The 227,333-nt window shown below is 40.8% G+C and overlaps 3 protein-coding genes across 4 annotated transcripts; all 3 read right to left on the bottom strand.

The window, feature by feature from the left end:
* Positions 1-38,055: 38,055 nt before the first annotated feature.
* LOC140466854 (interleukin-17 receptor E-like protein) lies at positions 38,056-76,570 on the bottom strand. Its single transcript, XM_072562586.1, has 18 exons — positions 76,331-76,570; positions 70,748-70,781; positions 68,262-68,408; positions 66,918-67,027; positions 62,771-62,885; positions 61,537-61,581; positions 60,226-60,365; positions 59,476-59,544; positions 59,044-59,098; positions 54,785-54,948; positions 53,598-53,642; positions 52,966-53,023; positions 47,463-47,611; positions 46,939-47,004; positions 46,516-46,573; positions 43,193-43,309; positions 41,157-41,211; positions 38,056-39,677 (listed from the first exon to the last, which is right to left on the bottom strand). Exons 1-18 carry the CDS (start codon positions 76,478-76,480, stop codon positions 39,641-39,643), a joined length of 1,614 nt encoding a protein of 537 aa, XP_072418687.1. The 5' UTR covers positions 76,481-76,570; the 3' UTR covers positions 38,056-39,640.
* Positions 76,571-91,872: 15,302 nt separating this feature from the next.
* On the bottom strand, positions 91,873-164,653 carry LOC140466606 (protein monoglycylase TTLL8-like). The gene is made up of 14 exons (XM_072562055.1): positions 164,576-164,653; positions 163,006-163,132; positions 161,821-161,910; positions 161,427-161,537; positions 154,111-154,217; positions 153,042-153,170; positions 126,355-126,469; positions 122,723-122,863; positions 120,489-120,675; positions 114,335-114,483; positions 112,688-112,928; positions 101,154-101,589; positions 93,396-93,551; positions 91,873-91,884 (listed from the first exon to the last, which is right to left on the bottom strand). The coding sequence occupies exons 1-14, from the start codon at positions 164,651-164,653 to the stop codon at positions 91,873-91,875; spliced, it is 2,079 nt and encodes a 692-aa protein (XP_072418156.1).
* Positions 164,654-193,014: 28,361 nt separating this feature from the next.
* Positions 193,015-214,685, bottom strand: mlc1 (modulator of VRAC current 1). 2 transcript variants are annotated; one of them, XM_072562589.1, is made up of 11 exons: positions 214,349-214,685; positions 213,809-213,898; positions 212,926-212,979; positions 212,732-212,833; positions 206,603-206,704; positions 206,188-206,259; positions 203,239-203,355; positions 199,984-200,040; positions 197,994-198,116; positions 193,746-193,910; positions 193,015-193,409 (listed from the first exon to the last, which is right to left on the bottom strand). In XM_072562589.1, exons 1-11 carry the CDS (start codon positions 214,526-214,528, stop codon positions 193,335-193,337), a joined length of 1,137 nt encoding a protein of 378 aa, XP_072418690.1. In that variant the 5' UTR covers positions 214,529-214,685; the 3' UTR covers positions 193,015-193,334. The 2 variants fall into 2 exon arrangements, with proteins under 2 accessions (XP_072418690.1, XP_072418688.1); XM_072562587.1 differs by having other exon boundaries at positions 193,746-193,913.
* Positions 214,686-227,333: the final 12,648 nt, after the last annotated feature.

The raw sequence follows: 227,333 nt of genomic DNA on the forward strand, positions 1-227,333 counted from the left end.
CTTGAACAAAATTTGATCATATTTATCTCAATGTGATAGATTATTATAAAATCAGGGATAACAAAATTAATATAAAACATTCCAGTTTAAGCCAGTTTCTCCTGATAAAATACAGCTACTAGCCTATGGAAATGCATTTTATAGCACCCAGACAATATTAGCAATTTCTTTAACATAAAAGCTTAATTATAGAAAAGCTTCAATCAGGATTACTTTGGAAAAAGACATTAAAATACAGTTTTTGGTTAATAGACTAGCATTGCTTCATGGAAATGCTAAACCCTGTCTACTATTACATTTTAAGATTTATTTTAATATAATATTTATTAAGGTCAAGTTAATCATTTTATTTGCATCTGCTGACAGCTGTCAGCTTCACCTACTATCTCTGATTCTATTCTCTATGCGGTGGGGCTCCAAATGTTCTTTTCATTTTGTTAAATAGTTGTCTGACTAAGATGTGAGCAACATATAGCTCCTATCAATGTTGTGAATAGGTGAGATCAGACCAACCTACCTCATCACCATTGAAAATGCTGTAGAGATGATTAGTGACCTATTTAATGACACTCACTGTAAGTTAAAATTAATCACGTTGAGTGCAAATCTATTTTTCCATTTGAATGATTACGTACATAATATTTTGGAACCGGTTAGCAAATGCTATGACTTAGGAGTGTCCAAGAATAAGCAAGGCTAATGTTGTGGTTCACTCAACTAAAATCCTGTTTTCTCTTTATTCATTCATGGGCGTCACTGGCTCAGCCAGCATTTATTCCCCATTTCTAATTGCCCAGAAGGAAGTTAAGCGTCAACCTCATGGCTGTGGGTCAGCACACCAGGTAAGGATGGCTGTTTCCTTGGCTAAAGGACATTAGTGAACCAGATGGGGTTTTTCCCCAACAATTGACAATGAAGTCATAAGTCATCATTAATTCTAGATTTTTTTTAAAAATTGAATTCAAACCCCATCACATGCCATGGCAGGATTCAAACCCAAATCTTCAGAACATTATCCAGGTCTCTGGATGAACAGTAAAGTGATAATACCACCAGGCCATTGCCTCACCTTCTTACTATACAGTAATGGTAAGAGCCCACTGCATGATCAACCAAGACCTGAATTGTCATTCAAGCATCAACTTGCAATATTATCTGGATCTCCCTCATCAGATCTGACTCTCCAGGTTCTAAGCCAAGCTGTTTACAAACCATTTGTAATGCTCTGGGATACTGCAGTTGCGTCTTTCTCGGCTATTAACACTGACAATGACTCAGTTCTGACCTTTCTATCAGCTCTGTTCTACAGAAATCCTTCTTCACTAACCCTACTCTAAAGGAAGAAAATGATTACTTGCCATTGGATAACTGAAAAATCTGGGTTTGATCCATCACTGCACAGCTGGGCAAAATGATGAACACATTTTTACCTTAAATGTATGAATATATTGCCATAGGCTCCCTGAACATACCTTGGACATACACAATGCACATTCATTTGGCAAGCAATTCCATCAGATAATGGTAGTTTGCATCAATTGCTTGTATTTCCCCAACTCAAGCACAGAAAAACAAAATGAGTATCCTTGTTGTGTTTTTATTGTATTCTAACAAACAATAAAAGCATTTCATATCCAATGGGTTAATTTTTGACTGTTTCAACATGTTCCATTATGTCTAGCTTCAAACGATGGCTCCCAGCACTGTCAAGCCTGAACTTCCTCACTGTTAGAAATGGGGAAAAGTGTTGTTTTTGCAGATATAGAAAAAGCATACAGAAAAGGGGTACAGCAAGAGAACTACTAACTCTGCAGGTATTTAGGGAAGAGTATCTCTACTTTTCAGTGTATAATTGTGGTTAATTAAATACTAACTTTGGTGTGTAATTATTATAGCAAATAAGTTCTTTTTAAAAATTATGTTTTCAGCAAAAAGCTGAGATTACCGAAATGCTTAGGCGATACAAAATGATACGAGTTAATGAAATGTCCGAGGATGGAATGTACCAGCAGAACTGATACAAAATGTTAAACCAGATCTTGATGTACTGTCGACAAAATAATGTGTGTGTCAGCACTTACAGAGAGGAAGGTTGCCAACCTGGGGAAGGGGGCAATGAGTGTGGAGCATAGATGGGCAGAGGCAAAATACTAAGAGAGATTGGGTAATGCAGGAGTCAGGAGAGGTGACCTCACGCAGCTCAAAAGTATAACTGTGTAGTAGTGTGAATAATCATCACTTCAATTGCTCTCTGCAATTGGGGTCCTTTCTTGCAAGATCGTAGAATAAATTGTCTTGTTTCCAGCTTTGGTGGTCTCGTCTAAATTTTATTGAATTTTGTTTCTAACACTCACTAAAATGTCATGCATTTCCCCTGAGTATAATAATTGGTTCTGGACCTATTTATCTGAAATAACATATACCAAGTTTACACACTCCCAACTATTTAATCCACTTCTTTATGTAAGGAGATTGAGCCCTCTCCTAATCCCCAAGTATACAGAGGTGATACTCACTCATTCCACTCTTTTCTTTCGTATATAGGAATCTGAATTATGTACAAAGGAAGTGAACAAACTGCATGCTCAGCCTAAACAAAGAGCAACTGTTCCCATGTTCATTGCATTCAGAAGACATGAATTCAATGGGCCAAAGTACATCCTCCTTAAAATTAGTTTATAAATTGGATTTTAATGGAACTCTCCAGCCCCTCATGGCAGCCAAAAAGCACCCCCCAAATCTGGAGTTTGTTCCACTGGTCAGAGCAGAGAGATTTCTGTCCCTGTTGACCCTCAATAAAGATAGTGGCCGTGGACCAGGAGGTCACCACCAGAAAAGACCAAGCAGCTGTCGCTGGTTCAAATGACATGACCGTGACTTGTCTTTTGGCATTCAAATTGCTTCCAACATGTTTATAAAACCTCCCAAAACACCCTCCCAGCTCCATCCTCATTTCTCCATGAACCTGCGGGTAATGTCGTGGAGAAAATATAGAGAATCACCAGGACATGCAGAGAGTTCTTCAAGAAGTAGGTCTTTTACTTGCAAAAAAACCCCGTGACATTGAGAAAGTAGATTCTCCAATGCCCACGAACCGTGGCTTTTTATATTTTTATATATCATGTTTCTGTTAGCTTATCAGCATGTCCAACTATATTAGTCAAAGTACCTCACTCTAGCTACACAATAAACCAATGATGCTAGTTCCCATTATTAGCAGTGCTAACCACTGAGCCACCGTACCACCCACTATTCCATCTGTTACATTAATCTCCTGTCTCAGGCTGACTTTATTAACTATTAGTTAGATATGTAGTGTCATTTCCCAAATATTTATGGTCCCAATCTTACTCTGTGGTTGTACGTTCTACTTAAAGTTATTCTAATGTCACGGTTAGATATTTAGTGCTAACTTTTGCAACAATGGTCTTTTATTCCAGGCCCTACTTAATATTTTCCTAATTGCATGATTAGATATTTATTATCACCTCTGCTACAGTGATCTTCCATTCCAGACTAACCTGTCATGATTAGATATTTAGATTAGATTAGATTCCCTACAGTGTGGAAACAGGCCCTTCGGCTCAACCAGTCCACACCGACCCCCCGGAGAGTAACCCACCCAGACCCATTTCCCTCTGACTAATGCACCTAACACTATGGGCAATTTAGCATGACCAATTCACCTGACCTGCACATCTTTGGACTGTGGAAGGAAGCCGGAGCACCTGGAGGAAACGGGGAGAATGTCCCCACAGACACGGGGAGAATGTGCAAACTCCACACAGACAGTCGTCCAAGGCTGGAATCGAACCTGGGACTCTGGTGCTGTGAGGCAGCAGTGCTAACCACTGAGCCACTGTACCACCCACTATTCCACCTATTACAATAATCTCTTGTCTCAAGCTGACTTTACTAACTATTAATTAGATATGTAATGTCATGTCCCAAATATTTATGGTCCCAATCTTTCATAATGACACTTAACAGGGAAACTACCTTTACTAATTGTTATCTCATCTCGCCACAGTGACCTTTCAGCCTCAACCTTACTCTGCTAATTGGTGTAAGAGCATTCCACTATTCTTATCCCATCCTGCATACCACAAACCCCTTGCAACAAACCACCAGTGGACTTCATGTTTTAACCCTAAGATAGCACAATTAAAGGCAGTCAATGTAAAAGCTTTTCATTGTACTTCTGTACTTGAGTACACGCGACAATAAAGGATATTTATTCCACAGCTCTATAGCCACGATTTGTAATGAACACTGTAGGTCACTGCATACAGTTCACAGTCAAAAATCTGTGACTACAAATGTCTTTAATCTGCACTACTTTTGCCTGATTAATGTAATTGCCCTTTGAACTGCCTCACATCGCTCGCAAGTGGAGCTCTCTCCCATATACAGAAAGAAAGCAATGACTCTGCCCACCTCAGGTGTAGTGGCAGTCATAGAATGTAGAACATTACAGCGCAGTGCATCCCTTCAGCCCTCGATGTTGCGCCGACCTGAGAAATTAACCTGATGCCTATCTAACCTACACCATTCCATTATTATCCATATTACGTTAAATGTCTGTTTAAATACCCCTGATGTCTGTCCTAAATGTGTCACCCCTCAAGTTAAAGCTATGTGCCCTTGTGTTAGCCTTCACCATCCGAGGGAAAAGGCTCTCACTGTCCAATCTATCTAACCCTCTGATTATCTTATGTGTCTCGATTAAGTCACTTCTCAACCTTCTTCTCTCCAACGAAAACAGCCTCAGTTCCCTCAGCCTTTCCTTGTAAGGCCTTCCTTCCATACCAGGGAACACCCTAGAAATCTCCTCTGAACCTTTTCCAAAGCTTCCACATCTTTCCTATAATGCGGTGACCAGAACTGCATGTAATACTCCAGGTGCAGCCTTACCAGTGTCTTGTACAATTGAAGCATGACCTCATGGCACAACTCAATCCCCCTACAAATAAACTCCAACACACCATATGCCTTTTAAACAACCCTGTCAACCATTCAGGGATTTATGCATCTAGACACCAAGATCTCCCTGTTCATCTACACTGCCAAGAATTTTACCATTAGCCCAGTACTCTGTATTCCTGTTACTTCTTCCGAAGTGAACTACCTCACACATTTCAGCATTACACACTCCATTTGCCACTTCTCATCTTTAATTTCCATAGTGTGTTTGCAATTCAGATGAAGATGGTAGGTACAGAGGAGATTCACCAGGATGTTGTTTGAAAGGGAGCAGTTTAGCTATAGGAGTGGATAGATAAACTCAGGTTGTTTTCTTTAGAGCAGAGAAGGCTGAGAAGGAACCTGTTTAAGGAGTATACAATTATAAGGGACATGGATAAGATGGATAGAACGCGGCTGTTCTTCTTTTTTCAAGGGACAGTAACGAAGAGGGATAATTTTAAGGTGAAAGGCAGGAGGCTTCAGGCAAATTTGAGGAGAAAAGTTATCACCCAGAGGGTACTGGAAATCTTGAAAGCCGGGGAGGATAGCAGAGGTGGGAAACCTCACAACCTTTAAAACATACTTGGATAAGGAGTTGAAATGGCATAACACCCAAAGCTAAGGGGCAAATGTGAAAAAGTGGGACTAGTGTAGATTTAGAGTAGTTTTTATTGGTGCAGACTCAATGGGCCAAAGGTCTCCCTTTGCTGTATGATTCTATGATTCACGTTCCTTTTGTCCTTGCAACCCCCATTAGTACAAAGCCTCCACACTTTCCCACCCAACTCCTAAGTCTCCTCACATTACCCCTGAATCCCAGGCCTATAGCTTAATTTTATCAACCACCGTGAGGCATTGCCCTCCTCCCCAACTGAAACAAGTGGTGACCACTGACAACAGCTTTCACAGTAACTTATGCCCTCCAATGTTCTGTCATCTCAAACCTTTTGAAGTTGAGCTGACCCTGTCATAATTATTGTCCCCTCTGCATCCAAGCATGCTGCCTCCAATCCCCACAACTGACTTCCTCAATTTCCCTATCACAGCAATGGCCTCTGATAACCCATCTTGACTTTAAGGATACAGAACAGGTCTTGAATACATTAAGTGGCCAAATGGCCATGTTCTAATCCCTGAACTGATATCAGGCGACTGACAGCAGTCCCTTTTGATTTGAGGGAGGACCACATTGTTTAGACTTTGAGATATGGCCATTGGTTGCTGTGAAAGTTGCTGGTATATGATGCAGGTATTGACATAACATACTTCCATATAGCAACATCTCCACCCCTTCACTATTCAATGCTGAAAAACATGAATGGCTGCCTGGTTTCGTGTCAACATTAAAGGCAAAGCAAGACTGAACTACTGTGATCCTGTCAATTCTGAAAGAGGCAGCAATGTGCAGCAAAGCAAAGCAGAGATGCTGTAATCATCCAAATGGAAGCAAAGAATATTGGCAAACAGTGGCTGGTGAGTGGGTGGGTGCTAATATATCAAAAAGGAACTGAACCGCAGGAAGTCTGCAACAACCAATATCAAGAATGGGAACACAACAAAACCTAAGTAAAAATAGGAAATAAACCAAAGTTGCGTGCAACAACAGAATGAATGGCTTTTTTTTTACATTTTGCAACACATTTTCCTATCAGTCACTGGTTTTGAGGCATGTACTAAATGCTTTATAGATCTAGGTATTTGTACAATAAGGGATGCTATGTGAAGAAACCCATATAATCATTACATCAACAATGATCAGTGCCGTCATTGCAGCTGGAAATAATCCAACCACTCAACCTGAACAAACAGAAGTACGTACACTACACTATTACAGTGCCTGTGTGATCTTCAATAACTACCACAAATTCAATACTCAATCGTATATCTCCTTAATAAAAGTGGCACAATCTTTGATCCTTCTCATGAATAAGATTTAATTATAGGCAGAAAGGTATCTCTAATTACCCAACTTTTACCTTGAGTGCTTACCCAGTAGTCAGGTAATCCTTTCAGATTAAAAAATTCTCAGGTTCCATTAGTCTGTTCAGCAGAGAGGATCGGTCCAATGAATGTGTTTCAAATGTCAGAAGGCCCTGACAAAGTAGATACAGATAAATTATTTACATGAGTTAAGAATTAAAAGCAGGGGTTGCATACTGAGATTTAGAAAAGGCTATTCAAAAAAGCCAATCAGCAACCAAGTCTCCACAAATGGTTGTGGATGGAGTGATAATTGTCACTTTCAAGACTGAGATGGATACATTTTTTGTATGGACATATGGGGCAGGAAGGTAGGTAACTGGATTCGAGATATATGGTCAAATTGAACAGCCGAACAGGTTTAAGAGGTTGGATAACCTGTTGAAATATTCCGATTGTTCTATCATCACTGAAGGTTTAGCCATTTAGCTTCTGCTAGGACAGCAATACAATGAAAGAAAATCAGAAGTTGCTGGAAAAACTCAGCAAGTCTGATAGCATTTATGAAGCAAAATTAAAGTTAGTGTTTCAGCTCTGGTGACCCTTCCTCAGATGCAGATTTTCCAGCAAATTCCGTTTTGTTTCTGATTTACAATATCCAAAGTACTTCTGGTTTTTACTTAATACAAATGAAAGTTTTGACATTGGTGTCACTCAAGTTACGATGGGAGAAATTAGTTTGGTTCCCGTTATGGACGGCTATCCAGCAAATCCTACATGAAGTTCATATGCTCACAGATGAAGGAGCGGCACAGATTGAAGTTGTATATCAGGATCATTTGGAAATCACACACAGTTGACTCTGTGAGAATTGCATGGGAAAATTAAACTTTCAATTCACCCTTTTCCTGCTTCTGCACCTGTCCTAACAGACTTCTTAACGTCAGAGAGTTTGGAGTGTTTCAACTCACTGACGCTCAAGAGTTACCCAGGAAAGTTTAGAGCATTAACAACCTCCTCCAATGCCTGTGTAACTAATAAACTGAACCCCAACTCACCAGTAACTACCCCAACTACAGACATCCCTAATCCATCCCTGACACCTCACCAGAACCAACAACCCATGCCTACCACTGCTGCTCCCCAACTACCACCATCATCTCCAACACAACAGAAAGGAAAACCACTTCCTGACCTGGGCAGACCCTATTTCAGCCTCTTCCTGACCTGACTTGACCTGCTAGACCTACTCACATGTATTTCATGCAATCAAACATTGCAGCACAAAAAGGAAGTAATTTAACCCATCACGCCATTTTAATTCAATATCATTGGAAAGGGATTTGTCAATAATGGAAAGCCATTCTGAACGTTGAGGTTGCTTGAGAAATTGTACAGCTGTGTGCATTTTTAAGAAAAAACAAAGTCACTAAAAGCCAGTCTGATCTTAAGGGTTGAATTTCCAGTGGGGAGTTAATGTTCCAGTTGGAGCAGTAGATTACCTCTTGCTCAAGACATAAGTTGTGGCTGCAGACTGCTTGGTACAGCATGTTCTGGTGATTCAGAAAACATGAGTAGGGGAGGGTTGGGGGAATGATCAGAGATCACAGAGAAAGGGAAGTAGATTTTCTTCTTAGAAGTCTTCAGGAAATGTGTCTGCTTCTGCTCAGTAAAAGCAACATGTGGGAAGTATTTGCTTTTGCCATCGAACAGTTCTGGGCTGCCTTTCGCTGATAGGTTTCCTCAGGGACTGAGAGGCTTGGCTGGCCTGTGATAAACAAGTCTGGAGATAAAACCTAAGGCACTCAACATTAATAAGGTACTTAAATTACTCATCCAACTTCATCGAAGTAAGTTGCTGTCTGCTCTCCCTGCTGAGATCTTTTTTAAAACAAGAAGAATGAGAATTCAAGGAGAGTTAGATTGAAACTTGTTGGACTTTGATTTACAATCAAAACATGCCACCAAACCAAACCCGCCCCTTCTTTAGAGGGTTAAAGATATTAAAAACCCCAATTAATACTAAGATTCCTTCCTGCTAGTTTAAATGCCATCGGAAATAAACTAATGAAGGGCTTATGCCCGAAACATTGACTCTCCTGCTCCTCAGATTCTGCCTGACCGACTGTGCTTTTCCAGCACCACACTCTTTGAATGGAAACAAACACCCATTTACCGGCCATTAGTTAGCTCCTATCTCTGAAAAGTCTTTATTGTTGTAGACTGTATAAGTCATCTGATGACCAATAGATGTTGACAGCAGCAGTAATCATGCATACTTTGTCAAATCAGTCAGACGGCAAATATTTTTGTTGGCCAAATTACAATGAAGATGCATTTGCTGGAACAAATTTTGTTTTTCAAAACTGCATTCGCATCAGCAAGCGCCAACCCATGCCAATCAAAACTTATAACCAAAAATGGGTACAATGGAACAGCATGTGACATTCAGTGTTCAAATCTGATCTGAGCCTTCTAGAATAAAAAAACAAGTCTCACAGCTACCTGTGAACTTCACGGTGTGAGTAGTGGAGGAACTGGAGAAAATGATGGGTGGGCATTGGTAAAATGTTGTGTGAGATCAACGGTAAGGGAATTCCCGATATTGAGAGCAAACAGCCACAATTTCCGATCATGTGTTGAATAATGAGATGAAAATCTCAGTAGCAAGTGGTGAGAGCCTTATTTGCATGCATTGATGTGCAATAGCATCCTCTTTATTACGACACCTTGCCACAATTTCCCATTCACCAACCTGCCGGAAAGAAACTAGACGGCAGCAGTTCCTGACATGAAAATCAGAACAGGAACCTGGGATTTCAACTCGCCACTTACTCAACTATCTCCCCGTCTTGGGCACCAGGCACCAACATTCAATGTATGCTCCATGCCATCCCCAGTCCACCCAGACAATCTTGCCCCAGCAGCAAATTGCGGTACCAATTTCTATCCATCTGTCATGGTCTGTGGCAATTGATAGAAACCCAGCTGGACAGCTGCAGACTGCCAGCAATTGAATAGGTGCATTGACGGATTATAAAGGTGGCACTGGCACTAGGAATCCTGAGAGGTCCCAGCAGTACTTCCACCAGTGACAACTTGGAGAGAATGAAGGGCAAATGTATTGAGACAAGTTTGAGAAGATAACCTAGGAAAACTTGCTGGGACCCACAGAGCAAAACCCTCCAGGAAATTCTCCAAAGCTTACATTTAGCTGGTTTCTTATCAAATTCAGCCCCAGGTTTTGAACAATTCTGAATAATAATGCTTACTGAACATTGAGCAAAACTGTTCCATTGTTCTGTTTGGAATAGTGCCATGGATTTGGCTGGAACTTTGGAAATCAATTAATTACCAGATCTTTCCCAAGAGCTGGTTTTGAATAAGTTTGTTAATATGAGCAAATAACAAAATGCTTTGAGATGCTAGACCTAGTAGATCTTTCAAACAAGAGCACTGAAGCTTGTTTCATTTCTTTAATTAGTAAAAACATTTTTCTAAAATATTGTCAACAAATTCAACGTGAAAATTGGAAAGTTTATAACATGAAAATAACTATACATTCACAGAGAACCAGGAACTAGCTACAAAAGCCCAGAAATCTGCAGAGCTTCCTCTTGGCACAGGGTTTAATCTGCAATTCTTTGACTTTGCAAATTAATTTACTGTCTCAACGTTACCTCAATTAAAAATGTGAAGTTGTGCAATTTGGTGGGAAGAATAGCAGCATGGACTGTTTTTTAAATGGGAAAGGCTTTAAAAATCTGATACACAAATGAAATTGGGAGTCCTAGTGCTGGCTTCTTTTAAGGTTAACATATGGATTCAGTTTGCAGTTCGGAAGACAAATGCAATGTTAGCATTCATTTCGAGAGGGCTGGAATGCAAATGTAGGTATGTGCTGCAAAGGCTGTAAAAGGCTCTGGTCAGACTGAATTTGGAATATTGTGAGCAATCTTGAGCCCCGTATCTAAGAAAGGAAATGCTGGTTTTGGACCCCAGCCTGACTAACCTATCCTCATAAGACAATGCTTTTAATACCCTCATGAATCAACCAATCACAAATTGATGGTGTAGACATATATACTATTGAAGAACAGGTAAAAACTGCATAACTGTCATGATTTGATGTTTTTAAAAGTTCCACTCTATTGCTTATTTTCTTAAAGAAGGTTGCAGTTGTAAGTTAAATTTAATCAAACCCCTTTTGGACTGCTTTGATTGGCTGGTACAAGTTAGAAAAAAGTAGAATCTAGTGGTACAGTTTCAACAGAATTCTTTATTGATATGTCCACAAAGATTTTTATTATATCATTGTAAATGTTTGACTGACTTGCAATCATTACAATGATGTAAAAACAATGACTGCAGATGCTGGAAACCAGATTCTGGATTAGTGGTGCTGGAAGAGCACAGCAGTTCAGGCAGCATCCAAGTAGCTTCGAAATCAACGTTTCGGGCAAAAGCCCTTCATCAGGAATAAAGGCAGTGAGCCTGAAGCATGGAGAGATAAGCTAGAGGAGGGTGGGGGTGGGGAGAAAGTAGCATAGAGTACAATGGGTGAGCGGGGGAGGGGATGAAGGTGATAGGTCAAGGAGGAGAGGGTGGAGTGGATAGGTGGAAAAGAAGATAGGCAGGTAGGACAAGTCCGGACAAGTTATGGGGACAGTTACTGAGCTGGAAGTTTAGAACTAGGGTGAGGTGGGGGAAGGGGAAATGAGGAAACTGTTGAAGTCCACATTGATGCCCTGGGGTTGAAGTGTTCTGAGGCGGAAGATGAGACATTCTTCCTCCAGGTGTCTGGTGGTGAGGGAGCGGCGGTGAAGGAGGCCCAGGACCTCCATGTCCTCGGCAGAGTGGGAGGGGGAGTTGAAATGTTGGGCCATGGGGCGGTGTGGTTGATTGGTGCGGGTGTCCCGGAGATGTTCCCTAAAGCGCTCTGCTAGGAGGCGCCCAGTCTCCCCAATGTAGAGGAGACCGCATCGGGAGCAACGGATACAATAAATGATATTAGTAGATGTGCAGGTAAAACTTTGATGGATGTGGAAGGCTCCTTTAGGGCCTTGGATAGAGATGAGGGAGGAGGTGTGGGCGCAGGTTTTACAGTTCCTGCGGTGGCAGGGGAAAGTGCCAGGATTGGAGGGTGGGTTGTTTGGGGGTGTGGACCTGACCAGGTAGTCGCGGAGGGAACGGTCTTTGCGGAAGGTGGAAAGGGGTGGGGAGGGAAATCTATCCCTGGTAGTGGGGTCTGTTTGGAGGTGGCAGAAATGTTGGCGGATGATTTGGTTTATGCGAAGGTTGGTAGGGTGGAAGGTGAGCACCAGGGGCGTTCTGTCCTTGTTACGGTTGGAGGGGTGGGTTCTGAGAGCGGACGTGCGGGATGTAGACGAGATGCATTGGAGGGCATCTTTAACCACGTGGGAAGGGAAATTGCGGTCTCTAAAGAAGGAGGCCATCTGGTGTGTTCTGTGGTGTAACTGGTCCTCCTGGGAGCAGATCTGGCGGAGGCAGAGGAATTGGGAATACGGGATGGCATTTTTGCAAGAGGTAGGGTGGGAAGAGGTGTAATCCAGGTAGCTGTGGGAGTTGGTGCGTTTGTAAAAAATGTCAGTGTCAAGTCGGTCGTCATTAATGGAGATGGAGAGGTCCAGGAAGGGGAGGGAGATGTCAGAGATGGTCCAGGTAAATTTAAGGTCAGGGTGGAATGTGTTGGTGAAGTTGATGAATTGCTCAACCTCCTCGCGGGAGCACGAGGTGGCGCCAGTGCAGTCATCAATGTAGCAGAGGAAGAGGTGGGGAGTGGTGCCAGTGTAATTACGGAAGATCAACTGCTCTATGTAGCCAACAAAGAGACAGGCATAGCTGGGGCCCATACGTGTGCCCATGGCTACCCCTTTGGTCTGGAAATCCTGATGAAGGGCTTTTGCCCAAAACGTCGATTTTGAAACTACTTGGATGCTGCCTGAACTGCTGTGCTCTTCCAGCACCACTAATCCAGAATCATTACAATGATGTCTACTGTCATTCTGAATACACATTTTGACAATTTAAAGTGATGGTTAAAGGATTCAATGTCTTTGACATTGCTACTGAATATAAGTTTGTGGTATAAGAAAGAGATTAGGAAACCTTTAATAGATTTTATAAATGAGAGTTTTATTTTTTACCATTGAGAATGTCAAATAAAAGCTATATTAGATGGTTAGAAGTTTATTTTTCTGATCTTCACATGGCTCCTGAGGATTTTTGTAATAGATCATAGTGACTGATTATAGAAGTATCATGAAGGGTGGGAGGGGCAATGGGGAGTAGGTGGCGAGAACAGAATGAGAGTTTAAGAAGAAATAAATGGGAATTGTGTTTCACAGTCCAACTTGATAGCATTTGCAATTTTGATTACAGCCAATTTTATGATGGGGCAAAACTTGCAAGGGTAGAGGATTCAGGAGTGGGACTTTTCAGCAGTGGGTGCTGAATTTTTCCAAGTAGTATTCTGCCTCTGCCACACCAGTGTGGTCCTATTCAAAGTCATCAAAGATATACCCCATAACTATGATCATAGTTTTCTCTCAATCCTTGCCCGTTAAAACCTCTCTTGCAATATTTGACACTTTTGAACACGATATATGTTAAAACAAGACTTTGTCAGTTGTGTTGAAATATTTGTGGCTTGATCTCCTGCCAATTTCATCATTCATCACAAACATCATTGCTATTAACAGCAGTAAGAATTAGTTCTCTTTGTGGCTTAACCAACCGAGGATATATAACTTCCATTCTCACACCGTGACATGTTTTATTTACCACAACAGAAATGATTTCATAGTATGTACCCTTTCAAAATGACATAGATATATTCAACTTACCCTGTAATGGAATAGTTCACATAGAGGTTACTACTGAGTATAATGGCTCCCAGAATGGTAGTTTGAAAGGCATGTGCTTGCTCAAGGATACTCTTGCTTGAGTCAGCATATCACTAACTCAAGGCCTACTTCATGATCTCATAAAGTCATAGAGATGTACAGAATGGAAAACAGACCCTTCGGTCCAACTCACCCATGTCAACCAGATGTCCTAACCTAATCTACTCCCATTTGTCAGTACTTGGCCCATATCCCTCTAAACCCTTCCTAGTCATATACCCATCCAGATGCCTTTTAAATATTGTCATTTAACCAGCCTCCACCACTTACTCTGGCACTTCATTCCATGCATGTACCACCCTCTGCATGAAAACATTGCCCCTTAGGTCCCTTTTAAATTTTTCTCTTCTCACCTTAAACCTATGCCCGCTAGTTCTGAACTCCCCCACCCAGGAAAAAGACCTTGTCTATTTACCCTATCCATGCCGCTCATAGTTTTATAAACCTCTATAAGGTCACCCCTCAGCCTCCAATGCTCCAGGGAAAACAGTTCCAGCCTATTCAACCTCTCGCTACAGCTCAAACTCTCCAACCCTGGCAACATCCTTGTAAATCTTTTCTGAACGCTTTCAAGTTTTACAATCTCCTTCAGATAGGAGGGAGGCCAGAATTGCACACAATATGCCAAAAGTGATCTTTCCAATGTCCTGTACAGCTGCAACATGACCTCTCAACTCCTATACTCAATACTCTGACCAATAAAGGAAAGCATACCAAACGCCTTCTTCACTATCCCATTTACCCGCATCTCCACTGAATACATTATCAATGTTGATACTTCATCTAATATGGAGAAATCAGTCTGAGGCACCATGTTGAATGCAAGATATTAAGCCACTTGCTCAGGTGGATGTAAATCGTAAAACTTGAATATCAGTCTGGGTCTTTCAAGCTTTTGGACTACACTCAAGCCTCAAGTACCACAAACAAAGGTGGATGAACGAGTCATTCCGCTTCATGCTGTTTACTGATGAGGCCTTGCTAAGCGGCAAGCAACTACCAGTATTTGTATGCAAAGCAATAGTAACAACATTTGTATTCATTGGCTGATATCTCTTTGCACAGCACAACTAAACTGCAAGTGCAACCAAACTATACCTCTGTTACCTCTTCCTACTTATTGAGTACAATAACAGTCAAATGGCTGAAAGTTTAGGCATTTTATGTATCTGCTACAAAATGCACTGAAGCAAGTCATCCAAGATTTCTTCAATGTTACTTCCCAAACCCACAAGCTTTGCCATCAAGAAGGGCAAGTGTAGTTCATTGGAATACCATCACTTCAATCATACCCTATAGATTACATATGGTCTTGACTGAGACATGCATTGTTGAACATTGTTGGATCAAAATCCTCCTCTCTTAACAACACTGTGCATGTACCATTACCACAGCAACGTCAATTCAAGGTGGCAGCTGGCCACCAATTTCTCAAGAGAAGCTAGGGATGAGCAATTAATGCAGGCCTTACTAGCGAGTCCCACAAACTAGCCTATGAATAGCATATTTCTAAAATAATAACCAAGAAAATCAGCTAATTTAAGGAAACAAAATATATTTCCAAATCGATGGTGAGGTTCCTGGATATACATCGATTACTGGAATAAATTTAATTTGAGAATGTAGTCATGTATCTCCCAATGAATGTTGGTTGCAAAGGAATTGCTTTAAAGTTTTAAACTAAAGTTGGAAAGTAAGCAAGAGAAACAAAAAGTTCACAGCAGAAGCGGAGTTTATCAAAGGGGTTTAGTTTTACAAAGCAGTCACAGGACTTTTAATTACAGGGAACAAAGAAAAGATTAGGGAGCAATTCATTCCGACTGGAAAGGGATGATCACTCACCTGGTTTGAATTTGTATATCGCACATATTGCGTGCAATTCTGGTCTCCTTCCTATCGGAAAGATGTTGTGAAACTTGAAAGAGTTCAGAAAAGATTTACAAGGATGTTGCCAGGGTTAGAGGATTTGAGCTATAGGGAGAGGCTGAACAGGCTGGGGCTGTTTTCCCTAGAGCATCGAAGGCTGAGGGGTGACCTTATGGAAGTTTATAAAGTCATGAGGGGCATGGATAGGATAAATAGACAAGTTCTCTTCCCAGGGGTGGGGGAGTCCAGAACTAGAGGGCATAGGTTTAGGGTGAGAGGGGCAAGATATAAAAGAGACTTAAGGGGCAACTTTTTATCACAGAGGGTGATGCATGTATAGAATGAGCTGCCAGAGGAAGTGGTGGAGGCTGGTACAACTGCAACATTTAAGAGGCATTTGGATGGGTATATGAATAGGAAGGGTTTGGAGGGATATGGGCCGGGTGCTGGCAGGTGGGACTAGATTGGGTTGGGATATCTGGTCGGCAAGGGCAGGTTGGACCAAAGGGTCTGTTTCCATGCTGTACATCTCTATGACTCTATGACTCTAAATAGAAACAAAAGTCCAGAATCCTGAAACTTTAAATACAACATCAGCTAAGTTGTTGTTTGGTTATTTTCAATGCATAAAATCAAGTTGATCAGGCAGTTTTTTTTGTTATATCTTCAAGCTGAAGGTAAACACAGAACTCACAATTTTCCATTACCGACTGTTTCAGGATCAGTGATTGCAAGGTTAGACAATAAAAGATAATTTCAGTATTGTTTATTTATGGTCAACAACTCTAAATCTAAAATGAACTACAGATTGATAAGAAAAAAATCAAATAACTTCCTTCTAACTAACTTCCTTTATGTGGGAAATCCCTATAATATTGCTGATGCAATTGAATTCCAGAACCACTGAAACAGGTGTTTAAAACCATTCAACATTTTTAAAGTTAGTTCCAACCCTCAGGCAGAAATTGCTAATACATCAGTGTGACTGTATAGGTTTTCCCCCAACTTTTTCTGTGCTTTTCTTTAGATAATGGTTTATGCTGTGATACATTGAACATTTCAGACTCGTTATCGATTATGAAAATAGTCAAGCCCATGCATTTTCTCATCTAAAATCTCCACATATGCCCTGTTCAGCACAGGCAATTGGATAGTGTTTCCATTCCCATCCACCATCTCTTTTTACCCTTTTCTATCCTGGGCAAATCGCTGACAGTCATTCGCTGTTCAAGCTCATATATAAATAATCAGTGATCACTGGCACAAAGTGTAGCTGTACAACCATGAAGCTGATATCCCAGAGAAGACACAATGGTCCAAGAAAAATGGGTTAGAAGAATGAAAGAGCGAACTGGCAAAAATTTAATTTGGCTAACTTGTGTGGTCAGGTGATTGATGTGGCCATTTTAGGTCAGTCATTTGTCCCATTTTTAAAATAATTTAATTCAAAAAGCAATAATCAAAATTTTATCACATTTGTGTCTTAAATGTGAAGGTTTTCTGGAATTGATCTATTCTCCAAGGACATGGAAAGTTCTACACACCCAAACAAGTTTTTCTTTTCCACAGGAAAGTCTGTTTTGCCCAAGTATGACAAAATATGAGTCAAAAATCTACCATTTCACAGGGGAAAGAAGGATCCAAATGTATTTTAAAGCCACATTAATAGTCTCTGCTGTTATGAGTTAGTGTAAATCAGGAAACAGTAAGCAAGTAGATATAAATGTGCAATAAATCTCATTGGCATCTAAAGAGGACCTAAAACCAAAATAAAGCACGCTATGACCAACATGAAAAGGATTGGATTCTCAGCATGAAAATAAACTCCTATTGGCCAGAAGGAAATATTTGTGTGTGAAATATCAACCTTTTGTAAGATAATCTGCTCTTCATCCAATGTCCAAGAATATTGAATATTATTTGAAAAGTACAGTACTCCTTCATAACTCACAATGTATTGAATACTGTAATATAAATGCTAGAAATTATTTACTGAGACAACAACTTATTTCCATGAGGTTTTGTAAATCTCTAATCAACTGTACAGAAGACCTATCAGCATTGGCATAAATTAAGCACCTCAGAGAAGTGTAGTCAGATAGAAGTAGGTGCTGAGTCTGGAGGACTCAGCTGCTTAAGGGACTCAAGTGCTTAAAGGACAGGTGCTTAAAGATTTAGCTAAGGAAGTGAATTTTTAAAATGGTCGACGTGAAAGAGGAAGACAAAGACAGAGTGGTTAACTATGGGAATGGGACATCTTATGGCCAAATGTAAAACCTTGTGTTGATAACCCTTGTTGTTACCCTATATTCAATAGCTTTGTGAAGTTTAGCGCAGATCAGTGAATCTTGACCTAAGAGTGTATCATTCAAGCAAAACGTCCTGTGGAGTTTTGTACCAGTTAATTATGGTAAAAGGGATTTCCTTATCATGGTCATTATCTGGTCGAAGCGATCTGATTTATACATTTTTTTTCAACTTTTACAGTATGTCCTCCTACCAAGTGTAATTTTCAAATTGGTCTGACAGCATGTATGAAGAGAATGCAGCGTTAATATTTTGGGTCCAGTGACCCCTCTTCAGAACTGATTGGAGCAAGGAAAGGTTTGGTGTGCATGCTGTAGATGGGGGCGGGAGGAGGAGAGACGAGCAAATAATAAGTGGAGATGGACTCCAGAGAGAAACAACAGCAGTTGGACAGACAAAGGAATGGGTAAAGCTCAGCCTGGGAGAATCAAAGGCTGCTAAAGGAGACCACCAGTTCGGAAGAAGGGTCACTTTACTTTCTCTCTACAGATGCTGCCAGACCAACTGAGTTTTTTCCAGTAATCTTAATTTCCAGCATCTTTGTTTTTTGTTCTTTATTCTTTTTCATTCTTAAGTTTTTTTTTATCAGAATTGATTGCAATTTTCATATTCTGAATGACTGTTTTCTAATTTCTACCACACAGGGAGGCTAGCAAAGTGCAATCTGCAGGTATTTGAGTGACCTATATTATCAGGAGTGATGCACCACATTTTCAAACAGAGTTCAATTGTGGGATGTGATTCTCACCAGGGAGTCACGAGATGCCCATTACTGGGGATTATTGCTTGCTGTTGGCCACATTAACTGGAAATCTCAACGGTAATGTGCAGCTTTCTATCCCACCACCTGCCACACAGAAAATAAACATTGACAGTTCCTGACATGAAAATCATAGCAACTTCAGCTCGGCCCTTGTTGTCTTAGGTGGTTACTTCCTGCACTAGAAGGTTCCCCCTTAGGAGTTATTGAGGATGAAAGCGGAAACCTGCCAACAACATCATCAGTGCCGAGCCCCTCATTCACAGGCCATGCACCTTTCAGCCTCTCGGGACCCTCATGGCACATCTGCACTCCAATTGTTGAACTGCAGCTTAAAGCTGCACTTTGTGATGCACTGGTCACTAGCATTGAAATGCTGCTACAGGGACACTGTGTGCAGGGTCAGGCTCCCAGCTCACAGATTAGAACCAGGCTGCATTCAGGGCTGTTCATTTGCTCTCTTAGCATTGATTCACCTTGAGCTTACCCAGATGCTCACAGCATCTGCACCTTGCCTTGCCTGTTTGCGCTTTCCTCTTGCCCCCTGTCACAGCTACCGGGTTCACACTACTTCAGCCTTTCCTTACAGTTCAGTGCAGGTGAAACGCCAGGATGCTTGTTATGGTTGTCAGCTATCCTCAATCAAGTATGGAGCTTAGCCTTCAGTTAGGGGGTCCCAGTCCAGTAAGTTAAGAGCAGCCTTTGAAATCACTCCATGTCCATGGGCATGTTCAATAGGCTACTTGGAGTGGGTCAGGATTATGTTCTTCTCCTCATAGGGGGTGAGGAGCCAAACATTGAGGAGCACACCATCCATCCTGGTTTTTGCTGTCCTATATGGCTTATAATGAGACAAAGGGAGATATTAAGAGTGATGAAAATGGCTGATTGTTATTGTTGGCACGGTCTTTCTGTGGTTAGCACTGCTGCCTCACAGCGCGGGAATGCAGGCTCAATTCCAGCCTCAGGTGAGTGTCCGTGTAGAGTTTGTTCATTCTCTCCGTGCCTGGCTTCCTCCGGGTGCTCCAGTTTCCTCCCACTATCTAAAGATGTGCAGGTTAGGTGAACTGGCCGTGCTAAATTGCCTGTAATGTTCAGGGATATGTAGGTTAGGTGCATTAGTCAGGGGTAAATGTAGAGTAATAGAGAATGGGTCTGATTGGGGATACTCTTTGGAGAGTCAGTGTAGACTTGTTGGGCTGAAGGGCCAGTTTCCACACTTTTGGAATTCTAAGATTCTAAGTTGTACAAGGGATTGTTTGGGTGAGGTGTTCTGAGAAAGTGAGTAGGCGGTGCAGAGGTCATGCAGGGTTAGTAATGTGGGGCCCTGAGTGTGCAAGAGTGAAGTAAGATGTTGCTTGTAAACGTCAGGTGGGGAGAGCATGAGTCTTGTTGGAAGATGGGTGCAGTCGCAGAGATAGAGTGAATTCCAGGTAGCAGAGAGAAGATGGTGGCACTTATACTGGCAGGGCAGAGGAGGTCATTTGACCTTCTTCCTACAGTGCTGGGCATTTCTCTACATGGCTGAAACAGCATTGACCTAGTTGGCGACCTTGTACCAGGCTGCCATGGTCTGGTTTCTTAGCTTCCACTGGCATTACTGGGCAAAGACAGCATTTCTTCTCTGCATCACTCCATCTACAAGAACCTCCAGGTCCCTGCCCACCAAGTGGAATGCCAAATCCCCCTTCTATATCATGTTCAGGGCATATGTCAAGAACTGTGCAGGGCACAAACTGACAGAACTTGTCCAGATCCGCAATGGTCTTTTAAAGATGGTGCAAACAATAGAGGCGCCAGTTAATTCCAGGATATTCCTGGCAGCACTTCTGGCTTCAATGAGTCATAGAATCAGGCAATCACTGGACAAAATGCCAGTGTAGGTGTAAGATATATAGTTAATGTGTTTTGAGCAATACGGTGAGAAACCCTTCATAAAACTCAACGGAATCAACACTTAGCCAAAATATCACATTGCTTTTGCTCACATGAACTGTGATAGCAACTTTGGGTCAATGTCAGGGGACATTGTTTTAGGGTAAGGAGCAGGAGATTCAGGGGGGATTTGAGAAAAAAAGTTTTAACTCACAGGATGGTGGAATGCACTGCCTGAGAAAGTAATGGAGGCTGGAAACCTTACATCTTCTGAAAAGGATTTGGATGAGCATTTGACATATAACATTCAGGGAAATGGGGAAAGTGCAGAAAATCAGAATTAGCTCACTTTTAGTGGTTGATATGTTCGTGAAACGCATTGAGCTGAAGAGTCTTTTCTGCGCTGTATACCTCTACAATTGCCCTGGAAGTCTTTGGCAGAAGAGGTTTAAGCTTGATTTGAAGCTTTCTGTATTCCAGAACTGAGTTGATTGTAAAATATCTAACAAAGAGCAAGAGTAATAAAGATAATCAAATACTACATAAACACACCACGAGAAACGTTTTCTGATAAGTGGGAAGATGTAGCTGGACAATTTTGCGCATTTATAGATAACCATAGTGAAAACGTAAGTTTAGTAGAATTGGATTTCCAGCGAATGGTGTTTGGTGAAACTCCCCATGAATCTCTGTTGCCTCCAAAAAGGTAAGTTCTTATTTCAAAGAGAGAGACTCGACTCTAATTGGAAATGCTGGAGTGAAGGGATCTGTGGCAAAGGCTTTGAGTATTTGTACCTACTTTTTTTCACTCATGCCCATTGTAGAATGTACCATCCCTCACGACATTGTATGAACTGCTGCTCATAAGGAAAGCTGTTGCTATTCAGTCTAGTGCAGGAGAGGAAAACCACTCCTTGGTCTAAGTGGAGGAGGCTCTTGTAGCTAACAAGATAGTTACTTGCAGTCATTCATGTGAGTTATCAACACTGGTAAGATATACATTGTCTTAGAAACAGTCTGTAGGTATAACTGGTCTGCCCGAAAGTCCAGATGACAATCACAGTGGATGGTGTTTCTTACCAACATTAACCCTTTTGGAATCGATGGTGTGATGCTGAAAAAGCAGAGCAGGTCAGGCAGCATCCAGGAGCAGGAGGATCGATGTTTCAGGCATAAGCCCTTCATCATTCCTGATGAAGGTTTCATGCCTGAAACATCGATTCTCCTGTTCCTCGGTTGCTGCCTGACCTGCTGTGCTTTTCTAGCACCACACTCTCAACTGATCTCCAGTATCCGCAGTCCTCACTTTCTCCCTTAACTCTTTTAGACCCATATACAACCAGGCCATCCATGCATGGTAAGGTTAAAATTAAAATGTGGATTAGTAACCTTCGAGCTAATTTCAATTTAATCACCAAGTGTTCTGCAGAATTTCCTGACTTCAGTTCTGAATTAACCTTCACTAGGTTCCAGTGGGCGGACCTCAATTTGAAGTAGTATTCCAGATTTCCATGTTCTATTTGTTAAATATTTCTTACACATCCTCTCTTGCAATCTTTGGAGGCGAGTTTTTCCATATAATTAACTGGGTGACATGAGGAATCAGCCTAGAGGCATTTCCCAGAAACCAAATCAAAATTTGCTTGTCTTCTTTGTACCTTGTGACATAGCTGTCAAGGTGCAGTCTTGTTTTTTGGAGCCCTGTGCAGTTTTAGCAGAACGTTCTACACCTTTGTGCTTTGTTTCAGCTATGTTGCCCAGAATTCGATTTGACTTGTTGATTGCAGTTCCACCATGCCTGGACATGATTAACATTTGTCTGCTCATTCCCTGCATTGCTTGTATATACTTGGAAACACTTTTGTAATACTGTAGATGGCTACCTGTAGATGTTGCTTTCAAAATAATCTTATCAAACTTGTGCCAGGATTGATTTCAGCCATGGAGAAAAGTACAGTCTATTTGATTAAACCACTGCACAAGGTAATCATCACGTTTACAGATTGATGTAGTTTATGATAAAATACAGCAGCCTTTTATAAAAATTGCACCATATCTTAGAAAGTATATAATTACTACTGTAGAAAGCGTGAGAAGAACAGGAACAATCAAAGAGAAAACAATAGAAGACAAAACTGAAAAATTGGAAGAATTATAGAGCTGGAGATAATTTGAGACTCAAGGTTTTTAAAAATAAACCTCTCACCCTGCAGCAACAGGGTGGAGGGACGGTAAGGTAGGTTGAGTTGTTTCAATGTATTCACAAGCCTCGCTTCATTTTAATTACCCGACAGCCAGACTTGGGAAGGTCATGCGCCTCGTGCAAAGACCTAATTTACTTTACATTGAACTTAGAGCCCAATATTGTCGAGTTCCTCCTTAAAACAAGTTAGACAACTCAAACCAGAATATTGTGTGTGAATTTGCCCAGGTGTTCCACAATGCCACAGTGGTCAAATCAATATGAACACAAGCCAGTACCAATGCAAAATAGTCCCAACTTTATTAGGAAACAAGTTACAATAGCTTTTAAAACAAACTAATACTATTTTTAATCCTATTTGGTTCCTCAAGTGTTTAATACTTCCAAGTCTCCTTTAAATTTGCGCAGCAGCTCTCTATCTCTCTCTCTCTGTCCCTATGGGACTACAATGCTGCTTTCATTCTTCCTCTCTCTCAGGATCAGGATCAATTAAACTTGCCCAAGTGGGTTCCAAATAGGATAAGAAAGAGAGTTAGTCAACCCAGTTAGTAGTCCAGTGTGTGCAGCCTGTCATTTGGGGAGTGGTTCCTCGACCTGCATTGATTTGTGTACGAGCGAGGGACTGAACATAGGGCATAGTTCCCGCCTCTACCACCTCCGCTGGCAACGCGTTCCATGACCCCACCACCCTCTGCGTAAAGACCTTTCTACGGATATCTCCCCTAAACGTTTCCCCTCTCACTTTGAAATTGTGATCCCTCGTAATTAAGTTCCGCACGATGGGAAAAAGCTTCTTGCAATCCACCCTGTCTACACCTCTCATAATTTTGTCAGGTCTCACCTCAACCCCCTTATTTCTAATGAAAATAATCCTACTATTCAAACTCTTTTCATAGCTCACACCCTCCATACCAGATAACATCCTGGTTAACTTCCTCTGCAACCTCTCCAAAGCATCCACATCCTTTTCGGATTGTGGCGACCAGAACTGTACACAGTATTCCAAATGCAGCCAAACTAATGTCCTATACAACTGCAACATGTCCTGCCAACTGTTGTACTCAATACTCCATCCTATGAATCTAATGAATCCAAAGCATGCCATATGCCCTTTTGACCACTTTACTGACTTGCTTTGCCACCTTCAGGGAACAATAGGTCTGAACACCTAGATCTCTCTGTGCGTCAATTTTCCCCAGACTTTTCTATTTGCTGTATAATTTGCTCTTGAACCAGATCTTCCAAAATGCATCATCTCGCATTTGCCTGGATTGAACTCCATCTGCTACTTCTCGGACCATCTCTCCAATCTATCTATATCCTGCTGTATTCTCTGACTGTCCCCTTCACTATCTGCTACTCCACCAATCTTAGTTTCATCTGAAAACTTGCTAATCAAGCAACCTAAACCTTCCTCCAAAGCATTTAGATATATATCACAAACAACAGCAGTCCCAGCATGGATCCCTGAGGAAACTATTGCTTCTACGATAACTCTCTGCCTCTTGTTGCCTAGCCTGTTCTCTATCCATGTAGCAAGAACAGCCTGGGTCCCATGTGACTTCACCATCTCCATCAGTCTACCATGAGAACCTTATCAAACACCTTACTAAAGTCCATGTATATGACATCTACAACCCTTCCCCCAACAATTAACTTTGTCACCTCCTCAAAGAATTCTATAAGGTTTGTAATACATAACCTGCACAGCACAAAACTATGCTGCCCATTACTGATAAGCCCACTTTTTTCCCAAATGGGAATAGATCCTATCCCTCAGTGTTTTCTCCAGCAGCTTCCCTACCACTGAAGTCAGGCTCACCGGTCTATAATTACCTGGAGTATCGCTGCTACCTTTCTTAAACAAGTAGACAACATTAGCCCAAATAAAACAGTTTCACACACCTTCCCAGCAGCCCTCTAGTCCTTGCTTTCACCTCTCAACAAATGGAGGCGTCATTTAAGCTGTATCTAGACAGATACGTGTATGGGCAGGGAGCAGAGGGAGACAGATCCTTAGAAAATAGGCAGCAGGTTTAGATAGAGGATCTGGATCAGCACAGGCTTGGAGGGCCGAAGGGCCTGTTCCTGTGCCGTAATGTTCTTTATTCCTTGTTCTTTTGTTCTTTTGTTCTAAAAGAGAAGTTTCTGCCCCATCTTGGCAGGTTATCCATTCTTATCATTCTCTGGGTTAAAAATATCTTCTACATTTCTATTTATCATACTCATTAGAGACAGTCTATGTTTCCTAGGGCAGGATGTATTTTGGCGATGAGGATGTCATAGGAAGTCCCACATTGTCACCATTTGGGAAGGCCCAATGCTAGTCAATTAAGTGCCTGAGAGCCATTCAATTGCATTCGGCTTTTCTTGGGAATTAAGATATCCCACCCTAGACAGTTGTTGATCAACCAGAAAACAGCAGCTTATCATTGCTGGTGGTAGCACAGGGAGTGGAGGGAGCTGGTGATAATGTGCCTAGGGAGAGTTTAGGACCATTAAGAAACCCAGAGCAACACAGGAAAAGAGGGAGGTGAGCAGAAGAAAGGACATAGAGTAAGATTATGACAGCTTCCTGCACTTCCGGAAGAACAGGCACTGAGTGCCTTGGAACGAGAAACCAGCAGGAGAACATCCCACACCCAAGCCACCTGTAAGGAGCTTCAACCAAATATGACAGCACTTGGTTGACAGACTCTCTACATCGATGGCCTTTAAACAGGCACTAAATGGACATCAGAGGTTCAGTAAATATCTGGAAAGGAATGTCATTCAAGATCAAATGCTCCCCACCTCTATTTACTTCCAGCCATCCCTCCTCTTTATCTTTTCTAGAAGAAAGACTCAACCCATTCAGTCTTTCCAACATTAATAATCATTTCACTCTATTAAATAGGGAAGCTATCTCAAAATGTCATTATTAGGATACCATTTTAAGTGAGAACCCATCTTAATGGTTGCACACTCACAAACCCACTGAAGCCTGAGAACAGCCATGGTCCTGGCCAAAGATGCAAAAACAAATCCACTTATTTCATTATTCCAAGAGCTGTGTTTTTGCTCTTCTTGTCCTCCACAAAGATTCTTGGCTAACTGAGCTGGTTGGAACTGGAAACAACAGACAGAGACTGTGACGATACTATGGCTTTAAGACGTGTAATTTGCCTTTTTGTTTGAACAGAAATTTTAAGACAGAGGAACCAAACTGTCTATCTGAATCCAATAAAGTAAACAATTTGAGGCCTTGGATTTATTTCCTAATGTTGAAACAGGAAATGGGTCAAGCTTCCATAAAACCAGGACTTTAGTTTTATTTTTTCAATAGCAGCTGCTGGGGTCTTGAAGCTGGATTTGGAACTGCAATACATCTCCTCCTTCCTATCCCTATCTCAGAGCTTTCTCTTGATTTATTTTCTCCTAGATTGGAGAGTTACGTATGAGAAATTTTACTGGATTTGCCTTTGCCAAGGTTGTGTTTATGGGATGTTACTACATTTGAACAGTTACTATTTAGTAGTTAAATAAACTATTATTCTGTTAAGTTTTCCAATAGAATTAAATTATTCCAATTTCTCCTTTCTTTTGTTGGATTTTAACTATAGTGTATGACTAAAGTGTATTTTGCTTCAAGACTGTGAGTTTGATCAATTGAATTACATCCAGAATACAATGCCTGGCACTTGCCTTTAAAATAAGAAAAGGTTGGGGTCTAAACTATCTTCTTAATATATTTTGAGGGGACACAGGCATGCAGGGAGATAAAGAGACAGATGTGTGCGCTGTTGTTTTCCCAGCAGAAGTTGATTGTTCTTTGCAGCAAAAATAACTCAATTCAAACTTGAAGAAAACCAGTTACTTTTCTTGCACATTTGTAGTGAGCTGTGACTTTTGAATTGATAAATCAGAGACATTTTCCAAGTGTATCAGTCACTCTATGCTTCGCACAAACCAGTGGAAGTTTCTGCTGCAGAGTCACCAATCCTTGTACACCTGATTTTTAACATTCCCAAGAGCAAACTGCCTCCAGTTCCCATTGATGTTTTTTAGGCTGGCGAGAGAGGTGACACTCTTCTCCAGTCATTCAATTAAGAATCAATGTGTTTATCTAAAAGTTCTACTTAAGAAGTGATAGCCTCACACATATAATACATCAGTGTTCAGGTGAGTATTCCTTTGGGAGGGTGAGATAAATAAATAGGGTAAATCAAAAACTTTAGAAATCCTGTGAAGGAATGCAGACATTAAACCATTCTCTTGATTGAAAAGAGTATTTGCCTTTCTCATGTAGATGTGTTTATTAAAATGGTAAGTCATTATAACAGTACAAAACCATATAGAGTTTCATTAGCTTGCAGAAAGGAAAACAAGGAAATATGATGTGATGCACAGTTATCTGTTTAAGTTTGCTTCTAAGTGAAAATTATACGTCATTTTTAGGCCAAGCCTAATTTATCAGCCAGTTTGAAAGGCATCCCATATCAATTCCATTTAAAATTCCAGTAGTGAGATTATCTATTATACTACTTTGCATCAATTTGTTGCATACATATTTGCATACGATCATGTTTCAGTTTATGGGAAGTATGGGTTTCCCCTTGGAAATGGATTCTAGCAACAAATGAAGTAGCGGTATCTGGATTTTGACAGAATTATGCTAAAAGTCATTGATAGATTTTCTAATGTAATCTCTCAACTATTCTGGTATTCATTGCTGTGGTGTAGAAAGTGTGATTTATATCTTTTAAACAGCATATTTTAGAGTTTGGATTTTGAACTATTAGCATGTGATTTTCTTTTGTCCACGTGTATGAGGGGATGTAACCAATTAACCAATCTTTTCAGAGCCATGATTTGTAAATCAATCTGTGGAAGATAGTGATTCCTGGAGTTATAATTGGAATTTGTTTATATTGTGACAGTCTTACAATCAAAAACAGTAAATATTGAAAAACATTAGCTTGTTTTTGGTTTAGAAGAATCAGAAATTGATTTTTTTAACTTCAATAGAAGTCCGGTGTATGTGAAAGCTTTTGGTTTGTTTGCAGTCTTGAGTTTTGGATAAAGTTAAGTGCAAAAACACTTTCACGTGGAAAAAGTTGTTCATTCAGAATTGTTAGGATATATCCAACCTCAATGTAAGAATTTTCATTTGAAAATTACAGAAGAGAAGTGTTTGATTATAAACCTGAAGGGGTAATTTGAAACTAAGAAAAAGGTAAGCTCAGTTGTGTGCCTAATGAAAACAAGTTTATTAAAATCTCAAGAATTATAAGACACATTTAAGTCAAACCTGTAGGCATGATAGAGAAGGGAACTCTCTGAGATTGGAGTCCTGTAAAGAGATGGTGTTGGGAAAAGATGGGATTGTATATTTGCTGTGGCCTTTGAAATTATTCAAATTGTGTTATATGTTAGTAACTGGGTTAGTTCTATTTCATTTCCTTTACATACTAATTTTCTATTTTACTGATAAAAACATATCTGCAGTATTGCGTGCTTGAGCTTAAGACAACCTAATTAAATAAGAAGAACAAACTTGATGGATTTCAGTCTGGAATCTGTTTTGTGTAGTAACAATATCATTTGGGATGATAATACTAAGTAGAATGCAACTTTACATATGAACTATACTAAAAGATACAAAACAAACAGTTCAGCTTAAAATGCTCACTGAAAAGCCAATGATTAATGAAACTTGAAAGCACATGTTTATCACAAAGAATAATTTGGCAAGTAGCTGCTCCCAACTTGTTCAGACATGGCACATCTAATAATAAACTGTTTAGCACCTGGAGCCAGTCTTTATAGCTGAATTTACAGATTAACAATCTAGTTGGTGCAACTGCTGACAGATAATTGGAGCAACCTGTATCAATTTGGTAATGAAACCTAATTATGTTTGTAGACTGCTGATGTGCAATATTATCCTTTAGGAACCTTCCCAACTTTAATGCATTTTATGTCACAGATTTAGCTTCACTGAAACCATTTCATGCTGACCACATTAGTCTTCAATGTTTCAGCTTTTGGTTGACAGTCTTTGGACTAGTTTTCAAAAGAAAAGTTGGTCCAGCCTCTCGAAAAAATAAAAACAGATAACAAGCTCAAGTTGTTAAAATCAAGAAGGTGAACCTAAAACTTCCTGAAGCCTACCATTAAGGCAATAAACTCTTAACTAAAAGTTCAAACAGTTTATGAACTAATCCGATTAGTTAAAGGAAAAATTAAAGCAACTTGTTCAGGTACATTATGACACACTTCTGGGCTAGGTGAGTCATGGCCTGAACCTTCTGATGTAGAGATAAGGACACCACCACATCACCACAAGATCATTAATCCTGTTAAATCCTTGACATTTAATGCCATCACCATCATTGAATCTCTGACTTTCATGGGAGGCAACAATTGACCAGCAACTAAACTGGACAGTCCTTTATATACTGTGGCTACAAAAGCAGAAATCCTACAGTGAGTCTCTCATCTCCTTACTTTCCAAAGCCTGTCCACCATCTATAAGGCACAAGTCAGGAGTATGATGGAATAATCCCCCCTCTTCCTGGATGAGTGAAACTCCAACAACCGTCAAGAAGCTTGACACCATCTGGATAAAGCAACCCACTTGACTGACACTACATTCGTAAACATTCACCCTCTCCACCTCTAATGGTCACTAGCAAAGTGAACCATCTACAAGCTACACTGCAGAAAATCAACCAAGGCTCCTTGTCCTCACCTTCCAAACATATGATCACTACCATATAGAAGGACAAGGGCAACCGACATATAGGAAAACATCCGCCTACAAATTCCTGTACAAGCTATGCACTGATTTGGAAGTAAACCACTGTTCTTTCAATGTTGCTGGGTAAAAATCCTGGAACTCACTTCCTGTCATCATTATGGATTAATCTACACCAAATGGATTGCATATACTCAAGAAGGCAGCTCACCATCGCCTTGTCAAAGGCAACAGGGAATGAGTGCTACACACTCGCCCATCCAACAATGGCTACTTCCCACAAATGAATAAAAAAACTTGAAATATTATTGTTTTTTTAATGTAATTCCACTCTTAATTGAGCATTTAACCCTGTCATTAACGGTTGGTCTGATGGAACTGCATTTCTTTGGCCAATCTAATTTTGAAATATTAAGCTCAATTCATTGAATGTGCAACAACTTTTTCTTTTTATCATGTAGTTTGACGCAATGCTGAACTTGGTTTTAAAACAGACTGCTTGAGAAGGCAATATCATGAGCTCTCTTCAAGTTTAGACTTAAAAGTAACATTACTTATTACACATTAAAGCCACTTATTACAATTTATGGTCATCGTAGATATAGTTAAAAATCACACAACACCAAGTTATAGTCAAATAGGTTTATTTGGAAGCACTAGCATTCAGAGCGCTGCTCCTTCATCAGGTAGCTGTGGAGCAGGATCATAAGACTCAGAATTTATAGCAAAAGATCTCAGTGTCATGCAGCTGAAATGATGTATTAAACACACCTAGATTGCTTTCAAATCTTTCATCTTTTAGAATTAGTTGCAGATTTCGGTTCATTAATATGTAAATCCCAGAACTTCTTTCCAGTCACATTCTCGAGATAACTTAAGATTTTATCAATAAAGTTGACAACCTAGCTCAGATAATGCATTAAAGGTCTAAGATCAGAGTCTGTCTGTATCCCAATCTTGAGTCAGACCGTTCCTCTTACCAAAGTAGGAATTCATAAAATGTCACATGGATAAAACTTTAAGTTAACTTTGTCCACCCCAGTTCACTACTGGCACCTCCACATCATAGATATACCAAGCTCTCACTTAGAATTACACTAGGTGAGGACTAATCCAGTTTTCTTGTATATTCATGTCCATCTTCACTTAAAACTCTCTAACGTCCTAGTCTACTGTGGTCTAGTCTGGTGTCATCTAATTCTACCCATCTTGTGCTATTTATGCTCAGTAATACTTGGTTCCATGACATCACTAGGTTGTTCCAAGGATCTTGAAGCAAAGCCTACTTTGAGTGTTACAATTGATTATTGTTGTAATATTAACAGTATACTAAATTTTATTTTAAAGTATTCCTCTTACTTGCCATGCGCCTTGTCCTTTGTCATCCAATTTCCTTTTGTCCTGTTTTTCCCTCTTTTCTACAGTGATTCTTTGTAAATAAAACTAGTAAAATAACTAGATTCTGTGCACAAGATTTCAATTAATGCTGGTCTGATTCAGAATGTAGCTAGAATTTACAGAGAAAGAGGGGAATGGACTATGCAAGTTACTACTTAAAATGTTGGGAGGCATTTTCCAATGGGGAGAAAAGCTGCAGAACATGTCATACTTTCACAGCTCTTGCATTTATAAAAGTGTGAATATAATAGAATTCAATTCAGTACAGCACAGGAACAAGCCCTTCAACCCAAGCCTGTGCCAATTCTAATTCTTGGACCTACTACGTATTGTCCATGTGTAGCTTCTATCCCCTGGTTTGCCTCCCATTCATTTATGTATCAAAATATACCTTAAACATTGCTAACAAGCCTGATTCCCCCACCTCCTCTGGCAGTGTGTTCAAGACATTGGGATTTGTATCCATCTAGCCAGCTCAGCCCAGATCCCATTAGACTCTACTCTCTGTACCAATCTGCTTTGAGGTAACTATCAAATGCATTACAGGCATTTTATAAGGTACCTTATCAAATCATCTTGCTCCTTATATATATATATATATATATACACACACACAATGCTTTGGGATTCCCCTTAACCCTGCTGGCCAAGGACACTTCAAAGACTGCCCCCCTCCCCCCCACCCCTTAGCCTACCTTATCTCTGTTTGAGCTCCTTCCTGTGTTCTGTGTATTCTTCAAGATATTTTGTCTATTTTTAGGTGCCTAGACCTTAAGTATGCTTCTTTTTTTTTGCCTAAGTTGATCATTTCCCCTGTCACCCAAGGTTACTGAATCCTGCCATTCCTGTCCTTCACTTTCACAGGAACATGCCTGTCCTACATTTTAATCAACTGATCCTCAAAAGACTGCCATATGTCAGATGTGGATTCACCCTCAAACAGCCACTCCCTCTCCACATTCATCAATTCTTGCCTCATTCAGTTATAGCTGGCCTTTCCCTAATTTAACACCTTCATCTGAGGTCCGCTGTTATCCTTATCTATAAGTATCTGAAAACTTATATGGAATTATGGTTCACTATTCTCAAAATGGTCCCCAACTGGCCAGACTCATTCCCCAATGCCAAATCCATTATGGCCCCCTCTTTCAATGGATTATCCAAATACTGTTTCAAAAAACCTTCCTGGACACACCTATCAAATTGTTCCCATCCCAAACCCTTGGCATTAAGAGAGTTTCAAATAAGGAGGATGATAAAATCACCCACCACAAAAGCTGTCATTTTCACATCTGACTACATAACTCATCCTTTATCTCTCACTGGCAGCTGGGAGGACTGTAGTACAATCCCAGCATTGTAATTGCATCCTTCCTATTCCTGAGCTCTACCCAGACTGTCCTGCTGCAAGATCCCTCCAGGGTGTCCTTCCTCAACACAGTGGTCAGATGCTCTCTAACCAGTAATTCTACTACCCCACCTCTTTTTCTTGCTCCTCGGCTTGTCTAAAACATCAATATCACAAAACATTAAACTGCCAATCCTATCCCTCTTTCAGCCATGCCTCTGTGACAGCAGCACATGATAATTGCAATAATCCAGGCTCTAGGTTCATTCATCTTACCTGTTATGCTTCTTGCATTGAAGTATATACAGTCCAAGCCTCCAGTTCCACTGAGCTCAGCGATTTCTCCCTGACTACTCTTCCTCTTAGCAATATTTGTCTGAGACTCATGCTCTTCCCCAGTCTCCAAACTTGTTGACTGGTCCAGATCCCACCCTGCCTTTTGCATCACTAGTTTAAATGCTCACAAGCACACTGTGGAACCTCCCTGCCCCTCCAGTTAGGTACAACTCATCCTTCTTGTACAGGTCCCATCTTGCCTGGGAGTCATCCCAATGATCCACATATCTAAAGCCCTCCCCCTTACACCAGCTCTTTAGCTACATGTTCAATTGTACTCTGTCTTTGTTCCTAGCCTCAGTAGCACGTGGCACAGGAAGTAATCCTGAGACTACTACTCTGGAAGTCCTGTTTTTTCAGTTTACTACTTAACTCCCTGAAATGTCATTGCAGGCCTTGTCACTCTTCCTACCAATGTCATTTGTGCCAATGTGGATAATGACTTCTGTCAGCTTACACTCCTATTTCAGGATGATCTGTACCCACTCAGAGACATCTATGACCCTGGCACCAGAGAGGCAATCTACCATCCCGGAATCTCTCTTGCAGCCTCAGACATCTCTATCTATGGCCCTAAGTATTGAATCTTCAATTACTATTGTTCTACTATGCTTTGTCCCTCCCCTCTGTACAGCAGGGCCAGCCGTGGTGCCACTGCTCTGGCTGTTACTGCTGTTGTCTCCTGATGGACCATCCTCCTCCTCAGTATCCAAAACAGAATACTTACTAGACAGGGTGACAGCTGCAAGGGACTCCTTCACTGACTGCCTGTCCCGTCTACGGTCACCCATCTATCTTCCTGTATCTTGGGTGTGACCATGTTTCTATAACTTCTTTCTACAATGCTCCCCACATTTGTGTGTTCCTTAATGCCTCCAACTGCTGCTCACGCTGATCCATTCATTCAGTGAGCAGCTGAAGGGGGATATTTCCTGCAGATGTCACTATCAGGGATGCTCTCAGCGTCCATGATTAACAAATTCTCACAGACGAAACACAAAACCCCACCCTGACTCTGACCCCACCCCACCCCACCTCTGTTGGCTGTTACATTACAAGTTAGCTTTTAATTAGCTACCTAAAAATTATAGTTATCACTCTCTAACTAATAGCACCCCCTAACTACTCACTATCTGAACTCCCTGACTTAACTAGAAGATGAACTAACTGTACTAACCCTTAAGAACGACTGAGCACACTTCCCCAGTACTGCAATGAGATTCTTTCATTTGTAGTACAAAGTGTCACTGCTCTCCTTTTGCACTGTTTTATATTGAAATCACGGCACGACTCATAGACTGTTTAATGCTGAATGCTGTCCAATCTGCCATCACAGCAAATCAGACTCACTGCACACCCTTTCCTGTAATGTAGTGAAAGTTAGAGGACCAAAGGACTCTCAAAACGAATGACTGGTGTTGAGGTTAATTTGATGGTCACCGTCAGGCTAGGTGAGAGGTCAAAAAGGCATGACCTTCATGGTGACTTCAGCGAGAGTGGGAATTGAACCTGTGCTGATAGCATCGCAAACCACCTGATCAGACAACTGATTGGCCTCCCCAGATATAATACAACAAGTAATTAATTCAACTGAAAATTTGTAATACGGATGCCTCAGATTTGGGAACTTGCACTACTGGGGACAGAATCTTCCTAGTCCTGAGTTAATGCGACTAATGGTGAGAACGTTGGGTAAATTATGAGGCTACTCAACATCAAGAGCAGGGAGTCCCATTTTGCAATCAAGTGTTAAATGGTGAGACAAAATTGCTAGTGAGCAGCAAGAATATATTTACATGATTCACATGCTGTTTTTAGTATATGTTGTAAAATTAAAAAAGAAAATTTCTAAAATAAAACGATGCTTAGATAGAATATAGTATAATACTAAACAGTACATTTTCTACAACATGCATTAACATCTCATTATTGCCTAGTTTCACTTCATTAGCATGCAATTTCTCGTTCTCTCACCCACTGGATAGAAACTAGTGAGAAAAAGTGAGAATTCCCAGTACGGAATTCTGAGTAGTTACCTTGGGGTCCAGTTCACCATTTGCTTCAGTATTCACTCCGAGTGCACTGGCACCTTTCATCAAACTGTTGCTTCAAGGACACTTTGCACACGAGGACAAACACTGACTTCATGGATTTGACCAGAGTTCATCTCAGCACTGCTTGCTCACCTGAGGCTCACTCACTTTGTGCCTACTTTGATACTCACTGTATCCCTGCCTCACTTTTTTGGTGCTTTACCACCCCCAAATCAAAACTTAAAGGCTCACAGTACTTCTCCCCAATCTTGTTGTTTAGCATAGCTGCATTGGTGGGCATAACCAAAGTGCTGTTCAAGGGATAATGATGAGGGCTGTACCCGTAATTCCAGGGGGCATGTGGGAACATGTGGAGGATCAATACTGATAGAAGAAAAAGTCTTGGATGCTCGAGTGTCCCCCTGAAAACCGCACGGAGCCTGAGACTCACTGTGTAAAATACAAGGACCTTGCCATCCATATTCATGAGACTTGTAAATACGGCCTGCAAATAGAAAATGGCTGTGATCACACCTGGAGTTGGTGGGCTTTCATTTGCTGTTTGAAACTATGACTCTATTCATGATCATGTATATAAATGATTTGGATGTGAACAAAGGAGGTATGATTAGTAAGTTTGCAGATGGCACTAAAATTGGAGATGTAGTGAACAGCTAAGAAAGTTATCTCAGTGTTCAATGGGATCTTGATCATGTGGGCAGAAGAGTGGCAGATAGAGTTTAATTTAAACAAATGTGAAGTTCTGTATTTTGGAAAGGCAAATCAGGGTGGGACTTTTACATTTAACAGTAAGATCCTGGGGAGTTTTGTTAAACAAAGAGACCTTGGAGTGCAGGTTCATAGTTCTTTGAAAGTAGAATCATCGGTGGCCAGAATAGTGAAGATGATGTTTGGTAACCTTGCCTTTTTTGGTCAGTGCATTGAGTATAGGAGTTGGGAAGTAATGTTGCAGCTGTTCAGGACATCAGTTAGCAGAAAGTGAGGACTGCAGATGCTGGAGATCAGAGTCAAGAGTGTGGTGCTGGAAAAGCACAGTGAGTCAGGCAGCATCCAAGGAGCAGGAGAATTAACATTTCGGACATAAGCCCTTTGTCAGGACATTGGTTAGGCCACATTTGGAATACTACATGCAATTTTATTTTTGGCAGGGTCTGGTGGCGTTCTCCCTGCTATCAAAAAGATGTTGTGAAACTTGAAAGGGTTCAGAAAAGATTTACAAGGATGTTACCAGTATTGGAGGATTTGAGCTATAGGGAGAGGCTGAATAGCCTGAGGCTATTTTCCCTGGAGCATCAGAGGCAGAGGGGTGACCTTATAATGGTTTATAAAATCATGAGGGGCATAGATAGGGTGAACAGCCAAGGTCTTTTCCCAAAACTAGAGGGCATATGTTTAGTGTGAGAGGGGAAAGATTTAAAAGGGACCTAAGGGAGAAATTTTTCGCACAGAGGGTGGTACGTGTGTGGAATGAGCTGTTAGAGGAAGTAGTGGAGGCTGGTACAATGACAACATTTCAAAGGCATCTGGTTAGGTATATGAATAGGAAGGATTAGAGGGAGATAATCCACATACTGGCAAATGGGATTAGATTAATTCAGAATATCTGGTCGACATGGATGAGTTGGATCAAAGGGTGTGTTATCTTGCTGTACAGCTCTAAGACTTTATGATTGTATGAGTCTTGAGATTGTTCAAGGGGCAATCGCATTAACAGGGACTTTCACAGTAGAGGTTGAAGTTATCTGTAAACATGGAATCCTGCATGTGAAAACCATGCAGTGTGTGTGGAATACAATCCTGTTCACCAGCTATTTTGACCATGTCATTAGTCCTTGCAGATTCAAGAAAGTCATGTCTGTAAAGCAGAAGTGATCACACGTGATCTTAAAATTGGCACCTGCAGGCCATAAAATATAAAAATAAAGCAAGATCCCTAGGTTGCACAGGAACATGGAACTGATGCCCTATCACTTTGAACTGCAAGTATTCAACAACATGCTCTTTTATGCAATGATGCCTTTCTTAGGTGATGTGGGTCTAAGAGGACAGGGTCTCAGCACTAACAATCTCTCACTGTCTCTTTGTGACTTGACAGGTGCAGAGTTTGTCAGAAAAGGATCCTGTATCAACAATCCACATAAACATATTCCATGAGCCTGCTTGTCAGAGTTCTCCATGTCGCACTTACAGAGCATTGTGCTAAATTGAGAGGAATGCAAATGCAACTGTTCACAATACTAAAAACCTTTTCTGTTTCTTAAGTTCCCCATGTAGCTTCATTATTAGTAATGAATAAAGGATCGAGCTACAGTAGGAGTTTCCATCATTGCTGTCGCTGTGATGCAAGGGAAGGTGCAGACAGTTTGTGGAGGAACAAATGCATCAGCAAAAGGCTCCATCAGCAAGCCCAGGAAGAGCAGAAACCTCCAGTGAGAAGGGTCACAGTTGAAGGGCCGCTCAGGAGGCACATGAGGGCTAGAGTACCATCACCTCCAGTTAAGTGAGGCCCAATGTCACCACAGGCTGAGGGTGACTCAGCATACGTTCACAGAACTCCCTGAACAGGATCCGCAACCTGATGGAGTGGGTAGCCATCCTATCCTGGTGTCCACGTGCTCTTAAAATGTTCATAGAAAAGGCTCCATCAGGCTTGTTACCAAAGCACTTTTTCAAGATCACATTGATGCTGCAGCCCAGACACTAGGCTTAACCAACACAACTGGCTTCCCCAAGAGGCAGGATTCAAGAGACTAGAAACATTGTGTTGGAAGGACTATAACACAGCCAGTTCATCAATAAACAAAGCTCCTGTTCCATCAATGTGCAAGTCATCTGCAAAGATTGGCATGAGATCTTAGAAGTATAAGCCAAGTACCCTGGGCACTGCCACATGCTTATACCCTTGGGAATTCTCAAGTCCTCTGCTGTGTTTTAAGTGCCAAATGCCTGTCTGAGAGTAACTTTGTCTGAGCAACCCCTTAAGTGAGACTCTGTGTGTGTGTGTGTGTGTGTGTGTGTGTAATACAGCCCAAGGTAAAATAGACAATACACTTGCTGCAGTTAAGGTTCTAATGCATGGTTCAGTCCACAGGGTCTTCAGTATATTCACAAGGAAAGAAAAACAACATGCAATTTGTCAAAAATGACACTTAGCCAATTTTTGGTAAGATTCAGATCAGAGTGTTTTTTACTACACTTAAATTCTCACCATCACTCCCAGGTTGGAATCAATATTCCAGAACAAAGAGAAAACCACATTCAGCAGCCACACAAGAGATCAACCAAATAAATAGCAAGACAGAAATACAAAAAAGAAGACTTTTTTTTAATTTATGTTTTTAAAAATTACAATGCAGTTGTAATCCATACATGTAGCAAAATTGTGAGATGCATTTTAATTATATAGAATGAGTCTGTGATACAACCGTTTTTCCAATTTACATATACATATTGAGCAAATATTTCAGTAACCATGAAGAGCACAGCAGGGTATTCAGTGCAACCAAATCCACTTAAACTTCATAATATTTTGGGTCGAAGAAAAATCAATTATATCCAATGTCTTTGCCATTTTATAGATCTTGTTTTGTTTCACCTCAAGAACCTTTCCAAAACTGTTCCTGAACAAGAGGTTTCAGACAAGAAACTTAAGTTCTACCAACAATCTCAGTAAACACGTTTCAAAATACACTTATAAAATGCACTAAGTTCCTCACTGTTGAGTCACTAATACTGGTTTTAATGTATGTTGTAACATTGAAAAAGACAATTTCTAAAATAAAGCAATGTTAGATAAAGTATAATACTAAACAGTACATTTTCAATATCAAAACATTAGCAAACACATAATTGTACAAGTTGCTTTTGATAGATATTCCAAACTATCTAGTGGAGACAAATATTGATGGATAAGTGTTTAATATTTCTCAGCTCAATTACTTCAGTCCTGAATTAAGTTACAGCTTAAAATATTTTCATTTCATCATTGTACAGTGGCCACCAAAAATATCTTTCTGAATAGATAGTCACAAAGGTATTTACAAAATACTTATACAGAAGTATACAATTGCTACTCCAAATCTTTACAATTGGTACAACTTGGAAAGAGTCGAACCATACTTGAGCATCTTAAACACCTTTTACACTGCCACTTATGTCATTAATACTTTAGAGAGAGAGAGAGAGAGAGAGAGAGAGAAAGAGAGAATGAGAAAATATGCAATTGGCTTTGTGCAAATAAAACAACTCCCGAATTCTCTGTATCAGGCAAAGATATGCCAATCCCTGCAGAATCTAGACACAGATTTACATTAACACCTAGATTCATGGATAAACTAAGAAAAAAAAAGGTTTCTTAAACCAAAAGAGAAAATGCTGGAAAATCTCAGCAGGTCTGGCAGCATCTGTAAGGAGAGAAAAGAGCTGACATTTCGAGTCTAACTGACCCTTTGTCAAAGCTAAAAAAACTTCTTAACTCTACAGCTACCATTAACCACAAGTACTCACTAATCTAAGGGCAAAAAGATGAAAAATACTCAATGTATTCTATAGTTGCAAGCACCACAATAATACATTTAATTCAGAGTATACTAGTTGAATAACTAGCTACATCTGGATTTGTCTGCAGCTTTACATACTTAGACCTGAAAACAAAAGGTTGGTCCGTTGTCAAAAGCAGAACAACAAAATATCTATTCTCAAGCTTATTGTCTTTTCACTTCTTCATAAATGAGTATTGAAGCTTTTCTATGTGTGCTTCTGATAAAACTAGAATAAGTGTTGCACCCATAATCTAAGGCAACGTATGCTGCAATAAATAGTAGGAGATCTGCTCAATGTTCTAAACCTTCTTTTCACAGAAGCAGCTCAGAATAAATGTTCTCTTCATTTCACAGAGAAATGTAGCAAAATCTTTGCTTAGCTTGATATATATGATAAAATCTTCAGAGGGGAGAGGCTTCTTGTATGTCCACGGACATTCTGAAAAATAATCAATAACACTTCTGTAAAATAAGTAGAGATGCAGATGATAGCCTTAAATATCCTGTCCAATGTACTTTTACCAACATTACTGTAGCTGGGCAAAATATCATGGGATTTTAAGAATGTTTCAGGTTTGTGTGATTTTTAATACCAGTTTTAAAAACCTTTGACCTAAAGCAGGTCTCAACCACAAAATTGGTTTCACATTTATGGTTGATTAATTATTTTAGGATTTTATGCTAATTGTCCTCAATCACAGAATACTCATAAGGAAATCAAGTTATTTTCCTAATCATCCTGTTCAGAGATTAGATTACTTACAGTGTGGAAACAGGCCCTTCGGCCCAACAAGTGCAACCCACCCATACCCCTACCCCTACCCTAACACTACGGGCAATTTAGCATGGCCAATTCACCTGCCCTGCACATCTTTGGACTGTGGGAGGAAACCGGAGCACCCGGAGGAAACCCACGCAGACACGGGGAGAATGTGCAAACTCCACACAGTTAGTCGCCTGAGGCAGGAATTGAACCCAGATCTCTGGCACTGTGAGGCAGCAGTGCTAACCACTGTGCCACCGTGTCACCCTCACTAATCTAATGTTATTACATACTTCTGGAGCAGATGAGACTTGAACATAGATCTCTGAAATTAAAGCTGGATCTTTTGAGCATGAGAAGATGTTTTGATTTTTTTTTAGCATTCACTACTTTACCATAAGTGAGGTTAAAAAAAAAGTCTTTTAAAAAAAATGTTTTCAGTAATTTTAAATCCATTTTTTTTCCACAAGTGGCAGATTGACATTAAGTTTTTTTTTCATAGTTCAATCATATTAATCAAATTTAAGCGAATAAAGGATTCTGATAAAATTAGATTTAAAGCACTATCTGACTTTATTATTTTATGGTGTATTTTTTTGTCCACCAGCATACAAAGGAAAATGAGTGGAAACTTGAGGCTGCTGGAGAGTGAAACATTTTTCCGAGTCGGAATTCTAACGCCAACTGTTACAAACTTTCAGGAAATAACGAGGTCATCAATGGACTCACTAAGTTCTCAAATATGAAACCACGACCTATGTTACAAGGAGAACATGTTCTTGGAATTGCTGAATATTTAAACACCCATCTCCAGATCAGCTCATTAAAATGTATTATGTGATTGTTGGCTACATTCTCTTAAAAAGGGATTCAAATTGGCAAGTGAAAGGATCTTCAGATATGGAGGAACAAGTAGCCCCAAAGAAGATCAAGGTACTGTTTAGAAAGTTACACTTCCAAATATTATTGGGTTAGATCCAATGGAAATTTTAAAATTAAGTATCAAAAAATCTTTGAAAAGTACAATTTCTAATTAATATCAGGCCAAATCAAAGTCACCAGTACAGTATAAAAACCTCTCGCTTTTGACAAGTCCAAAGCATTATCTTGCTTTAAATGCTTCTGCTATTATTCGCAACTGAGAAGTTTTCCTACCTTTTGGATGACTGGCTTGAATGCTGAACCACTTTTCTGTATGGACGATGAAGAGCTATATAAATGTTGAGCAATAAAAAGAGAAGGAAAGTACATCTTTACTATTGTACACATTGAATTTTCTATTTAAGAAACAATTGTGAGAAAAAGTGAATAGTTCCCATATAATGCCTTAGCACTGCTGAATCTACTGTAAAGCTACTTCTGTGCAGGCCTTGGAGTTTTAGTGACACTGGCTTTTAACATGCAAAGTCTAGATATTAAGTCTAGATATTAAAAAATCAGGTTGATTGCCTGCCACACATTTTCCTATTTTGAAGAAAAAAATGCATGGATGCGATTGGATTCAAACATAAACAATACTGATAAAAGCATTATTACTACTATCATTGGAAAGGATTTATTTTCCAGAGACTGGGCATGAAATGCATGCAGATCTGACAAGCTATTATAAAACCTTTCCAGTGAAGGATCACTATCCTTAGGCACGCTCAGAGGCAGAAGCTCTATGATCATGTAGGAGGATACAGGGTTGGAAATCCTGCTGCCATTCCCCCTCCCTCTGATTCAGTTTGTGTGGTTAAGTCTCTGTGGCAGCCTTCCCATTGAGTTGCCAATTGAGGTCCGTAAGTGGAACATTAATGCCCACTTCTGGGTTTTATTCTGCCACCATTGGACTCTTCATAAATGGGAAACTAAATGATGCATTGACTTACAGCTTCCTGGAAAGGGGAAGGGATCAATCAGTCAAAGACGTGCCGCTTGATTGAGAGACAATGTGCAAGGAAGGGGCAGCAGGTGCCCACTGAAAGCCAATTCCTTGCCCCACCTCTTCACCCACCACAACACTTGTCGATGCCCCTTCCACCAACCCCAACTTGCCCTCATTTACTTTGCTCGCTGTCCCTGGCAAAGACCTAAATTAATTATTAGCAGGAGCCACTGCCTCAGTTGGTACTAATGGTGAAAGAGAATTGTTAGCCTCTGATTAGTTGGCAGCTCTTGGTGGGAGGAGCACAGATTTTCGCCATCTGAGGTTCTCCTGGAATAAAATGTCCTCAAAAAAGTCTAGGCTTCTCACTGCCAATGAAAGGCTGGATTCCCTCAAGGTTCTTGGACATCAAGTCAAGAAGGGTGCTGCCAAATTTAGTGGCACACTTCTCATCCCCACCCCTGCATGGGCAAGTGATTAAAAATAAAACACAATGTAGCAAGGAAAGAGCTTTCCTGCTCAGTCATGAAATATTAAAGGGTTTCAGAAAGGTTGTAGAGATCGCCATTAGGCTGCTTAAATCATCTCAGCAAATGGCACTGTCCACTTGGAGGTTCAGGCCTCAATAAGTCAAGCTACACTCTCCAGATGGGTATCCTCCTGCAGCTTGCAATAGGAGGTGGTGACTTTGCCAGCCTGCCCGAACACAAGGTGGGTCTTGTGGATCTAGGAGAGGAGGGTATTTTTCTTTGACGTGCCCACTTTGTCACACTCCTCCACTCTTGACCTCTCTACAGCTGCTTTTCCATCAGCCAGACGGAGTTAAAAATCAGACTAGTAAATAGGCCAATAAACAAAAAGCAATAAAAGCCTCCTCACAAAGGTGGGGGGGCGGAATGTGATGCAGAAGTCCATAAATGCAAGATCTACTCACGTATCCAAGAGGAAGATAAATATTAAAAGGTAGGGAAGGAATGTTAGGGAACTATTGCAGTTAGGTTTTAAAACAGCCACACTGAGTAAAATGACAGAGTATTTTCCATGACCCAGTCTGTATTCCAATAAAAGAGTAACATGCGTTAAAGTATTTTAATGCCAAGAAAAAGTCGACCCCCGAGAGAAAAAGATGGTGAAAAGTGTCTGCTTTTACTGTTAATGATTACCATTGTATATTGCTGCTATAAGCTGTGTAAAGTTACAATTCATACATTCATAACAACATTAATGCTTTAAAGTGAAATGCACATCTTCTTTCAAGGCCAAGCAACAGTCAATACCAACAATTCAAACAAACAATGAATACTGTTTCACTATTATTTCTCACCTCTGCAGAACATGTATCCTGCAACAAGGATCACAGTCAGTAGAATCACTAAAATCATAAAGATTGCAACTGTCCAGGTATACGCTGAGGAAGTACCCGTGGCTTTTAATTCTGTAACTGGAAACAAATGGATATTGCATGACTGATTTATACAGTACTATGTAAAATGTAAAAGAAATCACATCATTCGTAACTGAAATTTCCCTTCACTTCACTCCCAAAGACTCCTCTCGATTCCCCAACACGTAATTCCAAGAGGAATAAGAAAGAATGGAGCCTAGTCTCCACTCCTAGACTCTCCCCAACTATCCCTCCTACTGTCGCACTAAAAGACTTATAATTTTGCTAACATAACAGTTAGAGGACAGACAGAGTTTAAGATTTTATTGTTTGCTCTTCTATCCTTTGGAGAGTTCTGTGACAAATGCTTCCATCAGAAGTTCATCCACCTGATATTAATGGTTTCCCATTTCATTCAACTCTGACTTCATATCAGTGTGGTTAATGGCTGAAGTCTTCAAAGTTCCCTGCAATTTCCTTCTTGTAGCAAAATTATCAACATGATTAGCAACTTTTTAGATCCAATGCTATGCACAAATCTGTTCACAATTTGTTTCTCCCATATGAAGATTTATAACCATATTCAAATTTCTCATACACAGAGGAACCGCGATTATCCGAATTTCGGATTATTTGGACAAGATCGCAAAGTCCCGATGCTTGGCCAACCTGTTATCCAGCATTCAATTATCCGAACAAAATACTCCTCACTCGTGTTGTTCAGATATTTGAGGGTCCTCTGCACTGTGGAAACAACTACTGGCAGCTTGTGGTAGAGTATTTCCAACAATCAATCAGCATCCAGCAAACTTCCCCACAGAGCTGTGTGCTAATAACCAGATGTTCCCTTTTCTTTGTGATGTTGTTTGCTGTGATGTTAGTTGAGGAATAAATATTGATCAGGACATCAGGAAGACCTCCCCTTCTCTTCACAAATCGTCCCACAATATATTTTAAACTCCACCCAAGACGGATTCCTTTTGAACATAGAAGGCTGAGGAAGGTACATGGTACATAAAGTTCTGAGGGGCATAGACAAGGAGCCACTTTTCCCCTAGCAGACAGGAAAATAACCAAAGGCCACTGTTTTAAGGCAAGGAACAGGATGTTTAGAAGGAATTTGAGGAAAAGAAAATTCACCCAGAATTGTGGATATCTGGAACTCACTGTCTAAGAACTGAAGAACTATTTAGGTGAGCTCTTGAAATGTAAAAGCATACAAGACTACAGGAAAATGCTGGAAAATGGAATCAGAAGGGATGGATGGTTGATGACCACAGTGGTAATATTTGCGTGGAGCCAGAGCACATGGATAGGGTTCAAAATGAATATTTTGGGTCAGCACTCACTCGTAAGAGGACCTAGAAATTGGGGAGAAGGTCTGTGATATCATTAGGACAGGCAGAGAGGAGGTTGAGTGGTCAGGCAGGCTTAAAAGTAAATACATTTCCAGGGTTCGATGATATGTATCCCAGTTTCTGTTTGAGTAAGGCAAGGAAGGAAATCGCAGAGGCACTTGCAAAGATTTTCAATTCCTCTTTGGCTACAGCAGAGGTGCCAGAGAACTGGAGGACAGCCAAAATAGCAGCATTACTCAAGAAGGAACCAAGGGATAGATGAGGAAACTATATGACCTCGGTGGTAGGGAAACTATTGGAAGCAATTGTGAGGGACAGAATTAATCTGCATTTGGACAGGTAGGGATTAATGAAGAATAGTTAGCACGGTTTTGTTAAGGAGAGGTCATACCTAAACAATTTGATTTTTTTCAAAGGGTGACCACATTTGTAGATTCTAATATAGTCTACTTTGACATCAGCAAAGCTTTTGATAAGGTCCCGCATGGGAGACTAATAGCAAAGATAAGACCACATAGATCCAAGGAAATTTGGCAAGTTGGATCCACAATTGGCTAAGAGGCAGGAAGCAGAGAGTAATGATTGAGGGTTTTTTTTTAAACTGAATGTTTGCATCCAGTAGTGTCCCACAAGACTCAGTGTTGGGGCCCTTGTTATTTGTGGTTACATAAATGTTTTAGACTTGAATGTACGAGGGTTGATCAGTAAGTTTTCAGATGATACAAAGTTTGGTGTGGTGGTACATAGGGAGGAGGATAGCCTTAGACTATAAAGAGGACACTTGGCTGGTCTGACAGACTGAAATGGAATTCAGTCTGGATAGATTTGAAGTGATGCACTCGGGTAGGACAAACAAAGCAAGAGAATACATAAAGAACTCTGGGAAGCATCGAGGATCAGAGGACTTTGGTGCACATGTATACCAATCCCTTAAGGTATCAAAACAAGTAGATAATGTGGTTAATAAAGCATTAGTTGAGGTATTGAGTTGAACATAACAGAGGTTATGCTGGGATTGTACATGGGGCCATTTTAGCTCAGTTGGCTGGAGAGCTGGTCTGTAATGCAGAGTAATGCCAAAGTATGGGTTCAATTCTCCTTCTCAACCTCTCCCCTCGCCTGAAGCATGATGACCTCAGGTTAAACCACCAGTTGTCTCTCTCTAATGAGAGAGCAGCCCTATAGCTGGTAAGACCATGGCAACTTTACTTTTATAAAATGCTGGTTCGGCCACAGCTAGAATATTCTGTGCAGTTCTGTAGTCCACATTATAGGAGGGAAATGATAGCACTGGAGAGGGAGGAGAGGAGAGTTGCCTGGGCTGGAGAGATTCAGTTAAGACAATGACAGATTGGGGTTGTTTTCCTTTGAGCAGAGAAAATGGAGGTGCATCAAATTATGAAGGACATAGATACGGGAGAGGGGAAGAAATGTTTCCTTTTGTTGGAAGGATCAAATAACCAAGGGCATAAATCTTGGAAAAGAGGCAGATGACTTAGAGAAGATGGAAGGGAAAATCTTTTCACCCAGGGGTGGTGGGAATCTGGAACTCACTGTCTGTTAGGGTGGTGGAGTAGTATTTAGGTATGCACTTGTGATGCCAAGGCATACGAGTCCATAGACCAAGTGTTGGAAAATGGAATTAGAACAGTTAGGTGGTTGTTTTGACCAGCACAGGCATGATGGGCTGAAGGGCCTATTTCTATGCTGTAAAAACAGAGGCTACAAGAAGGAACCTGAGTGCAATGGCACATCAGAAAGATTGTGCCTCCAACAATTCATCAGTGTGAACTTCATGTTGTAACAAATTATTTGAAACAGAGTATTCAGTACAAATGTAAAAGCAAACACATTGGATAGCTCAGCAGCAATCCTCTCAAAAAGAAAGATAAATAAGCCACTTACTCCACATGATGTCACAGAATTGAATCCGAACAGAATATTCTACATCTGTCCGCCATCCCTGTCAGGACAAATCAATTTAGATTTGTTATCGATTGTTCATTTTTTTTAAGACAAGGAAATATAACCCTACATGCACTGATTTGGAAGTTCTGGCAATTAGTGAAGTGTTATAAACAGCTTGATCACCCCTGGCTGCAGAAGAGAACGTGACTAGATTTTGTTGCTTTCAATTGCTATTGAGCAAACCCTGCTGGGTATATTTTGATGAAATGCATGTGCTCCAATACTTCCACCCCCACCCCATGGGAAAATAGGCTACCCTGGTTGGTCTTGTATTGAATAAGCCAATCCAAATCTCCAACTTCAGAATAGGAAGTCAAAATTTAAGAAGAAAAATCTTTGCTAAATTAAAAGCTCTCATACCTGTATACAAAAATTGCTGTCATATTCTTCCTGCGACAGGTTAAAAACTCGAGTATAGGCACCAACCTGGAACAGGAAACATTTTAATGAGTTACTGCTTTGAGACAGGAACGGATATATGAATCAACGAACAACTCCGAAGTTATTGCAAATCTTCCTATTAAAAACAACTACCTCAGAAACATTATCCAAATAGCATCATTGGAGGGTCAAGTACAACATGACTTCTCTTCCATAGGATGTTTATTTTGAAATGCCAAGCAAGATCAGTTTAGAATGTTGATCGACAGTCAGAATAATTAAATAAGTTGTAGAATGCAAAACAGCTTATGTTCAGAGTTCCAATTAAATTTAAGTTTTACTTTAGTGGGATTGGGAATAATTGTATTTTGCAAATATTTAATGTATCTGTATATTTGTAAACCTTCTCAAGTCTGTGGTGAAAATATGTTGTTGCATATGAAAGTATATAGCATCTTTAGTCCCACTGACTAATCTGTGGTTTAAAATCAACATGAACTCACCGTGTTTGCAGTAACTTGCAGCTCCTTCAGTGGGTCACACTCATGGGGGGCAGACCTGTTACACAACGCCATCTTGAATTCAGCCTTGTTCAAAGTCTTGAATGTAAACTGAAGCTTACTGTACTGCTCATCAAAAGTCATGTTCCAAGCTATATTAAAAATAATTGTTAACTGGTGACCATCATGCTTCGAAGTCTGCTCTGAAAATAGTACATTTGTAGTTTTGAGGTGAGGATCTCAGTTTATGCCCAATAAATCTAAAATTTTGGATCAGTTCCAAGAATTTAATTTCAAAGATATCGAGGTAGCCCTTGACTTTGTATGACGGTGTCTCCACAGCAACTTTTAAGTCCTTTCCTAATAAAATCCAAACTTGGTGCCAGCTTTCGATCACTCAATTTGTGCTATGACACAATGTTAAGATCTACACCAGCTACACATGTTATAGAGGAGACTGGATTTCACATGACCTTTCCAGGGTTATTAGTGGGTAAGTGCAGGGGGATATTCCAATAAGTCAAGAGACCACCTACATGCTCTCAACTCACCTCCACAAAATGGAGGTTAGACGGGTGGCTGCTAAAATTAGCAACCCCTTCTCCAGATGTAAATAAATAAAAAGATCAATAAGGCCCGTTTACAAGGTATTGACTGCAATCATGCACTTATGATAGCTTCATGTTGTTGGCACAGACAACAGGGAAGAAATGGGCAGGCTCTTTTTAATGGCCTATGTGGGAGAAGACAGGAAGGAAAGGTGAACACACACAGTACCCCTATTTGGAGGCCATCTTCTCTCCAAAATGCCGCTGTCCTTTCTTTGGTGCCCACCTGACTTCCAAAACCAGAACTCCACCACCACTGCAGACCCCCATTCAAATCCCTAGGCTCTCTGATACCCCCCCCCCCCCCCCCCACTCTAAAACCTCAGGACCTGCCATTCCAGGACAGCTGTCACCTCCTACGTGGTCCTGACAATGCCCGTTACTGGCTGACTTGGAAGGGAATGATGGATGGAGTTCCGAGCCAGGCCTGCAGCTTTCAATGATAAAATGTCCTTCCACTGATGGCTGTAAATACCACTGTTAGCCAGTCAATTTAGCTGGATGCGTGATGGTTGGCAGATGGGTTTCTACTGGCTGCATCTCAGCTTCTAACTGACTGTCCATCTGGCCAGTGCCTGTAAAATGCAGCCACAGGGCTTGCTGACTCGTGTAAAAGACTTTTGCGTCCACAATGTATTTATTTCATCTTAAGTCTGCTGATAGTTGAAGCAGCTTCCAAACAAAGATATGTTTAATTATCTAAGTTGAAAACAGTAAAGAACTTAAACAACTGCTCTCTGGTATAGTGTTTAACATAGATGAGAATAAAAAAATTGTTTCAGGATTCTGTAGGAACGACCAGGCAGTCTGCTGATACACATCACATCCAAATTCACTAAAATGCACCAGGTTCGTATTGAGAAAGAGGAGTGTTTACTCAGAGATCTCAGACAAGAGGAGGATTCTGGAAACAATGGAGTGGAATCTTGAAGTTATCCAGCAAAATTTAAGTCCTATTGAAGATAAATTCTCAAAGTTGGAGAAATAAATGGAGCAGCAAGACAAGCTGACATTTTGAAGGTGAGGGAATGTATTGTGGCTCAGTTCAGAGAAACCAGTTAAGATAACAGATCTGAAACATTAGAGAAAACAGTTTTGAGATATATAAATGACAGATGAAACTGTAGATGGGTGGGTTAGTAAGTCTGCAGATGATACAAAAATTGGTGGAGTTGTGGATAATGTAGAAAGTTGTCAAAGGATACAATGGGATATAGATCAGTTGCAGATATTGGTGGAGAAATGGCAGATAGAGTTAATCCAGTTAAGTGTGAGGTGCTGCACTTTGGGAAATCAAAGGTTAAGGAAAGGTATACAGTTAATGTCAGGACCCTGAACAGCATTGATGTACAGAGGGATCTTGGGGTACAAGTCCATGGCACCCTGAAAGTGGCCACACAAGTAGACAAGATGGTAAAGAAGGCGTATGGCATGCTTGCTTTTATCGGTCAGAGAATTGAGTACAAGAGTCAGGATGTCACATTGCAGCTTTCTAAGACTTTGGTTAGGCCAAAGTTAGAGTGTAGCATTCAATTCCAGTTTCCACATTACAGGAGGATGTGGAAGCTTTAAAGAGGGTACAGAAGAGGGTTACCAGGATTCTGCCTGGATTAGAGGATATGAACTATTAAGGACAGACTAGAAAAACTCAGGTTATTTTCTCTGGAGCAGCAGAGGAGAGACTTGATAGTAATCTATAAAATTATAAGATACACAGAGAGGCTTGACAGAATTTTCCTCCAGTAGTTGAAGTGTCTAAAACTAGGAGGCATGCGTTTAAGATAAGAGTGGGAAAATTAAAAAGATGTAAGGGGCAAGTTTTTTAAAAAAACACACAGAGTGTGGTAGAAGTGTGGAGCACACTTTCAGGGGTGGTGGTTGAGGCACATACAATAGAGGCATCCAAAAGACTTTTAGATAAACACATGACTATGCAAGGAATGGAGGGATATGGACGAAGGACAGACAGAAGGGATTAGTTTAATTTGGCATCATGTGGGCACAACATTGTGGGCCGAAGGGCCCATTCCTGTGCTGTACAGTTCTTTGTTTCTGTCTATTCAAGGGCAATTCTGCAGTAGTTAACAAACTGATCAAACAAACGGTGCTTCATTGTGATTTTCCTACTTGGGTTGTCGCTATTTCAGCAATATCTAATTAATTTTCAGCTGGAATTCAAATTGGAATATAGTTGTAGCAATCTTTGTAAGCATTTGTATTGGTGGCTCAGTGGGTCTGGGTTCAATGCCTGGCCGATTCACAGTCATGAGTTTTGCTTGAAGTTTTACTGGGCATAACCAAGTTCAGAAAGAAAGGATGTTTGTTTCGCCTGGCTGGAGACTCTCATATCTACTGCCGGGGTAAAGAGCAAGGAATTGTGGACAGATGATATGAGAATTTGTTCACTTACATGGTGATAAATTTTAGAAAAATCTCTACTCCTCAGGGCTGTGCAGGCTCAATGTTTGAATAGTTTCAAGTCAGAATAGATGAGTTTCTGAAAATTGATGACATTAAGTAAAGTGGAGATCGCCAGAAAATGGTGTTGAGATGGTTGGCCATGATCCAGAAAAATGGGGAAGACTCGACGTGCTGAATGGCCTGTTCATATATGACCCTGTCACTACCGAGAGAGGCAGTCTTTTCAAGTGGAAAGACTGTTGCTGTTAGTGCCTGACAGATCAGATTTAATGTAATCCCTCAAAAGAACCCAATCAGAAAGAAATCTGTCTTCTGTCTGTTTTGAAAGAACTTTCAAAGAAGGCATTTTGTTATGTTTTCCTTTATTGGTCAGTGCATTGTGTATAGGAGTTGGGAGGTCATGTTGCTGCTGTACAGGACATTGGTTAGGCCACTGTTGGAATATTGCAAGCAATTCTAGTCTCCTTCCTATCGGAAGTACGTTGTGAAACTTGAAAGGGTTCAGAAAAGGATGTTGCCAGGGTTAGAAGGTTTGAGTTGTAGGAAGAGGCTGAATAGGCTGGAGCTGTTTTTCCTGGAGTGTCGGTGGCTGTGGGATGACCTTTATGGAGGATTATATAATCATGCAGGGCATGGAGGGGGTAAATACACAAAGTCTTTTCCCTGGGGTGGGGGAGTCCAGGACTAGAGGGAGTAAGTTTGAGGTGAGAGGGGAAAGATATAGAAGGGACCTAAGGGGCAACTTTTTCATGCAGAGTGGGTACATGTATGGTATATCCTGCCAGAGGAAGTGGTGGAGGCTGGTACAATTGCAACATTTAAAAGGCATCTGGATGGGTATATGAATGGTAAGGGTTTAGAGTGATATGGGCCAAGTGCTGGCAAATGGGACTAGATCAGGTAAGGATATCTGGTCAGCATGGACGAGTTGGACCGAAGTATCTGCTCCATGCTGTACTTCTCTGTGACTCTATAACTTTCCTACACCAGACAAAGTGGTGGATGCAGGTACATTTACAATGTTTAAGAGTCTTTTTAATAGGTTCATCAATAGGAAAGGTTTGGAGGGATTTGACCAGGTGTAGCAAATGGGACTAGTTTAGATCAGGAACATGGTCAACGTGGACTGGTTAGGCCAAACGGCCTGTTTCCATGCTGCATGACTCTATGAACAAGAATGGAACCTGATGACAGTTACAATGATAAAGTAGGCCTCATACTGCAGAACATAGATAAAATGTGCATCTTTTATAGAAATCACAGTCATGTTATGGCACAGAAAGAGGTCATTAATTTCATCATGCCTTTTCTGGCTCATTGACATTGAGTAATGATACTCATTTAATCTCTTGATTTTCCCCCATTCCCTGGCACATTACTTTTATCCAGATAATTATCTAATGCCCTCTTGAATGCCTCAAATTGGACCTGCCTCCATCACACTTCCAGGCAGTGCATTGTATACCCTACATAGTGTGAAAAAAAAAAATTTTCTTCAAGGTCCTTCAAATTTTGTTTTGTTTCTAAACATAAATGGAAACAAATCTTCAGTATAAGTTCAAAATTGCTAATGGAAGCACAGAGGTCATAACTAGCATATTGTTGCACCATCTTATGTTTATCTCCCTCAAACATGTTAGCACACCTCCAATAATTTAATAGATGGATCAGCTTAAGCAATGCCTTTATGAACAAGGGTATTTTTCATTTTGTTGCTTGGTCTTTACATAACTTCATTCAGAGGATGCCAGATTTTTGCATTTCTTTGGACAGCCTCCCTCGGGAGCTATGAAGAAAAACTTGCCCTTTCTCGATTTCTAATTTACAATCAAATCCCTCAGATGTCCCCACCCCCAACAAATCTTTACTATGATGCATTAAAAATATTGATTTTAAATTTATCAATTCAAAACAAATTATAATTTAGGAGTCAGGTCACCAACTTGACAACTTTTGAAATTTTATTTTCAACATAATAGTGTCAATATACAATCAATGGTCCCACCTTGATGCAAATATCTACAAATTTTCAGTCATCCCAATTTACAGACAATTCCACAAGGCTACCGTGTAGCAAACCATATGGTGTTCTGAGGAAGGGTCACTGGACCCAAAACATTAACTCTGTGTTATCTCCAAAGATGCTACCAGACCTGTTGGATTTTCCAACATCTACAGTTCTTTGCAGCTTTATATAGCAGGGTTTAATTTCCTCCAATCACTCACACATTAATAGATTCACTTTTAACTTCCTAAATGTGAGGATGACTGTTTTGATCCTGAGCAGGCAGATTTCCACACGTGCAATGTAAACCTACATACCATCCAGAGTATGAATCACAGCTGCCTAAACCCAGAGTAGTGTTGCAAGCTCTGCCCAAATTAAGTCAGTTAACTGACCAGATACTTAAACTGTGATCAGAGATGTTCAGGGCCACATGACACAATGAGCAACTTCATTCAAAATGCATTTTTACCTGGTGAATATCCAAAAGCAAAAGGACATCTGACCCAAACACCTTCATTTGTGGTAAACTGTAAAACAAGGTTGAAAATACAATACATTAGGGGGATGAGTATAAAATTTTGAGGTAAAAATATGAATAGCCATAAAATATTCACATTTTTACACTTTTACATTTTTACACTTGTATGCACAAACTGAACACGCAATATCGAGGAACAGGGCAGAATCTTTGAGAATAGAATTTTCCGATTCCAAAAATAATTTCTATGTTGGCCAAATTACTTTCAAATCTGAGCGTTCGATTGAGAAAATATAGAAATGCTCTGTTCAAAAACTCAACACTTAGCACAGCACACACGCACGCACACCAAATGATCCCAGCCTGGACTTGGAATCTGCACTCGCTGGATTGATTTTAACCATCGAGTAACAGGAGGAGTATCACAAGTCACCTTGGCATCTGGGTTGAACAGGAAACCAATAGATCCAGAATTCCTGTTCAGGATGGCAGACGACAACTAGAAAACGTGCATGGATGGTGCAAGCTAACAAAATACCACAATTAGGTGTGTTTATGAAGCATTAACTAGAAAATAAAGAAAATCAAATTCTAATTAAGATGGAAGAATGGAAAAGTTTTACCTTTACACAAAGTCTTGGATTTGGATCTACGCGTGAATACCTGACCTATTCAAAAAAGCCAGTATTATTTTCCACACAAGAATTGACTGAGATTCTTTTAAAAATCAAAACTATATTCATTAAAGTGCCTACCTTAAAATAATTTGGATGACAAAAGCCATGCAGATTACCATATTTAATTCATTCAGGGAGACCTTTGATTTTCCTAATCTGTTCAAATCACATTTGTCTTTTTCTTTTAAAACAACTGCAGTTTAACATTTGTTTATGAGGTTGAATTTTGTAATTGATTATAAAATTGGCAATAATCTGCCTTAGTACTTCAAAATTTGAGCTTTGGTCCAATTTTAATGGATCATTCTTACAAAATTTTGAAAATGCCCTGTTGCAATCTGTGCTTCATCAGTCTGCTGCTATGTTTAATTCGCCAAAATCTCTAGCTCTCCACAATTAGTCTAATGCCCTCAGTCATGACTGGACGAGTTCATCTGCTGCTAAGCCCCACAGAAATATCACATATGCTTTGTTGTATTTGAATCATAATTGGCAAGGTTTCTGTTGGGGCCAGCCTGAAAGTTTTATAGAACAAAGTCATGCATCAGAAAATGTAAATAATTGACATTAAAGAAATCTTGTTAGCTGACAAATAAATGTCATACTATGCTATCAGACTATTATCCTGATTTCTAAAGTGCAAAACATCCCCCGAAACTGCTACAACTTGCGCTAATCAAACTGAAAACTTGGAAATGGTTCAAATTAGAAAGCACTTGTGTTGAAAGGTCAAATTTGTGGTTGCTAGTCAGAAGAGGAAACACAGGCTCAATATTATATATAAAATATTTTCTTTGATTTTAGTTGTGCAAATTGCTGCTTTGCTTTTTATCCTTTGAAATATTCAGGTGATGAATCAAATTCCGTTTCCCTTTTCTCAACTTTAAGTATAATTTTTAAAAAGTCAACCACATCCTTTTGGAAAGAACTAATGGTTTTCCCTCAATTTGGTTGTTATTCTTAAAAGTATGCCTTCTGGAACAGACTCAGCCACCAGTACATTATTGTTCTTTTTCCAAATGATCTTGTCAACTCCATAAAGCTATCCACCACATTCCCGCAATCTTTTTACCTCTAGAAAAATATTATGCAGGATTTGGCTGTGCATTCAAGTTCATAACATATGTACTTACTTTATGTTGTCTTTTGTGGAAGGAATTTTGTAGATCAATGCAATGGTCACTGCTTCTAGTCATCCAGCAGAGGTTTACACTGACTTCCATAGGACAGACCTGTTCCCAGGCCAATTCCTGTGATACATGATCATACGTTATACCATTCCAAAGCTCAGCTGTATCTGAAATCAGATATCAGAAACTGGGTTAAAGAATATTTACAAGTGCAGTTATAATTGGTATTAATGTATCAATTGTTTATGCCATTGAACATATATTTATCTGCAAAAGGCTTCTAATGCATGCTCAGTTCTTCAATGACCCAATTTAAATTCACTGAAAATCACTTCTGAAAATTCTAAAAAAACAATTAAGTAGATTCTGCTGGACATGCCTCAACTCATGACTCCCCAAAGCCTACCCTCCATCAACAAATAAAAAGTCAGCAGTCTGATGGAATACTCTGTTTTTCACTGGCGAGATGCAGCTCCAACAACATTCAAGAAGTTCTATTGGCATCCCATCCACAACCTTCTATGTTTTCTCCTAACACACAGTAGCAACAGTATGTCCCATCTACATGATACCCCTCAGCAACACACCAAGAATCCTTCAACAGTAATTTCTAACTTGCAGCCTCTACCACCTAGAAGGACAAATGCAGCAAATGCACAGGAACATCATGTTCTCCTCCAAGCCACACAGCTAGACCTAGAACTATATCATGATATCTTCACTGTTGCTGGAACTACATTCCTTCAGAGATGCAAGTTTATCTCCAAAAGGGTATTTTACCTGTTGTAGCAATGTTTGTTTTATCTCTCATAAAATAAGAAACTGGGCATGGATACCAGACATTTATTCAAGATAAATCAACAGACATTTATTCAAGATAATTATTATATACAAGCATTATATTCACAGGCACACAAGCGTCGACTAAATTAAAACAGAGCAGCATACTTCTAATTGGGGTGTCATGCTTCAAGTGAACCGGGTAAAATGGAATAGGAGACCTTTAAACCCTCAGGTCACATGCTCTGATGCATAGTGACATTATGACCAGTGTCGCTTCAAGGTATCCTGACATAATGACTGAGGCATAATGCAACAAACTGCATCACATAGACGACAGCCATTCAGGAAGCTCGCTATATCCTTCTAAAGGGCAATTAGGGATGGTCAAAAAATGCTGACCAGTCTAGTTACCTCATATCCTGTGAAACAATATGATGTAATTGTATGTGCTTGTTGATACTTTTTTTTTGTTAAAGTGAGCTTACCAGCAACTGTGTACCGATAACCAACTCCTGGTTCAGGTCAGTTGAATGCTGACCCAGGGGCCTTATTGTTGGAGTGATAATGTTCCTACCCCTGAACCCGGAGACCTAGGTTCAAGTCTCACTTGCTCCAGAGGTGTATGGTAACATCTCTGAACAGGTGTGCAGAAACAACAACAAAGAAAAGCAGCAAATGTTTTGGATTCAGCTTTCTCAAGATAGTTAAATTCCAGATCTCTGACAATGGGTCACCCAGAGTATGCTGAAATATAGAAAGACAAGATCCCTGCCCCCACATATCCCGACTACAGCAAAGGAAAATGGAGAAGAAAATTACAAATAGTTCTTGTACAAACATTAAAGACAGACCTCTAGCTGAAATTAACAAACAAATGAATTATACTACATCTTGCATGGACACAAATTAGCACCACTTTGGTATTTCCATTTATGAAACTTTTTACTTGAAAGATCTCTCCCAATTTCCTAAGACAGAGTCAAATTTGAAAGCATTTTGCTTCTACTGATTCACATTTGCCAGAGTATTTGTTTAAAAGTCGTCAGAGATATTTGAACAGTTGTATGAGACCCACCCACTACCCATAAGCAATAGGTCAGTATCAAACTCAGCTCCTGGAAGTGGTTAAATGTTATTCTCATTTCATCTTCCAAACTGCTGATCCAAAGACCACTAATTTACTGAAGAGGAGTTGTTTTTAATCTGAAGCGTTTTATTTAACACGTCAGTAAGTTAGCTTCCAGCAACTAGAGCAAACAAGATGTTCAAAGTAAAGACTCTAGATGACAGGGAAATCTGTTTGTGTATTGCAAAAGAGAATAATTTTCTGAAAAGCATGCTCATTTTGGGTGTTTGGGTTTAATAGAATGAATAAATATTCACATCGACTTGGAGCTTTTGCATTTTTTTAGGCCAAATGATTCTAATACATATTTGAGAGAGTACATTACATGGAATAAAGTGCATAACGGTTTATATTAGTTAAATAACAAGAATATTCAAGTTAAAAATCTCACTATACCAGGTTATAATCAAGGTTTGTTTGGAAGCACTAGCTTTCAAAGCGCTGCTCCTTCATCAAGTGGTGCAGTGCTCCAAAAGGTAGTGCTTCCAAATAAACCTGCTGGTTTATAACCTGGTGTTGTGAGATTTTTAACTTTGTCCACCTCAGACCAACACCGGCACTTCCAAGTCATGAATATTAAAGATTAATTTGCCCTGAAACTCCAGCTCCACCCAATTATTTGATAATCTGATTCAACATCAAGAAACCACAATGATAGTATTTCACAAACTAAATTGCATTAATTTGAGAGATTTTCAGTTGTAATCCTCTCAAGTTTATATCTGTTACAGTAATAACAGCAAAGTTGAATTACCTTCCTCTGTTGTGCCAAAATCTAATGATATTATAATTCTAGAACTTTAAATAATTTGCTATCGATTTCTGTTGTGCCAAATGTTTTTTTTTCCCCAAATAAAATCCCCAAGATACAGTATTCAAAGTCATGAGAAATTAAGCAAGTGGTTCCCACTGGGTGTGTAACAGAGTTATGGCATAATCAACCAGGAGAGGCTATTGAACTAAATGTAAGGGCAGAAGCTCCTGGCCCTGAAGCCAGTGGGACTGGGGACAAGTGATAGGTCCTGGAACCCTACTGCCATCCCACCTTAACAAGTTCTGGGTGGGAAGGTCTACGCACTCTCTCTATTGCTATGTGAGGTCTCATGTGTCAATAATGACCACTTAAGGACCAAGTCAAGTCCTTTTCCCAGCTGGGCTGCAATGATTATTCTTGCCCCAAAAAGGATGGACATAACAGTAGACATACACGACTATTAAACTAGACTTGGTGTGGGGGAAGAGTTCTAACTAATCCAAACATATTTTATAATAATGAGGGACTGTACCAAAGGTAGAGGGCGTGGTTGGAAATGGAGGGTCACTGACAGCCACCCTCATTACCTTGTCTCAGATACCCCTCCCTTTGCAAGAAGGCAATGTTTCAAGAAGTCAGCTCAGCTCCACCTTCAAGGGCAACAAGGGATAGGCAATAAATATTGACCCACTAAGAGACACCCTAAACTCATGAATGAATTAAAAAGAATCCAGAGACTATGCACCCATCCAACAAAAACACCCTTACCTGATAGTATTGTTCTTGGGATTTTGGTTCTTTAGGAGCATCCACAGCCTTTTTGGTGACCGTGCAACGTACAAGAACTGCGGAGCTCTGACGGGCCAGCAGTTTTCACTGGTGGGACTTGATCTTGAGAAGCCCTCCAAATAATCTGACTAGAGGAAGTTGCAGCAGGGTTTGCTCTTTAGAGATAGCTCAGGTATCTTGCCACCTGCTAAACAAGCGAGTGAGACCCCCACCACCCCCCCCCCCCCCCCACCCCAGCACCCAAATAGGGAAGGGATTGAGGGGTCACATTTGAAGGTGGGTCTATGAATCAGAATTATCAAAGACATTCCTGGACAAAAAAGGGAACATTCTTGCAGTGCAATCAATGCCCTTAACTCTGGCTTCCATGTTCCCACACACATTTGGACAGTATGCTTGTTTAGTTTATGCTAAAAAGCCTGACCATTGGGTATGGGGGTGGATACAAAGGCCATGTTCAAGCTCATGCCTAACATTGCCCATTCCACACCCATCAGAAAACTGAGGGGAGAGAAGGATAGAAGCCATTGATTTCTCAATTAAATCAATAACACTTTTAATCACAATCAACCCACAATAAAACAATAGTTATGTGTACAAGTGGATTGGTGGTGAAACTGGATATAGGCAGGGTGAAATAAAGGTCCCTGTTTTGCATTGGTTTCCTGTTACAATCAATGCCTGACGTTCTGTGCCATTCACTGAAGGTTTATATCCCTGCCTACATTCAATTTCACTCCAGATGTCTTTACTTAGTCACTGAGAATGCATGCAAGATTTTCTTGTAAAAAGTTAAGTTTGGTGACTTACAGTTTTTAAACGGACAAAGTTGTACCCTTCTAGCATCAGGCAGTGCTGACCAGCCCTGGAAATACAACGACAAAGCAGAGTTCTCAAAAAAAGTAAAAGGTGTCATGTTTTCTCTCCAAGTGAAAAACCAGGTTTTCGCTGCAGAAAAGCGAGAACCTTAGAAAATAATCTAAGGATAACACTTACACATTTTATAAAAATATTGATGGTTTTAAGCAGAAGTACAAATTATCCATTGCAAGACTGAAGTAAAAACAATTAAATAAAAGTACTTATGTTTTTCCAAGTTCCAATATAATTTGCATTTAGCTCCTCTTTAAATACTTTATTGTCTCAGTATTCAGGAATTCATTAATATCTTTGAGACCGATAAGTTGAATGTTTCACCTTTCACATTCAAAGAATAATGATGCAAATACACTCACTGATTACCTCAATACACAAACAGGGCAATATCCGAGAGTATGGCAAGGTGACTTCTTTGGAGTCTTGGACTTTAATCTATATTTAAAAAAATAGTTTCAGCAATGACACTATAACAATAAACATCCAATTATATAAAAAGAGTAAAGAACTAAATCCACAGCTCCAAAATGCCCAAATCTGAAGGGGACAGAGTTGGGGATAAGGAGGAAATCAGGTGTGGAACCCGTTTGTACAGAGATTCTGCTCCCTTTTCCCTGGGCATTCCATTGACCCGGATTTCAGCGGGCAGATCACCAGTCTCCTCAGTTTATATTAAAGGGGGCTTCTTGGAGCTGCAGGTTGAACAAGCACCAGGCCTTCCCAAAAAGACTTCCATCCTTTACACCCTCAAAGGCTTCACTGGACCTTATGGGTGATAATTATAAATTTGTTTTGTTGACTAAGGTAATTTTCTTGAAATGGCTCAATTCTTTTGTCTCATCACAGTGTAGCTACATTAAAAGCCAAACAATTCATTCTTGGTGGCAAGAGGGTTCCACGTGGCATTGTTCCAGCTTATAAAGTTTCATCAATGGGCCACAGCATAGTCTTGAAATGACCCCACTCTTGTAATATGTCACATGGTACATAGCCTAGTGTGGATTGGGATTCCCCTCCATCATTTTTCAACCAAAAGTGAAGACAACACAAAGTATGGAGTCTACATTTTTCAAAGGAGATGGAATTTAATGTCTAAATTAAACTGTGATTATTTACCAATGCACTGATTCCCACATCTTCACAAATAAACCATTTGTGGCATAAGCGCACATGATAGGCAAGATCTTCTACGATTTCAGAAACCTGAACAGACAATGACTTCTGTTTTTTGTCAATAACATAGTCTAATTTGCCAGCTGAAATATAATAAGAAAATAATTAATGTATTCAGTATTCAAATTCTGAAATCTAGTGTATTATCAACAAGTAATTTATGCATGCCAATAACTCTTTGGTAATTTTCTTTCTTTAAAAGATAAAATTTTTAAAACTGTGCACATGATCAAATTTGATCATTATAAATTATACACATTGTAGACCAGCCTTAAGCTCTTAAAAATTACATTGTATTTTATTAAAATATAGACTACAATGACAGTGCATATTAAAAGGTATTCCCTGTATATTTTATGATTTACTCTACATAATTATAAAACCCCAGTACAAATCCTTGCTCAAAGCCAACCCATCACAATATGATAATATATAAAAGAAAAGATAAGGGTAAGGTAGAATATTGGTTTTGCTACAGTACTAGAAATAGAGAGGCCTAGACTAATGATCCAGATATACAAGTTTCAAAACCCACAAATGGTAGCGAAGGAATTTTCACTGAATTAAATAAATCAGTGTGGAAGAAAACAAAAATAGTTTCTGTAATGGTGACCATTAAACTTTCCAATTGTAAAGCAATCCATTTGTTATATCAATGTCCTCAGGGAAGGAAGTAGATCATGTTTACCCAGACAGGCCAAAATGTGACTGCAGACCCACAGTAATATGATTAGATCTGGTAGTTCATCAGAGCCATTTAAAAAAAAAAGTCATCTCACCATTTTCTTAAGGGCAAATAGGATGGGTGACAAATACTAACATCATCCACATTAACAATAAGTGAAATAAAATAGACATTTCTCCACAAGGTGGTGCAAGGAGAAACAATGGGCTCATCAGCAACTTTGCAGGCTGAATTATCCCAGCCAGTGATAGAGGACTGGAGGTTGGATAACGAAATTACAGACAAACAATTAAGAGGCAACTTCCTGGAAGATTGCTGAGCCAGCCTCACTACTGGCCAGTGGGGGCTCAAGACCCATATTTGATCTAATGTTGGGACCCAATTCCCATTGCAAAATACAGACACTAACGTATCATTACAGAAACTAGGGAATAGGTTCCTCATCTCCCTTTAGCTCAATGCATGACCCATGGAAATTTCAGGAATAAAATAAAGAAGAAAATGATGGACTATCAGAGTTTAAAATAGTTATTACTCAATTTGTATAATTTATTACTATTTTACTTTACCTATACATGTTGAGATACTTTTTCCAATATCTTTATCAGTGCAATCTAAAATAGAAAAACAAAGTTAAAACCTAAATAATATCAAACTACTTCTGCAAGAACTGTCAGATAATCATAGAATGTTAATTCTCCACCACCATCACCTGACAGATAAATCCAGTTCCTAGTCATGGAGGTCTAATATGCACCAACTATGATATCATACAGTCAGAGATGTACAGCATGGAAACGGAACCTTTGGTCCAACTCGTCCATGCCAACCAGATATCCTAACCTAATCCAGTCCCATTTGCCAGCACTTGGCCCTTATTCCTCTAAATGCTTCCTATTCATATACCTATCCAGATGTCTCTTAAATATTGTATTTGTGCCAGCCTCCACCACTTCCTCTGGTAGCTGATTCCACACACGCACCACCCTCTGCGTGAAAAAGTTGCCTCTTAGATCCCTTTTAAATTTTACCCCGTCACCCTAAACTTATGCCCTCTACTTTTGGATTCTCCCACCCCAGGGAAAAACCTTGTCTATTTATCCTTTCCATGCCCCTCATGATTTTATAAACCTCAACCTCCAATGCTCCAGGGAAAACAGCCCCAGACTATTCAACCTCTCCCTATAGCTCAAACCTGCCAACCCTGGCAACATCCTAAATCTTTTCTGAACTCTTTCAGGTTTCACAACATTCTCCTGATAGGAAGGAGACCAGAATTGCACACGATATTCCAACAGTGGCCTAACCAATGTCCCATACAGCCACAACATGAGCCCCCAACTCCTGGAATCAATGCTCTGACCAATAAAGGAAAGCATACGAAATGCCTTCTCCACTACCCTATCTACCTGCGACTCCACTTTCAAGGAACTACGAACCTGCACTCCAAGATCTCTTTGCTCAGCAACACTCCCCAGGACCTTACCATTAAATCTAAGGATGTGTGTGATAATAGTATTTTCACACTCTTATTAAACTGATAATGCTGAGAAATTGCTGTATCCTTAACATGGCAGCAATTTTAGGGTTTTTTTGTTAGACAGAACTGCTTACCTCAGCCAAATTTTATACAAGGTTTCCACAATACAAAAAGGGAAATTTCAGTGGAAAGTGGCAATGGTTTTAAATCATACACAAAGTTTATGATTTTTTGTCACATATTCATGATCTTACACCACAAGATAATGTTGTCAAAAAACAGCAACTTCAACACCACACAGATGTCATGATGATATCTTTTACCTCCTACTTGGTATTCCTGTTGTATGAAGGCATCACAATAGTAAGGAATTGTCTTAAGTGTCACTTGAGTATATTCTTCCATTTCAGCACTGAAACAATCATATTCAATTTGTACCTGTCATAAGAGAATAGCAGTGGAAACAAGAGTGTTTGGTTACAAATTTAAAAGATACACCACCCATGTTAAAGGAGTAACATTTGATTAATGTACACTTAACATTTGTGCAGCCATATCTGAAACAGGAACTCTATTATTTACTTGTCTTGGAAATTAGCCGGGCAGTAAGATTTAAAAAAAACATACACAACTTTATAAACAAAGAACAAAAACAAAGACTTGAATGTCTAATTACAGACAGCACAGTGACACATCACAAAAAGATCAAGATCAAAGTTTAATCAGAGATAGGTGGGAATGTGCAATGGAGGTCATAATCAGATCAACTGTGATCTTAATGAATGGCAAAGCAGGCTAAGGGGCTGTTGAACCTATTCATGCTCCTATTTCTTGGAGATTGGCAAATTTGCATTGAGTGACTGAAGTGATAAGGATTTCAGTTCTGTGGAGAGAGATTAAAGAAACTGAGATTGTAGTCCTCAGAGCAAACTGTTGTTTTTTTTATTTTTCTGCTGAGAACGACCAAATATTTCCAATATGTTCCATTATTTTTTGCCTGATTTTTAGTATTTGCAATTTTTTCCCCCTTTTTTTAAAAATCACTATGGTTCACTGGTGTCAACTTGCATCTCCCTCTAGACATAGTGCCTACTATTCACAGAGTGTATTTGCTCCATCAAAAATGCCAAATTGCTGGAGGCTGCTAATAAATAGTGATATTCAGCTAATAAATACTGATCAAAGAGTGGATACAAATAGGGAAATTTTCAAATGATTAATCTTTGGATGGGGGCATTTAAATCTCCATCGGTAAATCACAGCTAGGATTATTTTGAGAATGTTAATCCTTTTATAATAAGCAGATTAAAATGTCTTAAAATAACAGAAGCAGGAAGTCGATCCAACTATCTTAAACAATGAAAGATCAGGAATTTCCTCAATTAATTTTTTGGCATGACTCTGAAAATTGTATAGAGATCAACAAAGCTAAATTTTCTTCATAATTTGAGAAAAGCCCATCTAAGAAATGTTAAGCAACTGTTGTATAGTGTATAACAATGTCCTCAGTTTTACAGTAACCTGACACTGAAACTTATACTAATCATTTGCTTATGACATCTCTTTAAAAATACTCCACAAAGGTAACAGGAAGTGAAACACTTTGCAGCTGGCTCCTAAATATCAAACTAAAACATATATTTGAACATTAATGTTTCAAGCCTAACTAAGGATCAAAATCAAATCAAAATGGCAAAGCACAGCTTCCTTAACTATGAAACCTCTGGCAATAATATTGGCCAGCCAGCAACGCCCATGTCCCACAAATGAACAAACAAAATTTATAGTTTTGGTTGGGATCTCAGATAGGATCTGATTCCAAATACTATCCTAAACCAGGCTAATGGGAGCCTTTGCTTCATTGAAGAAATAAAAAATACAAACAAATTAAGTTAACTATGCTTAGGAATCTGACTGTGCATATGAATAGAATGTAGTCAGAGATTTCCAAACTGATTCAGATTTTAATTTATTCAAACCTCAAATATATGCACATTTTACTTTGTTGTCTCAGTTATCAGACCATATTAGACCCAGTCTCACCTATTATATAGTGATTTTTTAAAAAACATTATTGTTTAACAGCACATGGTGTACTTATTGTTCCTGAGAAGACAGCCACAGTCCACATCTATTTCTTTAGGCCTTGTCAGACAAGCATAAGACAAAGATACAGAAGTCGATCAAATGACCAATTGATCCTGCTCTGGGCATTCAATACAATCATGGCAAATCTTCAGCTTCAACTTCACTTTACTGCCCGTATCCCTGGGACCCCTGAAAAACCCAAACATCTAGGCAAAAGTGAGGACTGCAGATGCTGGAAACCAGAGTCGAGATTAGAGTGGTGCTGTAAAAGCACAGCAGGTCAGGCAGCATCCGAGGAGCAGGAAAATCTAATCTAAACCCAAACATCTCTCTAGCTCAGCCTTAAATAGATTCACTGATGGCATACTCACAAACCACTGGGAGTAGAGAAGTCCAAAGATACATGTTCTTTCAACTGGAGAAATTTTTCCAGCCAAATGATTGGCTCCTTACCCTAAAATCATGCCCATTGGTTTTAGATTCCCATCCACAGGAAATAATACGTCAGTATCTATCCTGTTAAGTCCTTTCATATTTCAATGAAAGACCAATCATTCTTCCCAACTCCAAAGAATATAGACAGCATCTCATCATAGGAGAAACTACCATCCCCTAGCGATTGTGTATTATGCACCTTCTAGTTATTAGATACATTTGAGTGGCTGGTCAATACGTTTCACACAAATCAGATTTCAGTCACCTATCAGCCAAATTGGATAAGAGTGGCAGGTTTCTTTTCAAAAAAAAAGCACTAGATAGATAGATTTTGACATCAATTTCACAGAAGTCAGTTTTTTTATTTTGAGAATTTTAAATTGAACTAATCTTCAAAACAGCAACAATTAATTTATTGTCTCATTTCTGGGGAAGAATATGGTTGTCTCTAAGGGGATGCAATGAAGGTCCATCATATTGAGCACAATCAGTCTATATTCACTGGAGTTAAGTAGAATGAGAGGCCACCTCATTGAAATGTACAATATCCTGAGAGAGTTTTACAAGGGTTAATTCTGAGTGTTTGCTTCCCCCCTAGCTTGAGTGTCCAGAATTCTGGTGGGATTATAATCTCGGGATAAAAGAGATTGGCTTTACAGGACATAAAGAAGGAGAATTTTTGCATTGTAAACCTTTGGTGCTCTCTATCCCAGGGGGCTGTAATTTAAGAATGTAATTAGCCACAATCCAAAAGAACATTAGGCATGTATTCATTAAAGAGAGACACAGGCAAACACAGGAACATAATTTATCTTGAAGAACAGAATTCCAGAAACAAGGGAAAATTGAAGAAACAGACTTCTGAAAAATACCATAGCCAGAACAGGGACCAAACCCACATTCTCCCTTAATGGCCAGCCATCCAGTAAACTGAGCTATCTAACCCTACAAATGCACCAACGTAGAGCAAATTCCTGACTGAGTTCAATAGATCCTTGGACACTAAAGATTCATCCAATAAGATTTTCCATTACGATAAGATTAGCAAATATCTAGTTGGGCCCCACTTTCCTACTGCAATGCCGCGGGGAAAGTTGGGATCAAGTAGATATTTGCTAATCTTATGTTAATAGATAATCTTATTGGATGGCAGAGCAAGCTTGAAGGTTTGTTTGTTCCACTCTGCCCCTAGGCCTTAGACTTTAACAATTACCTTTTACTATTAAACATAATGATCCAGCTGTATGTTAATCTAAGACAATAGCACCAGAATGACTCATGCTGCTATTATGCTTCATCTGATGTCAACAGATGACAGACATTCTGTGAATCATGAATACCACAAATCATTGGCCAATTTGCCAGACTGTTGTTAGATTGGCAAAATTGTCTCTATCATTTAACTTCCCCATAATTTTCATTAAATTGTGAGGTTTGTACATTATTTATTGATTAAATCACTACAAAAAATTACACTACCAGAATAATTAATAATATTTTCTTGTCCAAATAGTAAATAATTAAAAGTATGGAATCTTCAAATTACCAAATTTTATGAGATTTTAAAAATCTGAAAAGGTTTACTCTACTTAATGTTTTACTTACTTTTCTATTCCTTCAGTCAAATAATGTTTATTTCCAATCTGATGCAATTTTTGTATTCATCTTCCTCAATCCTTATCCTCAATTCTTTGATGTCATTTGTTAAGGAGTCACACTGATTGTCACATTATTCCTTTCAGTCCCAGGTATTTTATTCCCCTTACTACAGTATTATTATCTCACACTTCCAACAATGCTGGGAGTTTTAAAGGAACTTTAAAGCTAATCATACAATTGTTGTCAACCAATGGAATCTATGACTTTATAGCAGAACTGAACAGATTACAGCTTGTTTTACTACAGATTTTTAATTGTTAAGGGTTTAACATCAAGATTCAAACTTACAGGATGTCCTATAAACTTCTTATATCCATGTTTATTGAATTTCACAATAACACATTGGTACCGGAACGTCGTCATTGATAAAGAGCACATTTCCACACCACGGATATGTTCTGAAATGCAAGATCAAGCAAATATAACACACTTCGTTATTAACACAGCAACTACATGTGGAGAAGAAGACAGTATCATTGCAAAGACAACTTTGATATTTGGGAAGGAGATGGGCAGGTTCTGGTTAGGATGTATATGGAGATTTATTGCATTCCAATAGGAGTGTTAATCTGCTCATGTACAACTAGTCTAGACGTTCTCACACAGTACACAGTAAACATTTTCAATATGCACCAAAGTCCCCCAAACTAACCATTTCCTGCTTCTTTATCCATATTTTCTTCATAACTTGCATTGACATTTCTTATTGCCACATTTTCTCTCACAGGAAAAAGAGGACCAAAGCAAATAGTAATTGCTCAGCTGATGAGTAATATACTTGTCAAAAGTCATATCCTCAAGTCTCCTGCTATTATCAAAGGATATGGTAAATGAGCAGGAAAAATGATTTGAGGTTATAATCAGCTATGATCTTACTGACTAGCTTGAACTATCTGATTTACTCCTGTTTATATTTTATGCTTTAATGATTACTCCTTCAACTCCAAACAAGCAGAAGGAATAGTTTCAAGTCAGCTACCAGAGTTGTTTTTTATGAGTAATACCTGTTGCCTTTCTTCCCTTCAGATGTATAACTATAACATGAAGCACACTCAGTGCTTCATTTGGTGGGAAGAAAACAACAATATAACCAAGGAAATTTTAAGTGGTGTGCTGCATTTAATTTCAAATGTGTGATCAATTTAATGAAGGATATAAGAAAGGTTTCAAATGATCAAGATATTAGATGGTCATCTAGGTGTACATGTTCTAAGTTGATTACTTTTGGATCCCTGTAGATGCATCAGAAGAAATGAGATACTAACATTTATCACTTGAGTGGCCTTTTCTTATCAACAAAAGATGTTTTCCACCACCAAGTCAAGGAATGTTTTCTCAATATTTACTTTGTATATTAAGTTGCTTTGTAAGTATACTGAAATTTTCAGAGGTTCTCCCTCCGATGAACAGCATCATTCCCAAAGAAAAAGGGTATACCTAGTTAAAAACAGCTGCTAATGCTAATCCTCTAAAGACTGGGAGAAACCAATATAAGTGTCAGCCCAGACCTTTACAACTAAAACTATATGTGTGCAGTTTTCAGAATCTATACAGTTGGGTGCACACATTCACTGCAAAGAAGGACTTATAAATTTGTTTTCAGAGGTTTGACAAAAATATAAAAATCAATACCATTAAGAATCAATGCCCCTTTAGCTTTGAGGTGAATGGAACATTGCCGCTCCTTTCTGCATTTCAACACTGCAAATATTTTGAGATCCTCCAAAACTTTGGAGGGCAAGGATGATGGAGGCTCACGGCAGTAACGGTGCTGCACATCTTTAAAAGGAATAAATCACAAATCCGTTAGACATTTAAGTGTTCATATCCACTATCCAAATTTCCTTTCTTTTCATTAGGCCCAAATTAGGTTGTCATAATGTCCCATTTACTCCTGGTTAAACATTGCATCTGACTTCCAACAATGCATACAGTTCCCCCACTTAACAGCTTTGTGGGAGCACCTATGGCACAAGTTCAAGGAGAAGACCTCACAGCACCAGAGGATAGTCCACAACTTCTAGCAATGCCCACATTCTGATGTGTGTGGAGGGAAATATTGTTGTGTATATATGCCATGGTTGTTAACTTTGCTGCTGATACAATGATCAGTTGGAAGGTAAGTTGTGAAGAGGAGACAAGGAGGCTACAAAAGGGTTCTAGATGGATTAGGTCAGTGGACAATGAACTGGAAAATTGAAAATAATGTGGGCAATTGTGAACTTGTCCATTTTGGCAGGAAGAATAAAAGAAACGGATATTATCCAAATGATGAGAGATTGCAGAATTCCAAGAGGCTGAGGGATATGCGTGTCCTAGTGGATGAATCACAAAAGGTTAGTATGGATGCACAGCAAGTAATTAGGAAAGCTAATAGAAGGTCATCATTTATTTGAAGAGTTGGACACAGAAGGAGGAGGTCATGCTTCACTTTTGTAAAGCATTGGCAAAATCAAGTTTGGAGTTCAATTTCCTTATTTAAGGAACAATGAAAGTACCAGGAATGGACAGATAGCTTTAAGAGGAAAGGCTCGACAGTCTAAGCTTGTATCTGGTAGAGCTTAGAAGAGCTAGAAGTGTCCTAGATAAACATATAAAATGGCAAGGTGCCTTGATAGTGTGGGTGTGGGAAAAATGATGCTTCCTCTTGTAGGAGAATCCAGACTGGGGTCATAATTGAGGATAAAAACAAAGTTGAAAAAAGAGGAAGATAAATGTTGGATGCATGGATAACATTGAGTTGTGGATGAAGGGAGGCTTGATGAAAGCCAGAGAAGGAACAAGACTAGTCAAAATCATTCCCCTAGCACTCTTAAAGAGTTGGCAGTTATTCAACATTTTTGTGGTTCTAAATGGAATGGATGGTGATAACGCTCTGCTTCATCCATTTCTCACATCATTAGAGATTTCTTAAAGTTCACACTATGTTTTCTGAAGACTAACTTGTACTGGGTTATGTCTTGTGAGCGCTGCACACTCTGATATACATTCAGATGGCTGTTCTCCATGCAAGAGCCTCAGAAAGCTATTAACGGTGAAGGGATTCAACGTTGAGCTGATTTCCTTTTCTTTTCAGATTATCAGTGATGCAAAATAATGTATAATCTTTGGAGAGAAATTCTCACAGGATTAGACAAGGTAAACAAAGGAAGGCTGTTTCTTATGACTGGGGATTCCAGATCCAGGACTGACAATCTGAGAATACAGGGCAGACAATTCAGGACTGAGATGAGGAAAACTTTCTTCACCCAGAGAGTGGTGAGCCCATGGAATTCTCTGCCATAGAACATGGTGGAGGTCAAAGCATTGAATGTTTTTAAGAAGAGTTAAATATATTTCTTCAGTCTAAAGGAATCAAAAGGGTATGAGGAGAAAGTGGAATCAGAGTATGGAGTTGGGTAATCAGCTGTGATCAGATTAAATGGTGAAGTATGCTCAAAGGGCTGAATGGCCTAATCCAGCTCGTATTTTTAATTTCTATGAGAGAGTTTTGAATCTAGGAATGTGCTGATCTGTGTAACTAATGTAAGACTAGATGGTTTAGTTACTCATTAAGGTGATGATGGATTGCTTCTCATTACTATTTTCAGACTAATACATGAGTTAATACATAATTGCAATCTTGGAATTCCCTGTAGCACAATATCCATGCGGAAGTCCCTGCTGAGTAATAAGCAAACAATTCTCACTATTTAAAATTGATAAGGCATCAAGTTTACTTAACATTAGAAGTAACTCTCAGTTAAATTAGCTTTTTTTATTAATGGTATAATACATTCATGTTTTTATTAAATCTACTTTCATACACAGGGGTTAATGAATGATTTAGAAAAGCAGAGAGTAAATCCATCTTACTGTAACTGTTAAAATTGGCTTCTATTCTGCCCTGAACAACATTGGTCCTTCAGTCACCAGCAATATCTTATTGAGGGCAGGGTGAGTGTGAGATGAATGGCAGCATTTCCAGATGAATTGGGAGCACTTGATGAAACTGTGTCTTCTATCCAAAACAATCATCAGAAGACCTGAACTAGTTTTAGATTCAGGCCCCTCATCTCTTCTCTAATTTGTTAAACCTGCAAATTAGAACTTCTACAATTTAAAAATGTAATACTCACTGAAAGTCAGGTTTTTGCTTATGCATTGTAGACCCTGAAAGAACAAAAAACATAATGAGAAACATATTTGAGAATTCAACTTTCTACATGCATAGTGGATAAGTATATATATACATTTATATGTGTGCCACCCCACATCTCCACACATATCGACAGAACTGTATCTATTTGCACGCACATATTCAACTGATCATTAAAAGTTGGTGAAAGTATATGAGTAAGTTGAAAACAGACAAGTTTGAAATAGAGGATGGCAATGAAGCACAATGACCAACAAGCCAAGCTACAAGCTCAACTCAGTAAATGGGAGGGCAATTTTCTTGAATCAACTTTAATTATCTTAACTATTTTGTACTTAGTACATCACATCTCTCGGAAACTTCTCAGAGCATAATGTGGAGGAGCCAGTGGGCAAAGTTAAAAATCACACAATACCAGGTTATAGTCTAACATGTTTATTTGGAAGCACTAGCTTCAGAACTCCTTTATCAGGTGGTTGTGGAGTATAAGATCGTAAGACGCACAGAATGTATAGCAAAAAGATTACAGTGTCATGCAACTGAAGTGATAAATTGATAAAAGCTAGATTTTTAAGTCTTTCATCTTTTAAAATGGGTTGCAGGTTCTGATTCATTAATATGTAAATCCCAGAACTTCTTTTCAGTCACCTTCTAGAGATAACTTACGTTTTTTTTTAATAACAAAAGCTGACATCTCAGCTCCGGCAATGCATTAAAAGTATGATGTCAGAGTCTGTCCGTATCCCAGTCTTGAGTCAGACTGGTTCTATTTCCAAAGTGGAATTTACAAAATATTATATGGATTGACTGCCTGCAGAGTGTGCATTTTTTGAGTAGAATAGAATGTATCTGCAAACATAATTCTGCAAAAACAAATTCACCCCATAAACTTATATGTGTGTGGGCGTGCATGAGAGAAAGAGAGAACGAGTGTGTGCGTGAGAGTGTGTGTGAGTGCATGTGAGAGACTATGTGTTTGCGTGTGTGAAAGCTTGGTAAAGTGTGTGTGGGAGTGATGGAGTAAAAGCCTGTGAGAGGGATTGTGCATGGGGTGTGAGTGTGGGGGGTATATGCATGTGTGTTATGAGACAGAGCGTGTATATGACAAAGGGTCTGCGTGACTGTGAGTGTATGTAAGAGTGGGCATGTCCATGTGAGATAGAATATATCGTGCAGTGGGGTCACCTGTAGTGTGACATGAACCCAAGGTCCTGGTTGAGGCCATCCTCATGGGTACCAAACTTGGCTATCAGCCTCTGCTCGACCACTTCGCATTGTTGCCTACACATGTCATAATTATTTTAAGGGCAATATTAGGATTATAAAAGATAAATTCTGGCAAAGTCCCTTAACTAAAACTTTTGCTGATCTTCCTATTCCACATACTGGAGAAACTGCTTCACAATTTCAGTTAGGCAATCATTTACACTTGTAAATTATTGATGAAACTGAACCACAATGTGGAACTATTTACTTTTGAAAAGGTAAATACCAAATATTTCTATTGTCTGACTTCAAAATGAAAATATAGTACAACGTTTAAAAAAACTCAAATTTTTGAATGCATAAAATCTCTAATCATTGACAATGTTGAGGTTATACTAGATTAACTAGGTTATAAAGTAGGGCAGATGACAGCAAATTCATGTAAATATTCATTTCACTCATTTTCAAAAGATTAAATAAAATCACATCTTAAATTCCTTATTAAGACCAATAACCTTCTCTAGTGTGGTGTTTATTTCCAAAAGAAGAAAAGAAAACATGCAAATTTGCATAACTAAGATTGTATTTACATATAGTTTAGGTCAGTTAACTCAGTTGGCTGGACAGCTGGCTTGTGATGCAGAGTGACACAGTCAGCGTGGGTTCAATTCCAGCCAAGGGACGAGGTTACCACAAAGGACTTTCTTTCTCAACCTTTCCCCTCACCTGAGATGTGATGACCCTCAGGTAAAACCACCCCATCAACTCTCTCTCTGATGAGAGAAAAGCCTTATGGTTGTCTGGGACTTTGAGCTGATTTTTTGTTTACAATGGCTTGGTTCTCAAGGGAGGACCTAAGTGTGCTGCTGGTTCATCATTTCCATTCAAACCATGCAGCCTGTATTCAGGCTACTTTAAGTGAATCCCCCACACAAGCTACTTCTGGCAATTTAGCTGGGGAGCACGTGTGAGATACTGGACATCGGACTGAGATCAGAAAGTCATATTGTGACATCCAAAATTTGACCTATGATATAATTGCAGAATCGTGTGGTGTAGTGCAGTAACTGGAGCAGCCCACAGGATGGCCTGGCAATTACTGAAAAATCGGGTGAGAAATTGATATTCCAGCTCCCTGGTCTTTATTATCACAGAAAAATTACCATATAGCTAGCAAGGATTATCCAAGATCTACTCTTCTACATCGAGTGCTTCAAATACATCATTGAAACTATGACAAGCAACCAATCCAGGTTGTCCTTAAATTTCAAGAGTACCCTGCAAAAAAAATGATTTGTTTACAAAAAGGGAGAGACAAAATTGCTTGAAGTAGTCAGGCCAGATTTAGCAAACTATGTTATCACACAGTTCTACAGCAGGTGGGACTTGAACTCAAGTCTCCTGGCTCAGAGGTCTGGGCATTACCATTACACCACAAGAGCCCTTATCAAACTATATACTGTGCAAATGGGATAAGCTAAACAGGGATGTTTTTATATCTGCTCATTGAACTTTAAGTTTAATTTACAACCAATGACACCAATGGTCAATGACACCAACCAAAAGACTTGCAGTTATATAAACTGTTGTGATCCCAGGATGTCTCAACACACTTTACAGCAAATTCATTACTTGAAGTATAGTCAATCCCTCTTGAAATATAGGAAACAGAGTTGACAGTTTGTGCACAGCGATAGTGTGAGTAGACTAAATAATCCATTTTTGTGATTTGGTTGAACATTAAACACTGGCCAGGAGACAGAGGAAACCCTCCTTACTTCTCCTCAAAATAGTTCAATGGAATTTTATATATCCAACTTTAGAAAGCAATCGGTTACCTACCTTAACAGAAAGATGGCACAAATACATACATTTTTACGATGCTGTGACTTTAAAGATTATTTTGTCCTGCTTTATTTTGAAGGGAGGTTGTAAGGCAGAGGTAACGAGCAGTCTAGGGTAATGTAAACAGCCTGGGAGGCCGTGTTTTTTATGCTGTCTGAATGGGTGTAGCTAACTCCCACATCCAAATTTCTGGTTTGTTTTTTTTCAGTATATCAGAAGCTATTGGGGTATCAACAGAGTTGGAATCTTCAGTGGATGTCTCCTAGCTGCTCGTCTCAGAATTTTTTCTTGATGTTTTATTCCCCTCCTGAATTGGAGGACTGCATGTGAGAACCTATGTCTGAATTTGCCTTTTTGCCAAGGAGTGTGGTTATGGGATGTCACTATATTGAAACAGTTAATTAGTAGTAGTTACTGTATCTATTATTCTGTTCAGTATTCCAATAGTGTCAAGTTATTCGAAGTTCTTCTTTCTTTTGCTTGTACTTTAAATATAGTTTTAAACAAAATTGTGTTTTGCTTAACATTGAGTAACTTCACTTGTTGCATGGCATCTGGAACACAGCACTTCACATTTTGCCTTTGAAATTAAGAAAAAAAAGGGACTGGGCTACCTTCTTAAAATATTTCAATTTGTTCATACAATAGTCACACATCTACATTCCTAAATATTTTCTGTCAACTCCTACTTACTGTTTGAACAATTTAATTTCCTTTTTATCAGCCTTCTGTTTCCAACTACCAATTTCTACCTATAGTCAGTTTTAGCTTTACACTGGTCACCAGAAACCAAATCATTCAAAAATGTTTCTAAAATGGTTTTTTAAGCATTTGTTCTTAATAATTAAAATTTGTAAAGTCTAAAATGATTATGATCACATCTTAAATAAAAAAGACATTTCCAGTACCACATTTATCCAATGAGTTATCTTTAACGCCCTCACTGAACATCTGTGCTGAAGATTTCAGTCTCCCACAACAGCCTGGCTTTAGATTTGATATTTTAGCTTACAGCTGTCGCAATGAGATAACCAACTGTGTAGTCTCAGCATTTTTATACCCAATGTCCTTGCATCAGTCTACACTCCTAATGGAACATTTGTCTTTAGTTTCCAGTTTTTTTTTCTGGCCAATAGCTTTTGTTTGCTATTAATTATGAAACAAAAGATATTAAATGGAAAAATGTTTTAAAAACTTTTTAAAATGTATCACTTTATGTTAGGGAGAGAAAAACAGTTGTCATGGTTCATATTCATGGAAACATTTACATTTAAACTTCAGAAACTGTATAGAACTGAAAGGAAATGTAAAAGACTAGGGTCAGGGAGAGTAAGTAAAAGAAAGACATGAGAGAAAGAAAATGGAGATTGAGGTAAGGAGAGGAATGGCAGAAGTGATGGAAGAGAAAAAAAATGTCTGTTTTCTTAGTATTATTTGCTCTCATGTTTCTAAATGTTGCATTTCAACACAATTAGAAGACAGAACAGTACAGCACAGGAACAGACCCCTCGGCCCACCATGTCTGTGCTACATGATACCATTATAAACTAATCCCATTTGTCTACACATGGTCCATATCCCTCTATCCCCCACCTTTTCATCAGTCTGTCTAAATTCCTCTTAAACTTTATTAAGGCATCTGCTTCCAACACCATGTATCAAACAAGAACCAAAAACGAAAAAGCTGAAATCGAGAAGGTTACAGAAACAAGACAGGTAAACACAAACCATAACCTCCGAGACAAACTGCTTAACTATGAAATATGGGCTAACAATAAGTTAAATTTACTCTCAGAGTTTTATAGTCCTTGTTGAGACATAAATTCAGGTTTGTAGTTCTGCAGTTGTACCACTTGATGGCGTTTAATTGGATCCAGAAATCGTAGATTCACACCCGTACCTGGAGCATCACTCATGCAGTTGAGAGAAAAAAAATCCCTTTGTTCTTATTTTCAAACAATAGGACATCTATCAGTTTGTATCTCACTGTCTGAGGATCAAGGAAAATAACTTGTGCTGGCAAAACATTTTTTTCCCTTTTATTCCCCAGATCAAATAGGATTACAAACGATTTTTAAAAATGAAATCGTGTTAACTGTTGCGGATACAATAACATATGGAAGCATCATTTAAAATTGGCTCTTGAGGCACGACAGTAGTGTCCCTAAGGGCTAGGAGATCCGAGTTTAAGCTCCATCTATTCCAGAGGTATATAATAAGATCTCTCTTTCTCAACAGATTAATCAGAAAATATTATTCCCAAACCAATTTAAAAGGATGTCTTAAAGCGGTCCTACGAGTTGGCATTTCATCCCTGGGAGCTGGGATCATCCTGAAACTTGGTACATTTGAAAATAAATAGTTGAAAAATTCGACAAAACTAACGCCAAAACATTAAAGCAAAATGAAACGTTTAAGATGAACATTAAGCAAATAAGCATGTTTGCAAAATTAACACTTCATACTTCTATCCTGAGAAAAAAATCATGAATTTTAAAGATCTGAACGGTACCTGCGAACACCTGAGTCCACATTTAGTGTTGTTCTCAACAGCTGGACAGCAAGAAATGAACGAACTCAAAATAATTAGAAGGGAGCTGAGACAGCCGCTCTTCGTGCGCATTCTGCCTTTCGCTACTTGACAACTTAAAATATGTATCATAAAACACAAATCACTTATTTAAACTGAGTGCACCGGACACTCAACAGAGGACAGTTTACTCTCAAGAGTACTGTCCTGCAGTGTTCCTTATTTCACACTGACTCACCGCCTCTGACTGCTGCTAAAAAAAACCAAGCCAGAAGCTCTCAGCCCCGCCTCCAGAAATTCCGGGCTGTCAGCTCCCGACACTTCTCAAAAACTGCCGCTCCTTCAATTGGAAGGAAATTCGTGGAAATGGTTGTAACTGTGTCATACAATTCGAGAATGTCTATCATCAAAGGCGCTGCTGGCTAATGTACAGTCTAATCATTGGCATTGATTAGACGAAATTATTTAGAATTCCCAGCAGTTTCCCCTTAGTCAGTTCAACTCTTCATTACAAAGGAATACATCCAAATGTCTGTTTCTTTACGACTTTTTAATTGTTATGATGTAACAGTTCAGTTACAGGTAGAGTCTGCCGACTTCATGACATAGAAACTAGGAATGCTTGTCAAATGAAACGTTCACCTCTAGTGAAGGTATAACTGAAGTGTATTTCATGACTTCGAATGAAATATTCAGTGAAACTGGATTCTCAAGGGGTTTGGTTTCTGGCCAGAAATATGCTCCCAGCCAGACAGTGAGCTTGGGAAGTCATTAGCTTTTCAGCCTTCAAGTGTGAATGTTTTCAAAATAAAAGAAATTCTTGATCAGTCACTTTGCTTCAATCACAATCACGTAGAGGAATCTAAAGAGCATTCCACACCCTCATGAAGCATTCATTGGCAAGAATATTTCTTTTTAAATTGGGGGTATGGTTTTCATTGGTTAGGCCAACAATTATTGCCCAATCCTATTTGACCAGAGGATGATGGTAGCCATGGCGTACAGGTGCCGGTGTTGGACTGGGGCGAACAAGGTCAGAACATGACACTAGGTTATATTCCAACAGGTTTATTTGAAAGAACAATCTTTCAGAGAACTGCGCCTTCCTCAGGAGGGAACAGCATGCCGAAAGCTTGTGATTTCAAATAAACCTGTTGTACTATCTCCCAGTGTCCTGTGACTTCTGACCTTGAGCAGCGGACAGTTAAGAATCCACCACAATGCTGTGGGTCTGGAGTCATATGTAGGCCAAACCAGGTAAGGTTAACAAGTTTCATTTCCTAAAGTATATTTGTGAACCAGATGGGTTTTTCAACAGTTGTCAGTGGGCACCTGATTACATGAGATGTACTTTTTTTATTGCAGCTTTTACTGAAGTCAAATTTCACCACCTACCCTGGTGGAATTCGTAGCGTTATCCCTGGAATATGAGCTTGGTATCTGGACTTTTAGTTCAATGCCATTACACCAATGCATTTCTCATATCTCTTGTGCAGATACATGATAAATCAATATTATATTACATTGATAAGTTTCAAACTTAAAACACAGGGTTCAATGATTGGAACAAACTTTATGTGCTTCACACCACTATCAACCATCAATAGCTTACCCAGTTTAGTGCTAATCTGTGGGAACAAGGGGAAGAAAGTTTAGATCAAGTTGAAATGCACTATTCAGACTCACACATTCAAGAAAGGGCACTGGGACATCTCTGTTGAGCAACAGAGTTGCATCTTAGCATGAAAATGCCATTTCCAGGAAAGGAAACAAATCAGTTCAGAGGAGAAATAGATTACCTCATTTAAGTGTTCAAAATCAACCCTTAGGATTCCACTGTCTTCACACTATCGGACACACAATCGTAACAATTCAATCATAGAGTCATAGAGATGTACAGCATGGAAACAGACCCTTCGGTCCAACCCGTCCATGCCAAGCAAAGTTATCTCGTATGCTTCCTTTATATGTCAATTGGGTATGTCCAATATTGTAGAAAAATCTGTGAAATGTAGATCAAGACAGTGTCAACTGAAAAGCAGAATATTAAAGGTGTTATAAACTTAGCAGCATATGTATTGACCGAGAAGGAGAATTAACATTCAAGGTATAAGAACCAGAGTTCTAAAGGAGAGTCATATTCAACTCAAAACATTCACTGTTTCCCTGTACACAGATGCTGTCAGACCAATCGAATCTCAAGCACTTCCTTTTTATTTCAGTGTTCCAGCATCCTCTGATATCTTTCTTTTCATTCCATGGGCTATAATGGTTTTTGAGCTGTGGAGTAATGGATGTTAACTTATAAACATTAGAGTGGTGAGACTAGATGAATATTCTGCAGTTTTGCTCAATTACAATCGGGTAAGGTGCATTTTCCAGCGTAGATTCCCTTCACCCCTGGAAATTGGGAGGGTTGAGTCAATGAAATATGCTTTATGAAAGACTAGAACAGACTAGATGTTGTCTCTTGCTTTCACATCTTCAGTTATAACCCCATAAAGAGTCCCAGAATGCATCACTAACCAATGTCAATATTGATGTCACAATCAAAATAGATGATACACAATTTCATGGGCTAAAGTCTATCATTTTCAATAATTTATCACTTCATTTCAGCTGTTAAATTTAATAAGGTAAAAACAATGACTGCAGATGCTGGAAACCAGATTCTGGATTAGTGGTGCTAGAAGAGCACAGCAATTCAGGCAGCATCCAAGGAGCTTCGAAATCGACGTTTCGGGCAAAAGCCCTTCATCAGGAATAAAGGCAGTGAGCCTGGAGCGTAGAGAGATAAGCCAGAGAAGGGTATGGGTGGGGAGAAAGTAGCATAGAGTACAATGGGTGAGTGGGGGAGGGGGATGAAGGTGATAGGTCAGGGAGGAGAGGGTGGAGTGGATAGGTGGAAAAGGAGATAGGCAGGTAGGACAAGTCCAGACAAGTCATGGGGACAGTTACTGAGCTGGAAGTTTAGAACTAGGGTGAGGTGGGGGAAGGGGAAATTAGGAAACTGTTGAAGTCCACATTGATGCCTTGGGGTTGAAGTGTTCTGAGGCGGAAGATGAGGCGTTCTTCTTCCAGGCGTCTGGTGTTGAGGGAGCAGCGGTGAAGGAGGCCCAGGACCTCCATGTCCTCGGCAGAGTGGGAGGGGGAGTTGAAATGTTGGGCCATGGGGCGGTGTGGTTGATTGGTGCGGGTGTCCCAGACATGTTCCCTAAAGTGCTCTGCTTGGAGGCACCCAGTCTCCCCAATGTAGAGGAGACCGCATCGGGAGCAACGGATACAATAAACGATATTAGTAGATGTGCAAGTAAAACTTTGATGGACGTGGAAGGCTCCTTTAGGGCCTTGGATAGAGGTGAGGGAGGAGGTGTGGGCGCAGGTTTTACAGTTCCTGTGGTGGCAGGGGAAAGTGCCAGGATGGGAGGGTGGGTTGTAGGGGGGCGTGGACCTGACCAGGTAGTCACGGAGGGAACGGTCTTTGCTGAAGGCGGAAAGGGGTGGGGAGGGAAATCTATCCCTGGTGGTGGGGTCTGTTTGGAGGTGGCGGAAATGTCGGCGGATGATTTGGTTTATGCGAAGGTTGGTAGGGTGGAAGGTGAACACCAGGGGCATTCTGTCCTTGTTACGGTTGGAGGGGTGGGGTCTGAGGGCGGACGTGCGGGATGTAGACGAGGTGCATTGGAGGGCATCTTTAACAATGTGGGAAGGGAAATTGCAGTCTCTAAAGAAGGAGGCCATCTGATGTGTTCTGTGGTGGAACTGGTCCTCCTGGAAGCAGATCCGGCGGAGGCGGAGGAATTGGGAATACGGGATGGCATTTTTGCAAGAGGTAGGGTGGAAAGAGGTGTAATGCAGGTAGCTGTGGGAGTTGGTGGGTTTGTAAAAAATGTCAGTGTCAAGTCAGTCGTCATTAATGGAGATGGAGAGGTCCAGGAAGGGGAGGGAGGTGTCAGAGATGGTCCAGGTAAATTTAAGGTCAGGGTGGAATGTGTTGGTCAAGTTGATGAATTGCTCAACCTCCTCGCGGGAGCACGAGGTGGCACCAATGCAGTCATCAATATAGCGGAGGAAGAGGTGGGGAGTGGTGCCGGTGTAATTACGGAAGATGGACTGTTCTATGTAGCCAAAAAAGAGACAGACATAGATGGGGCCCATACGTGTGCCCATGGCTACCCCTTTGGTCTGGAGGAAGTGGGAGGATTCAAAGGAGAAATTGTTAAGGGTGAGGACCAGTTCAGCCAAACGAATGAGAGTGTCGGTGGTAGGGTACTGTTGGAGACATCTGAAGAGGGAAGAAACGGAGGGCTTGGAGGCCCTGGTAATGGCGGATGGAGGTGTAGAGGGATTGGATATCCATGGTGAAGATGAGGCGTTGGGGGCCAGGGAAACGGAAGTCTTGGAGGAGGTGGAGAGCGTGGGTGGTGTCTCGAACGTATGTGGGGAGTTGCAGGACTAAGGGGGATAGGACAGTGTCGAGGTCGGTAGAGATGAGTTCAGTGAGGCAGGAGTATGCTGAGACAATGGGGCGGCCAGGGTGGTCAGGCTTGTGGATCTTGGGAAGGAGGTAGAACCGGGCAGTGCGGGGTTCCCGGACTATGAGGTTGGAAGCTGTGGGTGGGAGATCTCCTGAGGTGATGAGGTTCTGTATGGTCTGGGAGATGATGGCTTGGTGATGGGGGGTGGGGTCATATTTGAGGGGGCAGTAGGAAGAGGTGTCCTCGAGTTGACGTTTGGCTTCAGCGGTGTAGAGGTCAGTGCGCCAGACTACCACTGCGCCCCCTTTATCCGCTGGCTTGATGGTGAGGTTGGGATTGGAGGGCTGCGCATTGTGACGGTGAGAGGTTGGAGTGGGGGAGGGAGGTAGACAGGTTGAGGTGGTTAATGTCCCGGCGGCAGTTGGAAATGAAGAGGTTGAGGGCAGGTAATAGGCCTGTGCAGGGTGTCCAGGTGGATGCAGTGTGTTGGAGGTGGGCGAAGGGGTTCTCAGAAGGTGGGCGGGAGTCCTGATTGTGAAAGTAAGCTCGGAGGCGGAGGCGACGGAAGAATTGTTCGACGTCACGGCGTGTATTAAATTCATTGATGCGTGGACGGAGGGGGATGAAGGTGAGTCCTTTGCTGAGGACTGATCGTTCGTCCTCAGTGAGTGGGAGGTCTGGGGGGATGGTGAAAACTCGGCAGGGCCGGGAGCTGGGATCTGGTGTGGGTGTAGAGCTGGGAGTGGGGTCGGAGCCAGTACCTGGAGTGGGTGTGATGGTGGGGGGAATGGGGGTGGAATCATGAGCATGGGTAGTGTTCCCCTTGGGGTTCTGGGGGGTGGGGTCTGTGGGGGGCATGTCAGCAGAATGCAAGTGAGCGGCGCTGGTGGAGGCGGAAGTGGTGGTGACAACGGCAGTAGGGGTGGAGGAAGTCACTGAGCATGTGGCATCAGCGATGATGTGAAGGGCGGAAGTGATGTCACATGTGATGCGTGAGGAATTGTGAGGGGTGGAAGTGGTTGTGGGAATGGCCATGATGGGGGCGGAAGTGACATCATCAATCAGCGTGGGGGTGGCAGCTGCATCAGCCGCATGGCTACTGGCATCTGAGTAGTTTCCGAGGCCAGGGGAATCTTCTGGAATGTTTGAGGAGCGCTGGTTATGGAGGTGGGTAGATAAAAGTTTGTTGTACTTACAGTTTTTGATGTTTGAGATGGAATTGAAATACTGTTTGTTGAGAGTATGAATTCTCCTGAGGATGTAGTACAGAGTGGGTCCTTTGCAATTCTGAGAGAGTGTGGCCCTCAGCTGAGGCAGGGCTGACTATAGAGAGGTTAGGTGCTGGCGCATTGCTGCAAGCGTGGAGCAGAGGATCTTGAAGGAGAACTGTTGCTGGTGTTTTTGAATCTGTAGTCTGTACTGTTTGTCCTGTTCGGGTCCGTCTGTACTGTTTGAATGTTAAACTCAATAATCAACTGTGTGACAGATTAGTAAAGCTGTTGTTTGTTAACATCAGTAGATCCATTATTTTATTGTAATAGAATTAAATCCAATTGCCTTAATTTTCCATGTAAATTGTTACATTTTTATGGGTTTCTTAGGTGTTTCTAACTCATAGCACATTATGCCCTTATCCAATTCTAATCTGATAAACATTATCAACTCAAACCTTCTGTCAGTTTTTCAGAAAAAAAATTCACATTGCACTATCTTATTGGAAATCACTCAGATGGAAATCTCACTACCCCATTTGAAGGGCCACCTGTCTATAAATGTCACAATTGTTTTCAATGCTTTCTGGCTGGGAAGAGTAAAATCATATAATGTTCCCAGGTATAATCACAATTCAATGAGCCTGTGGTTACTGACTAAATTACTGGTGTCAAATTGCCAGGCAACACTTTCAAAACATACAAGGTGGTGCCTTGAATTCAGCCATATCTCAGGGTACTTTGTGCTCTGAAAATTATACCCAAGCAATGAACCAAAGCTTTCAAATGACATAAAGTACTTATTGTATGTTAACAAATTGTACATCCCGCTGAAGGAACATGTCTCAGTATGTTTTGTATCTCAAACTCATTTTACATTTTAAATCTGAAAGCAAAAGATAGCTGTCCAAGGGTCGCCTGACTACTCTTGTGGATGAAGAAGGGGAAAAATACCGTTCTAAATTGATGAGACATGAATGCCCTTTCATGAAACTGATCCATCCATTTGACGGGGTAACTCAAACACAAAGACACTGGATGTCTCAAGCTCTCAAGATATGAAACTCACAACACAGTGTATAATCAACCTAACCACCCAGCTTATTTGGAAAAAGATTTTGAACTTATGAAAAGTCACATGATAAGAGTCATGTTAAAGATCAGCAAAGGTATCCTGCAGACAGCATTCTAACAGAAAGACATCTAACTGGTTGCATATCATCCAAACAGCAAAGGAATAATACCTTGAAATGGGAGATCCTAATAGAGAGGACTTTCCTAACATTTTCCAGCGACAAGTTCACCTGAAAACCAATCTCTTGAAATGTGACGACAAGAAACCTCACAGCCTGCTAAGAAGCTTTATCTTTACAAGACATTCATCAATTTAAGGGATCAACTTCATCTAAAAAACCACAGGGTTACCTCAAAAGAAACAGAGATAATTATGTTATACAGTATAGTTTTTTATCTCTAATCTTTGTGTGTGTGTGTGTGAGAGAGAGAGAGAGAGAGAGAGAGAGAGACATAGATGAGTGAGTGAAACATTGTATTATTTTCAAGATGAGTGAATGAGAATAAATAACCTGCTTCATTTATTTTTAATTCACAGAAGTTTACCGCTGAAATTATTGTACTTGAGATCCACACTCTAACAAAATCAACATTTCTTAAATATAGTCATGCAGATTACGGACAGTAAAGAAACACATTTTTTCCGTGCATGAGAGATTGACCTGCTGTAGTGTTGGGCTTATAAATGAAATCTTCCAACCTGACCATTAAGGATCAATTGTTAAGCCTTATGACAATGAGCAATTGAAGTAAAGTGGACAAGTCAATGAAAAACAGGTTTAATTCAAAAACAGCCTTTTTTCACCAGGAGTAGGGGGAAACTGTCTGACCCTTAAGGGTTGGTGGGGAACTGTCCACTTGTATGGTCTACACAGGGGCACTTGGCTTTGGTTTCACCTACTTTTGAGGGTTGGAAAAGTCATGAAATGGAATTCAGCATATAACCTTAGATTCAGAATAGTATTAATATCAGGGATGCTGCCTTGCTCACTGGACTTCACACCATCTGGCTGGGGTTATGCGACTAGTGCTGTGGGATCGGAGATTGAGCTCTGGGTGCCCCGTTGCCAAAATCCCAAAAGGGTAGAAAGGCACACTTGCTTATATCTGTTGTTGAGTTGAATTATATAACTTTACAATGTATATCAGTAGAATGCACTGATAATTATTCATTCTTAACTGTATCAAATGTTTAAACCCAATAAACTAGCTACATATTGAAGTTCACATTTTCTTGTAATAATTTTGATCAGACCTTAACAAGTCTGTTACGTAATTTCAGTCAAAAAATGTAACCTTACATGATTGATTCATATTTAGCCATTTGGGTCATTATTTATTAAATTTATATGCTTGATATAATTTAAACCATTTTGCTTGTTATGAACTTTTGAGTGCAATGCTTTTGAGGTGCCACATATTGAGGAACTTTGAAAGGTCTGAGACTGTGGATAGAAATATAGCATGATCGGAAAAGGAGTAGGCCATGTAGCCTTTAATTGATGCAAGGAAATCTGAGCTGAGTTTTAATTTAATGCCAAGGATTGATCTTTGCTGCATATCCATTAATACATCACTTAATTTAAAATCTATTAATCTCTGTTGATGAATAATATTGGGTATAAATTGTTTAATAGGAAGTAGAAATTAGGGAGAGGAACTGAGATGGTTTGGGGATCCCTTTGATAGGGTGATCTGTGACTGCTCCTTTGCACCGGCAAAATTAGGGCAGACAGGGGGCATGCCTCTGCAAAAATGGCCGAGAAGAAGGGTAGATCCAGCAATCTGGAACTCTGACTGATGGGTTACCTATAGCTCCAACCAAGCCTCTAATCCGGACTTCAATGTGGGGGGGGGGGGGGGAGGTGGGGAAGACAAAAAAAAAATCCATTAAAGAAGACTTTTAAAACGCTGTAAGAGTCACAGAGTTATAGAGGTGTACAGTACGGAAACAGACCCTTTGGTCCAACTCATCCATGCTGACCAGATATCCACACCAATATGTCCCACCTGCCAGCAGCCAGCCCATATCCCTCCAAACCCTTCCTCTTCATATACCCAACCAGATGCCTTTTAAATGTTGCAATTGTACTAGCCTCCACCACTTCCTCTGGCAGCCCATTCCACCCATGTACCACCCTCTGTGTGAAAGAGTTGCACCTTAGGTCTCTTTTCTATCTTTCCCCTCTCACCCTAAACCTATGTCCTCTAGTTCTGAACTCCTCCACTCCAGGGAAAAGACTTTGCCTATTTATCCTATCCATGCCCCTCATAATTTCATAAACCTCTATAAGGTCACCCCTCCGCCTTTGACGCTCCAGGGAAAACAGCCCCAGCCTGTTCAGCCTCTCCCTATAGCTCAAACCCTCCAACCCTGGCAACATCCTTGTAAATCTTTATTGAATTCTTTCAAGTTTCATAACATCCTTCCAATAGGAAGGAGACCAGAGTTGCACGCAATATTCCAAAAGTGGCCTAACTAACGTCCTGAACAGCCACAACTTTGATTCTTAATGTTCTGACAATAACAGAAAGTATACCAAAAGCCTTCTTCACTATCTTATCTACCTGCGATTCTACTTTCAAGGAGCTATGAACCCTCACTCCAAAGTCTCTTTGTGGTTGATCAGCTTTTAAGGGACCCCACGTTATTCGCAACACTTCCATTCCTTTCATGTAACTCACAAAGTAAGAAGTGGTTACCACATGTTTAAAACTGTGGTTATACTTTCAGCCTGAATGGAACTTCACAATTCATTCAAAATCAAGTTTGGATTCTGTTTCACTACTTTCAAGCTGTTGGGTAAATAAAGCAGTTATTAATGTTGATACACCAGTTTATTTGCCACTGTCGACTGGCTTTAAAATTTACCCTCAAATGAGAATAATAGAAAATTAAACATTCAGTGCATCTTGTCTGTGTGAGTTCTTTGAAAATGCAGTTATGCTGAGCCTCATAGTCCCACTTATTTTCCACAATCCTGTGAGTGCCTGCCCAACTCCCTTTAAAATTAGTTATGAATTCAGCTTCGACTACCGCTAAAGCTACAGAAAGCTAGATCCCACTGACACTCTGAATGAAAACAATTGTTCTCATCTCCAGCCCTTTGGATCTGTGGAAAGTGATCTTAACTCTATGACATGTAGTCATTGGCCCCTTTGCCAGGCCTATATTTTCTTTAGCCATTCCATCAAAACCTTTCATTTCTGAACTGGTTTGACCTTCATTGTTCAAAAATAAAAATTTCTAATGTTTCCACTCACTGTGCCTGACACATCCTTGAGCTAACCTTCCATGTACCTCACAAAGGAGGCCTGAAGCTAATGGTACAGCTGATAGTGTATAGCGTTTGAAGACGCATTTACCAACCTGAGCAATCACTTAACGTCACTGAACCTCTTGTGGCAAAACACTTGGTCTTTTGGGTCCTGATTCTTGGCATCGACCTCCACAGTCATTTGCTTCCACTGCCTACAGAGATCATATTTTGAAAGCATTCCCCTCCTTTCCATATCCTTCACTAAGGTGTCCAATGATGTATCTGAAAATGTTAATGTCTACAGTACTTTCTTTCCTAATGTGCCATCATTCAATGTTTTACATTTCAGTTCCAGTTCACAAATGACTCCAGGCATTCACTCTAGCCACAATGCACTCATGGTTTAAGAGGTACAGGCTAGCATTAAGCAGCTTTGAATGAGGCTAGCCATCATGAAGTTGGCTCCTGCTCAGGAATTAGTCATTCAAAAGCACGGTCAGGGCTGGCTGGATTCTGAAATCATTGAAGATGGAAGGCAACGCCAAGTTGGCAGCTAACTGAATCAGAATTGTCGATGCTGGAGATCTCAAACAAAAACAAATTGCTGGCAAAACTCAGCAGGTCTGGAAGCATCTTTGGAAAGAGAGCAGAGTTTACATTTCCAGTCTGGTGACTCTACATCACAGCTCATCTGTTACAAGCTCATCATGCCATGCTGATTCCCATTCCTGGGACAGTATTTAGTCAAAGCAATGTGGTCTTACCCATCAGATGGATAACTGCAACAGCCCATGCATTGGGCTGGCCCTGGGGTAAGGACCCCAGAAGGGGGTACAAGTACTGCTCACTAAAAGCTGCTCGATGATCAGAGGCAGGCAGATCTATTCAACAGCAGCACCACTCAGAAAATGGCAGCTGCTGCAGGTAGGACACCCACCTATGGTCCAGGATTGTGGATGGACCCAGGCTACAGTTGAGTGTTAACAGAAATGCAGTCATGGGCTGGAATTCACAAGGTAAGAGGATAGGTAACAAGGACAGAGGTGGCTGTTACTGCTCCAGTAACCTGCCTTCCCAATGCAGAGGCACTGGGTGCCTTCAAATGTAGGAGAACTACATTGTGGGCGGCACGGTGGCACAGTGGTTAGCACTGCTGCCTCACAGTGCCAGAGACCTGGGTTCAATTTGCACATTCTCCCCATGTCTGCGTGGGTTTCCTCCGGGTGCTCCGGTTTCCTCCCACAGTCCAAAAATGTGCAGGTTAGGTGAATTGGCTATGCTAAATTGCCCATAGTGTTAGGTGCAGGGTAAATGTAGGGGAATGGGTGTGGGGGGGTGCGCTTCGGTGGGTTGGTGTGGACTTGTTGGGCTGAAGGGCCTGTTTCCATGCTGTAAGTAATCTAAAAAAAACTCCCCATCCCAGAGAACTGGCAAGCAACATGTATGGATTTGCTTGTCATGCTCCTACAGGGTGAGTAACCCACCTGTCCCTAGGTCGATGGCAATGAGATGGGCTCGTAAGAGGACATTAATTGTCCCAGAAGACCCCAGTCACCAGCCTCCTGTTCAATGAGATGTCTTATCTGCCACTAAACTCATCATTCAGAAGGAGCAAATATTCTGCGTTGATTTCAGGGGCTCTCTTTGTCTCCAGTAATAATGTTTGCAATTCCCTCCCGTGCTCTCCATAATCTTGCAAGTTATTTGCAAAATAGTGCTCTTTGCATTTGATAAAAGCGTCAACTTTTATTGTTTCCTTCCATTGTCACCTTTTGGATACTTTCCCTTGCTCCTTAAAAGAAAGATGCTTACTTTGCATCTGAACCACCTGGGAAAGATGCTCTGACAAGATGCTATCGTCCTCCTCCATGCTGGAATCAAACCTTTTTTAAAATTACAAAGTCATACAGTCTCACCAGAACAAACTCCCTCGTGCTAAAACTCATTTTAACTGTTTTCCTCACAATCGTCCCTTTGGCAAGGTGTCCTGTATAACCACTTTGCACTGAAATTAAAACAAAGAGGGTGCTAAAGAAATACAGAGCATGTTTGCCAGCATGTAAAAAGAGACAAACCAGCTAACATTCATTCATGTTTACAGTCGACTGTTTTCATTACCTTGTACTCTGTATGCCTCTATACTTCATGCTGGGCTTCAGCCTGGTCCTCTCAAACCTGATAGTGCCACCAACTGCTTACAGCATGTATTACATTTGGAAAAGAAAGCTCATCAGTCTAATTCTGTATTCAGACTGAAGCTACTGAACTTGCATAGATACTAATAACCCCCTTTTTATAGAAGCTGCATACAAACTAGGCACAATTCAGGAGTGTGATGGAGTACTCCTCACTTGCCCGGATTAGTGCAGTTCCAATAACAGTCAAGAGACTTGACACCATCCAAGATAAAGCAGTCACGTCCACAAGCATTCAATGTACCAGAGAGAGATTGTGGTGAGGGTCCCCGGTAGGACAGGAACAAGGAATGTTCCACCAATCCCACAAAGAGATCGGCATTGCTGTGGCCCATGCGGGTATCCATGGCTACACATTTGATCTGAAGAAAGTGATAGGAGTTAAAGGAGAAATTGTTTAAAGTGAAGGTGAGCTCAGCTGGGTGGAGGAGGATGGTGGTGAATGGGAGCAGTTCAGGCCTCTATTTCAGGAACAAGCAGAGAGTCCTCAGGTTTGCCAGAGCTAGAGGTTGATCTTGATTGAGTGTTGCAGACTGATACAGTCTAACGTCCTGGACCATGTGTTAAGGGATGCACTAAAGCTTGAGGCAGCTGTTGCCAAGGCGCAGTGGGGAAAGACCATACAACTGGAAGCTGTTCAGTTACTGGACACTCCCAGTCCCTCAAGAGTATGTAAATATAGTCTTCAAGAAGTAAGAAATGCCTTAGTTTCGTTTGTTGGATGGAGTCAAACTCCAATGTTTGTTTGTTTCTCCACATGCTCCTGTAAAGAACTGAACTGCTTTAGTAACTATGTACATACATAAAGATTTGCTATGAATTAAGTATATTTTTGAAATAAAATTAACCAGAGAGTGCGAGGACAATCCTGGTTCACTTCAACACACCACTGTGTTCCCAACACTTCTGTCTGGGGTCCGCTAGAGTACTCCACAGTGAGGGTCAGCACAAGCTGGAGAAACAGCATCTCATTTTCCACTTGGGAACCCTGCAGCCTTCAGGATTCTGTATTGAATCCAATAATTTTAGGGCCTAAACATCTTCCATGTCCTTTACCCACCCCTACATCACAGGCCAAATCATCTAATGAGCTGCTTTCAGCACAACCAATCCATTTTCACCTACTCATGGTCCCCATTAACAGCTTTTCTTTCTCCCTGGTTTACCATTGTCCATTCTTTTGGCTGTCAAACTCTTCTTCATCTCACTCTGGGCTCTGTCTCCACCTATTGCTCAATCCTTTCCACCCTTGCCCTCACACTTCCAACTGTCCCATTCTTCAGTATATTCCACCCTTTTCTAGCCACTAATAGTTCTGAAGAAGGGTCACTGGATCCTAAATGTTAATTAACTTTCTCTCCAAAGATGTCGCAAGACGTGCCAAGTTTCTCCAGCAATTTCAGTTTTGTTCAGATTTTTCCAACATGCACAGTTCTTTGTTTTATGTGTTTGCATACAGATTTTGAATTGATTGATTGCTGTTCAATGTTGTCTCCCTTTCACTCAAAAGCATCACAGCATGTAGTGTAGATTTATGCAACTTGGGTAGGTACCAATTTTGATTCCTAATCTATTGTAAGATCAATTATTCAGTGAGACTGCTTAGTTGTGCTTGGGGTCCAAGGGTAGGTTATCGAAAATTCAGCCAGGATCGCATTCGTGGTAATAGCTAAGACGTTCCACTGGAAAAAAATCAAATGAATGTGTGCTAACACAGAATCAGATTGGATCAGTTGTAATGCCCCATATCATCAAACAATGTAGATTTATGCAAATAGAATTGTAATCGGCTAAAGTACTTGGAGGTTGCTTATGCAATATAACTGCAGTCAGCATGAGTCACAAGGGAAAAAAATAACCTTAAGTTATTTGTTAATATGAAGGATTTAAGATTAATTTCCGGTCTAATCGTTTGCCTTTGTTCATTTAAGGTTTGCTTCCCCTTTTACTCTTTCCTTTTGCTAATAAATCATAGGATTATTCGTCCTTGATTAAGTCTTCTCCTCCTACGATTACTTTGACTGATTTCAGATGAATTACACTGAGATAATCCACTGTTTATCAAACCCAGCAAAAAAGCCCCTGGTATTTAAAGAGACCAGCTGTGAGTAAACAAGGAGAAAGAATGATCACCAATGTGAGATTGGCAGGAAATATGTGAGAGGCTTAATTCAGAAACTCACTGAGATATTAGAATTTAAATATATATTAAAGTATTGCACAGCAATGAGGAATAATGAAAGCACTAAAATGCTATTGTTTCAATTATGTTCGGACAATAGTACTGGACAGAGCTGTTTGTGGCAGTAGTATCAAAAGACTCGGTGTCTGAATTAGATTTTAATTTGGATTGTCTTTCCTTTACCATGTCTGTAGAAAAGAAACTTTCGTTTCGAAAAGGAACACTCTTTTCAGCAAATCCCAATTTGGTGGAACTGAGCCACAAAAATCAGATAGTGGGCAGGAAACAAATGTGCGAAGTTGCAGTCTTCCCTAATGGATTTTCCAGAACCTGTCTTTGGACAAACCTCTGTAAATCCAAATGTGTTCCCCCCATATCAGATGTGGCTGCTTGAGAGTGCATTTTTTTAAACAGCTGCCTAGAAACAATGGCCATATTTACTCTGTGATTTCACAAATTATGACTTTGTTGCACGGACTAGGTGACATTTACACCAGCGCTGTGGAAGTCGAGAACTATCAATAATGTTATCTTCCAAAATATGCATTAAAACACAGCTGTATCTGCCCTGTTGAGTGGATGTAAAGGAGTCCATGTCACTGTTCATGGAAGACCAGAAGAGCTCTCTTGATATTTTGTGCATGAGTTATGCTTCAAGCAACATTACTAAAAATCCGATCATCTGGCAATTGACCTTGCTGTTATTTGTGGAGACTCTTACAAATATTTTTATTAAACTCTCATAGACTGTGATGTATTTCTTCCTAAATTTGACATGGTAGCAAACATTGCCTTAGCGCAGTTCTGGAATGGTTGCTTTCAAGTCAGGATGTCCAAGTTCACACTCAATTCAGGACTTGAACATATAAAGATTGACATTTCAGTGCAGTACGATATTGCTGGAGAAGCCGCCTTTTGAAAATGATGTTGCATGAAAATCCTGAATAAAAAAACCCAGAGATATATTGGCAACATGTCAGGAAGTTCTCCTGACTGACATTTCCCCTCAACTAACATCATCATAAACAGATTAAACAGTCATTTTAAAAAAATGCTTTTCTAAACTATAATAGTGACTAGTTGTCAATTTGTCACCTGAAAATTGCTTTGGAATCTTCTTTATTCTACATGTCTGGCTGTAAACAAGACCAAATAAAAATGAAAAAGAAATACAATTGTGATGCAAATAGGAACACACCAAAAAATGGTCTCAGAATAGTATGACATGAAACAGACCACAACAAAAACAACAGTCCTGCAACATTGGCCAGTAAATTTGAAGGAAATTGCACCAACTCTTCAGGAAATGCAGAGAACGACAGAAGTAATTTCATAATTCAATTCAAATGGGTTGATTTTATTCACTGAAAACTTCAGTTTGTTACCAGGCTTTCAATTGTCCCACCTATTTTTGTGCATGTCAGACATTAGATAAACTATAAAAGATTGCAAAATCAATCTACGAAATTGTGGTGTTTACATACGCATGTGCATCATCTAGTATTATGACCATTGAGTTCCACTATCTGCTTTTAATGCTCAGCTAGATGATCCATTTAAACATAACTGGGAGGAGATGAAAAATTATAGATTGCAGATAGTCAAATCAGTATCCATTTCACCCAATAGCCGGCACGTACTAAATTTGGTAGGACAACTCTTTTTGCTGACAAACAGAAGTTTTCGGAGGATAAGACATGGCTCCTTTCATATGGCTCACCATTTTATTTTCTGCAACTCTTCTACTCTAAAAAGCTGTAATTCTGACAATGTCTGTTACAAAGTTAACATTTATTGCCCATCTTTCCTCAAGCCGGAAGCCATTTCATCTGACAGAGGAGAAGCACTCTGAAAGGTTTCGATTTCAAATAAACCTGTTTGATTATAACCTGGTGTCGTGTGAGTTCTGATCTCATCCACCCCAGTCTAACACCGGCACCTCTACATCATGGAAGGTGGCAGCAAAGGTTTCTCTGCAATCGCTGCACTCCCATTATGCTGGTTGATGGGGAGAGCCTGGAGCTTGATTGATTAATTTATTCATTATATAACTTCCATTGTAAAATAACTTTAAATTGGGTTGACTACTTTTCACGGAGTTTGTGCATCTCAAAGCTCCTTAATGCTTTTAAATTATTTAACCTGTAGAAATTCTCCACTACAGATCCATGTGGCAAAAATTAGCAACTTATGTATGCATAAATATGTTAAGTGTACGACATTGTTTATAACGTAAATAATAAAGTATTAAGAATACCCATATAGAAAGGGTGGTTTGGTGTCACTCTTACAATTTATAGTTTTCCATTTAATGCGTACAAACATTTTACATTTTTGTGGCAATACTAAAGCACTGGTTATACAAAGGAATTTGATAAAACAAAGGAAAATGTAACAGTGCGGAAACTATCTTAATCTTGCTTGCCCTGAAAAAGTCAAGTATACAATTAAAATCACTCGAGAACTCTTCTTGAATGTCAAAAATATACTTTATTCATAAGAAATATCTTTACATGCGTGCATAGTCACTAAAGCAGTTCAGTTCTGTACAGTAATATATCAAGAAACAAACAAACATTGGAGTTAGACTCTACCCAGAAAAATAAACCCAAGGCATTTCTTACTTGTACAAGACACATTAACATACATTTGAGGCACCAGGACGATCCAATAACTGAACAGACTCCCATTTAACTTTGACAGAAAGATCATAGATGGTGATCTTTCCCCATTGTGCCTTGGGGGCAGCTGCTACAAGCTTTAGTACATCCCTCAGCACGTAGTCCTGGACCTTGGAATGTGTCTACAGTGTATTCCCAAGGATTGCTTGAGACAAACATCAACTGTGCATGGAGGACCATCAACTTGGTGAAAGATGCTCTTTGGTCTGCCTGAACCTTGTTGGTCTTCCAGCACAAGGAGTAGACCTCAACTGAGTGTTGCTGACTGGCATATTCAGCTTCTTGCCCCAGATGAACTCTAATACTGCTGGGAGCTGACAGGTTTAAATTTACACTTGAATTCCAAATCAATGCACTGGGAAAGACTGAATTGACTGGGCTTGTACTCACTGGATTTTAGAAGGTTCAGGGAGGGATCTCATGGAAATATATAAATTCCTGATGGGACTGGACAGGCTAGATGTGGGAAGAAGGGGTCACAGTGTAAGAATAAGGGGTGAGCTATTCAGAACTGAGATGAGGAAGAATTTGTTCATTCAGAGTTGTGAACCTGTGGAATTCTCTCCCACAGGAAGCTGTTTGGCCCAGTTCACTAAATATATTCGAGAAGGAATTGGACGTGGCCTTTGCGGCTAAAGTGATCAAGGGATATGGAAAGAAAGTGGGAATGGGATACTGGAATGGCACGATTAGCCATGATCATATTGAATGGTGGTGCAGGCTTTTGTTAAATTTCAAAAATATACTTGATTCATAAAAAAAGCTCTGTATGTATTCTATGACACAAAAGCAGTTTACTTCTGCACAGTTGCATATCGAGCAACATACAAAATGTTGAACTTTGACTCTATCCCAACAAACCCAAGAATTCTCTTACACATTGCTAATACTTACATATATTTGAGGTACTAGGATGGTCCGATAATTGAATGGAGCCCCATTTATCTTCAGTAGAAAGACCTCAACCAGTGACTTTTCCCCACTGCGTCTTGCAGCAGCCCCAAGCTTTAGTGCATCCCTCAGCACATAGTCCTGGACCTTGGAATGTGCCAGTCAGCAACACTCAGTCGAGGTCTACTCCTTGTGCTGGAAGACCAACAAGGTTCAGGCAGACCAAAGAGCATCTTTCACCAAGTTGATGGTCCTCCAGGCACAGTTGATGTGTCTCAAGCAATCCTGAGGAATAGACGGTAGAGAACACCATCTTGCCTCATGGAGCTGCTTGGGACGAACCTCAACAAAAACTATCACATCTTCCTCCAGACTTCCTTTGCAAAGACCCATTTTAGAAGGAGATATGTGACAGTATTAACCCTCCCGCAGCTGCAAGCTGAGCAGGTGTAAATGTAGGAACTCAGAGGCAGTGCCCTTCTCACCACCAGCCAAGTTCTGGTGATGAGGCATTCTGCCAAATGACTTTGACAGTCTGTTCAGGAAACCACGTCACAGGATCCACTCTCCTTTTCCCTCAAGATTTGACCACTTCCTGATGGACCAATGGTCAAATGTGTTTTTCTTTGCACATTTCTCTACAAAAGAGAGGTGATACAGATCGGTCCAACTACTTGGAACGTTCCACAGCATTTAGGCCTGTCTGTTCCTTTGCAACACTGGGGCCAGTAGAACCTCAGTACGTAGTGACAGTTGATGTTTATGTACCAAGGGTCTATGCACAGCTTGATGCAACCGCACACAATGGTGGCCATCAGAATGAGGGAAACATTGGGTATATTCTTTCCCCCCACTCTTTTCCAGAGTTTTGTGCATGGAGTTCCCACAGACCTAGTCTATCTTAGACTTCCAGGTGAAATGGAAAATGGCTTGGGTGACTGAAACAGTGCAGTTTTGGGGTATGGGCCAGACTTGCAACACGTACAACAACAGAGCAAGAGTGTCTCACACCTGATAACCAGGTTTTTATCCACAATGGAGAGGGAGCAGTGCTCCCAAAAGACCAGTTTCTGCTTCACTTTAACGATGCACTCCTCCCAAGATTTTGTGCGTACTCCCAGCACCTTCAGGAGATCTGCCCTGACGGTGAACTGGTCCACCTAGTTCCCAAAAACCTTGGCCTTGCTCCTGTCTCCACTTATCCTGGCTCCCAAGGCCAGTTCAAAGTGGTCACAGATGCCTCTGTGTCTGCACACTGACAGCAGATCTGAGCAGAAAACGGCGACATCACCCGTGTACCTGGAATAGTCACCCCGCTCAGGCTCATATCCTTCCTGATGGACTCAGTAAATGGCTCTATACGACACACAACCAAGGCAGGATAGAGTGGGTAGCCCTGTCTGACTCTGGATCTGAGCAGGAAGCTTTCTGATTATTGCTCATTAATTGAGAGTGTGCTAACGATGTTGGTGTAGAGCAGACGGATCCAATTGCGATTCCCTCCCCAAAGCCCATTTGGACAACATGTCCCACATATACGTCTGCAATGTCCTCTCAAAGGCCTTCTCCTGGTCCAGGCTGATGAGGCAGACGTCCACTCCCCTGCCCTGTCCTGCATGTGGATGACTGTATCCCTGAGGAGCGCAAAGTTCTCAGAAATTGTCCTGCCTGGTACAGAACAGATTTGTTCCATCTCAGAGCAGACCTGACACAGTTGGCGATGACCTTAGACAGGAATTTGTAGTCTGCATTCAGCAAGGTTTACCAGGCTGCTTCTGGGGATGACAGGACTAACATATGAGGAGAGACTGACTAGGTTAGGATTGGTTTCGCTGGAGTTCAGACAAGTTGGGGGGGATTTTCATAGAGACTTATAAAATTTTAAGACGTCTAAACAGGGTAGATGCAGGGAAGATGTTCCCAATGGTGGGTGTGTCCAGAACCAGTAGTCACAGTCTGAGGATTGGGGGTGGACCATTTAAGATGGAGATGAGGAGACATTTGTTCACCCAAAGAGTGGTGAACCCTGTGGAATTCTTTAGCACAGAAAGTAGTTGATGCCAAAACATTGAATGCATTCAAGAGGCAGCTAGATATAGCACTTGGGGCAATTGGGATCAAAGGTTCTGGGGAGAAAGAGGATTAGGCTATTGAGTTGGACGATCAGCCATGATCATGATCAAAGGGCCGAATGGCCTCCTCCTGCTCCTATCTTCTATGTTTCTATATTGGACACCAATTTCTAAATTCTTCTCTCTCCCTCTCCCACCCAATGGCCTACTCCTGCACATATTTTCTATTTCTATGTTTCAAATGTTAAAGGCACCCACCCAAAGATGGCAAGGTGTTTTTTAATGTGTGTGTGATGTTTCCAGTATTATCATCAAGAACCAAATACAATTTGTACCAAGAGTTTCTTGGCAGACCAACACAATTGTGAAAAGAAGATTTTTTAAAATTTTAATGTTCTTTATGCAAATAAGGAGATGTTATCCAATAGCCACTAGGGAAGCTTAACCCTGTCCTGCAAACCCTCCACCCCCAACCATGAGACACCTACAAAAAGGCCTTACAGATAATCCCAAAAGTTACATGCTGGTAATAAAGACCATGTGCTCAGATCCGATTCTAACACTGCTCATGGCTGTAGGTTTTCAATGGCTTAAAATTGGGCCTTGCAAATCTTTGCCTTCTGAAGTTGGAATATGCAGTGTACAACTAGGAATGTTTTGTAAGATACATAACGATTGGCAATCTTTCCATTATGCTTATGTCAGAGTGCAGTCCCACCAACAGTACAAATACATTTTTTTAAAATGAATAGCTGTTACCCAGAACCTGTACCTGAAAAAAAATAAAAAATAGGAACCGCTCAATCAATTAGAAAAATGTATACATTCTAAAATGTTTAAGAAATTAAATATCAGGATTCTTTAATGGCTTCAGAATATATGAGATGTGGGATCATCAAGAACTACAGGCAGACACCATCCACAGCTGAATAGAAATGAAATTCCCAGAATTTCTTCGATGCATTAAGATTGAGCCAGAAACATTAAACAATCCTACTTATCTTTGGACAGGATTGTTGCTTGAAGAGAATGAGCTGTTTTGCTGAGGTATTTTCTTTCCTGGAAATAGTGCAGATAATGAGGATATGCCAGTCAATGCAAACGCAAAGGGCTTGGTCATATTACAGAATGAGAAAACAACAAATTTCACAAGCACTGTGGGTGTGTAATTAGAGCAGATGCAGTATGAATTAAGGTGACTGTTTTTTGGACTGTATGCACGGGGGTGAAGAGGGAGGTGGCACAGGATAGGGTGACATTAGGTATACGGACACATAAGATGGCCCCTGAGCCATTAGTTGGCCAACTTGACATGCAAGATGGCCACTGGATCACAATATGGAGAGAAACAGCAGAGTAGATACAGACACTGCCTGGGGCCACCAGAATGCCACACAATGCACTCACAATCCAGTTGATTAGTTTAAGGTGGGTGGGGGAGAAAATACACATAAGTAACAAACGCTGCCTGCCGAAGTGTCTGGGTCAAGCCAACACCTCTTATAGAAACGCTAACAGCTTGATACGGATTCGATATGAAATGCTAATAGCCAGGGCTGCAATAATCATCCTTCTCAGGTCTTCTGTGCAGACATTGAAACTGACAAAGACCATGCAAAAATTAACAAAGTGCGCGCTGGAATTGACAAACACTATATCAAAACTATCAATGATTCTGCATTGATTGCCATAAACAAACCATGTTACAAAAACAATAATCTCATCACTGACCTATTGTATCACAAGATGCATAAAAGCACCTTGACATGTGCTCTTGGTTGAGAGAAGACTTGCAGCTGACCACTGTGCCCAGCTATGCCTGTCCACACGTATGGGTCCCAGCTATGCCTGTCTCTTTGTTGGCTACATAGAGCAGTTGATCTTCCGTAATTACACCAGCACCACTCCCCACCTCTTCCTCCGCTACATTGATGACTGCATTGGCGCCACCTCGTGCTCCCGCGAGGAGGTTGAGCAATTCATCAACTTCACCAACACATTTCACCCTGACCTTAAATTTACCTGGACCATCTCTGACACCTCCCTCCCCTTCCTGGACCTCTCCATCTCCATTAATGACGACCGACTTGACACTGACATTTTTTACAAACCCACCGACTCCCACAGCTACCTGGATTACACCTCTTCCCACCCTACCTCTTGCAAAAATGCCATCCCGTATTCCCAATTTCTCCGCCACCGCCGGATCTGCTCCCATGAGGACCAGTTCCACCACAGAACACACCAGATGGCCTCCTTCTTTAGAGACCGCAATTTCCCTTCCGACGTGGCTAAAGATGCCCTCCAACGCATCTCGTCCACATCCCGCACCTCTGCCCTCAGACCCCACCCCTCCAACCGTAACAAGGACAGAACGCCCCTGGTGCTCACCTTCTACCCTACCAACCTTCGCATAAACCAAATCATCCGCCGACATTTCCGCCACCTCCAAACAGACCCCACCACCAGGGATAGATTTCCCTCCCCACCCCTTTCCGCCTTCCGCAAAGACCGTTCCCTCCGTGACTACCTGGTCAGGTCCACGCCCCCAAACAACCCACCCTCTAATCCTGGCACTTTCCCCTGCCACCACAGGAACTGTAAAACTTGCGCCCACACCTCCTTCCTCACCTCTATCCAAGGCCCTAAAGGAGCCTTCCACATCCACCAAAGTTTTACTTGCACATCCACTAATATCATTTATTGTATCCGTTGCTCCCGATGTGGTCTCCTCTACATTGGGGAGACTGGGCGCCTCCTAGCAGAGCGCTTTAGGGAACATCTCCGGGACACCCGCACCAATCAACCACACCGCCCCATGGCCCAACATTTCAACTCCCCCTCCCACTCTGCCGAGGACATGGAGGTCCTGGGCTTCCTTCACCGCCGCTCCCTCACCACCAGACGCCTGGAGGAAGAACGCCTCATCTTCTGCCTCAGAACACTTCAACCCCAGGGTATCAACGTGGACTTCAACAGTTTCCTCATTTCCCCTTCCCCCACCTCACCCGAGTTCTAAACTTCCAGCTCCGTAACTGTCCCCTTGACTTGTCCGGACTTGTCCTACCTGCCTATCTTCTTTTCCACCTATCCACTCCACCCTCTCCTCCCTGACCTATCACCTTCATCCCCCTCTCCCACTCACCCATTGTACTCTATGCTACTTTCTCCCCAAGCCCCACCCTCCTCTAGTTTATCTCTCCACGCTTCAGGCTCACTGCCTTTATTCCTGATGAAGGGCCTTTGCCCGAAACGTCAATTTCGAAGCTACTTGGATGCTGCCCTAACTGCTGTGCACTTCCAGCACCACTAATCCAGAATCTGGTTTCCAGCATCTACAGTCATTGTTTTTACCACTGTGCTGTTGGTGTCTTTCTCTCCCTGGAGCTCCAATATTTCCTTGTGCAATAAACACTGTCATTGAATCTTGATTCTGACTCTGAGACTGGTGTTTTTCCCCACAACAAGGGGGTGGTTAATAATTAATTTGTCAGCATTTCTAGACTCATTACTTTTTAAAACAGTATGAGAGATTGAGTACCTGGGACGATAATAGGGATTTGTTTGCATTGGGAGAGTTTTACAAGTGGCCAGAGTGAACAGTGAGGAGTATTAGCTTGCTTTTGGTTTAGAAGGATTTTGTTTTTGCTTAAGAGAAAAGCCCATACGTTGAAAATCTTTACACAAATGTGCCAGTGGAAGTTAGATGTGTGAAACAGTAGATTAGATTAGATTCTCTACAGTGTAGACCCATCCCGTCCCGCTGAAGAGTAACCCACCCAGACCCATTTCCCTCTGACTAATGCTTTAGCATGACCAATTTACCTGACCTGCACATCTTTGGACTGTGGGAGGAAACCGGAGCACCCAGAGGAAACCTCATGCAGACATGGGGAGAATGTGCAAACTCCACACAGTCACCTGAGGTGAGAATTGAACTTGGGACCCTGGTGCTATGAGGTAGCAGTGCTAGCCACCGTGCCACCCCATATCTCCTGAAGAAAGGAGATAGCTTGAAACCTTTTAAGGAATACATTACCTCAGTGTAAAGATTTTCATTTGAAAGTTCCAGATCAGAAGTGTTGAGTTAGAATCCTGAAGAAGTTACTGAAAATTGAGAAGGTCTAAGCTCGGTTGTATAACTAATGAAGGAAGAGGCCATCTAATGTTCAAGACCAGGAATTGAAAGAAACAGTTACATTAAACTTACAAAGGTGGGAGATGTTTGAGTATGTAAAGTGATGATGTTGAGATTGATAGGATTGCATTTTTACTGTGTTTTTAAAGATTTTAAATTGTGTTATACACAAGTAACTTGGTTTTATACTATTTTATCTGCTTTTTCGTTGCATAATAAATTTCTGTTTTATTGTTAAAACCAAATCTGCAGCATTGTGTGCTTATGCCTTTGTGAAAGATACTTTATTATTATTAAAAAATACTCAAAATATGTTCTATCAAGCCAGGTTTCGTCTGCAATCTGACTTGACCAATAAGAAAATCAGCTAAAATAACAACAATATTCACAGGTGAAAGAGCATCAGTGCAGTTCATTTCGCTCTAAAGCAGGACAATGAAATTATGAATTTTAGTTCAAAGAGAACAAGCATCTTTAAGAACAAACCACAACAATTATGATGTGTAGTCATTTCTATTTGCGAGAATGACATTACGCAACTACAGACATTAGAAAACATTATAATCCCAGACACAGCAATGCTTATTCCGAAAAATGTAGCAACGGATGTAAGGTAGCCTTACCTGTTTAGACAGACACTCAAAACGTCCAATATTACACTTGCTATTATATTTTCTGTCAATGACTACTTTGATTGTGTCTTCCTGTACATTAGCACACAATATTGTAGTAACAGATGTAGAACGTGACATGCTTGGACTCAAGTTGATCTCAATTAGCCAGGGTTTAAAATCTTCTCCCAGCAAGAAATCAGCACCATATAGTGCAAAATTGTTTTTGCGTGCTTGTACAATGGCCTGAACCGTCACCAAAGAACAAATGATAGCCCTTTTCATGGAAGGGTAGACAGTCTCCTGCCAGATGTTCCCGTGGCCTTTAATTCTTAAATAGTCTTGGAACTGATTACTTGACCACATGCTCTCTTTTGGCACGAGTGGGTTACGCTTGGCAGAGGGCTTTAATCGCTTCTGAATGGCATTGTTGCAGAGGTGCACTGAACTGCCGAAAAATAAACAGCATTGCATTCATTTTACTTGAGATTTTGCAAACTAAGCAACATAATTTTAAAACGTCATTTTCCTAATGTAGCACTGAAAGTATTTCTGGTGGTGTGTCTACTGTCAATGCAAGTGTTCTAAGGACAAAAGGTTCAAGCCTCATCATGACAAATGGTGAGATTTGAATTAAATGAAAATCTGGAATTAAAAGCTTGTGTAAACGTGACTTTCAAATGTCATAAAATTCTGTTATTAAAGTGCTTTAGAGAAGGAAATCTGCCCTCCTTACCTGTATGGCTTACACATGATCCCAGACCTATAGCAATGTGATTGACTCTCACTGTCCTCTGGATATTTTGGATTGGTCAATAAATGCTAATTCAGCCAGTGGCCCCACATCCCATAAACAATATTTTTTAAAAATTTCCACATGATGACAGTAATGTTAAATTTAGCACACCAAAAGAGCAGTGGGACCCATGACTCTGCTGCCATCTCAATGTCTTACTGAGGTACTCGTGTCATTAGCATTAAAGTGAAGGTAAACAAGCATACGAGAGAGAAAGGATGAGAGGGTTATGATGATAGATGACCACTACTCTCAATGCTGTTGCTGGGGCAAGAGAGCTATTAGCCATTTGCTTGCCCAGCATCTCTCAGATGTGGGTCATTCTCACCGATGGGAATGAAAGTCCCATTTCGTGTCCATAAATATTTGCAGGGCAAGGTAAGCAAGTGGAAAGAGGCTCACTTCAGGCTTTTACAGTGCTGGCAGCCACTATTATCATGCAATGGTTTCAAACTATGCATATGTAGCTTGGGTTTCAAAATGACCGATTCTATATAAAGAATGAGCCACTTTCTTGCCTCCTGTTCAAGCTATTCTACGGTTATACACACCCCTGATGTAGTCACGCATTTTGTGGCATCCTGATGCTACTGCTGGTTGGAATCCCAGAATTAGAATCATAGAACCCTGCTACAGAGTAAGAGGAGGACGTTCAGCCCATACTGAGAGTATTGACTCTCTAATTGAGTATCTCACTCAGTACCATTTTTCTGCCTTTGCTCCATAACCCTATGCATGCTTTCTCTTCTGTTAACCATTTAATTCCCATTTAAATCCCAAAACTAAACATTGTCAGGTAATGCATTCCAAGCCTTAACCCCTCGCCATATGACAAAGCTGCATAACATAGAGATTCCTGGCATTACAGGTGAAGTATTAACATGAGTAGAGGACTGGTTGAGTAACAGAAGCGAAGAGTGGGGATAAGTGAGCACTATTCTGGTTGGCAATCAGTGACTAGTGGTGTGCCTCAGGGATCGGTGTTGGGATTGCATTTATTCACAAGTTACATGTTGGGGACCACGTGTAGAGTGTCATCTATAAACATTGACAGAAAGATGAGTGGCAGAGCAAAGTGTACAGAGGACTGTGAAACTTTGCAGAGGAACATAGATACTTTGAATGAGTGGGCAAAGGTCTGGCAGATGGAATACAATGTTAGTAAATGCAAAGTCATCCATTTTTGTAGGAGTAACAGTAAAAAGGATTATTATTTGAATGGTAAAAAGTTGCAGCATGCTGCTATGCAGAGGGACCTGGGTGTCCTTGTGCATGAATCACAGAGGGTTGGTAGGAAGGCAGATGAAATTTTGTCCTTCATTGCGAAAGGGATTGAGTTTAAAAGCAGGGAGGTTATGTTGCAGCTGTACAGGTTGCTGGTGAGGCCACACCTGGAGTACTGCACATAGTTTTGTTCTCCTTACTTGAGAAAGGATGTATTGGCACTGGAGAGGGTGCAGAGTGGGTTCACTAGGTTGATTCCGGAGTTGAGAGGGGGTTGTTTCATGAGGACAGACTGAGTAGGCTGGGATTATATTCATTGGAATTCAGAAGAATGAGGGGGGATCTTATAGAAACATAAAATTATGAAGGGAATGGATAAGATAGAGGTAGGGAGGATGTTTCCACTGGCAGGTGAAACTAGGACAAGAGGGCATTGCCTCAAGATTAGAGGGAGCAGATTTAGGACTGAATTGAGAAGCAACTTCTTCACCCAGAGGGTTGTAAATCTATGGAGTTGATGCTACTTCAGTAAACATTTTTTAAAGTAAGGTAGATTTTTTTGAACAATAAAGGAATTAAGGGATACGGTGAGAGGGCCAGTAAGTGGATCTGAGTCCATGAAAAGATTAGCCATGATTTATTAAGTCGTGGAGTAGGCTCAAAGGACTATACAGCCTACTCCTGCTCTTAGTTCTTATGTTCTTATATTCTTTTTCTAATATTACTCTGTTTCTTTCACTCATTACTTTAAATCCGTGCCCTCTTATTCTTGATCTTTTCACGAGTGGGAACATTTTCTGCACAACTACTTTGCCCAGAATTCTGATGATTTTGAATACCTAAAGCAAATCTCCTCAGAGCCTTCTCTTCCCCAAGGAAAACAGTCCTAACTTCTCTAGTCTATCTTCATAACTGAGGTCCCTCATCACAGGAACCATTCACTCAAATCTTTTATGCACTCTTCACTTGCCTTCATTGATATGACGATGTGGGTGTACTGTACCTTTAAAAAAGTTAAAAGCTACCATGACTACCTGACAGCACCAAGTGTTCTGAACAAGATACAATGTAACCTTTTTGTCCAGCAGCTAGTGCAGCTCTTTGTCTGGATACAAAAACAAATTTCAAATTAGGCCAATCAGTTTAAATTATACTCAAAAACTATACCAACCACCAATCAAGTTTGAATTTAACACATTGACAATATTAAAAGCCAATGACACAATCTGATGCTTTGGGGGTATAGACCGGGGAAAATTGAACAGTTGAGAGAGAACTGCCAAAAGACTAACAGACATAGACTGCTCGTCAGAATTGTATGAGAGGTACCTGTTTAGAGAAGGAGTTTGCACAGTGACAAACATCAACATGGACCTGGAGAGCAAATCTACAAAGAGAAGATTTGACAGCTGGCTGGTTTTGAAATTTGAATTTTTGAGTAAATCTTAATCGGGGCTTTTATCGGACTTGTATTATCGAGGGAAAGGTGAAAAGATAGGTTAGAGGAAGAAATTGTAAATAATAATTAGTTAATTATTCTCTGTTATACTTTAAGAAATAAAGTTGTTAATTTGTACTTTAAATAGTTCTTGGCCTCTAGAATTTTCACAGATTACTGCATATGATAAATCTTTTCTGTCTTGCTGGTTGAAATTAAGCAGGAGGGTTTACCCTGTGTCATAACATCATAACCTTCCTAAAGTCCAGTGCCCAGAAATGGATTCAATACTCCAGCTTAGGTTTATACAATTTCAACATAACCTCCTTGCACTGCCCCATTAAAACAAATTTGAGATTACTGAATGAGTCATTCCGTACCTTCTCAACCTGTTCTGTGAAATTCAATGGCTTCTGTATATCTATATCCAGGCCTTACTGCTTCTGCACTCTCAGCAACCTGGGATAGATCCCATCTGGTCCTGGGGATTTGTCCACCTTAATAACCTCTAGCCTACCCAACACATCTTCCCTCCTTATGTCAACGTGATCCAGTGTAATCAAACTTCTCTCTTTTAAGTCTGTACACACATTATGAAGAATAGAAGAATATGGAGATAGGATAAGATGAAGTAAGGTGAGAGGAGATTCATGTTAACGTTGCAACCAATCTCCTTGTGCCTTCAATGCAGTGATGATCACTACGATTGTTAATACGCACTGAGGAGAGGGATGTGTTGAGATTAGAGATAGAAGTTTGATTACACTGGATCACGTTGACATAAGGAGGGAAGATGTGTCGGGTAGGCTAGCGGTTATTAAGGTGGACAAATCCCCAGGACCAGATGGGATCTATTCCAGGTTGCTGAGAGAGGTGAGAAAGGAAATAGCTGGGGCTCTGACAGATGTCTGTGTAGCATCCTTACAAAAAAGGTGAGGTGCCGGAGGACTGGAGGTTTGCTCATGTTGTCCCCTGTACAAGAAGGGTAGTAGGGATATTCTGGGTAACTACAGACCAGTGAGCCCAGCATCAGTGGTGGGCAAGTTGCTGGAGAAAGTACTGAGGGATAAAATCTATTTATATTTGGAAAAGAAAGGGCTTATCAGTGATAGGCAACATGGTTTTGTGCGGGGGAGATCGCGCCTTACCAACTTAATAGAGTTCTTTGAGGAAGTGATCAATTTGATAGATGAAGGAAGGGCTGTAGATGTCATATACATGGGCTTTAGTAAGACATTTGATAAGGTTCCCATGGTAAACTAATGGAGAAGGTGAAGTCACATGGTGTGCAGGGTGTTCTTGCTAGGTGGATAAAGAACTGGTTGAGCAACAGGAGACAGAGAGTATTAGTTGAAGAGAGTTTCTTGAAATGGAGAAAGGTGACTAGTGGTGTTCCACAGGTATCAGTGCTGGGGCAACTTTTGTTTGTAATATACATAAATGATCTGGAAGAGGGCACTGTTGGTTCGATCAGCAAGTTTATGGATGACACGAAGATTGGTGGAAGAGCAGAATGCATAGGGAACTGTCAAAGAATAGAGGAGGATATAGATAGACTGGAGAGTTGGGCAGAGAAGTGTCAAATGGAGTTCAATCCAGGCAAATGTGAGGTAACGTACTGCGGGAAGCCTAATTCAAGAGCAAACAATAATGTAAACGGAAAAGCCTTGGGAAAACTGATGAGCAGAGATCTCTGGGAGTTCAGGTCCATTGTACTCTGAAGGTTGATGCACAGGTGGATAGAGTGATCAAGAAGGCATATAGTATGCTTGCCTTCATCGGATGGTGTATTGAGTATAACAGCTGGCAGGTCATGTTAAAATTGTACAAAACTTTGGTTCGAACGCATTTAGAATACAGTGTACAGTTCTGGTTGCCACATTACCAAAAGGATGTGGATGTTTTGGAGAGAGTGCAGAGAAGATTTATGAGGATGTTGCCTGGTATGGAAGGTGCTAGCTATGGAGAGAGGTTGATAGGTTAGGATTGTTTACATTAGAAAAAAGAAGATTGTTGGGGGACCTGATTGAGGTCTACAAAATCATGACGGGTATAGACAGGGGAGATAGAGATAAGCTTTGTCCTGGGTGAGGGATTCAATTATGAGACGTCACACTTTCAAGGTGAGAGGTGAAAAGTTTAAGGGGGATACACGTGGCAAGTACTTCACACAGAGGGCAGTAGGTGCCTGGAACGCATTGCCAGCAGAGGAGGTGGAGGCAGGCACGGTAGATGTGTCTGGACAGCTGCTTGAGTAGTGGGGAGCAAAGGGATACAATTGTTTCAGAATTAGGTGACAGGTTTAGACAGTGGATTTAGATTGGCACAGTCTTGGAGGGCCAAAGGGCCTGTTCCTGGGCTGCAAATGTCCTTTGTTCTTTGTACATCTGAATCCTTTTCGTGGACTTGCTCTGGGAACTATTTCTGTTGCCTCTGCAACAATGCTGTCGGTTGTCTGTGCTCTAATCCTGGTCTTTTTTTCTGCTGCTCCTATGCAGCTTCCTGAAATGCTCCGCTTTCTTGAAATGCCTCCTGCCTTGCTAAAACGTCAGAACCACTTCTTCAAAGTGCAAGCAGACCCCAGATGCATTCTGTTGGGCTTCCCAACACTGGTACCCTGACACTGTCCCCAAGCCCCAGATCTCCGCGGAACTGCTAAATCCTAAAGCTGCCTCAGTGCTTCTGTATTCCCTTGAGTAATCCCAGACTCTCCCCACATTGGCACACCTTTCAATCTAGATTAGAGTGGTGCTGTAAAAGCAGAGCAGGTCAGGCAGCATCCATGGAGCAGGAAAATCAACGTTTCGGGCAAAAGCCCTTCATCAGGAATATTCACATTTAATCCCATTGCATGCTTTCAAGCCCCCAGCACCTGAATTCTATCCTGCATGGGTATTTGCAGATCAAACATTCATCCCAAATCCCTCCCAAGCCCTGTTTCCCTCCAGCTATTGCATTAATTAAAATGTTCAGGGACAAATAGGCAGATGGTACAAAGCAAACAAAAAAAATGTCAGCACTAAGCACAGTCAGACAGAGAAGTAAAAGAAGACAACCAGGTTTGCACAGAAAGTGACAAGGGAAAGAAATTATAAAGAAGCAAGTCAACAAGATATAAAACTGAGAGAAAAAAAGTGTCTGTTTTACCCTTATTTTGCCCAGGGCCAAATCCAATTATAATGAAGCAAGTCTATTGACTCATTGTCAGCTGAACCATAGGAAATCCCCTAACATGATTTGTGCTTTGATATATTCCTGATCTTATCACCAAGAAAGGCTGTTATTTCTGTAATATGCATTTCTTGCCTACAATGCCTTTCATAGCTATAATCGCTATTCCTAAATTACAGTTTATGTTCCAATCCCTTAGCGAAACATGTCACAATTAAATTCCTGTTTTGACACGTTCATGATAAAACAGATTTCTTATTCATTCTCAGGTTGTGGGGTGTGGATGTTACTTATGTATTTCAAATGAAGCTTAACTATATGCAAGCATCAAAGGGTGGCTTCTTCTTTCTTCTTTTAAAATTCACTTGAGAGACATGGGCGTCACTGGCTCGGAATCTATTGCCCATCCTTAGTTGTCCTTAAATGGATAGTAGTGAGCTGCCTTGAACTTCTGCAGTCCATGCACTGTAGTAGACCCACAATGCTTTCCAGGAGAAAATTTCAGGATTTTGAAGGAATGACAATATACTTACAAGGCAGGATGGTGAGAGAATTGGAGGGGAACTTGCAGTTGGTGATATTCTCACGTATTTGCTGTCTTTTCACTTCCAGTTGGTAGTGTCATAGGTTCTGAAGATGTAATGTCAGGAGGCTTGGTCAAAATTTCTCCAGTGTGTCTTGTACATGATGCACACTGAATCTTTTTAGAGCTACACTCATCCATGGGGAAGTACTCCATCACACCCCTGACATGTGCCTTGTAGATGTTGGGCAGGTTTTGGGGAGTCAGGAGGTAGATTACTTGCTGCAGCAACCCAAGCTCTGACGTGCTCTTGTACCCATTATGTTTAGAATCCAGTTCGGTTTTAGGTCAATGGTTTCAATGGGGGATTCCATAATGGTCACGCTATTGAATGTCAAGAGACAGTATTTAGATTGTTTCTTATTGGCATTTGTGTGACACGCATGTTACTTGCTACATTTCAGCCAAGCTTGGATATTGTCCAGATCTTGCTGCATTTTGTCATGCAGAAAACATCTTTGATGAACCAGCTGAAGTTACTGGGCCCTGGTATGAGACAAATCAGCTGCAATGGCTTCACTCCTTTCACCATTACCTCAGGTGTTCTCGAGGATCTATCATTCTCATTCTCCCTGTTACTCATCTACATGCTACAGTGTGGAAACAGGCCCTTCAGCCCAACAAGTCCACACCAACCCTCTGGAGAGTAATCCACCCAGACCCATTTCCCTCTGACTAACACACCTAACCAATGGGCAATTGAGCATGGCCAATTCACCTGACCTGCACGTCTTTGGATTGTGGGAGGAAACTGGAGCACCTGGAGGAAACCCACGCAGACACAGGGAGAATGTGCAAACTCCACACAGACAGTCGCCCAAGGCTGGAATCGAACCTGGATCCCTAGTGCTGTGAAGCAGCAGTGCTAACCACTGAGCCACCGTGCCGCCCCAAATGTCATCAAAAGGCAGAGTGTTAGTTCAGCTGAGGAAACACAGTCACCTCACCATCCCCTCCCTTAGCTCCTCCAATAACTACAAAGTGCTTCAAGACGTTAGTCATGGCTCACATCAAATCAAACCTCCCAGCCTTCCTCGAACCCTTGCAATTTGCCTAGCAGCACAATAAGTCCACGGCAAATGCCAATTCCCTGGCCCTATACTCATCACTGCAACATCTGAATAATAAGGTTATCAGGCTTCTACTTAGTGACTACAGCTCTATCTTCTACACTATCATCCCAACAAAACTAATCTCCAAACTCTGACACCTAGGTCTCTGCTCTGCACTTTGCAACTGGATCTTCAGCTTCCTGATGCACAGTCCGCAATCAGTGAAGATAGACAACAGCAGCTCCTCCACGACATTCCTCAACACCAGCACCCTGCAAGGATGCATGATCAGCCTGTATATTCATGACTGTGTGGCCAAATTTCATCTGAGCGTCACCCACAAATTCACTGGATAGCAAACAGTGAGTCAGAATACAGAAAGGAGACAGAATGCTTGGTGTCGTGGTGCAAAGATAACAATCTCTGCCTCAATGTCAGCAGAACTGAAGAACTGATTATCAACTTCAGGAAGAAAGGAGGAGGACACTCCCCTAGCTACATCAAATGGAACTGTGATGGGGAGGGTCGAAAGTGTCAAGTTCCTGGGAATGACAGTCACCTACAATCTGTCCTGGTCCTCCCTCTTGGATGTCATGGTCAAGAAGGCACCACAACGCCTCTTCTTCCTCATGAGGGCTGAGGAAAATTATGTCCATGACCCCATGGACCCTCACCAACTTTTACAGATGCACCATAGAAAGCATTCTAACTGGGTACATCACAGTTTGGGACAGCAACTGCTCTGTCCTGCACCTTAACAAACTACAGAAAGTTGTGTGCACAGCCCGCACCATCACACAAGCCAACCTCCCATCCATGGACTCCACCTACACTTCCCGTTGCTGCAGAAAGGCAACCAACATCAAAGACCCCTCTGACCCCAGTTACACTCTCTACCAACCCCTTCCATCAGGCAGATGATACAAAGGCTTAAACCCACGTACCAACAGGTTCAAGACCAGTTTCTTCCACGTTGTTATTAGACTGCTGAATGAACATCTCCAATTTCAAATTAGATGCTTTTGTACACCTCCTGTGCAGCAGGAACCTTTTATATCTCACAGTGGAGAATCCTTGATACTGACCCAGCTCCCTCAGAGCCAGCTCTCAGAGTGAACAGAATGTCTGACACACCTGTTAATTTTTTTCTTCTTTTTTTTTATTAACCCTCACACTCCCGCCTAATTGCGGTAGTGCTTATTTTTTTTTCCCCAGCACCCATGTTGTGTGTGTGCAGGTGTGAGACACAGTGAAAGACACAAGGTGCAGACACTTCTGTTTATATCTGTCAACCATAGCTCCCTGATTGGACTACATTAACAACTCCAATCAGGGAGCTCATATTCTATGATATCCACCTGGCTGACCTCATTACAATCACTAAACTTAACACATACCAAGTTCCTTACCTCACAGTTGAGTGACGTCGTGATTTTGAAAGTCTCATCTTTGGTTTTCAAGTTCTGCTTTTCCTCATCCCTACCTAACCTTACAAGCCCCACAACCCTATGAGATATCTGTGTTCCTCAAATCTGAGCCTCTTGTGTATCCCAGATTTTAACTATTCCATCATTGATTCAGACACCTTCAGTGCTGAGGCCTTAAATTCAGGAACAGACTCTCTTCACACCTCCCTACTTCTCTGTCCCAATGTCCCCCATTAAGACTCTCCCTAAAAATTATTTCTTTGACCAAGAAAGATTATTACTGTCTTGCATATTCCCACTCTGATCCTCACTGACTCAAATGTCTAAGACTTGCTAGTACAATCAAACATCAAAAATGATGTAAAGAACTATTATTCTCATCATTCATGTCATTTTGCCTCTACTATCCATGTTTTCATGTTTGAACAAAGACCGTAACAATGTCAGAGGCTATTGCACCTGATAGAATGCACTATGGAAGTGGCTGCAGCTTGATAACTCTGTTGGCATCACTTTCCATCAGTTTGCTATTGAAGAGGAGTAGTTAATGTGTCAGTCATTGAGCAATTGATAGCTATTGGCTCATATATATACTGCCTACTATGGACAGAGTATACCTGAACTTAACAGAGAAGGAGCAGAAAAAATCTGGCAAGTTAGCTATTAGATATGAATCTGTAAACATGACTAGTCAGGCTGTTCCTTGACTTGTCTTTGAGATAATACCACCATTATTTCCATCTTTCCCAAGAAATCATATTCTTTCCCTTCTTACTAGAATTCGATTGCAGTCATGGAATGTCTAGCCACTTCAGGGTGAGGCTGAGAGTCAACTATGGCTCCAGGTTTCCTTCCCTAAAGGACATCAGTGAACCAGTTGGGCTTTTACAACAATTCAATAGTTGGTCACCTTTACTGCAATCAAGATATTTCCAGTTTAACTAACGTGATACAGTTTTAAAACTTACATTCTCTCAAATATTCGCCCAAGCCTCTGGATTATCAAAAAGCTATTGAGCTGAAATATTGTATGGACTTTAGTTCCCAATTTCTCTCAGGAGGTGAATGGGAGCCATAGAATTGGGAAGGAAGATAGGAGTAGGGATTTGAAAACCTGCTGCCTTCCCAATTACTGTGCCCTACTCCCAGATGATATTATAAGACAGGAAAGGTTGGGAATGGTTTTCCGGCCAATTAGAGTCCTTAAGTGGCCGCTTTCGTTCCAGTGACTGATATTCAACTAACAGCGGGGAGAGGAGGAACTGGCCTGCACCATGCGGACAATCCGTCCAATAAAAGCTAGCAGCTTCCAGGCTGACTTGAGGAGGGACCTCCTTATTGGAAAGCTAGTAGCCTGTGGAGAGCAACTGTTTACAAAGGCTTCCTCACTCCACTTGCCAGAGCTTGATTAGCTGGCCCTTGTGACCCCAACCAACTCATTAGGATTCCTGGTGCTCCATGCAGCCCTCCTGCATTACCAGAAGTGACCATCCCTCCCAGTGGTGCTATTGGGACTAGCAGCAATTCTGGATGGGATTTCTGTCCTTAAAAAGTCAGAGAAATTTGATTATAGGCAGTTAACTGCCTGAATGACACTAAATTCCATCAGTGCTTCCAATAATGACTCAGCAGGGTTCTCCCTGGCTTTTTAGCTACTGGATGAGGCCACTATTGCCGCCATCAAACAGAGTTTGTTATCTCTCCAAGGATACCATGGATCTGCTGAATTTTTCCAGCATCTTTTGCCTTCATTTCAGATTTCCAGCATCATCGATATTTTGCTTTTTGGGTCAGAAACATGCCATAAATACCTACAAATATGATGGAAACAATTTTATTTTTTTCATTGCTTTACCTGTCTAGGTTTTCCAGTGTGAAAGGCTGTGTGGAAAATCTTAAGTAACAATCCTTATAGAACCAAATGTTTATTGGGTTCCAGTCTGTGACAAGAAACCACAATCTGATGTCGAATTTAGTATCATAAATCAGAAGAGGCTTCTCAATATACTTCTGCACAACCAACTTGGTGTTTTCTAAAGAAGGGTCAAAGTCCTTCAGTTTTAGAAACTTATCCAGCCTGTCTACACATTTTATTCCTGTAATATGAACATTCAAAAAAAATTTCATTAGGAAGGCTCCAGGGTAATGAGGATTTTAAACATTTTCTAACTCTCTTGTCGTTTAGTAGTACTTGTTTGAATATTACTGAAATAAAAGACATTTGGTGAAGCTTTTCATCATGCACTCATCAAGAAAACTCACAAGAACTAAATGTAAATAAGTGAAAATGCATTATTCTGGTGGTTTGTAGAATAAAGAAAATCAATATTTGAGAAAAATAACCATCTTATTACTACTTCACAGGACTTCACAGTAGACCTTTTTGGAAAGTATTTTCAAAAAAAGAAAGTCTGACATCCCAATTTTAGGGAGTTTAATCACTCTAACCTTACTGCCTTTGATAGTATGATCCATAAAATAGCCATGAGCATATAGACTAGGCTTCTAATGATATTACTAGTAATGGAACTGACACTATGAAATATTTGCATTAGTTGTTTCATGCAGTTTAAAGGTCATTTAGAAAATGCTTACAAACAGCCATCAACCGGTTAAATTATAATGAGCCACGTCAGTGTAACTGATTCTTAAAACTGATATGAGCTTGATAAATGGTGCCCTATTTTCTAGGAAATGCTAGTCAAACCGGACAAGCTAACAGTCCTTTCACAAAGCAATCGTACGTTATCTGCCATTGTTATGTACTGTAATTCAAGAATTATTGAATGATTCATTATTGAACATATATTAATATGTTCCTTTTCAATATTTGTGCTGCTGACCTGGAGACATTGATAGTGCTAGTCCTTCAACTTTAAATAATTTAGAGACCTTTTAACCTGAACCTAAATCAGGGAGGACCAGGAAGGCTGGTAACCAGCAATTGGAAGGAAGACAACGACATCCAGAGTAATTTGAATTTATTCTTTTCTGGGAGGAACAGGAATTGGTGTGCACTAATAAAGAAAGTCATGGCTAATCCTTTCCCAAAAACCCCTCCTTGTAACTTACCAGGTTAGTAGAGAACCTTCCATTACAATGGCTTGCACTCTCTGGCCACATGAACTCTGCCAACTGGCTAAGGTGTTGCTTTTCACCCGCTTAGAGTAGGTCGCCAACTTGCAGCTAATTCCCAAAACTTAAAATAAACTACTCCTGAGATTTAAACTAGTGAGCACAGTTTGCATTTGTTTATGAGCCCTTGTCTGCTTGAAAACTGCTAGACGTTAAAACAATCCTATTATTAATACATGCTTGATGTTCTGCAGAAATATGTCGGTTTGGTTTGGTCAGTCTCTCCAGACAATGAAATACTAATGTTGACACTTCTCGACAGGTGTTTCCAGCTATACAGCCATTAGTTTTCTTTACATCGCGTCCTCTGTTTCACTCAGAACTATAACCATGTGAATGGCACCAACCAAAATTGACTGAATGTTACCTCGGCCCTGTGACTTTGCAGCTGGTTTGACAATCCAGATGTTTCTGATACCATCAATTTCCAACTGTGGACGTACTGATTTTAGTCTATTCAGAATGTTCTGGCAATCAACCAAATAATTCTGTGAACCAGGAATTGTAGCTTCATTGCTGAAGAAACACAAATGAAAAGGAAGAAGAATAATCTAGACGCCTCAAAACATGAATGCATTTGATATGGTCTCTATATGGTGTTATAATCTTATATGTTCATAACAATAGATATATTCAGATATTCAGCTTCAGAGGAAGATACTTGACCTATTTTGAACACATGTCAGTGCCTGAGTTCAAACAGAAGGGCTGGTTAACCACAACTTAAGCATGACATTTTACTTTTCACTTAACAAACAGATATCAGAGGTTTCAAGTACAGATAAGATTCATAATCAGATGGTCTTGTTTATACACAGCAGGGCAGCACCTTGTTTAAAAAGAAAACAAGTCAACGAAAGCAGTTGCTCTGGAAAAGAGAAAAATATTTGCAGAGAAATGGAAATTTGCTGATACTGCAGCACCTGCCCACTGGGAAGACTTTCACACAGATATTATGAAAATGAACCTTGCATATTCACCTTGTTTAGATTAGATACCCTACAGTGTGAAACAGGCCCTTTGGCCCAACAAGTCCACACCGACCCTCTGAAGAGTAACCCACCCAGTCCCATTTCCCTCTGACTAATGCACCTAACACTATGGGCAATTTAGCATGGCCAACTCACTTGACCTGCACATCTTTGGACTGTGGGAGGAAACCGGAGCACCCAGAGGAAACCCACGCAGAGAGTGGGAGAATGTGCAAACTCCACACAGACAGTCGCCCAAGGCTGTAATTCTTCACCATCAAATTAAAATCTACAACTGGATTGTAAGTCATGAGTAGAAAGTGAAATCTCTTCTTCTAGCCAGGTGCACAACCTCAAAAACAGTGCTGCACAAATGTTTGTGCACTGTGACCCCATTTCAAGGCTTGCAAATTCTCCTCTTGCCTCTGGGAGAGCAAATCAGGATCAGGGTGGTGAGTGGCTTGGAGGAGAACTGACTGTGTTCCTATGCACTTCTCTTCTAGATGATAGTGATCATGGGTTTGGAAGAAGCTGCCTAGGGAACCTTGTTGAGTTTCCGCAGTGTATTTTGTAGCTGGTAGACACTGCTGCTACATAGTGAAAATGCTAGTGGGAGCGAATATTTGTGGATGTGGTCAGGCCTGGTAAAGGCAGCAGTTTTTCTTCCCTTGAGGGCACCAGTCAGCCAGAGGGGATTTTACAAAAATCAAGAGTGATTTCATGCTCATTATATTTTTAATTCCTGGTATTTATTGAATTTAAATTCCACCATCTGCTATGGTGGGATACAAACTCTGGTCCCCCGAACATTATCTGGGTTTCTGGATTTCTTGTCCAGCAATAATGCAACTATGCAATTCAATTGTTTCTGTCTCTGTGCAGATAAAGTCTTACCTGCTATCATTTCCAACACTTTGATTTTTATTTTATATATCCAACATCCAGAGCTTGTAGTATTTGTACTAAATTTATTGTATTAAATATCCAATACACTGCCAAATCAAGCAGCCTGGGTGACAGGCTTAACAGAGATAGACAAAAGTCAGGGGCAATTGAAAGGAAGCAAGGGGTTCCTGGGGTGGGATGCAGGTTGTGGAGAGATCCGTGATGGGAGACATCACAATCCTCAGTAGCACTCTCCCACCAATTCTATTTCGTTCTCTGCAGGGATGCCAGCACTTTGATTACCCTTGCAAGAGAGAAGTAAGGGAACTTCCTCTCAGAGAACCAGGCATCCCACACAAATGCCTTCCTGCAGTTCAAAGGATTTAAGTAATACCAGTTGGTTTGCAGATGTCAGCAGCAAGTCAGTATCTTTTCCGATATGACGACTGTACCTGATAATAAGTTGAGCGCAAAGCCGGGCACGTAACTCCTGCTGCAGCCTGCTGAAGTAACTGCCTTTTTCACACACATAGCTGTGCCAAAGCCTGCTGATATGATCGATGCCTTCCTGCACGGAGGGTCAAATGCCTGGTGATTTACTTGACCTTCTTTCTTTCATTATATTCCCCCTTGACTATGCAATCTATTAGTTTGGACATGTTGAAATCAACCCTCTTCATTGGCATTAGTGGCTATAGCTTGCAGTAAATGTCATCTGGCTGTCATGGGCCTTTTATGCTTTTTAACATAAAATCAATATCAGTTCTGCTGAATTTCTGTGATTATTTTGTTTATAGCCTGCTTCCAATATTGAACCATCTTTGGGGAGTGAAGTTAACACATTAACTTATACCTTAATATAATGCTTTGCAATTGATTTTATTATCAATCAATTGTATGTTCGAACCATACTATAATACAAGAGCTCCCAACACTCAAAGAATTTCTTTTCTATCCATTCAAGGTAGGTTTTGAAGGTGAAAGGACAAACTCATCACAACAAGTTGTGCTGTGCTCAATTAAATAGTTTTGCAATTTGTGATCATATACCAGGGGTTTGGGCATGCAAGACTCACAACAAGACACAAGAATCAGAGAACAGAATCACAGAATACCTCTAGTGAGGAAGCAGGCCATTCAGCCCATCGAGACCACATCGAACCTCCGAAGAGCGTCCCAACCAGCCCCAACCCCCCCTCTCTGTAACCCTGTATTTTTATCTTGGCTAGCCCATCCACCTACATATCTCTGGACATTGCAGGACAATTTAGCACAGCCAATCCACCTAATCTGCACATCATAGGAGCGTGGGAGGAAACCAGAGGAAACCCATACGCAGACATGGGGAGAATGTGCAAGCTCCACACTTTTTTTTAATTTCAAAAATATACTTTATTCATAAATACTTTGATGATCTATACAACTGGACATGCCATACATATGTAAACATTCCATTTCTTTGCATACCGAAACAGAGTAATCACTTCTATTTACAGGTCTGTACGATTTTTAGCTGAGGCGTCAGCAGAGCCCAAATGACTGAGTGGGCCCCCTGTTCTTCTTAGGCAGGCAGACGTTACATGGTGATCTTTCCCCACCGCGCCTTGGCGGCAGCAGCCCCAAGCTTCAGCGCGTCCCTCAACACGTAGTCCTGGACCTTGGAATGTGCCAGTCTGCAACACTCAGTCGGGGTCGACTCCTTCAGCTGGAAGATCAACAGGTTTTGGACCGCCCAGAGAGCGTCCTTCACCGAGTTGATGATCCTCCAGGCACAGTTGATGTTCGTCTCGGTGTGCGTCCCGGGGACCAGGCCGTAGAGCACTGAGTCCTGCGTCACGGCGCTGCTCGGGACGAACCCCGACAAACACCACTGCATTCCTCTTCAGACTTCTTCTGCGTAGGCACATTCCAGAAGAAGGTGTGTGACAGTCTCGTCCCCCCCCCCCCACAGCCGCTTCGAGGGCAGCGTACGGTGCGGCTGAGAGTCCAGGCGTGCATAAAGGATCTCACAGGCAGAGCCCTTCTCACCACCAGCCAAGCCATGTCTTGGTGCTTGTTGGAAAGTTCTGGCAATGAGGCATTCTGCCAAATGGCTTTGACAGTCTGCTCAGGGAACTGCTTGATAGGATCCACCGTCTCATTTTCCTGAAGGGTCTCAAGGACACTACGTGCTGACCACTTCCTGATGGACTTGTGGTCAAAGGTGTTTTTCTTCATAAACTTCTCCACGAAGGACAGGTGATACAGAACGGTCCAACTACTCGGAGCGTTCCGCGGCAGCGAGGCCAGGCCCATCCTTCGCAACACCAGGGACAGGTAGAACCTCAGTACGCAGTGACACTTGGTGTTTGCATACCGGGGGTCCACGCACAGCTTGACGCAGCCACACACAAAGGTGGCCATCAGGGTGAGGCTGGCATTGGGTGTATTTTTTCCCCCGTTGCCCAGATCTTTGTACAGCGAGTCCCTTCGGACCCGATCCATCTTTGACCTCCATATAAACTGGAAGATGGCCCGGGTGACTGCAGCGGCACAGGTTCTGGGAATATGTGCAGGCTCCGCACAGATGGTTACCTGAGGGTGGAATCAAACCCGGGTCCCTGGTCTGAAGCAATAGTGCTGACCACTGAGCTGCAGTGCTGCCCTTGTACAGTATAATGTGTTCAAATATGCACAACTAGCAGTTGAAACCCTTCAGTGACAGTGTTAAAGATCAACATGTGCCTATTAATGTACTAGTAATATAGTACTCTAGGGATCAAAATGCAGCCAGGAAAACTTGTGTCCAAAAGATATGAATGCAAAACACACTTAGGACCTGTACAGCTTCTCCTGCTGAATACCGGTCCAGCCTGTGTTATTACAACATAATAAGAAATTAAACAAGCAAAAGGTTTAATGGTAGAAATACGAACAACAACAGTGACAAAACAAACTCTAATCACACTCACACTAGATGCTTTGGATGTGCTAAGTTTATGCAAAGCTGACTTATTTAAGTTATGATTTGGAGATGCCGGTGTTGGACTGGGGTGTACAAAGTTAAAATCACACAACACCAGGTTATAGTCCAACAGGTTTAATTGGAAACACACTAGCTTTCGGAGCGTCGCTCCTTCATCAGGTGATAGTGGAGGGCTCAATCCTAACACACAGAATTTACAGCAAAAATTTACAGTGTGAATTTACAGTGTAACTGAAATTATACATTGAAAAATTGATTGTTTCATGAATACCATGATAGTTTCACTTCTTTCATGTGTAAATCACAAAACCTTTCTTTTAAAGTTGCATTCTCGGGTTAGCTGTTAACAATGGTGATAGTTAGACAATATGTTGAAGGTGTTAGCCCCCTGTGTTCTCTGTCTATGCCATGATGTTTAGATTGATTCTAATCTAAAAAGTGAGATAATGGAGCTTTACATGAATTCATGCAATTTTTGAGTTCAGAGTTTTACATGAATGCATGCAGTTTTTGAGCTCAAAATAGCTATCACCCATTGTTAACAGCTAACCTGAGAATGCAACTTATAAAAAAAGGTTTTGTGATTTACACATGAAAGAAATGAAACTATCATGGTATTCAAACAGATGAAACACTTAACAATCAATTTTCCAATGTATTATTTCAGTTGCATCACACTGTAAATATTTGCTATAAATTCTGTGTGTTAAGATTGAGCCCACCACTATCACCTGATGAAGGAGCGACAGTCCGAAAGCTAGTGTGCTTCCAATTAAACCTGTTGGACTATAACCTGGTGTTGTGTGATTTTTAACTTATTTAAATTAATTAGATTAGATTACTTACAGTGTGGAAACAGGCCCTTCGGCCCAACAAGTCCACACTGACCCGCTGAAGCGCAACCCACCCATACCCCTACATCTACCCCTTACCTAACACTACGGGCAATTTAGCGTGGCCAATTCACCTGACCTGCACATCTTTGGACGGTGGGAGGAAACCGGAGCACCCGGAGGAAACCCACGCAGACACGGGGAGAATGTGCAAACTCCACACAGTCAGTCGCCTGAGGCGGGAATTGAACCCGGGTCTCTGGCTCTGTGAGGCAGCAGTGCTAGCACAAAGAAGAGAATAAGCAAGTTAAATAATTGTACATGAAATGTACCAACCAAAATTGCTGTACTTTAATATTCAATGTTTAATGATGTGGGTAAATAAATGACACAGACATATTTTCTGCTGATTTACGGCTTTTAAATCTTTTTCCACTTCTGTTACTCTTCAGCAAGGTTACAGCAAGAGGTCAGAGTGAATCCAAAATGGAAATTCACGGCCAAAGTTAACAGAGAAAAATGGAAAACATACAATGTAAAAACAGACCACGCTAGTATTACAAATGCTGAGGTAAGTGAGTGCATGTTACTGGTGGGATTAGGAGCAGATGATGTCTAACTAGAGTATAAATTAAGAACCAGTTTCCCACAGGAAAGGGACTAGTCTATAAAGAGTATAATGACCTCTATTTATATTGGACTAGGAAATATGTATAAAGCTTTGTGGAAAGGTGCCCAGTTCTTGTTCCCTTCTTTACCAGGTAAATAATTACCGTATTAACAGACCATTCATCCATCACACCAGTGCAAGCTGAGAAAATGTCTATTCAATTCAAATAATAATTATTACAGCTTGTGCTTACTTACCGAATGAGGGAGTAATGTTGTTCAATTAGATTTGCCCAATCCTTTTGGCTAAGTATTGGTGAGATGTTCACTTCAAAATATTTTCCAGCACGCATCAGAGTTTGCAAAAACTCTTCACACACCTTGATAGCAGTTTCGATGAGTGCGGTGGATAACTGACATGCTGTTTTGTGGGGCTTTCCAGAATCTGAGAAAGGGCAAATAAATATTCCATAAAGTAGAATGTACTGTGGCTGATTATTTTGGAATTAACAATAGGGTTGGGTATTGCAATCATGAAATCTTGTATACAGTTTGAAACGCAAGATTCTAAAGGTTGTGTATAAAGAGCATTAAACTCAAACCAGTGGAATACGCAGCCAAGAGGAGACGGCTTGATCAAGAGAATGATCATGCACTGGGTCCATAGAATCTTAGAATCCTACACTGTGGAAGCAGCACATTTGGCCCATCAAGTCCATACCTATCATCTGAAAAACATCCCATCCAGATTCACCCTGCTACCCTATCCCTAAAACCCTGCATTCCCATGTCTAATCCACCTAACTTGTCTCTCCCTGGACATCCAGAGGAACCCCACACATACATGAGAAGAATGTGCAAATTCCACCCAGCCAGTTGACCAAGGCTGGATTCGCTGGCACTGTGAGGCAGCTGTGCTAACCACTGAACTACCGTGCCAACCAATTGAGCGAACATGCCATTTGGGTATTTAGAGAGGGGGACAGAGAGGGATTCAGGGAGGATAGAAACAGTAATATTGTCATAGTGAGATGCACACAGCAGGTCTGAGTTCTGTAACAAAGGAACAAGGATTGGCAATTGTGCCCCCGAGCCTATTCTCTGAACACCTGCCTTGGCTGGGGTCTAACCTAGCCCCTCCTGTGTGGCACACAAGAGGCCTGATCCTGAGGCCCTTGTGTTCCCTGATAAAAGTTTGCTTTCAATCTGTGATTTTTGATGAATTTCAATATAACTTAATATAAACCATTTTCTTATAGAAGCAAAATACAGTGGATACTTGAAATCGAAAGTGCTGGCGAAACTCAACAGGTCTGGCAAGATCTGTGGAGAGAGAAACAGAGTTCATGTTTCCAATCTGATATGATTCTTCTCTAGAACTTGTAAGGAGAGTACAAAGAATCTGCCAAGGGATATAAATATCGAAGGTTGTGAGTGGGCAAAGAAAATGGGTAGTACGCAGGAAGATTTGAGGTTGTCCACTTTGACAAGAATAACAGAAAAACAGAACTTATTTAAAAGAGAGAGAATGCTGAATGCTGAAGCATCCGGTGTCTACATACAAAATGTTAGCATGCATGTGTAATGAGTAATTAGGAAGGTAAATAGTCCTAATTTCCTTTGGACTGCCATATCTAGGTGAATGTCTTTTTCAATGCAAGGCATTTCGGGACTGCCAACCCTTGATCTGGTGCACAGTGTCCTTTTAATTATCACATTGGCAGTGATCCTAAGGTATTCTAGCAGTAGTCAATACTTCTACTTACAGCAAGTGGGATAATCAAGCTAGCATTGGACAAGAGGGGCACTGCAGAGGCTTGATGTGTCATTAATGAGCCAGGTTTCGGATGAGGGCATGAAAAAGTCCGCTAGGCCTCAGGGAGACAAACCCTCCATGAAACTCGACAAAAAAGCCACTTCACTGATTTCTTGCAATTTTCAGTGCTTGGTGTTTATTGTAAGGGGGACTAGGTAAAAAAAGTAGAAAAGTCTTGCTGCTGCTATTGAATTGCTGAAACAACACATGAAGTACTATGAAGAGTTGTGGTCTCCTTACTTAAGGAGATGTGCACTTTTATTAGACACAGTTCGAAGAAAGTTCACTAGCCTGATTCCCGTGGAAGAAAGAGTTGTATTATGAAGAATGGTTGAGTAGGTTTGTCTGCACTCATTGGGCTGAGAGGAATGAGAAATGATCTTACTGAACTTTAAGATTTTGTAGAGATGTATGGTACATGCTTGGAGGATATCTCCTCTTAAGGTTGTATCTAGAACGAGGGGTCAGAACTTTACAATCGTTAAAATGGAGAGGAGGAAAGATTTCCTAATTGTTAGGCTTTACAATTTCCTTCCACAAAGAGCCAAAAAGAGACCAGGACATTGAACGTAATCACGGGTATGTGAAACTGATTATTGATTGACAAGGTTATGTAGGATATCAAAAAATGAACTCTTTGCTGAATCTGAACCGATAAAGAAACAGTGTATTTTACCTGTTACCAAGGTTGCTTTAGGTCCTTCAGTATCATTTGTATTCATCTGACCTTGTTCAGTGCCTGAACTTTGCGGAGCATTTGCAGAATTGTAAATTACCCATTTCAATATGCTGATTGCACCGGTAAGCCTGAAGTCATCTGAAAGCAACATTATCTGTTTTTAGACTGGAATTATTTGTAAGCACAGTAAAACAAATGTGTATTCTCTACTTCTCATTACCTGTTTCAGTAAATTTATAGAGTTATATCACAGAAATGTTGAGCATGGAAATAGACCCTTCGGTCCAGTCCAAATCATCCATACCAACCAGATATCACAACCTATCTGCCAGCACTTGGCCCATATTCCTCTAAACCCTTCCTATTCATATATTCATTCAGATGCCTTTTAAATGTTGTAATTGCACCAGCCTCCACCACTTCCTCTGGCAGCTCATTCCATACGTGCAGCACCCTCTGAGTGAAAAACATGCCCCTTTAGGTCCCTTTCAAATTTTTTGTCTCTCATTCTAAACCCTCTAGTTCTGTACTCCCCCCACCCCAGGGAAAAGACCTTATCTATCTACCCTATCCATGCCCTGCATGATTTTATAAACATCTATAAGGTCACCCATCAGCCTCCAGCACTCCAGGGAAAACAGCCCCAGCTTATTCAGCCTCTCCCTGTAGCTCAAACCCTCCAACCCTGGCAACATTCTTGTCAATCTTTTCAATTTTTAATTTTCACAACCTCCTTCCAATAGAAGACGCGGGGGGGAAGGAGACCAGAATTGCACACAATATTCCAAAAGTTGCCTAACCAATGTCATGTACAGCCGCAACATGACCTCCCAACTCCTATACTTAGTGCTCTGACCAATAAAGGAAAGCATACTAAATGCCTTCTTCACTATCCTATCTACCTGCAACTCCACTTTCAAGGAGTTATGAACCTGCACCCCAAGGTCTCTTTGTTCACCAACACTCCCCAGGACCTTACCATTAAATGTATAAGTCCTGCTCCAATTTGTCTTTCCAAAACGCAGCATCTCACATTATCTGAATTAAACTTCACCTGCCACTCCTCAGCCTATTGGCCCTATGCTGGAAGTTTTTGAAGAAAGCAGTGATGGGTTTGTCAAATCATTTTTACTTCTTTGTCACATTGTGTGACAGTACTTAGTTTATTGATAGCTGATAAATTTGGATTGCTATCCATAAACAAAAGTGAGCTCCAATTCCTACTAAGTCATAAAGACTCAGTGATCAACTCTGGGGCTGATATCAAACAAATTAATCTTAGAAATGTTGAAGGCTCTGGAAATTTCCCTCCAATAATACTGTGCATTGAGAGTACACCCCTGTGACTATAACTTGGGCTGCTCTATATAGTGATGGGCAATAAATGGCAGCAATGCCAACATCCCAGAAGAGAATTAAGAAAACCATTGATTGTGTTCCTCCGATAGATTTAAGCCTGCATGTCTTTCCTTTCACAGATTCAATCCAGCCCAGGTTGACTTGAGCATTGGGCGTCTGTATTGTAATTTTTGAAGGTAGGCTGCTAGTATTCCAAGGTCTTTGCATCTCTAGTTTAACCTAAACACCATAAGACACAAGGGCAGAAGTAGGCAACTCAGCCCATTAAGTCTGAACTGGCATTCAGTGAGGTCATGCTAAGCTTATAAACCTCAAATCTACTTAACCCACAATCCTTGATTCCCTTATTGATCAAAACATGTCTATCTGAGCCTTGGATACACTTAATGATCCAGCCTTTAAAGCCCTCAGTGGTAAGGAATGCCACAGATTCACTACAAGCTGAGAGAAGGAATTTCTCCTCATTTGTGTCATAACTGGATGAGCCCTCACTCGGAGATTATGCCCTTTGGTTCTCGACTCTCCCTCAAGAACAGAAAAAAATCAATAATTTTTGCATCTACCCTGTCAAATCCCTGAAAAATCTTTAATGTTTCAGTAAGGCTGTCTCATTTTTCTCTAAACTTCAACAAGTTCAAGCCTAAACTACTCAGCCTTTCTCTATAAGAAAATCTCTGCAGGCCTGGGATCAACCTTGTGAACCTTCTGTGGGCTGCCTCCTTTGATAAGGGAATCAAAACTGTTCACAGTGTTCCTGGTATGGTCTAACTCGTGTCTCTTACAGTTTTAGCAAGACTTCCCTAATTTTATAACATAGAGTTATTCTCCCTCGCTCTCACTCCTGTAAAATTCTTTATTTTCACTAAGATGTACATTATACTGAATACAGCCGTCCAGTACAGTTTCTCCCTTCTGCTCTGCTTTGAACCTTAGTCACATGTCTCTCTCTTCATATCAAAAAAGCATCATCATTTACAACATCATGAGCACACTCATTTCCCATTATACTGCAGTTTGTCTTAAGAGGTAGGAAGGTTTTGCTAATTGTATAATTCAGACAAAAGAACAGGAAGGTGCTTCACATTTAGGTGTTTTCCTGTGAATGTGTTAAACTTTAACCAAAGATCAACAATATTTTCATTATGCCTCAGGTTCTTACCAAACTTTATCATGATAAAAAGTTAGGAACAAAATGCAGAACAAAAGCATTCACAAAATTCATGAATAGGAAGGGTTTAGATGGACATGGGCCAAATGCTGGCAAATGGGACTAGATTAATTTAGGATATCTGGTCGGTATGGATGAGTTGGATCAAAGGGTCTGTTTCCGTGCTGTATATCTCCAGGACTCTCTGACTCTAAGTGGAAAGGAAGGTCATAGTCATATTCAAAAGCAATCCAGATGGAGGGATGTGGTGGTGATGGGTTGGGGAGTACAGTTGAAGTCAAGGTTATAATAATGTGCAAAGATTTACCATAGTATGTCACAAGTGGATATGCAATCAAAAGGAATATTAATTTTCAACAAATCTCCAAATGAAAGCTTTTTATAAGTAGTCTATCATTGGGCAAATGCAAGTCTATTGTGTGTTCTTGCTTGGACTGTAGACTGAACAAAAACCACCATACTGAAAATTTGAAAGAAATTTTGTCGAGATTTTTGGCCTCCTTATAAAGTCATATTTTTTATTTCTCATGTAGATCACACCACCTGCCACAGTGTGCCTCTCTCTCTAACAAGTGTTCATAAAGTTCCACCAGTGGAGTGAATACATAATAGCCAAGCAAAATTCTGCACTGACTCTGACCACGCATTACTTTGGTGGAGTCAGTTTTGGAGGGATGTTTCAGCATTTACTTTAGAATGATTTTCAAGTTTGCCAAACTGAATTTGCTCAGTTCTTTAGGCGCCCATTAACAGAGTCTCTCAGAGGGAAATGAAACAGCAGCAACTGTGGCAAAAGTACACTGAATTGTTGACCAATTGGATAACACACTGAGAGCAAGTAGAAAACTCAAAGGCCTAAATCTATGAACATTTCCTTCAATGAAGTGCATTTGCAGTGTTCCTTCAGAGAAGTAAGAGGAAAAATTCTGTGATGAAATTTAGCACACCAGATTTCATAAGGTGTGAGAGAAGCAAGATGAAAGCTGACTCCCAGGCATGTTGTGATATTTCTTTCTATCACCTCTAGATGCAATAATTTCTAATTCAGCCGATGATAGTTTTTTCTTATATTGTTCTAAATGGATGGGAATCTCATACTCACTGCAGAGAGTACGTTCATCTTCCATTTCAGAAAATAGATAGCACCGCGGAAAGAAAGTGTCTGCGCTCTCATCCAAATGGGAAGGCAACTTTCTCAGATTCATGCAAAGTCTGGCCTTCAGTGAAATAATACACAAAAAAAATCTTTGATCGCATAAACATCTGTTTAGCTGATGATATTTAAATTAAACATTCATAATCAACAGAGTGATTCCAAATGGATATAACATTCTTTAAATTACATTTTTATAAGTTTTAATCAATGTACTCATTATTGTCATTGATGCAAGTGCACTTGTGAATTTGCAGAAAGCAAATGAAGTAAATTACTAGGTAATCTGTTTTGTTGTTGTTGTTTAAGGATTAGATTTTGGCCACTGTTTTATTCATGTCTGGTTTATCATCCCATTACTAGAGGTTTGTGGACTTAAATAGTCCTTTTTGGTAGTGAACTTTTACATCAAAACTACAAAAATCAGAATATATATGATTATTATGATAAATGAATGAAATTATAGTCAGTTCAAGACTCAATGCTACAATGTCTAAAAATCTTTTGTGTTAATTAAGGAACAACATAAAAGTAACATTTTGTAAACTAATGGTCAATTAAGCAGCTCAAGACTTTTTTCATACTTAACTACAAATAATTCCATAATAATTCAACCTTTATAGACAATCCACGAGAAGGCTGCTGTTTAGTTCAAATCACTGAGGGGAAGAAAAGACCAAAGATGTGAAGCAAAAAGACATGAGGCAGCTAGGCCTTCTACATTACTAAAAGGTAATTTGTAAGTTGGATGAAATCACTTTCTTCTTCCAGTTACACTGCTTGGTCAGTCCAATATTACTTATTGACAAGAACAAAGGAGGAACATTTGACATGTTTATATGCCACTCCACTCTGTAACCAATTTCCTATTCAACATCAATAAGCTAAAATAACAGATAAAGAATTCAAAAGAAAAATGATCCCTTACCCCCAAATGTAATTGTTGGACTTTAATGACTCATTTTCTCCAGGAGATACTTTCTCATTGCATTTATATTGCCTCTGATGAAGTAAACGTTTGAAATGGGGCAGGCAAAATATCCAGAACCAATACAAACTTCCTGTGGGACCTTGTCATTTTTCAAGAGTGTATAATTGTAAAATAATCTAATGCTAATAGCACCTTTCTTAAGAATACATGAATTGACTATTTTCTTCTATTATTCCATGGATTATGAAGTGTTGATAGCAAGGACAACATTTGTTGCTCATTCCAGTTTTGCTTTTGAACCTGTGTGGCTTGCTATCCCATTTCAGAAGGCAGTTTATAGTCACTTAATGTGTGGGCCTGAAGCCACATCTGGACCAGACCAATAGACCGCTTTTTCTTAACAGGACATTTGTAAATCAAATGTGTTTCTATACCAACCAATCATTGATGTCATGTTGACCATGGATGAGATTAATTTTACATTTCAGATTTAATTACCAAATTTAAATTTCAGCAGCCACCTGGGAGGGATTTCAGCATGTGCTTCCAAAACAAAGCTGGGCACCTGAATGACTAGTCCAGTGCTATTAGAACGATGCCACCATCTCCATCTGTTGATTGATTGACTGTGAGAAACCAAAGTCCATCAAGTTGTGCCAGTTCGACATTCAAGGAGTGAAGGACTTTGTGAATCACAAAAACAGCTGTTGTTTCTGTGAAGCTCTTAAGGGTCACGGGAGTGTAATTGATAACCTCTTTCACTCAAGGAACCAAGCAGTAGGACTGAACACAGCTGACACTGCTGCCTAGCTGTCTTCCTCGATGGAAACATGGATGATGCACTTTCCTCAACAAAATAGGGCATCAGTCACCTCCTTTATGTGCCAATGTACGATAGCCTGTAAGAAGTCACCTGCCTACAGCAGAAGCCACCACTAGAGGTAGGAATTAGGTTGTGCAGTGATCTTAAGAGATACTGGCATGGGGTTCTCCCAAATCCATGTGGCAGCAGGTCTTGATGGACAATCTGACATTACTCAGTTAATACTGCCAGAATAGAATCAGTCATCTATGGCATCATCTCTTCGACATCTCTGGAGATAATTTGTTCTTGTCCTCAGGATGTGTTGACAGGATTATGTCCTTCTTAAAAAAAGATCTACACTGGATGACTGCATCCAGCCCTGCCTCCTGTTCTAGTGATACCTGCTGTTGCCATTGCAATCTCTGCTGTTAATAGGCAAGAGCTCTTCATCATCTCATCTTTTGCTGCTCACAAGGATGCAGGAATATTGAGTAAATGAGACCCATGGCTGCAATGTGTTAAAGAGGGTAGACATAGTAATGAAAGCATGCTTGCCCGGGGTTCTCATCCAGAGAAATAATGATCAGAGAGTCTGATGGTGGTTTTTTTCACACCCAGAACAACACATCAAATGTCCTTCTCTCATTTCAGTTGAGGTTCCAGTTGGAGACGTGACATTTTTGTATGTCACTCTAACATTTCCTGCTGCTGCAGCTTATGCCCTCTCTTCATCCTCATTCCTGCACCCATTATCGTAGACCCACATCATATAGCCTTTTGTCTTTCCTCAGTGACACTTGAACCTCTTTCCACTCACTACGTTTGACTTGCCACAAGTTCCATTGACATTCCATCTATCTCCCCTGTGCCTACAGCCACATCTATTCAAATGTCTACTCTAACAATGACAATTATCATCCTCAGTTGTATCAGATGCCCTTGCCGCCCATGTTATGAGAAGTATGAATACCCAAAGCTGGATCCCCTCACTGGTGAACCTAACTCCCACCCACCCTCCCAATGACTGTTCCATCTACCATGCAGTGCCCTCAATGTGAACCAAACAGCCCTTACATTGACAGCACCAGACTCACTGATTAGGTCCCTCATTCATCTTACCATCTCTGCCTGGAAATAATCACCCCACACACAACCACCACACCTGGGACTTCCCTCCTCCTGCCAGCACCTGAACACACTCCTCTGTCCTCTGTCCCTTCTCTCATTTGCCTACTCTGAACTAAAAGCAAAACTTGCCACACATTCTGCCCCCCAACCCCGCCTCTTGTGCCGCAGAGTTCAATACAGACAACTGCCCACCTTAGAAAATACTGCACAAATTTGAGTGGTGAACTGGGTTGCATGAGATTCTGATGTGTCATTGCTATTTGCTTGGAGGTAGAACCTAATTAAATAAAAGATTTTACACTAATGAAAATTCATGGTTGCAAATGTATTAGAAGATTTCATCTATCACAGAATGGTGTGAGGCTAAACTGGCAACAACACTCTGTTGACATAATTCCTGCCTTTGGGAAATTCATCCAGCAATTCTTGATAATCAACACTTAGCTTGTATATTCTGACACTACATCTCACCTTCACATATGAATTAAATAGGCCAACCTCATAACCCACCTGCCATAGTTCTGCATGCTTCCATGCCATTCAACTATAGCAGGTCAATTATCAAAATACTCCATCACTGCTTGCAGAAGGCCACTCACACCAGGTAGTGAGGCAGTTGGTAAAGTCACCAGAGCTCTCTCATTAGAAAGAGAGAGAAAGACAACGGTGGATTTAACCTGAGAGTCACCACGCGAGGGCAGAGGTTGAGAAGAAGTGTCCTTCATAGTAAGCTCTATCGATGCAGGAATTGAACTCATGCTGTTGATATCATGCTGCATTGTAAGCCTGCCATCCAGCCAACTGAGTAACTGACCCCCAGTACTTGGGTAAGATGACACACTGAAGAACCACAATCCATATCCTGCATGTTCCCCAGGTCATGGGTACCAATGCAATAGATCGAGTGGAGGAAAAGCAATTTTAACCATATGTTGTACAGAAGCAAATACCCTATAGACCTTTATGCCTTCTGTGTCTCACCCATAACAGGCATTTTTGAAACTCCAGAAGTTTGCATCAATGAATAGTCCTTAATACAAAGAGGAGCAACCTTGGTTTCTCATTTGCAAATAAAAAATCTTGTTTGGATACTGTACAGGTCTTACTCCTCAAAATGTTTGTTTTAAAACATCAACATTGCCTTGACTGCAAACAATTTTCTCCCATCAGGATTAATATTACCTGTCGTGACTCTGATGTATAATAATGCATAATTAAGGACAAGGAACATGTGATGATGAGCATCATGGTGGCTCAGTGGTTAGCACTGCTGCCTTACAATGCTAGGGAAAGAGTTTGATTCCATCCTCAGGTGACTGTCTGTGTGGAGTTTGCATGTTCTCCCATGTCTGCGTGGATTTCCTCTGGGTTCTCTGATTTCCTCCCACGGTCCAAACATGTGCAGGTTAGGCAGATTGGCCATGCTAAATTGTCCAATGCATCCAGGGATATGTAAGCTAGGTAGATGAGCCATGGGAAATGTGGGGTTCCAGGGATAAGGTAGGGAGCTGGCCGCACTAGGGACACGACATGCAATGATGTGTGTACAACATTCATACTGAGGATTATGATAAAGTGAATATGGACAATAACTGAAATGATGCTAAAACAAAAGTGGACATCTTATTTGTAGAAATAGCTCCTGAAAATAAAATATGTTAAGACAAAACATCAGTACAGCAACGTAAAGTGGGGACCTCGTGCAGTGTGTTTAATGTCTGCTAGAAACCAAAGTGAAAGCAGGTTACAGCAGAGGTCAAGGCCACATGCCCACAGCAATCCAATAGTATACCTGTGTAAATGTAACACTCCAAACAGAAAGAATGCACCAAAGAATACTGAACATGAAATGTGAATATGCGGTGTAAATATAATCTGTCATGGCAAGTGAGGTGCTCTTGCACTGTATTGAAGGAAAATAATCTGCATTGTACTTTATAGAATGTTAAGTTTGAAAAATTATGTAATGTATCTTTACAAATGTTATGAACAAAGTACATTTTTCAAAAAACATGAATGGCTTTGATTTGTTTTCCCTTGAAAAGAGGCTGAGGGGCAGCCTATTAGATGTCAATAAAATTATGAAATTTGATTGTGTAGATAAAAAGTGGGTATTTCCACTTTTGAAGAAGCTCAAGGCATCAATGTAAGATACTTGCTGATTAAACTAATAGGAATTTCTGAAAAAATGTCTTTACCCAGAATGTGCTGAGAACGTGGAACTCATTACCACAGGGAGTAGGAGATGTGAATGGTATAGGCATTTTATGGAGAAGCGAGATAATCATTTGAGGGAGAAGGAAATTAAGTGTTAAGCTAATATAGCTAGTTGAGGAAAGCTTGAATAAACAATAAAGGCTGATATGGACTGCTGAGCCAATTCGCCTGTTTCTGGGACTTTTACATCAGACCTTCCCATAGATTTTGAGAGTTTTGTACTGCAGCGCCCTCTACAGAGGAGCAGGGAACTGTGTGATCAAGATAAAGTGACAGCTTGAGACCAAATGTGTATTTGCTCACTCAAGCCCCGTCAATAACCAGGCAACAGCTGCTGGGCTACTCTTGTTGTTTGGGTTCTGGGTGTAGTAATGTGAGATTTACATTCTAGTGAATGAAAAGAAACAGATTTTTGTGCATATAACTATATCAGAGGATGATAAAGATAGGACATCTTATCTAGGTGCTGCAGACCAAGGCTCTAATTCCATGTGATCTGACAACACGATGACATGACTCCTTTGATACATTTTCACTATAGTCAGAGTAAAGGTATAATTCCCCCATACTCTGCACTGAAGACAGGTGAGACTAAGAAGGGAGAGTCTTTCTGCTGCTGTTTGTTCCCTCAATATGCCCTGTTAAAAACCACCCTGAGTTCTGCGCAGGTGAGCCTCAGAGTGAGGGTGGTTGATTTCCTGGTCACTGTCCACTACACCTGGGATCCCTATGGTCAGGATCTGAGCTGCTTCTCAACTTATCTGCATTGAGGTTCCAAACATTACTTAAAGGCTATAGTTGAATATTAAGCATAATAAATGCAATGGAGTTGAAAAAGCCTATTAATGGAAATGAGCCATAGTATATCAAACATAGTATATCATAGTATGTGTGTTATATCATTAACCCAAGCACTGCAACTCTAACATGTGGGAAATATGCCCTCTGCAGTGTGTGACAGGTCAAATACAGTCATCTCCTTAACAGATGGGCAAATGGGCTGAGGAGTGGCAGATGGAGTTTAATTTAGATAACTGTGAGGTGCTGCATTTTGGGAAAGCAAATCTTAGCAGGATTATACACTTAATGGTAAGGTCCTAGGGAGGGTTGCTGAACCAAGAGACCTTGGAGTGCCGGTTCATAGCTCCTTGAAAGTAGAGCCACAGATAGATAGGATAGCGAAGAAGGTGTTTGGAATGCTTTCCTTTATTGGTCAGAGTACTGAGTATTGACATTGGGAAGTCATGTTGCGGCTGTACAGGACATTGGCAAGGCCACTTTTGGAAAGATGTTGGGAAACTTGAAAGGGTTCAGAAAAGATTTACAAGGATGTTGCCAGGGTCGGAGGATCTGATTTGTAGGGATAGGCTAAATAGGCTGGGGGTGTTTTCCCTGGAGCATTGAACACTGAGGGGTGACCTCATAGAGGTTTATAAAATCATGAAGGGCATGGATAGCATAAATAGACAAAGTCTTTTCCCTAGGGTGGGAGTGTCCAGAACTAGAGGGCATAGGTTTAGGGTGAGAGGGGAAAAATATAAAAGAGACCTAAAGGGCAACATTTTCACACAGAGGGTGGTGTGTGTATGGAATGAGCTGCCAGAGGAAGTGGTGGAGGCTGGTACAATTGCAACATTTAAAAGGTATCTGATTGGGTATATGAATAGGAAGGGTTTGGAGGAATATGGGCCAAGTGCGGCAAATGAGACTAGATTAGGTTGGGCTATCTGGTCAGCATGGATGAGTTGGACCGAAGGGTCTGTTTCCGGGCTGTACATCTCTATGACTCTAAATTCACCTCGAAACATCCTTTCATCACATATTAGAAAGATAATGGTGTTTCTTACTAATCAGAGCAATCAATTCCATAAATTACTCCAATAGACCCAGACACAAGGTGAGAAATATTGCAGCAGTGAAGAACACTGAAAACCATCAGTCCAAAGTCACCCACTCGTGCCAAGCAACTGCACTTACCACATGTCATGCATTACTGTTTCTGATTAACTGGAAATCAAGTTCCGTATCAGTTAGTGATAGCTGCAGCAAGAAAAGGTGTCCCATCTATTGTGTTATGTAATATAGAGAGTAAGCAGCAATATTCTCCCAATTCCCTAGATTTGATTCTCATCTGCTTAGACTGCTCTAAATGAGTATCTTTAACCCTCCTCCAACTCTGGGTAAACATTGCTGCCCAGTGAATGTTTCAGATTGAATAGTGATTTCTGCAAAGCAGACTTTCAGAAAGACCAGAAATATCAAAACCTGCCCACTTCTGCATGCGACTGAGCAAGCAATGAGAACCGCTTTGGGATATGTAGGAGAATAGCTCCAGTCGCATTTTAAATATCGGACATAGTCGAAAGACCTCTCGCCCCATTCACTTACTCCATTGCACTAAAATTGGGTGGCAGCCAAGAAAACAATAATAGGTGTGGTGTTATTACTATGGAAGTATCACAAAGTTCTCTTCCTGGTGCATAATTTTTTTTTGATATTTCATAATTGATCCACCTTTCTTTTTACAGGAGATGAGTTGGCAGAACAGTATCCTTAACCCAGTGCCTCTGCTCAGATTCTTCACTTACATTAGGCTACATCTTACTGCAGCAGTGCACCATGCCAAAGGGATATCTAAAAAGAGACAGTGCAAGATAGCAGACGATGACATATCCCTCCCAGATCGTCTCAACATCTTCTATGCTCGCTTTAAGCAGAATTTCGGTGGAGAGATAACACCTATTCTGTTAAGTCCTGATGAACCTATCCCAACAGTCACAGCATCAGAGGTCAGATCAGTTTTCCTTCGTGTGAATCCAAGGAAAGCGATGGGACCAGACAGAGTACCAAGCCGTGCACTCAGACCATGTGCAGATCAACTGGCAGAAATCATCACAAACATCTCAACCTCTCCCTGCAGCAGGCCACTGTCTCTGCCTGTTTCAAGAGGGCCAACATCATCCCTGTGCCTAAGAAGGCTCATGCAGCCTGTCCCAATGACTACCACCCAGCAACCCTAACTTCGGTGGTCGTGAAGTGTTTTGAAAGGCTGGTCATGGCATTAATCAACTCTAGCCTCCCCACTACTCTTCACCCTCTCCAATTTGCCTATCAGACCAACAGATTCACGTCAGATGCCATATCACTTGCCCTTCATTCCTCCTTAGAACATCCTGACACGAAGAACAGCTACATAAGAATCCTACTCATTGACTACAGTTCAGCCTTCAATACTATTATCCCTCGAGACTGATTACTAAACTTAGTGATCTTGGACTATGCCTGACTCTCTGCAACTGGATCCTCAGTTTTCTGGCCCACAGGCCACAATCAATGAAGATTGGGGACAATAGTTCATCCTCACTAACACTCAACACTGGAGCCCCTCAGAGGTGCGTACTCAGCCTCCGAATGTACTCACTGTATGCCCATGACTGCGTTGCCAAATATCAGACTAATGCCATTTACAAATTCGCTGATGACACCACCATAGTCGGTCGAATCTCAGATGGCAACGAAGCAGACTACAGACAGGAGGTGGAAAAACTAGAAAAATGGTGCACTGAGAACAACCTAGCTCTCAATGCCAGCAAAACCAAGGAACTCATAATTGACTTTCGGCGGGATGTTACTCATGCCTCCCCCCCTACACATTAACAGCACAGAGGTGGAATGAGTGGAGTGTCAAGCTCCTGGGAGAGGTCATCCACAAGAAGCTTTCTTGGACTCTTCATGTGGACCCATTGGTTACAAAGGCACAACAACGTATCTTCTTCCTCAGGCAGCTGAGGAAATTTGGCATGACAGCGAGTACCCTTGCCAACTTTTATAGTTGCGCCATCGAGAGCATTCTATGTGGATGTAGTACTACCTGGTATGGAAACTGTACCATTCAAGATCAGAGGCGGTTACAGAGAGTGGTAAACTCGGCCCAGACAATCACAAAGGCCAACCTCCCATCTATAGAACCCATCTACTATGCCCGCTGTCAAGGAAAGGCCGCCAACATTCTCAAAGATCCATCCCACCCTGTTTTTTCTACAACGTCTACCATTAAGGTACAGAAGCCTGAACACACACACATACACACCAGCCAGCCAGCTTTGAAACAATTTCTACCCTACTGTTATTAGAAGTACTGAATGGACTCACAAACTGTTAACATTCGCCTGTACCTGTGTTTTTGTTTTACCGTTATTTACCTATGATTTACTTATCTATGCTACTTAACTCTGTGATCTGCCTGTAGTACTTGCAAGACAAAACTTTCCCCTCTGCCTCCTTACACGTGACAATAACTTCAATTCAGTTCAATTAAGTCCAATCACACTTCTGGTTGGTTTCATCATCAATACCAAGAAATGCTCAGGACTACCACATCCTGTTTTCTGTACTGCTGAATCCTAACTTTGAAAAGAATGAAGAGTAAACATCTGCATAATCTTTCTCTGTAGAAGCCATCCAAATTCTGTGGTTTTGTCTCATGTCCTAGTTACCTACTTCCTAAACTAGCGGAATAAACTGCTCTTGAAGAAACTAATCGAAATGCAGTAGCAACATTCATATCAAAATAGTCAGAACACTGAGAAATTGAAGAATGTGGGCTCCCCAATTTACAAATCAGAATTTACCATGTTAAAACTGATCCAGCAGTAGTGCGACCTATCAAGTTAGATAGTTAGGTAGTTAGATTCTTTTCGTAATCCTAAAAATTACATGAAGAAAGTAATGCCAATCCAGCCTTTACCACCAACTGAGCAGCATTTTGACAACTCCATCTTTATGAATAGCTCTCCCACAAAACATGGTTGCATATGCACCTTGCTTTTAAAGGGTGTATCATGCGCTATGCTTCTACAATGGCACAACTCTGTCTGGTAGTTTGTTGTGTGTGTATACACACACACACACTCTCTCTCTCTCTCTCTCTCTGTCCACCTAATTCTCCTGTCTCTATTCCCCTCCACTCAGACTTTTAAGCTCTTAACTCCTCCTTCCCTCTTCACTATTCTCCACTCTTATTTGCCTTGCCCTGTAAATACTAGTTAAAGTGTTGAAACACCATATCTCCAAGATTCCTTACAAACATCTTTCAGAATAACAGAATATTTAGAACAATAGTATCCCATTTATACTTTGTAACAAAACTTACATTTACATAGTACTCCTTACATGTAGAAAGAAGCCTCTCTAAACATAATAAATATGCATTAAGATGTACCCGGTGGTACACCTTATGTGCATACTGCAGATTTAGGATAGTTTGTTTAGCTTTAAGTGATGTCTCTAGCATTATTAGATTGTTTTACAGGATATGATTGATGGTTTACAACTAAGAAAGAAAGATAAACTGAAAAAAATGTTTCATTTGACTTTCTTGATGAAGATTTTAGTTGGTAGCCAAGTGTGAAAAATATTGTCAGATACAAGCTCCACCCCTCTATTGACAAAAATGGAGACTTGTATCAGAAAAGCAGGTTAATTCCCATAAATGTTACCATGACAAATCGAGGAGCTGATTTTGAATAAAAGGCAATGGGTAAAAGATAAAAGGCATGTGCAAGGTGGGCATGTAGTTATTCCTGCCTTTTTTAAAAAAGTTAAAAGTCACAAAACACCAGGCTATAGTCCAACAGGTTTATATGGAAGCACTAGCTTTCGGAACACTGCTCCTTCATCAGAATCTTATTTAAAGAAATGGCATATCACAACTTCAGATTTTACCTTTCAAATTACTTCAAGAAAAACAAGGTCAAATGAAAGCTAAAGACTGAAAGTGGTGAGAATGCCAAAACTGTCTCTTTGAAAGAAATGTTACATTACTATAGCTACAGAATGCCTTATTCCAAAGAATTAATACTTTTAACTTCTGGTTTCCATGAGAAAGGCTTTACGTACAAAATTTGCTCATATGCAAATAAGATCAAGCAAATGTTGAAACAGCTAAAAGGAGCTTTGTCAGGATGAGTGTAAGCTTTATCCACATCACTTATTTTGAAAGTGCAGTGGGGTGTGAAGACTTTTTCCAAATGTTCCAGTAGTTCATTTACCCAGTCAAAAGTATAATCACAACAACCAATCTTTATATGAAGTGCATTAGTGCACTTCTGATGTGATTTACATACATCTGAGTGCTGTCAACACTGGTTAAACCTAGGTATATGATTTTCAGACCAACTCAATCGCCCACACAATCAACGAGGTTTTTATTTAGCTGTGGGTATAGGATCAGAGGGGATATGCCTGAGGGGGATTTTGCCCACCTGCTCCCATCTGTGGGCAGTTTTTAAACAGACCAAATCAAAGATGATGGCAAGTGTTACTAACTGCAGATGGTGGACAGCCAACCAGACTACCAATATGGCTAATATGGATTACTGTCAAAAGCAAGAAGAGGAAACCTCACAAGGCCCCCAAAGCCATCCAGCAAAGAGGGAAGTGACACCGACACGACGAGGATACGGCAGTTCTTCCGACGGTGAGGACGGGTGCAAGGAGGGTCGTCACCAGAGGAAGAGACAGAGCGCCACAGGGATAAAGGAGGGCAGCACTGCCCAAACAGGGAAAGACGATCCCTCTGAGGGGATGGGTAAAGGCCTCCCACCACCCGGTGAGAACCAAGAGGTACCCACCGGCCCACAGCTCCAGGTAACTGGGAGCAGCGGTCCTGTGACAGCCCCGCTGTCAGACAGAGAACTGGACTGTGCAGACTCTGAGCCCAACCCGAAAACACCAGAGCAGGGAAATGGCCCCAACGTGGAGCAGGACAGCTACCTCAGCCCTGGGTTTGCCATCACCACGGGGATGCACACAGCTACCCCAGAGAGGCAAGAGCAGCAGCAAATGGACACTGGTAACCTCGTAAACTGTTAAAATGGGGATAAGAATTGCCAGCATCAACGTGCGTAGCATCAAATTGGCTATGTGATGTGTATCTACGATGGCCTTCCTGGCCAATGTTAAATCCGACGTCCTGTTTCTGCAGGAGTGTGGGATACCGCACCTCAGCAGCTACAGGAGATGGTCAAGCTTTGTGGACCCATGGGCCGTCAGTTTGGTCGGGGGGCATCGATAGCCGCGCCTCCAGCCTGGGTATCCTGTTGCGAGGAGGCAACTTCACCATCTCCGAGGTTAAGGAGGTGGTGGGCAGGTGCCTCCTCGTCACCAACGTCATGTACAGGAATGCTCCCCTGAGACTGATTAATGTGTACGCCCCAGTGGGTAAGAGTGAACGGTTGGCCGTCCTGCAGCAGCTTCCATTGTTGCTGGCTACTTCCAGGCCGGTTATTCTGGCCGGAGACTTCAACTGTATCATTGATGCAGATGGATGATCCGGCGGGGGGGACAGTAAACTGGACGCCACGTCCAGAGTCCTGATGGACACGGTAAAAGATGTCAAGCTGCACAACGTCTTCAGCATCCCTGCAGATGGAGCGCAGCATAGATACACCTGGTCACTGGCAGACGGGTCTATCCGCTCAAGGATAGATTACCTATTTGTATCTCAAACGGTCTCGGTCAGATCCACTGATGTCAAGCCGGTGTTCTTCTCTGACCACTGCCTCCTGCTGGTTGACTGTCACCTACAGGACGAGCAGGGCTGGTAAGGGAATGTGGAAGCTGAACACAAAGCTGTTGACCCCGGGAAACATTGAGGAGCTCAGGAGGGACTACGCAGGTTGGAGAACCATGAAGCCCCTCTTTGAGTCCCCAGCGGCCTGGTGGGAAACAGTAAAAGGGAACATCAAGAGGTTCTTCATCCTCAAAGGTGTTCAGGAGGCCAGAGAGAGGCAGGGAAAACTGTCCCAGCTCCAGGAAAGTATGCAGAACCTGCTCCTGCTGTAGGCGATGGGGGTCAATGTCACGGAGGACCTCAAGGAGGTGAAGGGCCAGCAAGCCTCGCTCTTTGCCTCGGAGGCCTCCAAGATAATCTTCCGATCCAGGGTCCGCTCGGTGGAGCAGGACGAGACGTGATTAGATTACATTACAGTGTGGAAACAGGCCCTTCGGCCCAACAAGTCCACACCGACCCGCCAAAGCGCAACCCACCCATACCCCTATATTTACCCCTTACCTAACACTACGGGCAATTTAGCATGGCCAATTCACCTAACCTGCACCCCTTTGGACGGTGGGAGGAAACCGGAGCACCAATGCAGACACGGGGAGAATGTGCAAACTCCACACAGTCAGTCGCCTGAGGTGGGAATTGAACCCGGGTCTCAGGCGCTGTGTGGCAGCAGTGCTAACCACAGTGCCACCATGCTCTTGTTTCTTCTTCCAGAAGGTGCACAAAGAGAGCTCTGTGCTCAGCAGCCTGAAGGAAGAAGATGGCTTGATAACGTCATCTCAGGCTGACATCATGAGGATCAGCAAATCCTTCTATGCCAGTCTGTATGACGCGAAGCCGACCGACAGCGCAGCCTCCCAGTCGTTCCTGTCCTCTATCATGGAGGGCTTAGACGACAGAACACGGGAGAGGCTGGACCAGCCGCTATCTCTGGACGAGCTGACCAAGGCTCTAGAGTCCTTCGAAAAGAATAAAACTCCCGGAAGTGACGGCTTACCGGTCGAGCTCTATTCTGCTCTGTGGGACTTGATTGGCCAGGACCTGCTGGAGGTGTATGTCAGTATGCTTCGGGCAGGTACCATGAGTGAATCCATGAGGAAAGGCATCATCACCCTCATCTACAAGCAGAAGAGGGAGAGGAAGGAACTCAAAAATTGGAGACCAATCTCACTGTTGAATGCAGATTACAAAATTCTGTCAAAGGTCATCGCCAACTGGGTCAGGTCTGCTCTGGGGTCGGTGATTCTCCCTGACCAAACCTGTGCTGTACCGGGCAGGAAGATCGCTGAGAGTCTCGCACTCCTCAGGTTTGCGATCGCCTACGTGCAGGACAGAGGGTTGGACACCTGCCTGATCAGCCTGGACCAGGAGAAAGCCTTTGACAGGATATCACACAGGTATATGAGAGATGTTCTCTCCAAAATGGGCTTTGGGGAGGGAATCTGCAATTGGATCAGTGCAGTCTCAATCAATGGGTGGGAATCAGATAGCTTCTCAGTCAGATCTGGAGTCAGGTAGGGCTGCCCTCTCTCTCCTGCCTTGTTTGTGTGCTGCATAGAGCCATTTGCTGAGTCCATCAGGAAGGATGCGAGCCTGAGAGGGGTGACTATTCCTGGCAGCGGGGGCCGACAGGTTAAGGCCTCCCTGTACATGGATGATGTCGCCGTTTTCTGCTCGGATCCGTTGTCCGTGCGCAGACTCATGTGCATATGTGACCAGTTTGAACGGGCCTCGGGGGCCAAGGTAAACCGAGGCAAGAGCAAGGCCATGCTCTTCTGGAACTGGGCCAACCAATCCTCGATCCCCTTCACCGTCAGGACAGACCACCTGAAGGTGCTGGGTATTTGGTTTGGGGGGCCTGGGGCGTGCGCCAAGTCTTGGGAGGAGCATATCAGCAAAGTGAGGCAGAAACTAGGCAGATGGAAGCTACGGTTGCTCTCCATCGCGGGAAAAACCTGGTCATCAGGTGTGAGGCACTGTCATTGCTGTTATACGTGACACAGGTCTGGCCTATTCCCAGAACCTATGCCGGTGCAGTCACCCGGGCCATCTTCCAGTTTATATGGAGGTCAAAGATGGATCGGGTCCGAAGGGACTCGCTGTACAAAGATCTGGGCAACGGGGGAAAAAATACACCCAATGCCAGCCTCACCCTGATGGCCACCTTTGTTGTGTGGCTGCATCAAGCTGTGCGTGGATCCCCGGTACGCAAACACCAAGTGTCACTATGTACTGAGGTTCTACCTGTCCCCAGTGTTGCGAAGGATGGGCCTGGCCTCGCTGCCGCGGAACGCTCCGAGTAGTTGGACCGTTCCGTGTCACTTGTCCTTCGTGGAGAAGTTTATGAAGAAAAACACCTTTGACCACAAGTCCATCAGGAAGTGGTCAGCACGTAGTGTCCTCGAGACCCTTCAGGAAAAGGAGAGGGTGGATCCTATCGAGCAGTTCCCTGAGCAGACTGTCAAAGCCATTTGGCAGAATGCCTCATCGCCAGAACTTTCCAACAAGCTCCAAGACGTGGCTTGGCTGGTGGTGAGAAGGGCTCTGCCTGTGAGATCCTTTATGCACGCCTGGACTCTCTGCCATACCGCACGCTGCCCTCGAAGCGGCTGTGGGGTGGACAAGACTGTCACACACCTTCTTCTGGAATGTGCCTGCGCAGAAGAAGTCTGGAGAGGAATGCAGTGGTGCTTATCGAGGTTCGTCCCGAGCAGCGCCGTGACGCAGGACTCAGTGCTCTACGGCCTGTTCCCCGGGATGCACACCGAGACGAACATCAACTGTACCTGGAGGATCATCAACTCGGTGAAGGACGCTCTCTGGGTGGTCCGAAACCTGTTGATCTTCCATCTGAAGGAGTTGACCCCGACTGAGTGTTGCAGACTGGCACATTCCAAGGTCCAGGACTACGTGTTGAGGGACGCGCTGAAGCTTGGGGCAGCTGCCCCCAAGGCGCAGTGGGGAAAGACCACCGTGTAACGTCTGCCTGCCTAATGAAGAACAGGGGGCCCACCCAGTCATTTGGGCTCTGCTGACGCCTCAGCTAAAAATGTAATCGTACAGACCTGTAAATAGAAGTGATTACTCTGTTTCGGTATGCAAAGAAATGGAATGTTTACATATGTATGGCATGTCCAGTTGTATAGATCATCAAAGTATTTATGAATAAAGTATATTTTTGAAATAAAAAAATATGGCTAATATGGATGTCCTATAATTGCAATTTGCATTCAGTATGCAGGGCGTCTTATTGAGACTCAGAGGTGGCCTCTTGACAGAAGACCATATGGAGCCAGTATTCCATACTGCAAGGAAAATTTCTACCCCCTACATCGGGCATTACCTTTGGATCAGAGCTACAAAAACTGGCTGGTCAGTGAAAGAGCTATGCCTCCACTTTATCTCTCCACCCCGGAGGCTCCCTGCCTCCATTCCTGATGAAGGGCTTTTGCCTGAAACGTCAATTTTCCTGTTCCTCGGATGCTGCCTGACCTGCTATAATTTTCCAGCACCACTCTGATCTAAACTCTGGTTGCCAGCATCTGCAGTCACTTTTGCCCCCACGATGAGAGCCTGGCAACTGTGGTCTCTTTAGAATTATGAATCTGCAAATGTTCTTCAGAAGCTGCCTCTATTGTGAGGTGCCTTCTCTTGCTCCTACCCCTATCATCAGATCCCACTTTTCAGGGTATAACTGATCATCATTCAGAACTGGAAAGCTTCCTAGAGGCAATACAGCCTCTGGGGTCTTGTACCGGCCTTAATTGGATGGAACTCCCATATGTCGCCACTTGAGGTCACCTCCTCCAGAGTCACTTCTTGGGTCACATCACTAATATCTCCAGTTCAACCCTGATCAGAACCCTGCAATGAAAATCCAACCCATGTCCCTTGTTACAATAGATTGTGTGTCTGTATTTAACTCTGAAACTCACATTATGACCACTAATTCAAGTCATCCATATTTCCCTGTTATAGTAAGACAAAGTCTCATAGTTACTGTAGCATATAAATACATATAAAGCCAGTGACATATCAGAAATTACATGCAGCTGACAGTCAACAAGAGAGGACAGGCATTGGCTCCATTATAAAAGAAATTGATATAAAATCTTGACAAAGCTTATAGCAGTATAATTGTGGCAACCTGCTTGACAGGTTTGGCCAGGAATCCTGGGGATTAGTAGAACTCAGAAACACATGATGGCTCAATATTATGTGAGGATAATTGGATGAGAACTTAACACTGCTGCAGAGACATTGGCATTTTAGTGTTTAAAAATAACCGAGAGTATGATTGATTTTACTTCTTTAAAATCATGCAGCGAATGAGACTACTGTGTACATGTGACTGTGTATTACTAAATAACTGTCTTCCTGAATTAAAATGTTTGAAAGCAATGAAAACGTGCCTTTAGATTAAATCCAAGCAAACAGATTAGATTCTGCCTCCTCCAGCTAATTATGAATGCATTATTAAAACATGTCCCCATTCCTTTGCCTTCATTCTCTCTTGCCACCAAGCCAAAGGACCAATGAAGAGTGCAGGAGTGATTACCAGGAACAGCATCGTGTAAAACTCAAAATGAGGTATCAACCTTGAGAACTCACAGCACGGATTACTTAAATGCCAAACAGTGGAAGCAGTATGTTATCGAGAGGCCAAGTTAATCCAGACCTAAGTCCTGCAGTCTTGCCACATTCAATTATGAATATTGGTGACAATTAAATGACTCACTAGAGGAGAAATATAAATATCTCCCTGTCAATGATGGGAGAGCCCAGTACACCAGTGCAAAAGACAAGGCTGAAATGTTTGCAACAATCTTCAGTCAGAAGTGCCAAGTGGATGATCTATCTTGGCCCTCCACCTGAAGTCCCCAGGAAGGGTGAAAGAACTTTGGAGCACTTACATAAATAGCAACTTCTACATCAATAATACATTTCAAATCAGGGATAAGGTAGAAGAGCAACAGAAGCTAAATGCAGTTACGTCACAGATGAGCAAAGATCTCATTATGTGGCAGAACAGCTCAACAGACTAAATGGCTTATTTCTGTCCCTGTAATTGTAAGGGGGCTCTCTAGATTCCAGCATTGAGCCAAGTCAAATCATTCCATGTGATAACAAGAAATGGTTAAGTATACTGGATACTGCAAAGATCATAATCCGTGACAATTTTCCAGCAATTGTATTGAAGAATGGCGTTCCAGAGTTAGCTGTAACACTAGCCAGGCTGTTACATATACATCACAAGCATCTAGGAGAAAGTGAAGACTGCAGATGCTGGAGACCAAAGCTGAAAAATGTGTTGCTGGAAAAGCGCAGTAGGTCAGGCAGCATCAAAGGAGCAGGAGAATCGATATTTCGAGCATAAGCCTAAAGAAGGGCTTATGCCCGAAACATCGATTCTCCTGCTCTTTGGATGCTGCCTGACTTGCTGCACTTTTCCAGCAACACATTTTTCAGATCACAAGCATCTAGCCAGCAAGGTGGAAAATTGCCTGGGTATGACCTGTCCATACAAAAGTTGGGCAGATCTAACTTTGCTAGTTGCTGGCCCATTAATCTACTTTATATCATCAGGAAAATGATGCCTACTCACTCAACAGTAATCTGCTTACTGATGTTCACTTTGGGATCTGCCAGGCCCACTCATCTTCTGACTTCACTACAACTATGTTCAAACATGGAAAAAATACATCTGAACTCGAGGGAAAGTAAGGGTGACTCCCCTTGACATCAAGGAAGTATGGGACTTAGTTGCTGTGTCAAGAAGCCCAAGCAAAATTGGAGCCAATGGGAATTGGTGAATGCTTTCCACTGGTTGGAGTCATCAATGAGGCCAAAGAAGGTGGTTGTATTTGCTGGGAGTCATACAAATGTATGAGTTAAAAGTTGGAGTCGGCCAATAAACCCCACAAACCTGCTTTGTCATATAATAAGACCATGGCTGATTTGATTGCAAATTCAACTCCACATTTGCATCTACCATTGATTATAATCCACCATTTTGCTTAGATGAATATATCAAACTCTAGATTTAAAATACTCAAAGAATTCCATCTCCACTGCCTTTTGAAGACTTACAATCCTCAAATCAGTCATCTCAGACAGGGGACATCTCTGCAGGAACTCCTTAAGGTAGTGTCCTAGGCCCAAATACCTTTGATTGCTTCATCACTGACCTTCTCTGTACCAAAAGGTTAGAATATGGATGTTTGCTGATGACTTCAATGTTCAGAACCATTTGCAAATCCTCAGATACTGAAGCAGTCTGTTTCCATATGCAACAAGATTTGGACAACATTCAAGCTTAAACTGATAAGTATTAACTATCAAAATTCACATCACATAAGTGAACGGGAGTTATCATCTCCAACAAGACAGAATCCAACCATCACCCCTTGACATTTGTTGGCAGTGTGATCACAGATTCTCCCAATATCAAAACCGTGGGGATTTCCAATGACCAGAAACTGAACTGGAACAGCCATATAAATATTTTAGCTACAAAAGTAAGTCAGAGTCAGGGGATTTTGTGACAATTACCATAAAGTCCTGTTGTCTGATTAGGGCACAATTATACCATTTGTACATACCCCTGTCATTTCCAAATGACATTTGCACATTGTGTTCCTTGCACCACCTAACTGTGGTGTTTGTATAATTCGCAGCCATTCTGAAAAGTCTGCTCAATATTAACTTTATTTCAATTTTTTTTTACAGATGCTGCTAAGCCTGCTGTTTTACTCCAGCACTTTCTGTTTTTGTTATTAAATTTGTTTAGCCTTGCCCCATGGTAAATAACATCTCATCCAAGACTTCAAAGGGAAATTAAAGGTGGGTGGGATGTGGGGTTTGTCAATCCAATTCCATCAATTTACTGCTGTGTAGCTTAGGTTGAAACATTGAGTTACAGGCCAGCTGTGACATTTTGAAACAGGATATTGCACAGGCAGTCAAGTTTGTTAAAGAGGAAGATATAAAGCTTTCAGTAAGGCAAAGAGAGTGGAAATATTACAGAATAGTTCAAGGCCATTTTCTTTAAATAAAAAGAGGGTGCGGAGGAGATTTACAAAAATATTATCAGGATGATGGAGTTCGGATATGTAAGGAGATAGAATAAACTGGGATTATTCTCCATCAAAGTTTTGAAGTATTTTAATCAAATAAGGAAATTGACCCATGTGCCAATGGAATCAGTAACCAGTGGACAGAGATTGAAAGTAATTCTCAAAATATAAGAACAAACATCTTGCATTTGTATAGCAATGTTTAGATAATAAATTATACCAGTGTATTTTACAATTGCCATCAGACATAATTTACTACTGATCCACAATAGAAAATATGGGGTTTTGAAGAGGTAAGTTTTAAAGAACTTTTTACAGGAGCAATATTGATTGGAGAGGCAGAAAATTTTAGGGAGGGAATTCCAGAGTTAATTTCTTGGTTACTCAAAGCACAGCTGCCAGTGGAGGATTGACTAAAGTCAGGAAATGATCAAGAGTCCAAAATTGGCAGAGCATAGAGATTTTGGGAGCTATTTACAAGAAGTTATAAAAATATATAGAACCAGATGGGAGATTAGGTGAATATTTTTAAGCACAAGATAGAGTTAGTTGATATGATCTGGAATGCATTACCTGAAAGGGGAGTGGAGACAGACTCAACAGTAATGTTCAAAGGTAGATCAAACATAGGATTGAGATTGAAAAAAAAACATTTGTAGAGGTGTGGCAAAAATGTGGGGGAGTGAGATTTATTTGATATTCAAATCAAAGCACTGGCACAGGTGTGATGAGCCGAATGGCCTTTTTGAGTAGGAGATGAGGGAGATACTAATCTTGCATCAACGTTTACTCCGGAAAAGGACATGGAAGATATAGAATGTAGGGAAATAGATGGTGATATCTCGAAAACTGTCCATATTACAGAGGAGGAAGTGCTTGATGTCTTGAAATTCATAAAAGTGGAAAAATCCCAAGGACCTGATCAGGTGTACCCAAGACCTTTGTGGGCGGCACGGTGGCACAGTGGTTAGCACTGCTGCCTCACAGCGCCAGAGACCCGGGTTCAATTCCCGACTCAGGTGACTGACTGTGTGGAGTTTGCACATTCTCCCCGTGTCTGCGTGGGTTTCCTCCGGGTGCTCCGGTTTCCTCCCACAGTCTAAAGATGTGTAGGTCAGGTGAATTGGCCATGCTAAATTGCCCGTAGTGTTAGGTAAAGGGGTAAATGTAGGGGAATGGGTGGGTTGCAGGTCGGTGTGGACCTTGTTGGCCCGAAGGGCCTGTTTCCACACTGTAAGTAATCTAATCTAAAAAAAACTCTGTGGGAAGTTAGAGAAGTGATTGCTGGGCCTCTTGCTGAGATATTTGTATTATTGATATCACAGGTGAGGTGCCAGAAGACTGGAGGTTGGCTGACATGGTGCCACTATTTGGAAAAGTGGTAAGGACAAGCCAGGGAACTATAGACCAGTGAGACTGACATCAGTGGTGGGCAAGTTGTTGGAGGGAATCCTGAGGTACAGGGATAGGCCAGGGATAGTCAACATGGCTTTGTGCGTGGGAAATCATGTCTCACAAACTTGATTGAGTTTTTTGCAGAAGTAGTAAAGAGGATTGATGAGGGAAGAGCAGTAGATGTGATCTATATGGACTTCCTGAAGGCGTTTGATAAGATTCCCCATGGGAGACTGGTTAGCAAGGTTAAATCTCATGGAATACAGGGAGAACTAGCCATTTGGATACAGAACTTGCTCATAGGTAGAAGACAGAGGGTGGTGGTGGAGGGTTGTTTTTCAGACTGGAGGCCTGTGACCAGTGGAGTGCCACAAGGATCAGTGCTGGGTCCACTACTTTTTGTCATTTATATAAATGATTTAGACGTGAGCATTAGAAGCATAGTTAGTAAGTTTGCTGATGACACCGAAATTGGAGGTGTAGTGGACAGTGAAGAAGATTACCTCAGATTACAATGGGACCTTGATCAGATGAGCCAATGGCCAAGTGGCAGTTAGAGTTTAATTTAGATAAATGTGAGGTGCTGCATTTTGGGAAAGCAAATTTTAGCAAAACATATACACTTAATGGTAATGTCCTCAGGAGTGTTGCTGAACAAAGAGACCTTGGAATGCAGGTTTATGGTCCCTTGAAAGTAGAGTTGCAGGTAGGTAGGATAGTGAAGAAGGTGTTTGGTATGCTTTCCTTTATTGGGTCAGAGCATTAGGCCACTGTTGGAATATTGCGTGCAATTCTGGTCTCCTTCCTATCAGAAAGATGTTGTGAAACTTGAAAGGGTTCAGAAAAGATTTACAAGGATGTTGCCAGGGTTAGAGGATTTGAGCTACAGGGAGAGGCTGAACAGGCTCAGGCTCCCTGGAGCGTCAAAGGCTGAGGACTGACTTTATAGAGGTTTATAAAATCATGATGGACATGGATGGGATAAATAGACAAGGTCTTTTTCTTAGGATGGGGGGAGTCCAGAACTGAAGGGCATAGGTTTAGGGTGAAACAGGAAAGAGTAAAAGAGACCTAAAGGGCAAATTTTTCATGGAGAGGATGGTGCCTGTATGGAATGGGCTGCCAGAGGAAGTGGTGGAGGCTGGTACAATTGCAACATTTAAAAGGCATCTGGATGGGTATATGAATAGGAAGGGTTTTGAGGGATATGGCCCAGGTGCTGGCAGGTGGGACTAGATTAGATTGGGACATCTGGTTGGCATGGACGGGTTGGACCAAAGGGTCTGTTTCCGTGCTATACATGTCTATGACTCTAGTCAAAAGGAGATACTGTTTTATAGAATTAGTTTTAGTTAAGTGTAACATTAAGGTCATTGTATTGGATGCTGGATAACTTATGTCATTTAACACAAGAACCTAGGAATGGGAGTAGGCCATTCAGCAGCTCAAGCCTGTTCCACCATTCAATGAGATCATAGCTGGCTTAACTCCATATTATTTGGCCCGTATCCCTTAGTATATTTGTTTAAAAAAAACAATGTCTCTGATTTAAAATTAACAATTAATCCTGCATGCACTGCTGTTTGTAGAAGTGATTCCAAACATCTACAACTCTTGTGTGTAAAAGTGCTTCCTAACATCTCTCCTAAATGGCCTGGCCCTAATTCTCAGACTATACACATAGTTCAAGAATTCCCAACCAGTGGAAACAGTTTATCTCTATCTAACATCTCTTTTCCTGTTAATATCTTGAAGATTTCTTTCAAAACTACCATTTAAGCTTCTAAATGCTAGAAAAAATCGGCCCAATTTGTATAATGTCTCCTCCTAACTTAACCCCTGAAGTCCAGGTATCATTTTTTTGTAAATCCATGTTGTGCTCCCTCCAAGGCCAATATATCCTTCCGAAGGTGCAGTGCCCAGATCTGCTCATAATACACCAAGTGGGTCTAACCAGGGCTTTGTATAATTGCAGCTTAGCTTTCACATCCTTGTACTTCAACCTTCTAGATACTAAGACAGCAATCCATGAGCTTTCACGATTATTTGCTGTGTCGAAAAGTGGGGTGCTGGTAAAGCACAGCAGGTTAGGCAGGATCCAAGGAGCAGGAGAGTTGACTTTTCAGGCAAGGGTCCTTCATCAGGAATGCCCACACTCAAAACATCGATTCTCCTTTTCCTCGGATGCTGCCTGACCTGCCGTGCTTTTCCAGTGCCACACTTTTCAACTCTGACTCCCCAGCATCTGCAGTCCTCACTGTCTCTCTGATTATATTCTGCACCTGTTTGTCACATTTTAAAGACCTATGCCTCAAATCCCCAAGTATCTTTGAACATGCACTGTATTTCATTTCTTACCATACAGAAAGTACCCAGATCTATCCTTTGTTGGTCCAATGTGGATAACCTCGCACTTGGTAATTTTGTGCTTTCATCGACACTGTCTGCAATGCCAACTAACCTGAGAAAGTAGTTGAACTAAATCATACTCATAAAAATTACTTGTCTTTGAATTGGTTTTGTTATAAATAGCTTCACTTTGATTGGAGGCCTTAACTCAGGAAATCCACAAAAGCAACATGCTTGCGCAAATGGATCTAAACTGCTCGGGAGGTAAGCACTTCAAAAACATTCTGCAAAGTGGCCTGTAATTTTGGGTCTATCCTAGATATTCTCCCAATGTTCAGTGCCAACTTTCACAATTGTTGGTAAGCCTTGTATTGCTCGTGATTCGGACTCTCCAATACTGCTCTAAATTCACCTATACCACCACAGGAAATGTAATAATGATACCCATTGTTATTATAAACTGGATATCATGATCCTTGTAGTTACTCTCACAAATACTTCTGCAATTTTACAAAAGGTGAGTTCATTAACATTTAAATATAACACAGTTACAAATTTCAAGCCAATCTCCTTTCAGCCAGTAAGTATAATATAGAGTATTGCATATAAAGTAACCATCACAGCAAATTTCATTTCTATTTAAGTTTACTTCCTCCAAACAAAACCAAAGTCTCAAACTGCCCAGGTTAATGGGCTTGATAGCATTTTATTTTGATCAACTGTTTCCCTGATGTAGACCACTTCTGACCCTAGTATAAGGTAGATTAATTTAGGCTCTATATGCTTCATCAAAAGACATTATCAATCAGTAATAAACATGTGCTTTCGCCCTTCAGAAGGACAGCAAGCTTGTCATTTGATTTCTGGCCTTTTTTCTTTTGCCACATACTGTCCAATAGATCTGTCCTTTGGGGATGGACCTTCCTGGGAACTGCTATTTCAAAATGAATGGGTTATTCCAACATTGTGAGCCTGTGTGGCAATCTGATCTAAAGATGGGCAGTATTCTACAAACCATTCAGTCCAGGTTGAATTGAACACAACTCCCTTTCTGTCTGCAAGGTGGATGTTGACTTTCACTTTAGCTTAAAAAAAGCATGAAAATAAGTTATATCCTGATCTACCTGCAATAAAATGTTGAAAATCATTCCCCATTGACCCTTTTACAAAATGTAAAAGACATTCCTTTGCGGGTCCAGGTTTTGCTAAACCCCTGCAACAGCCTTTAACATGGTGTAGTAGCCACAATCATTCAATCAGAGCAGGGTTATGGAAAGTCACAGCCTGGGAGAAATTATCTTGACTTAAAGTTCCTATGACTCAGGTGACTTTGCTTTGTTTTGACAAGTGATTCGAAACAAGACTATATGAAATCTGATTGATAAGACATACATGGATACATCCAACATATCTGGATATGACTTCGTTCACTTGTTGCTACACCATCAGTAGGCTTTCAGTTGCAAAGAATGGGAAGGCTGCAGAATTTCAGTGAGCCATAAACAGCCATGTTGAATTTTTCAACACCAATTCAAATTCCTGTGTTTTTTTTTCATCTCAAATACTTTTAGTCTTCACCTTTGTTAGTTGACACCTTTTTTTAGTGTGTTTGATAATATTAGTAGGGTTGACACTCTCAATTCCAAATGATTTTATAACTCCTCCCTGTGATTAGAGGGAGCTGATGATGTATCTACAAGCCTCAGCAGCAACCTATTCTACAACATACCAACAACTTGCAAAATAGAATCACTTCATCCTATTACAAAATACATTCCATACATTTGTTCAAATTACAATTGCATCTCATTCTGACTCAAATGTGTTCAACAATCTTTGTGGAGATTCACAAAATCATAAAAATCAATCATCTCACACAGAACTGTAATTCCACCTGACTGAATGGAAAGGATCGTTCTCCATGCTGACTGACCACAAACACTAACAACAGTTGATGACGGGTTGTGTTGCAAACCAACCAGAGTTCTTGGTTAGAAGAGAATGCACCTAAGAAATGTGAGAAGGAAGATGAAGAGCAAAGGAAGCATAATATTCAAAAAACTATTATAATGAAGCCAACACCTATACTGTGTATAGCTTTGGACTCCATACTTAAAGGAAATCATATATTAGATACACAGCAGAGAAGCTGCATCCAGCTGAGCTGAAGGGATTGGCATATGAGGAAAGGTTGGACAGACTGAACCTGCATCCACTGGAGTTTAGAAAATGATAAGGTAAACTTAATGACACAAATAAGTTCTCGATGTATCTTGATGGGATGGCAGGACAAAGGGTTGAAAAGATAAGGGGGATAGGTTCGAATGTGGAGTAAACAGGTCACCACCATTCCACGCTGACCCAATCCAACCCTGCCACCTTCCCTCACACCTATCCCCCCAAAATAAAACACAATTTTTGAATGAACCTAGTGGCTTGTTCCTGCTCTTACTTCATGTATTTGCCTGTAAAGATGCTGGATGTAAGTTTGCCTTTATAGAAAAGATTAGACTTAATGGATAATGCTTAAAAACAAGTGGTCTGCCATTGAAAATGGAAATGAGGACATTTTCTTCTCTCAAAGAGTTGTTAGTCTTGAGAATTCTCTTCCCCAGAGCACAGTGGATGCAGTGTCATTGAATTACATAGATTTTTATTTGACAAGCGTCTCAAAGCATTTAGGAGATAGTATAATTGAAGGCAGAATCAGATCTTGTCTGATTTAACTTAGCAATTGATTAAACAGATTTGAGGGGCCAAATGGTCTACTCATGCTCATAATTTGTATGTACATATGCATGTTTTTTATATAGAATTCCTACTGTGTGGAAACAGGCCCTTCGGCCCAACAAGTCCACACCAACTCTCTGAGGAGCAACCCACTCCAACGCACCCTCTACTTTATCAATCTACATTTTACCTTTGACTAATGCACCTAACCTACACATCCCTGATTACTATGGGCAATTTAGCATCGTCAATTCATCCAACCTGCACGTCTTTGGATTGTGGGAGGAAACCAGAGCATACGGAGGAAACCCATGCAGAAATGTGTTCTAATACAACTGTCACTTTTCCTATAATGAAGATTTCATAACAGATAGGTTCAGCTCTCTTTTATTAATGATAAACCATAATGGATTTTAGCTAAAGAATATTGCTTACCTTGGTTGTAAAAGATGCATTTCTGCCATAATGATTCATCATTTGGTCACTGTGTAAATAGTTGCAGTCAATTACATTTCTTCGTACTGTCCAGATGAAGTAGGGCATTTTTTTTGCTACCATGTTTGACTGAAATAATATAGTAAAACAAACCATAGAATAAATTTTAATGCATTATTTTGCAAGTTGGTCTTAAGAAGACATGGAAATATAGATCGATAAAAGGCTCACTTTCCATGGACCATGTACAATTAACTTCACCTGAACTCAAACTAAATTACTGTTCTTAATGTAACGTTTATTGTTAAATTCAAATGACAACATACAGGAGTAGCTCAATATTCATCTCTGAGTGGAAGTGAATAATTGCTATCTGGTGGGCAGAAAATGTGAGCAGCACGCCCTATTACTTTGGGTCTCTGCACATTTCTGACAACTGTTAGATTCTACAAGCAGATTCCATCACCATTTCTTAAATGCCTCCCCTTCCATGCTAACATAAGGAAAAGGAACAGGTGAGGATGGTATCAACACCAAGAAGTCCTTTCACTCCTCCCTCAGTTACTCCCAGTATCAGATAAACCTGAAACCCTTCAGTATCTATTTGAGAGGTTAAGTTAGCTACCACATGATGTCTTTCACCTTTGTGATTGACAGGCATGAGAATTTGAAGATTGCAATTCCATGGGGTTTGCAAAGAATTGTAAATATAGATTGTGTGTGGTTTAAACCTTTGATACAATCTGATGGAATCTAAATGAAAGCATTTGGCCCACTTTATGTATTTCAGTGTAGACTCTGTCTGCCATTTTCTTATGACTTAAGAATGCAATTACTTGAATTATCTTCTTCCCACCAATGGAAAGTTGACCACAATCTTTGCCTGATGCCTCAATCTAGCTGTGTCCTGGCTTATTTCTCTCAGTTGCTTTGAGAGCAGAGCAGGATCCCCACTAACCAGTTGCCCACCATAACAACCAATGGGAATTCTCACATCCCTTCAGGCATGAGGAAGTGGAGAGGAGTCCAAAAGGAGCAAAGAATCCTGAGAATTGGAGAGATGTTTTACCTGACATAAACCAACATCTAATAAAGGGAAAGGATCATAGAAGAAGAGGTGCCCGCTCAGAAGGATCATTGGAAATCTACCACTGCTGCCCCAGATTGGCATTCTTTCTGGGGGGCAGAAAAAGAATGAGTAAAAAAATAAACTGTGTGTTTGGTGGAATGAAAAATAAAATCAACACTGAGATATGGACAAAAGTCTTTCCACCAATTGTTATGCCACTATCCCACAAGCTTTGGGGCAATTGGTTATTGTTCATTGTCTCACAATGTTGAGGGATACAAATTCATGATGGATGTACCCATTATGCATGGAAAGCAGTGGTGATAATGGATAAGTTTTCAGGATTTCTCAGAAATAGTATATTTGCCTCACAGTAATTTCTAGGCAATTAGTGGAGACAAGTAAACAGGCATTGAATGCTTCAATATGTTATTAGAGCCTTTATACATGTATTAGCATCTTTCTGAGAAATTGGACTCATTGGCCAGAAGAAGGTACATTCCTGCTCCACTGAGATTTCCTGCTGTAGTTTTCTGGTAAGTGATGCTACCAGTCAGGTAAATTCACTGCTTTATTTTTGAGAACGTGGAACCACCAAATCTGGAATTTTAGAGCTCCATACGATTGCAAAACGTTATTCACTGAGTTATTCAGGTGCGTCATAAGACAGTAAAATGATATTTTCTAATCCCAACAAGACTTAACCAGCTTCTTCATGATGCTTCTTCATAACTGGTATGATTTTTAGTCTCAGTGGGTCTGTCATGTCGAGGCAAGAATCTTTCACCACTGTCAGTAAAGGAAATTCTGGAATATGAGTCAATGAGGGCTATTTTTGTATATCTCGGGTCGGCTTTTTCAACAGATACTCTGTTCCATTTCTAAGTGTACACTATCTTTCCATTCCATCTACCATCAATAGCTGTTTCCTAACACTGAAAAGATTTCAACTGATAGATTCCCTTGATAGAAAGTAAAATATAGTTAAATACTGTACATATCTTTACCATACCACTAAAAGATGAACATTGTGTAAACCACTGAAGTTGCAATAGGGATCCTCCGCTTTGTGAAGCTCCAAATGCCTATCATCTAAAACTAAAGAAAGTAATTTAAATTAGACAGGAGTGAATATCGGTTTGCAAACAGCTCAGATAAGAATATGCATTATTTTTAATTGATTTAATTTGAAATGAGGTCCTGTAAAATGGTTATTTTTCCTCCAGTTATAACTATTTGCTTGCATTTAGTAATGAGCTAGCAAATAACAGAAAATGTGACGCATTAGGAAAATATTCAAAATTCATCAAGCAGTTTGTTTCTCTGACTCCAAGGCTAGGAAAATTATTTTGCAGTTCACCTTCAATAATTATTACTTTTACTTGAGCTTTATATTGGCTGCAACAGTATTTCAACAATAGACATCTAGCCATAGAGATGTACAGCACAGAAACAGACCTTTCGGTCCAACTCGTTAATTAATTATGTTGCAAACATTTTCTTTTTTTTGGTAAAACATTTTACCGTTCCAGTAATAACGCTTCTCCCCTACTCATAGAAAACTAGAGACAGAGAGACTCCAGAGTGTTCTTCCACACAAATTCTACAACAATCACGAATTCAGGTAACTAAACTTAAAATTGAGAGAAGGTTTTCAGAGGTTTGTACCTCCAAGAGCCACATTTCATCTTTATGGTCACTAGACAGACAGGCATTTTAAAGTGCAGGGGAGTAATGTCATCATGATACAGTTCACTTTTTAGCAATGACAATTTCATAAACGGAATCTCCCACACCATAACTAGCAGTATTTGCTTTGTAGCAGATAGAATAAATTGCTATGCCGTTCCAATAAAATATTGAAGGGATTTTGAAAAATGTTGAACAACCCTTTTATTGGTGAAAGTTGCTTGCTGTTGAAACAATATTATTACTTTACCCATTGTGTTACCAGACAGCTCTGCTTACAAACACCTGAGAAAAGAACAAACCTGTAGTTTTACTATATTAACAACACCCCATTAAAGTGGCTTTCAGAGGCCAACCCTTTGTCTCCCATTATGCTTCCTATTTTCCACAGTCTGGGAAAAATAGAGGCTAACTTTACCCCTCTCAAATCAGGCATTCAGGTCATTTTGCTCACCATGTCAGGTAACTACCCATTTTTCCTGCCTGCTGGGAAAGTAGATAATCAGAGAGCTAGTGAGTTGCAGCCCTTTCATGGTTGTTAATTGACCATAAGGTTCTGAATTGGTAAGGAGCTGAGAAAGTCACTCTACATTTGTGAAGGAACCAGGATTGGAATTGTCAGCTAAAAATGAGGAACTTACTCTGATGGGACCAAAAAAAGGAGCAGTGACAATCTGACTTTAAATTCCTCAGAAGATTAGGAAAAAAATGGTTAGTACCTGACATGGTAACCAAAATGACCTGAATGCCTGATTTGAGAGGGGTGAAGTTAACCTCTATTTTTCCCAGACTGGAGGCAATAGGAAGCATAATGGGAGACAAAGGGTAGGCCTCTGAAAGCCACTTTAATGGGGTTTTGTTAATGTGGTAAAACTACAGGTTTGTTACTTTCTCAGGTTCTGATTTACAGCAAGGTGAATGGTTGTGCAGTGCCACATTCTGGTAGAATGCAGATTCACACTAGAACCCCTCTATAAATGGAGTTCCCAATTCTAGGCATCAATATTTCACTGTTGAGTCATAGCCTCCTCAACATAAACAACAATAAAACTAGTCCAGTGTAACTTCTCCATTTTCCCTATGCTTTGCTTCAGACTTGTTATAGCTGGTGATTTCAAGTAGAAATCTGCTAATTGTTTTGCAGCCAATATGTTTGTGAGGGAAATGCCTGAATTCTGTTCCTCATTCACTGGCATGCTGTTTATATTCTTGAATTGTTGTTAAATGTCAGTTATTTTCAAGCAGCTATTTGCTAGAAGATTTCTCCATACATCTCCAGTGTAACATGAATCATTGTAATATCCAGTAACAAGTTCTATGCAAAATTGCAGCCTTTTAACTTCTTTAATCAATACATCAATTTACTAACAACGAATGATAGACACTAGCATGTTAGTTACAGCTGAAATAATTGGAAACGGATTATCTACTGCTGATACTTATTTTTCTGTTTTAAATTGGTCTTTGTTTCTTAGTGATTGATACCAGCTGGATCTTGTTCACTATGAGATTCTTGATTAGTGTTTTTGACCTGACCAATTAGGAAAGCCCAATATAACCAAGAGATTTAGTATCACCTTTGTTCAGGTGACTGGCTCTGAACTGGCTGGCTATTGCCTATGCACAAGTAAATAAAGGGTGATTGGATATTGGCCTCTGTGTTGTTATTTCAACTTTTTGTCACAATTTTGAGAATGCTGTAAAATCAATGTAATTTACTTTTTATAACAGTATCTCGGTGGGACCTCAACATGCATTTTGGGAAAGCAAATCTTAGCAGGACTTATACACCTTAATGGTAAGGTCCGAGGGAGTGTTGCTGAACAAAGAGACCTTGGAGTACAGGTTCATAGCTCCTTGACAATGGAGTCGCAGGTAGATAGGATAGTGAAAAAGGCGTTTGGTATGCTTTCCTTTATTGGTCAGAGTATTGAGTACAGGAGTTGGGAGGTCATGTTGCGGCTGTACAGGACATTGGTTAGGCCACTGTTGGAATATTGCGTGCAATTCTGGTCTCCTTCCTATTGGAAAGATGCTGTGAAACTTGAACGGGTTCAGAAAAGATTTACAAGGATGTTGCCAGGGTTGGAGGATCTAAGCTACAGGGAGAGGCTGAACAGGCTGGGGCTGTTTTCCCTGGAACATCGGAGACTGAGGGGTGACCTTATAGAGGTTTACAAAATTATGAGGGGCATGGATAAGATAAATAGATAAAGTCTTTTCCCTGGGGTCGGGGAGTCCAGAACTAGAGGGCATAGGTTTAGGGTGAAAAAGGAAAGATATGAAAGAGATTTAAGGGGCAGCTTTTTCACGCAGAGGGTGGTACGTGTATGGAATGAGCTGCAAGAGGATGTGGTGGAGACTAGTACAGTTGCAACATTTAAGAGGCATTTGGATGAGTTTCTGAATAGGAAGGTTTGGAGGGATATGGGCCGGGTGCTGGTAGGTGGGACTAGATTGGATTGGGATATCTGGTTGGCATGGACGGGTAAGACCGATGGGTCTGTTTCCATGCTGTACATCTCTATGACTCTATGACTCTATCTCCTGCCAACATACTTAAACAGAAAGTTGGTGTCATTCACATTGTCATTGTGTGGCCAAATCACACTGGGACTGGAATTGAAAGTAGACAGTCTGTTCTTGACGTCTCCTCTACCCATAATTGCCACTTTCCCCCATTGCCTGCAACTGCGGTCAACCCCCTGTCCTCCTTGCTATCGTACTGGATGCCATTCTTTGCTATTAGCCTCCTCACTCTCCATCCACTGGTCTACCCCCTAGCCACTGGTTGCTATATGCTTTGCCCTCCTGCTTGCCTCCCTACTTAGCATACTGTAGGTTCCATAAGATATAGGAGCAGAAATTAGGATATTCAGCCCATCAAAAGGGTTGTTTTTCAGACTGGAGGCCTGTGACCAGTGGAGTGCCACAAGGATCGGTGCTGGGTCCACTACTTTTCATCATTTATATAAATGATTTGGATGTGAACACAGTAGGTATAGTTAGTAAGTTTGCTGATGATACCAAAATTGGAGGTGTAGTGGACAGTGAAGAAGGCTACCTCAGATTACAATGGGACCTTGATCAGATGGGCCAATGGGCTGAGAAGTGTCAGATAGAGTTTAATTTAGATAGATGTGAGGTACTGCATTTTGAGAAAGCAAATCTGAGCAGGACTTATCAACTTAATGGTAAGGTCCAAGGGAGTGTTGCTGAACAAAGAAACCTTGGAGTGCAGGTTCCTAGCTCCTTGAAAGTGATGTCATATGTGGATAGGATAGTGAAGAAGTTGTTTGGTATGCTTTCCTTTATTAGTCAGAGTATTGAATACAGGAGTTGGGAGGTCATACTGTGGTTATACAGGACATTGGTTAGGTCACTGTTGGAATATTGCATGCAATTCTGGTCTCCTTCGTATCGGAAGGATGTTGTGAAACTTGAAAGGGTTCAGAAAAGCTTTACAAAGATGTTGCCAGGGTTGGATTATTTGAGCTATAGGGAGAGATTGAGTAGGCTAGGTCTGTTTTCCCTGGAGTGTCAGAGGCTGAGGGGTGACCTTATAGAGGTTTATAAAATCATGAGAGGCATGAATAGGGTAAATTGACCAAGTCTTTTCCATGGGGTGGGGGTGTCCAGAAATAGAGGGCGTAGGTTTAGGGTGTGAGGGGAAAGATATAAAAGAGACATAAGGGGCAACTTTTTTCACTCAGAGGGTGGTACATGTATGGAATGAGCTGCCAGAGGAAGTGGTGGAGGATAGTACAATTGCAACGTTTAAAAGGCATCTAGTTGGATATATGAATAGGGAGTGCTTGGAAGGTTATGGGCCAGGTGCTAGCAGGTGGGACTAGATTGCGTTGGGATATCTGGTCAGCATGGACAAGTTGGACTGAAGGGTCTGTTTTCAGGCTATTCATCTCTATGACTGTAATCTGCTCTGCTGTTCAATCATGGCTGATAAGTTTCTCAACTCCATTTTCCTGCTTTCTCCATGTAACGCTTGATCCCTTGGTAATCAAGAACCTATCTTCCTCAGTCTTAAATATACTCAATGATATGGCATCCACAGCCTTCTATGACAGTGAATTCCATACATTCACCACTCTCTGTCTGAAGAGGTTTCTCCTTTATCTCTGTTCTGAAAGGTCTTTCCTTTACTCTAAGGCTGTGCCCTTGTGCCCTAGTCCCTCTTACCAATGGAAACATCTTCCCAACATCCACTCTGTCCAGGCCATTCAGTATTCTGTAAGTTTCAATTAGATCCCCCTCATCCTTCTAAACATTATCAAGTATAGACTGAGGCCTCAAATGTTCCTCATATGTTAAGCTTTTCATTCCTGGGAACATTCTTGTGAACCTCATCTGAACACACTCCTGGACCAGTACATCCTTCATGAGATATGGGGCCTAAAACTGCACAATATTCCAAATGTGGTCCGACCAGAGCCTTATACGGCTTCAGAAGTACACCCCTGCTTTTATATTCAAGTTGTCTCAAAATAAATGCCATGATTGCATTTGGCTTCCTAACAACTGACTCAATCTGCAAGGTTACCTTGAGAGAATCCTGGACTAGAACTCTCAAGTCTCTTTGCACTTCTGAATTTTCTCCCCATTCAGAAAACAGTTCACGCCTCTATTCTTCCTACCAAAGTGCATGACCTCACACTTTCCCACATTGTACTCCATCTGCCATTTCTTTGCCCACTCTCCTAACCTGTTCAAATCCTTCTGCAGCCTCCCTACCTCCTCAGTGCTACGTGTCCCTCTACCTATCTTTGTATCGTCTGCAAATTTAGCCAGAATGCACTCAGTCCCTTTATCTTCATCATTAATGCATAAAGTGAAAAGTTGTGGTCCCAACACTGAACCTTGTGAAACATCACTTGTCACTTGTGCTCAATCTGGCAGCATCTATGCAGAATGAAACAGAATTAACATTTTGAATCATTGGCTTTGAAACATTTACTCTTTCTTTCTTTAGAGATGCTGCCAGATCTGCTTTAATCTCTGATTCTTTCATTACCAGTAGTGGGCATGTCCTTTCCCAACAGTACTGTGGTATACAGTTGAATGCCACTAGTTGCAGGAGTCCTCAGCATTAACTCCAGAGCCTGTGAAGTCTCACAACTTCAGTTCAAATGGACAAGAAAATCTTCCTACTGATTACCATCTATTGTCTATTGTCAGCTGATCAACTACTCCACTGTGTTGAACATCAATTGGAAGAAGCATTAAGGGCAATAAAGACACAGAATGACACTGGGCAGAGGTCATAAATGTTTCCAGGTTGGCTGAGTTGGTCCTGAGAGAAGCCACACCAGGAATCAATCGACTTGATCGCAGCCTCACCAATTACCATGCATCTGTCCATGGAAACGTTAGGAGGCAGGGCTTGTTGCGACGAAATCCCATCTTCACATTAAGGGCACTCTGCGTCAAATGGCCTAATTCTGCTCCAAACAGTTATGTTCATATGTCTGTCAGCATGTTGTATGACGCTATCATCATGCAAAATAAGATAGATCTAGAATCGACCAAGCAGCACAAAACTGGGCATCTTGGAGGCATTGCAGGGCATCAGCAGCAGAACAGTACTCTCAACACAATTTCTAACCTCTTACCTGACCAGTCAATGATTATCTCAAACAAGTGAGATTCCAACAACCTCCCTTTGACATTCAACAATATTTCCCCACCATCAAAACCACAACTGAATGGAAACTTAATATAACCTGCCATAATAATACGATGACAAGTGTCAGTCAGCAGCAGAGTAATCTGTGGTGATAACTCATCTCCTAACTTCCCAAAATTTGTCTCCCATTTATAAAGCACAATCAGCTGTAGTGTGATGAAATACTCTCAAATTGCCCAAATGACTGTAACTTGGACTGTATCACTGAGGACATAGTGACAAAAAAACTGACATTTCACCAATTATATATTAAGTCGCTTATTAAAAAAAAAGCTGTAGGCTCTAATGAGATTTGTTATGGACTTTTCCTTGCCTCCTACCTGCTTGATTGACCTGATTAATACTTTCATTCCTTGTTAGTTGCTTTGTAGCCCACATCCTGATGTTCTGGCGATTCAAGTCCGAGTCAACTATGAAAGTCAGGTTAATTTAGGAGTTATTTAGCAAACATATCTGAAATGTGCAATATTCCATTGTCGAGAAAATTTCTAATCAATAGTCTGAGACAAAATCACAAAAGTCCACAAAGATTCCAATTTGCACTTTGAAACCTCCTCTCACCTGTACCAGGCAGATAGGCCACGTTTTTTTACCCACGTGGAAATTGCATTAAAAGAGTTCTAGTGCATCAATAAGGCAGCTGAAGAGCCCAAACCTAGCAGCGGAAGTACCTGACCCTATCTTTCACATGAATCTTCCATTGCTAGTTACCGTTGTCATACAAGAGACAGGGGAGCATGGTGGCTCAGTGATTAGCACTGCTGCCTCACAGCACCAGTGACACAGGTTCAATTCCAGCCTTAGATGGCTATCTGAGTAGAGTTTGTACATTCTCCCTGTGTCTTTGTCAGTTTCATCTGGGTGCTCTGGTTTCCTTCCACAGTCCAAAGACATGCAGGTTAGATAGATTCCCTGTGCTAAATTGTGCAGGGTAGGTTGATTCCCTGTGGGAAATGTAGGGTTATGGGGGGGGGGGGGGGCATCCTTTTTGGAGTGAAATGTGGAATTGATAGGCTGAATGGTCTGCTTCCACACTGTAGGGACTCAATGTTGGAAATCAGCATTATAACTAAAGGGTAAATCAGATCAATTTAGTGTAAACCAACACTTTACATTATGACGTTAGCCTTCAAATAGAGAATAGTTTTTTGTTGTAAGTATGATTATTAAATTGTAAAACCTTAAAACAGTTGCCAGTATATTAAAATGTTTACCTCTGAATATTTGAACTGAGCCAGACCCTATAACAGATTTGACGAGAATTATGGAAAACTTGAAACTAAATCTTGAAACTTAACCAAATATTGACTTGATTTCCAAAAATTCCTTCAATGAAAGTGAGGGTAAAAAATTGAAGTGACTAATAATTAGGGGAGGGGGGGACAGGCTCAAAGAGAACAGGAACCAAGGAATCAGGGAAGCAATGTTCAAATCCTTCCTTTGTTCTCCACTTCCTTCAAGTGCTTAAATGTTGAATTTGTCTGATTGAAATTCATTCACGATACCTTCATTGTCTCCACTTTTGAGCTCCACTTCTTTTGGTATTACAAATATCCTCTCTGCCCAGCCCCTCCTCCTTAGGCTAGCTCTAATTACTGGATAGTTTCCAATGATTGTAAAAATTTTCTTTTCCTATGGAAAAGCCAGAGGGAAAGACATACATTAGGACAGTGCCTTAACGTTTCTCTCAAGGGATGTAAAGTAAAATTATTACTGCCCCAAGACCTATGTGCCCAATTAAGATGTAATCCATACAAATCTTAACAGGATAGAAGCTTAGATTTTCTTTTACAGAAGGTAGAAGGGTGCTAAGTGAAATTATTCACTAACACTGATCCTGGTTTAATTTCCTTAGTCAACATCATTAATTCTGGTGAGCTCCAAAGATTATAGAGATACTTCACTCAGAACTTGTCTGTTTGAGGACCAGAAGTAGCACGCTGCTTGGTACTCTGAAGAGTCTGTAACAACTTGAAAGAAGCTACAGTATGAGGTTTCATTTTGAGAAAAGGGCATAAACCTCAGAATCTGGAAATATCAGTGAGGGCAGGGCACAGTTCGTAAATACCAATTTGGGGATGTTTTGCAGGAATTAGGGGACAAAATAAGAGCACCATTTAGAATGGATAGAGGGCTCCAAGCACACAATGTAAACCAACAAAAGAGAAAGGGGATCAGTGCCATTACCACAATGCAGCACAGGATCACTCAATGTGAATAAATGGTTAATGATTTTGCCAAGTCAACCGAGGTAAAATAATAAACTATACTTTCCAAGTGTGCAGTAAGCCTACAACCAGCTTAACTGATTTAATATGACTGCATAACTTACCACCAATACCTACAAGATGGCACGGTGCCTACACTCACTCAGAATGTTCACCTGTTTAGTATTTCCTCAAAAACATAGAGATAGTTATGATCAAATGTGCAGACCAGACCAGTTCTGGTAACAAATCAAAAAGGAGACTGGAGACAGAATAGAGAAGTCACTGGCTGATTTCTGGTATCAGAACTTGTAAATGAGAAAGAAAAACATCTTCTGTGGAAAGTGGTTTAATAAGTATTTCCTGACACAATATATGGTCAACACATGATGGGGTAATTGAGTTGTAAAGGCCAGACTCATGCAAGAAACAAATAGATGATATATTGGAAATGTGAATAGATAAAACAGTCTTTCTGATCCATAATTGCTTAGTGAACTATAAGATTCAAATAATCTGCTAACACATAGTCTTATATGATCCTGCAACAATCCAATCATTTGTGATTCTCAAGCTGAATTTTTCCACCCTCATGGGGATAGAGTTGGAGGCATAGAATATCAGGAAAATAGGGATGAGTTGTGTTAGGACAGCATTCCAACCTCTTAGGGTGATTTCGCAGCTTTGGATCTAGATTGCTGACCACTTCACAAAGTCAGGCAGCTAATTAGAGACTTGAAGGCCCCATTCGGGATTGTTTTGCAATGGCACCAAAGAAGTAAACTCCCAAGGTGTGCAAAGGCTGCTAAGTCAATCCAGGTGACAGTTTATTGCAGGAAGGTGGCCATCAATGTCAGAGACTTCTTACCCAAATGATGGAGCCACATGAATGAAGGTCATCTACTGTTTCCATCATCATTCCTGGGAAGACTTTTCTCCTGCACATATTTGATAAGTCTAATGTAGGCAACCTAATGCACTTCAGCTATTGGCGTGTCCTTGCACTTGCCTGCCTGCTGTGACAATGTCTATCTCTCTGTGGGATTGCTAGTTTAAAACCAATGCAAGCCCTTTGACTTAGCATCCAGCCTCAGGAACCAGTGTGCTGTCCTAATATGAGGGTGCGCTTGGGCCATAGGATGTGTCACTGGGCACTGGTGACATGGACTAGCTTAAAAACACCAAATGAGTGTAATGTCAAATTCCAAAGTCCACCGAATATCACCCGTTAGATTCAAATTCTCTTGATTCCCCCACCGCCACCAGATAATATAATACACATAACATGTTGCTGCCTCTGTCTTCAGAAACTACCTGCATATGCAGTCTTGGCAGTGATGCATGTCAGATCACTAAGTTCCTAAATTTTCAGATCACTAATGCAGAGACAGTGGCCATTGCGGTAAACAAAACGCTTCATTTTATGTCATGCTCCACATCACAGCTAGCTTCAGGCAGTGAGTGAGCTGGGAAGATTGGGGACTGCCAAGAAAGTTAAAGTGGAATTTAATCCTTTTTAATTACTTTATAGCTAAATGACATATTCCACTGGCAACGTGCCAAATATTGCTGGGTTGCTAAGAGGTGCTTAATACAATTGCAGCCTTTCTTTCCATCCAGAGAAAACTAAACAGAAAATAAATCAACTCAAGTCATTCAACAATTACTTCCTTGAACACCAATCAAATTCCTCTCCATGAACGGAGTCATCCTGCTCTTCAGGCTGAAATATATTACCACCTACATCATGACCTTTTATTTCCCACTACTATCTTTGATGTGGCACCTTATCAATGCCTTTTGGAAATCTATGAACAACACATCCACTTTATCAACAGCATCAGTAAACTAATTTGTCTCTTTGACAAAACCATGTTGGGTCATCCTGATTACCTTGGACTTATCCATGTGCCAAGTTACCAGGTTTTTATTAATAGCTTCTATGGTTTTCATGATGACAGATTTAAGCTAACAGTAGTTTCCTGCTTTCTGCCTCCCTCCCTTTTTGAATGCTATTGGCTACTTTACAAACTAAAGGAACCTTCCCTGAATCTCATGAGTTCCCTAGCTACTTACTTTACGACCTTAAGTTGGCTTGCTGATTCATAGATCCAACAATTTACTCAGTGCTACTTATCTGGTAATTGGAATATTCTTAAGTTCCTCCTTCCCTTTCTATTCCTGACTTACAGCTACTTCTGGCATGCTACTTATGAAAGCTGATGCAAATATTGTCTGCCATCTCTTTATCTGCCATTATTAATTCCCCAGACATATTTTCAATAGGACCAATACTTAGACTCTTAACTCTTTTTAAATGTCCGAAGAAGCTTATCCTGTTTTAATATTTATGACAGTAGGCAACGTAAATTTGTGAGCCTTAAATACAAAATACAATTAGGTTGTTTCACAACATTTCTCTGCAAACCTTGTATGATTTAGTCTGACAGCAGGAATCTCAAAATGTTGGCAAATAAGAAATTTACAATTCACTTGCTGCTACTTCTGTAGGTTTATAAATTGGGTACGATTATAGATTCAAGCTCCTGAGCTCTTCAATTTGTCACTGAACTCAATAGTTTATGCAAGTAGTCTATACCTTGATTGCTGTCTCTGCCAGAGTTTTAACCAATTTTGACTTCTGCTCATTTGCTGATTTTCTTACATTTTCTGTCAAAAGAAATATTTAATAAACTGAATGTAACTTCCTGAACTAAAACATTAACATTGAGGTAGACCAGCAATAATCTGTAGAACTTTACTTTCATAAAGAGGTGCATAATCCTGAAGCAATGTACTACTCATTTAGTTTACCCTATAAAAATGCCATAGCATCCCCCCTTGGAAACAAAATCTACTTAAATGAATGCATATTACTTCCAATAAAGCAATTATTTCAATTGCGATTCCAGAAGAACTTTCAAATGAAGCCAGCCAGGCTGTTTGTCAGTGAGGATATCAACATGCAAAACAGAAAATGGGGCAGCAAATGTATCTCCAGTAAGCACAGTGTTCCCACAGCTGAACTTCTGAGGAGTTTTAATTAGCTGATTATAGGATTTCTGCCCATCATTGTCAGAAATCCTGCCTCAGATAGATACTTTGGATGACAGTTCTGTTAGTCCCAGCAGTAGCCAGATTTGGGATTACAAGCAATTCTCAAATTCTAAGGCAGCACTTCCTTTACAAACCTTTACAAACTGTGACCTCATTTTAATGCTTATAAATGGTGCAATTTTGGGGATAGGAGAAATTGAAGAGCAGGTGCTCATATTTTGATCCAACTGTTTTGAAGACCTCCTTGGAGCCTTGGTTCATTCTCAGGACTGTCCCACAGAATTCCTGGTCAACCGTGACTATTGATGCTTTTGAGCTTGTGATCCAAAATGATCTTCCTGTGACCCAGTAGGTTGCAATTTACATTTCCTTGCCAGTTGGTTTGAAGGCAGGTAGGGTGTGGCTTGTGCGCACCTACCTGAGTGAGGTTTTACTAGGTGCAGTGAAGGTGACAGGAGACCTGCTTATACACTTGAGGGCCTCATACTGCCCTGCAGGATTTTCCCCATGGCAAGGAGAAGCCCTTGCTAAGCAGGAAGCCTAGAACCACCAACCTTGCAAGTTAGTGTAAGGCAAGAGGGGAACCTCCAACTTTGAACTTCTAATTGTAGGTGTGTGAATGTCAGAACGTTCAGCCAATATATTTTAAATGAATGAACAGTGCTAGCCTCTAACCCAGACTAAACTTTGTTAGCGGTCTTCATGGCGGTACAACATATCAAAGCATTAATGATTCTCCCACCTTCCACCATAGCATGAGTGGAAGATTTGCAAAAACCCAGGAGAAACAGCATAAATGACTGTTAATTGTTGTTGTGGGACTTCTACAGATCTTTCAGCAAAGTCACATAATGAGCAGGAAAACCACCACAGAAATACAATGTGCACCTTTTCAAACAATAGTACTCTGGGAAAGCTGGATGTTTGAAAGAAAGGAAAAAACATTCAAGCAAGTTTGTGAATACTTATCAATTGTTGATGTGAGTCTTGAGTGTCATTTAATTTTGTAGTATGAGATATTAGTCTGAAAAATGTTACCTCTTATAAAATGGGAGATATTTCATTTTTATTGTGACCATTAGGCGAGTCTGGATACAGATTGGTGTAATAGCAATAAGAGTTGAATGCTACTATTGAATCTAATCTTAATCTCCATGTTGCTGGCCCTGAACTGTTCCCAAATGGTTACTAGAGTCAATTCTAAACCCAGTGGACCGGAACTGAATCAGCTACTTCACAAAATTGCTTTTCATGAATTCCATTTCTTCATTCACAACTTTAAAAATTTAACATTCTGAACTTCAAGTCAACCACTGCTTATTTGATAAAGTCAGACAGAAAGATTATGCCTCACAAATCGTGCCAAAATTTCAATGTTATGAACGAAATAGAGATGTGAATAAAGAAAACAGTAATTTTTTTTAATCTGTTTAGATTTTATAGGTTTCAAGTGAGTTCTGCATTCTATCTGAGAGCAGATTCCTCACCCTTATTTCCCCATAAAGTGCTACATTTTCTGTAAGATAGTTAAAACAATGAATTAACTCAAGGTGCAACAGGATGTGGAAAGGTAGAAAATATTTTCTTATTCCTATAATCTCATGTGGATGTTCTTTAAATAAAACTGAAGTTGCAAGTAATGAGTACTGTACCTTCAATACTACGGATGAAGAAAGTGATTGTATTTGATTGCTCATCACCTGCAGAGAAACATGTATCAGGATATAATGAACAAGTGGAAGCTCAGAAACAAAAAGAGATATCTATCCTCTACAACTAAGAAAACATGTCATCCAAGATGTCAACTGGAGCAAATTGGCAAATTGATAAATTAAATGTCCTAATTCCATTCAGACTTGAAGTCTGACTCATTTGTCTTTTGATTGTGCAATTCACTGTTTTTCTTTTTGAGTATATTTACTTGACAGTTAGTTTTGCCAGGAAATAGTTGACGTTCAAGTCCTATCATTGTACCCTCTTAGAACGTGAGCTCAAAATTTCAGCCAACATTCCAGCACAGCACTGAGAGAGTACTGCACTGATATAGTCATTCAGATGACATGCTGAACTGAGGTCCTCGTTCCATGCTCCAGTAGATGGTAAATTCCACTGCATTGTTTGAAATGTTCCATTCTCAACAAAGATCATCAAAAATGTATTAAACAGTCATTTATCATAAAGCCACATCTGAATGTTGCTGCATGCAAATTGGCTGCTGTGCTTGTGTTTGACTATTGTGATTGGAACCATGGCTAGGTGGATCCCATTGACTATGGTTCCAATCACTACAACAACATTGCAAGAGCAATTACAATTCAAAGGGCTACACAAAACATGTTTGAAGACTTATGTACAATGTTAGATCACAAGAGCATCAGCTTCTCCTAAACAAACTTCAACCATTTGTAAAGAACACCATGTGTTTAATGATATTCAGAAACTGTGGGTCACAATGTCACATAATCTTACTGTTAAGGTGCCTCAAAAAGAAAAGTTTCTCATTCTCTTTTTTTTTCACGTTGCTTCCCTTCTTTTGTTTTCTGCACTTAGTTTTAAAAAGACTGCTTAAAAATTAAGGTCTCATGGAATATAACGACCAGTGTTAACTTGAATTAAAAAAATCAAATCGGCCGAAGGACAGAAAATAGCAAGTAGTGGCAAATGTGTTTTTTTCAGACTGGAGGATGGGAGGTAGTGGCATTGTCCAAGGGTAGTGAAAGGTCCACATTGTTTTCCAATATATGTAAATTACATAGAAATAGGAATAAAGGTCAAAATTTCAAAATTTGCACATAAAACCAGGCTTTGAAATATGGCAAACATTGACGTGATACCAATCAACTGTGACAAGTCTTACAGCTAGGTCAGCAGAATGGACAAGGTAAAAACAATGACTGCAGATGCTGAAAATCAAATACTGGATTAGTGGTGCTGGAAGAGCACAGCAGTTCAGGCAGCATCCAACGAGCAGCGAAATCAACGTTTCGGGCAAAAGCCCTTCATCTTTATTCCTGATGAAGGGCTTTTGCCCGAAACGTTGATTTCGCTGCTCGTTGGATGCTGCCTGAACTGCTGTGCTCTTCCAGCACCACTAATCCAGCAGAATGGACAGACAAGTGACAGATGGAATTCATACAGAGAATAAAGAGGTTCTGTATTTTGGCTATTGTTAAAGGCAGAGGCAATATAGACTTAATGATACAATTCTATAGAGTATCCAGCAAGAGGTGGACATAAGAATTGTGTGTCTAAGTCTTTAAGGTTTGCGGGACATATTGAGAGAGTAGTTATCAAAACAGACAAATTATTTGGTGTGATAAACAAAGATATATAGTACAAAAGTTTGGAAATTATGCTGAAGCTTTACAAAGCTCCGGTTAGGTCACTATTGACAGAAGACCTTGTGTGTGGAGTCTACTTCTGCTCACCACACTTCAGGAGGTTGTGGCAATGCTTGAGAAGGTGCAAAAGAGTGGTTCCAGGGAGTTTAGCTACATAGCGAGGTTGAATCAGCTGGGGCTGTTCTCTTTGTGGCAAAGCAGATTGAAGGGAGATTTGACAGATATGTACATGATAAGTTTAGGTAAGGGAAACAGAGAAAAATGTTCTTATCGGCTGATTGTACAAGTACCAGGTGACATACACTCAAGGTTTTGTGTAAGAGATACAGGGAGATGTGACAAAGAACATTTTTAAGCAGCAATGACTGGAACTCATTGCTTACAAGGGCAAGTGATGCTGAATTATTTCAAAAGGAAACCAGATTGGTACTTGAGGGTAATAAACGTGCAGAGCTCTGCAAATACAGTGAAATAGTTGGACTGACTAGGCTCCCCTACAGAAAGCTGGCATGGTCTTGATTAGTCAAAAAGCCTATGTTTTCTGTGATAATTTCCCCATTCTTTACACACTCCAATTGTAAAATGTTCCATTAACTCTGATGCAAAGAAGGAAGGCTTTACAACAAAACAAATTTGATTGACAATCCTACCCATAAGAAAATGATCTGCCTAATCTCAGTATTATCCTTAGTTTATTGCAAGGAAAGTAATCAATTGAAATTGTACCCTAATGGTTTATCAATATTTGAGATTGTAATCCTGGGGATCAGTACCTGAAGTCAGTGAAAATGATATTTTCTATCCATCTTGGGAGATGATGGACTGAGTCCAGAGTGCAGTTCACTTCAGAATTTGGTAATATCTGTTGCAATTTTCAACGCCAATTCATAACTGGCAGTCCCTTCCACAGTTAGCACAAAAAGGTAGCATTGGATTCTCTTTCTGTCATCTGATCATTGCATTTTCCCTCTGATTTTATCCTTGACTACTTGTTTCCAGGCACGCCAGTCAACAGTGAGGGCTGTATCAACTCAAATCTTGGTCATCATGAGATCTCACTTGCAGACTTCTTTGTATAACAGATGTGGGCAACCTATTGGTCTTCTGTCAATAGGAAGCTTCTCATTCAGCATGTCTTTGGGGATGCAGGCCTCAACCATTCAGCTCTAATAACCTCAATCTGACTCAAAAGGGCAAACACACTGGAGTTCCCTGCAATGTAGTACTTCCATTTTCGGCATTCTGTCTAGGGATGCCCAATATATATCTGACACAGTGCAGATGGAAGCTGTTCAAATGCTTTTCTTGGCTTTCATAAGTTAGTTCTCCCTGTGTCACTGCTATAAGGGAGGGTGCTGAGAACACAAGCCTGGTACACACAAAGTTTTGAATTTTTCGATAGTTTATCGTTGATCCACAGACTCTCTATTTTTATATGATATTTGCAGCTCTCGCAATCCTGCTACTGACTTCAGCATCTAAAAGGATAGTTTGCTGAAAATTGTTGAGCCAAGATGCGTGAAGGTGTTGCTTTGTTTTGTTTTGCTGTAAAGCCACCCTTCTTTGGAGAATGGGGAAATTAACACAGAAAAGGAGAAATTATAACCACACAAAATGGAGGCTAATTGGCCAATCAAGACAACATCCAGAGTGACAATGTTGATGGAAAGTGAAGTCACTACACCCCAGTTGACAACTTTGACCTTCCCGGCACAGATTGTCAGTCCAAACGTCTTGCAGGCCCGAGAGAATCTATCTACAAGTTAGGTAAAAACAAAGACTGCAGATGCTGGAGTCTAGGTTAGAGTGGTGCTGGAAAAGCACAGCAGGTCAGGCAGCATCCGAGGAGCAGGAAAATCGACATTTCGGGCAAAAGCCCTTCATCAGGAATAGAGGCAGGGAGCCTGCAGGATGGAGAGATAAATGAGAGCGGGGGTGGGGGTGGGGAGAAAGTAAGCATAGAGTGCAATAGGTGAATGGGTATGGGGATGGAGGTGATAGGTCAGAGAGGAGGGTGGGGGAAGGTAGCAAAGAGTACAATGGGTGAATGGGAGTGGGGATGAAGGTGTTAGGTCAGCGAGGAGGATGGAGTGGATAGGTGGAAAGGAAGATAGGCAGGTAGGACAGGTCATGAGGGTGGTGCTGAGCTGGAAGGCTGGAGCTGGGGTGAGGTGGGGGAAGGGGAAATGAGGAATCTGGTGAAATCCACATTGATGCCCTGGGGTTGAAGTGTTCCGAGGCGGGAGATGAGGTGTGCTTCCTCCAGGTATCGGGTGGTGAGGGAGTGGCGATGGAGGAGGCCCAGGACCTACATGTCCTCGGCAGAGTAGGAGGGGGAGTTGAAATGTTGGGCCACAGGGCGGTGGGGTTAATTGGTGTGGGCGTCCCAGAGATGTTCCCTAAAGCGCTCTGCTAGGAGGCATCTAGTCTCCCCAATGTAGAGGAGACCACATCGGGAGCAATGGATACAATAAATGATATTGGTGGATGTGCAGGTGAAACTTTGATGGATGTGGAAGGCTCCTTTAGGGCCTTGGATGAAGGTGAGGGAGGAGGTGTGGGCGCAGGGTTTGCAATTCCTGCGGTGGCAGGGGAAGGTGCCAAGACGGGAGGGTGGGTTGTTGGGGGGCGTGGACCTGACCAGGTAGTCACAGAGGGAACAGTTTTGTGGAAAGCGGAAATGGGTGGGGAGGGAATTATATCCCTGGTGGTGGGGTCCGTTAGGCAGAAATGTCGGCGGATGATTTGGTTTATGCGAAGGTTGGTAGGGTGAGCACCAGGGGATTCTGTCCTTGTTACGGTTGGAGGGGTGGGGTTTGAGGGCGGAGGTGCGGGATGTGGACGAGATGCGTTGGTGGGCATCTTTAATCACGTGGGAAGGGAAATTGCAGTCTCGAAAGAAGGAGGCCATCTGGTGTGTTCTGTGGTGGAACTGGTCCTCCTGAGAGCAGATCCGGCGGAGGCGAAGGAATTGGGAATACGGAATGGCATTTTTGCAGGAGGTGGGGTGGGAAGAGGTATAATCCAGGTAGCTGTGGGAGTCAGTTGGTTAGTAAAAGAAAATGTCAGTGTCAAGTCGTTAAACTGGAGCACCTGGAGGAAACCCACAGAGACACGGGGAGAACGTGGAAACTCCACACAGACAGACACCTCCACACAGGCGTTCACCTTCCAATCTACCAACCTTCGCATAAACCGCATCATCTGACGACATTTCCGCCACCTCCAAACGGACCCCACCACCAGGGATATATTTCCCTCCCCATCCATTTCAGCTTTCCACAAGGACCGTTGCCTCTGTGACTACCTGGTCAGGTCCACGCCCCCCAACAACCCACCATCCCATCCTGGCACCCTCCCCTGACACCGCAGAAATTGCAAAACTTGCGCCCACACCTCCTCCCTCACCTCCATCCAAAGCCCCAAAGGAGCCTTCCACATTCATCAAAGTTTCACCTGCACATCCACCAATATCATTTATTGTATCCGTTGCTCCCAAAGTGGTCTCCTCTACATTGAGGACACTGGACACCTCCTTGCAGAGCACTTTAGGGAACATCTCCGGGACACCCGCACCAATCAACCCCACCGCCCCATGACCCAACATTTCAACTCCCCCTCCCACTCTGCCAAGGACATGCAGATCCTGGGCCTCCTCCACCTCCATTCCCTCACCACCCGACGCCTGGAGGAAGAACGCCTCATTTTCTGCCTCAGAACACTTCAACCCCAGGGCATCAATGTGGATTTCACCAGTTTCCTCATTTCCCCTTCCCCCACCTCACCCCAGCTCCAATCTTCCAGCTCAGCACCGCCCTCATGACCTGTCCTACCTGCCTATCTTCCCTTCCACCTATTCACTCCACCCTCCTCTCTGACCTATCACCTTCATCCCCACCCCCATTCACCCATTGTACGCTTTGCTACCTTCCCCCACCCTCCTCTCTGACCTATCACCCCCATCCCCACCCCCACTTTCCTATTGTACTCTATGCTACTTTCTCCCCACCCCCACCCCCCCTCTCATTTATCTCTCCACCCTGCAGGCTCCCTGCCTCTATTCCTGATGAAGGGTTTTTTGCCCGAAATGTCGATTTTCCTGCTCCTCGGATGCTGCCTGACCTGCTGTGCTTTTCCAGCACCACTCGACCTACAAGTTGGTGAGTGAATGTCAGTGTGGGGTGCTCGAGTGGAATCATCAGCAAACAGCAGCTCATGGAGTAGGACATTACACGCTTTGGCCCTGACATGGAGTCTTACAAAGTTGAATGGTTTACCATTAGCTCTGGCATGCAAAAGATTTGAGTCACCAAAAGCATACAATCGGAGCATAAGAAAAAATATAAATTGATGCCAAGACACAGCTCTGCTTTATCCCTGTGCTAATCTTGAAAGCCTGCTTTGATGCTCCATTGTAACTGAAAGAACTGTGTAAATGTTCTTGCAGAAAGATGAAATAATGACCAGGAGTCCCAGCATTAGGAACTTATTTAAAGAGTGAGAAAAGCCCTTGCTGGAGTTATGTGAAGGCAGAGTCAAGTGGTTGTGCTGTCCATTACACTTCTCCCAGAAGTGAGCAAATCATGTCAGCTTATTGATGATACAACTCTGAAGCTGCGCTGCAACTTAAGGCCACGATGCTGGGCTGTGTGGAGAAGACACTTCAAGATCTAGAGTGAAACTGTCTTCAGCCTGATAAAGTGAGATATGGTGGGGGTTATTAACATTGTTTTTGAAACTCCATTGGGAAAATAACCTTATTCTTTATCAGTCATAGTCCAAAGCAGTATAAATTTAAGCTCTGTACCTTTTTGCATTGATACCTGATACTTCTTGATGCTGTTACATTTCATGGGATTAATTACCTATCATAGAGAAATGTGTACAATAGTTAAAATGGAAAGAGATTTAACAGTAATTTTGATGTATGCTATCATGAAAACGATAGTGCAATCCTCATCTGAATGAACTAGTAATCCTCTGGCCTAGGTTAATAGCCTAAGGAATGGGAATTCAGATCGAATTGTTCAGTGGCACAGTGGCTCAGTGGTTAGGTCTGCTGCCTCACAGCACCAGGGATTCCAACCTGACTAATCGGGCAACTGTCTGTATGGAATTTGCACATTACCCCCATAGGTTTCCTCCCACAGTCGAAAGATGTGCAGGGTAGGTGGATTAGCCATGGTGAATGCATGGTTACAGGAACAGGGTAAGGGGATGGGTCTGGGCGGGATACTTTTTGGAGAGTCACTGTGGACTCAATGGGCCAAATGGTCTACTTACACACTATAGGCATTCTATGATTCTATGTTACAGGTTGAGAATTCCGTTTAGAAAGTCAGGATCACCAGAATTATTATATATTGCCAACTACTTCACCAATATCTTAAAGAGAAGGAAAACTGCTATCCCTACTGAACCTTGTCTACTTGTCCCTCCAGTCCTCACCAACATAGTTGACTCTTAATTATTCTCTAAAATGGCCCAGCAAGCCACTTTATTGATTCTTCACCAAGAAGAGTCACTAAATTTTCAGAGCAATTTGGAATGCTCCAAAGGTCAGTCTTGCTAGCTATACCCAAACACTAGGAATGATTAAGATCCGCAATTGAAACAAATATGATGTTACTACCTAAAAAATAATTGAAGCATCTTTCCACTTTGAGTCATTAAACACTAAACCTTAAGAACTAAATTTAATTGTTCACTTTTTTTATTACACCACAGCAGAATCAGCAAGGTATTCCTGCTTCCTTTGTACTCAAAAGTTATCAAATTCCAATTAGATGTTGAATCTGTCATTGAAGTCCTCCTTGAAGCATTTTTTTTAAAAATGTGACAGATTATGGTGGCTTAGTGGTTAGCACTGCTGCCTCACAGTACCAGAGACCTGGGTTCAATTCCCACCTCAGGCAACTGTCTGTGTGGAGTTTGCATGTTCTCCCCGCGTCTGTGTGGGTTTCCTTCAGGTGCTTGGGTTTCCTCCCACAGTCCCACTAATGTAGTGTTAGGTGCATTAGTCAGGGGTGAATGTAGGAGAATGGGTCTGGGTGGATTGCTCTTTGGACTTGTTGGGCCAAAGGGCCTGTTTCCACAATTAAAACTATTTTTGTAAAAGCCAGTAGTTGTATTGTTCTTCAAAGTCTTGACATCGTTAACATGGGCGAGATCAGGGCTCCATTCCCACCAAATTTCTAAGCAAAAAGCAACAGTGGGGTAGATCAATTTATAGTCTTGATCTTCACCCTCTGTGCGTGTGTTCAAGCCCTGGTGCCAATTTTGGCAAATGTTTTTCAGTGACTGTTCTATTCAAATCTTCAGTTTTAAAGTTTAAAATACTGTAGCGAGCACTGACTTGGAGATGCCCATGTTGGACTAGAGTGGACAAGGTCAGAATTCACAGAATACCAGGTTATTGCATTGACAAAGATGGTTGTATGTAATGCTAAGGAGTCTACAATAATTCCTTCTCACTTAAGAAATTGAATGACAGAAGGCATATATATACCTTTATGCTGTATCATGAAATTTGGAAACAAGAATATTTTGATAACCCAATCATATTAGTAACAGAACATAGAACATAGAACAGTATAGCACAGAACAGGCCCTTCAGCCCACGATGTTGTGCCAATCATTGATCCTCATGTAAGATAAACCTAATGTACGAACCCTCAAATTTCTGTGACCATATGCATGCCCAGCAGTCTCTTAAATATCCCCAATGACCTCGCTTCCACAACTGCTGCTGGCAACGCATTCCATGCTCTCACAACTCTCTGCGTAAAGAACCCACCTCTGACATCCCCTCTATACTTTCTGCCAAACAGCTTAAAACTATGACCCCTCGTGTTAACAATTTCTGCCCTGGGAAAAAGTCTCGGGCTATCAACTCTATCTAGGCTTCTCATTATCTTGTACACCTCAATTAGGTCCCCTCTCTTCCTTCTTTTTTCCAATGAAAAATGTCGAGTTCAGTCAACCTCTCATTGTAAGATAAGTCCTCCATTCCAGGCAGCATCCTGGTAAACCTCCTCTGAACCCTCTCCAAAGCATCCACATCTTTCCTATAATAGAGCGACCAGAACTGGACACAGTATTCCAAGTGCGGTCTAACCGAAGTTTTATAGAGCTGCAACAAGATCTCACGGCTCTTAAACTCAATCCCCCTGTTAATGAAAGCCAAAACTCCATATGCTTTCTTAACAATCCTGTCCACCTGGGTGGCAAGTTTAAGGGATCTATGTACCTGCACACCAAGATCCCTCTGTTCCTCCACACTGCCAAGAATACTGTCTTTAATCCTGTACTCAACTTTCAAGTTCGACCTTCCAAAATGCATCACCTCGCATTTATCCAGGTTGAACTCCATCTGCCACCTCTCAACCCATCTCTGCATCCTGTCAATGTCACACTACAGCCTGCAATAGCCCTCTATATGGCCAACGACACTTCCAACCTTTGTGTCATCTGCAAACTTGCTAACCCATCCTTCAATCTCTTCATCCAAGTCATTAATAAAAATTACAAAGAGTAGAGGCCCAAGAACAGAGCCCTGTGGAACACCACTCACCACTGACTTCCAGGCAGAATATTTTCCTTCCACTACCACTCGCTGTCTTCTGTTGACCAGCCAATTCTATATCCAGACAGCTAAATTTCCCTGTATCCCATTCCTCCTGATCTTCTGAACGAGCCTACCATGGGGAACTTTATCAAACGCCTTACTGAAGTCCATATACACCACATCCACCGCTCAACCCTCATCAACTTGTCTAGTAACATCCTCAAAGAACTTAATAAGATTTGTGAGACATGACCTGCCCCTCACAAAACTGTGCTGACTGCCTTTAATCAAGCCATGCTCTTCCAGATAGTCATAAATTCTATCGCTCAGAATCCTTTCTAACACCTTGCAGACAACAGACGTGAGACTGACTGGTCTGTAATTGCCAGGGATTTCCCTATTTCCTTTCTTGAAGAGAGGAATTACATTTGCCTCCCTCCAGTCCTCAGGTACGACTCCAGTGGAGTGCGAGGATGCAAAGATCTTCACAAGCAGGGAAGCAATCACATTTCTTGCTTCCCAAAACAGCTGAGAACAAAACTCGTCTGGCCCTGGCGACTTGTCAATCTTAATGTGTGTCAAAATTTTCAACACATCAGCTTCCTCAATCTCTATCCGTTCCAGCATGCTTACCTGCTCCTCAATGGTTTCATTCACTACAAGGTCCTTTTTTTTAGTAAAGATAGAAGCAAAAAACTCATTTAGGGCTTCCCCTACCTCCTCAGACTCTATACACAAGTTCCCTATGCTATCCCTGATCGGCCCAACTCTTTCTTTGATCATTCTCTTATTGCTCACAAACGTGTAAAATGCCTTTGGATTCTCCCTAATTCTTCCTGCCAAGCCTTTTTCGTGCCCCCTCCTGGCTCTCCTCAGACCATTTTTGAGCTCCTTCATCACCTGCCTGTAATCCTCTAGAGCTGAGTAAGACCCTTGCTTCCTCCACCTTACGTAAGCTGCCTTCTTTCTTTTGACGAGAAGCTCCTCCGCTCTCGTCATCCAAGGTTCCTTTATTTTACCCCTTCTTGCCTGTCTCAGAGGAACACATTTGTGCATCACTCGCAACAACTGTTCCTTAAACAGTCTCCACATGTCTATAGTGCCCTTTCCATGGAACAATTGCTCCAAGTCCATGCTTCCCAACTCACATCTGATTTCCCCAATTAAATATCCTCCCATTGTGCCTGCTTCTCTCATTCTCCATAGCTATGTAGAATGTGAGGCAGTTGTGATCACTATCACCAAAATGCTCTCCCACTGCAAGATCTGACACCTGCCCTGGCTCATTGCCAAGCACCAAATCCAAAATGGCCTCTCCCCTTGTCGGCCTGTCAATGTACTGAGTTAGGAAACCCTCCTGAACACACCTTACAAAAACAGCTTCTTCCAAAACATCTGCTCGAAGGAGGTTTCAATCAATATTGGGAAAGTTAAAGTCACCCATTACAACAACCCTACTACATTCACACTTCTCCAAAATCTGCCAACCTATGCTTTCTTCAATCTCCCTGCTGCAATTGGGGGGCCTGTAGTAAACCCCTAATGAGGTGACTGCTCCCTTACTGTTCCTAATTTCCACCCATACTGACTCAGTAGGCAGACCCTCCTCGACAACGATAATTTCTGCAGCTGTGATACTCTCTCTGATTAGCTGTGCTACACCCCCTCCTCTTTTCCCCCCCCCCTATTCTTTTTAAATGTTCTAAACCCTGGAACATCCAGCAACTATTCCTGCCCCTGAGAAACCCACATCTCTGTTATGGCCACGACATCATAGACCAGGTACTGATCCATGCTCTAAGCTCATCACTTTTATTCCTGATACTCCTTGCATTAAAGCAAACACACTTTAACCGATCCCTTGGTTCTTTCCCAGGAAAGTCCTTCCCACTGGCTGTGCTACCTCTTGCTTTTGCCTCATCTTCATCAACTCTCACCACCGGTATATAGCTCAGGTTCCCACCCCTCTGCCATATTAGTTTAAACCCTCCTGAACAACTCGAGCAAACCTTCCACCCAGGACATTGGTCCCCTTCCAGTTCAGGTGCAACGTGTCCTTCCTCAGAAGGCATCCCAATTATCTACATATCTGAAGCCCTCCCTCCTACACCAGCTGCGCAGTCACGTGTTAAGTTGCAACCACTTCCTGTTCCTCACCTCGCTATCTCGTGGCACCGGTAGTAAACCCAAGAACACTACTCTGTTCGTCCTGCTCTGCAGCTTCCACCCTAACTCCCTGAAATCACTTTTTATATCCTCGATCCTTTTCCTGGCTATATCATTGGTGCCAATATGTAACACGATTTCTGGCTGTTCGCCATGCCCTTTCAGAATCTTATACACCTGATCGGAGATGTCCCGGACCCTGGCACCAGGGAGGCAGCATACCTTCTGGGAATCCTGATCCCGACCACAAAATCTCCTGTCAATTTTCCTAACAATGGAGTCTCCTACCACTAGCGCTTTTCTATTCTGCCCCCTTCCCTTCTGGGCCACAGTGTAATATACATGAAATGTTCAAGAAGTATGTTTTTCTCCCCCCAGGCAACTATTACAGCAGAGGTAGCAACAGAAAAGCATAGTCTCCAGACAATTGGAAAGTTTTCCAAGGTGAGATTGTCCTACGTACCTCAGAATCTTCATCAATTTTTCTATCCCTTTTCAGGCATTCAGACAATATTGGGACCTTCTTGGAGAATGCCCCTCTGTCTTTTGGGGGATTTTTCTTTTTTCTGTACAAAACATTCCTGTCATTACTGTAAAATATTTATCACATTGTACCATTCAAAATCTTAAATAGTTGGTTAAAATTCGAATGACTGGAAGCCAAAAATATGAGCCATCTATATGTTTGTCTTGTTATCTTGAACATGACTATCTCTACCATATCATGGATCAGCGTACCTAACTTTCAAGAACATGAAAAACTACAATGAAAGTCTATTAAAATGATAGTCAATACATTATGAATTCAAATGTAGCACAGAGATCACATGATTCCAGATTTTTTGAGAAAATTTGAATACAAATTAATTAAGTGAAACATATTGTTTATTCCAAAATCACTGGATTCAGGTATTATAAATCCACCTAACCAATATCACCGTATCTCTGCAGGTAATTAGTACTAAATTAATGACAAGTAGTCACTGATATTTGTACGCATAAACAAGGCTTGTGGCTCAGTGTTAGTATCCCAACCTCAGGGTCAGAAGACCTCCAGAGGTGTGAAATTCAGCAAGGGCTGAATTTTGTCCACTTCTATTTTCTGTATAACAAGAAGTGTCTCACTCACAGTTACATCCCCCAGTCCCTTACCATGGACTGAATCAGGAGATCATAGTCTATCTTTTGGAACAAAGTGTCCAGGTAACATTTCCCCTTGTTGATGGATTGCAGTATCTGCACTCAGTCTCCAACTTAATGACTCTGAGCCAAAGTTTTTTGAATTGAGGACGTGTTTGCCTTGAATTATACTGGTGCCAAGAATTCCCACATAATGCAACTGCAACACAAGAACTGCCCTGCCAGCTTTATTACATTTTAAAGTGAGTTATTTATTTTCTTGACATTTTAAAATTGATCTCGTCTATTTTTACTGTTTGATCTGCTGTGTGGAGAGCCCAAATACAGTTTGTTCATATTTACCTCTGGTTAATTCTGGACTTTGGACTTAAGTTGTATACTCATTGTACATTTTATTACTTTTCTAACTTTGCATTGCAAAGTCTGTTGTACATTTATCAGAATCTTGGAATCTTGTGCTATTTTAGAAAGTATGTTGAATCTCATAGTGTGTCATCCTTAAAAATAAAATTACTGGTCTCTAGCCAAATTGCAACGCCACTTTGGCAGTCTGGTCTATGACCACTACAATCTTTGTTCTTGCTTTCCTGTTGAAATTAATATTTCAAGGTTCAGTACAAGAGAAAACTTCAGAGATCCAAATAATTGTTATTAACACACTTCTATCCTTGTAAGTAACAATCAGGGTCATGTCAATAACACTCACTGCTGATCTCAAAGAAAGGTATCAATAAAGACCTAGCACTATTTTTGGCACAGGCTTCCCCTTTCTTGACAGCAGTTTACATCTGGTGCCAAGTCTAAGGATACCTTGCACAGCAGTGAAGTCAGCAAGGAGGCAAGCAACACATTACATCGAAGTTTTCACACACAGCTAACCAAGAAGTCAAAAGTCATATTGTTCTTCACTTTAACTTTAAAATTTCAGATAACAAAATAAGTGAGTATCATTGGATGAAAACAGAAGCTAATCAAATGTATTTATTTTTGAATTGGGGAGAAATCATAATGGAGAAGTTTGACATTTTAAATATTAGCTTTAGTTGGGCCAATAAACATGCTTACCAGTAGGAACAAAGTCAAAATGCTACCAAAATTCAGTTACACCTTGGGGAGAAAACATAATTCTTCAAAGGCTCTCACTTTGAGACTAATGACATGGATGGAAATTTTCACAAATCATGACTGCAATGGGGTTTGCACACTTTGGGAATTTTTATAGTGCACTTTATAGAGGAACATGGACTTAACGACAGCCATACTATGGCTACAAGGACAGTTCAGAGGCTGGAACTTCTAAAGCAAGTAACTTACCTCCTGACTACCCAAAGCCTTTCCATCAACTACAAGGTACAAGTCAGGAGAGTGATGGAATAATCTCCACTTGCTTGTATGAGAGCTACAAGAACAATACTTAAGAAACTTAACACCATCGCCACCCCAATGATTGCCACCCCATTCGCTACCTTTAATTGTTTAGTCTCTCCAGCTGCGGCAACAGTTTGTATAATCTACAGGATGACTGAAGTCCTGACAGACATCCTTGTATCCTCTTTAGCCACAGGTGAGCTCCCAGAAGAATAGCCAATGTTATTCTTTGTTTACAATGATCAACAGGGATAATCCAGGAAAGTATAGAGCAGTGACCTTTACATTAATATTTGGAAATTATTGGAGATGGTTCTTAGGGACAAGATTTACTTGTATTTGGAGAAGAATCGAGCTATTAGGAATAGTCAGGAAGGCTTTATCACAAGCTTGATTCAATTTTTTAAGGAACTGATGAAGATGATTGAAGAGGGTAGGGCAGTGGATGTTGTCAGTATGGACTTTACTATATAATATGCCAAAGTCCCTTATGGTAGGCTGGTCTAGAACATTAAGTCGCATGGAATCCATGGTGAGTTTGCTACAAAATTGGCTCAGTGATTGAAGACATAGTGTATTTGGAAAGTGGGATTTTTCTGACTGGAGTTCTGTAGCCAGTGGAGTTCCGCAATGCCGGGACCTCTGTGTTTGTAACACATATGAATGATTTGGATGCAACATAGGAAGATTAGTAAGTTGCAGACAAAAAAAAGGACGTGGAGCTGTGGGTAAACAGGAAGGTTATAAATAGATACAGCAGGATATAAATCAATTGGAAAGTTAGGCAGAGAAGTAGCAGATGGAGTTGAATCTGAACAAGTGTGAAGTGATGCATTTTGGTTGGTCAAATGCAATAAGAAAGTATCAGTAAATGGCAAGACGCTTAAGAGTATTGACATACATAGGGATCTTAGGGCCAAATCTGCATATGCCTGAAAGTGGCAACATAAATGGATAAAATGGTAAAGACGTCATATAGCATGTTTGCCTTCACCAATTGGGGAATTAAGTATAAAAGTTGGCAAGTCATGTTGCAGCTGTATAGAACTTTGATTAAGCCACATTTGGAGTACTGAGTAAAGTTCTGGTCAGCACACTTTGGCAGGATGTGGAAACTTTGGAGAAGGTGCAAAAGAGATTTATGTGGCCTGGATTGAAGTGCATTAGCTATATGGGGAGGATGGACAAACTTGTATTAGTTTCGTTAAAGCATCAGAGGCTGTGTAGCAACCTGATAGAAAGATAAACAAATTTAAGAGGCATGGACAGAGTGGATGGTCAGAGTCTATTTCCCAGGGTTGAAATGTTGCATGCAAGGGGGCCTATGTTTAAGGTGAGACTGGAAAAGTTGAGCAGAATTCCAAGTGTGCTGCCCAAAACTATAAATTGCATTTTTTGATAGAACAGTATTTAACAGTTGTCATACTCCTTTGAATTGCAATATTTTCCAGTTAGTCAATCTTCAATTCAATTACTCAATGTCAGATAACTCTCATGTTCATTGGAACCCAGCTATTTACTCTCTCAAATACTCTCAATTGGCTGCAGTAATGCTGAATCCAAAATGCTCCCCATTTATAGTCATAATCATTTATTTTTCAGTGTAAATCATGATTAGATGTTTTCTCCATTCTGATGACAGATTCTAAGGACACTTCTGACTTCATCTGTCTGCACAACATTAAGGGCCAAAGGGCTTGTACTGTGCTGTAATATTCTATGTTCTACGTTCATCATAACAATTGCAGGACTGATTGATGCTAATGCCATTTGTAACCAAATCTCAACATTAAACAAATGTTTGAATGATTCAAATTACAACCAGGAGGTATAAAGGGAATTATTTTGATTTATACAATAACAACATGCAAATTTGACTGTCACATTTGTAAACAGTCACATTAAAAATACTGTTAGGAAAGGAAGAATTGATTAACAAAAATAATTTAACATTTTTAATAATATTAGGGTATCTATTAGGCAGCTAGAGTAAGAAATACTTTCACACGTAAGTTTTGACATAAAGCCATTTCAAATACAGTATGGACTTTTAAAAAATTAATAATCAAGTATGTTGATATCGAATTCATATGTAAACACCTCTGAATACCTTCTGACACCAGGTTCACATTCTTGCCAAGTCTTTTTTTACGACCACAGCTTTAGGAATACTATTCCTAAACTCGCATCATTGGGGAGTGGGGAAGTAAGTTTATCTCTCACTAAATTCTGAATTGCAAGTCTGGCAAAACTTTCAGCAACCCCAGGGCTGACAGGCGAAAGAACCCTGAATGAATCCGAATGGATAAAGCCGAGTTCTAAGGTGACGATACTTACAGAGCCCCTCGAACGTCAAAGGACGAATGGTGAAGGTTCTTCGGGTTAATTGAGAAGACCTCTGCACACATTGAAATTGTCAGCAGACTGTGAACAATATTACCGTGGGATTACTCAAACAAATTTCAAAGTGCATTCAGTCAGAGACTGATGGCTTGAGACGAAAATAATCATCATAATTGCATTACGTCGAAAAACGTCACATTAAGTGGAAACTTCCAGGCAACTGAGTCAACTGCAGTGATTGTCATCCAATTCTTGTCTTGGCAAGTATTGTATTTGGTCTGTGCTTCAGTCAGCTTTCGTCTGCGCAATGTTCACTGTTCACTGTGCAGACTGTCGATTGTAATTTTTTTTTGTCTCACACTGCGAATGAACTTTGCAGTTTTCTTTAAAAAATGAGCATGTGTTAATGTTTTGTTCTCTTTCATGCTAATCTAAAATTGGCGCTGGTGATGACAGTTCGCCACTGACCCTCCAAAACTGACAGCAGCTTGTGCGAGGTGGAAGTTGCCAATTCAGAAACCCCTCCAGTAACTGTCTGCACTTGAGCAGGGTGCTCTGTCACAAGACCCGGCAGATGGCAATCACTGAACTGATGAGAACTTCCACCTTTGCACTGTTTCCTCACTGTCAGGACAAAGGCTGAAGATGTTATGCTTGCTGATGAATTATAAGTGCAGTGTTTTTGGTGTATAACGTCATTGCTACTGCTGATGTCGTCCTCTATCTCACTATCATCCATTTTGGAATCTCCGTTGTCTCTGAATTGTTAGACTGCTTGTCTAATATCAAATTCTGGATGATCAGAAATTTCTTCGAACTCAATATTGGGAAGACCAAAATCTTCAAGATGGTCGTTATTTTCAGTATGCTTTATGGCCATACTTGTACCTTTTATTGTTTCACTGAGTGTTGGGTGTGTACAACTGCATTCTTGGATACTGCTTCCTTTTTGGTAAGATGTTACCACTCTTAGCATCCCTTATTCATCCTCCTCCGAGAATAACACTCACTCTGCAATACTCTAACACTCGATTTACACACATATGTGTTACTGAATACAGTCCTCTGGTTTAGTGTCTTGTTGCTCCTACATTGCAATTCTCTCTGGACTGTTCTGCTCTGATCTGCTGATCTCACGATTACACCATCAGATACAATACCATCATTAGTACATCATTATAAGCCAATTGTGTTTAGTCTCTGCCAAACTCTGGTTGCTAGCTATAGACTCCATTATTCTTCCTAACAATTGTCATGGTTGGGCAAATGGCTAAGAACGGCTAAACATATCTGATTTTCTTTTTTTCTCTCATCAACTTCAATACAGTTTTGATGTAATTAATTTAGTAAGATTTTGCTGAGTACTGTAAATATTGAATGCTAAACATTTTTTTCTAAATACATTGAGTTATTTGATTCAGAAATTGAATCCAACTTAGATTTCCCTTTGTTAATAATACAATCTTTCAGAATGATTTCATTACCAATGGTCTCTCAAAGGTCTTGAGGTGCACAAAGAGCTGCAGTGTTTAGGACCGTAAAACTACTATTGCAAGTAGAGAAATACATCAAATCTCAAAATAAATAGTCGGCAGATAGTTACGAGGGATACCTTCACCATCACAATAAATATAATTATTCACAAATTGCAACTCCACAAAGTAAGCTGTATCGACAATAACTTCTGTTCTTCTAGTGTCATTCTTTGCACAAGGTCAAAGGTTACATACTACCAGGTTATAGTTCAACAGGTTTATTTGAAATCACATGCTTTCAGAGTGCTGCCCATTCGTCAGGTGAAGTCACTTCACGTGACAAAGAGGTAGCGCTCCAAAAGATTGAGATTTCAAATGAATTGAATTGAATTTATTGTCACATGTACCGAGCCACAGTGAAAAGCTTTGTCTTGTGAGCAATACAGGCAGATCACAGAGTTAAATTCATTGGAGTTTGGAAGATTAAGGGGAGATCTGTTAGAAACTTACTAGATAATACATGGCTTGGAGAGGGTGAACGCTAGGAAATTGTTTCTGTTAGGCGAGGAGACTAGGACCTGTGGACACAGCCTTAGAATTAGAGGGGGTAAATTCAGAACAGAAATGCAGAGACGTTTCTTCAGCCAGAGAGTGGTGGGCCTGTGGAATTCATTGCCGCAGAGTGCAGTGGAGGGCCGGGACGCTAAATGTCTTCAAGGCAGAGATTGATAAATTCTTGATGTCACAAGGAATTAAGGGCTACGGGGAGAATGCGGGTAAGTGGAGTTGAAATGCCCATCAGCCATGATTGAATGGCGGTGGATCTTTGAGAATGCTGGCGGCCTTTCCTTGACAGCAGGTCTGGTAGATGGATTCCATAGATGGGAGGTTGGCCTTTGTGATTGTCTGGGCCGAGTTCACCACTCTTTGTAACCATCTCTGATCTTGAATGGTACAGTTGCCATACCTGGTAGTGATACATCCAGACAGAATGCTCTCGATGGCACACCTATAAAAGTTGGCAAGAGTACTTGCTGTCATGCCAAATTTCTTCAGCTGACTGAGGAAGAAGAGACATTGTTGGGCCTTTGTAACCAATGGGTCCACATGAAGAGTCCAAAAAAGCTTGTTGTGGATGACCACTCCCAGGAGCTTGACACTCTCTACTCATTCCACCTCTGTGCTGTTAATGTGTAGGGGGCATCAGTAACATTCCGCCGAAAGTCAGTAATGAGTTCCTTGGTTTTGCCAGCATTGAGAGCTAGGTTGTTCTCAGTGCACCATTTTTCCAGGTCTTCCACCTCTCGTCTGTAGTCTGTTTCGTTGCCATCTGAGATTCAACCGACTATGGTGGTGTCATTAGTGAACTTGGAAATGGCATTAATCTGGTATTTGGCGACGCAGTCTTGGGTATACAGCGAGTACAGTCGGAGGCTGAGTACGCACCCCTGAGGGGCTTCAGTGTTGCGTGTTAGTGAGGATGAAATATTGTCCCCAATCTTCACTGATTGTGGCCTGTGGGTCAGGAAACTGAGGATCCAGTTGTAGAGAGTGGAGCTTAGTCAGAGATCACTAAGTTTAGTAATCAGTCTCGAGGGAATAATAGTATTGAAGGCAGAACTGTGGTCAATGAGTAGGATTCTTACATAGCTGTTCTTGGTGTCAAGATATTCTAGGGAGGAGTGAAGGGCAAGTGATATGACATCTGACATAGATCTGTTGGTCCGATAGGCAAATTAGAGTAGGTCAAGAGTAGTGAGGCAGCTGGAGTTGATTAATGTCATGACCAGTCTTTCAAAACACTTCATGACCACCGAAGTTAGGGTCACTGGGCGGTAGTCATTGAGACATGCTGCATGAGCCTTCTTAGGCACAGGGATGATGTTGACCCTCTTGAAACAGGCAGAGACAGTGGCCTGCTGCAGGGAGAGGTTGAAGATGTTCAAGAGGTTGATGATTTCTGCCAGTTGATCTGCACATGCTCTGAGTGCACGGCCTGGTACTCCGCCTGGTCCCATCACTTTCCTTGGATTCACACGAAGGAAAACTGATCTGACCTCTGATACAGTGACTGTTGGCATAGGTTGATTGGGACTTATCGGAATAGGTGTTACCTCTCCACTGAAATTCTGCTCAAAGCGAGCACAGAAGGTGTTGAGATGATCTGGGAGGAATATGTCATCATCTGCTATCTTGCACTGTCTCTTTTTAGAACCTGTGATGTCATTCAGTCCATGCCATAGACGCCAGGTGTCTCTCTGGGTCTCGAGTTTGGATCGGTATTGGTCCTTGGCTGCCTTAATGACTCTGCGAAGGTCATACTTGGATTCCTTATATTTGAGTGGGTCTCCTGATCTGAAGACCTCATGCCTGGTTCTGTATATCCTGATTCATCCAGAGTTTCCTGTTGTGGAACACCCAGATTGACTTCCTCGGTATGCAGTCCTCCACACACTTGCTGATAAAGGCTGTGACTGGTGGCGTACTCGTCCAAAATCTGTTGGATTATAACCTGGTGTCGTGTGACTTTTGACTTTGTACATCCCAGTCCAACATGGCACCTCCACATCAAGGTCTTTGCATAGAAAGCTCTTGATTTATCCAGTTCTTGTTTGGGTGTGTAACCAACAATGTTTAATCTCTCCAAGTCAATCCAGCTATTTAATTCAGTATCTGAGCCCAGCTGAAATGTAATAGTGCTCACTGATCTGTATTGGCTCCCAAATGAACAATGTTTCAATTTTAAAGTTCTCATTCTTATTTTCAAATCCAACTATGGCTTTACCCTTCCTATCTCTGTAACCTATCCCAGACCTATTTCTGAGAAATCTGAACTCTTCTAATTCTGACCAATTTTAATTGCTTTACCATCAGTGACCATACCTTTAGCTGATGACAACCTATGTTCTGGAACTCCCTAAACCTCTAACTCTCTCCACCTCTCTTTCATCCTTTATAATTTCTCTTTAATCTGAAACATTGATGAAATTATTGTTCACATGCCCCGAGATCTGACATATAGGTGTCCAATTTTGTTTGATAATACTTCTGGTGAATTATTTTGCATTGTTTAGATATATTAAAGGTGCAATTTAATGGCAATTTTTTGCACTTAGAACAAGAATTAACAATATACATCAGCACTGACAAATATCATCAAAGTGTGTGCAATGATATAATAAACAAGCAGTAGTTGTTCCTAATATTTGACAAATTTAGAACTCAGTAACTGCAATTTGGGAATAATGTCCAATTTAGGGATCAGGTTGGAGAACTTGAGAGTTGGGAACATCTCAGAAGTGAGCAAAATTTGTTCAGGTTCTACTGTTGCTTTAGTTACTCATGGAAACAGTTCTTTTTACATGAATTAATGATTTTTGGTGGAAACTAAATATGATTCAGAGTCAGATACTGAATTAAATAGCTGGATTGATTTGGAGAGATTAAACATTGTTGGTCACACACCCAAACAAGAACTGGATAAATCAAAAGCTGTCTATGCAAAGACTTTGATGTGGAGGTGCCAGTGTTGGACTGGGATGTACAAAGCACATCTTGAATAGAATTACAGTAGAATAGTTTACAAGACAATAAATGATTCACATGATGTACTGGCATATTATACAATTTAGCAGTACTGGTAATGTTCTCTATTTTCTTTCTTTGTAACTAAGTTGTAAATGGAGCCAAAAATTCACTGCTGAGTTTTGGATGAATAGCTTGCTCACAATCAGCTCACAGAGCATGAAATTACAGAGACTGTAGTGGGGTGTAGACAGCTTGACTCTCCTCCCTACAAGAAAATTCTATAGCCAGCCAAATGGATCATTCGATTTTCTTTTAATCAACCTGTTAAGAAATTTTATGACACACCTCTGGGGTAGATGGGCCTTGAACTCAGCCTTCTGCCCAGAGGCTGGAATGTTACTATTGCACCAAAAGAGCATCAACTGACTGGATAGAAGCCCAACCCACTGCCATAAAGTGCTGCAGCTGGACTATACAAACTCCTAATGGGACTCTGCTCCTCACTGGGACAAAATACTGCTGTCCTAATCTGATAGGCCAGCAGCTTCGGCACTCCCAGCACTGCTAGAGCTCTACAATGGGCATGCCTGGCAGGTCCATGAAGGAGGCTCCAGGCTTTCTAGGGGAGGAAAGTTTGGGGAGCTTGGAGAGGGATGGGTTTCATGCTCTGGGTAGGTCTGAAAGCAGAAGGAGCAAACCTATTATGGGTGGCTCTGATGGACATGGATCTCTCCAGTGATGGTACACCCCTTCTTTCTTAATGTTTTAATCCATTAAGAATAAAAGAATTGCCCCACCAACTGTCCACGCCAACCATATAAGGGTATGGGCAGTGTAATACTGGATTCATTTGAGTTCTCAGCAATCTCAACTGACCCTTAATTATTTACTTATATATGGGCAAGCTGTTGATAACTGATGTCTGCTTACCCTCTGTACAATGGAGATAAGTGCAGAGATGGATGGGAACATGTTGGGCTGGTGGAAAACTGAGGATTAATAGAGAATCTCTTATATGGTCAATTATTATTATTTTGAAGTATTCCCTGAAGAATACTATTGATGGTCAACCATTTGAACAACATTGACATTTTGTATGATCACAGCCTGATTAGGAGAATGTGAGGACTGCAGATGCTGAAGGTCAGTCAAGAGTGTGGTGCTGGAAAAGCACAGGTCAGGCAGCATCCGAGGAGCAGGAGAGTTAATGTTTCAAAAAAATGTCGATTCTCCTGCTCCTCGGATGCTGCCATCTTTTAACCCATGTACCTTTCAGGGAACCTCATTTCCCCTCCCGTGACCTTATCCCAGATCCAACCTTCCAACTCAGCACCACACTCTTGACCTGTCCCACCTGTCCATCTTCCTTCCCACCCATCTGCTCCACCCTCCTCTCTGACCTATCACCTTCACCCACACCTTCATCTACCTATCGTATTCCCAGCTACCTTCCTCCTAGCCCCACCCCCTCCCATTTATCCCTCAGCCTCCTTAAGCCACCCCCTCATTCCTGATGAAGGGATTATGCCTGACATTTCAATTCTCCTGCTCTTCGGATGCTGCCTGACCTGCTGTGCTTTTCCAGCACTACGCTCTCAACACAGCCTGATTAGTATGAGTCTTGTCATGAACTGTGGTGGTACACCTTACCAATCTGATTTTTAAAAAAGGCCGATGCAGCCATGTTATTATGAAGATTCAATATTTAATATAATTTAATGGATAGGCATTGATTGCTTTTTTTGTTAAAGTTCAAGTTGGTGATAATTGATGGTCTCATTTGCTTGAATTCACTTCAGGGAAAACACCTGACCTTTTACAACTGAGAGGGAGCATGTTCTACTTGGAGATTGTTTGGATTTTAGATTTCCTCATTCTGGTAAAACAAAAACCCTTGTTGTGGGTCCAGTGCAGTACCTGCAGCCATGGTCCAGCTGCTTTTGCATGAGAAGCCTCTGAAACGTTTATCACTATATATTAAATTACTATCTGCAAAGGTCCCCAGCGACAAGTCCACATGTTCAGAGACATTCGTCTTTGTGTGCCCGAATTTCAGACCGATAGTTGTCTAATCATTGCAAAACTTATCCTTTTTTTTCCTTCAAGTACTATGACAAATTGACCAAAAGTGTTTTTAAAGTGAACTTTTACAGTGTGAAATCTGTTTGCTGTTTTATTTTTCTTGACATGTTTGTATTTGTGCATGTATTTTTGATTATTAGAGAGACAAACATATATAGAGTCATAGAGTAGTACAGCACAGAACCAGACCCAACAGTCCAATTAGTCCATGCTGAACATTATCTCAAACTAAACTAGTCTCACCTGCCTGCTCCTAGTCCGTACCCCTTGAACCTTTCCTATTCATGTACTTTTAAATGTTGTAATGTACCCGGATCCACCACTTCCTCGTTAAGTTTATTCCACCCATGAACCACCCTCTAAAAGATTTGCCCCTCATGTCTTTTTTAAATCTCTCTCCTCAAAAATGTGCCCCCTGCACTTGAAATCCACCATCCTAGGAAAAAGACAACTACCATAAACTCTCTCATTATTTTATAAACTTCGTTCAGGTCGTCTCTCAATTTCCTACACTCCAGTGAAAAACGTTCCAACCTATCCAGCCTTTGTTTATAAGTCAAACCTTCCAAACCCAGCAACATCCTGGTAAATCTCTTCTGATCCCTCTCCAGCTTAATAATATCCTTACTAAACTGTGTTAATAGTTTTGCATAAATAAATATATTTTGTTTTACAATAAACCAACATTTTTAAACCATTAAAGAAGCCTGTTTATTGGTTCTTCTTATTCTATGTATAATATTGAGAAATCAAACAACTGACCAGATTGGAAACTGGGTAAAACAATTAAATTTATGTTCTGCCCCATGGAGCAGCAAGATTAGAGAAAGACAGTGCAATCCTCAGCTTCAATAATAAACAATATTTAGTACAACAAATTCATCACATCACCACCATGACTTGAAAATACATTATTCTATCTTCACTTCCTAACCTGTCACAATATCTACACTAACTGGACTCCTATGCTTCAAAAAGATGGCTCATCACACATTTCTAAATGTTGGCTTGCAAATGACAGCCACACCTTATGAGCAAGTAACACTTTGTAAAAATGTTGCTTCCAAATAAACCTATTCGACTATAACCTGGTGTTGTTTGAGTTTTAACTTTGTAAAACAGTTCTCAATTGAGCTAAAATATTGCATTCTAATTTATGGTGTTGTCAAACTTTATTATGTATTTTAAACTCCAATAAACAAAAACTCATACTTGCTAATGTTTATTCAAACTTCTGTAATTGATATAACTTATTTATTTTCAGTTGTTCTGGTACACAATCCAAAATAATTCTATAAAAGAATGGTAGTTTCAGTGTCAATAAGGCAATATTATGGAAAATGCTTTTATATGAAAGGTTAATTTATAAGAAAGACATTTTTTCAAGTTACTGAATCATTTGTTAACGTTGTTAATTTCATTAATGAAATTATTTACACTATTTACCTAAAGTTTAATGTTGGATAATGTGAAGCGTTCTAAATTGACCAACTGATAAATAAATGTACATATCAGGTGCTGATGCTATTGTTTGAAGGCAGATCCAGGAAAAAGTTCTTGCTACTGTACCATCTGTACCATGACAGCTTTCCATGCCTTGTCTTTGTCAAAGTCCTTTGTAGGGACTTTGGGCATCTAGATAAGGAACAGAATTATTTCAATCTAATTGTAATATTAATTAATTAGTCAACACAGAAACTAATAAGATGACTGTAATATTAAAAATAGTTTCAGCTCATGAAGTAAATAAAGTAAGTTTTCTCTTAATAACAAAATTACCAATCAACATGTCACTCAAAAAAAAGTGTATTAAAGAAACAGTGATTGAATACTTAGGGGAGACAAGCTAAGTTTATTTCTTTGCTCCAATATTTAACAAACTATGACTTTCTTTCATGAGCAGGCAGGTGAAGAAGTGGAAAATGCTAGACCTGACTTATTAAGTGTTTGCATGCGCAGTTGTATACTTGCCTCAATTGTCTTACAGTTCTCCTTTTGGAGGTTTGACATATTCCATGTTGAATCATAATATTTAACTTGAAGCTTGTAACTCATGCAGTGGACGACTGTGGCAAGTGAGAGACTGGACTGAACCAGCAACAAAAGCATCAGAACAAATACCAGTATGTCATAAGACTGCTGAAATAAAATTGGAGAGAGTTAGACTTGAAGGAAATTTTATTATACAAATTATGCTTCAGAATCAGCAATATAGTTGCAGATTAAGTGTAATAGGTAAATACTACAGTTAAACATCATTTATCTCTTGATAATCTACCCTTAAGAATGTTGTTGTGGTTGTGTTCACCGAGCTGGGAATTTGTGTTGCAGACGTTTCGTCCCCTGTCTAGGTGACATCCTCGGTGCTTGGGAGCCTCCTGTGAAGCGCTTCTGTGTTGTTTCCTCCGGCATTTATAGTGCTTTGTATCTGCTGCTTCCGGTTGTCAGTTCCAGCTGTCCGTTGCAGTGACCGGTATATTGGGTCCAGGTTGATGTGCTTATTGATTGAATCTGTGGATGAGTGCCTTGCCTCTAGGAATTCCCTGGCTGTTCTCTGTTTGGCTTGGCCTATAATAGCAGTGTTGTCCCAGTCGAACTCATGTTGCTTGTCATCTGAGTGTGTGGCTACTAAGGATAGCTGGTTGTGTCGTTTCGTGGCTAGTTGGTGTTCATGGATGCGGATCGTTAGCTGTCTTCCTGTTTGTCCTATGTAGTGTTTTGTGCAGTCCTTGCATGGGATTTTTTAAAAAAAAGAAAAAAAAATCCCATGCAAGGACTGCACAAAACACTACATAGGACAAACAGGAAGACAGCTAACGATCCGCATCCATGAACACCAACTAGCCACGAAACGACATGACCAGCTCTCCTTAGTAGCCACACACTCAGATGACAAGCAACATGAGTTCGACTGGGACAACACTACTATTATAGGACAAGCCAAACAGAGAACAGCCAGGGAATTCCTAGAGGCATGGCACTCATCCACTGATTCAATCAATAAGCACATCAACCTGGACCCAATATACCAGCCACTGCAGCAGACAGCTGGAGCTGACAACCTGAAGCAGCAGATACAAGTCACTATAAATGCCGGAGGAAACATCACAGAAGCGCTTCACAGGAGGCTCCCAAGCACTGAGGATGTCACCTAGACAGGGGACGAAACATCTGCAACACAAGTTCCGAGCTCGGCGAACAGAACCACAACAACGAGCACCCGAGCTACAAATCTTCTCCCAAACTTTGTACCCTTAAGAATATATAGTATAACTGTGGTTTTGCTATTAATTTTTTAAAAATGGAAACCATTCTAAACTTTCAATAGTATGTCAGATGAGCTTTATAATTTATCGAGGTAATCCCCTTCTTAAGGAGTATTTAAGTTACCATAAAGAAAGTAATTCCCTCATTGGCTCTACTAGTTTTTTTCTACTGAGTGTTAGACCATGGAGACCAGATTAAATCCAATATGTATTGAATTAATTGATCTTAACTGGGGTAGCCTTTGGGTTGCAGAGATATACGCAGATCAGGAATTTTAGTTCCCATTACTGTTGAAAGATCTCTGTACACTTGTGAATATTGAATGAGAACACCATTTGTCTTTCCTGTAGATGGCTGCAGTCAAATAGCTTGCTGATACTTTGATAGCTTACCTTTGTTAGATGCTAGAGAGCAACCACTGCATCTGCAACAGATGCCCAAGATAGGAAGCAATTTCATTAACAAAGGAGGGGGGGTGGGGGGAGGATTGTTGTTCAGGAAAAAAAAATGGAGCAGCAGTTCTTCATTAGTATCGTGGTTAGTGACCCATCTATCACTTAGGAGAGCAAGCCGCAATTCCCCAAGGAGGAGTAGCTGATGTCTTTGGATATGAGAAGGCAGGAGAACTGGGTTGAGAAACATATCAGCCCTGGTTGAATGGTGGAGCAGACTCAATGAGTCAAATGGTTTACTTTTGCTGCCACATTTTATGGACTTTAAATGTTAACTTGTGATTTAGAAATAAGTGCATTGCCACAGCTGATATATAATGTGAGTTATTTGTAGACACTTTTTATTCTTCATACTGTAGTATTGTTAGTAAGTCACTGGTAGACGAAGAAAGAGACATCCAAAAAGACAAACAAGAACTGGGGGAACTAGAAAGTCACCCAATCAGATTGAAACTGTTTGGCACAGCCGATTTTTACACCTGCCAGCAGAACTTAAACATACATTTCATTAAGTTTCCATTCAATACAGCCTGCATTCATAAGTTACTACTCCTAGCAAGGCAACTAAGTTGACAAAGCATGTAAATGAAATAGTTTTTTTTTGGCTCTGGTCCCGTATTCACTAAAGGCAATATCAACTCATTCTTTTCACAAACCTAGGCAAGGATCTGATCATAAAACAAAATCTTTATGTCTCTATTATAAGAGAAAATACCCATAAGTACATACAAATACATTGATATTCTGAAGAAGAATGTCGTCTATTACCAAGTAATTAGGAGGGATGCTTCATTTTATATACATGAAGGGTTTAATCCAGAAGACTAAAACAAATTTAGTCTCATAACGTCACCAAACCTTTCAACTTATGACTGTTAGTCATATCAAATAAACAAAAGGTAAATATCTAGCAACATAACATTATTCCAATTCCTTGCTTTGGAAACGACACACTATTGTAAAATGTTATTGTCCAAGCTAAGTTTACATTATCTTTACTTTCATAGAACATAGAACATAGAAAAATACAGCGCAGTACAGGCCCTTTGGCCCTCGATGTTGCGCCGACCGAAGCCTACCTAACCTCCACTAGCCCAATAACCTCCATATGCTTATCCAATGCCCGCTTGAATGACCATAAAGAGGGAGAGTCCACCACTGATACTGGCAGGGCATTCCATGAACTCACAACCCGCTGAGTAAAGAATCTACCCCTAACATCTGTCCTATACCAACCTCCCCTTAATTTAAAGCTGTGTCCCCTAGTAACATCTGACTCCATACGCCGAATAAGGTTCTCACTGTCAACCCCTATCTAAACCCCTAATCATCTTGTACACCTCTATCAAATCTCCCCTAAACCTTCTTTTCTCCATTGAGAACAGCCCCAAGTGCCTCAGCCTTTCCTCATACGATCTTCCTACCATGCCAGGCAACATCCTGGTAAACCTCCTCTGCACCCGTTCCAGTGCCTCCACATCCTTCCTATAGTATGGCGACCAAAACTGTACACAATACTCCAGATAAGGCCGCACCAGAGTCTTATACAACTGCAACATGACCTCAGGACTCCGGAACTCAATTCCTCTACCAATAAAGCCCAGTACACCATATGCCTTCTTCACAGCACTATTTACCTGGGTGGCAACTTTCAGAGATCTGTGTACATGGACACCAAGATCCCTCTGCTCATCCACACTACCAAGTAGCCTACCATTAACCCAGTAATCCATCTTCTTGTTACTCCGACCAAAGTGAATGACTTCACACTTAGCTACATTGAACTCCATTTGCCACCTTTCTGCCCAGCTCTGCAACTTATCTATATCGCGCTGTAACCTGCCACATCCTTCTTCGCTGTCCACCACTCCACCGACTTTCGTATCATCCGCAAACTTGCTCACCCAGCCTTCAAGCCCCTCCTCCAGGTCATTTATAAAAATGACAAAGAGCAATGGTCCCAAAACAGGTCCTTGTGGAACACCACTAGTAACTGCACTCCAAGATGAACCTTTACCATCAACTACTACCTTCTGTCTCCTTCCAGCCAGCCAATTTCTAATCCAAACCTCTAATGCACCCTCAATGCCATACCTCCGTAATTTTTGCAGTAGCCTACCATGGGGTACCTTATCGAACGCCTTGCTAAAATCCATATACACCACATCTACTGCTTTACCCTCGTCCACTTCCTTGGTCACCTTCTCAAAGAACTTTCAAGTCTGCTACTCTAAAGTTTAATATTAATGTCTGTTTCAGGTCCAATGGCAGATGACCAGAGAAACTGTATATATGGAACCAACAATATTTAAGTGCACTCAAAGGGTAGCAACATTTCGTTCAAACCTAATATCAATATGGCAATAAGTAACAGCAGGCATTAGTTTACCTCCATCTTACTTAGCAATGTTCTTAATATTTATAAATGTGACTAGAATGAATTGCATTAGTAACAGATAACTAAAAATGAAGACTTTTTTTCCTCAGCTGACATACTTACACGTAAACTTGTTGAACTTTGTCGAAAGATATTAACAAACTTCATAATGCTGAAGGATAGATATCCACAGGCTGTAAATAGCATCGGAGCTGTGACACTGCTTATAGCAATTAGGACTTCAATCTGAGCAACAACAACAGTAAAAAGACTTGTCTGTACTCAGAGAAGATAATATTCCCAAAATAAAAATCTAATATCTACCTCATATGTGAAGCAAGTTATGCATGGGATACACTGAAACATACTGTAATATATTTATGGTGTAGCTCATCACACTAATGCAATTGTAATTTATCTTTCACATATACATCAATGATCAAATGTATTAGAAGCACTGATTTTCAAAACAGTATATGCCTATTGAGATCCATGAGGTTGGCATTGTCATTTACAAAAGGAAGTCTTGTGTAAAATATTGGAATAATAGTTCTATAAAGGGCCAGATCTAAAAATACTACATTGAGCATTAACAATTACTTTTAAAAGGTAAACCATAAAACTTCAAATTACCCTTTTGTTAATTTTTTTTCATTTCCATGACAGTTGCTATTGTTACCAAATTTGCTGATGACACAAAGATAGTTAAGAAAATACGTTGTAAAGAGGACATGAGGAGGTTACATTGTCAAATGGCACATAATGTGGGAAAATGTGAAATTGTCCAGTTTAGCTTGAAGAATCAAAAAAGAAACATATTATCTAAATGGGTCCCTGGCGCTGTGAGGCAGCAGTGCTAACTACTGAGCAACCATGTCACACCTACATTGAGAAGGATGTAAATGCACTGAAGGCAGTTCAGAGAAAATTTATGAGATTAATACCTGGAATGGGCAGATTGTCTTATTAGGAAAGGTTATATGTGCTAGACTTATATCTGCTGGAGCACAGAAGAGTAAGATACAACTTGATTGAAACAGATAGATCAGTAGGGTTATTAAAATGAGGATGTTACCTCATATGAGAGAAACTGGAACTAAACAGTCACTGAATAAAATGTAATGGTCAGCCATTTAAAACAGATATTAGGTTTTTTTTCCCTCAAAGGGTGTGTCATGAGTCTCTGGAATACTCTACGTAAAAAGATAGTGGAAGCTAAGTTCTTGTATATTTTTGACATAGATAAATACATTATTGTGAAGCTAAAGGTTGAAATGTCATCGGGGTCAATGGGAATGTGGATTTGAGGTAATAATCTGATCAACCATGACCTTGAGTGGTGAAGCAAGGGCTGATTGGCCTACAACTGTTCCTGTTTCATGGATTTGTACTTTTTTTTGAAGACTATAAATGTGAATCATACTTTTCAATTATTTGACTTTGGAAGACATTATTTAAATTGATGATTTGCTTTCAATTAATTTGCTCAGATAATTTGAGATGACTGTGTTTTTACTGAGTCATAGTTCCTACTAATTGGAAAACAAGTTCCATTTCTCAGTTACAGCTATTCTCTAAATGACAGTGATGCTCACTGTTGCACTATGGTCTAACAAATGAACCTTAAAATCAAACAAATAGAAATATAAGAAATTGAGTCTTAGAATATCCCAAAGCAAATTTGGAACATGGAATACAACAAAGAGTAATTGATCTTCTCAACATACTACTCACCAGGTCAACATCCCAATCCTCCAACTATTTCCAGTCTCCTTTACTCACTTATCTGATGGCTGTTATTGGCTTTCCATAGGCCTGATCTTGCATTACATTTCACCAGTAAGCTGCCAATTACTCTTTGCAACATTTTATCTCAGTGGTGTTGAGCTCCAAGACCTAATATCACATGTGTCTCAGATCTACCTATGCAAGCTAGGTATCACTGCAAATTTTGAGACCCACCCTAGTGTGTCCTCGATCTTGGCTCCCAGCTTGTGTGACTTGACAATCAGCATAGCATACAATGCATTCAGCAGACAAAATGTCTTGATTACAAAAGTGATCGCATGGAAAATTTGAAATAATAGAAATTAATCACATTTAAGTTACATACCAAGAACTTGCTGGGATATTCTGCTGCCACATGACTCGCAATAGCACCAGGAAAACACTGAAGGTCAAAACAATAGTTAAGAAAGTTATGTTACGTCCTATTTGAAAAAGAGAAATTCAGAAATAGTGTACTTGAAACCCATATATCCCATTTTAGAAAGGTTTCAGTTAGTAAAAGTGATCAGTTATTGAAAGTTGAATTTCCTCCTTAAAGCAGTTATTGATTGAATGGTGGGGTTTACAGGAAGCAGGGTGCTGAACAAGATAACAGCACTATTCTTTCAAGGAATTCAGTTCATGGATCTGCTCTTCCCTTTCAATGCAGTATACGAAACCTTGTTCTAAGCGACTGGAGGGGTTGAGTTACCCTGGAGTGTCAGAGGCTGAGGGAGTCCTTAGAGAGGTTTATAAAATCAAAAGGGGCATAGGTAAGGTGAATAGCCAAGGACATTTTCCAAGATAGGGGAGTCCAGAATTAGAGGCCATAGGTGTAAGGTGAGAGGGTAAAGACTGAAAAGGGACCGAAGGGACACCTTTTTCACACAGCGGGTGACGCGATGTCTGGAATGTGCTGCCAGAGGAAGTGGTTACAGTTACAACATATAAAAGGCATTTGGACAAGTATATATATAGGAAAGGTTTGGGGGAATATTGGCCAAATGCGGGCAAATGGCACAAGTTTAATTTAGGATACCTGGTCGGTGTAGACATGGTGGATGGGGTGTATGTCTGGGCTGCATGACTCTTTGACTTTTACTTTGGCCACAGGGGCATAAGTATAACATTGATTAATTGAAGCAATATTCTCTTTTTCTCTCTACCAATCAAAAATGCACACAATAGGTCATGAAATGGCTGAAGACTCAATACATAAAAAATTATTCTTTCGAGAAATAACAAATCTAACCAATGGCAGTTCCTTTTAATAGATATAATGTGAAATAGCAGATAAAATACCAGTGATATGATATTTTTTAAAGCCAAGTGAAGCTTACTTGTGTACCAATTGACATATAAATGGAAGTATGTTAAAACAATCCAAAAAATGACGATGATATCTGATGGAAATTGGAGTATTGCTGTGTTGAATGGCTACCAACTTTACGATAGACCAATATAATACAGTTTTGGGAAAATATATAAGTTAATCAAGGATCTATTTTGGCCCAAGTGATAGCTAGTGGAAAAAAAAAGAGTTTGGCTGTCAATGCTAGGTTCTACTCCATAAAGAATAGCAGACAGTTCACTAACATTTCGATTTTTTTTTCAAATTTGGGAATGGAACTGAATCAAACAGATTCAAAAGAACCTTTGTATCTGAAAATGCAGAGGGAACTGCAGATGTTTTTGCATAAATTCTCATCGCACCATATTCCAGTCTGCACTTTTGTAAAGCAATGTACCTTATTTTAGATTATTTACAACAATCGAATATTTACCTAAATATGCCTTCAAATTTAAGGCAGCTATCAGACAATTACAGCACTCAGAAACGAAAGGCTTGTCTTATGAAGAGAGATTTATCAGTTTAGGTTGATATTCACTAGAGATTAGAGGGATGAGGGATCCAATTGAAGTGCATAAGATGCTAAAGGGTATTTACAATGTAGACATAGAAAGAATAATTTCCCTTGTGGAGCAATCTAGAAAGAGATGTTAGGGGAAAGGATGGCAGATCTAAAACACAAATTAAGTGAAATTATTTCTTTCAAACAGTTAGGCATCTGTGGAATTCACTACCCCATTGTTCAATGGACACCAGGATGCTGAATTTATTTAAGGAAGAAATAAAGTTTCCAAATTAGAAATTGGTTAAAGGGTAATGGTAAGCAGGCAGGAAAGTAGTGTTGAGGGCATGATCATATTAAATAGTGGAGCAGGTTCAAGGAATTGAATTTCTTGAATAAATTGAATTGAATAAATTTTACCCACCTCAAATTAATGTCACACTAAGACCAATTTAAAAAAAGTTATGTAATCCTTTTAAATTGTGACCCTATTACCTCAATTACCACAAAATATCAATGATGCCCTTCCATATAAATGTGTTAATAGAGTCATAGAGTTAATAGAAAAGGTTAGCCCCTCATTCCTGATTAAGGGCTCCCACTCAAAACGTCGATTTTCCTGCTCCTCGGATGCTGTCTGACCTGCTGTGCTTTTCCAGCACCACACTCTTAATTCTGAACTCCAGCATCTGCAGTCTGCACTTTCTCCAACATAAATACCTGGACTAATCCATTCAGAAAAAGGAAATGCTTTGACTGATGCAGTTTAATGTGGATAAATGTATGGTTATCCACTTTGGTGGCAAGAACAGGAAGGCAGATTACTACCTCAATGGTATCAAATTAGGTAAAGGGGCTGTTCAGAGAGATCTGGGTGTTCTTGTCCACCAGTCAATGAAGGCAAGCATGCAGGTACAGCAGGTCGTGAAGAAGGCTAATAGCATGCTGGCCTTCATAACAAGAGGGATTGAGTATAGAAGCAAAGAGGTGCTTCTGCAGCTGTACAGGGCCCTGGTGAGACCACACCTGGAGTACTGTGTACAGTTCTGGTCTCCAAATTTGAGGAAAGACATTCTGGCTATTGAGGGAGTGCAGCGTAGGTTCACGAGGTCAATTCCTGGAATGGCAGGATTGCCTTACACGGAAAGACTGAAGCGACTGGGCTTGTATACCCTTGAGTTTAGAAGACTGAGAGGGGATCTGATTGAAACGTATAGGATTATGAAAGGATTGGACACTCTGGCAGGAGGAAACATATTTCTGCTGATGGGGGAGTGCCGAACCAGAGGACACAACTTAAAAATACGGGGTAGACCATTTAGGACAGAGATGAGGAGAAACTACTTCACCCAGAGAGTGGTGGCTGTGTGGAATGTGAGGGCAGAGGGCAGTGGAGGCCCAGTCTCTGGATTCATTTAAGAAAGAATTGGATAGAGCTCTTAAAGATAGTGGAGTCAAGGGTTATGGAGATAAGGCTGGAACTGGATACTGATTGGGAATGATCAGCCATGATCATATTGAATGGCGGTGCAGGCTCGAAGGGCTGAATGGCCTACTCCTGCATCTATTGTCTACTGTCTATTGTCTAAAGCTGAGTGAATTGCTACAAACTTACTTTTTTTTATTAGATGGATTTAAAACAAAAGTTTTGCTTGTTCAGAGTCATACCCAAGTTTTGCAATAACAAGTGGAGTTGATTATGACAATGCAAATTTCCCACAAACTTGTTAAATTTTACATTCACTTACTGCAGCCAAAACCCAAAAGAATGTCACTGATAGGTAAGGACCTGGAACCAGAGCACCCATGTTCAGGGCAATAATTCCACCAAAAACTGCACAAATTGCCACAATCACTTCAACAACCTGCAAACATTCAAAACAAGTATGACATAGTTTTTATTGTTTAGGTATGATTTGACTGAACACTGGTTGAACAGTTTTTAAAAATAGTACCATGCAATGTCTACAGCTAAAGGCTGGAAGTTTTGCATGTTACTGAAAAGTCAGAAATATTAACAGTTCACAACCATTTATTTTCTTGTCTTACATCAATCATCTATTGGTTTAAAAACGATCTTAGAACATTTATACAAGTTGGTGCCAGAGATCGGCAATGATCAAATATTTTATCCATAAACTCCCTCCAACTGAATATGTATGTTAGACAATTTCAATGCTGAGCTCATCTTGCATAACTGCATTCAGTTCAAATGAGTTTCATCCTGAGATTAAGTTGAAAGAAGTAAATTATGAATTTTTTTTACATGATTATCAGCTTATTTCACACAATTTCTCTCATGCGTAAATGCAAAACACAAATATTAATCTGGTAAATGTATCATCAAATGTTAAATGAATTACGGAGGTAGTGTAGTCCTGATTTAAATCAACCTGCATCACAAATTTGATTATTGTGCAAGATCAATTAGGAAGTGTACAACAGGTTATTAATATAGATGAGTGATTTTAGATTTTCTGAAGGTTCAAAGAACTGAACTCAAGTGCAATTTCTTAGAATTTCTGAGTCACTTATTAAAAGGTGGAGATCAAGGAAGAATAATTACCAAGATAAAAGGACATAGGTTTTGCAAATTCTGCTTCCCAATATGAATCCACAATGAACCATACCTATCATATTGCAGGACGGGGCGGGGAAAGGGAGTTTTAACCAGAGGGTGGGTTGATTGTGAGTATACAGTTAAGTTAGCTAAAGGTGTGCCAGAAAGCCAGCTCCAGCCTGCCGACTGCTAACCTTTATTTGAGTGCGACAAGGAGCAGATAGCCAACCCACTAACAAAAAATGGACTGGTACTATAAACATGTCAGTGAAGCCTTCCAGGTTTAACTGCAGCTGGCCCTTTGTCCCAGGTCTCAGGAAACCAGTCAGCTGCGGAAAGACAAAGGGAGCCAGGCATGCAGCAGGATGCAAGGCTCTTTAATCAGGGACTGAATGCCTTTGAATGAGAACTCCCAACTGGGAGCTGTCATGCTTCCCATTTGGCAATTGCATTAATTATTCACTTAAGGGCCTCAAATGGTGTCAGGGCAGGAAGGCCATCCATGAACCTCCTCCAAAATTAACATGCAGCGGAGGCAGGAAGGCAGTGGTAAACCCATCAGGCATCCTTCCATCTTATTAAAGGATCCCTAACTACAAACCAGCTTGGGGGGCGGATTAAAATTCACTCACAGTTTATAGTTGTGATTGAGGCTGGGACATATGGTCATTTCGTATAAGATAGGTACCAACAAAGCAGGAAAAATATAAATCAGGAGGAACCATTTTAAAAAGTTAGCCATGATACAGAGGTGCCAGTGTTGGACTGGGGTGGGAAAGTTAAAAATCACAACACCAGATTATAGTCCAACAGATTTATTTGGAAGACAAGCTTTTGGAGTGCTGTTGCTTTGTCAGGTAGCTAGTGGCAAGAAGCTAACTACCTGATGAAAGAGCGGTACTCCAAAAGCTATTACTTCCAAATAAACCTGTTGGACCATAACCTGGTGTTGTGTGATTTTTAACTTTAAGAAGTCTGGTAAGAATATTCAACCTTGAGCTGAATTTTAATCTGGAAAGTCGTCCAATATTAAAGCTGGTGGTGAGGCTCACTGCCATTTGGACAGCTCACCCCACAGCCATTTTATGGCCGTCAGCTACTTTTTTATTTGAGGAGTTTTCCTGCCACCACTGGAAAGGAAGCACCACCTCTGAGAGCTACCAATGATTCAAAGGGCCAGAGGCTCATTTGTTCCAGTGTGACACCAGGATAGGTGGTCAGTGCTGGGATTGTAGACAACTCTAAACTGAAAAGCCAATGGAGCTGAACTTATAGGTCTTTAAGTCTAAAGTCTTGTAGGACCCAGGAAGGGTTGTTGGAGACCTGGATCATCAGTGGAAAATGGCCATGGTGGGTACTTAAGATGAGCACAGGTCTCCCAATGAAGATAGCAATGGGAGGTTAAAAAAAAATAATCTTCAGAGGGTGTTAGTCATTGAATTTCTTTTTCACATACAATAATGAAAATTGGGTCATTGATTTAATCTAATATTAAACAGGTTGAGATCATCAAGGGAGTCAAGAGTTATGGGAGACAAGTATGGAAGTGGGTTAGAGTCACAACCAGATCAACAATGATCTTGTTGATTGGCACAGCAGTCTTGATGGACCAAATAGCAAAAAGGTCTCCTCTCACTTTGACTACTTAAGACCTTGTGAGGAGGAGCCTTAAGCAGCAGAATGTAAACACCAATATAGATCTGCTGGACCAAATGAACAGTTTCTGTGATGTAGTTTCTATGTAATACTGTGGTTTAGGAAAATGAAAACCATTAATAACTACCTCACTGTTATGTGTATTTTAATAGTCCCTGTAAAGATTCATCGGCAGAAGTCTAGGAACACTTTGATTGTCTACCCTCATCTATAGATATAAACTCAAACTCTTGCTATCTTGCCTCTTTTCCTCATCCTCCAACAACCAGTGTATAAGCACATGCACTTGTCACACCCCTACAGTTCTGGTAAGAAATGGTGCTACAAAATTGACAAATGAAAATAGAAGGATGTTGGACATACAGCATATTTGTAGCTCCAATGACTCATCAATTACTTCTAAAATTAAATTTTCTAAATAGTTACTGTTAACAAAGCAACCAATGCTAAGCCCTATAGATCTTATATCAGAGTTACTTACTGAATAGGACTTCAGCATACGAGATGGGAATTTTATATGGCACAATAAAGCTGTTGCATCATATGATTGGACCTACGGGTACATTTGATAAAAGTTAGATCAGCCTAAAATTAAAGGGCAAGGTATTTACACTAAATGAAAACATCTTGAAGTCACAGAAAGACCATATCTATAACTTTAGTGCAAAGTAGCATCATTATCCTCCATAATAATGTATACAGCATGCATATATCTACAAAGACAAGAACAAAACTGTTAATGTCTTTCAAATATAATGTGTAAGTTAAATCCACATAAAGATGCTAGAATAGGATTTTGAATTTTACAGTTGAACTATAGTCAAATATTGAAAGTCTCTACTACATCTTAAAATATGAAATTTTGTAACTTGGAGATTTGAAATTCGAATACTCACTTTCTTTCTCTTGCAGCATTCAGTGTCAGATCTTGCCGATAGTATAACTTTACTTGCCATGAGTATTTCCAGAAGTACAAGCAAAACAAGATTAAAGTTTATCTGTGAAAAATGTAAATTTTAAAATACACACATCTGATTATTGAATGTGAACAAGAACATGTACTTAGCCTGAAATCAACATCATAAAGAAGAATCAGTACTCAAGCAATAAAAGATTTTATTTTTCAAATGATTTGCATCATATATGTTTTACAAAGTGGAATGCAACCTAATTTGGCAGGTTCTGGGTAAACCACATATACTTCACACACAATGCTGTTTCTGAAGATGAACTTAATACAGCCAATGAACTCTGCATCACTAACATTCCAAACAATCTTACTGCAATAATTGGATGGGATTTTGTGTCATTTTCAGAACAAAGACATACCAGTCAGATAAGCCTTATCTTTTTCATTTTGCTTTCTCCATCAAAGTAGAATTAGAATTAGAATTAGCTTTATTGTCACACACTCATGTGAATACAGTGAAAAGTTTACAAGTTGCCACTTAAGGCATCATCTCAGGTACCAAGGTACCGAAGTACAGACTCTTAAGTACAAATTCTCAGGAAAGATAAAATAGAAAAATAAGGAAATAAAATGTCCAGCAATAAATTCAGAAATAGAGCAATAAGAGAGCAAGCCTTATTAGGAATGATGCCTTAACGTACAACAGTCATGCTACCATTGTGCAAATATCAATTTGTCAAATTGGTGATGTATCCTTAATGAACAAAAACCTTCAGTTCATTTGAAAATTACTCCATCTGGAAACCTTGTTTTAATAACATCATCAGTCAAACCTGATGGAGAAAAGGACAGGGAACTACGTGTAATAAAAACAATACTAGACCATTCTGCCCTTTGAGTGAAATGGTCTTTAACCTGTCCCTGATCTTATTTCCTGATAAATGGACTCAACCAGCAATGCAGTACCAAATACTCAATGACCTGTTTGCCTTGGGTCTTCACACCAAATGAAATTAATAAAATGTCAGACTTTCTAAATTATTCGGCACTAGAAATATTCTATGATAACATTGAGCTTATGTAGCATCTGCACAACAGAAGCAATTGTCCTGATCCACATAGGAATTGGAACAATGGTTTCTTGGCTCATGTGAAATTGCACAGCCACCTTGGGTAAAATCTCTGAATGAGTCCTCTCAACTATCTTTCCTGAATCTCAAATTAACCATGACTAGTCTACATTAAGAGCCTTTACCATTCTAAATTTGGAAGCCCAAGCCATTGCTAGCCACAATTAGACTTTCCACCTCACAAATGTCAATCTTATAGGGCGTGAAGTTCACACCCAGTTGCAATGGAAGCCGGTGACTCTCTGCATGAGGAACACAGTGCATCAGGCCACATCAGGCACAGTCCCCTATGCTGGAAAGGGTATTGGCTCAAACATGCTGTATGTTTGCCAAAGATTTCCCATAAGGCCAGATCATGAAATAAAACAACTGTACCAGTTTGATTTGGCACAGGTTTTACAAGTTTGGATCCTGTCCAAAGTATTTACTTGTCATTCACCCAAAGAACATTCAAAAAGCTGCCAGAAGGACCCACCAGCTGGATTTATTTAAAGAGCAGACATTCAACTTGCTGATGACTTCACTTCCATTATTTTCTGCTGTTGTAGGTCATTAGAAGTACTTTGGAGTAATTGTTGAGATATGGTGGTGAATTATTGAGTTAAGCAGGTAGTTTATCTATGCTCAAAGTGAAGACAGGGGAGTTGCTAAATTATTCACACTTTTGCTTGGAGTTAGAGTTCTCCATGTTTGTTGACGATGACAGGAGGCTGTCTAATAGGCTAGTCTATGTGTAGCCTCATCAGCATTTTTCTGCCTGCTGCCCCATCAAAGTCCTCATCTGAGTTCTCTGCAGCAGAACCCATCTGTGAGCACCCCTCCAGGGAGCTGGCACACAAATTATCTTTCCCTTGGTCCGGCTAGAACCCACTTGTGCCCAGTAACTCACAAATACAAAATCCAACTCTATAACAGTTTGCTGCTACCTGCAATCCCACAACTACATACGGATGTGCACATCTCCCTTTGGCAAGTGCTAACATTTGAGTAGGTTTATTCCCCAGACCTATCTCTAGACAGACCTGATGACAAGAATAAGGTGTTCCATTGATCCTGCTGTAGTTTGCTTCCCTGATTCTGATATCAAGTGAGAATGCATGAAGGAGGCATGCCAGGGTGGTCAACAGTCAATATAGTCTGGTTGTCCCCTGCTCTAGAATATCTGTATACATACTGTTGTATCTACACAATTAATTACAATAGGAAGTGTGTGCTGAATTTTCTATTCCAAACACTAATATACTGTCTGCATACATCTGTGGAGCTGATCAGCAGATAGTTTGATGCCATACTTGGCAAGAACAACTGTAGCATATGTCTGGCACTGTTTATATTATTGATAGAGTTGATCAGCTGTAGGATTAATACTGCCTTTATTCTGCTCAGAGATGATCACTTATCCCTCTTATGAACCACGATGCATCCACCTAGACATAGCTGAGGAGATTACCTTTCACTATCTATGCTTCACAAGAATATGTCCTATATTTGGGGGAGGTCCTAGCCTCATCATATCATCACTAGGCTGTTAATCCAGAGACTCAAATTATATTCCACAGTCCAGGGTCCGAATCCCTTGATGGCAGAATTTAAAGGTGGCACGATGACTAGCATTGCTGCCTAACAGTACGCAGGATCCAGGTTCAATTCCACCCTTGGGTGACTATCTGTGTGCAGTTTGCATATTCTCCCCTTGTCTGAGTTTCCATTGGGTGCTCCTGTTTCCTCTCACAGTCCAAAGATGTGCAGGTTAGGTGGATTGGCCATGCTAAATTGCCTATACTGTCTAGGGATATGCAGGCTAGGGGGACTGCCCGTGGGAAATGCAGGGTTACAGGAGTAGGGTAGGAAGGTGAGTCTGGGAGGGATGCTCTTTGGCGGGTTGGTGTGGACTCAATGACCAAATGGCATGCTTCCACACTGCAGGGATTCTAAGATTCTTGAGTTAAAGCCTTCAACAACACTCTTTCACAAACAGAGACCTCTGACAATGTGAGCACACAGTTTGAGGCTTGCACTGTCTTTTAAGTAAGAACTATAAAAACACATATAATGACACAAGACAGTAACCTCATAACATGAAAGAGCTTTGGAAAACTACATGAATTACACAAGCACAAACATTCTACGTCCACAGATCTAGCATGTGTTGTATTATTAGTTACAGTGTCAGCTCATGATGTAATATAAGGGGACACTGGAACAATTGCAATCTTAGATATCAAACTGCCACCTTTCACATTTCCTTCTCTAAATGGGAAGTTAGAAAAATGTGCTCTGTAATGGAAGGCATTCAGCACAAACTGGAGTAAAGGGCATTGCACCTTATACAAATTGCATGCATACTATCAAAAAAAAATTGATTTCATTTCAAATGTGCTTTGAATACATCACAGAAATGGACTAGTACCCATGGTAAAGGTGATGAGCTTTTTTTTTGAATCACTCATACTTGTGAATCAGAAGGCTGACATGTCAATGCAACACTATGGAGGCTTTGTACATCAGAAAAACCAGTGAGTCAGAACAGTTCTTCCTCATTTGTTTCCACCTCATTTGGGCATAGAAAATGGCATTGACTAATTTGGGCACCTATGCCTATGCATTTCTGAAAGTGCGTCTGAACAGAGGACTTGCCTCAGTTCCACAAAGGAGAATCCTTATCACCTCTAAGCATTAGATCGCTACATGTTAGCACATACAGCTTTGGTTCCTCTTTGTTTCCACCTTCAGCAGTTACTGCCAATACTAAATTTGTAGCAGTACACTTTTGCTTTATTAACTATAAATAATTTAAAAGAATTGCTAACACAGGTCATCCCATTTTATGAAACCGGCAAGCTCTTTGAATATGAGAATTTATATAAGGAGTAGGTGATCCCAAACTTTACAAATGGCTGCCCGCCTTGTGGAGTTTAGGTCCATGGGTACAGGCTGGTTTGGGTGTTGGGTCAGGCAACCTAGGAAGACACCTGTGCTGTATGCAAAGTATAAAAATAAAGGTTTAAACAGAAAACATTCCTCCTGCTCTTACCCCCTCATTTTCTACCCCTATCCATGGCAACCTGTATCTCTGAGGTCTCACCCAAGACCCATCATACTTCCTGTGTCAATCCATGCTCATCTGCCTATCCCACATTGCCCTTCATATGCCCAGGCTATCCTAGAACCAATTATCCATCCCACATGGCCCTTGCTAACCTAAGTCCCTGCATCCAACCCCTTGGTCCATCATAACCCTGTGCCAACCCACGCTCATTTCCCTTATTCCTCAAGGCTCTCATACCTACAGTGTCACTCTATATCCATCTACCCATCCCTATGCCCCTAATTATGTCCACGGCCAAATTAAAACCCTTGTGCTAACAGTTACAGTTCATCTCCCACCCCACCACCCTTTGTCCTTACGTCACCATATCAACTCACCTACTATCATCAGGACATAAAATAAAGTTACCAGCCTAATAGTAATGTCTCTAAAAATATTCTCATTGAAAATCAAACATCCAGTATAGTGAAAATAGCAAGGAAAAAAGTTCTGATGAAAATAAGCACTTTACTTAAATAATAATTTATTTAAACAAATAGATGACAATGGTAACCTTCTCTCTCAAGTACTTTATACCTTTAGTCAATAGACACTTCCATTCAATAAACATTCAATAGACACCTCATCGCGCAAACAATAATTTGGGAAATCAGTTACACTGCACAAATCATTTTTTTTTAAAACCAGGTACTACTAAATACCCTGCAACTTTGTTTATTTAATTGCACATATGAATGGTGTTTCAACAACACTCAATAAAGCCTAACATAGGTCCAAGAAAAATCTTGATTAGCAATCCATCTAATCTCCAGAACATGCAACCCCTTCACCATTGATGCTTGTGAGAGTAGCATGTACCCTCTATAACAATTCACACAAGCTCCTCAGAGTACCAAGTACCTTCCAATCTGCAACCTCTGTGACTGAAAAGAAAATGGGCAACAAATACATGGAAGCACTACCACCCTCATGTTCCCCTCCAAGACACTCACCATCCTGACTTGGAAATATTATCACTATTCTTTCACTGTCATTGAGTCAAAGTCATGGAACTCCACCACTCCACCGTCCCCTCCCCAAACAATACTGTGAGTGTCCCAACATCCCAAGGTCTGCAGTAATTCAAGCAGGGAGATACCACCAGCTTCCCAAGAGATGATTAATGAATGTTAGCCTAGCCAGCAATGCCTATTTTCCAATACTGAATTGTAGTCATAGTATTTTTATAGCTGATCCAGTTCAGCTTTTGGTCACACATTCAAAGATTTTGTGACACTTGCTGAGAGGTCAATGCCTGTTGACAAGTTGAGCAGTTGCAAAGGATTAATTTACCATTGATGCACAATTTTCTCCAGTAACTGTACAAAAGATAGGCACATGGAAGATACGTTAGTCTGATCTTAGAGTAGGATAAAAGGATGGCACAACATCAAGGGCCAAAGAGCCTGTACTGTGCTGTACTGTTCTATATTCTAAAGCGCACCTGATCCCCTTCCCCAAAGCATCCCTAATCCCCATCCTCAGAGAATACTTGATCCCATAGGATCCCTGCCTCCACCCTCAAGGTGGAGGCTGTACAGAGAGATGTACAAAGGCTGTACAGAGAGATACCCTGACTATCCAAAATAAATGCCCTGAAAACAAATCTGCTTTTACCTGATTTAATTCCTACACTCCAGATTCTACACACTAAGGATTACAAAATCCCATTTTAATTAAGTAGTCAGCTACCTCTGGGAACAACTCATGTGTGTACCACAGCCTGATCCCAATCCCACCTCTATGAAAATGAGAGAGGACGTGTTATAAAGGTTGTTTAAATCTTTCAACCTCTGATTAAATAGCACCGCCTAATCATTGTCATGTGACAATTTCATTTCAACAAAAAAAATAAATTAATGGAGCAAGTAGTAACATAAAGTAAAAATAAACTTACGTTTAACGCAGCTGGATTGAGGACAAGCTTGCACCCATACCAAATCATACAAGTTGTCGTGATAGCAAATGTTGAGATAAAGAGAAGCTGGTAGTGTGGCATCTAAAAAAAAGTATTTTTAAGTTCTGCGATTGTATTGTTTAAACTATATAAACATATCAATGATAATATGTAACTCATAATGATACACCTACTGCGTTAACTCTCCTTTTAGCTATGGCAAAACTCACAACTGCTGCAGGAATGCTCTAGGAGGACAAACAACAAGCTTTTAAAAATAAGACAAAGACAATAGCATTAAAACAATTGCATTATCACATTTACAGTAAAGTCACATGTATGAAAAAAAACTTGATCAGAACAATTATTTTGTGCAATATTTAAGTGAAGTGCTATGTTTGGACAATAATCCAATCATTTATTTGCATTATTCTGATAAAAATGTTCTCTAGTTAGAAGAATTAAAAACACTCTTAGCTTTCTCTCCGTCTGTCTCATTCTCTGATTCTCTTTCTCCATTTTAAAGGATCGAACGGGAATGTATTTTGAACACAGTCTTAACTCAGCTCCTGTTAGTCAAGATGGTTAGATAGGAGGAGCTATTGGTACAGAAGCCTTAAGAATGGCAGGAGCAGAAAAGGAAGAAAAATAACACAAGGGAGTTTTATTTTGAAGATGGAGAGAAGAGTAAAATGCGCTGAATTTAGTGCACATTCACCCAATCAGGGAAAACTTGTCGACCATACTAGATCAGAAAAAAATGAAAAAAAGTTTAATTTCCCAGAATCAGCATTTATCATACTTAGCATAAAAATTTTCATACTAAACTACAATATCTTAATAAATAATTAAAAATAATAATGGTTATTACAAGATGCAATATTTGATTTCGACAAATAAATTATTTCAAAAAGCACCTATGAATGAAATTTGGCAAAATGGGTTAAGTAGTTAAAATTCAAATTTACACAAAATCCTTTCAACCTTTAAAATGCTGTGATAACTCTAAGTTGTATTATCAACTTCACAGGATTAAAATAAAACAACTAAATACAATCACATTGAAAATGTCCTTACTGAACCAGCTGCACAACGCAAGTAGTCCATTTCATCAGGAAACACGTTTCCCAGATAAACTGAAAAGCCAACAGCAATCAGGAGACAACTCTGTAACATAATTTTTTTTTAAAAACTAGTTTTTTGCATCATGCAGTACCACCTTATTCTAACCTTCATATCATCCAGATACACACTGATTATAGATTCTAAGCTAATTTCAGAAATATACAGCACCCTGGTAGTTTATAACTGATCTCCCACACAAGCCTAATTTTAAAAAAGCTCAATTTTAAGCTCTAATAAAAGCTTAATTTTTCCTGCAACAAGAGTTTACTTTTGTTAGTTAACTTGTTGTGAATGTTCATGTCTAATCTGTGATGTCTCACATGCTATTTCGATCATTAAAAACTTCATATACTACTTGTATCTCAGTTACATATACTTTTCTCAGTAAAGTATACAAAAAATAACAAACTTACAAATGAGAATCAATTTGAGATTTCTAATCAATAGTTTTTCGTTAGTAATATTTACATTTATAAAAAAAAACTAATTTACCCCAATCATCAAATTGTAGATCCATCCCCTGTGATGAAAACAAGTATGACATTTTCTATCTAGCTGAGGTTCACTGGATTTAAAGTCCGCAGTGTAATTTCCATTACTTTGTTTTACACGTTCCAATGTAGACATTTTATCATAGCTAAAATCTTCTTTATAGTTGTCTTCCTTAGTCATTTTCCGTTTCGGTACAATAGAAAGTTGTTAGCTATATGTGACAGTTTATTTTGAGAAAATAAATATTTGTCTCAAAGGAAAACTCACTACAATCTGAAGAGCAAAAATGCAGTGACAGCAGTCTCAGTGTTGTGCAATGAGGCACTGTATTCATACAAAAAGCTCCAGAAGATTTTACAGTGCAGTGAGCTTCCTTTGAAAAGTTTGCTCATCAACATTAGCTTTGGGCATAATCCATTCAAGTCCCAAACAAAGACGCAGCTAAGAAACAGTGAATTAAAGCCAAAGAAGTGGAGTGCATCCTGAATTTAAATGAGCAGGAGAGATTAGAACAGGACCTTCACCAAGTATTTTCTAAACTTTGGGAAAACACAAATATAATGGAGAAGGAAACCGTGGGAGAGAAGAATGATGTCACTTTAGCTATGTTTTGTGTATAGTATATATATCTTTAATTATGGCTATACTGCCTGAGAGACATGATTACAGTCATTTTCCTCTGACTGTTTTGGTTACTAAATGGTCATTCATGCAAAACACGTCTTTGTTGAACACTATGGTGATTAATGCCCAGACAGAGAAAGACAAAATCATGGTTTACTTGGGATCTTTTTGCCACTTAGGAAATGTTCTTTTGAATGTTGCTCTGATAGAAAACGACCTTCTATTTCTAATTTACTCTATTCCTTTTTCTCACCACCGCCTCAGAAATGTTTTCAGTTGTTTAAGTTGTAGTGTTTTATTGAAATAATTAGCACTTTGGGAATACAATCTTGCATAATAGAAACGCCAATCAATCCCTTTTTTTAAGCACTTCTTGGAACCTTGACCTAAATAAGTGAAACAATTTAAATGCATTTTGAACTGCCAAACTATTGGCTACTGACTATTGGATCAACTTTTAAATGATGAAGTAGATTGAGTGGAGAATCTCACATCGGCAGAGCATCTCAGGCACAATAATCATATTGGAGTTTTAATTAGGGCGAGAGCAACTTTGAATAAAAACATCTAACTGTAGGAGGCTTACTCTCAACAATTTGAGGAGGAGTCTGGCCTACGTAAGTTGGAGTCAAAAATTGGCAAGCAGTAATCTAATTGACTAATTTAAAGAGTAGGTTGTTAGAATATATTTAAGGCAGGTTTTCAGAACACAGAAGGAAAGGGCAAACAAAGTCACAGTTCTCTGGATGACTAACTTGTTAGAGAATAGAATAAAATAAAGTATATTAGATATCTCAGCTTAATGATACAAGAATCAGGTTGCATATAAAACATATAAAGGCAAAGTGAAAAAGGAAATAAGGGAAGACAAATAGGAAGGGAATAGATTGGCAACTAATACAAAAGGAAATCTTATGGTTTTCTACAGTTGTTTTTCCAATGAAAGCATTTTCAGAGTAGCACCAGGTGCCAACTACAGACCAAAATGACGATAAGTAACAGAGACAGATTATATGGCTAAGATGAATACTTTGCATTGCAGCATATTGAAAGAGAACTTTGCCATGTAGCTACTGGGAGCTTGTCTGACACGAGAGGAGATAATAAGACAAAGGAAAGATACTAGAATAGCTGGTAATTCCTGAAATTGCTAAGTCACTTAGTCAAATGCAATTCCTTCTAGGCTGCTAAGAGAAACAACTATTCAAAAGTGTAGAGTTGCTTGTCAATTTTTTTCAAATTTCCTTAGACATGCAGGTAATGCCAGAGGATTGGAAAAAATCCAAGTGTTGTACCCCTTGTTTCAAAAATGGGAGAAGCATTATAGAGTCATAGAGATGTACAGCATGGAAACAGACCCTTCGGTCCAACTCGTCCATGCTGACCAGATATCCCAACCCAATCTAGTCCCACCTCCCAGCACCTAGCCCATATCCATCCAAACCCTTCCTATTCATATACCCATCCAGATGCTTTTTAAACGTTGCAATTGAACTAGCGTCCACCACTTCCTCTGGTAGCTCATTCCGTACACATACCACCCTCTGTGTGAAAAAGTTGCCCCTTAGATCTCTTTTATATCTTTCCCCTCTCACCCTAAACCTATGCCCTCCCCCACCATTGGAGGTAAAGTGGACACTGAAGGTTACCTCAGATTACAACAGGATCTTGATCAGATGGGCCAATGGGCTGAGAAGTGGAAGATGGAGTTTAATTTAGATAAATGTGAGGTGCTCCATTTTGGGAAAGCAAATCTGTGCAGGACTAATACACTTAATGGTAAGGTCTTCAGGACTGTTGCTGAACAAAGACACCTTGGAGTGCAGGTTCATAGCTCCTTGAAAGTGGAGTCGTAGGTAGATAGGATAGTGAAGAAGGCGTTTGGTATGCTTTCCTTTATTGGTCAGAGTATTGAGTACAGAAGTTGGGAGGTCATGTTGCGACAGTATGGGACATTGGTTAGGCCACTGCTGGAATATTGCATTCAATTCTGGTCTCTTTCCTATCGGAAAGATATTGTGAAACTTGAAATGATTCAGAAAAGGTCTACAAGGGTGTCACCAGGGTTGGAGGATTTTAACTATAGGTTGAATCGGCTATGGCTGTTTTCCCTGGAGCGTTGGAGGCTGAGGGGTGACCTTAAAGAGGTTTATAAAATCATGAGGGCCATGGATAGGATAAATAGATAATGATTTTTCCCCCCTGGGGTTAACATTGATGATGGAAAGCTTTTAACGAAAATTAGGAGATAATTAGCAACTGCTTGGGCAAACAGAACTCATAAAGGAGAGCAAAAAAAAATTATTGGGGCAAATCATGTTTGACTATTTGGTTTGACAGTTTTGTGAGTAGACAAGGGGTATCTAGCTCATATTGTGTCTTTGGACTTGGTTTAGGTTAGATATTATTTGATAATAATTCCCTAAAAATTGAGATAAAGATGTTTCACTTTTTATCATAAATAAATAACAGATTCAGGGAAATTTTGTGGAAATAAACTTTATACAATTATAGACTTTGTTGATAAGGAGATCAATTGTAGGATTTTTAAAATTCATACAAAGGTTTTGGACATGGGGAACAAAAACCAATCCTTGACTTCTGTCTAAACATTGGCTGAGTCTTCCAATTGGTTTTCAGAAAAGGGGATTGAGAGCTGGATAAGAAAGAGACTATGAAAGCAAGGTTCAATGATAAAATATCATATTTCTGCTCTACAGGATAAATGAATTAACTTGCCCAATAATAAATTAGTCAAAACAAAAATAATAACATAATACTGTTGGTGCTGCACATTACCCTAGAACATTACCTTAATTATACCATTGAGTTTATATATGTACATTTTAGCACAGTTTACTTCACACTCTAACTTTTTGTATTGCAATTGGTTTTGTCTCTCATCATAGAAGCTTTTTTGTTCATATTACTGTTATTACTGTTCATTCATCTCACCTATTTACTTGACAAGTGATGATTTTGGGTTTAGTGTGAATAAATAAAAATCTCTTTGAACTAGATATTCAAAAGCTATCATGCTGCCTTTGTTCTATCAAAAATACATAAATTACTGTGGGATCTCCTGCAGCAAATAGTTAATAAACAGCTATTGATAATCCGTATAATAGAATTCAGAAACCAATGAAGAACGATTCTGCTTTCCTAACACCATGTGTGTTCCATGTTAATTCAGTTGTTCTCATGTACAAACAGGAGATTTACAAACTAAAAATGTTTTCAGTCTTACAACAGTACAACTATTTTTAAAATGCTGTAATTGGCAAATTCTGAAGGGGACAGGGCCCCTTGTATTAACAGCAGCATTTTAGGTCCAACACTGACCTTAAACCTTAACTTTTACACACTCCACAGACCCCCTGAGTATTTCCAGCATTTTTTTTGTTTTGTTTTTATTTTACCTCCAAAGCCTGTTGGAGGAAAATTAAGGTATTTTTCAAAGTTTTTCAGAACGTCCATAGTTCCTTCTATAACAAAGCAAAATAATGTAGGAAAGCTGGCATGTGAAATGAAAACACGCGATTTGTTTTACACTCCCACAACAAGGGGCAACTGAAAGATGGTTTATTTTTTTCAAAAAAAGGATAAACCGAATTGCAAAGTGAAAAAGATCAGATGCAGATACACTCTCAGACACATTAAATGGCCCTGGACTCGCACTCAGCACGTGGCTACAGTAGAACCCGGAAACCTCTCGGACTGCGTTCCATTCCCATTGTGAAGTCAGCGGCGGCGGGCGCCTGCGCATGATCGCCGCCTGGAGCCCAGGTGAGGGAATTTGTTGCATTTTCCTGACCACGTGCCTTTACAGGTCAGGCCCAGACCTTGGTCGACAGCTCCAGGTGAATTCAACATAACTACTATTTTCTTCTTTTAAAAATCTCGGTAATAATTGTAACCTGCTGTGCAAGAAATGACGGTGACGGAGTGTGAGCCATAGTCTGGTCTGTTCACTGGTCTAACTGTAATGGCTTTCACACTTTCTCTCTTTTTCCTGGGGTCTTTTTGCTTCTGCCTAAGTCCATCGATTTATTGTCTACTGTTAGTGACCTTGGAAAGGCGCTTCTGGGCCTTCTCGCTGCACTGAGTGTCTTACTCATTTACCCGCAGTAAGAGTCATTTAGAGTCCAACTTAGACCAAATAAGTTCGGTAGCTTACTTCCTTGAGTGCACCAGTTGGCTTTTTTTTAACAGTTATTTAAAAACACTTGCTGAATTACCTTTTTTTTTAATTTTCAGATTTTCTAAAGTGAATTCAAATTCGTTGTTGGGTATTAATTATGTGATACAACTTTTTTTTATTAATGTACTTGCTCTATTTTTAGAGCTTTGTTTTACTGGAATGATTAATGCATGCTTTCTTACTAGATACTTATTAATACATTTGAGATTTTCTTGGATTTCTTCTATATATTAGAAATGGGGAAATAAAAGGGACCAAATTTGCATAATGTTTATTTTACGTTGCACAACTGAGTCTTCATTTCTAGAGGTTTTCTTTACTGGACTCAGTTTTTTAAAGTTTTAGTTTTTTTAATTTTAGTTCTCTGTTTAGCAAGGTGCCATCTAATTGCAGGGACTGCAGTCCACGTAGTGCTGGTCTTTTGACCCAGTGACACTCAGGATAGTGGTATGGTTCCAAGTGACAATGGTGTAAGTTTTGGAGAGGAACTTACAAAGTTGGTGTTTCCATGTGTTTCTTGATGGGATTATAACAGGGTATATAGTGTACAGCATTGCATTATCACTGGACCATTAGAAACTGCCAGCTGTGACAATGGTACACAATTTTATTAAACATCATTAATAAAAGCTTCTGCTTAAAGCACAGAACATGTTTCCACTGTCAACTTTTCTGTTGTTAGCTGGCATGCTGTAAATTCCAAATCTGTTTGCACTGTCAGGGTATCTTTGCCTTCAAGTTGATTGTCAAGTGGATTACAATATCAACAATATTTTAGGTGAAAATGTTGAGCTTTGGTGTAACCATAAAATGGTTATATCCATGTGGAAATGGACACCAAAGCATCAGTACTAACACATAATGGCATATCCTGGTTCTTTCATTCTTGTCTTCTGTATATACATCTAAATCCTTTCTTGTCAGAATTAAACAAATTACGGACTTTTGATCTTTGAATTTCACAGCTGAGACTTTATAGACTGAACTTCCTTTTTTAAAAAAAGGACCAAAACACTGATTTTAAAAATAGCTGTAGGAAGCTGTTGACCCAAAGGTTGGCCAAGTTTCACAGTGGATTAACCAAAAGTAAGTCCAAGTAGAAATTAACATTTAACTTCAGGGTAGCCATCAAGTCTAAAACATGTTGGCCCTGTCGTGCAATTTCAGTTCTGATATGATGTTTGGTATGTTGTATCTGAGTGGCTGGTAGATCATATTTTAAAAAGCACATCCCTTCAGCTGCTCACAGCAAGTGAGGTGCAGGCTGTGCTTGACTTGCAAAACACTTGACAGTATCCAGCATTAAATTTGGTTTGTAATTGGACAACATTTGCTGTATAATCCTGAGTATGCAAAAAATGTAATGCTGATAATCAGTTTAGGCTTGGTAGTTGGACTCGTGGGATTGAATGCTTGTGTGGAGTGCTCTAAAAGCCATTGCTAGAGGATCACTGCACTTTTAAAAGCAAGGTACCTGGCACTCATTAAGTGCTTGGCAAAAGTGAGGACTGCCGATGCTGGAAACCAGAGTTTAGTTCAGAGTGGTGCTGGAAAAGCACAGCAGGCCAGGCAGCATCCGAGGAGCAGGAAAATCGATGTTTTGGGCAAAAGCCTTTTTGCCCAAAACATCGATTTTTCTGCTCCTCAGATGCTGCCTGGCCTGCTGTGCTTTTCCAGCACCACTCTGATCTAAACTCATTAAGTGCTGTTTACACAGCTATTTGTTCAAACAGTGGGGAAGTCTAGTTATAGATGAACTGGAGCCAAGTGGTATGAGCCAATAGACCTTGGGCTGGCAATAGGTAGCTCATTGATCAGTGAAATGGTGATCATCCACTGATGGCAAAGGCCTTATGTATGCCAACAACTGTTTGATTGGATCCCAGTTAGCTGAACAGCTAGCAGATCTGAATGTTTGAAGGAGTAGCCAAAAAGGAAAGAACTGTCCCTTTTTCCTTTGTGGTTTTAAAAAAGACACTTCAAGCCTGAAAACTAGTTTATTTCCCCTCGCAATTGTTGTAAACTATTCCTTGATAACTAATAAGTCAGAGGCTCTATAAGCTGTCCTAGGCTCTTCGATGCAAGGAAAAGTACCTGGACAATGAAAATCAAAGAGTAGCATATTAGATTAGATTAGATTAGATTAGATTAGATTAGATTACTTACAGTGTGGAAACAGGCCCTTCGGCCCAACAAGTCCACACCGCCCCGCCGAAGCGCAACCCACCCATACCCCTACATCTACCCCTTGCCTAACACTACGGGCAATTTAGCATGGCCAATCCACCTGACCTGCACATCTTTGGACTGTGGGAGGAAACCGGAGCACCCGGAGGAAACCCACGCAGACCCGGGGAGAACGTGCAAACTCCACACAGTCAGTCGCCTGAGGCAGGAATTGAACCCAGGTCTTTGGTGCTGTGAGGCAGGAGTGCTAACCACTGTGCCACCGTGCCACCGTGCCATATTCTGACAAGCCAAAAGGATCATGATAGGACCCTTTCTTCCCCCACCTGTCTAACTCATTTTTGTGTCTGTGTGCAGGGAAAGTTTATAGGTGTTAGAGTTGTAACTAGCAGAGTTGTACATTGACAGTTCGTAATTGTTTACATAATTATAGCTAAAATTGGTTTATTTATAATAACTAGTCATTCTTGATGAGTGCTGAAATCTGGTCTGTGCTTTATGTCAACCTCTATCTGTAGAGGCAGCTAAATTAGGGAATTCTGTGCACTTTTAAAAATCATAACTTTTGTGCCAACTCCTGGAACAGTGGGACTTGATATCCCACGTTCTACTCTAGTGAGGGCTAACACGATTAAGGCCCCTGTTCTTTGCAGACAGATCACACACAGCATATGTTTCAATTCAACAAAATGGGTGGCAGATATTCTCTGGCTTGTTGGTCATTGGTATGGGAAATCAGAACGGATCTGCCTACTCTTAACATTTAAGCACAGCTAGGAAGTTAACTGTCCATCATGTGAGATGCCCCAGTCAATACCTCCACTAATCACTGCCTACTTGCCAACTAATCACTCTGCTCTCATACCATATGTGTTGTTTTCTCTTTACTTTGATGTTGGGATTTGACTGAGTACAAGATCAAAACCTTTGAAAAGGTGTATTTCTTTTTTAGCAACACACATGTTGTGATTTACCAAACAATTATATGAATTAACTGCCTTTTTTTTATTCATAAGCATTGGAGCTTTTCTGCCTGATCGTTGACTGCCATGTTTTCCGATCTCCTTCCTATTGGAAAGATGTTATGAATCTTGAAAGGATTCAGAAAAGGTTTACAAGGATGTTGCCAGGGTTGGAGGATTTTCACTATAGGAAGAGGCTGAATAGGGTGGGGCTGTTTTCTGCCTGATCGTTGACTGCCATGTTTTCTCCTATTACCACACCATAATACTGCGGACTAAGTAGAGATCAATATCTGTATTCATACAATGCATAAACTCTTGATATTCTTTATAAAATGTGAAGACATTCTGACTCTGCCACCATACGATTTTGTTGTTTACTTTTTTAGATTAATACTATGATTAGGTGCTGAACACTGAGTTATAACTAAACCACAGAATCACATTTTATTATAAGCAATATAAAGTGACTACACCCATATGGGAGCTGGCTCCCAGCAAGCCAGAGGTAGTAACAATGGTGCTGTCACTATTTTGAGTGATCTCATTAACTTAATATTCCTGCTATCAACCAATCTTTGGCAGCAACTGTAATTCTGAAGTATTCTGCTTGTAAAAAGCGATTTAAACATCACTTTTTCAAATTTAAATTCGGAGAGTTTCAATGATTATTGGGCATTTCTTTCATTGTATGCTTAATGTGACAAGCTCTATTTCATTAAAATTAAGATTTTTCTCTTCAACTTAGACATGTTGAAAAAATACCAGCAATGTTTTCCCTGTTCTTGAAAGCTATTGCCTTCTTCTGGAGGAGAGCTGATAATGACTTGGAACAGGACAATTATGACACTGCAGGTATTGAGTTTTGATCCATGTTGTTAAAGTACAAAATGATCTTTACTTGGTACCATAGCTACAACATGCATGTAATCGCGTGTATGGCTGTTATTGAGATGTTGTTGAAATTAAGCATTTAGACTCTACGAAGCATCTCTTTCTTATTCAACAAGCATGTTTTGTATTCATTGTGTGCCATTGTCAATAGTAAGTGCTTTATGTAGTTTGCTGCTGATGCTCACAGATTTTTTGCTAGCTTTTTGCACTATAAATCATGTACAAAGTTTGTGCGAAGATTTGTAGCTCGGGTGCTCGTTGTTGTGGTTCTGTTCACCGAGCTGGGAATTTCTGGTGCAGACGTTTCGTCCCCTGTCTAGGTGACATCCTCAGTGCTTGGGAGCCTCCTGTGAAGTGCTTCTGTGATGTTTCCTCCGGCATTTTGTAGTGAATCTGCCGCTTCCGGTTGTCAGTTTCAGCTGTCCGCTGCAGTGGTCGGTATATTGGGTACAGGTCAATGTGCTTATTGATTGAATCTGTGGATGAGTGCCATGCCTCTAGGAATTCTCTGGCTGTTCTCTGTTTGGCTTGTCCTATAATAATAGTGTTGTCCCAGTCGAACTCATGTTGCTTGTCCTCTGCGTGTGTGGATACTAAGGATAGTTGGTCGTGTCGTTTCGTGGCTAGTGGTGTTCATGGATGCGGATCGTTAGCTGTCTTCCTGTTTGTCCTATGTAGAGTTTTGTGCAGTCCTTGCACGGGATTTTGTACACGACATTGATTTTGCTGGATATGTCCTGTCCCACCAGCAGAACGACCTCAGCAGAAGTGTAGACACTGTATATAGTCAAGTAGGAGTTGGCCTAGGACTTCGCAACATTGACCTCGGAACGCATAAAGTCTAGTGACTTTAGGTTAACATGGACAAGGAAACCTCCTGGTTACCATGTACCGTCCTCCCTCAGCTGATGAATCAGTACTTCTCAATATTGAGCAACACTTGGATGAAGCGCTGAGGATGGTCAGGACACATGATCTACTCTGCTTGGGGGATTTCAATGTCCGCCACCAAGAGTGGCTCGGCAACAGCACTACTGATTGAGCTGTTTGGGTCCTAAAGGGCACAGCTGCTAGACTATGTCTGTGGCAGATGGTGAGGGAACCAACTTGACGTCATCCTTACCAATCTGCCTCCTGCAGATACATCTGTCCAAGACAGTATTGACAAGTGTGACCACCGCACCGTCCGTGTGGAGACGAAGTCCTGCCTTCACACTGTGAATAATCTCCATTGTGTTGTGTGGCACTATCATCGTGCAATATGGGACAAACTTTGAACAGATCTAGGAACTCCAGACGGGGCATCCATGAGACACTGTGGGCCGTCAACAGCGGCAGAAATGTACCCCAGCATAATCTGCAACCTCATGGCCCGGCATATTCCCCACTCAAGCATTACCATCACGCCAGGGGATCAACTGTAGTTCCATGGAGAGCGCAGGTGGGCATGTCAGGAGCAGCACCAGGCATGCCTGAAAATGAGGAGTCAACCTGGTGAAGCCATCAAACAGGACTATGTGCATGCCAGCAAGTGATAGACAGAGCTAAGTGATCCAATACTAGCGAATCAAATCTAAGCTCTTTAGCCCTGCTACATCATTCATGAATGGTGGTGGTCAATTAAACAACTCAGTGTAGGGGGAGGTTCCAAAAGTATCCTAGCCTCAATGATGGAAGAACCCAGCTCATCAGTGCAAAAGATAAGGCTGAAGCATTTGCAGCAATCTTCAGTCAGAAGTATCAAGTGGATCATCCACCTTGGCCTCCTCCAATGGTCCCTAGCATTACAGGTACCAGTCTTCAGTCAACTTGATTCACTCCATGCGAGACACTGGATACTGCAAAGGCTATGGGTGTTGACAACATTCCAGCAATAGTACTGAAGACTTGTGCTCCAGAACCAGCTGTTCCACGAGCCAAACTCTTCCAAATATAGTTACAACAGCGGCACCCAACCAACCTATTTGGAAATTTGCCTGTACACAACAGATTAGATCCAATCAGCCAATTAGCAACCCATCAGTCTACTCTTGATTACCAGTAAAGTGATGAAAAGAGTCATCAACAGTGCTATTAAGCATCACCTGCTCAGCAGTAAACTGCTCAGTGACACCCAATTTGTGTTCAACCAGGGCCACTTAGCTCCTGACCTCATTACAGCCTTGGTTCAAACCTGGACAAAAGAGCTGAATTCCAGAGGTGAGGTGAGAGTGACAGCCCTTGACATCAAAGCTGTATTTGACCAGGTGTGGCATTAAGGAGCCTGAGCAAAACTGGAATCAGTAGGTACCAGGGAGCAAACTCTGCTAGTTAGACATTCCTGACACATAGGAACAATGTTGTGGTTGGTGAAGGAAGTCATCTCAGCTGCAGAACATCTCTACAGGAGTTCCTCAGGGTAGTGTCCTTGGCCCAAACGTCTTCAGTTGCTTCTTCAATGAACTTCTCTCCCATCATAAGATCAGAGGTGGGGATGTTCGCTGATAATTATGCAATGTTCAGAACCATTTGCAACCCCTCAGACATGAAGCAGGCCATGTCCAAATGCATCAAGATTTGGACAATATCCAGGCTTGGGGTGACAAGTGCCAAGTAACATGCACGCCACACAAATGCCAAGCAATCTCCAAGAAGAAACAATCTAACCACCACCTCTTGACATTCAATGATGTTACCATTGAGTGAATCCCCCAATATCAACATTCTAAGGGGTTAACATTGAGCAGAAACTCAACTGGACTTGCCACATAAACACAGTAGCTTCAAGAGCAGGTCAGGTGCTAGGAATACTGCAGCAAATAACTCTCCATCTGAGTCACCTAAGCCTGTCCACCATCTACAAGGCACAAGTCACGAATATGATGGAATACTCCTCCCCACTTGCCTGGATGGGTGTAGTTTCAACGACACTCGAGCTTGATACCATGTAGATCAAAGCAGCCGACTTGATTAGCACTGCATCCACAAACCTCCGCTCCCTTCATCAGTGCTCAGTAGCAGAGTGTATACTATTGAACAGATGGCACTGCAGAAATTCACTGAAGATCCTTGGACAGCACCCACAGCCACTTTCATCTAGAAGGACCAGGACAGCAGATACATGGGAACACCACTGACTGGAAGTTCCCCTCCAAGCCAGTCACCATCCTGATTTACTCTGTACGGGGGATTTCAATGTCCACCATCAAGATTGGCTCAGCAGCAGCACTACTGACCAAGCTGGTTGGGTCCTAAAGGACATAGCTGCTAGACTGTATGTTTGTGGCAGATGGTGAGGGAACCAACTTGACCTCATCCTTACCAATCTGCCACTGTTCTTCACTGTTGGTTCAAAATGCTGGAATTTCTCCCCTATTAGTATTTAGGCTGTACCTAAAGCTCATGAACTGCAGCGGTTCTAGAGGCAGCTTACCACCACATTCTCAAGGACAACTAGGGATAGGCAATAATTGCTGGCCAGCCAATGATGCCCACATCCCACAACTGAATGTAATTACTGTAACTTTGGTGGGTGGGGGGAATAAATTGAGTAGCTTGCATTATTTTAAATGGGTGCAGTTACCTTTGCATGAATGAGCGCAAAGAAATTTGGTAACACATGTTGGTCCAAAATATTAAAAATTATTTCTAATCCTGTAGTACACAATGAAAATGGGACCCAGTGGCTTCCTTGAGCAATTCTGATTTACGTTTGGTTTTGATTTGTTTTCTCCTCACTTCATCATCTGTTTTGAATGTGTTTAATGTTTCAATCTCTAGATTCCTAACATTAGTCCCTCCTATCTAAAATTTATAGACAGTATAAAATATTTTTAATATTTACCACTGTTTTGATCCCATCTGATTGTAATAGGTCAGGTCAGATTTCAGTGTGAAACCTAGTTTTGTAGTAAATGTTGAACTCCTCTGTTGGTTACTGTGGTGGTTAGTCACTGAACATATTCACAAAGGGCTGCCAAAGTTATTTAGTGAAAGAACACAACTTACTGATACAGATGAAAAGAAGCAAAGCTATGCCATGTTTTTAAAAAAGATGTTTAGAAAGTGATGAACATAAACAGTAAAAACAAGTTTTAAGTCTTTCCTAGCAATCTTCTTTGAAGTATAGCTTGAAAAC

Source organism: Chiloscyllium punctatum, chromosome 44, assembly GCF_047496795.1.
Source record: "Chiloscyllium punctatum isolate Juve2018m chromosome 44, sChiPun1.3, whole genome shotgun sequence".
Lineage (NCBI taxonomy): Eukaryota > Metazoa > Chordata > Chondrichthyes > Orectolobiformes > Hemiscylliidae > Chiloscyllium > Chiloscyllium punctatum.

What these genes read in the sequence shown, in the direction of transcription:
- LOC140466606 (XM_072562055.1), bottom strand. Translation starts at nt 164,653, where the DNA reads ATGTGCAGGAGAAAAGTCTTCCCAGGAATGATGATGGAAACAGTAGAT. An exon ending in CATGTGGCTCCATCATTTGG is followed by an intron (nt 163,133 to 164,575) that starts GTAAGAAGTCTC and finishes GCTTTTCCATAG; the next exon opens with GAAAAGAAAATTTTTACAAT. An exon ending in TGCAAAGTCACAGGGCCGAG is followed by an intron (nt 112,929 to 114,334) that starts GTAACATTCAGT and finishes TTCATATTACAG; the next exon opens with GAATAAAATGTGTAGACAGG.
- mlc1 (XM_072562587.1), bottom strand. Translation starts at nt 214,528, where the DNA reads ATGACTAAGGAAGACAACTATAAAGAAGATTTTAGCTATGATAAAATG. An exon ending in TCTACAATTTGATGATTGGG is followed by an intron (nt 213,899 to 214,348) that starts GTAAATTAGTTT and finishes ATTATGTTACAG; the next exon opens with AGTTGTCTCCTGATTGCTGT. An exon ending in TGCGTTGTGCAGCTGGTTCA is followed by an intron (nt 212,980 to 213,808) that starts GTAAGGACATTT and finishes TTGTCCTCCTAG; the next exon opens with AGCATTCCTGCAGCAGTTGT.
- LOC140466854 (XM_072562586.1), bottom strand. Translation starts at nt 76,480, where the DNA reads ATGATACATATTTTAAGTTGTCAAGTAGCGAAAGGCAGAATGCGCACG. An exon ending in AGGGGCATTGATTCTTAATG is followed by an intron (nt 67,028 to 68,261) that starts GTATTGATTTTT and finishes CTTGCATTTCAG; the next exon opens with AACATATCCGTGGTGTGGAA. An exon ending in TGCTTTTGGATATTCACCAG is followed by an intron (nt 47,612 to 52,965) that starts GTAAAAATGCAT and finishes TTTTTAATATAG; the next exon opens with CTTGGAACATGACTTTTGAT.